We start from the raw sequence: 288222 nt of genomic DNA, 5'->3' as shown, positions 1-288222 counted from the left end.
CTTTCAGTTGGCTGCATGAAATAGTTTTTTTTTTATTTAAAAAAAACCCTCCCGCAGCCACCCTGGCGATTTAATCAGAACGCCAGGGTGGTTAAAGGGACTCTGAGCAGTGCAAAAACTATGGAAAGATGCATATCATTTTAAAGCTCTCTTTCTCCTCTTTCCAATGATATATAAACCTCCGCCCTACGCCTTTTAGTTTTCGCTATTTTCGCGATTGAAATTGCCGCGGCTGCAATTTTGAGCGTGAAAATAGAGAAAACTAAAAGGCGTAGGGTGACGATTTAGGGGTCGTCAGAAAGAGGAGAAAGAGACCTTTAAAATGATATCCAACTTTCCATAGTTACATTGTATTACACAAGGCGACTTTTTCTCAAAGTCAGCAGCTCCATTCAGCAGAATGAAGTTGCTGACTTTAGGAAAAAGTCACCCTGTGTAATACAATGTAACTATGGAAAGATGGATATCATTTTAAAGCTCTCTTTCTGACGACCCCTAAATTGTCGCCCTACGCCTTTTCGTTTTCTCTATTTTCGCGATCTAAATCGTGGCCACGGCAATTTCAATCGCGAAAATAGCGAAAACTAAAAGGCGTAGGGCGGAGGTTTATATATCATTGGAAAGAGGAAAAAGAGAGCTTTAAAATGATATGCATCTTTCCATAGTTTCTGCACTGCTCGGAGTCCCTTTAAGTTGATTTGCATCCAAATAACAGAGTTTCCTGTATAGACATTCTGAACTGCTGAATCTGAATCTCTTTACTTTTAAATATGGACATACAAAGTACGTGAACACATAATTAATAACATCTACACCGGAATCTGTGTTAATCGGATGCAAATTCATGCAAACACCAACGCTAGAATAAAGCTCTTTATCTTCTAGCTTCCACCCCAATAATGTATTTATTTTCATTTGTGCTTTAAATATAAGTAAGATATAACTTTTGTATGATTTTACATGAATATTGAGAAGTCTCCCTAATAAAGCATAGCCATGGACACCATTCGAAGCAGTGTAATGCCAAGGACCATCGGCCATTTCTCTTTTCTATTCAATTAACAGTTTCAATCAATTTTATATTAAAACAGATTGAAATTCCATGTTGTGACGCCGGGCGACGCCCAGTCGTCCGAGGATTCGCGGCCGATTGTCCGATCGCAACCGTGATCGGAAAACTGACATTCTTTATTTTTACAATAGAAGTTTTTCCTTCCTGCCTTCCCCCCCCTTTTGCCATGAGGGCTGAATGGGCCTGCGTTAGCATATGGCTAAAGCAACCTGGTTCAGCAAGAAATCCTGTTAAGGCTCCCGGAAAAGCTCTGGTGACACTAATGTGCTAATTGGGCAGAGCTGAAATACCAACAGAGTCTATTCAACAGGGGAAGCTAGCACAGCATGAGGTCTATTGACACCTACATTCCTCCCAGTCTTGACGGCACCGACTAAACTGAGTATGGAATGCATGGTGTTGATAACTTTGTCACATTTTGCAAATACCATCCATGGGAGGAATATGAAAATTACATAATTTTGTTTCCCTAATTCTGTAGAATATGGTGATACTAGACATAGCCAGGTAACCCGAGCAGGGGCTGAGATATGAATAATGGGGTCCCCGTGCGCCCCAAATATTGCAAGTTTGATGTCCTATGAACGTGTATTCTCAGCCCAATCTGAATATGAAATCGGTTTGCATGTGCGACAAAACCCCGGCGGGGTATGAAATTGGACATATTTTGTGGATGGCTGGAAGTTCCTCCCCTGAGAACTCACTGCCTGACACGCCCCTGGGCTGAGCTTGAGACTCCGCCCAGAAATGTCAGTGCTCAAAACTGATTGCATGAGGACCCCCAGCCAATTCCCCCACTTTCCATCATACCGAAAAGACTGCCACTGCTTGGGGAAATAGCAGTGGCCATCTTGCAGGCGGAGCAACGGCCATGTGGTTCGGCCATATTGCGAACTAACTGCAACAAAGGAACTTTGTCTTTTCCCGAACGGACTTTCCACAGAATCATAAGTATTCGTTCTTTTTATCCCTTTTTCTTTTATGTGCTGTGTTATCACTGTCTCTCATCGTTTAATTGTTCACGATTGTCTGTATATATTAATTATTTATATTGTAACAAATAAAGGCTTTTTTAAAAGGTCTTTACCTCTCAGTAAAACCTTCTATTCAGTATACACAGACGAGACCTAAACTTCCGAAGGGACGCTACTGTTTTGATAGATAGATAGGAATTGCACAGTTTTAACCGGTTGTTTGTTTCACAGGTCTATAGCCAGTTAGCAGTTTTCTCTGGGCTGATAGAAAACAGAGATGGTGGCAAATCTACCCCTGGGTTGGAGTAAAAGTGTATTTTCGTAACCTCACAGGCTCCCTACTGCGTCGTGACGCTCAAACTCCGCCAATTCTACGCAGATTGCGTCCATAGCTCTCAATCTGTGTGCTAGAATCGGATCGGACGGTGTTGCGTGTTCACGGCCAGTGGGGCTCTTGTGTGACAGTGGTCGGCAGCGTTTGGGATCTGTGTGTGCTGATAGTATCTCAGGTAGGGCTATCGAATTAGCCCTATCGAGAAACGAACTAATTCGTTGGTAGTGACTGAGTGCAATATATTTTTCATATATACAGAGAGACTGTGTAACCAGTACCCCTCCCCTAAGTTTTCTTTTATTTGGCATGGAAATGTCCGGGAATTACAAGGTCATGGTCCTATCCGACCTGCAGAGTCTGTGCGAGGCGAGAGGCATGGACATCCGCGGCAAGAAACAGCAGGACCTGATAACGGACTTGTACCGATGGGATAGCCAGAATCTGCGGACGCTGGAGGTGTCCACTGTGGAGGACACCGGCTCATCTAACGCAAGTCGAGGGGAACCAGAGACTGAAGATCCTGTGCGTACCGAGGTTGAGCAACCCGCGGGCAATGCGGCAACAGATACGCAGGAGGCTGTCAGTGTGATCCCCGACCCCAGAACCCCTGAAAGTACTCGCCTGGAACCGGCCAGTACTGGACTGTCCAGTTATGTTGATCCAGTAATGCAGCAGGCATTGCAAAAGCTGATGGAAACTGATGTGGACAAGTACCTGCAGTACATGGCGGAGCAAAAGCGAGAGGAACGCCAATCTGCAGAGGCGCGGGAGAGACGACAGCATGAGCTGAACATGGCGAAAGTGCAGCAAGCCAGCCGGAGTTCAACGCCCAGCCTCCCTGCTGAAGGGACTGCCGCTCCAGTAAGTGCAAAATTTAAATTTGCTATTATCGAAAAAGACACTGACATTGACTTGTTTTTGAGGTCTTTCGAAAAGGCCTGCCGTCAGTATCGTCTGTCCCAAGACCAGTGGGCCAGACATCTGACACCCTTGCTGCGCTACAAAGCGCTTGATGCTTTCTCAGAGCTGCCTGTGGAAAAGGACAATGATTATACCGCTATAAAGGAGGCTATAATCACTAAGTACCAGCTGACGCCAGAAGCCTACCGGAAAAGGTTCAGGTCCTGGCAGAAAAAATCTACTGATTCTTATCAAGATGTGGTCAGCAGTCTGCTCACCACACTCCGCCAGTGGACGCTAGGCCTCACTAAAGGGTCTTACGGTGTCCTGGAGGACTTAATCGTCCTGGAGCAGTTTCTGAACATTTGCCCGGCTGATGTACGCCAGTTTGTGCTGGAGCGCCGACCGGCGTCAGCGACGGTCGCTGCAGACCTCGCTGAGACCTTTGCAACGACCAGGGTGCCGGAGACCCGCAGGACTGCCCCATCTAGCTGGAGAGGAGGTCAGTCCCACAATTTTGCAGACTCTCCTACCTCTGTGAGCCGTGCGCCCCAGAGGCCCTCCAGCGCAGCTGCTGCGTCCAGGCCTGCAGTAACAGAGGGCATCACCTGTCACTTTTGCCGCAAGCCCGGACACATGAAGTTTAACTGCCCGGAGCGGAGGCAGACCGCGCCAGCTCCTGCACCACCTACACCTCGCCTCACGGGAACTGCCGCCAGCCAGCGCACCCCATCTGGGAGCACCCAACAACGTCATGTTCGCAGGTGGGAGAGGGATCCACTCCGCTACGAGCAACCACCAGCTGGTTACAGTGAACGACCAGCTTGTTACCGGTTTCCGCGACACTGGAGCGGATGTCACCCTGGTGCGTGCGCACCTGGTCCCGACGGAAAATATCCTCCCTGACAAATACCTTACCCTCACTGGAGTGGGGGGCACTCTTTCTCGCATTCCCCAGGCTCGGGTGTCCATCGATTGGGGGGTGGGGGTTCAAGAGAAGGTTGTTGGGGTCCTGGACCAACTGCCGGTCCCAGTTTTGTTGGGGACCGACCTGGGCAAGCTTGTGTCCTATTATGAACCTGCCCCAAGCCCCTCAGACTGCCAGGAGGGAGACGGACTCTCCGCCCACACTAAGGTACTTTGCACCAAGGGGCAAGAACAGGGGGGAGGTGGGTTGAATGTGCCCAGTCCAGGGGTACCGAGTCCAATAGTACCTGTGTCACAGGTACCTGTGTTTGATATACCGATTGTTTGTGATGAAAATGTTGTTGTACCTGTCACTGTAATTCATGCATGCAGCCAGGATGTGAGTAATGCCAGTATGTGCCAGTCTGAAGGTGTACCTGTACTGGCAGTAACACGCAGCCGCGCTGCTCAGAACCTGGGCTCAGAGCAGGTGGAAGAGGTTCCGGCCTCCTCCCCCTCCTCTGACCACAGGGATGGTAGCCTTCAGCCACTAACTGCATATGCCACGGGCCAGCTGGCTGAGAGCGAGAGTGCTGCATTTGTGCAAGCACTCCAGACTGACCCTAGCCTCGAGGCACTCAGAAGACAGGCTTCGGAGCCCCTCACGAATGAAGATACCTTCAAGGTATATTGGGAAGGTGGTAAGCTGTACAGCGAGCCTGTACAGCCCACCGAAGGTGAAACAAGTGTGGGTACCAAGTTGCTTGTGGTACCCAGTGCCTTCCGGGGGCATGTGCTGAAGTCCGCACATGACATTCCCCTGGCAGGGCACTTGGGAATCCACAAGACACTTGACCGTATCCAGGGTCATTTCTACTGGCCCAGGATGCGGATCGATGTGACCAACTATTGCCGCTCATGTACTGTTTGCCAAAAGGTAAAACGGGCTGGGAACCCCCGCAAGGCTCCCTTGTGTCCACTGCCAATCATAGGTGAGCCCTTTCACAGAGTGGCAGTCGACATAATTGGACCATTGCCCACTCCCAGCAGCAGTGGCAAAAGGTACATCCTGACGGTGGTGGATTACGCCACCCGCTATCCTGAGGCCATGGCGCTTTCCTCCCTGAGGGCGGACAAGGTAGCAGACGCGCTACTTAACATTTTCTCCCGAGTCGGGTTCCCTGCGGAGATGCTCTCCGATCAGGGATCCCAGTTTATGTCCGAACTCATGGAGGCCCTGTGCAAAAAGATACACATGACGCACATTGTCTCCAGTCCCTACCACCCGCAGACCAATGGACTGTGTGAACGGTTCAACGGGACGCTGAAGCAAATGCTGACCACGTTTGTTGAGTCGCAAGGTGGGGACTGGGAACGATACCTGCCTCATCTGTTGTTTGCGTACAGGGAGGTGCCGCAGGAGTCACCCGGGTTTTCCCCGTTTGAACTCCTGTATGGGAGGAATGTCCGAGGACCCTTACAATTGATGCGGGAGACATGGGAGGGCAAGGGCGACCCCACTGATGTCTCCGTGGTCGATTACGTCCTCAAGTTCAGGGACAAAATGGAGTCCCTGTCCGCAGTAGTGACCAACAACCTGGCCCAGGCTCAGGCCAAACAAAAAGCATGGTACGACCGCACTGCTGGAGAGCGGTCATTTGATGTGGGTGACAAGGTATATGCCCTTCTTCCCGTGAGGCAGAACAAGCTGCAAGCAGCCTGGGAGGGGCCTTTTACTGTAGTGCAGCGGTTAAACCCTCTGACGTATCTAGTGAACATGGGGGGCAGGAAGCAGAAGAGCTTTCATGTAAACATGCTGAAGGCCCACCATGACAGGACCCAGTATGCGCTGCCAGTGTGCAGCCGGTTAGAGCAGGGAGAGGCAGACCCCCTGTTAGACCTGCTGGCTGACGTACGAGATGTGGACGGCGACCTAAACGTCAATCCACAGCTCGCCTCAGCCCAGCAAGAGCAGTTACAGAAGGTGCTGGGCCAGTACCAGCACACCTTCTCCGGTATCCCGGGGCGGACCAGTATGGCGGTGCATGGGGTAGATACAGGTACCCATCCCCCCATCAGGCAATCCGCTTACCGTGTCTCTCCCGAGGTACAGGCGGACATGCAGAAGGAGGTGAGGGAGATGCTGGAGTTAGGGGTGGTTCAAAAGTCCAGTAGTGCCTGGGCAGCCCCTGTTGTCCTGGTCCCCAAGAAGGACCAGACAACTCGGTTCTGCGTAGACTACAGGAAACTGAACGCCATCACCACTACAGACGCCTACCCCATGCCTCGCATTGATGAGCTGCTAGATACACTGGCATCAGCCAGGTACCTATCAATCATGGATCTGAGCCGGGGGTATTGGCAGATACCACTTGCACCTGACGCGAGGCAAAAGTCGGCCTTCATCACCCCTTTCGGCCTCTTCGAGTTCACGATGATGCCCTTTGGGATGAAGAACGCCCCCGCCACGTTTCAGCGGGCCGTGAACGACCTGCTAGAGGGAATGCAAGGGTTCGCTGTAGCGTATCTGGATGACATTGCGGTGTTCAGCCCCACCTGGGAAGAACACCTCAAACACCTGTCCCAGGTACTAGAGAGGCTGGCCATGGCCAATCTGACGGTTAAACCGAGTAAGTGTCAGATTGGCATGACCGAGGTGCAGTACTTAGGTCACCGGGTGGGGGGTAACACCCTGAAACCTGACACGGGAAAGGTGGACGCCATCCTGGCATGGCCTCGACCTATCACGAAAAAGCAGGTCCAGGCGTTCCTGGGGACCGCCGGCTACTATAGGAAATTTGTTCCCGCCTATAGTACACTGGCGAAGCCCCTGACCGATGCCACTAGCAAGAAGCACCCCAAGGTTGTTAGCTGGACCCCCGCTTGCGAGAATGCCTTCCAGGCCTTGAAGCAGGCCCTCGCAAGCGCCCCTGTGCTTCAGGCCCCAGACTTCAGTCGTCGGTTTGTGGTGCAAACCGATGCCTCTGACTACGGTCTCGGCGCAGTCCTCAGCCAGGTGGATGGAAAGGGGGATGAACACCCTATCCTCTACCTGAGCCGGAAGCTCCTGCCCCGAGAGGTAGCCTACTCCACAACTGAAAAGGAGTGCCTGGCGATCGTGTGGGCCCTACAGAAACTGCAGTCGTATCTGTACGGCCGCTCCTTCACGATCGTCACTGATCACAATCCCCTGAGTTGGCTAAACCGTACTGCTGGAACCAACGGCAAGCTCCTACGGTGGAGCCTGTCATTGCAGCAGTACGACTTTACGATCCAACACAAAGCAGGCAGCCGACACCAAAACGCTGATGGGCTGTCGCGGTGTCAGGGGGAACCCGACCCAACAGCGCCAATAGCTGCTACGGAAGGCGTCCTGTTGACACCTCCCTGAGCAGAGCTCGGGAAGGGGGAGGTGTGACGCCGGGCGACGCCCAGTCGTCCGAGGATTCGCGGCCGATTGTCCGATCGCAACCGTGATCGGAAAACTGACATTCTTTATTTTTACAATAGAAGTTTTTCCTTCCTGCCTTCCCCCCCCTTTTGCCATGAGGGCTGAATGGGCCTGCGTTAGCATATGGCTAAAGCAACCTGGTTCAGCAAGAAATCCTGTTAAGGCTCCCGGAAAAGCTCTGGTGACACTAATGTGCTAATTGGGCAGAGCTGAAATACCAACAGAGTCTATTCAACAGGGGAAGCTAGCACAGCATGAGGTCTATTGACACCTACATTCCTCCCAGTCTTGACGGCACCGACTAAACTGAGTATGGAATGCATGGTGTTGATAACTTTGTCACATTTTGCAAATACCATCCATGGGAGGAATATGAAAATTACATAATTTTGTTTCCCTAATTCTGTAGAATATGGTGATACTAGACATAGCCAGGTAACCCGAGCAGGGGCTGAGATATGAATAATGGGGTCCCCGTGCGCCCCAAATATTGCAAGTTTGATGTCCTATGAACGTGTATTCTCAGCCCAATCTGAATATGAAATCGGTTTGCATGTGCGACAAAACCCCGGCGGGGTATGAAATTGGACATATTTTGTGGATGGCTGGAAGTTCCTCCCCTGAGAACTCACTGCCTGACACGCCCCTGGGCTGAGCTTGAGACTCCGCCCAGAAATGTCAGTGCTCAAAACTGATTGCATGAGGACCCCCAGCCAATTCCCCCACTTTCCATCATACCGAAAAGACTGCCACTGCTTGGGGAAATAGCAGTGGCCATCTTGCAGGCGGAGCAACGGCCATGTGGTTCGGCCATATTGCGAACTAACTGCAACAAAGGAACTTTGTCTTTTCCCGAACGGACTTTCCACAGAATCATAAGTATTCGTTCTTTTTATCCCTTTTTCTTTTATGTGCTGTGTTATCACTGTCTCTCATCGTTTAATTGTTCACGATTGTCTGTATATATTAATTATTTATATTGTAACAAATAAAGGCTTTTTAAAAGGTCTTTACCTCTCAGTAAAACCTTCTATTCAGTATACACAGACGAGACCTAAACTTCCGAAGGGACGCTACTGTTTTGATAGATAGATAGGAATTGCACAGTTTTAACCGGTTGTTTGTTTCACAGGTCTATAGCCAGTTAGCAGTTTTCTCTGGGCTGATAGAAAACAGAGATGGTGGCAAATCTACCCCTGGGTTGGAGTAAAAGTGTATTTTCGTAACCTCACAGGCTCCCTACTGCGTCGTGACGCTCAAACTCCGCCAATTCTACGCAGATTGCGTCCATAGCTCTCAATCTGTGTGCTAGAATCGGATCGGACGGTGTTGCGTGTTCACGGCCAGTGGGGCTCTTGTGTGACACATGTATCAGACGTTACGGCAACAGATTTGATCTATCAGAGTGATTGTATCTGTGGGGATAATAGATTCGTGTATGGCCACTAAAATTATTCTTTACATTTTCCTACTGAAAATGATAAGAGCGTGTGCACAGTTCCACAGAATTACCTAGGCTTCACCAGTGACCACATTTCACTTTGCATGCTATTGGCCTACTTATTGAATAAATGGACTGTAGTGATCCTGCATGATGCCTGGCAAGCACATTTCTTTAGTATATGTACATGCACATTAGCCTAAAAGTGGGACTTTAACCACTTTACCCCCGGCGGTACGAATTTCTCCGCCCCTTTTTTCCCTCCTAAAAAACCTCCTAAAAAACCAGGGACGGAGAAATCCGTACCTTCCGCGCTCCCGCCGCTGTCCGCGCTACCGCCGCTCGTGCACGCCGCCGCCCGCTTGCCCGGAGATCAATGAACGGGAAAATCCATTCCCGTTCGTTGTTCTAAGCCCCCGCAATGATCTGCTGCTTCTTTCAGAAACAGCGCGATCATTGTGAGTCTCCCAGCCTCCTACTGCTTCCTGTAAGTGTCCTTCCGGTCGCTTACAGGTCGCATGTAAACATACTCACTGTGGCCATCTTGTGTCCAAATAGTAAACTACACCCTAATGCATTTTACACATACAAATAAATTGTTTTACATAATAAATTAACTCATTACCTCCCACACTCCCCAATTTTTTTCTTTTTGTAATTTAAAAAAAAAAAAATATATATACAATAAAAAAAAAAACATAAATAGTTACCTTAGGGACTGAACTTTTTAAATATTTATGTCAAGAGGGTATAACACTGTTACTTTATAAACTACGGGCTTGTAATTAGGGATGGACGCAAAACTGAAAAAAATGCACCTTTATTTCCAAATAAAATATTGGGGCCAAACATTGTGATAGGGACATAATTTAAACGGTTTTATAATCGGGAATAATGGGCAAATAAATTTCATGGGTTTTAATTACAGTAGCATGCATTATTTAAAAACTATAATGGCCAAAAACTGAAAATAATAATTTTTTCCCACATTTTTTCCTATTTTCCCCATTAAAACACATTTAGAATAAAATAATTCTTGGCATAATGTCCCACCTAAAGAAAGCCTAATTGGTGGCGGAAAAAATTTCATTGCGATAAGTAATAATAAAGTTATAGACGAATGAATGGACGGAGCGCTGAAAGGTGAAAATTGCTCTGGTGGTCAGGGGGTAAAACCCCTCAGTGGTGAAGTGGTTAAAATGTCTTAATATGACTGCAGTGATACATGAGTGGAAGACATTTTATTGTTTGATTTAGCCTGTTCTCTGTAGTCTTCAAATTCACACCGCATCACCTGGTATTGGCTGGCAAGCACTGCAACCGTCGCCTGGGTCAAATGAGGACAATAGTTAATAAATGTGTAACCCAACAAAATGGTAGCAGCCACATATGTGGAAAAAAAGTGGTGGATCTGCAAGAATAGCTGCTCATCGTGCTTTCCAAATCAGTCATCTCTTGTGTGTAAGATAAAGGTGAGGATTTGGTATACTGTATATCAGATCCAGTGTTAGTCACTGTAAAGCTGGTCATACACTATTCAGTTATCACTCATTTTTGTTTGTTTTTATTTAATATTACAAACATTGTTCTGATCAATTCTCTAACCACTAACATTGTGGATCTATCTTTCAATTGGTTTTAGTTATTATGGTCATTTAAAAATAAATTTGAGTGTGTGGCCAGCTTAAAGGGACCCTGAGCAGGACCCAAAAATGCCATAATGAACTTACCTGGGGCTTCCTCCAGTCCCTCGTATTCCGTGAGGTCTCTTAGCGTCCTCTGGGCTCCCTCCGTTCTTCCATTCTTCCCTTTAAGCTAGGCTGACACCATCTGCATATTCATTCCACCAATTTGCATTACCATAGAGTTGCACTGGAACACTTGAACTCTTCCAGCCCCGTATCAGCTGAGTAGCTCCTGCTTCATAAATGTACACATTTGTAATTATACATTACTTTTGTTTTCAACCAGCTTTTTTCAGAGCAAAATATTGCATTACACACTGTAAAAAAATGCACAAATAGCTGAAGGATGTTCTACCATAATTAATGTTAACTTTGCTAATAAGGAATGTTATTTTTGTCAATTTTTTTTTTACTTCTTTCTGTATTTTCCTAATGCAATATGAAGAAAGACATCTATTTTACAATAAAATACTTTTAGTAAAAAAGTGTGAAGATGATTACTGTTGTTGTGCTGTTATATTACAGTCCATGTCATTTTAAAGATATTTTCCCTGAACGCTCTGCTAATGTAAATGGATGGGACAGATTCCACTAGAGCGATTGTGATTAGGCAAATCACATTTTCAGGACATGCAGCATTTTGGGAGCGTTTCCATTCTAATGTATGGTAGTGGAGCAGGGAAATCGCTCCCATAATTGCTTGCAGAGCGCTACCACAAATCATTAGGGATTGCGATAGCACTTTGTAGTGGGTCCCAGGCCTTAGATCTTGTTTGTAGTGGAGATCCAACAGTAAATTTTAATTCATATTCAGATAATATACATTGGTTGATAGACACCTTTATTTACCTATATTAACATACAGTGGGATGCAAAAGTTTGGGCAACCTTTGATAATCGTCATAATTTTCCTGTATAAATCGTTGGTTGTTAAGATAAAAAATGTCAGTTAAATATATCATATAGTAGACACACACAGTGATATTTGAGAAGTGAACTGAAGTTTATTGGATTTACAGAAAGTGCATAATAATTGTTTAAATAAAATTAGGCAGGTGCATATATTTGTGCACCACAAAAAAATAAATGAAATCAATATTTAGTAGATCCTCCTTTTGCAGAAATTACAGCCTCTAAACACTTCCTGTAGGTTCTAATAAGAGTCTGGATTCTGGTTGAAGGTATTTTGGTCCATTCCTCTTTACACAACATCTCTAGTTCATTCAGGTTTGATGGCTTCTGAGCATGGACAGCTCTCTTTAACTCACATCACAGATTTTCAATTATATTCAGGTCTGGGGAATGAGATGGCCATTCCAGAATGTTATACTTGTTCCTCTGCGTGAATGGCTTAGTGGATTTTGAGCAGTGTTTAGGGTCGTTGTCTTGTTGAAAGATCCAGCTCCAGTGCAGCTTCAGCTTTGTCACCGATTCCTGGACATTGGTCTCCATAATCTGCTGATACTGAGTGATATCCATGTGTCTTCAACTTTGACAAGATTCCCAGTCCATGCACTGGCCACACAGCCCCACAGCATGATGGAACCACCACCATATTTTACTTGTAGATAGCAGGTGTTTTTCTTGGAATGCTGTGTTCTTTTTCCTCCATGCATAACACCGCTTGTTATGCCCAAATAATTTTAGTTTCATCAGTCCACAGCACCTTATTCCAAAATGAAGCTGGCTTGTCTAAATGTGCTTTAGCATACCTCAAGCGGCTCTGTTTGTGCTGTGGGTGGAGAAAAAGCTTCCTCTGCATCACTCTCGCATACAGCATCTACTTGTGTAAAGTGTGCCAAATGGTTGAACGATGCACAGTGACTCCATCTGTAGCAAGATGATGTAGGTCTATGGTGCTGGTCTGTGGGTTGGCTCTGACTGTTCTCACCGTTCGTTGCATCTGTATATCCGAGATTTTTCTTGGTCTGCCACTTTGAGCCTTAAAGAGAACCCGAGGTGGGTTCTAAGAATCTTATTAGCACACAGAGGCAGAGTCTGCATATAATGCCCAGCCTCTGTTGCTGTACTGCTGCCCCCAGGCCCCCCCCCTGTGCTCTATGCCCCCATAAATCCTACGCCGTGCCGGCAACACGCAGCGTGTCGCAGCCGGCTGTTTACATCTGTACTTGTCAGTCTCGCCGATCCCCCGTCGCCGCTCCCTCCTCGCTGATTGGAGGGAAGGAACGTGGGCGGGGAGCGGCGACTTAGAGGAGGCGGGAAAGCAGCGAGACTGACAAGTACAGAGGTAAACAGCCGGCTGGTGACACACTGCGTGTCGCCAGCACAGCGTATGATTTATGGGGGCATAGCAGAGCACAGAGGGGGGCTGGGGGGGGGGAGCAGTATAGCAACAGAGGCTGGATATTATATGCAGACCCAGCCTCTGTGTGCTAATAAGATTCTTAGAACCCACCTCGGGTTCTCTTTAATTTGAACTTAGCCTGTGGTCTTCCATTTCCTCAATATGTTCCTCACTGTGGAAACAGACAGCTGACATTTCTGAGACAGCTTTCTGTATCCTTCCCCTAAACCATGATGGTGAACAATCTTTGTCTTCAGGTCATTTGAGAGTTGCTTTGAGACCCCTATGTTGCTATTCTTCAAAAAAAAATTAAAAGAGGGGGAAACTTACAATTGACCCCCTTAAATTCCCTTTCTCATAATTGGATTCACATGTGTATGTAGTGTATGTAGGTCAGGGGTCACTGAGCTTACCAAGCCAATTTGAGTTCCAATAATTAGTTCTAAAGGTTTTGGAATCAATAAAATGACAACAGTGCCCACATTCATGCACCTGCCTAATTTTATTTAAACAATTATTGCACACTTTCTGTAAATCCAATAAACTTAATTTCATTTCTCAAATATCAGTGTGTGTGTCTCCTATATGATATATTTAACTGGCATTTTTTTATCGTAACAACCAATGATTTATACAGAAAAAGCATAAGATTAACAAGGTTGCCCAAACTTTCACATCCCACTGTAGCTTTATATCATGCACATACAGTGGTGTGAAACACTATTTGCCCCCTTCCTTATTTCTAATTCTTTTGCATGTTTGTCACACTTAAATGTTTCTGCTCATCAAAAACCGTTAACTATTAGTCAAAGATAACATAATTGAACACAAAATGCAGTTTTAAATGATGGTTTTTATTATTTAGTGAGAAAAAAAACTCCAAATCTACATGGCCCTGTGTGAAAAAGTGATTGCCCCCCTTGTTAAAAAATAACTTAACTGTGGTTTATCACACCTGAGTTCAATTTCTGTAGTCACCCCCAGGCCTGATTACTGCCACACCTGTTTCAATCAAGAAATCATTTAAATAGGAGCTATCTGGCACAGAGAAGTAGACCAAAGGCACCTCAAAAGCTAGACATCATGCCAAGATCCAAAGAAATTCAGGAACAAATGAGAACAAAGTACTGTAATTGAGATCTATCAGTCTGGTAAAGGTTATAAAGCCATTTCTAAAGCTTTGGGACTCCAGTGAACCACAGTGAGAGCCATTATCCACACATGGCAAAAACATGGAACAGTGATGAACCTTCCCAGGAGTGGCTGGCCGACCAAAATTACCCCAAGAGCACAGAGAAAACTCATCCGAGAGGCCACAAAAGACCCCAGCACAACATCTAAAGAACTGCAGGCCTCACTTGCCTCAATTAAGGTCATTGTTCATGACTCCACCATATAAAAGAGACTGGGCAAAAACGGTCTGCATGGCAGATATCCAAGGCGCAAACCACTTTTAAGCAAAAAGAACATTAAGGCTCGTCTCAATTTTGCTAAAAAAAACATCTCAATGATTGGCAAGACTTTTGGGAAATAACCTTGTGGACCGACGAGACAAAAGTTGAACTTTTTGGAAGGTGCGTATCCCGTTACATCTGACGTAGAAGTAACACAGCATTTCAGCAAAAGAACATCATACCAACAGTAAAATATGGTGGTGGTAGTGTGATGGTCTGGGGTTGTTTTGCTGCTTCAGGACCTGGAAGGCTTGCTGTGATAGATGGAACCATGAATTCTACTGTCTACCAAAAAATCCTGAAGGAGAATGTCCGGCCATCTGTTTGTCAACTCAAGCTGAAGCGATCTTGGGTGCTGCAGCAGGACAATGACCCAAAACACACCAGCAAATCCACCTCTGAATGGCTGAAGAAAAACAAAATGAAGACTTTGGAGTGGCCCAGTCAAAGTCCTGACCTGAATCCTATTGAGATGTTGTGGCATGACCTTAAAAAGGCGGTTCATGCTAGAAAACCCTCAAATAAAGCTGAATTACAACAATTCTGCAAAGATAAGTGGGCCAAAATTCCTCCAGAGCGCTGTAAAAGACTCGTTGCAAGTTTGATTGCAGTTATTGCTGCTAAGGGTGGCCCAACCAGTTATTAGGTTCAGGGGGCAATTTCTTTTTCACACAGGGCCATGTAGGTTTTGAGTTATTTTTCTCAGTAAATAATAAAAACCATCATTTAAAACTGCATTTTGTGTTCAATTATGTTATCTTTGACTAATAGTTAACGGTTTTTGAGTGTGACAAACATGCAAAAGAATAAGAAATCAGGAAGGGGGCAAATAGTTTTTCACACCACTGTATCAGATCTTTAGGTTGATTTTGTGACAACTCTGTCCATACTGCATATTGTTAGCTAATCCGTTGCTAGAGCCCTACAACTATCAGCCTTATTCACATAATTTGACCATAATCTTTTGTGATGGTGGTTTGGAGCAAGGGAAGTGCAAGATCATGCATTTGTATTTAGGCACACTAGTAATGTCAAGTGTGAGTATAGCTGCTGTATGACTAACCTGCCTAAAAATAACATTCTGATCCTGGGTGTGAAGTGACTGCTGTACAAACCTTGCTTTTCTCTGTTCCGTGCATAACTCATATCTGACCTAACTGGTTTAAAGCTAGTAGCAAGTTTATGAAGCAGGAATGCTAGCAGTAATGTTAATGATCAATGTACATGATACTTTGAAGTGCTAATACAGCTGGTTAACTGTAGCTACATGACCAAAAAACACAAACTACATACGTATTTAAATATATCACAAGTACATAGTGCAAGAATTACCATGAAAGGAAAATGTCTCCTGGGCAGTGAATGTGGGGAGTAATTTTCACAGCTGGTTACCTTATAGAAATCACTTGCAATGAGACAAATATAGTGCTTATGCTACATACCAATGCACTCAGGTATTCCCAGTTTTTCAAATGCAGCAAGTGCATTTCATTTTTTTTCTTACTCTGTAAGAAACCACATTTTCTGTCTCACTGTGCAATACCAGAGAACAGACAATGTTTACATAGATTTGTATTATACACACAGTAAGGCTCTGATTACAGTGATCAGTTGCATTGCAGTACAAGGCCTCTTTCACAGTAGGACGTTGCGTTGTGATGCGATTTTAAAGTCGCAACGCAAATTACAAGGCTATGCCCCAAAAAAGTCACAATGCAACTTAACGACCCGTTATGGTCACATACAGTAGAGCATACAGACAATGAAAAGTATGTTTCCAAGTCATTACTGAGCATGTGCAAACAGTCTAACGCAGCTAATAACGTGTGTAACGCACTGCATGCCGTACTTTCACTTAACGGAGCATTAATGTTTCATTGCAGTGAGTTATTCTGCGTTAAATGTTGTTTTAACGTGCGACTTTAACGTCGCACTGCGAAAGAGACCTAATTCTGCATGTTAACTCACTGCCCACACAAATCAGTGGGCTTGCTCACAATAACGGGTTGCGCTACTCTAGATCGCTGTATGCATGCTTTGCATTAAAGTCTGTGTCCAGTCTTCATTGCAGTTCACACTCAACACGTTGCATTATGCAACTGACCACTGTGAACCTAACCTACTGATTTTTGCAAATGGCATGGTAAAAATAACATGATATTGGTCAGTTTCACACTTGTCATAGAAATTAGACATACTGCAGCCATTTCAATTTACAGTAAGGCTGCATTTCCACTTGTGCGGTGCGAAACGCCGCGGTAAAAATTCGTATGCGGATGCGAACTTTGCATGTGGGTCTATGCGAATTTTCATGCGAATTCGCATGGATGACGATGTATGCGAATTTAATCATGGCAGTGCTGGTGTGCTTTTCCATTGTTTCCATGCGAATTCGCATGAAAATTCGCATACCCAAACCTAATGCGAATTTCCTATTTAATACATTGTATGCGATTCGCATAGCGGTATGCGAATTCTGATGGCTCTGCCATGCGAATTTTTTCTGCACAGAAAAACGCAAAGGAATCCTGACAAGTGGAAACAGTCCCATTCACTTGTATTGCTATGCGAATTTGCATGCGGAAAAACGCATGCGAATTCGCGATAGTAGAAATGGGCCCTAAAGCTAAATTTTGGTGACATGCATAGAGTGATGCTAAATTAAAGGTAAGTTTATTAAGAGTACACTAAAAATTAACTTTTGTTTTACTGGGATTCCATTTTCAACCGGAAGTTCCCTGCATGCTCTTCAGGAAGTAATCCAAACTTCTGTTTAAGGTGAACTACAAAGTTTCACAAGGCTCTAGGACTTAAAGAAATGGTCAATAAAATGCTAATAATTTTGAGTTAATGCAAATTTTAAATTCATGTTATGCAAATGTTTGTAGCTCAGAATGTACCCAATCAAATGCAATATGTAGCTAACATATTTTATTGGTCCAATTACAAGCTGCACACATTTTCACATACAAACTGCATGTACTGTACTTGAAATTGTTAGCATCTTATTAACCATCACTAAAGTGGTGTTGATCCAGGGATTTTATCTGATTGCCATCTGGAGTCGGGAAGGATTTTTTTCGCTTTTGGGGCTATGCCTTGTAAGGATTTTTTACCTTCCTTTGGAGCAACAGGGATATGTGAGGGAGAAGGCTAGTGTTGTACTTTGTTTTCTGTTTGAACTCCATGGCCGTATGTCTTTTTTCAACTCAAATAACTATGTAAAGCCAGAAGGAGGAAGCACAGTAGTGATCGTGAAACATGGCCAACACTTCGTGTGTGAGGCGAATGGAAAGCATATGATCCCAAGGACTTATGGGTAAGTTAACACCAAGAAACCCAAAACGATGCTGTGATCCTCCAACCCTTAATCTCCAATATCTGTTCGGAACACCCACAGTCACCTTAACCCAGTCGCGTTCCGTCGTTTTCACTTGAGAAATGTTCACCTCCCATTCATTAGCCTATAACTTTATCACTACTTATCACAATGAACTGATCTATATCTTGTTTTTTCCGCCACCAATTAGGCTTTCTTTGGGGGGTACAGTTTGCTAAGAGCCACTTTACTGTAAATGCATTTTAACAGGAAGAATAAGAAAAAACGGAAAAAAATCATTATTTCTCAGTTTTCAGCCATTATAGTTTTAAAATAATACATGCCTCCATAATTAAAACTCACGTATTGTATTTGCCCATATGTCCCGGTTATTACACCGTTAAAATTATAGCCCTATCACAATGTATGGCGACAATATTTTATTTGGAAATAAAGGTGCATTTTTTCCGTTTCGCATCTATCACTATTTACAAGTTTAAAATAAAAAAATATAGAAATATTTCATCTTTATATTGATATTTAAAAAGTTTAGACCCTCAGGTAAATATTTACATGTTTTTTTATTGTAATGTTTTTTTTTTTTTTATACTAAACATTTTATTTGGGTAGTTTTGGGAGGGTGAGATGTAAACAATAGGTTTATAATGTAAATGTGTGTTGATTTTTATTTTTTTTTACTTTTAGTTGTAGTATTACTTTTTGGCCACAAGATGGCGGCCATGAGTTTGTTTACATGACGTCACTCTAAGCGTAACATACGCTTAGAGAGACGCATGGGGGAGGGAACAGCCAGAAAAGGCGCAGCTTCCGAGAGAAGCTGTAGCTTTTTCAGCGGGGGAGAGGAATCAGTGATCGGGCACCATAGCCCGATTCAGTGATTGCCTGGCTAACGAACCGCGAGCCGGGAGCGTGCGTGCACGCGCACGATCGGCCGCGGGAGCGGGCGGTAGCGCGCATGGTTCCTGGACGTAGTTTCTACGTCCAGGAACTAAGATAGGTTAAGCCTCTTTTCCACGGACTGTTGATAGGCAGTGAAATGCCTCTCAAACTCTCACAACTGCTTGCTGCTGCCTTGTAACTGCTTGCTGAGCACACAGTTCAACTGCCTGTAGAAAAGAGGCCTTTTTAGGCTGCTTTCACAGTAAGACGTTACAGGCGCACGTTAGTGCAGCCTGTAATGCAGCCCATCGCACAGCAATGTAAAATGAATGGGCTGTTCACAGTGCCCACGTTGCGTTACCGTGTAACGCTACACGTTTACATGAAGTGCAGCATGTGCGTTCTAGCGGCTTTAGCCGCGTAAGGCTGTTTGCACATGCTCAGTGATGTGTTTTGTTTTTTTTTGTTTTTTTTTTGGGGGGGGGGGGGGCGGAGACGAGTCAGCTGCTCATGGAAAAGAGGCCTTACAGATTTTAACAAAAGCAAATACAGTGAAGTTTGAAAATCGCCTCAGAATCTTTCAGAGGTGAAGAAAATCTCTTCTTTTTGTGGAACAGTAGAAGTAACCGTTAGTTAAAACTTTTCAAAGCTGGAGTTTTCCTTTGAATAAAAAAATAAAGACAAAATGGACAATTTTTGCAAAATGTATTTTCCTTTAATACAGTGCATCCAAAACAGGAAATCTGTTCCAGACTATTGGCAATTTATTTATGTGCACATTATTATTTATATAATATTACTATACAGTATTTTGTTGCAATCACACCATTTGTAATTGCAAAACATGTTTAATACAGTACTAAATAATTCTTTGGTTAAGTAATAAATAAAATATAAATAAATGCCCTCTGTTTTCTGCTAAAGATGCAGTGTTATTTCTATTGTGTTACAATATATGTCATACACACTTCAGTTAAGTGAAGGCAAAAAACAACAAAACAACATATTTGGGATGGATACTCAACATAGCATAAGTTCCAGGCTGAGCATGTACTATACCTGATTGAATAATTGAAGAATAATTGGTTATCATTATATATAAATGGGAATTGATTACCTTAAATGTTTGATCGATCTTTTTGACCAAAAATTATTCACAAGTATCTATTGGACAGGATGGAAAATCGATTGGGGCCAGGGCATGAGTGGCTCTAGGTTGCAAGCATATAGAGTTGCACTGTATCGAACAGTGCAACCCTGTGGTTCAATCGATTTTCTATAGATTCCCTGCTGGAATCTGTTAATCCATGTGCTGTATGTTGTAGAAATAGATTCCTTCTGAATCGATTCCTTTCAGAAAGGAATCCATTGTTTTGGATCATTGGATGGAAATCTATATGTGTATGGCCACAGCTGGCCATACACATATAGATTTCCATCCAATGATCCAAAAACAATAGGTGTTAGTAGAATATAGGTAACATTATTAATATTCTACTGCATTAGGTGCACTAATCTAAATTTTGGCTTTACTGTGCGGCAAAATTTCCAAGTGCTGTTATTACATATATACGCATGTACTATGTTTCCTAAGTTCTAATTACATGTTGAAAACTAGAGATGGGTAAAACCCCAAATTTCCTTGAATCCAAATCCAAAAAGATTCTCAAATCTGTACATAAGAATTGTGTGATCCATGGAAGAATACAGTAGCAATTAGACTTAAAATAGTATATTTTAAGTATAACTAGTATTCTTACTGGCATCACACAATTCTTATGTACAGGAGTTGTTAGATTTGAAGGAATCGAGAATCTTTTTGTATTCAGATTTGAGGAAATTTGGGATTTGTTCCATGTCTATTAAAAACCTAATCCTATCTCAACTAAAACAATTAATGTTTACCTTTTCATATCTGCACCTAAATACTTTATTTGTTGACAACCCAACCTTTTTTTTGTAGAGAAAATTTTCATTCAGAAAACATGTCATTTTTAAAATGACTGTCTTTTTAGCAGACAGCATTTATGAAAGCAAGAGTTGCATATTCTAAAGAGAATTATTCAAATTACAGCGACTATCAAATGATCATGTGAAATGTACTATCTGTACACAATGCCAAATATATTCTAGAACAATGCATGTGCAGTATTTTGTGAAATACTGTATATCTTAAACAGCATGGAAAAGACCTACTTCTTCATTAAACTTTTTTTTATAAAGTATCCAACTAATTTTTGAGGTCTCTGTTGATATTCCACCAAAACATCATGAGTACTAGAGATTTGATCTCCTTCCAGACGATTTAAAAGTGTGACACAAACCACCGCAGCTAAAAAAAACAAAAATAAATCATTAACACAAAGCCGCACCCCAGGATCAGTAAAGCATATCAAGATACAAGTATAATTTTTAACATACTATATAAAATAAATGTGTGAAATCACTTTGTTCAAGATATTTTAAGAAATGGTATTATACTAAAACTGCAGTGTCAAAATTGGTGTGACATTCTTGCCTGCAGATGTCATTGTTGGAAGACTGCTTGTTGCCAGGATTTCCCTCCATCCCTGCTTTGTCTAACATCAACTGGCTTTATCAGGTGTGCAATGCATCTTCTGGCTGCATGTCAATTTGGTTTTATATTGCCCTTAGTCATAAGCTAAAATGTCTAACCATTTATTAATGGCAGGACATAAATGCCAACCATTTGTGTAAGCAGCTGATTAGGCTTTCATTTTCAGGCACACCTTATTTACAAGGAAACAGAAGTGAGGTAGGATGGAGTAGAACAGATTTTTAGAACATTAATCAACTGTCTCAACTGCCTTTTCGAGCATGTTGAGATGTTGCTTTCCTGGGTCTGTTAGTAAAAGCCTGGTCACATGTATCTGCACTTTCAGCCATCGAAGAGCGCTTGTAGGCGGTAGCGTGATGTCAATACCTTATTCTCCTATACCTGCCTCCTCCACCTGGACAAATACCTATTGAACACTGTCCAACAAATACGGACCCCTGCTCAGGCATGGCAAATAGTCCATTCTTCTCCCCATGAAGTGAGTGCGCTGAGTGGGGAACAGAATTCCCTTCTTAAGGGATCTAGGGTGTGTGGTTTGCTCTGTTGACGTGGGAATGCGCACACCCTAGATCCCTTAAGAAGGGCATTCCAGTGAGCCAGTTCCTCTGGGCTTGGAGGAATTGCTCTAATGACACAATGTTTGAGAAGGAGAGTACATTCCACATTTCAGCTCTGACTTGAGCTTTTCTTATGCTGAGGGACACTCTGTTTGTTGTATAGCTGGTGTGTGTGTATGTGTGTGTGTGTGTGTGTGGGGGGGGGGGGGGGGGATTGTATATATTGTAATATAGCACTGCACTGTGTTACTGCACCACCTGAGGAAGCCCTTCAGGGTTAAACTGTTTGAGGGACATGTATGTGTGAGCACTGTAAATACTATATGAGCACCCCATAAGTTTGTTTAACCGAGTGATCCCATCACCTGTCTGTTATAAGACGGAGGACGTATATTTAGGTGACGCTTGCTCTAGTATACCTACCTAGCAGCATATAGCTTTTGATCTCCATATATTTATTTTATTTATTTATTCAAGTATTTATATAGTGCTGACATATTATGCAGCGCTGTACAGAGTATATATTGTCTTGTCACTAACTGTCCCTCAGAGGGGCTCACAATCTAGTCTCTACCATAGTCATATGTCTATGTATGTATTGTGTAGTGTATGTACCATAGTCTAGGGCCAAATTAGGGGGAAGCCATTTAACTTACCTGTATGTTTTTGGGATGTGGGAGGAAACAGGAGTGTCTGGAGGAAACCCACACAGACGTGGGGAGAACATACAAACTCCATGCAGATAGCGCCCTGGCTGGGATTTCAACCGGGGACCTGTAAGAATCTATACGTTGGTTGCTATGGGCAACAAAACTACACCTTCGTTCAGCACCATATCACAGGAAGTTTGATAACTTGACTCAGCATAGGAGATAGAACTTCTTAGGCATCATCACAGTTTCAAGGAGTTTATTCAGTAAACAAATATACAGATGCTCATCCCTACACAGCGAAGCAATTGTTCTGTAGTAAGTCCTCTTTGCGTTACAGCTCTTGGTTCCATTGCATGGCAACCAGGTTTTATCTTATGTTCTATCTATACTATGTAGCCCGTAGGCCTATATACAGCATACAGTTAGATAATAGGACGATACATTACAAATAAAAGTAAAGGGTGGGAGTCATCAGCCAGACTGAGAAGAAGTAGCAGTATTTTAGAAGTGCTCTCTGGTCTGCTGCTTTAGTACCAACCACTAAAGAGTTAAATGTGACATCATCTGAGCAGAAACTCATAGCCTGCTATTGGCTGATACAACCTTGTGATATAATGACAGGCACGGTCTTTACTGTGCTTGCCCAAACTATCACCTAGTTCTAAGAACTGTCATCTTGTTCTAAAGAGGCCATTTGTTAAATGCTCTTCTGAGAATATTTTCATAACAATGGCTCATATTTATGTTGTTCGCCGCCAGCTAGTCTGGCCTCTGCACTGGATAAACTCTTTAACCTTGGCTGGTTTTGTGTAAGACACAAAACCATGTTCCAGTGTTTCTAGAAATGCTGCTTAAAGGGAGACTCTGCAAATCAAGTAGTTTAACTAAACTCAGTTAAAGTAACTGAGGCCTATGAATTCAATCATATAATACCTAAATTCTTACAGGACCCAGCACTGCAAGGCGAAAGCGCTAACCACTACGCCACTGTGCTGCCCTATACTAGTTATCCTGTGCAGACTGAACTGGGTAACTGCGGGATAGCTACACCCCACTCCAGATCATTTGTGGGAGTGGTGGGGAATAAGCAAAGTCCCACCAGTATTCCTCAGTCATTCTTGTTGTGGATATAACAGACATAAGTTTATAGAGGTGTCCACACATAGGCATTCTCTTTTTACGAGTATCTTTTAATAAATAAAAGTTATCAGTCTTTAATGTATGTGTACCCTTAGGACCTGTCCACTTGGACAAATAGTGCAAGTATTTGATTCCCCTGGTACTCCGTTCGGAGAGTTTGCAACTGATTGGATTTTACCAACTGTATCAATGTGCAATGAACAAGGACATCAGAGTGCACTGACAGCATTTGTGTGCACACAGTCATCACCTCACCACAAAGTAATTTTGTAAAACATATGACACACCTGCCTTACAGAGCAATGCAATATTCTTCACATCTTCCAATTAAACCTTTCAAGAAGCTTACCTCGCAATCCACTTATATTGCACATTGCTGCAAACACGGATGACTCCATCTCAATGTTTCTAATTCCAGCATCATATGCTGCTTTCAGATACTGCATCTTCTCCTCCTCTGTATATGAGCAGATTGCACCATCAAGACGTGCTTGGCCTTCGTTGGAAAATAACATTGGATTAAAACATGAATGCATCCAGTATATATATTTCATAGGTATTTATAGGCATAAAGGTTTCATAGAGATTCTGGTGAGTTCAATCACATACTGACTTCAAATATCTTCAGCTTTTTCTTAGGACAGGTACTTTACATACTCTACATTAAACCTAACCTAAAGTATAAGAAAATCTTCTGATTCTTTAAATTTGGAAAATTGATACTCTGAAGTACAAGTTAACATAAAACTATTGGTATGTCCTCGACAAAATCATTACCTTATCTCTATAGGTACTATTCCCAGTATTACTTCCAGTACAGCCCTAAGTAGTGTCATGTTCCTCCACAAGCATTGCCCCCAGCCTGGTCATTTCCCCCTACAAACACTGTCCATATCCTTAGGCATCATCACAGTTTCACTTTCCATATCCTGTCTATGTTCCTCCCAGAAGTATAGCCCCCATCCTGACATACACCCTTCCACAAGTGCTATGCCCAGTCTTACATGTCCCCTTCCAGAAGCTTTCCCCCATCTTGCCAATTCCCCCACAAGTTTTGCCGCAGCCTATCATGCGACTCATATATGTATCTCCCCTCCTCGACACTGCTCCACTGTAAAAAGTTGTCACAAAATATTGTAACTAAGGAGATGTTAAACAAACCTTCATAAAAGTCCAAAGTGCACATGGTTTTTCCAATAACAGTGTTGAATTCATTGATTTCGTGACTGCACTGAATCAGCTCTTGGGCCAGTTCAGCATCCAGTTTTGTACTACGGATTACTGTTTTCCCGAGTACTATCTGCTCAAACTGAGGTTCAAAGGTAGGATTCACAGACTGACTCGTAATCACCACAGAGCCTGGCTCAATACCTAAAAATATAACATATCCATAATTAGCAATGCAAAAGTGAATTCCCTGCCTAAGGATTCAATATAAACAGTTATCTTTTATAAATATGCAGGCAATGAAGAATGTTCTTTCAAATTAAATCTTAGTTGAGACGTGTTGAGTCTTCCAATATCATTCTGAAAAAGTAAGGTGTAAAGATGAGCTTGTGAGGAAATCAGTTTGCTGTGAAAATTAGCAAGTGTGTTTCATAACCTGGAAGTGGGAATTTGTACTCTCTTGGAATGATTCATTTACTTTTCAGTGTAAGAACCTATCTGTCACTTTTAATAAAGCAACAGGCAAAACAGGACATTTGTCAATCTAGGCCTCATCGCTACAATGGGCTCTATTCACAAAACTTCTCATACATGACTTATTTATCACCTAATTAATAAAAATAACCTTTCAGCAAATTTACAAGAAAAATAATTACCCAAAGTTAGTTGTTCCTGATTAACTTAATTTCAATATTACTTTTCTTACCTTAATTATATTATATTTTTGCTCTGTGGGAGATTACAAATGTAACATAGATAAGGTGAAAACAGATGAAAACAGGTGAAAAAGCTTTGTGAATCATGCCCAGTGTCTCAGAACAGAGGAAGACATACCCACACTAAGGTGGTTACTCTACAAACAATAAAAGTGGGTGCAGGATTTGGACACTGGGGCTCGGCTACTATATAGCCCAACTATAAATATCTGCACTAGGGCTCTGCTGTTATATAGCTTAGCTCCGGCTCTCTGGATATCAGTGGCAGAGAGAGACAGATAGAGCAATAGGTAATGCTAGATTGGTTAGTGTTAGGGGACTGGGTAGGGGAAGTATATAGGGAGAGAAGGTTAGGGTTACTCATTTAAGAAGGAGTTTGCTTTGGGAGGCGGGTTATGGTTATGCATATAGATAGGGGTATGCTGTGGGAGGCAATAGCTGATTGTTTGCTTTGGGAGGAGGGTTAGGTCTCAGGCAAACCAATAGTAGAATATTGGTTATACGATATTGACCATAATTCATTAAGCGTATCTCCTGTCTTTAATAACATTTTATAGGATCCTCCTGCAGTCTGGCTGTAATTTTGCTGGCAGAGGAGGCAGCAGGAGGGTTAAAGCTACATTCTGCCTGGGTATGCTTCTACCATCCCTATCTACTGCATCTAAGGATAACTACAGAGGTGATAACTTGAAAGCTGGAGTGATAAGATAACAATCTCACTTTAAAAACGTATTACTACATGTTAATAAGGCAAGCTTCTTTAATGAATTAACACTTAAAATACCAATCAATGTTTGGTGATAAGTTTTCACTTTCACTAATTGTGGCCATTATCGATATGCTAGCTATCAGCAACAACCAAAATAACTGCTAAACATACTTACTGTACTGATGGACATACGTCCATCGAGTTCTGGTTGAACTCGATGGACGTATGTCTTTTTTCAACCCAAGTAACTATGTAACCATGTAACTCTCTATTGTTAGTGACACTTCAGACACCCTTGCTTTCTTCACTTAGTACCTAGTGAAGGTGCTAAACTGATAGTAACAGGACCACAATTAGGAAAAATTCTGAAATTCAATAAACGTGTATGCATTCATTTGAGATGTACAATTGTCCCATGGTAAAATGCATTTTTGTTTTACATTTTTTATATTTTACCTATGCCGCCAGAAGTACCAATGCGCACAACAGTGACATCACAACACTTGGAGTGGTACAGGAGTTTGATCAGTTCGTGGAGCATTATGGAGATTGATGGAATTCCCATACCATGCTGAAAAAGATAAAGCCAATCATAATATAAAAAATTGTCAAAAAGTGACTCCATCATCTCTATACTCAGACCATAAAGAGTGCAACTATCCCTTCTGATGTTAAAAGGACCCTGCGCAGTGCCAAAAAAAGGAAATCTGGACTTACCTGGGGTTTCCTCCAGCCTTCCCCCCCCCCCCTTCCCCGGTAGCCCACATGGTCCCCAGGCATCCTCTTGTTCCCTTCTGTGGTCCCGCTGGTGTCTCTGGTAATCCAGCGACTTCTGCTGAAGTCGCACCCCAGCGCATCTTCATGCCGGTTGCTGTAGGCATCCTGCACATTCACGGTTCTCTAAAGACTGAACCGCACATGCGCAGGATGCTTACAACGACCGGGGTGATGGCGCCGCAGGGGCACAAATGCGAGACCAGAGCCCCCAGTGGGACCATAGAAGGGACCAAGAGTATGCTGGGGGACCTTGTGTACTACTGCAGGCTGGGGGAAGCCCCAAATAAGTCCAGATTTCCTTTGAATGGCACTGCTCAGGCTTCCATTAAACTAGTACACGGACATTCTTGTCTTTCAGTTTTCTGTGCACATTTTTCTACATGTGTTTTATGCACACCATGCGTGTTTGTATGCAGGAAAACATGCATTTTTTTATAGCAGCTAATATAATTGCTAGAGAAAAACGACAAAATGTGCAGAATTAGCCTGCAGGATGTCAGGTTTTTTTTTCTGTGCGCAAAAAACACATTGAGGCCTCTTGCACACTACATGCGATTCTGATTTGCGATTTTTAATCGATTTTCACATGCGATTCCGATTTTTAATCGGCACTGCACGCTGCGTTATTTCTGCGTTTTTCTTTCGATAGCATCCAGGGAAAATCGGAATCGCAAATTGGATTTGCAGTGCGCAGGGAGCCTAAGTGTGAACAAGCCCATTGACTAACATGAGTTCTCAGTCTTTCTGTGCAGAAAACGCACATGAAAACAGTCAAGGATGTCGCCTGCCTAACTGAATCCATAGAATGCAATTTATTTTAACAAAGGCTCCAAATCTGCACACATTCTAACACTAAATAAACGCACTTGACAAATAGCATTTAACCCTCCGGATAGATATTTGACAGGAGACCAGGCTTTGCATCTCAACTCCTCCTGTTTAGTAAGCTTGACGGCCCATTTACACTAAGGCGGAAACCGCCGCGATTCCGCAGAGTTTCCCTGCACATGAATCGCACGGGGAAACTCTGACATAGGGGAGAATGGCGCCGCCGGCGGAATCGCTTGCTGTAGCGATTCGGCCGGAACCCCCCGCAGAATTCGCAGCTGAGGCTGCAAATCCCATAGCCGTGCATGGCACGGCTGATGGGATTCGCCTGCGATCCCACCCACCCGCTCAGTGCCGCACTAGTGGAAACGAGCCCTGAAGCTATTTAGTGAGGAGAACTTGGGCAAGACTCCACAACACTGCTACTGCCTATAGAGCGTGCCCTAGTGGATGCAACTCTGGCACTTTGAGCCCACCAGGAGAAACACGCGATATAAATGTTCTGTGTCTTGTTTTGACTTGGCTTTTAAAGCTTTTTTGAGTATAAGAATGCTATATTGTAATGCCAATATTTTATATATGTTTATATGTCTATTTTATTTGGTGCTTGAGCACTGAGCTTCTTACCTTATATTTAATTTTTATAGGCACTACAAATTGGCCTGAGGAAGTGACCTCAGACCCACGAAACACTTTGCCAGTGCATAATGAATTTCACTTTTGTATGAAGTTGTCATTTTTGAGGTAAGCCAACTCCTTCTCGCTCCATTTTAGCTATGTTTACATCTTACCCTATTGGGTACCTTAAAATGAAACATCGAGCCCCTAAAATATGTTGGTGCAAGGATATCTTGGGAAATCCTTGTAGATTTTAAATGAAATGTACACATATGAATTTTTACATAAAATTGAAAAAAGATGTACAGAAATAGAATGTACAGAAATGGAAATGGCTGGCAATGAACTGGTTTGGATGATCTAAATTAAGGTCCTGCCCAGACATGTTTCATTACCAACTGAGATTCACAATGACTATTTTAGAAATATACTGTATAGTTGATAATTAGGAGATTTCTATGGAAGTGGGGAGACTGCAAGAATTAAGATATAAATGTTAGCAATACAAAACAGTGTCCAGTTGAAATACAAAACAATGTCCAGTTGAAATACAAAACAATGTCCAGTTGAAGTACAAAACAATGTCCAATTGAAACTACCTTATATTTAGTGGATTTACTATGACAAGTGTAAATGACAACATTCACAGATATGAAGATATTATGATTAACTTACACTGATTGACAGCACTGGTCCAACTTTATACATGGCATAACGGTCTGTTCCTGCACAAATGTTAGGGATATCTTCTTTTGGGTCTCCCAGATTCAATTCCCCAGTAATGTACTGAGCAAAAGCTTTCATCCTTGATGGGCTGCCTCCAACACATACAAACTGCATAAAAAAGTACACATGTATTTATTATTGACAGGTATAACATTTCAACCACATTCATAATATTGTAGCATACGTTTATTGAAAAAAGCAAATGGCTATTGTCCTTAAACAGAATCTGTATTGTTAAAATCGCACAAAAGTAAACATACCAGTGCGTTAGGGGACATCTCCTATTCCCCTCTGTTACAATTTCGCCGCTCCTCGCCGCATTAAAAGTAGTCAAAAACAGTTTTAAAAAGTTTGTTTATAAACAAACAAAATGGCCACCGAAACAGGAAGTAGGTTGATGTACAGTATGTCCACACATAGAAAATACATCCATACACAAGCAGGCTGTATACAGCCTTCCTTTTGAATCTCAAGAGAGCATTTGTGTGTTTCTTTCCCCCTGCAGCTCTCACCCACTGAAGAGTTACAAGCTGATTGTTTCTTCCTGCAGACAGCTCTGCCCGTGTCTGTAATTCCTCAGCATGTGACTCCTTTCACAACAGAGGATTTATCCAGCTTGTAAAAGATAAGAGAGCAGAGAAAAGCTGGCTAATGTAAATAACACACACACACACACACGGGAGTGTGCATAGAGGGGCCTGGAGGGGGGCGTGCATAGCAGATCAACACTGAAGAGTTGGCAGCCTTCCAGACACAGGGCGACAAGTCCGACAGGGGAAAGATAAGCAGATTTATTACAGAGACGGTGATAGTAGAAAGTGCTGCAGTCAGCCAGAGCACATTAGAATAGGTTTAGGAACTTGTAGGATGGTATAAAACATGATGTAATTTTTGTTACAGACTCTCTTTAAAGAAGGGGGACAAATCTCTTCAACAGGGATAGAAGCAGCAGTAAATGAAACTGTTTGGCAGCATGGAGAGTAGACAGAGCCTTGTGTGTCTTTTCTCTTCTTTTCTGTTCCTGGCACCACCAAGGTACACATCAAAGCCAAGTGATCCTGAAGGCATGAAGCGAAGAAAACTCTCTCCAAGGTTTTCTAATTGGCCATCCAAAACTAAAATAGGATACATGACGTTATGCATCTGCCTTAGTGTGAACCTAGCCTCAGGGAAGTTATTTTCCTACACACCATGGGCACTTGTCTTCATTACAAAGCATGCAGACAAAATATTTAATGATTGTGAAGGAGATAATGTGCATGGTGTGTAGAAAAATGCAGCACTGCTGTAAGATTTTTCCCTCATGCAAAAATTTGCATTAAATCTGAACAACCTCATTTATTAACGTGGGCTGTCACATCTAATGGGAATTCACATGTGGGGAAATCACATGTAATTCCCATAGGTGATTCTCCACAGAAATATATATGTTTTTAATTGGTTTTCTAAATGGCCAGTGATAGGGCACGATAGGGCTGATCTATTCCCCTGATTGTTTTTAGAATAGATCTAAGCTGTGATGAGATACTTTACATTTCAAAAAAGAGGAAGACCATAACACGGTGTCAGATTGCTGTATACCCTAGAAAATCATATATAACTATAATTATAAATATTTATATATAATCAAATATATATAAAATCATATATATATACAGTATATCATATATATAGTACTTTGTATGAGTCTGAACCAGTTCTGAAGCCTGCAAAGAAATCTTGTACAGTAAGGCCTTGTTCACATTATAAATTGCCAGGGCTATCGCAACGCTGAGCGATTTAATGAAAGTTTTGTCAACGTCACCCAGAAATTATTTAATACAATGTATTTATTCATAGAAGTGCTGGGGAAATCGCTATACAAAGCACTTTTTCAAACCCTTTGCGATTTCCCTATACCTTCCATTGAGCCAAAGCACTCAGAAAACACTCTCATAGGAAATCATTGCACAGGTGCTATTAGGGCGATTTCAAAAATCGCCAGGGCTTAAAAAAATCTGCAAACACTCATAGTGTGAACGAGCTCTGAGGGCTCATTCACACTAGAGGCATTTTTTCAAGCGCTGGCAATTTTTCCAAATCGCCCTGAAAGCGCTTACAATATACTTTCCTATGCGCTAGTTCAGATTGGGGCATTCCGTTCGCTTTCCGATCTGAAAAATGCCGCATGGACTTTTTTCAGGGCAATTCTGCCTCAATGGAAGGGATAGTAAAAACGCAAAATGCTCACAAAATCGCATTGTGCAGTGATTGCGTTTGCGTTTTTAAGAATAAATACATTGTATTTATTCTTTTCCGGGTCAAAGAGTTCAACTCCTGACTTGCGTCAGGGAGTGAATTAAAAAAACGCTCTGGAAAAGTGCTTAGAAAAGCGCTTTTAACAAAAACGCACTCCCCACCCAAGCGCCAGGAATCACACAAAAAAAAATCACCCTAACGCGATTGGAACGCAATGTGAACAAGGCCTCAGTCATTAAAGGTATCACCTAAACAACTTTTGTTGTTCTGTCTTCGGATTCTCTCCATGACTATTACAGGACCAAACGCAACTGTAAAACGTTTAGCTTGTTAGAAGCAGATGTTGTTAAAACTGGTAGCTCTCCAAACCTTCTCACCTTAACATCTCCAAAAAGAGCTGGGAAATCATGAGAATTTGTTCCAAGATCAAAATGATACAAAATATCTTCCTTCATTTTCTCCAGATGAGGATTGGGGACTTCAATGGACTTTTTTTCTCTATAAGAAAGAATACATTAATGGCCCTTGCTGTGTATAATACGGTAAGTCATTATTCACTCACTCTGTATGCAATGCCCAACACACTGAACATAGTGTGCAAACCCCAGGGACATCAGCCACTGCATAGTAAGCAATATCTGGCATTCACATAATTATTTCAGCAGTGTCACTCAGGAAAAACTTTTTAGCCTCAAGGACCTATCAACTAATGTCTATTTTGCATTTTATCTTCTCTTCTGAGCCTATAAGGAGACACTTTTCTTCCTTTCTTGCACATCTTTTTCTCATTCGGGGAATGGTATTGGTATTCACATGGAAAGTTGGTGCTAGTGTGTGTTACACCGGTTATTATCTCCATGTAATACCTTTAGCTTAAAATACAAGCTTATAGCATTGTTAGGGCCTGAGCCCACTGCTGCATTTTTAAAACGCATAAAAACGCAATGCTTTTTTCAGGCATTTTTGAAATTCATTTTCAAGCGGTTTGATGTGTTTTTAAGGCCCGTTTGCACTGTACGTGGTGCGATGCATTTACATTGTGTGCTGGTTGTGCAGAGCAGTGCGGAGCGTTCTGAGAATCTGCAGCATGCTGCAGATTCTAGCACGGCCTCATCCACACGCCATCTCCTCCAATACACTTCCACATCTCCTGATGCGGAAGTGATGCAAATGTGAGCGGAAGTAGCCGCATGCATTTTTATGTTTATTTGTTTTTAAATGCAGCAGTGGGCTCAGGCCCGTAATCTTTATGGTAAGGGAAGTCTGCTAGTCAATATTGTATTAATGTCCTTAGCGGTAATCACGAGTTCAGCTTGGGGTGGAAAAAACAAGCCAGGAGCAGTAAACCCCGAGCTGAACTCGTGGTAGCTGCCAGGAGGTCTATGCAGAGCAATGTGCACAGCGGTCATTTTAACTCACCTCCCGGGGGATCCCGACATCGGCTGATGTTTTTCTTCCTCTCCTCCGAGGCTCTGCTTCCCCTGGTGAGATCACTGTCTGTCTTCATGACGACAGCTGGCAATCTTACTATAGGGTTACAACGCCAACTGGAGGAGGGAGGAAAACTGCACCACTGGATCCCAGGTAGTGTTGGGCGAACAGTGTTCGCCACTGTTCGGGTTCTGCAGAACATCACCCTGTTCAGGTGATGTTCGAGTTCGGCCGAACACCATCAGGTGTTCGGCCAAACCGTTCGGCCACATGGCCGAACTAAGAGCGCATGGCCGAACGTTCCACGAACGTTCGGCTAGCGCTGTGATTGGCCGAACGGGTCACGTGGTTCGGACCCGAACGCGCTCTGATTGGCCGAACGGTCACGTGGTTCGGGTAAATAAATACCCGAACCACGTCATATCTCCGCCATTTGTCTGTGGGTTTAGCTTTGGGTAGGCAGGCAGGGTAGTTCGCTCTCCAGCCACGCTAGCCAGGGTCCCCCCAGTCATTGTGTGTCGCTGCTGGGAACAGTAGTACACCGCTCGCTCAGCCACACTATATATAGCATTGGTTACTGCCACTGTGTACCTCGCTCAGCCACACTATATATAGCATTGTGTTTACTGCCACTCTGTGTACACGGCTCAGCCAGACTATATAGCATTGTGTGTACTGCCACTGTGTACCTCGCTCAGCCACGCTATATATAGCATTGTGTTTACTGCCACTCTGTGTACACCGCTCAGCCAGACTATATAGCATTGTGTGTACTGCCACTGTGTACCTCGCTCAGCCACGCTATATATAGCATTGTGTTTACTGTCACTCTGTGTACACCGCTCAGCCAGACTATATAGCATTGTGTGTACTGCCACTGTGTACCTCGCTCAGCCACGCTATATATAGCATTGTGTTTACTGCCACTCTGTGTACACCGCTCAGCCAGACTATATAGCATTGTGTGTACTGCCACTCTGTGTACACCGCTCAGCCAGACTATATAGCATTGTTTACTGCCACTCTGTGTACACCGCTCAGCCAGACTATATAGCATTGTTTACTGCCACTCTGTGTACACCGCTCAGCCAGACTATATAACATTGTGTGTACTGCCACTCTGTGTACACCGCTCAGCCAGACTATATAGCATTGTTTACTGCCACTCTGTGTACAACGCTCAGCCACACTATATAGCATTGTTTACTGCCACTCTATGTACACCGCTCAGCCAGACTATATAGCATTGTGTCTACTGCCACTCTGTGTACACCGCTCAGCCAGACTATATAGCATTGTTTACTGCCACTCTGTGTACAACGCTCAGCCACACTATATAGCATTGTTTACTGCCACTCTGTGTACACGGCTCAGCCAGACTATATAGCATTGTTTACTGCCACTCTGTGTACACCGCTCAGCCAGACTATATAGCATTGTGTGTATTGCCACTCTGTGTACACCGCTCAGCCAGACTATATAGCATTGCGTACTCTGCCAGTCAGTGTGTATATTGCTGGGATCAGTAATACTCCACTCACCGCCAACCACTATATGAGCTCACCATGAGTTCCTCAGAGACCTCTGCTGTGAGCAGCACTCCCAACAACAGCAACAGCCAACGCCCCACGCAAGCTATAACATCCACCCCAGCAGCCAGTGGTCAGCAGCAGCCCTCCCCGGAGGAGAACGTTGTGTCCATCGGTCCGTCGCCAGAGCGATTAATGAGGGCTGCCATTGAGGAGATGATGGGGCCTGATGTGGAGGAGGAGGTCTGGCTCAGGCCAGCATCCCAAGTTAATGTTGAGGACGATGAGGGGTCTGTGTCTGGGGATGTTGGGGTGGCAGAGGTGGTGGGTGTATCAGACTCAGGAGAAGAGTTGTATGATGAGGATGATGATCGGGACCATCTGTATGTGCCTCAGAGTCCGACCCCGGAAAACATGTTGTATCGTGTGTTTAGGTACTAAAATCTGCGTTCCCACTTCCCAGTACTGCCCGCAGTGCCCGGGTCCACGGATCCATATAATTTTTTGGGCAGCACTATCAAACTGTGGTACTATGAGTGAGTTGCCATGGTCCTTCTGTGCTGCCTGTCACACTCACCGTCTGTCTGCAGATGGATTGTTCAACACAGCTACGCCATCTGACATGTAGTCCTGGACCTTGACCATCTTCTCCAGGCGATTGGTGTTGGAGGACGTGGAACTGCCCGATTGTTGTTCTGTGGGCTGCTGCATGGGTGTCAGAAAATGTTCCCACTCCAAGGACACTGCCAATACCATTCCCTTTTCGGCACTAGCAGCAGCTTGTGTTCTTTGCTGCCCTCCTGGTCCTCCTGGGTTTGCTGAAGTCAATCTGTCGGCGTACAACTGGCTAGAGAAGGAGGAGGATGTCAATCTCCTCTCTAAAGTCTCCATCCTCAAGGGCCTGCTGGAATTGTTCCATTTTTGACCTGTCTGACACTTTCTTCAATCAGTTTTTTAACATTGTGTTTGTATAAACTGGGTATAAACCCAGTAATTGGTGTTGTCCAGATTCCAGAATAATGAATAATAATGAATAGTGAATAATGCGCGGGCCGCATTCAATGCAGTCTAGCATGAATTGAGCCATGTGTGCCAGAGAGTCCTGCCAGACTCCTCTGTCTTCATGTTCTTGTGAGCGTTGTGATTGTTGTGATGCACCATATTCGTCACCAGCATCACTTTCTTCCTCTTCTGCTGTCCATTCCCGCTAAATTGTGGAAGTCCAACGTGCACCGCTCTGTCCCTCGGCAGTGGGGGCATCCAATTCCTGCTCCAACTCCAGCTGTTCCTCGTCCTATTCTTTGTCATAGCTGGGACCAGCGTTTCCTGAGGCAGGTTGCCTGATGTTGGTATCATCACGCTGATCGTTTTCATCTTCAGAATCCCCCACTTGCATCATGCCAGCGGTTTTCCATCTTCAACATTGATTTCTTCAGTAAACACAGCAGTGGTATTGTAATGCTGACTGTAGAGTTGTCACTGCTCAGTCACGCAGCGTGGATTGCTAAAAATTTTGGAGGACTTGGCAGAGATCCAACATGGTGGCCCAATCAGATCCACAGAAGCTTGGTAGCTAGCTGCTGGAATGCGCCTCGGCACTGCGCAAAAGCGTGCTAGCATGTGCAGCGTAGAATTCCAGCACGTAGGGAGGGACATCACCCAGCGAGCGATGGTGCGCTAGATTGAAGCGCTCCTGCATCTCTTGGTGAGTCCTTCAGAAGCGGTACTGGACTTTTAACAATGTTTTTTTTTTTTCCTTCAACAGAAGATCTGCCACGTTGGAGTGAGGAGGACGCCGCCGACCCCGACACCAAGCTGAACCCCGGCGAACTCCAAGCAGAGGATCTTTAGGAACCCTCAAGGCTTTGAGCAAGCTGAGGAGGATCAGCAGTCCCGACGAGACCTCTCCTCATATGCGACTGAGTGCAGTGGAGCTCCCCAGAACAACCTCTCAGTTGTCACTTTGTCACTGGTCACTTTGTCATTTTGTCACTTGTCACTTTGTCACTTGTCACTTTGTCATTTTGTCACTTTGTCACTTTGTCACTGGTCACTTTGTCACTTTTCACTTTGTCACTTGTCACTTGTCCAGATGATCTCGGTACACCTCCTGCGATTCAAATTCCTGCACACATTGCTCTGGGATTTGGGTGTGATGAATGATGCATCTAACTGGCCACCGGAGGCAATTAAGGCCTTCAAAACATTGAAAGCAGCTTTCTGTTCCGCCCCCATTTTGCGTCATGTTGAGTTGTTGACGTCATGTTCATCCTCGGCCTCGCCTTGCATTTCAGTGCGAGGTGCATTTTCCACAGAAAAAGGTTGTGAATCCGGGCACAACATTTGTGGCTGTTCCATTGACCTTTCACAGGTAGAAGATTGTGGGGGTGGGAATAGCTCCTCCAAATAGCCCATTGTGTCCTGAAAACTACTCATTGCATTGCTTTGCGCACACATTTTTTTGTCCTCATGCAAGGCCTGAGTTGCACCTGAAAGCGTGGCCTTCTCCTCCTGCGCCTCCTCCTGTTCCATCACGTCTGCTGCTGCTGGGTTAGCGTTGACGCCCGGTCCCTGTTTATTGAACCTCTTATCTTTATTACATTTATGACTGCATGGCGGTAAAAAGCATGCTATCCGCACGCTTCTTGTCCTCATGCAAGGCCTGGGTTGTTGTGTCTCAAAAAGCATGGCCTTCTCCTCCTGCGCCTGCTCCTGTTCTATCACGTGTGCTGCTGCTGCTGGGTTAGCGTTACCGGTACCTTTTCCTGGAACCTCTTCTCTGTATTACATTTATGACTGCATGGCGGTAAAAAGCATGCTATCCGCACGCTTCTTGTCCTCATGCAAGGCCTGGGTTGTTGTGTCTCAAAAAGCATGGCCTTCTCCTCCTGCGCCTGCTCCTGTTCCATCACGTGTGCTGCTGCTGCTGGGTTAGCGTTACCGGTACCTTTTCCTGGAACCTCTTCTCTGTATTACATTTATGACTGCATGGCGACAAAAAGCATGTTACCTGTGCAAAGAAACATGACATTTTCCACATTTAAAAGACAGTTTTTCCTTTGAAACTTTACAATCAATTTTCTCAAAAACTATAAGCTCTTTTTCAAATATTTTTTTTCCTCTTGTACCCACTCCCAAGGTGAACATACCCTGCTAATTTGGGGTATGTAGCATGTAAGGAAGCTTTACAAAGCACGAAAGTTCGGGTCCCCATTGACTTCCATTATGTTCGGAGTTCGGCGCGAACACCCGAACATCGCGGCTATGTTCGGCGAACGTTCGCGAACCCGAACATCTAGGTGTTCGCCCAACACTAATCCCAGGGAGGTGAGTGAGTGCTGGGCTGCTGCAGAACTCCCTAGCAGCATTTTTTTTTGAGTTATTCTTTGATGCATGGGTCAATTTCAAATCGTCCATCTGGATATTGGCAATAGTCAACTATGATTTTGGGTGGCCATATTTTCTTCCAGAGTACATTTATCAAACTTCTACCTGCATTTAGAATTCAATTCAATTCAATTCACTTTATTGTCATTGTGTAACACAACGAAATTACTTTTCATGACAACCCCACGGTGCATATAGGGAACATAGTGATAGTAACAAGGAAGAGAAGAAATTATACAAGTATGCCAGGTATTACAGATGTTTAACCACTTTACCCCCGCGCGTACGTATTTCTCCGCCCCTTTTTCCATCCTTTAAAAACCAGGGACGGAGAAACACGTACTTTCCGCGTTCCCGACGCTGCCCGCGCTCCCGCTCGTAAACACGCCGCCCGCCGCTAGTAAACACGCCGCCGCCCGCTCGCCCAGAGATCAATGAACGGGAAAATCCATTCCCGTTCGTTGATCTAAGCCCCGCAATGATCAGCTGCTCTCCTATGGGCAGCGCGATCATTGTGAGAAAAAACTCACGTGTCCAGCCTCCTTATTCTTCCTCCAAGCTTCCGGAAGGAAGCTTGGAGGTCGCATTAAAACAAAAAGTTACTGTGGCCATCTTGTGGCCAAATAGTAAACTACACCCTACACATTTTTCACATACAAATAAATGACTTTTACACATAAAATTAACTCATTACCTCCCACACTCCCCATTTTTTTTTTTTTTTGTAATTAAAAAAAATTAAAAAATTTACAATTAAAAAAAATACATAAATAGTTACCTTAGGGACTGAACTTTTTAAATATTTATGTCAAGAGGGTATAACACTGTTACTTTATAAACTATGGGCTTGTAATTAGGGATGGACGCAAAACTGAAAAAAATGCACCTTTATTTCCAAATAAAATATTGGCGCCAAACATTGTGATAGGGACATAATTTAAATGGTTTTATAACCGGGACAAAAGGGCAAATACGTTTCATGGGTTTTAATTACAGTAGCATGCATTATTTAAAAACTATAATGGCCGAAAACTGAAAAATAATTATTTTTTTCCCCACATTTTTCCTATTTTCCCATTAAAACACATTTAGAAAAAAATAATTCTTGGCATAATGTCCCACCTAAAGAAAGCCTAATTGGTGGCGAAAAAAACAAGATATAGTTCATTTCATTGCGATAAGTAATAATAAAGTTATAGACGAATGAATGGAAGGAGCGCTGAAAGGTGAAAATTGCTCTGGTGCTCAGGGGGTAAAACCCCTCAGTGGTGAAGTGGTTAAACAATTTGTACACAGTGTTAATTATTTCAGAGAGGATTCAGAGTTTATCAAGTTTATGGCGGATGGGAAAAGGCTGTCTTTCAGTCTGTTTGTGTGTGTGCGGATTGATCTAAAACGTTTACCTCATGGAAGGAGCTCAAACAGGGCATTTCCAGGGTGAGTGTTGTCCTTGATAATGTTTTTGGCCCTTCTCAAGCTGCGAGTATTATACAAAAGTTCCAGTGATGGTAGTTCAGTGCCAATAATGGCTTCTGCTGTTTTAAAAACTCGCTGCAGAGCTTCTCTAGTAGCCTTCGTGCAGCTGTTGTACCAGGCCGTCATGCAATTGGTCAGAACGCTTTCTATAGTGCATCTGTAGAAATTAACCAGCAGCTTCTGTGGGAGGTTAGCGCTCCTTAGTTTTCTCAGAAAGTAGAGGCATTGTTGTGCTTTGCCAGTTAGAGCTAAAGCATTGTCAGCCCAGGACAGGTTCTCTGCGATGGTGACTCCCAAAAATTTTAAGCTGGAAACTCTCTCCACAGCCTCTGCATTGATCATTAGCGGTAGGCGAGTAGTCTTTTTGGTGGTCCTAAAGTCCAGAATAATTTCTTTGGTCTTCTTTGTATTTAATAACAGGTTGTTAATGTCGCACCATGCAGTCAGGTTCCTAACTTCTTCTCTGTATGCAGCTTCCTCATTGTCTGATATAAGCCCAATGACAGTCGTATCATCTGCAAACTTAACAATTACGTTTGAGGTATGGATAGGCTGGCAGTCATGGGTGAAAAGTGCATAGAGGAGAGGGCTTAATACACAGCCCTGTGGCACGCCAGTGCTCAGGGTAAGGGTGGAGGATGTCTGTTTTCCTAGTCTGACAGTTTGAGGGCTAGAAGAAGTGAGAATAGATCCTTTATTATTTTTTACTTTAGCATATTTTGGTAGGATTTGCCATGGGTTGGCGGCTACACATACAGAAGTTATTATGGTATTTATAGTACTTTTTGGTAAAGTAATCATGCATATAGAAAACAGTCATACTCAGAATAGTATTGTAAACCTACATGGACGATGGCTGTTCATTTTCTGTTTTCTTCACTCTGCCTGGTGCCATGTTTGCTCCCTAAAAGTGAAAACAAAAATCAAGCACAAGCTTTGAAGCAAACAAAAAATATGCTGGTGTATTTCACATATATAAGATTTAGTGTATAGTTCATCCACATGAGGTCATCCCCTGTATAGTATACTAAAAACTTACTGGTCATGTGCACTGCACTACCTCTTCTCCCGCCCACATATGCTCATGCAGGAGTAGTGCTGGAGGTTTTATAATTGTGTACTTTATTTTTCTTGCTATGTGACCACTATTGACCATGACTAGACACACAGGATTAGCAAACATTAAGGTGAATACACTGGTAGGTAAACAGAGGCGCCAGTAGAATAAAAGTACATACAATTTTTAAAAATTGCTGGGAGGAAGTGGTGGACCACTTCCTCCCAGCAATTTTTTAAAATGTTATGTACTTTTATTCTACTGGCGCCTCTGTTCACCTACTAGTATATTCGAGTCAACCCCAGGTGGAGGGGTGATCTACCCTTTTTTCTCCTATCTACAGAGAGCGACTTCTTAATCCTGAGTGTGGACAGGTCTAATCTCCTCACCTGCCTATTGAGTGGTAACCTAGGCATCTATTTTGACGTACTACACCATATTGGGCTCTCGATTTCTCTTCAACTGTATTAAGGTGAATACACAAGTCCAACTTTATGCCTGATTGTCATTTGGATCGGTCGTTTGAACGACTTGGCAGGCAAACAACATGTTGTTTAAACGTCACATACACACATCCAACAAAGCGGCCAATTAACTAATTTACATGTCGGCTGACAGACTGGACATTCAGTGATAAAAGACGTGCGTCATCATGTTGATAGAAATCCTGGTATCCTGCACCTCTACATGCATGTGCCGACATATTAGTTGATCAAACGACCGCTGGTCGTTTGTACACGCGTACGGACCTGACAGTCGTTTGGACGACAAGTTGGTCCAACTGATCCACCCAGCAGATTGGGCAAAACAGCTGTTATTAGTCGAGTGACTACGCGTGCACATGTCCAGCTTGAAGTTCAAACGACAAGTTGGAAAAAAAAGTTGTCTTAAAAGTTAGAAGTGTGTATGCGCCTTTAGACACAAAGGGCCATATCCTGCTCCAGGTGATAAGTAGCTCACTGCATGTGAGTTTCTTATCACCTGGCTAGCGCCAGAGAGTTACTGGCAAATCCAATTGCTGGTTTCACCTGTGCCATGGCTATGTGAAAAGACCCTCACTCTGAGTGTTGCTCTCACCTGCCCGGCCATGCTGGAGTGGGATTGTTGTGGAGCTATCCTTCAGCACCACAGTACTGCTACCTCGTTTCAGTGTAATTCGCTGTACTTGCTGCTACATTGCCGGGCACCTGGACACACTCCTGACATCCTCTGCACCTTATCCAGACCCATTGCTTCTTATTAAAGAAATCTCCTATATGGCAGACAAGCTATAGGGACTTTTCACATGCTCCAAGTACGATGAAAAGCAATTGGATAGAGGGAAAAGAACTCGCTTGGCAATACATTCACAGTTGTGGTACAACCCAAAGGACACAGGCGTGCCAGGACAGCGCGTGGAGCATGAGACACCACAGACATATTGGCTATTAGAAACTTCACCGACCAACGCATTTCACAAACCAATGCTTGGATGCTTCATCGGGACATAAAATGCGTTAGTGGATGGAGTTTCTGATAGCAGCACTATCTGTGATGTCTCATGCTCCATATGCTGACCTGTCATGCTTGTATGTACTGAGGTCGGTCCACACGTTCAACTTGGGAGACAATTCCATTGGATGAGATCTACCCTAATTTATTCTGAATTTACCAGGCATATGGTTTGCACAACCTATTGGAGGACTGCTTCATTATGGAAAATGCACTTAGTGAATGGCAGTTGTTCTGTCCAACTGCCAAAAAAAGTGGACAACGAGCAGGGAGGCTGGCCAGCATCTTTTTATAAATCATTTTCAGGGAGTGTCTTTATAAAGAATAAAGGTCATGCTGAGAATCCCCTATGGAGAAATGGATTAGTCCAAAATCTGTCGGTAATGTCATATTTCTACTACTTACTGTAAATGCCAGCAACATAGGAGAGAAGTAATTTGTGGCTCATTTTACTCTGGAAGAAACGTACTTCTTATTTCTATGTGTTTTAAATTTTAAGATTTTTGTGACAGTTCCTTTTTCATGTTTGTAATGGCTGTAAGGATATGCACATTACCCTCATTTTTGGGGCATGTTGTATCTGCATGGTTGCACGCTAACTTATGAGAATAAAATGATAATGCCGTAGCGGTACGCTATACAGATTTCTACTTCTTTCTTGTATTGCTAAGAATTTTTAATGTTTGAAAAACATATTAAGTAATAACATATTTCACATTAAAATATATTATTAACCAAATGGCGTGAGGTGATCCCAGAACTCTCCGAGGAAGATTGGGAGGAGATATGGGAACTGCCCTCTCAGATCTCTGTTGCAGCTTATGATAGACTTATACAAACTTTTTTGATCCATCAAGTCTACTTAACTCCTAAACGTATGATAAAAATGGGTCACAACGCATCTACTCATTGCCCCAGATGTAAATTATATGCGGCTGACTATTTCCATATGATATGGAAATGTCCACGTTTAAATAAATTTTGGGCAGATGTATTTACCCTTCTTACACAAATTGTTGAGATTCAGATCACTCCTTCTCCACAAATCGCTCTTCTCGGCCTATTAGAAATTGAATTATGGTCCAAACAGCATAGATCCCTCATCCGGAAAGCGTGCTACTTCGCCAACAAAACTATTGTTCTACACTGGATGAGCCCTACACCTCCCTCAATTGAAAGATGGAAAAGCCTCATTAACGCCAATTTGTCACTGGAACAAATAACATTCAAAAACAGAGGATGCATAGGTAAATTCCTGCTGACTTGGACCTCATGGCTGGATAGCCCCCTTACCATCAGTGCATGAACTGTACTCGCTTGACCCTTCTCCGCTGTTTATTTATGGCCCAGCCCCAAGACTCATCAATATATATTCCATCAAGGTATAAGGAGCATATGTACTAACACTTCTCTCTGTATGGTTTTATGCCCTGCCAAACTAAACCAAACCAACCCAGTTGAATTTAATTTAACTGGTTGCCTACTGGTTAGGCTAGCATGATGCCCAAGGTGCGGGCTGTTCTAGTTATTGTTAATGTTATAACATTATCCTGTTTATGTGTAGAAGATGTCTTCCCTTCTGAATTTATCCTTACTTCAGTGCTTACTGCCAAATTCCTGGACATTCTTCTCAAGTCCTCAAGTCCATGGACTATATTCTGGACTCTAATCTTATGGACAACTCCTTCAGACCAATTTACTGCAGAACAGTAGTGTCTATCCTATTGACGAACTCTAAATGATTCTATACTCTGGTATTATGTTTTTTCATGACCCTGTGATTATTGCACTGTATGTACGTATTACTCTGTGGTTGCATTCTTCAATAAAAAGAGTTTAAAAAAAAAATATATATTATTAACTACTTTGGCCTCCTGGACGTAGTAGCTACGCCCAGGAGGCCATGTGCGCGTCCGCGCGCTCCCGCGGCCGATCCCGCGCGTGCACGCGCGCTCCCGGCCGCGGTTCGTTAGCCTGGCAATCAGTGAATCGGGCTATGGTGCCCGATCACTGATTGCTCTCCCCCGCTGAAAAAGCGACAGCTTCTCTCGGAAGCTGTTCTTTCTCTGGCTGTAACGTCCCCCATACGTCGCTCTAAGCGTATGTTACGCTTAGAGTGACGTCATGTAAACAAACTCATGGCCGCCATCTTGTGGCCAAAAAGTAAAACTACAACTACAAGTGAAAAAAATAAAACTCAAGACACATTTACATTATAAAACTATGGCTTACATCCCACCCTCCCAAAAATACCCAAATAAAATGTTTAATACAAAAAAAAACATTACAATAAAAAAAAAAACATGTAAATATTTACCTAAGGGTCTAAACTTTTTAAATATCAATGTAAAGATGAAATATTTCAAAAAAAAATTTTTTATTTTAAACTTGTAAATAGTAATAGATGCAAAACGGAAAAAATGCACCTTTATTTCCAAATAAAATATTGTCGCCATACATTGTGATAGGGACATAATTTTAACGGTGCAATAACCGGGACATATGGGCAAATACAATACATGAGTTTTAATTATGGAGGCATGTATTATTTTAAAGCTATAATGGCTGAAAACTAAGAAATAATGAATTTTTTCCGTTTTTTTCTTATTCTTCCTGTTAAAATGCATTTACAGTAAAGTGGCTCTTAGCAAAATGTACCCCCCAAAGAAAGCCTAATTGGTGGCGGAAAAAACAAGATATAGATCAGTTCATTGTGATAAGTAGTGATAAAGTTATAGGCTAATGAATGGGAGGTGAAAATTGCTCGGATGCATAAAGTGAAAACGACTGAAGGCTGAAGTGGTTAATCAATGCACATAGTTTATCAAAGCATAGTTACAATAATGTACACATATCAGGGATGCTTGGTAAACATCTGACTTCATAATCTGATGTGTTTAAAGGGTACATCCTCCTCCTGGACTTCAGTTCCGCCTTCAACACCATCTGCCCGAGCATGCTGCATGACAACCTAGCACAACTCGGAATTGACCTCACTCTTTGCGCTTGGATCAAGGACTTCCCCACCTACAGAATGCAGCTAGTCAGAATTGGCAGCTTCTCTTTCAGTGCAAGAATCCAAAACACAGGCGCCCCACAAGGGTGTGTACTGTCCCCGATTATTTTTTCCCTGTACACAAACAGCTGTACCTCAGGTGCCAACACTGTCAAGATCATCAAGTTTGTGGATGACACTACCATCCTTGGCCTCATTGGGGAATACCACAGTGCGATTGAGCGGATTTGCAGATGGTGCTATGGTGCTAGGTTAACTAACTTGTACTTAATACAGCCAAAACTGTGAAACTGGCCATGGACTTTAGGAGAAATCCACCAGCACTTAGCCCGGTCTCCATTATTGGCACAGAGATCTCCAGAATACACAGTGCTTGGTTCCTAGGTACTACCATCCCCGATGATTTGAGATGGGGTGTGAACACCACCATAACCCAAAAGAAGGCCCAGCAGAGGCTGTTTTTCCTGAGGCAATTGAGGACGTTTGGAATGCTGTGGGAACTACTGACCAGTTTCTACACTGCCACTACTGAATATGTCCTTTGCTCTTCCATCATCGTCTGGTACACAGGGGCAAATGCAATGGACAGGCACAAACTCCAGAGACAAATCAGTGCTGCTGAGAAGATCATCGGGTCACCACTGCCCCCCTTGGACCTTCTTCACAAATCTAAATTGAGGTACAGGGCCAACAGAATTACACATGACCCTTTCCACCCTGGCAGTCACTTCTTCAACCTCCTTCCTTCAGGCTGCCACTACAGGAAAATCCCCACCAAAACCTCCAGGCACAGCCTTCTTCCCCAAGCAGTCCTTCTCCTTAACTCAAGTCCCCTCCCCAATGTTACCCCTTGTGCCCTAGCGTACTCATGCATGTCCGTATGTTTGACTCTCAGCTGCCACATTATATCATGTTGTTATGTCATGTTGTTTTGAACTGTATGGTTGTATATCTGGCGAATAAAGTTACCGTAATTCTGATGAGTTGAGCTAAAAAAGAAACATTTATTCACCTGCAGCTTCTTCTATCCCAAGTCTATTGGGTCCCATGCCAAAGTTCCGCTCTTCTCCAGGCCATCGCTCTCCTCTCCATAAGATTGCGACCCACAGCCAGGTCATGATCTTGTTCACATCTGCTGACGTGCTTCTCGTGATCATGCTCTCATTGCCGGGAGCACTCTGACTCTGCGCTTGCTCAGTTCAAGTTTACGTGAACTGTGCAAGCGCATAGCGCTCCTGGCCATGGAAGCGCAACCACGAGCAGGGTGCCTGCGCATGCACAGAGGATCACAACCCAGTTTTATGGGGGGGGGGGGGGGAGAGCAGTGGCCTGGAGCAGAGTGGAACTTCAGTGTGGGACCGAATAGACTTCTAGAGGCTGGAAAAAAATCCAGGTGAGTAAAGCTTTTCTTTTTTATCTCACCTTGTGTATCCTTTAAAAATATTGGTCTGGGTGACTATGTTTACTTTTTTTTCTATCTACGACCTTGCACTTATTCCAGCAAGCAAATCAAAGTTGGGACTATTATCTTCCTACCAAAAAGGTGAACCAAAGACTTGGGCTCTTCAGCTCAGGGAACAATGACATCCAAACCATAACATAGTAATTGCATTCTTTGAGTGCTTACCTGATTTGTATAAAGACATAGCCAGGGCAGAATCTACCTAAGAATTCTTAGTTAAAGCTCTTAAGAGTTGAAGAGGATTCTGCCACTGGAGCAATGATGCACAGTGCAATGCTGCCACCCTACAATACCAATTTCTGACTAGGCTTGTCTAAGTCAGACAGGTTGGCATGCCCACATTACTGAAATACCTCATCCAACTGCCCATTCAAATTGAAAAACATATTAAGGCAGCCGTACACAGTTATTATATATATTTTTTTTTTTTCGGGGGGGGGGGGGGGGGGGTTAGACTAAACCATCAAATGGTTGCCCATAAGGGCAGGGCCGGCCCTAGACTTTTTGCCGCCTGAGGCAAATTTTTTAAAAAAAATTGCCACCGCTGCCCCCCCCCCCCCTCGGGGGGGGGGCCGCCGAGCTGGAGGGGTAGCTGGCAGGATGGGGGTATTGGGCCAGCTGCGGGGAGGGGGGTCGGACCCCCCCCTCCCTCGCCTGGGTCCCCCGTCCTCCGCTCCCCTCCAGCCTAAATAGACGCAGCCGTATATGTAAGAGGCACGGGCGGGGAGGACACTCACCTCTTCCCAGCATGCGCTCCACTGACATCACTTCCTGCAGCGTTGCAGGAAGTGATGTCAGTGGAGCGCACGCTGGAGCGAGGAGGTGAGTGTCTCCCCGCCCGTGCCTCTTACATATACGGCTGCGTCTATTTAGGCTGGAGGGGAGCGGAGGACGGGGGACCCAGGCGAGGGAGGGGGGGGTCCGACCCCCCTCCCCGCCGCTGGCCCAATACCCCCGTCCTGCCAGCTACCCCTCCAGCTCGGCGGGCCGGCTCCCCGCACCCACGGACGGGCGGGTGCCGCCCCTGGAAATTTGCCGCCTGAGGCAAAAGTTTCACCCCGCCTCATGAGCGGGCCGGCCCTGCATAAGGGCTCTTTCACATTAGACAACGCGTGCAGGAGCCATTTCCTGCACGCACTGAATAGGCTGTGGCATATCGTCGGGATGTTGCAGTACAACGCTGAGTAGTGGCGGTAGTAATTAATTAACCCGATTCCCGACGATAAAAAAGCTCACGGGTGCGTCGTACCGCAACACATCGAAACGCAGCGTCGGATGTGAAAGGTAAAATTAAATTAAAGTCTATGGATTTTCATTTTACCTTGGATGACGCAAAGTTTCGACTTGGCGTTAAAACGCCGAAAAAGGGCTCTAGTGTGAAAGAGCCCTAAAAGATTTCATCACTCAGCACATTGTGACAAGATGTTTTGTCAAATAACACAGACAAATAGATTGTGATTTCAAATGCCATTCTAGCCTTTCTGACAATTCTCCTCCTCATGTTTTATTTTTTTCCCTGTAAGAATACCCTGTGCTTCATAAAATATGTTCTCGTCGATAAACAGAATTTTTTTGGGGAGCAGTTTTCATATTGGCAGTCATTCCTTATAATCAGGGAGCAAATTTCCAACTTTGCCTAAATAGGTTCTAAAATACATACATTGATCTTTTCGAAACAAACAAGACATTTAGTAATGTAGTACTTTATCTATCCTTAAAAACCTTTGAAAAGTCTACAGAAAGCCTAGATTTCATACTTTTTAAAAACTATGGACACCGGTATGTAGAATTTACAAAAAGCAGCAATTTACTTTATTCATTCTCAAGATAGCACGCCATCCATTTCACAAGAATTAGGTTGAAAGAACTCCTCTTCACAGGATAGCAGTATAGCATCACCAGAGGCAGCACAATGGATGGCATAAGATCATAATAAATGGCATAACGACACACTGGTGTGGTGGATAAACTGAAGGAGCTTCTTATGTATACAATTAGGATCTCCTAGTTATTTTAGATTGGATTTCGTACTTTGTCTGCAGCACATACATCTGGATTAGAGAGACATATTGACACATCAAGTGAATTTATGTTGGTAGTATGTCTCAATAATTGTTGATTTTAATGATTGTCTGTATATATTAATTATTTATATTGCATTTTTAATAAACCGACGCTATCGTCATTTTATTGATTCAGCTACCCTGTTATTCATCTGCACAAACTGAACCTGGTCTCTGGAGAGACGCTACTATTGTCGCTAGCTAGACAGAATAGAGTGTGTTTAACCGTTTTTATTTGCAGGTCTAGACTTAGCCAGTCAGTGAGTTCCTCTGCCTCATGGTAACAGAGGTGGTGGCAGTTATACCCTGAAATAGTGTGTAATTTGTAATTACCGTAACTCACAGGCTCCCTTCTAGTCGGTCTGCTAACCCAAATTCCAGCGGTTTCTGCGCACCGCCTGCGACCACAGCTTGCATGGCCTGTGTGCTGAAACTGACTGGAAGGCAATTTGCATTCGGGCCACCAGGGGTCCTGTGACAGTGGTATTTTTAAGATCTGCCTGCTGACATTCAAGGCTCTACACCACATGGGACCCAAATACATAGCGGATCTATTGGAACTTTATGCCCCTCCACCCACCCTCCGCTCTGCCAACAAGATGAAGCTGGTTATTCCCAGGATACACTTAACATTTGGTGCTCGGGCCTTTTCCTATGCAGCCCCTACTCTATGGAACTCCCTTCCACAATCAGTACGAGAGGCTCCTTCTCTGGACAGCTTTAAAAAAGGCTAAAAACGTACCTCTTTTCCCTAGCTTTTGAGACTGCATAATGCAGAGTCACAGCGCTTTGAGTCCCCAGGGAGAAAAGCGCTATATAAATATTATTGTTATTGTTGTTATTGTTAGTATGCCACTTTGACATTATGATGGATCAATTAGGATCTATTGAGTGACTCCAATGGATGATTACAGTTGAATATGTGTACATAAAGAATTATGCAAACTGTGGCACAATTAGGCCCGGTTCACAGTAGAAAATATGAGCCAAACGGATCCGGTGAGCGGATACGATCTCCGCTTCACCGAATCCGGATGGCTCTGTACACATTGGCAAATGGATTGTGAAAACTAATCTGATCACTGATGGATCGGATCGGTTTTCACTCCATTTGCCAGCAAAAACATACCTAATGGCAGTGGCAGAGCCTTCCTCTTCTTGCGCTGTGATTACACAGCACGGCATGTAACTCGTCACATTAAACGGAAGAAGACCGAAGCCTCTACTGCGGGCCTTTAGGTATGTATTTAAGGCCCGGTTACCCTCACTCACCCACCCGCCCGGCTGCTGCACCCTCCCACCGCTCAGGTTCGCGTCCCCACATCCCCCATCCCCCATGGAAGGGTGGTTTCTTCACTAGTGTAAAGAAAAGTTCCGTTCTCCATTGCCCCAATGCAAAAACATTTTTCGACTGGTTCCGTTCAGCTGGGCAGAACGGTCCGGAAAATTAGGGCCCGCTGCATTTTTTGGTCCGGGGAATGGAACATGTCCGTACCAACGGACACATGTGAACGGTCCAATACCTTCACATTGGATCCTTTCACATCCCTTACAGTATACGTTCCGGTTATGTTACGTAAAAAACGCAGATGGGAACCGGACCTTAGTGATGCAAGTGGACTAAATGCATATGTTGTGGTCGACTGGCCAGCTCTGCAAGATAATGTGACATTGGCCTTTATGATTTTCATCAATGTTTATGTTAAACCAAATAGAGGGTTATGTAAATAACAATTATTTCTATCAATTTGTATGTTCTTGACTTCAGGTTACTTTCACACTGAAATATTGCGTTGCATCAGGCAATATAATTACATAACAAACGTGATGTGATGTATTATTTATTTACAGTATATTGCACATCTTCCATAGCGCTGTGCATAGTACATACACAAAAAGTAGGGAGTATAGATACATGAGAAGTTCAAAACTCTGTACAATCAGGACATCCAGCAATACAACATAGTTGATGTGGGTTTGAAATATCACCAATATTGGTACATATTCATATGATAAATGAATATGAGACACTAGGAGGAGGTCCCTGCCCTTGCAAGCTTACAATCTAGAGGGTATTGGGTGGAGACACAGGGGTTAGCTGATGAGGCAGTGAGCCACCAATGTTACCTATAGCAAATTATAGGCTTTTACATTTATTATTATTTAGTATTTATATAGTACTGACATCTTCCGCAGCGCTGTACAGAGTATATATAGTCTTGTCATTAACTGTCCCTTGAAGGAGCTCAACTCTAGTCCCTAGTCTTATGTACAGTATATATTGTGTAGTGTATGTATTGTAGTCTTGGGCCAATTTCAGGGGGAAGCTAATTAACTTATCTGTATGTTTTTGGGGTGTATGAGGAAACCAGAGTGCCCAGAGGAAACCCACGCAGACACGGGGAGAACATACAAACTTTTCACAATGAAAATATTAATAATTGGCTAAAACTTAATGCTGACAAAACTGAGGTTCTTGTTATCGAGGGTCAGGGCCCAAGCGCAAAGCAGCCCCAGTCTCAAACAACACCGCTAAGGACAAGGAGCTCAAACCTGAACAACTCAGACTGTGTGCACAGCCTGGTAGTACTGATCGATGGGAAATTAAGCTTCAGGAATCAAATCTCAGCTGTTGTGAAACATTCCTTCTTTCACCTAAGGAATATTGCAAGGATGAAACACCTCATTCCTTCAGAAGATCTTCCAACCCTAGTTCATGCCTTCATCACATCAAGGTTGGACTACTGCAATGTCCTCTACACAGGCCTGCATAAGAAAGACATATGCCGCCTGCAATTAGTACAGAATGCCGCCGCAAGGCTGTTAACGAGCCAACCCCGCCATTGCCACATAACACCAACCCTGTGCTCATTCCACTGGCTACCGATAAAATGGAGAATTTTGTTTAAGATTGGCTTACTGACATTCAAATCCTTGCACATTCTGGGCTCTGGATACCTGAAGGACTTGTTGCAACTGCATCACACCCCCCACAATCTTAGATCAAAAGGATGTAACACCTTGGTCACCCCCAGAGTCCACCTCAAAACCTTTGGAGACAGAGCCTTTTGTCATGCCGCCCCTACACTTTGGAACTCCCTGCCACACCCAATCAGGACAGCTCCATCCCTGGAAGCATTTAAGTCTAAACTGAAAACCCACCTCTTCAGTCTGGCATTCATGAACATCTGACTATCTCCTCTGTAACACAACCCAGCCTGCAACCCTGTATTGATTTGAGATACAACTATGCGCTTTGAGTCCTATGGGAGAAAAGCGTTTTACGCATGTTATTGTATTGTATTATTGTATTGTATAAACTTGCAGATGTTGATCTGGCTAGGATTCAAACCGGGAACCTAGCGATCCAAGGCAAGAGCACTAACCACTATGCCACCGTGCTGCCTCAGTAAACCATATACTTTATGCACTGTTTCCTTCACTGTATTTGTCGTATTGCACGCTTACCACACAGTGCAACTTTTCTCCTCCCTTGCGAGCCTGTTTTTACAGGGAACGCAATGCTCCAGTGTGGACCAGAATTAGCCTTAGGCCTGAAACCCACTAGAGCTATTTTTTTTTGAGCGTTTATGGAGCACTTTAATCGCTAGCGTTTTACCTAAATGCTCTGCCAATGTAAATGGATGGGACTGATTCCACTAGAGCAACTGGAGCCCACTAGAGTGTTCTTTTAAAAGAGTTTAGGGAGCACTTTAATCGCTAGCGATTTCCCTAAATGCTCTGCCAATGTAAATGGATGGGACAGATTCCACTAGAGCGATTGTGATTAAGAAAATCGCAATTGCAGAACATGCAGCAGTTTGGGAAAGGTTCTATTCTAATGAATTGTATAGAAGCAGGGAAATTGCTCCCAAAATCGCCTGCAAAACGCTATCACAAATCTATAGAGATTGCGATAGCGTTTTGTGCTTTCAAGTGAGTTCCAGGCCTTACAGTTACTAATGCTAGCCATATTCATTTTCTTGCAGTCACATGTAAAGGAAATTATCAAATATTAAAAACCCACAAATTTAAACTGCTGTCATTCAAAACAATAATTTTTATTGAATAATTGCTGCAGTTATAGTTACAGTTATTTGCAATTATTTTCAAACTGATCACATAAAGCAATGACATTAAAGAGGAGCTTTAACCAAGGATTGAACTTCATTCCTATCAGTAGCTGATACCCCTTGTCACATGAGAAATCTTTACCTTTTCTCAAATAGATCATCAGGGGAGTCTGTACGGCTGATATTGTGGCGAAACCCCTCCCACAGTGTGATGTCATGACCATGGTCCAGACATTTTGCTGTCTGTGAACCAGATTGCATTGTGGGAAATAACAGCTTTTTCCATCTGCCAAGCAAGCAATAGTTCTATCTGTGCACAGAACTCTCAGTAAACTAACATTCCATATAAATACCAGTGATACGTTTCAGAGTGTAAATTAGGAAGCAAAAGATTTTACAGTGGGCACACACTGACTAGATGCTCTATAAATTAATATTGCAAGTAATAAGCAATTTTAGTGGTATTTTAACAACAGTTCCTCTTTAAATGCTACTTTACAATTACAATAAACTGGAGCAGTTAATTTTGCACATTTTCCAAATAGGGAAAAAAGAAGAAAACATTGTACATTGGATGCTGCTTACAAAGAAATAAGGTAAAACATAACACCAGCTCATGTCTGTAGCACCTTCTGTGTACTAATCTTGAAACTACACTGGTTTATAAATCATACTTACTATATTTACGAGCGGATTAAAAGACAAAACACACATTTACTTACATTAGATGTTTGCCATTAAAGACATTAAGAAAAAAATGATCTTACCCTTCTGCGAGTAGATTTATTCCTTTCTCTGAACAAATAGTTGAATGCTAGATTAAACAGCAAACACTGCCTACAGTGGCCTTGCGATAACCTTTCCAACCGGACTGTCACCTAGTAGAGATGAGGTACGATACAGACTGCAGTACAGTATATTGCATTATTGCATATGCAGATTCACCACTCATTTGACGTCACTCTACGCGTGTGTTGGTAATCCACACGCCCACAGAGCTGCCACACCATTGATGGGAAACCGTTCCTGTCACAGACACTGGGAAACGCTGCTTTCACCCTGGGTCACGTGACTTGTTAAATACTAGAAATTATAGGGCGTCCTCGTCTGGCTACTCCCGGAGCGAAAACAGTAGATATAAAAATGCGGATAGTAAGCTGACTTTATTATCTATCATAAGATAGACTCACCTGTATACCATTATGATCCTCTGATGCTGTTGCGGAGTATCCACGCCCCCCTTGTCATAGCAACCGGGGTTTCCTTGCCACTTATGTGAGCAAAGGCAGCTCTCCTTGAACTGCGGATGGGTGTTGGTGTCTGACTCAGATCCTGCTGGTCTACTAAGGATGTAGAAAACCTAGGGGTGTGAGACCTTGGCATTGAATAGTGCTGTATTATTTAGAATGTGTATATATATATGTATATATATATATATATATATATATATATATATATATATATATATATATATATATATATATATATATATATATATATATAATATATGTATGATGTTGCGCAGTACTGGATAATTTACAAAATGAAAGCCTGTTGAAGAATTTGTTCTTGTCCTGTAATGTGAGCAGCACACTTGTTCCCTATTCCAGTACGCTTTCACAGCCCTTCTTTTCCTGTTGTTATATTCTGGGTCATCTTTGAATTATACAGTGTCCTGGGCTGAAAATGTCATCCGTGCCATCCCCAATACAAGCTTACCTGACATCAAGGAAATTGCTGCTAAGAATATGGCACCTGACAGAACCATTTACCAGATCATCTAGATTCTAGAACTAGTAAAATCCTGTGTCATTCCGATAGTCCAGAGACAATCCATATGTGTTACTGCTTCTCTTCCAAGGGAGTGTGTTCACTCATAATTTTGAACACTTCCATGAACAAAGAATGGTAGCAAAACGCCCTCTATGAGCAAATTCTCCCAACAATCCAGGCTCACGTCAGGGCGCTGTTTATCCTGGCACCAGTGCTTGCTGTTGACATTCCCAGGGCATAGAGTGTAAATGACTATGAGTCTTCCCCAGAGCACCCCTGCAATGGATGAAGGCCTTTAACTACTAGATGGTGGCTGACTACTTTGCTTCCGGGTAGCCACCAAGTTACAACTCAAGGCACATTCCCATCCGTGCTTCAAAGAATAGAAAGAATAACTCAACAGTGTAGGAAGGGAAGGTCTGACTGAACAAGAAGGACTGGTTAAAGGGGTTGGATGGGAGGGACTAGCAGGTTGGACTGGACAGGAGAAACTGGCAAAGCTATTGAAAAAAAAAACTTAACATATGCGGACAAGCCTTGAGAAAGCCTGGAGACAGCCAGGCGAAACATGTAGTTGTAGCTATATGTGTGTCTGATCACACTGTGCATGAGAAGGGGGCTATGAGTGCTCCAACTTTGAAACCAGCCACAGAGCTTTAAGCTACTGTTGTCCCAGGACACTTGCGTTCCTTTGCATGCTCCAGGAGGAGAATTGGCATGAACACGAGTACCTGAAGACGTCACACAGCTGCTGGGCAGATAGTATATTGCAGGAGTAATGAGATCCATCATATTGGAGGGTTTTGCTTTGAACTACAGTTCAGTATTCAGAAGCTTGCACAGTTGAGGCTGTTTGTATCAATTGCTACAAACCCTGGTCATTGTTTTACTGCATCATCTGTTTGCAGACCACTTCAGGCTATAGTGTGTGTGACTGATGTTGTGTAGTATGTGGAGTGAATGCGGTTAAGGTCCTGGGATTCAACTTTTGCATTTTCATAGCTGCCAGCTCCTGCTCTGTGCATCATCATGACATTACACTGTGGGATTTGTTTCACCACAATATCAGCTATACAGACCCTGATGATCTGTTTGAGAAAAGGTAAAGATTTCTCATGGGAAAGGGGGTATCAGCTACTGATTGGAATAAAGCTCAATCCTTGGTTAAAGCTCCTCTTTAAACACTTACCGTATATACTCGAGTATAAGCGGACCCGGGTATAAGCCGACCCCCCCAACTTTTACCTAAAGAACTGGAAAACGTTATTGACTCAAGTATAAGCCGAGGATTGGAAATGGCGCAGTGCAGGTGGAATGTGAGGGGGAATGTAACGAAAAATCCGCAACGCCGGATGGATTGCGGAAATATGGTCGCATCCAATCCGGCAAGCGGACTTTCCAATGCGGGATGCGGAAATTCGTCCGCATCCGCTGCGCAAACCCGTCCGAGCACTCTGCTCCAAACTCACCAGCATGCTGCTCACCAGGACTCTGCCATCTTGCCTCTAGGGGGCGGGCGCGCCCGACAGACACGCCTTTATACTCTTAGGAAGCGTGTCAGCTGACCTGGAGATCAGCTGACATTTTAGCCTGCTCTAATTGGCTGCTGCCTGGGGTGGAGACTTCTCTCCCAGGCAGTATATAAGGAAGTGCTTTTCAGTCACACTTCGTCTGTGTTTGCGATACCCTGTGTCAGCACTCAGACCTAGTCAGCCTTGTCTCTGATATTGTGTTATATATTGGTTTATCGCCAATATATACACATATTATTACTGTTTGATTTATCATGTATGATTCTGTGCCTGTCTTGACTACTCCTCTGCTTCCTGATTTTGTACTTCGCCAGCCCGTGCCGTTATCGACTATTGGCTTGGTTTCTGACTATTCTCTTGTCTCACGTTTCTGTACTGCTGCCGCCTGATCTGTTGCCGAACCTCATTTTGTCTGACCTTTCTCCCTTCAGTGGAACGTCTCCCACTGTAGGGTTCTATCAGAGGCTTGCCTCTTTGAGACGACCGCCACTAGCAATCCCTTGCTACTAGAGGCCGAGACTCCTCCACTCCGTCCTTTGTAGGATCTCACACACAGGGTTACCATTCAGAGGTAACCACACCTCTGAGGAATTACGGTGTGGTGGATATTTCCACAGACTTGAATTTACACTGTATATTATTATTGTTGTCTGCTGTTCCAGCTTGCTGGAGGTTGTATCTCTGTGCCCTATAGAGATACTCTATTGCACCCTCTTGCGTACGATTGTATCGTGTCACGCTATACTTGCATTATTGGTGATTCTGCAGATCACCATATAATCAGGTATAGCATCTGTATTATTGGTGATACTGCAGATCACCAATAATCAGAATAGCGGTGCTTGCTGACACCAATCGTTACAGGGAATTTTAGTGAAGGACGTGTGTTTCTTTTAAGCATTTCAGCCCATGGGTTGTTTTCACCTTATGGACAAGAGGAATTTTCACATATCAGCACTTCTCCCCAATAACTTTATCGCTACTTATCACACCTAAATGAATTAGATCCTGTTTGTTTCAGGACAAATTAGGCTTTTGGGGGGTAATCATTTTATTCTCTATGTATTTTAAAGGGAAAAAAAGAGAAAAAAATGGAAAAAATACACAATTTATCCATTTCCATCCACTTTAGTTTTAAAATAAACAATGTTACCGTACATAAAACCCACATATTTTATTTGCCCATTTATCCTGGTTATCCAAACATTTAAAGAGGAGCTGTTAGGTACAGGGTCTCAGAGAAAAAAAAAACACATATATCAGCAGCTAAATATTGGCTGTACTTACATCACATATGCATTTCACTGTCCATGTTTCAGATAATTTTTGTCTAGTATTTGCAAAGATGTATGCTCCTGACAGTTCCTGGCAGGTTCCATCTTTGAGTGTCTTGTCTGAAGCCAATCGTGATGTAATATCCTCCCTTACCCTGCTTCCTGATTTAGTATTCATTATCCCTCCCAACTCCCAGCCCTCAGACCCAAACATTATAGTGCCCATTGGGACATCACGACTCTGACAGCGGGCAGGGGGGCTGGCGGGTCTGGGGGTGCTTGCGGACATCACTGGTGTCAGGAAGGGGGGGGCGGGCGGACATCATGGGTGTCAGCGGGGGGGGGGGGGCTGACAGGGGTAGCAGGGGGCGCTGCGGGCTGACATCACGGGTGTTTGGCGGGGTCTGCAGGCGCACGCACATGTATGCTCCTGACAGTTGTAAGCTCCTGACAGATGTATGCTCTTGACAGTTCCTGGCAGGTTCCATCTTTGAGTGTCTTGTCTGAAGCCAATCGTGATGTAATATCCTCCCTTACCCTGCTTCCTGATTTAGTATTCATTATCCCTCCCAACTCCCAGCCCTCAGACCCAAACATTATAGTGCCCATTGGGACATCATGACTCTGACAGCGGGCAGGGGGGCTGGCGGGTCTGGGGGTGCTTGCGGACATCACTGGTGTCAAGAAGGGGGGGGAGCGGGCGGACATCATGGGTGTCAGCGGGGGGGGGGGGCTGACAGGGGTAGCAGGGGGCGCTGCGGGCTGACATCACGGGTGTTTGGCGGGGTCTGCAGGCGCACGCACATCAAGGGTGTCATGGGGGGGTGCGGGTGGACATCACGGGTGTCAGCGGGGGGGGGGGGGGGTGCGGGCGGACATCTCGGGTTTCAGCGGGGGGGGGGGGGGGGAGAGTGGTGCGGGCGCACATCACGGGTGTCAGCGGGGGGGGGGGGGGGGCTGGGATTGGTTGCTGGTGGACATCACGGGTGTCAGCAGGGGGTGCGGGCGCACATCATGGGTGTCATCGGGGGGAGGGGATGTGCGGGCGGGCATCATGGGTGTCAGGGGGGGTGCGGGCGCACATCACGGGTGTCTGCGGGGAGGTGGTGGTGTGCGGGCGGACGTCACGGATGTCAGGGGGGTGCGGGCGGACGTCACGGCAGTCAGCGGGGGGGGGGGGGGGGTCCGGCGCACAACACGCACGTCAGCGGGGGGGTGTGTGCGGACGCACATCATGGGTGTCAGCGGGGGAGGATGGGGGTGCACATCACGGGTGTCAGCGGGGGAGGCGGTGCGGACGCACATCACGGGTGTCAGTGGGGGGAGGAGGGGGTGTGCGGGCGATTAAGCCCGGAAATTCCATTCTGAACGGGATTCCCCGTCGGCGACGGACGGGATGACGTCACCGACGTCATCGATGTCGTGGCGTCAAAGGGAGTCCCAATCCACCCCTCAGCGCTGCCTGGCACTGATTAGCCAGGCAGCGCATGGGGTCTGGGGGGGTGTGGCGCGGCACTGCGGGTAGTGGCGAATCGGCAGGTAGCAGCGGCGATCGGTGTGCACACGCAGCTAGCAAAGTGCTAGCTGCGTGTAGAAAAAAGAAAAATTATGCAAATCGGCCCAGCAGGGCCTGAGAAATCATCCTGCGCGGCTTACCCCAAACTACATTCGGGGTTACCGTCATGAAGGTTAAACTATGCCCGTAGTACAATGTATGGGAGATATGGCAGCACGGTGGCGTAGTGGTTAGCTCTCTCGCCTTGCAGCGCTGGGTCCCCGGTTCGAATCTCAGCCAGGGCACTATCTGCAAAGAGTTTGTATGTTCTCTCCGTGTCTGCGTGGGTTTCCTCCGGGCACTCCGATTTCCTCCCACATTCCAAAAACATACAGATAAGTTAATTGGCTCCCTCTAAAAATTGGCCCTAGACTACAGTACTTACACTACATAATATAGACATATGGCAATGGTAGGGATTAGATTGTGAGCTCCTTTGAGGGACAGTTAGTGACAAGATATATATATATACACTGTACAGCGCTGCGTAATATGTCAGCGCTATATAAATACTAAATAATAATAATAATAATAAATATATTATTTGGAAGTAAAGGTGTATTTTTTCTGTGTTGTTTTTCTTGTTTTCACATTGTACCCTTGAAATAATTACAAGCCCTCGTTGCAAAAATAACAGTAATATACCCTCATGACATACATATTAAAAAAGCTCAATACCTAAGGTAACAATTTATGTAGTCTGTTCTAAATTCTGTCACTTTGTTTTATTTTTACAAGCTTTTTATTTTGGTACTGAATATATGGAAAAAAAATAAAAAATATTGCTTTTGATTCAGTTTGGCACTAAAAGTAATTCACAAGACATAGGCCTTAACCCAAAAAAACCCTAAAATCTATTCTGCAACTTGTAACGGTTAAAAGGATACCCCATTATGTCATCTGATAACTATCTAGGCGTCTAGCATGCCATTAACAACAAAGTGTCCATGTGACTTTGGACAGACCATTTTTTTCCACTTAGTATTTTAGCACCATAGTTTGTTTGCATAGCCTCAGAAGAGTCTGGACAGCAAAAAAAAATGCCAGAAATGTCACCGCTATCGAAATCTAACAGCCAGGCCTATTCAAAAGTGGGTGTTTTGTAAGCTACCGACTCTGAAACTTTCCCAAGTTTGATCATAACTTTGACATTTTTTTAATGGATTGAGTTTTTAACTATCTATTTTTTATGTGAGAGGGGTTCAAGCCATAAGGCACATCAAAATGTATTCTACAACTCATTATGATTAAAATGAGGTCACATATATAGGTAATTTGATAACAAATTGGATGCACAGCAATCCATTATTCTCAAGGTGTGCCGTTGGCTTTTTTGCCAGCCATATTTTGGCACTAATTGTTACAGCACCATTCTTTGTTTGCATAGCCCCAGAAGAGTCAGGACATCAGAAAAAGGCCACAAATGTCACCATTGTGGAAAGCTAACAACCAGAGCTACTGGATTCAAAAGTGGGTATTTTGTAAGCTACTGACTCGTAGTTTTGATGAAACTCACAAGTTTGATCATAATTTTGAAAATTACCGTACATTTGTTGAATGCTGGATTGAGTTTGTCCCTACCTATTTTTTATTTAACAGGGGTCGAAGCTACAAGACACATCAAAATGTATTCTACAACTCATTATGATGAAAATGAGGTCATATACATGTCATATGATAACAAACTGAATGCACAGCAATCCATTATTCTCGAGGTTCGCCTATGGCTTTTTTGTAGGCCATTCTTTTTACACTTAGGCTAATTTCACACCAGGACGTTGCGTTAGAGGGGGCGTTAAGGTCGCATAACGTCCCCCTCACTCAACGCCTGGTGGTGCTGGATCTGGACGTCAGAGTGAGCCGCGTTGTGCAGCTCACTCTGGCGTCAGTGATGCCGTGATGCGCACTCGTGTGCGCATGCGGCATCACGTGGTCCCGCCGGCCAATCGCCGCACAGAGCGGCTGCTCCAGGAAGTAAACACTGCATGTCATAACGTGCAGTGCATATTAATTAGCCATGTGCCTGGCCGCTCTCCGCTCCTCCCCAACATTACTGAGCATGTGCAAGCAGTCTAACGTCCAAAGTACTGCATGCAGTACGTTGTCTTGTGACGCAGCGTTACAATGTAACGCAACGTCCACACTGTGAACAGCCCCATTGATTTTTCATTACTGTGCGGTGGGCTGCGTTACAGGCTGCTTTAACGTGCGCCTGTAACGTCCCACTGTGAAACCAGCCTAAATGTTACAGCGCCATTCTCTATTTGCATAGCCCCAGAAGAGTCAGCGCATCAGTAAATAGCCAGAAATGTCACCATTTTAGAAACTAACAACCAGGGCTATTCAACAGTAAGTATTTTGTAAGCTAGTGTAGTTTTGCTGAAACTTTCCCAAGTTTGATCATCATTTTGAAAAATGTTTTCATGATGGATTGAGTTTGTCACTACCTATTACCTATGTGACAGTGGCCCAAGCTATAAAACACATCAAAATGTATTGGCATTAACTATAAAGCAGTGAAACACATGAATTCTGCCTTAATTTCATTCATTTGGTCAGGCTCCATACCCCATATTGCCTTTTCAACATTGCAGTTAGTATGTAGCCCTTCAGTGGCCTGGCAGTCCCCAATTTTTTAAAATATTATTTAGTTGCTCAACTGGTCCCTTGTGAGAATCTGCTCAGCTGCCTGTGCAGACAGGCAGCTTTTTGACCACTGTTCAGGTCTGCATTCTGCAGGTCTCTTTAAGAGAGACTTTTTGTCAGTATTGCAGCTTGCTGCTGAGGAATTTGCATACATTCGTTATGCAAATCCCCTACCTGCCTCCTGTGATGACTGGCAGTATAAAGGTTGGGATTACCCACAGTCCTTTGCTGGTCATTCCTTCAGGGTTTGTAGTAAACACTCCTAGAGAGTGTCAGCCATGCTACTTCTTGTTGAAGTTATCTTGGAGTATTTCTGGGGACTGCACTAGGCAGTTTCTTTAGTGCCGTTGGGATTGCTTATCTGTTTGTTCGTCTGTTGCGACTGTCTTGTCCCAGTGGTGGTCTATAGGAAGTCGTTCTGTGTGTCTGGGTGCTAACCGGAACAGCGGTTGTTGCTGGTAGCCCCTTCTGATCTGTTTCCCGGGATCGTGCAAGCCTCTTTTCGCTAGTACTGTGGATCCTTCTGTTCTGTTTCCCTGGATCGTGCTAGCCTCTTTTCGCTAGTACTGTGGATCCTTCTGTCCTGCTACTCTGTACCTGGATCGCACTCGCCTTGCGCTAGTGCTGTGGATCCTTCTGTTCTGTCTTCCTGGATCGCGCTAGTCACTATCGCTAGTGCTGTAGATCCTTCTGTTCTGTCTGTCTGAATCGCACTTGCCCTAGCGTTAGTAGCAGTGGATTCCTCTGGTCTGGATCTTGGAGCTAACCTCGGCTGCGGTCGCTGCTGGTTACTCCTTCTGTTTGTCGTGTGCTTGGATCACACTGCTCTGACAGCAAGAGCAGTGGATCTTTCTGATACCTGGTTCGCACTGGCTCTGACGGTAAGAGCAGTGGTTCCTGTTTGATCGATTCTCGTTGTCTGTCTGTTTGCGTGTGCTTGCTGGTGCCTGCGGTAAGGCAACCGTGTAGTAAGCGCGTTTGTGTGGTGTCTGTCTTGTCTTGGTTAGTTAGGCGTGCTTGTCTCTATTGTGCTTATCACGTGGAGACCGCGCACGAACGCGTGCACTGTTGCGAATGAATGCGGTGTTCTCGTTCAGCTAGCGTTTGTTATTTTCCTTATCTTTCTCTTTGTATGATTTACTGTGCCTTTGCTACCCTGGTGCTCTGTCCTGCTCAGTCTTGTGTCGCTATTGGCAATCGCCATTCTTGCGATTGCGTTTCCTACTTCGTTTCCGCCGTTGTGTGTTCGCCGTTGCTGGGTGGCGACTAGTTTGGTGGGCACACATTGGTTCTGTCCCTTTGCTCTGTTCCCTGTGGGCTATCCAGCCCTGCCTGATTGTACCTTGTCCTGGATCTGTACAATTCCCATTTGGCATCTGTGGCTGTGCAGCGGCTGTGTTCGCCTGCACTCCACAGCGCCATCTGCCGGTGGGAATTGTCCTCTGCGGGTGCATAGCACCTAGCCTGGGTGTCCTCAATTATACGCTTGTGGAGGAAATCCGCCGCGTCAACGCACGTCTGGTGCGCTGACCACGGAGACGATTCCACAATCGTTACAGAATGACCAGCCAAACCAAAATTCCCAGGGCAGAGGGAACCTTTGATTTGCTTCAGATCTCATTGCCTGAGACAAAAGCGTATGTGGATCCTATTATAGGTAGGATTGCACGCTATATTAAAGCAGTTAAAAAATCTGTACTCGTTCCTGATCCCCACCCATATGGAGATTATTTAGATACCGGGTTGTTTGAACCACCATTCGCCTCATGGGAAATCGGGGCCTTGGTGGAAGAATTTGATTTTGATTGGAAAACCTTTTGCGATTTTTACATCGCAAAAAGCGAAGATGTCTTGAATGATTGTCTTGACTCTATGTACCTTTTGATTGATTCTGATGAATGTGACGAGTGTGTTGTGGATCTGGTGATGTTTGTATGGCAGACGATTTTGGATGAATTACACACACACCAATCAATTGATCCCAATAAAGAGGTAAAAGTTTCCCGTTCTGTTCCTGCTCCAGTTCCATCTGTAGACTGTGCGCACTATGATTGTTCATCCTTTGTTAAGTGTGCATGGGAGCCCCCGTTTGAGAAATGGGAGATTGAGCTCCTGGTCTATGAATTGGAAGGTGATTGGAGATCGTTTCGCAATCATTACCTTTCTAAAAATGAAGCAGTTTTGTATGCGTGCATTAAGTCTGCGTGCACTTTAATCAAGACTGGTGAATGTATCTCTGACTTTGTGACTCCGCTGTTTGACGTGTGGAGAATGATTTTGGATGAACTACATGCGCTTCAATCTGCTAATTCTTGTAAAAACACATTGTCAACGGACGATTGTTCCAATCCTCTGGATTTAAAGAAAGTGAGTTTTGAATGCATTTCCTTTCCCAAAGCTACTGAGTGTTTGAAGCCTGAGTGCAAGTCGTTCAGAGCAGTTGCTTGTATGGAAGCATCAGTTTCACAACCTAAAGCGATCTTGGATCCGCAAATTTTGCGTTCTGTCTCCTCGGATTCGACATCGTTAGCCGAGTCTAAGAGTGAGACAGCACTTTGGTTTTACGAATCTGACTCTGAAGCATCTTTGCTGGGTCCAGAGAAGGTTTCGCTGAGCCTGCCCTGTACCATGAATAACAATATGATGTCCAATCACACTGACATTTAGGAACACCTTTCTTGCTTTGAGGAAAGTTCTGACTCTCCACCCTGTACTCTGGATGAGTCAATATTGTCTTGTAGAATATCTCCTGCAGTGTCCCTAGAGGCTCGTCTAGGTATTGCTGCTATTTTCACCTGTTTTTCTGCACTTTTGGAATTGCAAGCTAGTTTGACTGCTACGCAGAATTCTGGGTACAGTGAGAATGAAATTAGGGAGTCAGTGTGTGTTCCAGTAAATATTCCTGTACATCCCGCTAGTTATGATGAAGTTCAGTCTCAGTTTGTGGTGGAGCCTTCCCTGGGACATCTGCCCTGTCCACAAGATAAAGTTCCGGTTTTGCCCTGTAACTTGGATAGCTCAGAATCCTTCTTAGAAAACCTGGAAAATGATGTTCCTGAGGTCTTGTTTGATGTTCTGGAGGTCTCCGAGTTCCTCCCAAAGGGAGCAGAACTTGTAGGAGATGTCTCCTGCCCCCCAAGTCCTTCTGAGGTGTTGCCCACTTCAGTGGGCATTGCTGTTGTGCTGACTACCTTTGCAGCTCTGGTGGAGCTTCACTCATATGTAGTCAATGATGATATTACAGTCACAGAAAATTCTGAATTTGTGTCCGAGTCTTCTTTTGAAAGACCAGTACCTGTGACCTCCACTCATGATGATTCTCTGCCCGGTACTGGTTTTGGTCTTGTCATGCCGGACTCTGAAGTTGGCAGTTCCCCGACATGTCCTGAGGTTTCTCCTGTGCTGGTGTACCCCAGTGTGCTCTGTGACCCAGAAAGCCCAAGTGTGCCTCGGTTACCAGCGTACTCAGATGCTTCGTCGGTGGAGAGATGTTCTGATTTAGCCTGCCTGCTTGCATGCCCAGAAGTGGTCCCTGAAAGTCCTGATCTTGATGGGTGTCCTGCTAATTCTGAATCTGGAACTGTCATAGGTTCCATGGGGGTGCTTGGTAGCTCTCCATGTGAGCCTGGTGAGCGTTCTGGCTTCTTGGAATCTCTGCGGAGCTTCAAGGCGTTCTGGGAGATTCCGAGAGAAGTTTTGCTTGGTACCCTGAATACGATCAACAGCGGCTTTTGTTTTGAAAGAGACACTTCGAACAGGTTTTGTGGCAGATTTGGTATTTTCGGACGCTCCTTGGAAGGTGGTGGGTATTGTCTGGAGGGTGTCGATGGCTTCTTCTCTGGTATCCACAGTCCTGATGGGTGTTACGCTGAGACTTGTAGTGCTGATGGGCATGTTTCGGTGGCTTCTGTTTCCGATGAGGTCGGTTTCGAGTGGACTGACTCTGGAATTGTACCTTGTCGGGCTGTCCCGACCTTCATGAGTCTTCTGTTAGAGTTGTTTGAAGATATCAGTTTTGAGGGTCGTCTGGAATTTGACCCTAGAAGGGGGGGTACTGTGAGAATCTGCTCAGCTGCCTGTGCAGACAGGCAGCTTTTTGACCACTGTTCAGGTCTGCATTCTGCAGGTCTCTTTAAGAGAGACTTTTTGTCAGTATTGCAGCTTGCTGCTGAGGAATTTGCATACATTCGTTATGCAAATCCCCTACCTGCCTCCTGTGATGACTGGCAGTATAAAGGTTGGGATTACCCACAGTCCTTTGCTGGTCATTCCTTCAGGGTTTGTAGTAAACACTCCTAGACAGTGTCAGCCATGCTACTTCTTGTTGAAGTTATCTTGGAGTAATTCTGGGGACTGCACTAGGCAGTTTCTTTAGTGCCGTCGGGATTGCTTATCTGTTTGTTCGCCTGTTGCGACTGTCCTGTCCCAGCGGTGGTCTATAGGAAGTCGTTCTGTGTGTCCGGGTGCTAACCGGAACAGCGGTTGTTGCTGGTAGCCCCTTCTGATCTGTTTCCCTGGATCGTGCTAGCCTCTTTTCGCTAGTACTGTGGATCCTTCTGTTCTGTTTCCCTGGATCGTGCTAGCCTCTTTTCGCTAGTACTGTGGATCCTTCTGTCCTGCTACTCTGTACCTGGATCACACTCGCCTTGCGCTAGTGCTGTGGATCCTTCTGTTCTGTCTTCCTGGATCGCGCTAGTCACTTTCGCTAGTGCTGTGAATCCTTCTGTTCTGTCTGAATCGCACTTGCCCTAGCGTTAGTGGCAGTGGATTCCTCTGGTCTGGATCTTGGAGCTAACCTCGGCTGCAGTCGCTGCTGGTTACTCCTTCTGTTTGTCGTGTGCTTGGATCACACTGCTCTGACAGCAAGAGCAGTGGATCTTTCTGATACCTGGTTCGCACTGGCTCTGACGGTAAAAGCAGTGGTTCCTGTTTGATCAATTCTCGTTGTCTGTCTGTTTGCGTGCGCTTGCTGGTGCCTGCGGTAAGGCAACCGTGTAGTAAGCGCGTTTGTGTGGTGTCTGTCTTGTCTTGGTTACTTAGGCGTGCTTGTCTCTATTGTGCTTATCACGTGGAGACCGCGCACGAATGCGTGCACTGTTGCGAATGAGTGCGGTGTTCGCGTTCAGCTAGCGTTTGTTATTTTCCTTATCTTTCTCTTTGTATGATTTACTGTGCCTTTGCTACCCTGGTGCTCTGTCCTGCTCAGTCTTGTGTCGCTATTGGCAATCGCCATTCTTGCGATTGCGTTTCCTACTTCGTTTCCGCCGTTGTGTGTTCGCCGTTGCTGGGTGGCGACTAGTTTGGTGGGCACACATTGGTTCTGTCCCTTTGCTCTGTTCCCTGTGGGCTATCCAGCCCTGCCTGATTGTACCTTGTCCTGGATCTGTACAATTCCCATTTGGCATCTGTGGCTGTGCAGCAGCTGTGTTCGCCTGCACTCCACAGCGCCATCTGCCGGTGGGAATTGTCCTCTGCGGGTGCATAGCACCTAGCCTGGGTGTCCTCAATTATCCGCTTGTGGAGGAAATCCGCCGCGTCAGCGCATGTCTGGTGCACTGACCACGGAGACAATTCCACAATCGTTACATCCCTATTCAAAGCTGGTTGAGTGGCGACAGATTGGATTCCAGTTTGGCGACTGAAGCAGACATTGCAGGTTCCTATGAATCTTAATGTGGGGCAATTTACAGATATAAGGTCTCTAGTGGATCTGATGGCATAGGCCTTATCCAGAATACTATAAAAGTATATAACAAATCTTGTAAAATACTAGGAGAACCTATTAATTATGTTTCCCAAAGCTCTCCATTATGGAGTAATCTTAATCTCCTGAAGCTCCATTCCATCCCAGATTTAGCTTTTTGGTACAGCCGATGGCCCGAACAGCTCGCCGGCGAGCGGTTCCCGGCGAACTTCCGGGGTTCGGAATCGCGAAGAACCGCAAACTTTTCCGGAAGTTCGGTTCGCCCCCATAGTGCACCATTAGGGTCAACTTTGACCCTCTACATCACAGTCAGCAGGCACATTGTAGCCAATCAGGCTACACTCCCTCCTGGAGCCACTCCCCCCTTATAAAAGGCAGGCACCGCCGGCCATTTAACTCACTCGTGTGCCTGCAGTAAATAGAGAAGGGACAGCTGCTGCTGCAGACTCTCATAGGGAAAGATTAGTTAGGCTCTTGTAGGCTTGTTAGCTTGCTCCTTGCTGATTCTTGTTGATAAAATAGCACCCCACAACAGCTCTTTTGAGAGCTAATCTTGTTCTTGTGATTTTTTTTTTTCTGTGTGTCCCACTGACACCTACCTGTTATTCACAGTGCACCCACCTACCTACGTGAGCGCATGCAGTGTCACTGTGCCTGTCCGCTACTTGTCTGTGTGTGACAGGTGCACTTTGTAATACCCATTACTGCATATACCTATCCTCTTGGGATAAGTGAGACCTAACACGCTAGGGTGAGGAAAGGCACGTGTGGTATCTCAGCGGTCTCTGTGCGCGCGGCGGAGCAAAAGCGGGACACATCCAGAGGAGCCTGGCCACCTAACGGGGGAGAGCCCGTGTATATAAATTACTCTATGCGCTCATTTTACTACAACAAGTGTGAGTGCAATTGCTTTTTATAAATAATTAGATTTTAGCAGTATTACGCTATGTGGGTTTTTTTCTCACTGAGGTCATGATTAAGAAGGCAGCTATTGTATGAAGAAATGCCTGGCTGGTGCTTGTGACGAAATACACTGCTGGAGAGGTGGGGAACAACCCGAGAGCGATCCCAAGGCGCATATAGATATTGATATATCCCTGGAAAAAACGTTCCTTTATATGTGTGAAAACGGTATCAATCATCATTTTCACACACCGTGAGCGCCACCTCTTGATATATACTGCATATACCTACCTACCTGTTGTTCACAGTGCACCCACCTACCTACGTGAGCGCACGCAGTGTCACTGTGCCTGTCCGCTACCTGTCTGTTTGTGACAGGTGCACATTGTAATATCCATTACTGCATATACGTACCTACCTGTTGTTTACAGTGCACCCACGTGAGCGCACGCAGTGTCACTGTGCCTGTCCGCTACCTGTCTGTGTGTGACAGGTGCACATTGTAATACCCATCACTGCATATACCTAACTATCTGTTGTTCACAGTGCACCCACCTACCTACGTGAGTTGAGCGCATGCAGTGTCACTGTGGCTGTCCGCTACCTGTCTGTGTGTGACAGGTGCACTTTGTAATACCCATTACTGCATATACCTATCCTCTTGGGATAAGCGGGACCTAACACGCTAGGGTGAGGAAATACCCATCACTGCATATGCCTACCTGTTGTGTTCAGTGCACCCACCTCATCACTGCAAATTCCTACATGTTGTGCTCAGTGCACCCACTTACCTACGAGAGTGCACACACTGTGATATACCACCAGTGCCACTGCCAGGCCCAGCACATTCAGTGACTACCTGTGTGTGTGCCAGGTGCACATTGTAATACCCACTGCATATACCTACCTGTTCACAGTGCACCCACCTACCTACGTGAGCTGAGCGCACGCAGTGTCACTGTGCCTGTCCGCCACCTGTCTGTGTGTGACAGGTGCACATTGTAATACCCAGTACTGCATATACCTACCTACCTGTTGTTCACAGTGCACCCACCTACCCACGTGAGCCCACGCAGTGTCACTGTGCCTGTCTACTACCTCTCTGTGTGTGACAGGTGCACATTGTTATACCCGTTACTGCATATACCTACCTACCTGTTGTTCACAGTGCACCCACCTACCTACGTGAGTTGAGCGCACGCAGTGTCACTGTGCCTGTCCGCAACCTGTCTGTGTGTGACAGGTGCACATTGTAATACCCAGTACTGCATATACCTACCTACCTGTTGTTCACAGTGCACCCACCTACCTACGTGAGCGCATGCAGTATCACTGTGCCTGTCCGCTACCTGTCTGTGTGTGACAGGTGCACATTGTAATACCCATTACTGCATATACATACCTACCTACCTGTTGTTCACAGTGCACCCACCTACCTACCTGAGCGCACGCAGTGTCACTGTGCCTGTCCGCTACCTGTCTGTTTGTGACAGGTGCACATTGTAATATCCATTACTGCATATACGTACCTACCTGTTGTTAACAGTGCACCCACCTACCCACGTGAGCGCACGCAGTGTCACTGTGCCTGTCCACTACCTGTCTGTGTATGACAGGTGCACATTGTAATACCCATCACTGCATATACCTAAATATCTGTTGTTCACAGTGCACCCACCTACCTACGTGAGTTGAGCGCACGCATTGTGTCACTGTGCCTGTCCGCTACCTGTCTGTGTGTGACAGGTGCACATTGTAATACCCATCACTGCATATGCCTACCTGTTGTGTTCAGTGCACCCACCTCATCACTGCATATTCCTACATGTTGTGTTCAGTGCACCCACCTACCTATGTGAGTGCACACACTGTGATATACCACCAGTGCCACTGCCAGGCCCAGCACATTCAGTGACTACCTGTGTGTGTGCCAGGTGCACATTGTAATACTCACTGCATATACCTACCTGTTCACAGTGCACCCACCTACCTACGTGAGCTGAGCGCATGCAGTGTCACTGTGCCTGTCCGCCACCTGTCTGTGTGTGACAGGTGCATATTGTAATACCCAGTACTGCATATACCTACCTACCTGTTGTTCACAGTGCACCCACCTTCCTACGTGAGCCCACGCAGTGTCACTGTGCCTGTCTGCTACCTCTCTGTGTGTGACAGGTGCACATTGTTATACCCATTACTGCATATACCTACCTACCTGTTGTTCACAGTGCACCCACCTACCTACGTGAGTTGAGCGCACGCAGTGTCACTGTGCCTGTCCGCTACCTGTCTGTGTGTCACAGGTGCACATTGTAATACCCAGTACTGCATATACCTACCTACCTGTTGTTCACAGTGCACCCACCTACCTACGTGAGCGCATGCAGTATCACTGTGCCTGTCCGCTACCTGTCTGTGTGTGACAGGTGCACATTGTAATACCCATTACTGCATATACCTACCTACCTGTTGTTCACAGTGCACACTCCTACCCATGTATATAAATTACTCAATGCGCTGATTTTACTACAACAAGTGTGAGTGCAATTGCTTTTTAAAAAATAATTAGATTTTAGCAGTATTGCGCTATGTGGGTTTTTTTCTCACTGAGGTCATGATTAAGAAGGCAGCTATTGTATGAAGAAATGCCTGGCTGGTGCTTGTGACGAAATACACTGCTGGAGAGGTGGGGAACGACCTGAGAGCGGGCTAGCGAGCTTGTCGGGGGCTAAGTCTCCTGGCCCCCTCAATATATTCTAAATTCTTGTGTTCAGTATAGACCGTAATCGTATGTTCTGCCCCTTCGAGCCAATGGCACCATTGCTCAAACGCGAGTTTGATGGCCAACAACTCTCAGTTTCCAATATCATAATTTCTCTCGGCGGGAGAAAACTTCCGAGAGAAAAATGCACACGGATGCAATCTGCCCTGAAGTGTTGAGACAGTACAGCCCCAACCCCAACCTCTGATGCATCCACCTCCACAATAAAGGGAAAAGTGACATCAACATGCCGCAAAATGGGGGCGGAACAAAACAACTTTTTCAATGATGAAAAGGCAGAATGCGCTTCAGCTGACCAATTATAAGTGTCTGCCCCCTTCTTGGTAAGTTCCGTGAGAGGTGACACTACAGAAGAAAATCCCTTGATGAATTTTCTATAATAATTGGCAAAGCCAAGGAACCTCTGGAGTGCCTTCAGGCCTAAAGGCTGTGGCCACTCCAGCACAGCAGATACTTTTTTGGGGTCCATGGAGAGTCCGGCGGTAGAAATGATATATCCCAAAAAGGGAACCTCAGACACTTCAAAGAGGCATTTCTCTAGTTTTGCATATAAAGAATTCTGCCTCAGTTTCCTTAAAACAAACTTTACATGCTCCCTGTGTTCAGCCAAATTGGGAGAGAAAATTGTTGTCCAGGTAAACAAGGACGAACCGCCCTAGGACTTCTCTGAAGACCTCATTGATCAACTCCTAGAAGACGGCGGGAGCGTTACACAACCCGAAGGGCATGACTAGATACTCGTAGTGCCCGTCGGGTGTGTTGAACGCCGTCTTCCATTCGTCACCCTCCCTTATGCATACCAGGTTGTATGCTCCTCTTAGGTCGAGATTAGAGAAGATACATGCATCAGTAACCTGGAAAAACAAGTCATCGATTAAAGGGAGTGTATAACGATTTTTTATAGTGATCTTGTTTAACCCTCTGTAATTAATACATGGCCGGAGCCCACCGTCCTTCTTTTGTACAAAAAAGAATCCTGCTCCGGCCGGAAACTTTGAAGGATGGATGAACCCCTTGGCCAAGTTTTCTTTAATGTAATCCTGCATAGCAAGTTTTTCAGGACCAGAAAGGTTATATAAATGGCCTCTAGGGGGCATACAACCTGGTCTTAACTCAATGGGACAGTCAAAACTTCTATGCGGAGGAAGTTTGTCTGCCGCTTTGGGACAAAAGACATCAGTGAATTCAGTATATGGTGCGGGCAATCCTTCCATTTGAACCTTGGTAATGCAAACAGCAACTTTCTCCAAGCAATGATGATGACAGAAGGAGGACCAGCTTAATAGCTGCCCGGAACTCCAGTCAATCTGAGGGGAGTGCTTTTGCAACCATGGCATACCAAGGATCACTGTGGAAGTGGCCATCTTGAGCACAAAAAATTGTATTTGCTCCTTATGAAGTACCCCCACTTGACATAACAATACAGGAGTCTGGGACAGAGGTTGTTTCCCCTGAAGTGGAGAGTCATCCACTGCAGTAACAAAAATCTGTCTGTTCAAAGAAACAATGGGAATTCCCAACCTCATAGCGAAATCATAATCTATAAAATTGGCTGCTGAGCCCGAGTCTATGAATGCCTGGGTAGACAAAACTCGATCTTCCCAGGTAATAGAACATGGGAGAAGTAAACGATTCTCATTTAGAGGTAACACAGGCTTGCCTAGGGTAGTACCTCTAGCTACACCTAGGCGGCAGAGTTTTCCGCCTTCTTGGGGCAATTCTGTAACACATGGCCCTTCTCCGCACAGTATAAGCAGAGCCTCTCTGTTCGTCTCCGATTTTTCTCTACCTCAGACAATCTGGAATGTCCGATCTGCATCGGCTCAACCTGAGGAAGAGAAGGAGATGGAGAAGGAGAGGTGATAAAGACGGATCTCCCCGAGAATCTACCTCGAGTTTGTCTTTGATAACGAACCCGGCGATCTATTTTGAACTGCTAATGAGATCGCATCGTCAATAGTCTTAGGTTCTGGATGACTTAACATAAGATCAGCAACCGCATCAGATAATCCCGTTAAAAAACAATCCAATAGGGCAAACTGTCCCCATCTAGCCGACACAGCCCACCTTCTAAATTCTGCAGCGTACATCTCAACGGTGTTATGCCCCTGCCTGAGGGTTTTGAGTTTCCTCTCAGCCGTAACTGCTATATCGGGATTGTCATATATAATCGCCATGGTTTTAAAAAATTCCTGAACAGATGCCAACGCCTCATGACCACTAGGGAGACTGTAAGCCCATGTCTGTGAATCCCCAGATAATAAAGTTTTAATAAAAGTCACTCTCTGACTCTCAGTTCCTGAAAACGTAGGTCGTAACTCAAAATACGAAAGGCAGCGATTTCTAAAATTCTGAAAATCAGACCTGTGCCCTGAAAACTTTTCAGGGAGAGGTATTCTGGGCTCTATAACAACAGGGGATGGCACTGGTGCATTAGTTGCCTGAAGGATGCGCACCACCTCAGACAACTGGTTGATCTGTGTCTGTTGAGCGTTAACCGTGTTGGTTAGGCCGTTAACGGCCGTGGTCAAAAGTTCAACCTGACTGCACAGTGCCTCCATAGACATTTTTTGGTCTGCTGTTTTGTAACGATTGGTGTCAGCAAATACAGAGTTCTGATTATTTGGTGATCTGCAGTATCACCAAATAATGCAGATACTATATCTGATTATATGGTGATCTGCAGAATCACCAATAATACAAATATAGCAACACTAAGGAAGTAACGTGACCTTAGTCACACTTTATTGCACTGAGTGTAGTGATTGGTGCAAACAGTTAGTACTATCAACACCTCACCAGAGGAACTGGTGGGTACTAACAGTACGGAGCCCCTCACCAGAGACAAGGGCTCCCTGGGGAGAGTAGAGAGGTCAGACTAATCGATTCAGCAACAGACAGGCAGATCAGGTACAAATACAGAAGGCAGAGGCAGAACGATATTCAGGCAGGGTTGGCAACAAGATCAGATGGGCAAAGGTACAGAATCAGAAGACAGAGGCAGAACGGTATTCAGGCAGGGTTGGCAACAAGATCAGATGGGCAAAAGTACAGAATCAGAGAGCAGAGATTGGTCAGAGCAAGCCAGAGTCATACACAGAAAATAACACAATAATAAGGTCACGAAATAGCTATAGAATTATTCCTATCTTGTGTGAAATCCCGTTTCCTCCCGGATCAAAGCACACCGGAACTATCTAAGGTCTGAGCGCTAACATGAGGTATTCGCAACAGCAGACAAGTTGCGACTGACTCCTCCGGGCTTAAGAGCCCGAGGAGACCCTGAGGCACGCCCCCCCCCTACGCCCAGCCAATCAGCAGCGGCGGACGCCTGGCGTGACGTCAGCCGACCCGCAGGTCAGCTGATACGCCTCCTTGCCGCATAAAGGTCGCAACGGTGAGCGCGCGCACGCGCCAATGCGATCCTATGTGCAGATGATAGAACTGTCCTCAGCGTGCTAGACGCCCAAGGCACGGGAGTACCGTTCGTTAGGGAGGTAGAGGCAGCTGCGGTGGCAGCGTGGTTCGCCGCAGCTGCCTCCTTACTATTTATTACAGTAAGCATACGGGATCAAGTTGCTGATGGTGCCTTCACTGCGACTCACCAGGTTGGTCACCTCCTCAAACGGCCGCATGAGCTTGCATGCATTTCGCATCAGTGTCCAGTTGTTGGGCCAGAACATCCCCATCTCCCCAGATTGTGTCCTTTTACTGTAATTGTACATGTACTGGGTGACGGCTTTCTCCTGTTCTAGCAGGCGAGAGAACATGACCAGGGTCGAATTCCAGCGAGTCGGGCTATCACATATCAAGCGTCTCACCGGCAAGTTGTTACTCCGCTGAATGTCCGCAAAGCGTACCATGGCCGTTTAAGACTGCCTGAAATACCCACACAACTTCCTGGCCTGCTTCAGGATGTCCTCTAAGCCTGGGTACTTTGACACAAATCTTTGAATGACTAGATTCAGCACATGTGCCATGCAGGGTACATGTGTCAGCTTTCCCAAATTCAAAGCAGAAAGGAGATTGCTGCCGTTGTCACACACCACGTTGCCGATCTCCAGCTGGTGCGGGGTCAGCCACTGATCCACCTGTTTGTTAAGAGTAGCCAGGAGAGCTGCTCCAGTGTGACTCTCCGCTTTGAGGCAAGACATTTATATTATGGTGTGACACTGTCGTACCTGGCATGCAGCATAGGCCCTGTGGAGATGGGGCTGTGTAGCTGGAGAGGAGATCGCAGCACCAGTAGAGTTGAACTGCCACTCAGCCAATGAGGAGGACGACAGCGAAGAGGATGTAGCAGGAGGAGAGGAGGTGGCAGGAGGCCTGCCTGCAAGCCATGGAGGTGTCACAAGTGGGTCCGCTGCACAGCCACGTACTCCCTGCTTGCCATCGGTCACCATGTTGACCCAATGGGCTGTGTAAGTTATGTACCTGCCCTGACCGTGCTTGGCAGACCAGGCATCCATGGTCAGGTGGACCCTTCACCCAACACTGTGTGCCAGAGATGACACCACTTGCCTCTCAACTTCACGGTACAGTTTGGATATCGTCTTTTTAGAAAAATAATTGTGACCTGGTATCTTCCACTGCTGTGTCCCAATGGCCACAAATTTACAGAAGGCCTCAGAGTCCACCAGCTTGTATGGTAACAGCTGGCGAGCTAACAGATCCGCCACGCCAGCTGTCAGATGCCGGGCAAGGGGGTGACTGGCGGAATTGGCTTCTTCCGCTCAAAGATTTCCTTCATGGACACCTGACTGCTGCTGTGGGCAGAGGAGCAGGAACTGCTCAAGGTCAGAGGCGGAGTGGAGGAGGGTGGCTGTGAAGGTGCAAGGGAGAAAGCGGCTGAAGATGCTGCACCTGAAGGAGGAAGAGGAGAAGGAGGGTGGCTTTTCTTTTGTGTGCTGCTTTTGCTGAGGTGCTCTTCCCATTGCAATTTGTGCCTTTTCTCCATGTGCCTTCGTAAGGCACTTGTCCTTACGCGAGTGTTGGCCTTTCCACGGCTCAATTTTTGGAGGCAGAGAGAACAGATGGCATTGCTCTGATCTGAGGCAGACACATTAAAACATTTCCAAACCGCTGAGCCACCCTGGGGTGATGGCACTATGGTGGCATCAGCAGCTGACGTCTCCTCCTACTCCTCTCTGACTCCCCCTCTGAACTGTCCCCTTGGTCATCTTGTCTATTAGGAACCCATGTGGGATCCGTATCATCATAATCATCATAATCATCCTGCCCAGCTTCGCTTGCCTCAGACACCTCCAAAACTGCACCAACAGCAGGTACTTCATCATCCTCCTCCTCACACATTACGTCCATAGTGCCGCCACCTAACTCAGACATATGAGGTGGTGTAACTTGCTTAGCGCCTTCATCTTGTTGTAACAATAATGGCTGTGAATCAGTTAATTCCCCACCATTTAACTCCTGTGAAGTGTCAAATGCAATGGATGTGGTGCTTGTAGTAGCGCTGGTGGCTGCAGAAGATGAGGTGTTCTGTGTTAAATAGTCAACCACGTCCTGACAATCTTGGGAGTTGATGGGACTTGCCTTCTTCTGAGCACTGTACTTTGGGCCAGGGCCGCACAAAATCACATCAACACGACCTCGCACAGACCTGCCGGGTGGCCTTCTTCTGGGTCTGCCTCTACCTCTGCCTGTTTTGTCCGTTGTGTCCATATCGGAGGGTGATGAAGTGAAAGGTATGCACTGACTTGACTAATACAATGTGCAGCCACACAGGTGCAGTTAATATTTATGCACGGAGTGATAAATCACACTGCGTGCACTCACGTAGGTAGATGTGTGCACTAAACACAACAGGTAGGTATATGCATTGATGAGGTGGGTGCACTGAACACAACAGTGATGGGTATTACAATGTGCACCTGTCACACACAGACAGGTAGCGGACAGGCACAGTGACACTCAACTCACGTAGGTAGGTGGGTGCACTGTGAACAACAGGTAGGTAGGTATATGCAGTGATGGGTATTACAATGTGCGGTAAAAGGATTATGAAGTCGGCACTGCTGAAAGCTACATATTTATTCCACAGGTAGAAATTTTTTTTACATCACGTGCAGATAATAGAAGGTACACATACCATGTATTGAAGGCTGTGAGCTGGTGGTGGGTGCTGGGTGCAGGTTTAGCCTTACGGCCGTTTCGCGCTTTCTATGCGCTTCTATGCGCAGCCTCCGTAGAAGCGCATAGAAAGCGTGAAACGGCCGTAAGGCTAAACCTGCACCCAGCACCCACCACCAGCTCACAGCCTTCAATACATGGTATGTGTACCTTCTATTATCTGCACGTGATGTAAAAAAAATTTCTACCTATGGAATAAATATGTAGCTTTCAGCAGTGCCGACTTCATAATCCTTTTACCTCACATCCAGTAACTGACTAAGCCTGTCTGAGCACGCTGATCAAGACCACAGACCAGTCCTGCCAAGACCCTGCTGGTACATTCTATGTAGATATAGCTGCAGTGCCGACCTCTCCTCATATCCTCTGTGCCTCGTATTACAATGTGCACCTGTCACACACAGACAGGTAGCGGACAGGCACAGTGACACTGCGTACGCTCAATTCACGTAGGTAGGTGGGTGCACTGTGAACAACAGGTAGGTAGGTACATGCAGTATTGGGTATTACAATTTGCACCTGTCACACACACAGGTAGTCCCTGAATGTGCTGGGCCTGGCAGTGGCACACACACAGTATGAATTATCAAGGCTGTCTATGCAACACAAGTGTCAGTGGGACACACAGAAAAAAAAGATTATCTCTCAAAAGAGCTGTTAAGGGGTGCTGTTTTAGCAATAAGAATCAGCAAGGAGCAAGCTAACCAGCCTACAAGAGCCTAACTAATTTCTCCCTATGAGAGTTTGCAGCAGCAGCAGCAGGTGTCCCTTCTCTATTTACTGCAGGCACACAAGTAAAATGGCAGGCGATGCCTGCCTTTTATAAGGGGGGAGTGGCTCCAGGGGGGAGTGTAGCCTGATTGGCTACAATGTGCCTGCTGACTGTGATGTAGATGGTCAAAGTTGACCCTAATGGTGCATTATGGGGGCGAACCGAACTTCCGGAAAAGTTCGCGGTTCTCTGCCGGCGAACTGTTCGGGCCATCTCTAGTCTTATTATCTTTTGGGAGACAGCTTATGTCATTTCCCATCAAAAAATACTTGCTGGTTGAATAAGAGTAACTTTAAGTCAAAATTTGCCGGGGGTATGAATAAATATTGATAGCACTGTATATGGGCAAAGGCATGGACACCCCCTGGGAAAAATGCAATAAGCAATGTGGACAACATGTTGATATTCCAGCAGACCAACAAATGGAGGAAGAAACAGGAAAAACAAGGGGGGGGGGGGATAACTAGAGTCAGGTAAAGGTGGCCACACACCATACAATTTTTTAACTATCTGTTCAATTTAAGAATTGCAATCAATTTTTCTATATGTATCATTTCAAAAATATGACCAATGTACCACACACCTACGTTCAATTTTTTCCTCAATTATGATAAAAAATGATTGGAAACTCAGAGGAAATTGCTAGGGTGTGTATATTAATAAATTAACAATCCAACACACACCATACAATCTGTAGTAGAAATTGAAGAGAAATATCTGGCATTCCAGATCGATTTGAATCGAAAAAAACGGGAAATCCGATCGGATTTTTCAGTCGAATGAAAAAACAGCTTTCGATTTTTTCGAGAGATACAATCGTTTTTATTGAATTACTGTAAAATCGGATCATTTTATTGTATCGTATATGGCCACCTTAATGGTGGCCATACACGGTACAATAAAAATGTTAGATTTTCCCGTTTATTCGATCTAAATTATCGAATTGAATGAAAGTTCAAAATTATTTTTTTTTCGATCAAGAAATTCGAATGATTATCCCGTTTTTTCGGGAAAAATGATCGGACATGCTGGAAAAATCTTTATATTCGATCTAACTGAATAATCGAACTAAATTATCGAATTGAAAAATTGTACCATGTATGGCCACCTTTAGACAGATCTCTCGGAGACAGAGAGGAAGAAGGGGAGTGAGAGAAGTGAAGGTGGAGATTAAGGAAACAAGGCTTAACAAAGAAATTCTTGCAATAACTGTTCAAGAACTGCTTTACTGGAAAAAGGAAGATGAAGCAGGAAAAAAAAGTTATTGCAAGAAAAAGGAAATTCCAACCAAGGTACAGTATTGTGTAAAACCAAAAAGCTGATACCATGTTGCAACTCAAATGAAACAATGTCCAGAGGAAGAACAGTATATTTGCAGACATGCAAGGAAGAAAAGATCGCCCTCCATTTGACACCTTCCTGCATTTTTATTAGATCTGCCTTCAATTAATTCAATTTTTCAAACTTCAATTAAAGATGATTCAGACTAAAATAAAATCTGGCATGAAATTATTTTTGCACCTCATTGCCCAAAGATTGGAGCCAGATTATTTAACTTATTAATGTGTATGTGTAACAGAAACAATTCTAGCAAGAACACAATTAGTTGTTTTGATATGTGTCAGTTTAACTTTTTAACCACTTTTGAATATCAAAACTGTTTTGTACTGTTTTATTTAGCATGCATAGGTTGTTTTAGTAAGTGCCATGCATACAATTATTGGAATAAATTGACACTAGTATTTTACTAATATTATAAATGCGAACATTTGGATGTTTGTTACTCAATCAGGCAACAATGGCTGAATGGATTAGAATGACATTTGGCACACACATAGTACATAACCTGGAACAACATATAGGATAATTTTTATCCCCATAATTAAAAAGTGGGCAGAGACAAATACAAATTTCACTGGGAAAATGTAAACTACAGCCATTCTTACACTGTTAATGGCAGAGTTCTCAAACTTTCGGTCACTGGGTGACTGGGATTAATATTCAGAAAAGAAAGTGGGTGGAGCCTACAAAAGCCTATCAGAATTCACCTATTGATTTGCAAGGGGAACATTTAATTGCTGACATTTTTGCACTGTTAATGGCACAAACCTCAAACCTGGTACAGTTGGTCATTGGGTGACTGGGGTTCAAATTCAGAAAAGGGGGTGGAGCCACAAACAGCCAATCAGATTTGTTTCATTTCAATGCAAATTATTGATGCCAAAGACTGCAAAGCTCACAAACTTGGTCATTGAGTAACTGAGTAATTGTTTGTTAGGGTTAGAAAGTGGGTGCAGCCAACACCAGCCAAATACATACCCAGGCAACGCTGGGTCATCAGTGGGCAGAAATAAGCCATTCTTACACTGATAATGGTAGGGTTCTCAAACTTTGCACAGTTGGTCACTGGGTGGCTGGGATTAATATTCATAAAAGTGGATTGAGCCTACAAAAGCCTATCAAAATTCACCTATTGATTTTCAAGGGGAATATTTAATTGCTGCCATTCTTGCACTGTTAATGGCACGAGCCTCAAACCTGGAACAGTTGGTCATTAAATGACTGGGGTTCAAGTTCAGAAAAGGGGATGGAGCCTCGGCCAATCAGATTTGTTTCATTTCAATGCAAATTATTGATGCCAAAGACCACAAAGCTCACAAACAAGGTCATTGAGTAATTGTGTGTTAAGGTTAGAAAAAGTGGGTGGAGCCAACACCAGACAAATGGATAAATGGGCAATGCCAGGCCATCAGCTAGTATAAAATATGAGGAACAAATAGAATATTACCTGTAAACTGTGGTGAACATAGCTTAATTAATATTTTTGTTTGTTTTTTTTACAATATTTATTTATAAATCATTTAGTAACTGTTTACCCATTGTAAAATCTTTCCTTACTCTGATTAATCACAGGTAGGGGCATCTTCCGTGCTGGCAAGGTGCATTGCTGAGGAATAGTAAAACGTAGGTGAAGAAGTATTGTCAAAATTATTCAGAGTATTTCCTTGCTTGCTGGTGGCTTAGGCCTCAGTCACACTTCGAAGCACAGATGGCCATGCGATGGGAATGCAACTCCCGCGATCGGACGCAAGTAAATGGGTCAGTACTGCGCTTTGCTGAAAAATGCATGCAACGGTGCGATAGCGCAATGCACTGCTGTGCAGCACATGTCGTCTGAACATCAGACAGTGCACCCTATGCACTTGCGGGTTACACACTATATACGTTTTTGAAATGCGCACCGCAATCCATATAATGTGAATGAGGCCTTAAAATGCATTTTATTGATAAGATGTGAAAATATCACCTATAACAAAAAGTTAAATGCATAAGGACCCTGGTCTTCTAGAATGCTCTGGGACAAATCTATTCTTGACATTACTGGGAGGGAACAGTTACATACTAATAAATAGCAATATATACACTCACCTAAAGGATTATTAGGATAGCATCTTGCAGCTGATGGAGATTTGTGGGATGCACATCCAGGGCACGAAGCTCCCGTTCCATCACATCCCAAAGATGCTCTATTGGGTTGAGATCTGGTGACTGTGGGGCCATTTTAGTACAGTGAACTCATTGTCATATTCAACAAACCAATTTGAAATGATTGGAGCTTTGTGACATGGTGCATTATCCTGCTGGAAGTAGCCATCAGAGGATGAGTACATGGTGGTCATGAAGGGATGGACATGGTCAGAAACAATGCTCAGGTAGCCCGTGGCATTTAAACAATGCTCAGTTGCCACTAAGGGGCCTAAAGTGTGCCAAGAAAACATTCCTCACACCATTACACCACCACTACCAGCCTGCACAGTGGTAACAAGGCACGATGGATCCATGTTCTCATTCTGTTTACACCAAATTCTGACTCTATCAAGACTCATCAGACCAGGCAACATTTTTCCGGTCTTCAACTGTCCAATTTTGGTGAGCTTGTGCAAATTGAAGCCTCTTTTTCCTATTTGTAGTTGAGATGAGTGGTACCCGGTGGGGTCTTCTGCTGTTGTAGACCATCCGCCTCAAGGTTGTGTGTGTTGTGGCTTCACAAACGCTTTGCTGCATACCTCGGTTTTAATGAGTGGTTATTTCAGCCAACGTTGCTCTTCTATCAGCTTGAATTAGTCGGCCCATTCACCTCTGACCTCTAGCATCAACAAGGCATTTTCGCCCACAGGACTGCCGCATGCTGGATATTTTTCCCTTTTCACACCATTCTTTGTAAACCCTAGAAATTGTTGTGCATGAAATTCCCAGTAACTGAGCAGATTGTGAAATACTCAGACCGGCCCGTCTGGCACCAACAACCATGCCACGCTCAAAATTGCTTAAATCACCTTTCTTTCCCATTCTGACATTCAGTTTGGAGTTCAGGGGATTGTCTTGACCAGGACCACACCTCTAAATGCATTGAAGCAACTGCCATGTGATCCGTTGATTCGATAACTGCATTAATGAGAAATTGAACAGGTGTTTCTAATAATCCTTAAAGAGAACCTGTACTGAGTAAAAATATTTAAAATAAACACATGAGGTAACTTCAAATGAACATTGCATAGTTACCTTGCCATCAGTTCCTCTCAGAAGCTCACCATCTTCTTCTGACAATAATCCCTTCCAGTTCTGACAATATTTTGTCAGATCTGAAATATATCAGTTTTTGTCAGTAAAATAGCAGTTGCTGTCAGTTATAGCTGAGAGGAAAACTGATGTACTAGATAATGTCCATGTTTCCCTATGGCTCAAGTGGGCGATGTTACAGTTTAACTGTGTGCTGACCAGAAAGCTGTTATGGGTAATGGCCATTTTCAAAATGGAGGACGGAAAATTCCCTTGATCACAGTGAACAAATAGGACGCAGGACAGGAGAAAGACACTGAGGAGTAAACTACATGGAAGGCAAGTATGACTTGTGTATGCTTATTTTCACTTTTAATTTTCAGTACAGGTTTTCTTTAAGGTGAGTGTAGATATGGCAAATGTTAGGTTTCTGATACTGAAACCAGGATAATTAACATAAAAGTGGGTGTCCTTAACAATTGACTGCATTCTACTATGGTGTAATGGTTAAGGGCTCTGCCTCTGACACAGGAGATTAGGGTTCAAATCTCGGCTCTGCCTGTTCAGTAAGCCAGCACCTGTTCAGTAGAAGACCTTAGGCAAGTCTCCCTAACACTGCTACTGCCTATAAAGCGCGTCCTAGTGGCTGCAGTTCTGGCGCTTTGAGTCCGCCAGGAGAAAAGCACGATATAGATGCTATTTGTCTTGTCTTGTCTACTATATGTCACTACAGGGCCTCTTTAACCACTTAAGCCTATCTGGATGAATATGTTTGTCCAGATAGACTGTGCTTCTGCAGCGGAATGAGGCACGTGCTCCCGCCACCTGCCGTTAGCCCCCCGATCAATGAATGGGAATATAGTTCCCATTCATCGATCTAAGTCCTCCCGAGAAAAACCGCCAGCCTCTTATCAGAGGTCTTTCTGCGTAAAAAAAGTTCCCTGTCCTCATTCTAGGACTTCCCTGTTCTCGCTTCCAGGACTTTTTGACTGTGGCCATCTTGTGGCCAAATAGTAAAACTACATCCACATACATTTTTTAATAAATAAATACATTATTTTACATTTAAAATTAGCTGTTTACCTCCCACACCAAAAATTACCGAAATAAAAATGTTTATTAAAAAAAAAATTAAAAAATTACAATTTAAAAAATAAAAAAAAACATAAATAGTTACCCAAGGGTATGAACTTTTTAATTATGCATGTCAAGAGAGTATGTTAATATAATTTTTTAAATTATAGGCTTGTAAATAGTGATGGACGCAAATTAAAAAAAATGCACCTTTATTTCCAAATAAAATATCGGTGCCATAAATTGTGATAGGGACATAATTTAAATGGTGTAATAAACGGGACAAATGGGCAAATAAAATACATGGGTTTTAATTACAGTAACATGTATTAATTTCAAACTATGATGGCCAAAAACTGAGAAATAATGAATATTTTCCATTTCTTTCTTAATCTTCCTGTTAAAATGGATTTAGAATAAAATAATTCTTAGCAAAAAGTACCAACCAAAGAAAACCTAAATAGTGGCGGAAAAAACAAGATATAGATAATTTCAGTGTGATAAGTAGTTATAAAGTTATTGAGGAATGAATGGGAGGTGAAAGTTGCTCGGATGCATAAAGTGAACAACCCTGTGGGCTGAAGCGGTTAATATGGAAAATGTTTTACATAATTAAAATTAATCCTAATATTTCTTCTTAAATATTTTCTACCATGTGTTATGATTAGAAGGATACAAAACATATATTAGTATATATATATATATATATATATATATATATATATATATATATATACAGTATGTATGTCTCTCTGACCATAACCTACTTAGCTTCTCTCTCTCCTCCTCTTTTCCTACCACCCTGGCAAAAGCACGCCCACATACTCGAAGAAACTATCGTAATCTAGACATTCAAACTGTCTCTGATGCCCTGGCACCTCTCCTCACACAATCCTTCACTGACCCAGACTCGGCTGCTATACACTACAACAGCTCCATTACAAAAGTCATGGATGACTTCACCCCCCTCGTCAATGCCCGCCCTCACCGTGTCTGTCGTCAACCCTGGATGACCAAGACCACTAAACAGTTAAAAAGATGCTCTAGAGCAGCTGAACGGCGCTGGAGGAAAAGTAACATAAGTGAGGACTTCATCTTATATAAGATTGCCTTGAACAACTTCAGAAACGCACTCTCTGTGGCAAAAAAGTCCTATTTTTCTTCCCTAATATCCGCCCATTTACACAATCCAAAACGCTTGTTCAGCACCTTCAACTCCGTTCTTCATCCCCCTCCTCCTCCTTCTTCATCTTGCTTATCAGCTGAAGAATTTGCAACATACTTCACTGATAAAATTGACAAAATCAGAAGTGAATTCTCCATGCAGCCCTCAAATCCCACCTCCACACCTCTCATTGACTGTTCTCTAACTGCCTTCTCTCCACTCTCTGAACACTATCCTCATCTCTCTTGCCTGCAATAACAATGCTATTTAACCTGTTCCTCTCTACTGGCATCTTTCCGTCCCCACTCAAAAAAGCTGTTGTGACACCACTACTTAAAAAACCTTCTCTAGATCCTAACACACTTGCCAACTACCGCCCAGTGTCACTTCTCCCATTTGCATCCAAACTACTTGAACGCCATATACATGCAGAATTAAGCCATTATTTATCTGCTAACTCCCTACTTGATCAGTTCCAGCCTGGCTTTCGCTCTAACCACTCCACAGAAACAGCCCTTACCAAAGTGGCCAATGACCTTCTTACAGCCAAATCCAAAGGTACATTTTCCATACTCATCCTTCTTGACCTGTCATCAGCATTTGATACTGTCGACTAGTGTTGGGCGAACATCTAGATGTTCGGGTTCGGGCCGAACAGGCCGAACATGTCCGCGATGTTCGGGTGTTCGACCCGAACTCCGAACATAATGGAAGTCAATGGGGACCCGAACTTTTGTGCTTTGTAAAGCCTCCTTACATGCTACATACCCCAAATTTACAGGGTATGTGCACCTTGGGAGTGGGTACAAGAGGAAAAAAAAATTTAGCAAAAAGAGCTTATAGTTTTTGAGAAAATCGATTTTAAAGTTTCAAAGGGAAAACTGTCTTTTAAATGCGGGAAATGTCTGTTTTCTTTGCACAGGTAACATGCTTTTTGTCGGCATGCAGTCATAAATGTAATACATATAAGAGGTTCCAGGAAAAGGGACCGGTAATGCTAACCCAGCAGCAGCACACGTGATGGAACAGGAGGAGGGTGGCGCAGGAGGAGAAGGCCACGCTTTGAGACACAACAACCCAGGCCTTGCATGAGGACAAGAAGCGTGCGGATAGCATGCTTTGTACCACCATGCAGTCATAAATGTAATAAAGATAAGTGGTTCAATAAACAGGGACCACGCGGCAACGCTAACCCAGCAGCAGCACACGTGATGGAACAGGAGGAGGCGCAGGAGGAGAAGGCCACGCTTTGTGAGACACAACAACCCAGGCCTTGCATGAGGACAAAAAGCGTGCGGAGAGCATGCTTTGTACCGCCATGTAGTCATAAATGTAATAAAGATAAGAGGTTCAATAAACAGGGACCACGCGGCAACGCTAACCCAGCAGCAGCAGCAGCACACGTGATGGAACAGGAGGAGGCGCAGGAGGAGAAGGCCACGCTTTGTGAGACACAACAACCCAGGCCTTGCATGAGGACAAAAAGCGTGCGGATAGCATGCTTTGTACCGCCATGTAGTCATAAATGTAATAAAGATAAGAGGTTCCATAAACAGGGACCGGCAACGGTAACCCAGCAGCAGCAGCAGCAGCAGCAGCACACGTGATGGAACAGGAGGAGGCGCAGGAAGAGAAGGCCACGCTTTGTGAGACACAACAACCCAGGCCTTGCATGAGGACAAAAAGCGTGCGGATAGCATGCTTTGTACCGCCATGTAGTCATAAATGTAATAAAGATAAGAGGTTCAATAAACAGGGACCACGCGGCAACGCTAACCCAGCAGCAGCAGCAGCAGCAGCACACGTGATGGAACAGGAGGAGGCGCAGGAGGAGAAGGCCACGCTTTGTGAGACACAACAACCCAGGCCTTGCATGAGGACAAAAAGCGTGCGGATAGCATGCTTTGTACCGCCATGTAGTCATAAATGTAATAAAGATAAGAGGTTCCATAAACAGGGACCACGCGGCAACGGTAACCCAGCAGCAGCAGCAGCAGCAGCAGCACACGTGATGGAACAGGAGGAGGCGCAGGAGGAGAAGGCCACGCTTTGTGAGACACAACAACCCAGGCCTTGCATGAGGACAAAAAGCGTGCGGATATAGCAGCAATGCTTTTTGCCGCCATGCAGTCATAAATGTAATACAGATGAGAGGTTCAATAAACAGGGACCGGAAACGCTAAACCATCCCAGATGTTCATCGGTCATGTTACTTGGTTGGGGTCCAGGAGTGTTGCGTAGTCGTTTCCAATCCAGGATTGATTCATTTTAATTTGAGTCAGACGGTCTGCATTTTCTGTGGAGAGGCGGATACGCCGATCTGTGATGATGCCTCCGGCAGCACTGAAACAGCGTTCCGACATAACGCTGGCTGCCGGGCAAGCCAGCACCTCTATTGCGTACATTGCCAGTTCGTGCCAGGTGTCTAGCTTCATGCCCGGTTTCAGGTCCAGCGGTGCCAGCCACAAATCCGTCTGTTCCTTTATTCCCCTCCAAATTTCCTCCCCTGTGTGCTGCTTATCCCCAAGGCAGATCAGCTTCAGCAACGCTTGCTGACGCATGCCAACAGCTGTGCTGCACTGCTTCCACGATCCTACTGCTGCTGGTGCTGGGTTAGCATTTCCGGATGAGGTACAGCTTTGAGATGCGTTGGAGGAGAAGGAGTCAGAGAGGTAGGTGCTGCTGTTGTTATCCAGCTGTTTGCGGCGTGGGCAACACCCGCGCCGTAGCAGGTGAGGAATCGCTGCCAGGCTCCACAAGGTTCACCCAGTGCGCGGTAAGGGAGATGTATCGACCCTGGCCGAACGCACTCGTCCAGGTGTCAGTGGTGAGGTGAACCTTGCAGGCAACGGCATTCTTCAAGCTTCGGGTTATTTAGCTGACCACGTGCTCATGCAACTCAGGCACTGCAGAGCGCGCAAAGTGGTAGCGGCTGGGAACAACGTAACGTGGGATGGCCACTGACATCATGCCCTTGAAGCTGTTTGTCTCCACCACTCGATATGGCAGCATTTCGCAGGCCAGAAGCTTGGCTATGCTGGCTGGCTGTTACTGCCACGGCCCGGGGGTCATTTGCTGGCAATTTCCTCTTGTGCTCAAACATCTCAGAGACAGACAACTCAACCGTAGCGCTGCACACCGAAGGGCTGTTGGTTGTTGTGTTTGATGAACACTGGGAGACCTCAAGAGCACTAGTCCGGAAAGTGACAGTGTCAGCATCGTCTGATGTTTGTGAATGTTGTGAACCACGCAATGGCTGGGCTACTGCTGCTGCTGAGGCGGGTCTGGTGGTGAGTCTGGTGAACCCAAGGGAGGCAGTGTTGCTGGTGGTACCCTGTCCTGCCGCGTTTGCCCACAGAGTGGGATGTTTGGATAGAATGTGGCGGCTCATGCTGGTGGTGGAGAGGTTGTTAATACTTTTCCCCCTGCTCAGGCGGGTCTTGCACACCTTGCAAATCGCCATGGTAACATCCTCAGTGCAGTCTTCAAAGAAAGCCCAGACTTTAACTGGCTGAGGACTCGGACCTCGTGCGTGATGTGCTGGTGCTGCTTAACCCACTGCTGGACGCTTGAGAGGTCATCCAAGTAATTATCTGGTCCTGTTCTTTTGGATCTGTGAGGGTTGTTGTCCTGGACAACATGGGCAGTATTGAGTGGGTTTTCTTGGGTGCTCCCCTGTGGCCTGTACGTGAACCGTCAGGGGAAACACCTCTTCCCTTGCCCCTCCCTCTTTCACCGGATTTCTTCCTCATTTCACTTATCCTTAAAGTACACGCTGACTGGCAGCAGTACAGTGGCAGTACAGAAATGCTATACAGTGGTGGGTGAGCGGTGTACCACTATTGTCAGCAGTGACACAGAGCACAATGCTATACAGTGGCGGGTGAGCGGTGTACTACTGTTCCCAGCAGACACAGAGTGGAAGTAAACACAATGCTATATAGTGTGGCTGAGCCGTGTACACAGAGTGGCATTAAACACAATGCTATATAGTCTGCTATATAGTCACCCCGAACAGGGTGATGTTCTGCAGAACCCGAACAGTGGCAAACACTGTTCGCCCAACACTACTGGGAGGGAACGCAGATTTTAGTACCTAAACACACGATACAACATGTTTTCCGGGGTCGGACTCTGAGGCACATACAGATGGTCCCGATCATCATCCTCATCATACAACTCTTCTCCTGAGTCTGACCCACCCACCACCTCTGCCACCCCAACATCCCCAGACACAGACCCCTCATCGTCCTCAACATTAACTTGGGATGCTGGCCTGAGCCAGACCTCCTCCTCCACATCAGGCCCCATCATCTCCTCAATGGCAGCCCTCATTAATCGCTCTGGCGACGGACTGATGGACACAACGTTCTCCTCCGGGGAGGGCTGCTGCTGACCACTGGCTGCTGGGGTGGATGTTATAGCTTGCGTGGGGCGTTGGCTGTTGCTGTTGTTGGGAGTGCTGCTCACAGCGGAGGTCTCTGGGGAACTCATGTTGAGCTCATATAGTGGTTGACGGTGAGTGGAGTATTACTGATCCCAGCAATATACACACTGACTGGCAGAGTACGCAATGCTATATAGTGTGGCTGAGCGGTGTACACAGAGTGGCAGTAAACACAATGCTATATAGTCTGGCTGAGCGAGCGGTGTACTACTGTTCCCAGCAGAATCAGAGTGGCAGTAAACAATGGTATATAGTCTGGCTGAGCGGTGTACACAGAGTGTCAGTAAACAATGGTATATAGTCTGGCTGAGCGAGCGGTGTACTACTGTTCCCAGCAGAATCAGAGTGGCAGTAAACAATGGTATATAGTCTGGCTGAGCGGTGTACACAGAGTTTCAGTAAACAATGGTATATAGTCTGGCTGAGCGGTGTACACAGAGTGTCAGTAAACAATGGTATATAGTCTGGCTGAGCGGTGTACACAGAGTGGCAGTAAACACAATGCTATATAGTCTGGCTGAGCGAGCGGTGTACTACTGTTCCCAGCAGAATCAGAGTGGCAGTAAACAATGGTATATAGTCTGGCTGAGCGGTGTACACAGAGTGTCAGTAAACAATGGTATATAGTCTGGCTGAGCGGTGTACACAGAGTGTCAGTAAACAATGGTATATAGTCTGGCTGAGCGGTGTACACAGAGTGGCAGTAAACACAATGCTATATACTCTGGCTGAGCGAGCGGTGTACTACTGTTCCCAGCAGACACAGAACAGTGAACAGAATGCTATATAGTGTGGCTGAGCGAGCGGTGTACCACTATTCCCAGCAGACACAGAACAGTGAACAGAATGCTATATAGTGTGGCTGAGCGGGCGGTGTACCACTATTCCCAGCAGACACAGAACAGTGAACAGAATGCTATATAGTGTGGATGAGCGAGCGGTGTACCACTATTCCCAGCAGACACAGAACAGTAAACAGAATGCTATATAGTGTGGCTGAGCGAGCGGTGTACCACTATTCCCAGCAGACACAGAACAGTGAACAGAATGCTATATAGTGTGGCTGAGCGGGCGGTGTACCACTATTCCCAGCAGACACAGAACAGTGAACAGAATGCTATATAGTGTGGATGAGCGAGCGGTGTACCACTATTCCCAGCAGACACAGAACAGTAAACAGAATGCTATATAGTGTGGCTGAGCGAGCGGTGTACCACTATTCCAAGCAGACACAGAACAGTGAACAGAATGCTATATAGTGTGGCTGAGCGAGCGGTGTACCACTATTCCCAGCAGACACAGAGTGGCAGTAAACAGAATGCTATATAGTGTGGCTGAGCGAGGTACACAGAGTGGCAGTAAACAGAATGCTATATAGTGTGGCTGAGCAAGCGGTGTACTACTATTCCCAGCAGACACAGAGTGGCAGTAAACAGAATGCTATATAGTGTGGCTGAGCGAGGTACACAGAGTGGCAGTAAACAGAATGCTATATAGTGTGGCTGAGCAAGCGGTGTACTACTGTTCCCAGCAGTGACACAATGACAGGGGGGACCCTGGCTAGCGTGGCTGGAGCGCGAACTACCCTGCCTGCCTACCCAAAGCTAAACCCACAGACAAATGGCGGAGATATGACGTGGTTCGGGTATTTATTTACCCGAACCACGTGACCGTTCGGCCAATCAGAGCGCGTTCGGGTCCGAACCACGTGACCCGTTCGGCCAATCACAGCGCTAGCCGAACGTTCGGGGAACGTTCGGCCATGCGCTCTTAGTTCGGCCATATGGCCGAACGGTTTGGCCGAGCACCGTCAGGTGTTCGGCCGAACTCGAACATCACCCGAACAGGGTGATGTTCTGCAGAACCCGAACAGTGGCGAACACTGTTCGCCCAACACTACTGTCGACCACACCTTACTCCTACAAATACTTTCAAATGTCGGAATAAAGGGCCTTGCTCTCACATGGTTATCTTCCTACCTCTCTGGAAGGTCCTTCACAGTCTCCTACTCAGATCAGATCTCTTCTCCTCATGCTTTGTCTGTCGGGGTTTCCCAAGGCTCTGTCCTTGGTCCCCTCCTCTTTTCCATCTACATGCATGGTCTTGGTGATTTAATCAACTCATTCGGATTTCAATACCACCTCTATGCAGACGATACACAACTGTACCTCTCTGCCCCAGACCTTAACTCCCTGCTTAAACGTGTTCCTGACTGCTTGTCTGCTATATCTTCCTTCATGTCCTCTCGCTTTCTAAAACGTAATATGAGTAAAACAGAACTAATAATTTTTCCACCGTCTCTGTCCACCTCCCTGCCTGAAGTAACAATAAATGTTAATAACACTCCCATAACTTCAGTTCCCAAAGCTCGGTGCTTGGGGGTGATATTCGACTCATCTCTCTCTTTTATTCCTCATGTTCACTAACCAGCTCCTGCCATCTCCAACTCAAAAACATATCTCGCACCCATCCCTTTCTCACTCAAGACACAACTAAAATGTTAATACATGCTCTCATAATTTCTCGTCTGGACTACTGCAACGTTCTACTTTGTGGACTACCTGGCCCCGCTCCAGTCGGTACTGAACTCAGCTGCTGGTCTCATTCATCTTTCTTCTCGATCTTCCTCTGCTGACCCTCTTTGTCAAGCTCTTCACTGGCTGCAAATTAACCAGAGGATTCAGTTCAAACTTCTAACCCTAACCTACAAAGCTCTCCACAATCTCTCTCCCCGGTACATATCCTCACTAATCTCCAGATACAAACCCAATCGCAGTCTCAGATAGGCACATGATCTTCTGTTGTCCTCCTCTAGAATCAACTCCTCACATTCACGTTTACAAGACTTCGCACGCGCTTCACCCCTCCTCTGGAATGCCCTCCCACAACACATCCGTCACTCGCCAACCTTTGTTACCTTTAAACGCTCTCTAAAAACACACTTGTTCCGACAAGCATATGCGCTACCTTAGGCCACTTCCCTTTGTCCTAAGACCAAACTGCACTCCTACTAGGTATCCTAAAACACAAAGCCTCTATATATTTGCTGCATACTACCCCTCCTCCTGCCCCCCCCCCCCCCCATTCCTTTTAGATTGTAAGCTCGCAAGGGCAGGGCTCTCTCCCCTTTTGTGTCTTGGTAATCATTATACATTTTATTCATCATGTTAATTTTATCACTGTCATTACCAATTCTATAATTTGTATTTTGTATCATTCTTTGTATTTTGTCACTGATTATGTATCTTGTATATTGGTTTACACCATTGTCTGTATTATTATGTACCCCATGTTTGTTTCTTACTTTGTACAGCGCCACGGAATATGCTGGCGCTTTATAAATCAATAATAATAATATGTATGTGACACGTGGTCAGCAATTACGTGTGTACATGTTAGGGACACTCTGGCTAGGATGTAAAGTCACCCCACAGTAAATGCAATATTAACTTTTTACCTCCTATGTAGTTATCACTTACAGTAGGCATTATAATCAGCCAATTCTATACCTCTTACTGACAGGTTTTGGATTAGTCCATCTCCATTTGGGGGATTCTCAGGATTTCTTTTATTTTCAAAAGCACTCCTTGAATGACAAGGGTACAAGTTAACTGCCAGAATAGTGTGCATGTAAGTAGGCCCGCCTAACATATTAGTATAGATCCTTTCCAGGTAGTGCTTTTGAAACAAAATAAACTTTGAGAACCCCCCATGAGGAGATGTCCTAGTCCAAAGCCTGTCAATAAGAGGCTCAGAATTGGTTGATCATAATGTCTACTGAAAGTGACAGCTACATAGGAAGGACACAATTAATATTACATTTATTCTGGGATGAATGTACATCTTATATGAAGGTGTAAATATGAATTTTAAATTTTCAGTTTTTGCCATAGTGCTCCTTTAACCTGCTATGCATTCTCCAATACTGTGTCCTGTTTTCAACGAATCTTGCTTATTGAAGATTAAGACATCTTAATAAAAACATCCAAATATAAAAGTACACAACCCAAGTTTTTTAATTAGGGGTTGTAATGATCGCTGCTGCAGCAGCTATTACTGGAAGTAGTAGTGCTGCAGCTCAGGCAGTTCTGATCTATTTCCATGCAAGCTGCATAGCCTTGTCTGTCTTTCCCTGCTGTCAGCTTGTGACTGATTATCATTCACCTGTGTGGGAATCTGCATGTCTGCTCCCATTGGATGACCTCAGTATAAAGATCTGCTTCCTGCAGGGTTTCCTTGGGTTTTCATAGCTTCAGCTTAAGCCTGCCTTGCTGTCGCTTTAGCCCCCGATCGTGTTTCTTGTTATAAAGATACTTTGCTGGTCTTTGCATCATATATTGGTTCATTGCCAATATATATGCATACCAGCACGTTTATTATTTTCCTTGTATTTGTGTTACGTGATACATCAGTGTCGCTGATGTATACGTACACGAACTGTTTATATCCTGTGTGCAGTTAGTCAGCTTTCCAGCACGTTTTGGTAGGTTGCGCGTACCGTGACCACCCGTGCTGAGGTAGTTACCCTGCTCCTGGTTCTGTTTGTGGATTGCGTTCATCTCTGCGAAGAGATAACGAATCCTTCTGAATCCTGTCCTGTTACCGTTTGTGGATTGCGTTCATCTCTGCGAAGAGATAACGAATCCTTCTGAATCCTGTTCTGTTACTGTTTGTGGATTGCGTTCATCTCTGCGAAGAGATAGCGAATCCTTCTGAGTCCTGTTCCCTGTGTTACTCCATTCCTAGTCAGCGTTCCTGCTTATGTCATATATCGGTTCATTGCCGATATATACATATGTTAGTCAGACGTTACAAATAGTTTCATTGATAGCTGTAATTGTAATGCGCTAGGAAAACATACTTATTGTATATTTATCTGTGTTACGTTCATCTATCTTAATCCTGCTATTTTCTGACTATCCTGTCCTGTCTTTGTGAGGCACGCCATCGCCGCATCGCATTGGCTGCCTCATTCCAGTCTGTCTGGTTTTGGACGCTTGCTGTCGCTAAGTAGCCGCCAGCTAGCAAGCGTTCATTCTGTCTACCTGTCCTGATCTCCTCAGTTCTGGTTTATGCGCTCAGCGCTACTTTGCGCTGAGACGTTATCACGAAAGCATTGTTTGTGGCTGTCAGATCTGCACCGGCTCTGTGCGCCACAATCTCCTATTGGAGTCAGTCCTCCCCTCCACTATACTAGGGATAGCCTGTTTCGTTGTGCTAGTGTGTGTACCTCCTCCACGTCAGCTCATGCGTTGCATGCTGACTGTGGAGAATACACCACCAAGCCTTACATTATGAAAACCCCATTACCAATCCCCATTGTGGGGGGGATTCCCAGAAAGTATGACACTGTTAATTATGGTTCCTGTTCCTTTAAGAAATTTGAAGAACTTAGCTCTGAAACAGAAAATGAGTTTTTCTCTGAATGTGCCAGGTTCCTGACCAATCCTGATCTCCAAGCGACTCCTGTTTCAACCTGGGCACTCCAACTAAGTTATATTTTGTTTAAAGGGGAATTATTCCAGTGGGCATTTGATGTTCTCAATCATTCCGATTTGAAAGATAGACCGCTGGAATTTCTAGCGTTTGTGATCCATAACTGGTTGCGCATAGATCCATTGCCTTTTCCTCTTAATGAACTCCTGGCAGCAGGCCAATCAGCTGCTCCTTCAATTGCTTGCAAGAATGAGCAGCAAGCAGAAAGTGTTACTGATAATTTTCCTGCAGCTTTGAATAAATCACCAAAAACCGCAAGGTCAAAGGCAAAACGCAAACGTTCTAAGAAACGTGTCCAATCTGCAGAATCGTTATCCTTAGCGACTGAGACCTATAATGAGATTCTGCCATTAACAGATAATGAAATGCAATTGTCTTTCAGGGGAGTTAAATGGACTTATGAAACTACTAATGAACTTTCCTCCCTGGCTAGGGAAAATAAAGATTTTTGTTTAAAAGAATTATCTGAGTATGATTATGATGAGATATTACAGAGTATTGAACAAATCAACTTATTTGTGAACCAAGGGAAGTTTGCATACACTACAGTTCAACACTTGCTACAGGTATTGGAGATTCTTAAGAATCAGGAATCTGCCAATCACCTGCTAATTAACCCTATACATGTGCCTGCCACAATCATATCTGCAGACTGTGATCAGCCTAAATGTTTCGCTGTTAAGTATGCATGGGATCCTCCATTCGAGAGGGGAGAGATGGAAGCCCTGGTCTGTGAATGGAAGAATGATTCAAGTTCATTTTGTCAATTTTACAGTGCAAAAAGTGAAATGGTATTGAACGCATGCATTAAGTCAGCCTATAACCTAATAGAGGCTGGTGTGTGTAGGTATGACTGTGTGGCTCCCTTGATTGATGTGTGGGAACTGATTTTGGATGATTTTTATGTGACTCCGAATTCGCAAATTTGGCGTTCTGACCCGCCTGCTTCAGCACCTTTGGCTGATTCAGCAGGTGATTCGGAGCTCTTTTTGTGTGAAATTGAAGTTCCTGCAATTCCACCCTGTACCATGGATAACTCAGTGTTACTTCCCAGTAAAACAGAAGCCACTGATACATTCTTAACCTTGCCCTGCGCAAATTTCTCAGCAGAGAATCCAGAGGTCCTGCTGACTTCCGAGTCCAGCCTAGCCAGTACTCATGACTCTTTGTTCAGTGAAACAGACACCAGAAAAATCTTGCCTGTCTCTGCAAACACTTCTGCAGAAATTACCTGTGTTAATAAAGTTCAACTCCTGTCTGATCCAGCAGATGCCAATAGATGCACTACATCAGTTTCCGAGTCCCAGCAATCCTGTCTAGAATCCTCAGAACCCCAGCATCTGAATATTCCAATTTTACAAATGAATGGTGATTCAGATGCGCAAACATTGTGTCTTGATCTTCCTGTTTCTACACCTCGCTCTAGTTTCGTGAATAGCTCAGAGCATCTGCTATGTGAACCTGAAATCGCAGAATTATTACCTTGTTCAGAAAATTTTCCAATAAATTTGCCCTGTACCATGAATTGTGCAGTAGATCTCTCCAATGAAACTCAGGTCACAGAATCATTATGCTGTCCAGCAGGTGCTTCCATGGTTTTGCCCTGCAATATGGACTGTTCAGTGATCCTGTCCAGTGAAGCTGTGGTCGCAGAGTCTTATGCTTCACCCAGTATTTTGGATATTTTAAACCCTCTAGCAGAGGAGGCTGAAGCACTGCTTACCTCAGTTGGTGTTGCAGTAATATTCACTTGTCTAGCAGCTGTTTTGGAATTACAGTCTGCTCTAATAAAACTTGATGAATTTCTGCCCAGCAAAGCAGAAGCCATTGAAATATTGTCCTCGTCAGCAAGTGTGTCAGATACCTTGCCCTGTACACAGTCTGATTTAACCAATGTTGTTGAGTCCCTCTCCAGTGTTGTAACAGCCGAGGAACTCCAGCCCTGTCCTCTGAATGTTTCAGAAGTCTTGCCCTGTAACATGGATAATTCTGATTCTCTGGTCAAAATAATAGAAATCTCAGAATTTCAGTCCGGTCTGATGAGTGTTCTTGAAACCCAGCCCTGTATCCTGAAAGATTCTAGTTCTCTGGCCGCTGTGGCAGAGGTTCCAGAGTCCCCTTCCTGTCCAGGGAATTCCTCAGTTTTGCCTAGTCCAGTGGGGGCTGCTGCAATACTGACTTGTTCTGCAGCGCCTCATGAGCTCCAATCCAGTGTATTAAATGAGTCTCTGTCCAGTCCAGAGGTAGTTGTGGAGTCCCTATCTGGTTCAGTGCATACATCAGAAGATTTGTCCTGTTTTGTTGGTGCCCCTGAATCTGATTTGTTACTGACTTTGCTGGAATCAGCGACATCTAAGTCTGATCCAGCATTCTTGTGTAAAAGTCCAGTGGTTGCGAAGTTTAGTCATGATGATTTTTTTTTGGCCAGTCCTGGTTTTGGTCCTGTCTTGGCTGACCCTGAGGCTCACAGTTCCTTGACATGCCCAGAGGTGTCTCTTGTGCCGGTGTGCCCAGATGTTCTTTGTGTGCCAGAATGCCCAAGTGTGTCTAAGGTGTTAGCGTGCTCTGATGCTTCCTTAGTGGGAACACGTTCTGATGTTGCCAGTCTGCCTGCATGCCCAGAGATGGTTCTGGTCCCTGAAAGCCCTGATATTGATGTTTGTCCTTGTGGCCCTGACTCGGGAATTGCCCTAGGTTCCATAGGGGTTCTTGATAGTTCTCCATGTGAGCCTAAGGGGCATTCTGACCTATGGGGATCTCTTTGGAGCTTCAAGGTGTTCTGGGAGGTCTCTGAGAAAACTTGTCCTGGTGCCTTGGACTGGTTCAACAGTGGGTTTTGTGTTGGTAAAGACAGTACTGGTGGGCATTGCAAAGGCTTTGGCGTTTCTGAACGGTTCCTGGAAGGCGGTGGGTATCGCTCAGGGAATTTCGGAGGGCTTTCTTCTGGAAATCATGGTTCTGATGGGTGTCACACTGGGGCTTGTAGTACTGATGGGCATGGTTCTGTAGGTTCTGGTTCTGATGGGTCCAGTCTTGTGGGGACTGATTCTGGAATTCGGTCTTGCCGGGCTGTCCCGGTCATCTTGAATTATCAGTCAGACTGTTTTGTTGGGAATTTCGGTTTTGAAAAGCGTCTGGAATCCGCTTTTAAAGGCGGGGGTACTGTAATGATCGCTGCTGCAGCAGCTATTACTGGAAGTAGTAGTGCTGCAGCTCAGGCAGTTCTGATCTATTTCCATGCAAGCTGCATAGCCTTGTCTGTCTTTCCCTGCTGTCAGCTTGTGACTGATTATCATTCACCTGTGTGGGAATCTGCATGTCTGCTCCCATTGGATGACCTCAGTATAAAGATCTGCTTCCTGCAGGGTTTCCTTGGGTTTTCATAGCTTCAGCTTAAGCCTGCCTTGCTGTCGCTTTAGCCCCCGATCGGGTTTCTTGTTATAAAGATACTTTGCTGGTCTTTGCATCATATATTGGTTCATTGCCAATATATATGCATACCAGCACGTTTATTATTTTCCTTGTATTTGTGTTACGTGATACATCAGTGTCGCTGATGTATACGTACACGAACTGTTTATATCCTGTGTGCAGTTAGTCAGCTTTCCAGCACGTTTTGGTAGGTTGCGCGTACCGTGACCACCCGTGCTGAGGTAGTTACCCTGCTCCTGGTTCTGTTTGTGGATTGCGTTCATCTCTGCGAAGAGATAACGAATCCTTCTGAATCCTGTCCTGTTACCGTTTGTGGATTGCGTTCATCTCTGCGAAGAGATAACGAATCCTTCTGAATCCTGTTCTGTTACTGTTTGTGGATTGCGTTCATCTCTGCGAAGAGATAGCGAATCCTTCTGAGTCCTGTTCCCTGTGTTACTCCATTCCTAGTCAGCGTTCCTGCTTATGTCATATATCGGTTCATTGCCGATATATACATATGTTAGTCAGACGTTACAAATAGTTTCATTGATAGCTGTAATTGTAATGCGCTAGGAAAACATACTTATTGTATATTTATCTGTGTTACGTTCATCTATCTTAATCCTGCTATTTTCTGACTATCCTGTCCTGTCTTTGTGAGGCACGCCATCGCCGCATCGCATTGGCTGCCTCATTCCAGTCTGTCTGGTTTTGGACGCTTGCTGTCGCTAAGTAGCCGCCAGCTAGCAAGCGTTCATTCTGTCTACCTGTCCTGATCTCCTCAGTTCTGGTTTATGCGCTCAGCGCTACTTTGCGCTGAGACGTTATCACGAAAGCATTGTTTGTGGCTGTCAGATCTGCACCGGCTCTGTGCGCCACAATCTCCTATTGGAGTCAGTCCTCCCCTCCACTATACTAGGGATAGCCTGTTTCGTTGTGCTAGTGTGTGTACCTCCTCCACGTCAGCTCATGCGTTGCATGCTGACTGTGGAGAATACACCACCAAGCCTTACAGGGGTATATTGTAAAACTGGTATCTTCCACTTTTTTCTACATTTTATTAGCTGAAGGCCTAAAAGTAAAAACATTTGTTAACACCAAATATTTTTATCAGTACTTTTTCAGAAGCACAGCATATCACTAGAGTAGAGTAGAGGCACCCTCATATTTACCTATGAGGGTATTTTTCTGAATCTATGGGAAAGTCAAAAAGGAGCGTTTCCCAGTGGATAGACACCCTATATAGCTTAGCATTAACCACTTCACCTCCAAGGGTTTTTCCCCTTAAAAAAACGGAGCAATTTCCTTCCATTCATCCATTCGCTCCTTCCATTCATTCGCCTATAACTTTATTACTAATTATCACAATGAAACAATCTATATCTTGTTTTTTTAACCACCAATTAGGCTTTCCATGAGGGGTACTATTTGCTAAGAATTATTTTATTCTAACTGCATTTTAACAGGAAAAAGGGGGAAACATGAAAAGAAAATATTTCTCAGTTTTTGGCCATTATAGTTTTAAAATAATACAAGCTACCGTAATTAAAACCTATACATTTTATTTGTCCATTTGTCCCAGTTATTGCAACGTTTACAATTTTTCAATGGTGCCAATGTATGGCGCCAATATTTTATTTGGAAATAAAGGTGCATTTTTTTCAGATGTGCGTCCATCCCTAATTACAAGCCCATACTTTATAAAGTAACAGTAATATACTCTCTTGACATACATTTAAAAAAAAAAAAAAACAGTCCCTAAGGTAGCTATTTACCGTATATACTCGCAAGCAAGCCGAATTTTTGACCCCCCAAAAGTGGGCCAAGAGTTGGGGGGTCGGCTTGCTTGCGAGTCTCGTTGGTGGAAGGCTGCCTCCCCCCCGCCCCGCGTCCGCCGCTGCTATTAGCTTACTGTGCGGCTTCCTCTATTCACCTCTCCGTCTCCCGGGCATGTAAATAGTTCACAGCAGCTCGCTCCACGGCGGCTGCTGTGTGATGACAGGAAGCTGGAGGCAGAGCGGTTTCCATAGTAATGGCAATACACATCGCTGTTACAGGAAACAGCTCTGCCTCCAGCTTCCTGTCATCACACAGCAGCCGCCGTGGAGCGAGCTGCTGTGAACTATTTACATGCCCGGGAGACGGAGACGGAGAGGGGAATAGAGGAACTCGCACAGTAAGCTAATAGCAGCGGCGGCCGCGGGGGGGTTGGGTGAGGCGGGGGGCACTAGCTATACTTGGGCACTAAACTAGCTATACCGAGCACTATACTAGCTATACTTGGGCACTAAACTAGCTATACCGAGCACTATACTAGCTATACTGAGCACTATACTAGCTATACTGGGCACTATACTAGCTATACCTGGCACTATACTGAGCACTATACTAGCTATACTGAGCACTATACTAGCTATACTGGGCACTATACTAGCTAAACTGGGCACTATACTAGCTATACCTGGCACTATACTACCTATACTGAGCACTATACTAGCTATACTGAGCACTATACTAGCTATACTTGGGCACTATACTAGCTATACCGAGCACTATACTACCTATACTGGGCACTATACTAGCTATACTAGGCACTATGCTAGCTATACTGGGCAATATACCAGCTATACTTGGGCACTATACTAGCTATACTGGGCACTATACTAGCTATACTTGGGCACTATACTAGCTATACCGAGCACTATACTAGCTATACTGGGGCACTATACTAGCTATACCGAGCACTATACTACCTATACTGTGCACTATACTAGCTATACTGGGCACTTTACTAGTTGTACTGGGCACTATACTGGGCACTATACTAGCTATACTGGGCACTTCACTAGCTATTCTGGGCACTTCACTAGCTATACTGGGCACTACTTACCCATACTGGCCACTATACTAACTATACTGGGACACACTGGGGGGGATCACACGGCCAGCATTTCCTACCCCCGGCTTATATGAGGGTCAATCATTTTTTCCTGGTTTTTCAGGAAAAAGTTGGGGGGTCGGCTTATATGCGGGTCGGCTTGCTTGCGAGTATATACGGGTATGTATTTTTTGTTAATTTTACATATTTTTACAAATTTTTTGGGGGGGGTAACTATTGGGGAGTGTGGGAGGTAAGGGGTTAATTTGACATTTTAGGAAATGTCTTTTAATGAGAAAAAAAAGGAGTGTAGATGCAATTTTACTATTTGGCCATAAGATGTCCTTGCACCGTGTTCCCATTCATTGATCTCCCGGCTAACAATTGGCGGTGGTAATGATTACGGGAGTGCTGGGGGGGGGGGGGGGGAGCAGGAAGGGACGTAATAGCTGCGTCCCTGCACAGAGATATGGGATTTTGCAGGGATTTAGTTACTCGGCCCTGGGGAGGGGAAGTGGTTAACATAAATATAATCCATCCAATTTTAAATGATGCATTCATGTTCTGTACAAAAAAACTTCCCCAAGTCAACTGAATGGAGCACCACATCTTCACCCAGAGGGGACAGTGGGAGGATGGGTCCTGTAATGACACCAGCTTGCCTCCAGAAGCTAATAGACTTAGACGGAAGTCCCAGACTAACATAATTACTGGACCTTTGGAATTCCACATTAGCCTAATTATTATTATTAATTTAGAAAGCGCCAACATATTCCGTGGAGCAGCACAAGGTAAGAAACGAACATGGGGTACAAAATAATACAGAGAATTGTACAAAATACAGAATTGGTGACAAAATACAGAATCAATGCAAAATACAGAACTGGTAATTACAGTGACAAAAGCAACATGATGAATAAAATGTATGATGAATTTCAAGACACAAAAGGGGGAGAGAGTCCTGCCCTTGCAAGCTTACAATCTAAAGGAATAGGGGTAAACAAGAGGTGGGATTGTATACAGTAAACATACCTAGAGGCAGTGTGTTTTAGGATATCTAGTAGGAGTGCAACTTGGCCTTAGGACTAAAGACAAAGGGGAAGTGGCCCTAATGCTGGGAATACACGGTTCGTTTTTGCCTTCGTTTAAACCTTCGATTCGTTCGGTAAACGAATCGAGTGTTGAAAACGTATGTGAAAATAGTCATAATCTCATTATAGTTTCGATTAATAGACCCCAAAAACGAACGACTAGTGATCGAACATGTTTGATATTATCTCTCTTTATCCATCTAATCGAGCCATTGGTAGGCTTGATGGCTGTTCAGATCGATTATATATTCGTTTATGCTAGTCCGTCCCTGTAAAAAGGGATTTTCGTTTCGTTTCTTTGCAGCCTTCGATCATTGGAAAAACGAAACCATCAGAATGGAAAAAAAAAACGAAACCGTGGGTGGTGATATTAACCGTATGACCGATTATTTCGGGATCGAAAAGGACAAAAGGCACAATCGAAACGAAGGTTTAAACGAAGGCAAAAACGAACCGTGTATTCCCAGCATAAGGCAGAGCGGAAGAAGTGAGTTCTGAGAGAGCATTTACAGGTAACAAAGGGGGGAGAGTGCCAAATGAGTTGTGGGAGGGCATTCCAGAGGAGGGGTGAAGCATGTGCAAAATCTTGTATACGTGAATGCGAGGAGGTCATTTTAGAGGAGTACAAAAGAAGGTCATGTGCAGATCTGAGATTGTGATTGGGTTGGTATGCGACAAGCTTTTTTTTTAAAGGTTTAGAGCTACCCTGTGATGGAACAGTGAAATGTAGGAGGATCCAGGGACAACGGGATGGACCAGAGAAGAGCGTTGGGGACGGAGGGGAACGGTAGGCATGGTAAGTATTTGATTATGCCCCCTTACCCAGTACAGCGTCAGTTTTTACCAGAGGCTTTTGTGTCTAGTATCCCTTAAAAAAAGTTATGGATCTTCACAAACTGATGTGATAATATCACAGAAATCGTCTTGTTGTTTGTATACATGCAATAACTTATACAATTTCCTCTGCAATCTGATAACAATTTACGCAAGTCTGAGGAAATATGTGCTGATGTATCTGAACTCAGTGTCTTGAAAAGCATTTCCTCCGTGAGTCATATAATTACAGTAGATCATTTTTTCAAATGCTTGTAGTAAAGTACTTTATGGAACGTGTGTGGAATTAGTAACTGGCATGTGAGGAACTGTGAATGTACTGCTCTTTACTGTACATCTCCTTTAGCTATCACTGTATCCAGGTAAATGAAATCTAGCTGTTCTGCACAACAAAACTGTATCTTACACTTTTGGGAATGTATGCTAAACATGAATTCGTCTCCTTAAAACAGAACACATTTGCAATTATTCAGCTTTATACTGTATAAATAATTTGCAAATACCTTCTGTTTTAAGAATAAAACAGGAATTCATTGAAGGAATTAACAAAGTTTTTTTTTTGTTGTTTTGTTTTGTTTTTTTGTAAGAGAGATTTTCGGTCCCTTTGAGCCCCTTAGATCACCTTGGTAGTTTTGGGTCACCATGAGCTATCTGGGTATTCTGTAAGTCTCAATTCCCAATTGTGACAGATGAAAATGGCCTGTTTGGATTGGAGCATACAGTTCAGTGGCCGCTCCAATTTTTCCGATTCGCATCCAGAGCAGATGCGTTTCCACCATAGGTGTCTATGGTGAACGCTATCCGGAAAAATGCAGCAGGTCGGGGCTTTGCATTGTGTTCACTGGAAAGCAACAAACAGATCCTTTATAAATAGCAAGCGGAAGCACAAGCATTTTTTAACATTAAATCCATTTGTTTGTCCATCGCTGCGCCACTGAAGATGAACCAAAAGGGTATTGTAACATCTGCGGCTGCGGGCACGCAGGGTGTCTCCGCAGCCGCCTCGGTTCCCTGCTCGGGGGGGGGGGTTTCCATTCCGCCGGCGTCTAGCACGGCGAGGACGGAATTGTCATTGGCACATTGGGTTGCTGTATCGCGCAGCTGCGCGGGTAGACAGGACCTTTATGCTGGTAGGAGGCGCGTCAGCTGACCCGCTGGTCGGCTGACATCAGAGGGGACTCACGCCGCTCAGGATTGGCTAATTGTAGTGGGTGCGGCTGTGAGGTCTCCTCTGCTTCTTAAGCCTTCAAACTTCACTCGCAACCTGTCTGCTGTTGCGAATACATACGTGTTAGCGCTCAGACCTTAGACTAGTATCCGGTGTGCTTTGATCTGGGAGAAAACCAGGGATTTCACACAAGACTAGGACTATTGTTATTGTATTATTATTGATATTCTGTGTATGACTCTGGCTTATCTCTGACTCCGCTATTGCTTAACGTTTCTGTACCTCTGCCCATCTGATCTAGTTGCTGAACCTCTACCTGAATACCTACTACTCTACTGATTCTGTACTGTACCTGCCTCTCAGTTGCCGAACCTAGCCTGTCTGACCTCTCTACTCACCCGTGGGCTCTTGCCACTGGTGAGGTGCTTTTCTGATAGTACCCACCAGCTCCTCTGGTAAGGTTTAGCCAAACTAATCAGCTACTGTGTGCTATAGTGCCCACCAGCTCCTCTGGTGAGGCCTAGCTATACTATTCTGTTACTGTTGCACCAAGCACTACATACCTTGTACTCTGCCAGCTATATTTGTATTATTGGTGATACTGCAGATCACCACATAATCAGGTATAGCGTCTGTATTATTGGTGATTCTGCAGATCACACATAATCAGACGTCTGTGTTGCTACACCAAAACGTTATATAATCGTTACAGAACAGGAGACCAGAAAAAATATGGATACACACTGTGCAATCGGATTGAACTTCTGACCACGACTGTTACTGATCTCGTCAAGACGGTTAACGTACAGCAGGTCCAGATAGACCAATTACTTGAGGCAGTTGATCGTCTGAAAAGTCCGAATGCACAAGTGTCATCCCCTCCTGTTAATGAGCCCAGGATGCCCCCTCCTGAAAAATTTTCAGGGCATCGCTCTGACTTCAGAAACTTTAAGCACCGATGCCTTTTGTATTTTGAGTTACGGCCAGTATCTTCAGGCACAGAGAGCCAGAGAGTCACACTGATAAAGACTTTATTATCAGGTGATTTGCAGTCCTGGGCCTACAGTCTCCCTGATGAGCATGAGGCTTTGACCTCTGTTCAGGACTTCTTTAAAGCGATGGCAGTTATATATGATGATCCGGATTTAGCAATGACGTCAGAGAGGAAGCTTAAGACTCTCAGGAAGGGTCATAACTCAGTTGAAATTTATGCCGCTGAGTTTAGAAGGTGGGCGGTATCAGCCAGATGGGGGCAGTATGCATTGTTAGATTGTTTTTTGTCAGGATTATCCGATGCAGTGGCTGATCTTATGTTAGGTCACCCTGAGCCTAAGTCAGTTGATGAGGCCATTTCCCTGGCAAATAAAATTGATCGCCGAGTGCAATACCAGAGGCAGACTCGAGGCAGAACGCCAGGGAGACTTGCTTCTGGCATGTTCTCTCCTCCTGTTCCTCCCTCTCCTCCGCCTGATGAGCCGATGCAAATTGGACAGTCCAAGCTCAATGAGGTAGAGAAGAACAGGAGGCGTACCGAGAAACTCTGTCTTTATTGTGCAGAGAAGGGGCATATCGTAGCAAATTGTCCCAAGAAGGAGGGAAACTCCATCGCCTAGGTGTAGCTGGAGGTACTACCCTAGGCGATCCAATCTTACCTCTAAAAAATAAGCGTGTACTTCTCCCGTGTTCTATTACCTGGGAGGATCAAGTCCATTCCACCCAGGCCTTTGTAGACTCGGGTTCTGCAGTTAACGTAATGGCATATGACTTCGCCATTAAGTTTGGTTTTCCTCTTCTTCCTGTGGGACGTCAGATTATAGTGACTGCAATGGATGATTCACCGTTGCACGGAAATTACCACTCACTCAGACTCCATTATTGTAGTGTTAGTTGGGGGTGTTGCATAAAGAACAGATACAGTTTTTGGTTCTAGAAATGTCTACCTCCACAGTGATTCTCGGTATGCCGTGGCTTTGAAAACACTCCCCTCAGATTGACTGAAGATCCAGGCAATTGTTAGCCTGGTCCTCCTACTGTCATCATCATTGTTTGGAGAAAGTCACAGTAGGAGCTACCGAGATCCAAGTGGAGGGGTTACCATCGCACTCCTCTGGTTCCACTGATATTGAGACCTGGGAGGACTGGGCAACTATGCTGAGCTCATTTCAGCAGGAAGTCCCAGAAGGGAAACCAGATGGAGTTCTATTTGTACCTCTCCAGTTCAGATTTAAGATTCTTCATATGTTTCACTCCCATAAGAATGCAGGTCACCCTGGTGTTGCCCGTACGTGGAAGTTATTGGACAGCAAAGTTCAATCAAATTAGGCAGGCACTAAGTTTGGTGAACTGGGATAATGTACTACAAGGGGAAGACACTGAAGGGAAATGGCAAGCTTTTAAACTTATACTCAATCAATATTGTAGTATGTATATCCCATATGGAAACAAAATATCTAGGAATAAAAAAAGGCCTCTATGGATGAATAGAAAGGTTAAAGATAAAATGAAGAGGAAAAAGAATGCCTATAAGGTCTTAAAACAGGAGGGGACCAAGGCTGCACTAAGCAATTATAAGGAGTGCAATAAAATTGTAAAAAAGAAATTAGGCAGGCAAAGATTGAAGCTGAAAAACAAATCGTTAAGGATATCAAATCTAACCCAAAAAAGTTTTACAAGTACATTAACTCTAAAAAAAGAAAGGTTGACTGTATAGGACTCCTAAAGGATGAGGGTGGGAACTCAATGGTGGATGACCAAGGTAAGGCAGAGTTATTAAATGCTTTCTTTGCTTCTGTCTTCACAAAAGTAACAGCACTGTTGCAAACTACAGAGGCGGAAGAGTCTCAATCTTCTAACTGTAATATTAAATACTTAACGCAGGAAGAAGTGAAGGCAAGACTAAATAAATTAAAAATAGACAAGGCACCTGGCCCGGATGGCATGCATCCTCGGGTCCTAAGGGAATTAAGTTCAGTTATAGATAAACCCCTTTGTCTTATCTTTTGTGACTCTCTTGCAACTGGCAGAGTCCCAGTGGATTGGCGTACAGCCCACGTTTTCCCATTATTTAAGAAGGGCAAAAAATCAGATCCAGGAAATTATAGTCCTGTAAGCTTAACATCAGTTGTATGCAAACTATTTGAGGGGTTACTAAGAGATACTATACATGACTTCATAGTATAAAATAATCTTATTTCTCAGCATCAACATGGGTTTACAAAAGACAGGTCCTGTTTGACTAACATGCTCAGCTTTTATGAGGTAGTGAATGCTAATATGGATATTGGGAATGCTGTAGATGTGATATACTTGGACTTTGCAAAGGCCTTCGACACTGTTCCCCACAAAAGTCTGGTGCAAAAGTTGAGGATGCAAGGACTGGGGAAGAGTCTGTGTTCATGGATAGGGAACTGGCTAATGGACAGAAAACAAAGAGTTGTGGTCAATGGATCGTACTCAAAATGGGAGACTGTTAGCAGTGGGGTCCCACAGGGGTCTGTTCTGGGTCCAGTGCTCTTCAATTTATTTATTAATGACCTAGTAGATGCAGTAGTGAGCAATGTTGCTATTTTTGCAGATGATACAAAATTGTGCAGAATCATCAACTCTCAGGAAGATAGTGTCATATTGCAACAGGATCTGGATAGGATGGCTATATGGGCACATACATGGCAGATGAAATTCAATGTTGACAAATGTAAAGTCATGCATTTTGGACATACTAATGGTCTAGCACCATACAAAATAAATGGGATACAGTTGGGGACATCAAACTTGGAGAAGGACTTAGGAGTACTCATTGACAACAAGTTAAATAATCGTACTCAATGCCAAGCAGCTGCAGCTAAAGCTAACAAAATTTTGGGATGCATTAAAAGGGAAATAAAAACTCGAGATGCTAGAATAATATTGCCCCTGTTTAACTCTCTAGTAAGGCCACATCTGGAATATGGAATTCAGTTCTGGGCACCACATTACAAAAAAGATATTGCAGTTTTAGAGCAGGTGCAGAGACGAGCAACAAAATTGATACGTGGGATGGAAGGTCTCACTTATCAAGAAAGGTTAGATAAACTGGGTTTATTTAGTCTAGAGAAAAGACGCCTTAGAGGGGATTTAATTAACATGTATAAATACATCAGAGGGCAATATAATAGCTTGGCGGATGAGCTTTTTGTCCCTAGGCCTTCACAAAGGACTAGAGGACATGATCTGCGCATGGAGGAAAAACGTTTTAGCCATTCATTTAGGAAAGGGTTCTTTACAGTAAGAGTGATTAAGATGTGGAATGCATTGCCACAGGAAGTCGTTATGGCAAACTCTATACCTGCATTTAAAGGGGGCTTAGATGCTTTCCTTGCGTTGAAAGACATCCATGGCTACAATTACTAGGTAATGCCTAATGATGTTGATCCAGGGATTTTATCTGATTGCCATCTGGAGTCGGGAAGGAATTTTTCCCTTTTGGGGCTAATTGGACCATGCCTTGTAAGGGTTTTTTTCGCCTTCCTCTGGATCAACAGGGATATGTGAGGGAGCAGGCTGGTGTTGTACTTTATACTGGTTGAACTCGATGGACGTATGTCTTTTTTCAACCAAAATAACTATGTAACTATGTAACTATGTAACTATGTAAGATGTGTTTGGTGGCCCTCCATTGTATCTAACTGTAAGGACTTTGTGGGGAGCTGTTCTGTTTGTGCCAGGAGCAAACCCTCCAGACAGGTGTAACGATTGGTGTCAGCAAGCACAGACTCTAATTATTGGTGATCTGCAGTATCACCAATAATGCAGATGCTATACCTGATTATATGGTGATCTGCAGAATCACCAATAATGCAAGTATAGCGCGACACAGTACAATCATAAGCAAGAGGGTGCTTGGTACAATCGAGTATCTCTATAGGGCACAGAGATACAACCTCCAGGCAAGCTGGAACAGCAGACAACAATAATATACAGCGTAAATACAAGTCTGTGGAAAAATCCACCACACAGTAATTCCTCAGAGGTGTGGTTACCTCTGAATGGGAACCCAGTGTGTGAGATCCTCCAAAGGACGGAGTGGAGGAATCTCGGCCTCTAGCAGCAAGGGTTTGCTAGTGGTGGTTGTCTCAAAGAGGCAAGCCTCTGATAGAACCCTACAGTGGGAGACATTCCACTGAAGGGAGAAAGGTCAGCCAAAATGAGGTTCGGCAACAGATCAGGCGGCAGCAGTACAGAAACGTGAGACAAGAGAATAGTCGGAAACCAAGCCAATAGTCGATAAAGGTACGGGCTGGCGAAGTACAGAATCAGGAAGCAGAAGAGTAGTCAAGACAGGCACAGAATCATACACGATAAATCAAGACAGTATAATATGTGTATATATTGGCGATAAACCAATATATAACACAATCTCAAAAACAAGGCAGACTAGGTCTAAGTGCTGACACAGGGTATCGCAAACACAGATGAAGTGTGACTGAAAAGCACTTCCTTATATACTGCCTGGGAGAGAAGTCTCCACCCCAGGCAGCAACCAATCAGAGCAGGCTAAAATGTCAGCTGACCTTCAGGTCAGCTGACACGCTTTCTAAGAGTATAAAGGCGTGTCTGGCACATGCGCGCACCCCCTAGAGGCAAGATGGCAGAGCCCTGGTGAGCAGCATGCTGGTGAGTTTGGAGCAGAGCGCTCGGACGGGTTTGCGCAGCGGATGCGGACGAATTTCCGCATCCCGCGTTGGAAGGTCCGCTTGCCGGACTGGATGCGACCATTTTTCCGCAATCCATCCGGCGTTGCGGATTTTTCGTTACAACAGGCTCCCGTTGGCACTTTACAGTCACTACCTGTGCCAGAGCAGCCATGGACACACTTGTCCATGGACTTTATAGGGGAACTGCCCAGGTCTCAGGGAAAAACTGTCATATGGGTGGTAGTCAATAGGTTCAGTAAAATGGCCCATTTCATTCCTTTGGATGGACTCCCGTCTGCTCAAGAACTGGCTGAGCTCTTCATTCACCACATTTTTCATTTACATGGTATCCCGGAAAACGTGGTGTCAGATAGGGGAGTCCAGTTCGTCTCCAAATTTTGGAGGGCCTTTTGTAATCATCTGGGCATGAACCTATCATTTTCCTCCGGCTACCACCCACAGACGAATGGCCAAACGGAAAGGGTTAATCAATCCCTGGAACAGTTTCTGAGATGTTAATGTGGCAGACGCCCAGACTGAGTGGGCCAAATTCTTGCCGTTTGCAGAGTTTGCCCATAATAATTTGAAAAGTTCCTCCTCGGGGTTTCTCTCCGTTTCAGGTTGTGAGTGACGGGGAGATCTCCTAAGTTCTCTTCTTTGCCTGTGGTGGCATCTCCTTTCCCAGCACTGGAGAAGTGGCAGGGAACTTTGAAAGAAATCTGGGCCTTGGTTCAGAAAAACCTCAAGAAGGCTTTTGTGACCCAGAAGAAACAGGCAAACAGGAGACGTTCGGGAGAGTGGGACTTTGCACCGGGGGATCTGGTGTGGGTGTCTACTCGACATTTGGCTCTGAAAAAGCCAAATTGGGCCCTAGATATATAGGCCCATACCCTGTCTCCAAGAGAATCAATAAGGTCACATATGCTGTTTCACTTCCGTCCAGTTGGAAAGGTGTTAAGACATTTCATGTGTCCTTGTTAAAACCTGCAGTACATGTGGATTCCTCCCCCCCCCCCCCCCCCTGTGGTGATTGATGGGGAACCTGAGTATGAAATAGAACAAATTTTGGATTCTCGGTTTGTGCGTAACTCTGTACAGTACCTGGTTCATTGGAGGAGGTATGGGCCTGAGGAGAGATCGTGGGTTCCCAGTTATCGTATGCATGCAGAGGAACTTAGAAAAGAGTTCCACAGGTTGCATCCTGACAGACCTGGTGGCCCGTGTCCGGAGTCCACGCCTCAAGGGGGGGGGGTACTGTAACATCTGCGGCTGCAGGCACGCAGGGTGTCTCCGCAGCCGCCTCGGTTCCCTGCTCGGGGGGGTTTTCCGTTCTGCCAGCGTCTAGCACGCCGAGGACGGAATTGTCATTGGCACATAGGGTTGCTGTATCGCGCGGCCGCGCGAGTAGACAGGACCTTTATGCTGGGAGGAGGAAGCGCGTCAGCTGACCCGCTGGTCGGCTGATGTCAGAGGGGACTCACGCCGCTCAGGATTGGCTAATTCTAGTGGGCACGGCTGTGAGGTCTCCTCTGCTTCTTAAGCCTTCACACTTCACTCGCAACCTGTCTGCTGTTGCGAATACATACGTGTTAGCGCTTAGACTAGTATCCGGTGTGGTTTGATCTGGGAGGAAACCAGGGATTTCACACAAGACTAGGACTATTGTTATTGTATTATTATTGATATTCTGTGTATGACTCTGGCTTATCTCTGACTCCGCTATTGCTTAACGTTTCTGTACCTCTTCCCATCTGATCTAGTTGCTGAACCTCTGCCTGAATACCTACTACTCTATTGCCTACTGATTCTGTACTGTACCTGCCTCTCAGTTGCCGCACCTAGCCTGTCTGACCCCTCTACTCACCAGTGGGCCCTTGCCACTGGTGAGGTGCTTTTCTGATAGTACCCACCAGCTCCTCTGGTGAGGTTTAGTTAAATCTACCAGCTCCTCTGGTGAGCTTTAGCCAAACTAATCAGCTACTGTGTGCTATAGTGCCCACCAGCTCCTCTGGTGAGGCCTAGCTATACTATTCTGTTACTGATGCACCAAGCACTACATACCTTGTACTCTGCCATCTATATTTGTATTATTGGTGATACTGCAGATCACCACATAATCAGGTATAGCGTCTGTAATATTGGTGATTCTGCAGATCACACATAATCAGACGTCTGTGTTGCTACACCAAAACGTTATATAATCGTTACAGGTATGATTTCTTTACAGAGGAAACTAAGCACTGTGGCCTCTTGCACACTACATGCGATTCTGATTTTTTTTTAAAGATTCTTTATTTATAATTAAAGTTTTACAGAGAAAGGTAAAAATAACATCCCATATAGACATTGGTGGTACATCACATTCAGAAACAGATAATAATCAACATAACAGAGGGCAACAAACCAGCGTTGCCAACCAAATTTGTTTAAGAAATGTGTAGTACCCCTATAAACATTTGGTGCAGGTCTCTAAACGCGACATATGTCCAGATGTTAGCAGTATTAACCAGAGTCACTCACGTACGTAGCAGTGTGCATATTGTATTCGCATGGCTGCCCTGATGCGAGCTTCAAAGAGTCCCAAAGGCTAGACCTCCTGTCGGGAGGACAGATAAAGGAGTGGATATCCCGAGGCCCAGTGGGAACACACACTCGGGGGTCTCCGCTAAAAGAAATAGTCAGGGACTCCAATATTACATACATGGGTGAGGTTGATGAAATGACATATGAAGCCCACGAAGGGCCAGACGGCCAGGAAGACCCAAGAGGGTCTCATTTAGGGACGCTGATACATGTCTACACGGAGACATGAGATTCTAATTTACCAGATGTTGGGAATCCAGTATTCTATTATATTCCTCTGACTCTTTATATTCTGATCAAGGAGCCCATGTGAGGCTAAAATGCTCATCACGATTGTATATTGATTGAGTAAGATTTTCCATCGTTTTGATGTGTTTTACTTCCCTTAACCATTCAGCAGTGGAAGGGGATTGTGTTGTTTTCCAATGACGGGCTATAATCAATCTAGCAGCATTGATCAAATGTTTAGAGAGGGACTTTTTGTATCTGCCTAGGCTCCTGGGCGTATTATGTAGTAAATAATATGAGGGGTCAGATGATGCCGTTACTCCGGTAACCTTCTCCATTATGGATTTCACGGAGTTCCAGTAGGCCGTTAGATTCGGGCAACTCCAGAAGACATGCACCAATGTACCTGTGTGAGCTTGACAACACCAGCATAGGGGATTCACATTGGAGTAGATCTGATGGAGCCGTTCTGGCTTTCGATACCAATGTGTGAGAAGTTTATACCCCGATTCTTGAACATGGGCTGAGATTGATGCCTTGTGGGCCAACGTAACTATTTTTTGCCACTGGGAATCCGTGAAAGTAGTTCCAAGGGAAGATTCCCATCTGGAGCGCAAGATTGAAGTCCCTGGAGGTAACTAATATATTATATATCTGAGATATTCCCTTCGTCATGTAGCCACTGCCAGAACACAAGGACTCAAACTGTGTTAGAGGGTGGGACATTGCAGATTTGGAGCCCATGCTAAGCAAAAAATGTTTAAAGTGAGAGAAAGCCCATATATCTAGATTAGTTGAGTCTAATTGGGATTGAATATTATTCAGAGAGTTCCAGTTACCATCTGATAGCAAATTACAAGCCTGTAGAGAACCCAGTTTTCTCCAATTTCTATATGCCAGTCAACAAGTGCCCGGTGGAAAACGAGGGTTATCTAAAATAGGGAGGAGAGGAGAGGGCCATGGTGCAAGCAAAGCTGATTGGCTGTATTTAGCAAATAACCCAAGGGAATTCACAATGACAGGATGAGAAATGCCCTTTGTCCATGGGTGTTTACTGATCCAGCATATGGTTTCTTAGGGCTTAATGAGAGATATCATGTTCCATTGAAACCAATTTTTTATGGGAGCCATGTCGTTGCCAATCAATAATTCTAATCAATGAGGCCGCTGTGTAATAAAGTTGTAAATTTGGAGTCGCCATCCCTCCTACTACTTTGGGTAAAGTCGTGATATGGTAATGCAGGCTCGGGGTTTTATTTTGCCAAATAAAGTGTTGTAGAGATTGTCTGACCTCCTTGAAGAAGGTAACCGGAATTGCTACAGGAAGAGTCTGGAAGAGGTAGAGGAATCGAGGGAGTACATTCACTTTGGAAAACTTAGCACTATCCCATCTCTGCAGATCCTGTTTTATCACAGATAATAAAGGCTTAAAATTCAGGTGAAATACATCTGACAAATTACTGGGGATCTTAGTGCCCAGATATGTTAGGGCCTTTGGGGACCATTTAAATTGAAGCTAATTTTCCAGGGAGTTCTTCAAAGCCGAGTCTAGATTCACATTTAATGCCTTACATTTACTGTAATTTATTTTGAAGTTTGAGAGTTGGCCGTATAATTTGAACTCTTTAAGCAGGTTTGGAATAGAGATATGTGGTGAGGTGATATAAAAAAGCAGGTCGTCTGCGTAAGCAGGTATTTTGTGTTCTGCTGAAGGCATCTTGAGACTCCGAATATCGGGATTAGCTCTAATTGTACGGAGGAGGGGTTCTAATGTGAGGGTAAAGACAAAAGGGGACAGTGGGCATCCCTGACGCGTCCCATTAGCTATCTCAAAAGGCTGTGAAAGTTCCCCATTGACCTTTACTTGTGCTGTTGGTTTAGTATATAGATGTCACATGCACTAATGGACCGCCACTCACTTACTATATAAATCTTTATTATATCAAAGGTGATTATACACAACAATAATTCCCCTCAAGCCCCCACCCCTTAAAAATCCCATCCCACGCTGGATTAACAGGAGCGCTCCTGGTCACACCATACACATCCAACCTTCATTCATCAACCATAGAATATTCCAATCCCTAATGGCTAATCAAATGGAGGTGATTGCATGACAACAATTCCGCCACGGCAAGTCCGCCTATCTGTGTTCACTCCGGAATATACAAATTTAATCCTCATGCAGCACTTTGTCACAGTTCAGAGTATATCTTCAGCAACTGCGCCCAACCTCTGCAAATCACATATCTTTCAATGCTTCCTTATGGAGTTAATCACAGGCTTTTCTCGACACACCATACCATCATGAGCCCTCTGGCTCTCCACACGGCTGTATGGCCTCTAGGGTGTTTCCCTCAGCATAAAGGTGTTACCTTCTTGCTGCCTCAGTTGATGGTCGTCAAGGCTTCTGACTGCGGCGTCCCGCAGTATACAGGTACCTGTGTGTGTGTAATATTTTGCCGGCTTGTACCGTGTCATGCATCCCCTTCGTGCAGACGCCTGGAGTAGCTCTCCACCACCAGCGTATTGGCCACGCCCACATACGCGTTACGCCCACCAACGTGAGCTTCGTCAGTGTGATGACGCTGTGATGTCTGACTGCTGACTGCTATTTTGAGTTCATCTAATGATATAGGACCTTCTAACACCTCTAGATCATCAGCTGTCAAGGTGGGCATGCCTGAGTCAGCAATATATTCTCGCATTTGTTGTAATAGTCGGGATTCAGCAGATTCCGAGGTGTTCCCTGGGATATTATATAGGGATTCATAGAAACCTCTAAAGATTCGGGCGATAGATGAAGTTCTATGAAGTTTATGGGATTGAGGATCGTTTATGTGAGGAATGTAATTCATTGTCTGCTGCACCCTAAGGGTCCTGGCTAGCAAAGTGCTACACGTATTACCATGTTCATAGTAGTGTCTTTTGCATCGTGTGGCAGCATAGCGTGCTTGGAAGAATAGCATCAGTGGCGTAGCTAAGGAGCTGTGGGCCCTGATGCAAGTTTTACAATGGGGCTCCCCAAGCACTCTATGCATAACAATTTATACGGCGTACCAAAACCTGCCAATGGCAACGACAGTGTCAGAGGTACAAGAAGGGGATGTGAAACAGTTTGTTAATGATTACCACAATTCAAAGTATCTATAGGAGGGATTATTACGAGCACAGGACCAATAGATAGCTAATACTGTAGTTGAGGGAGGGCCCTTCGGGGCCCCACTGGCCCAGGGGCCCCGATGCAGTCGCAACCTCTGCAACCTCTATTGCTACGCCTCTGAATAGCATAGATCTGAGCTTTTCCCTTTCTGTTCTCAGGGCCTCAAGGTCCACAGCAGACGAGGACATTTTATGAGCTCTCTCAAGCATGCATATTTTTGCAAGAGAGCCTTCAATGGCTTCATCCCTTTCTCTTTTCTTTCTGCTTCCCTCAGCAATGAGGACCCCCCTAATAACACACTTGTGGGCTGCCCAAAGTGACATAGGTGACATTCCCTCTGTGTTATTGGTAGCAAAATAGTGGTCTAGTGCATTGGATATCTTTTCCACTACAACCCGGTCCTTCAGTGAGGAGGTGGTGAGGTGCCAGGATGATGGACCACGCCTTCCCTCAAGAATAGCGAAAGAGGTCATTACAGGGGCATGATCTGAGATTGTGCTCGGCAGAATGACCGTGGACAAGAGATTATGAGAGGAAAAGATATAGTCAATGCGTGTACAGTATATATTTTATGTGGATGTGAGAAAAAAGTGTACTCTCTTCCAGTGGGATTAAGAATGCGCCAAGGGTCAACTAACTGTCTGTATTGGAGGGACAATCTGCATGTTTGTAGGATTAAATAAGGGATAGTGGAGTTACCAGATGAAGAATCTAAAGAGTGTTCCAATACATTAAGATCACCCCCCAGGATCATGCTTCCCTCCGCAAAGGTCTCTAATTTCCTGAGGAAACGTTCAAGAAAGGGTTGCTGACCTGTATTTGGGGCATAGAAAGTTCCCAGGGTTACATTTCTATGATTTATAATGCCCTTTAATAAGCAGGAACCTGCCATTTGGATCTGTTAGTTGCTGTATTTGCGTCATACAAATATGTCTTGACATAAATATTGCAACACCCTTTGTCTTAGAATCTGGGGAGTTGCTTAGGAATGTCTGGGGAAACCTTGAATTACCGAGTTTCGGATGGTCTGTTTCTCTGAAATGGGTTTCTTGAAGGAACACCACCTGAATCTTTGCTCTATGTAGTTCGGCTAATAGTGCGAATCTTTTCTCAGGAATGTTGAACACGTGGACATTCAGTGTCATCACTTTAAGTTATCCCATTATTCGCCCCCAAACCACCAGCCCCCAGCAGGCCCCCACTACCCCAGCACGCCACAAAATTCAGGGAAGAAAGAGAAAAGAGAGGAAAAAGAAAAACATAGAAAAAGCAAGAGAAACACAGTTGGAGCCATTGCCCCATAGTACATGCCTACCGTGGAAATAACCTCAGCAAACATGTCACCAGAAACTGACCAATCTACTCCCGAACGATTGTCAGGAGTGTGACCATAATACTGGCCAGTCGGGATCGGGAGAGGAGACATACCCCATGGACAGGGCACAGCGGCCGATCCGCACCCCCGGAACAATCAGGGGGATCGGACGCTGTGTCCGGAGTACATGAGATGGTGCAACAAACAGTATAACTGCAAAAGCAATAGTACATAATGAATAATGAGAGCCTTCTCATTCCTCATAACAAATGGTAATACACTCAGCATCAATATAATAGTATAATTGGTGTCCCCCAGATAATCTTAATCTCTGCGACAACACCTATAAGGCTGCTTCCACACAGGGACGTTACAGGCGCACGTTAGTGCAGCCTGTAACGCTCCCCCAACGCACAGCAATGTAACACAAGTGGGCTGTTCACACCACCCACGTTGCGTTACATGTAACACTGCACGTTGTAGTGAAAGTGCAGCATGCTGTGCGTTCTAGAGGCTTTAGCCGCGTTAGACTGTTTGCACATGCTTAGTGGGGGGGGGGAGAGGAGGCGGGGAGATGCCGCTACAGTAGCCGCGCACATGGCTACTTAATATGCACTGTACTGGCGGCCGCTGATTGGCCGGCGGGACCACGTGATGCGGAGTGTCTCGCTCCGCATCACGTGGTCCCGCCGGCTAATCAGCGCCACCCTGGGAGACCTTATGCGGATTTTTTTCATTGCACAGGTGTTGTTTATTGGTCCTGCATCACACTAGGTTGTATACTGAACCCGGGTTCTCCCCCTGTTGGGCTCAATATTGAGCCTGCTGTGGGGTTTTATATCTGACAGCAGCATTGTGTCATTATACAATATATTGCATTTAGAGTGATTGTTTCATATGCAGCAGGGATCATGTTGGAATATTTGCTTGGTTTTTAAATGGTTTTATTCTTTATTGAATCATCAGTACTGTGATTATTAATATACTCAATGTTGAATAAAGATTTTTGTTATACTTTTTCAAATTTTGCTGTGGGAGGTGCTATTTTTTAAGGGCTTTCTTCCTCTACCATATAATTTCTTAACGTAGCACCGAACGCAACGTCTCAGTGTGTAAGTAGCCTAAGAGAAAAGTGATGTATCCATAGCCTTATACCATAGATAGCTGCGACAGATGATCATAGGCAGCGTAAAGGGTAGAACCTATAATGAAGGTTTTATGTAGAGCGATGACATGTGCTCTCGCTCGGGGACAAGGTGACCAACGGAGTAGTGCTCCTGATGTCGGGTGTGTGCTAAAGGATGATAAGGTGAGGGGGCTCAGTAAAGTCAGTTTTCCTTTTCAAATTGTCCTCCAAAAGAGGGAAGCGCTCCAGTAATCAGAATAGAGTATCTGTGTTAAGAGCCTATTTCCAAGGGTCTTGTATAAGTATACTCACAACGCTGCGGATGATGGTGCGCCTTGTCTTTTTTTGGCGTTGTGAGTGAGGAGTCTCGAGCGTCCGGGTTTCAATCCGGGACTGCAACAGGAGAGATGTTGAGAGTTTTAAAGAACTCAGGTAAGTCCCTTGGGTGTCAAAGAACGCCATAGATGAAGCCCAGTTTTACTTGTAATTGGAAAGGTAAACCCCAATGATAAGTAGCTCCAGCTTGCTGAAGTGCTGTCAGGATCGGCTTTAGTGCTTTCCGCTGGGTAAGAGTAGACGGAGCCAGGTCCTGGAAGAGGGACAGAGATGCTCCATCGAAGTCCACAGGGCCAGAGTCTCTCGCCGCCACCATGATGGCTTCTTTTAGGTTGAAGTCGTGAACCCTGCAGATAACAACCCTGGGGGGTTCAGAGCCCTTAGGTTGGGACCGGAGAGCACGATGTGTGCGATCAAACTTAATTTTCTGACCCACCGGGCGATTTAGTAGGCCATTAAAGATTGTCTGCAGGGTAGGCCATACATGGTACAATTTTTTCATACAATCTTACCATTTCTATGTAGTATAAGGGTAAATTAAGTGAATATACTGAAATTATAGTTTAGGCAGTTCCCTTATATTACATAGAAATGGTAAGATTGTATGAAAAAATGGTACCATGTATGGCCACCATTAGTATATGGGATTCCAGACAGATTGGCTGTTAATGAGCAGTTGCTGCTTGCTAACTGTGCAGCTGTCAGCTGGCCTCATTGTGACCACGCCATGCATTTCAACTGTCTTCTTATTATATAGATTCTCAGACTGCATGTGAGGCAAACATTTTTTTAAACTGACGTGAAGTAAGCTGTGTGGGTATCTCAGCCAGTTTTTGCAACAACCCCCATATTTGATAAGAGTCCACATTTTTACAATTGCGTAGTAGTAAAATGCTAGACAAGGTGAAAAACAGCTGCATCAGATATGATATATATGTCCATACAAGTGTGTAAATAGGGTACAAAAGATAAGCATAATGGCAGTTCAGTATTCTGTTAATGTCATTGCATCCACTTTTAACAAGAGTGTGAACTATTGCTGCATAGGGAGATCTATTATGTTATAAAAAAAAACAAGAGAAAAGGATAAACACACAGAGGGGCATCCAGAATGCTCATGAACATTAACAAACTTGTCCACTCTGCAAATGCCTTTGTTTAGTTGTAGTGGGTGCTTACTACTACTTTAGAAAAGCAACACTGAGCATCTTTCATCTATGGAAACCCGCATTGCAAAATGTGATTCTTAGTTAGAAGCATTCAATGAATATGTACAGTATACTGTGAAAAAAATTGATAGATAGATAAATAGATGCAAATAAACACCTGTATCTATCAAGGAGGATACTCACTACTTTAAAATGCCACTTTTGGATTAGATTTTCTGTTTGTTGAAACCTCATTTCTGTTGAAAAATTGCTAACATATCTCCAGAAGTGCTTTTTCTTATGTAATGTTCTTTAACCACCCTGGCGTTCTGATTAAATCGCCAGGGTGGCTGCGGGAGGGTTTTTTTTAAATAAAAAAAAAACTATTTCATGCAGCCAACTGAAAGTTGGCTGCATGAAAGCCCACTAGAGGGCGCTCCGGAGGCGATCTTCCGATCGCCTCCGGCGCCCAGAATAAACAAGGAAGGCCGCAATGAGCTTTTGCTTATATCGTCGCCATAGCGACGAGCGGAGTGACGTCATCGACGTCAGCCGACGTCCTGACGTCAGCCGCCTCCGATCCAGCCCTTAGCGCTGGCCGGAACTTTTTGTTCCGGCTGCGCAGGGCTCAGGCGGCTAGGGGGGCCCTCTTTCGCCGCTGCTCGCGGCGAATCGCCGCAGAGCGGCGGCGATCAGGCAGCACACGCGGCTGGCAAAGTGCCGGCTGCGTGTGCTGCTTTTTATTTGACAAAAATCGGCCCAGCAGGGCCTGAGCGGCAGCCTCTGGCGGTGTTGGACGAGCTGAGCTCGTCCAGACCGCTCAGCAGGTTAAAGTGAACCTTAACTGTCAAAAATAAAAAGAGTTTCACTTACCTGGGGATTCTAAAAGCTCCCTGAAGCCATCCTGTGCCCATGCCAGTCCTCGACTAGCTTAGTTTTCTACTGCGCCTGCGTAGCCCTGGCAATGCGTATCCTTGTTCGCGTTGCCATCCGAAATAGCGTCCTGCGCGTGGCCCCACAGACTCTGTGTTCCTCTTTCTGATGTCAAAAAAGTTGGGAGGTATGGGCGAATCTCTACTGTCCATAAGCAAAACCCAGGTAGGATGTTACCAAATCGTGAAGTGAAGTCAGAATAGTCAAGAAAGTCAGCGACCTGCTGCGTAGCACTATTTCCAGTCAACCCTGTTAACATAAGCAATGCAACGGTCCCATCAATGCTCCATATGCCCAAAGTCTGGACTAGGATGGGTAATTGTGGTAAACAATGTATGCATTGGTAAACCTCACAATCCATTTGAAGTGTATACTCATGTGCTAAGAAATGTACAAAATACCCACTTCAGACCATATCCTCATAATAACAAAGTGAAGGAGAAGTGTGTCAACACTATCTTCTATAGTGACAATTTAAGGAACTTGTGTTTCATACCACCCATGAACAAGCACAATGGCAGTTAATGTGTTCCCTGCCTTAAAGGGAATCTTAACTCAAAAAAATGTGTTTCACTTACCTGGGGCATCTGCTAGCCCCCTGCAGCCATCCTGTGCCCACGCAGTCACTCATGGCTCCTCCGGTCCCCCCGCCGCCAGCTAGTTTCGGCGGCGGACCGCCACGTGCACCTTTGCACGCATTCCGCTGGTGCAGGATGCTATTGCGGACATTAACAAGTACATTTTTACGCGTTGCTGGTGCAATGCGTGAAAATGTACGCGTTAAGTCCGCGATAGCTTCCTGCACCAGTAGGAATGCGTGCAAAGGTACGTGTGGCGGCCCGTCGACTCCAGGTCTGCAAAAATGAAACTAGCTGGCGGCGGGGGACCGGAGGAGCCATGAGTGACTGCGTGGGCACAGGATGGCTGCAGGTGGCTGGTAGATGCCCCAGGTAAGTGAAACTCATTTTTTTTCTAGAGTTAAGGTTCCCTTTTAGAAAAAGGGCGTTACAAAAAAGTACCACAGGGTGGCAGTGCTGATCATTACTTGAACCAAATACATACTGTGAAGACAAATAACAATAGTATGGCAATACAATATCACCTCAGCTAAAGGGGCCCATACACCTAACGATTTTTCCGCCGATATACAGACGATTCGATCACAGTGATCGAATCGGCTGTGAAATTTGCCGCGCACACCACTGACAGAACGATCGTTTTCCGTCCGAAATCGATCGTTCCTGTCGATCCGTCCGTGTGGAAGATTTTTCTCGATCGCCGGTGGGTCGGGAGTGCGTCGATAGCGGCGTTCAAATGCCCGACGACCGACGCAATACAGCGGGTATACATTACCTGTTCCGCCGGCGCGACTCCCCTGGTCCCCGCTGTCTTCTTTCCGTGCTGGGTTCTGGACCGCTGCAGCTACACAGAACTTCCTGTCCTGGCAGGAAGTTTAAACAGTAGAGCGCCCTCTACTGTTTAAACTTCCCCTGGACAGGAAGTTCAGTAGCTGCAGGAACGGTCCGGAGCCTGGAGCGGAGAAGAAGACAGCAGGGACCAGGGGAGTCGCGCCGGCGGAACAGGTAATGTATGCAGGGGGGGGGGGGGGGGCGGCAGCAGCGGCAGCTCCACAGATTGTGATTGGTTTCAGGCTGAAATCGATTCACAATCTGTTTGCAGTAAGGTGGCCATACGATCCCTCTCTGATCAGATTCAACCAGTGTATGGCCACCTTAAGGCAGAACAGAGTATCAGCTACTGATTGGGATACAGTTCAATCCATGATTAAAGTTCCCCTTTAATAATGGTTGTTCTGATGCATGTTCCATCCAAAAGAGTACTATTTGTTATCCAGGACACCGTATGCACGTGTTACCTTGCATAAATAATTAGCAATACAGAAAAGAGTTTTTTTGGGACCGTTTTTGTTTTGTAGATGGGAGATCTGGAGTTTTCTGTCACCTTTTGGAATGACCATGTTTGGACAAACACAATTTGTAATGTTTCCCCAATGTAAAGAGTTTGTAACAGATTAATACAGCCGTTTTGCTGTATCTGTGATTCCGAAATAAAAAACCCTTTAGACTTTTTAACCTGTGAGGGTGCGGACTTCATCCAATCTCTGGTCCAGTCCTTGCAACTTGGTTTCCAGCACCTCTGTTTGGGTTGGAGGTAGAGCGGTGTTTTTTCATTGTATATTTGTAACAGATTAGTTGAAAAAAAAATTAAATCTATTCATTCTAGTTCTGATCATATAAAAGCTGAAGGTGGCATTGCACGGACAGACCGATATCTAGACTACATATGCTATGTAATGATCTATATAATCTTTATACCTCAGAAACCTTGAATGAACCATAGTGTTGATGTAGTTTTATTTTGAAGGACTGTGATTTCTAACATATACTATGAACAATTCTTACAGTACATGCCTAGGAAGCATTATTTTGCTTTTATATTGTTTACATTTATAATTATACACTGTAACCTTCCGAGGAAGTGGATTTTCGTGTCAGGCACTTACAGTGAGTCTTTCAAAATTACTACTTTATATCTTGTGAAATACTGTGATCCATTTGTGATTTTTTTTATTGCACTGTATGGATAAAAGGCATCTCCTTGTTCTGTTTCAACATTTACCTCCCCATCAAGTTTTGTCTCATGACCAACTAAAACAGGCACTAAACTAATTCTATGTAATGAACAATGTGCCTCTCTTGAATGTAAATGCTCCATAGTTAAAATAAATGTTACATTTCACATTGATATTTCTTATATCACTGTTTAAATATACTGTAACTCAAGGCATTGCTATTTGTGTTAAAATTTATTTATGTATTAAATGTTTGTAGCAGGCAAAAATACAAATACAGAAATAATAATCTCTAGCCCAGACTTTTTAGGTTTATAAAGATAAGAGATAGGTTACACAATATGCTATGTTTGGGTTTTTTTCTTCTTTTTGAGTGTAGTCCTGAAACCCTCATTCCTGTAATGCACCCTAGGAGATCTGTTACATCTTAACAGACCAGTAACTGATGAATTCTGTTAGGCCTGCTCTTCTGCTACTGAAATCCTTTGCTTACATTGGTAGTCTTTCTCAGTCGACCAATGTGTAGTTGCATCCTACGGCTACATGGTGGCATGGAGGATAGCACTCTTGCCTTACAGTGCTAGGGTCCCTGGTTCAAATTTGAGCTAGGACACTATCTGCATGGCTTTTTTATGTTCTTTACATGGGTTTTTTTGGATACTACAGTAGGAACATACTGTAAGACAATGACTGACTATGATAGACAGAAGACAGAGGAGAAAATGTAAAACTCAGCAAGTTCAGCAACCCATCAAACTGGCTCCTAAATTCCAGTACACGTCTTCCAACATCTGAGCACAGAGGAATGTCCATGAATCCCTGACTGCAAACATTGTTTGTACTGTACAGGACAGCATAGCTATAAATACAACTAGATTTAAACACCAATGCACAAGGCAGAAGGGATACAATTCTGTAAGAACCAATCACTGCAGTGTGAGTAATCCCATAGGATTACATATGTTACAGCGCTTTGCTGATCACCGGCGATCAGCAAGGTGCAAAATGCTGTTGGAAAGTGGCCAAGTGTGAATGGGACCTAAAATAACCTATTTCCTTTCCATCTTTCAAAATTAACTACCCTGTCAGTGACAATTTTTGGGATGTCTTGTAAAGATTTATTACAGTAGCCCATCTGGGTGTTTTCACCCCAGATCTGACATCTATAATGAATAATGTTAACACTATTCTCCTCCAACTAAGGCAAAACAGACATGACATTTTTTGCTTTTAGTAAGTGCCTGTTTTTGATATACCATCTCTGTTCAAGGTCTTGGTATTTATACTGCCAAAGTGTTTGATATTCTGAACTGGCCTGTACTCCAGGACCTAAATGTGTACTGAGGAGGATGTGAAACCTGTCACATTGATTTATTTTACTTATGAAGAATGCATATTGCCTGGCTGTCCTACTGATCCAGTGTGTACTTTAAACCACAGACCCAGACCAAGTATATACTGTAAAAAGCAATTCGAATAAAAGTGTGCTTCCTTAATACCACTGCTGTAACTCAAATGTCCACTACAGACATTTGCTAAAAAATTCAAAACAACTCCTAGATCACACAAGGGGTCTTGGTTCAGTAGTAGTCCATACTGGGTTGTTATCTCAGAATAAACTCAAAACACAAAGAAAAGGAAAAAAATTGTAGTGCAACCTGCTATATTTAGACCACCGCCCAGGATAGGGGTCTACACACCTGTTGACATCTATGGGGCCACCAAAATAAAAGAAAATAAAATCTGTCTGCCCACCATCTAATGGAATTCACATAATGTCCTTAAAGAAAACCTGAACTGAAAATTAAAAGACAAAATAATCATACACAGGTCATACTTACCTCCTGTGTAGTCTACTCCTCAATCTATTTTTCCTCTCCTGCACCCTGTTTGTCCACTGTGATCAATGGAATTCTCCGTCCTCCATTTTGAAAATGGCTATTACCCCATAACAGCTTCCTGATCAGCACACTGTTAAACTGTAACATCGCCCACTTGAGCCATAGGGAAACATGGACACATCAGTTCTCCTCTCAGCTGTAACTGACAGCAACTGATATATAACTGACAGCAACTGATATATTTCAGTTCTGACAAAATGTTGTCAGAACTGGAAGGGATCACTGTAAGAAGAAAATGGTGAGCTTCTGAGAGGAACTGATGGCAAGGTAACTAAGTAATGTTCATTTGAAGTTACCTCGTGTGTTTATTTTAAATAATTTTGCTCAGTACAGGTTCTCTTTAAGTAGTATAGGCAGCCACTGAGCATCACATCACGATGGTGGAAGCAATCCGACAAGTTAATGGGCACCTGCTATAAGCGCTTGAGGCTTCCAAGACATATGAATAAATACTGATCCACAGTGGGGGAGATGCTTGTGGGCCTTGGTGTAAAATACCTTAGCCAAATCTGCTTAACAGTCCATTGAAGAGTAATTTCAGCCATAAAAAATTGCTTCGAAAGAGCGATGACATCTTTTTGAAGAAGTCATCTTGTCCTTATCAACAAGAACTGTTTGCTTTTAGGGAGCAAAAACTGCAGGGCTTACCTGAGTTTTTCTATGAATGTTTGCAAAAAAAATCAAAACTTTTCTTATTAAATCCCTTTCCTGGATCACTTTACTTCCGTACTATTTTCCAGGCCTGAAGAAATTCTGTCTTCACCTCAAAAAAATTGATGGATGATTAATGTGTTTCTGTATGAAGGACTGCAGGCAGCATGTGTATGACCCACACATTAGGGCCAAAGAAGTCTATAGGGTTCTTTCACACTGTGATATGATCCCAACGCTGACAAAAAGCCGCACCACAAATTACTTGTAAGTATGATCAATGAGAGGCAAATCATTTCTCCTTGCATTCAAATTTCATGCAAGTTTTAAATTGGAACAATCGTAAAAACTTCCTGTCAATTTTAACTACTTCCCGACCACCGTATAGACAAATGGCGGCCGGGAAGTGGACGCCGCAAGGACCGCCGTATTGACAAAATGCGGCATTCCTTGTATGGGCATGGGCGGAGCGATCGCGTCATCTGTGACGCGATCCTCCGCCGAGATTCGGAAGCCCGGCATTTTGCCTCTGCTCGCCGGCCACTTAGCAGCGCCGGCGAGCGGAGGGATCTCGGGGATCCGCCAATCAGAAAGTATAAGGCACTTTGTTAGGTAAACAAAGTGCCTTATACATGCTTCCTCCTCGCCTCGTGGTCTCATTGTTGCAGAGACCACTAGCGAGGAGGAAGCATTTAGTAAGTATTCACTGCACAGCGTTTTTTTGCCTAACAGCCCTCCTGATCACCCACCCCAGGCCTCATACTCCCCCTGATCACCCCAGCAGACCCCTGCCCAGCACCCTTGCACCCCTATAAAACCCCCACCCCCCCACCTGCCACTAACTAGCGACACTGTCCTTTAGTTTAGGTCCCTAACTGCCTCCTAGTCACCCCTGATCCCCCCCCTACCTTTAGATCACCCCCAGACCCCATCCCAGACTACCCCCCTGTATACTGTATACATCTGTATACAGCTACCTTACCCCCTGATCCCCCTCTGATCACCTGTCTATCACCTGTCCATCACCCCTCAGCACCCCCACCCATCAGAGCAGACCCTAACTGCCCCGTGGGGGTAACCGATCACCTGCCCAGGCCCTCGATTGCCCTCATACCCCCCTTCTGATTACATCCCCTGCTCTTTGTTTACATCTGTCCTCCCCAGCAATCACTAACTGATCTTTGATCAGTAACCCCGTGTCTGCCTCTCATCAGATCAGGACTCAGTCTGCCCCGTGCAGGCTCCTGATCAACCCCCCACCCCCTCAAATCGCCCTCAGACCCCCCCCCTAATCACCGTCCAAGTGCATTGTATTTGACTGTGCTGTGCTTGTATTCGATTGTGCTGCGCTTGTATTTGATTGTGCTGCGATTGTATTTGATTGTCCCGTGATCTGCTTCGATTGTCCCGTGATTGTTTGATTGCCTGAGACCCCACTTCCCACCACACCCCACTTCCCCCCATCTCATTCCGAGTGCATCAGATTTGATTGTGCTGTGATTGGAGTCGATTGTGCTGTAATTGTATTTGATTGTCCCGTGATTGTTTGATTGCCTCTGAGACCCCACTTCCCACCAACCCCAATACCTCTCAAATACTCCCTTTTTGCTAGGTAGGTGCTCTTTTTTTCTGGGTAGTCTCGGAGGAAAACCCCATAAATTTAGCAATCCAAAATGGCAAGAAGGGGGCTTTCCGATGACGAGGTATACAGGTACATGGACCAGTCGGATGAGTTCTTTTGGGAAGAATCATCCGTCGAATCTTCCGGGTCCGAATTTGAACCTGTAGAAAGCAGTGGTTCCCTGACCGAAAGTGATGACGAGGCTATGGTCCCGGCTAGAGCCAGGCGTACCAGACCCCAAGTCGTTAGACCGCAGGTGGCGCAGGATCCGCCTCAAGGGCAGCAGGGTGGTGCTAGCGCTGTTGATAGTTTTCTTGGTGAGGCAGGCACCAGCAGCGCAGCATCTCCTGGACTTGGTACCAGTACTTCTGTAGACCCTGGCGAAGTGGTGAGCGTCAGCATGGAAGTTGAAACTGGTACGGTGGCAAGTGCAGTAGTACCCCCGTCGCAGCCACCAAGAAGAAGACGAGCCCGTAGTACCCATAGACTCCCAGAGGTGCTGGCACAACCAGATTGGCAATCCCCTGATTCCGCCGCACCCGTAGTGCCCCCTTTCACCGCCCAGTCTGGAGTCCAGGTGGCGACAGCTCATCTAGGAACGGCCCTAGAATTTTTGCAGCTGTTCATCACCCAGGTTCTCTTGGGCTTAATTGTGGTTGAGACCAACCGTAAAGCCACACAATTCATCACCGAGCACCCGGAGAGCATGTATGCCCAGCCTTTCGGGTGGAAACCAGTCCAAGTTTCCGACATTAAAATCTTTTTGGCCCTTATCCTTCACTTGGGACTAATGAAACAAAATGTAGTATTGGTCTACGAACCCAGTACATCATGTTCCCTTGTACCCTGCTGCCATGTCCAGGACACGATTTGAGTCCATCCTGCGCTTCCTGCACTTCAACGACGACGAAACCTGTCATGAACGGGGAGACCCTGCTTATGACCGGCTCCACAAAATTCGGCCCCTCATAGACCACCTGTCCTCAACATTTGCAGATGCTTATATCCCTGAACAGAACATCTGCGTAGACGAGTCCCTTTTACGCTTTACCGGGCGCCTTGACATCAAACAGTACATCCCAAGCAAGCGCGCCCGGTATGGGGTGAAACTGTATAAGCTCTGTGAAAGGGCCACAGGCTATACATGTCGTTTTAGGGTCTATGAGGGAAAAGACTCAAAATTGGAGCCGGTCGGATGCCCTGACTACCTGGGGAGCAGTGGAAAGGTTGTGTGGGACTTGGTGTCACCCTTGTTCCAGAAGGGGTACCATCTTTTTGTGGACAATTATTACACAAGTGTGGCCCTCTTTCAGCACTTAAAGTTAGAAGGAATCCGATGCTGTGGCACTGCGCGGCCTATTCGCCAGGGCTTCCCCCAACGGCTCATTACCACCAGACTTGAATGGGGGCAGAGGGCCGCCTTGCGTACTGAAGACCTGCTCGCGGTGAAATGGAGGGACAAGAGGGACGTTTACTTTCTGTCCACCATTCACACAGACACGACAGTACAAATTCAACGGGCAACTAAGGTCATTGAAAAGCCCCTTGTCGTCCATGAATATAATGTCAACATGGGAGGGGTGGACTTCAATGACCAGAGGTTAGCGCCCTATTTAACCACCCTGGCGTTCTGATAAGATCGCCAGGGAGGCTGCGGGAGGGTTTTTTTTTAATAAAAAAAAACTATTTCATGCAGCCAACTGAAAGTTGGCTGCATGAAAGCCCACTAGAGGGCGCTCCGGAGGCGTTCTTCCGATCGCCTCCGGCGCCCAGAATAAACAAGGAAGGCCGCAATGAGCGGCCTTCCTTGTTTTGCTTAGATCGTCGCCATAGCGACGAGCGGAGTGACGTCATCGACGTCAGCCGCCTCCGATCCAGCCCTTAGCGCTGGCCGGAACTTTTTGTTCCGGCTACGCTGGGCTCAGGCGGCTGGGGGGACCCTCTTTCGCCGCTGCTCGCGGCGGATCGCCGCAGAGCGGCGGCGATCAGGCAGCACACGCGGCTGGCAAAGTGCCGGCTGCGTGTGCTGCTCTTTATTTGAAGCAAATCGGCCCAGCAGGGCCTGAGCGGCAGCCTCCGGCGGTGATGGACGAGCTGAGCTCGTCCATACCGCCAGGCTGGTTAATGACCCGGAAAACAAGACGCTGGTATAAGAAAGTGTCTTTTTATCTGATTCAATTGGCAGTTTACAACAGCTTTGTTCTCTACAGTAAGGCTGGGAGAACTGGATCTTTCCTCCAATTTCAGGAACAGATCATTCTGGACATCCTGTATCCAGGAGGTGCCAGGCCCCCCCCCCAGATGCAACTAGCCGACTGCATGGTAGGCATTACGCCTATCAGATTCCGTGTGCCCCAGGTCAACGCATCCGAAGAAAACGTTGTCGTGTCTGCAGCAGGACTGGAAGAAGGAATGACACCAGTTTTTATTGTCCCCGCTGTCCTGACCAGCCTGGCCTATGCGTAGGGCAGTGTTTTGAGAGGTACCACGAGCAGGTACACTATTAGAATCTAGGGAACTCCAGACACAGGAGTAGGCACACACTCAGTGGTCTTTTGCACATTGTCGCAGGGAGAGGAGAGGTAAGCTTGAAAACCAAACGGGTAAGCATAAAAGTGGGAAGAAGGATCGGTTTCCATGCTTGATATTGCTGATCTGTCCTGGGTTGGCGATATAAGACGGCATGTTTGAATTTCCCTTGAGTGTGGACACCCCCGGTTTATGTGATTTGGGCCTATGATGATGCTTTAATGCCACACAGAGTCATCTCTATTGGCAGGCATATTGCTGTATCCTACAGGCATAATGCTGTATACTAAAGTTCTGAGGCCCAGTCACATAAGTTGGTGGCTCACCCTGAGTGCAGGGTGGCACGGGGTGTCTCTCTCCTGAGGTTATCACTGCCAGGGCCGGGCCGAGGCATAGGCTGGAGAGGCTCCAGCCTCAGGGCGCAGTGTAGGAGGGGGCGCACAATTCATTCAGCTGTCATTCCTAATTGTGTTTGAAGCAGAAATAAATAAGAAAATGGGATACATAGCATTGACTGCAAGCCAGATAACTAGATATTAAGGTGTTAGGGAGGTTGTGGACCCTGTGGCCCTCTTAGTCTAATAGCAATCAGTGTGTGATGGCTGGGGTGGGAGGGATGGAGGGGCGCACTTTGGTGTCTCAGCCTTGGGTGCTGGAGGACCTTGTCCCAGCTCTGATCACTGCCATTGATGTGGAGGAAGATCTGCCATTGATGTGGAGCAAAGTATGTTTGGCGTTCATTTTTCCTTTCAGCCCAGAGTGCATTACTTGTATACCCAATATAAGGAGTATAGCAGAAACTCCTAATACTGGCCATACATGTAATGATTGCAGAGACCCTAAAATGCCAGGACAGACTCCACAAATGACCCCATTTTGGAAAGAGGACACCCTAAAGTATTATGTGAGGTGCACGGTGAGTTCATAAAAGATTTTAGTTTTTGTCACAAGTTAGCAGAATTTTTTTTTTATTTTTTTTTTTAACAAAGTGTCATTTTCCGTTTACTTGTGACAAAAAATAAAATTTTCAATGACCTCACCATTACCCTCATGGAATACCTTGTTGTGTATTCTTTCCAAAATGGGGTCATTTGTGGGGTTTGTTAACTGTCCTGGCAAGTGGGCGGGGTGCTAAATTGTGAGCTCCCCTGTAAAGCCTAAAGGTACTCATTGGACTCTGGGCCTCTTAGCGCAGTTAGGGTGCAAAAAAGTGCCACACATGTGGTATCGCCGTACTCGGGAGAAGTAGTATAATGTGTTTTGGGGTGTATTTTTACACATACCCATGCTGGGTGGGAGAAATACCTCTGTAAATGACAATCTTTAGATTTTTTTACACACAATTGTCCATTTCCAGAGTTATTTCTCCCACCCAGCATGGGTATGTGTAAAAATACACCCCAAAACACATTGTACTACTTCTCCCGAGTACGGCGATACCACATGTGTGGCACTTTTTTGCACCCTAACTGCGCTAAAGGGCCCAAAGTCCAATGAGTACCTTTAGGATTTCACAGGTCATTTTGCGAAATTTGATTTCCAGACTACTCCTCACGGTTTAGGGCCCCTAAAATGCCAGGGCAGTATAGGAACCCCACAAATGACCCCGTTTTAGAAAGAAGACACCCCAAGGTATTCCGTTAGGAGTATGGTAAGTTCATAGAAGATTTTATTTTTTGTCAAAAGTTAGTGGAAAATGACACTTTGTGAAAAAAACAATAAAAATCAATTTTCCGCTAACTTTTGACAAAAAATAAAATCTTCTATGAACTTACCATACTCCTAACGGAATACCTTGGGGTGTCTTCTTTCTAAAATGAGGTCATTTGTGGGGTTCCTATACTGCCCTGGCATTTTAGGGGCCCTAAACCGTGAGGAGTAGTCTGGAAATCAAATTCCGCAAAATGACCTGTGAAATCCTAAAGGTACTCATTGGACTTTGGGCCCTTTAGCGCAGTTAGGGTGCAAAAAAGTGCCACACATGTGGTATTGCAGTACTCGGGAGAAGTAGTACAATGTGTTTTGGGGTGTATTTTTACACATACCCATGCTGGGTGGGAGAAATAACTCTGTAAATGGACAATTGTGTGTAAAAAAATCAAAAGATTGTCATTTACAGAGGTATTTCTCCCACCCAGCATGGGTAAGTGTAAAAATACACCCCAAAACACATTATACTACTTCTCCTGAGTACGGCAATACCACATGTGTGGCACTTTTTTGCAGCCTAACTGTGGTAAGGGGTCCAAAGTCCAATGAGCACCTTTAGGCTTTACAGGGGTGCTTACAATTTAGCACCCCCCCAAAATGTCAGGACAGTAAACACACCCCAGAAATGACCCCATTTTGGAAAGTAGACCCTTCAAGGTATTCAGAGAGGGGCATGGTGAGTCCGTGGCAGATTTCATTTTTTTTTGTCGCAAGTTAGAAGAAATGGAAACTTTTTTTTTTTTTTCTCACAAAGTGTCATTTTCCGCTTACTTGTGACAAAAAATATCTTCTATGAACTCACTATGCCTCTCAGTGAATACTTTGGGATGTCTTCTTTCCAAAATGGGGTCATTTGGGGGGTATTTATACTATCCTGAAATTCTAGCCCCTCATGAAACATGACAGGGGGTCAGAAAAGTCATAGATGCTTGAAAATGGGAAAATTCACTTTTTGCACCATAGTTTGTAAACGCTATAACTTTTACCCAAACCAATAAATATAGGCTGAATGGGTTTTTTTTTTTATCAAAAACATGTTTGTCCACATTTTTCGCGCTGCATGTATACAGAAATTTTACTTTATTTGAAAACTGTCAGCACAGAAAGTTAAAAAAATCATTTTTCTGCCAAAATTCATGTTTTTTTTGCTGAATATAATAAAAAGTAAAAATCGCAGGAGCAATCAAATAGCACCAAAAGAAAGCTTTATTAGTGACAAGAAAAGGAGCCAAAATTCATTTAGGTGGTAGGTTGTATGAGCGAGCAATAAACCGTGAAAGCTGCAGTGGTCTGAATGGAAAAAAAGTGGCCGGTCCTTAAGGGGTAGAAAGCCCTAGGTCCTCAAGTGGTTAATTGGTCCAAGTTCAACTTGCATAACATTTACATGGAATTTGAATGCAAGAATAAATGATTTGCATCTCATTGATCATCCCAACCCATGTGTTGCAATTATGCAGTGAAGCATACAGTACAATGAAAGTATGCTTTACTGCCACTGTAATCACAAACGTTACCTGGTTGACGCACAGCATGCGTCACTGCAATGTGATGATATTACCCATTGCAACGAGTGTGAAAAGGGACATAAGAAATCTAGGCTGTTTAGACTAAGATATGTCACAGTATAATGAAGCAATACATTTAGAGAAACAAACATGTAGAAGAAAATGAATACTGTTTTGTATAATGTTTCTATTTAAAATGAATTATCAAAAGGGTAAGCCTAAAAATTCTGGTTGTTTAAAACAGAATATAAAACAAAAAGTCAGATGCATCCCAATAACTATGAATATTTTATTTCATGTTCATGAGATTGTTTTACATAATGTCGCATAAAATTATCCTTCAACAGTCTTTCCACACTTAACTAGCATAAGATGTAAAGATGCAAGGGAAGATCTGAAAGCAGAAGCTGCGATAAATGAAATGAGTAAACACCCCCCCCCCCCCCCATACTGTATTTAAGATCCTGGTTAAAACAACTTTACTATTTTTAAACCTTTTGGTTGATATATATAAAACATGGAAAGGTAGATATATATTTCTAACTAATCTTTATCTATTATAACTTGCTTATGTTTTTATCTGAAGAGTGTTTCCGCTGTTATGCTAGGTACACACAATATGTTTTTTTTTGGTCGATTTTCCATCCGATCGATTCTCTTCTTGATTGTCTTATCTTTTTCTTATAATATATATATATAAATGTATATCTTTCCATTCACTTCTATGAGCAGACCAGAAAAACGATCGGTAATAATATTGGACATGACGGAATTTATCTATCAAACCGAAAAAAACGTATGGTGTGTAGCGAACATAAGGCTGGCCATACACTGGTTAATGTGATCAAATGACAGATCCATCTCAGATTATATCTAATTTATATCTATATCTAATCAGAAAAGGATCTAGCTGAACAAATCCCTCCACACCTGCGCATCGATTTTGAACAGATTTCAGCATGAAATCTATTAAAAATCTAACTGCATCAACAGTGGGTCGGGAGCCCCTGCTTGCCATGTGTACCAGTGTTTGTGTTTTTAAATTTATGTTTTGCAGCTTCCAGTATGCAGGATCATTGGGTGAGTGGTTAGGTTGGGGGGCAATGTGAGAGGTATACCTGCACGTGGTGCCCCTTGCTGGTGACATAGTCCATGATTATGTCCGACCCCTCACCTGAATTCTGCTGAACTTATGCAATTCCTGCTAGATTTGATACTGCAGACACGGTTGTATACCATTACACTTGATTGGCTGACAGGCTGTTTGTAGGCCATATAAAATGACAGATTGCTGCCTGGGAGTGAGCATTTGCTTCTTGTGTGTTTTGCCATAGTCTGACATGACTTCCGGTTCGCTGTGCGAATTGACGGTAACGTAGGTATGCGCTCGCGTAGGGGATGCGGCGAAAACGTTGGAGTTTCATTGGAGTAGCGTTGGCAGCGAAACCAAGCCAATGCAACACATCAGTGTGAAAGGTCTCTTAGGGCCTGTTTCCACTACACGCAGATTGGATGCAGAAGAACTGACTCCAATGAATGCCTATGGGCCTGTTTCCACTAAATGCAATTTTTCTGATGCAGATTTTCCCATAGGCATTCATTGCAGTCAGTTTTTCTGCAATCATTCGGCATCCAATCTGCGTGTAGTGGAAACAGGCCCTTAGTATTAGATTAGCTATATCAGCTTTAGCTGTACAATCTGATAACCAGTGCCAAGAACATGCATCAAAGTCATATGGGATATGTGAAAACATTTTTAATAAGTGATAAATGGAATTTTAAGACCTTTTTTGGTGCTTCATGTATACCTACCCAAACCACTGACACTGAAACTGTTGATCTTATCAATTTAGCCAGGATGCCTGGGAGAGCCTCCTGAAGTAACAGTTAAGGCATCTAACTACATTTATTTATGTGTGCTAAAGAATGTTTCTCCTCTGTATGGCCTAGTGCACACCAGAGCGGTTCTGCTGCGGTTTGCGATCCGCTTGCGGGTGCGGATCCGCTAGGGTAATGTATTTCAATGGGCTGGTGCACACCAGAGCGAGAGGCGTTTTGCAGAAACGCATACTCCCGGGCTGCTGCAGATTTTGGATTGCGGATGCGTTTCTGCCTCAATGTTAAGTATAGGAAAAACGCAAACCGCTCTGAAAAACGGCACTTCAGAGCGGTTTGCCAGGCGTTTTTTGTTACAGTAGCTGTTCAGTAACAGCTTTACTGTAACAATACATGAAATCTACTACACCAAAAACGCTTCACAAAACCGCAAAATGCTAGCTGAAACGCTACAGAAAAATAAGAAAAAGCGTTTCAAAATCTGCTAGCATTTTGCGGATCTGCTAGCGTTTTTTGGTGTGCACCGGGCCTTAGTCAGTATAAATATAAGCTGTGTTTTTCACATTTTTTCAGGAACCAAGTCCTACGAAGGCTTATTATTAGCCAAAAGCTTACTGTTTGTTCATCTCTACGTTAGCCAATAAATGGTATCATCCTGATTCAGAACTCCTTGCTTTGAATGCCCCTCAAAACTGCTGTTCAGACTTACCATTAACAATAAAAATTATCACTAATGAGGTCTCTAAGATTAAGAATGATACATTGTGCAGGCTATTGAAGAATATTAGTTGCAAGTTGTACGGGAAAAAAACACCTTTCCCCTTTAAATAGTATTATGCTTTAAATAGTTTATGCTACTAAACAGTGCTATGATGCCTTTTGCACGCAGAAGGCTGAAGGTGGTAAATGCACTGCCTTTCAGCTGCTCCCATGTACCATCTGGGCGCTTGCTAGTGCTCGGTGCAGGTGGTGGAGAGGATGCCCCTATATTGAGCCACAAATAAGCATAGCGCAGCCTGCCGTGTTTTTTCCCCACCGCTGACATGTGTGGGATTGCAAAGCTCCAAGTTGCTTTATTTTGTACCCCGGAGGCGCTGATGTCCAAATGGGTGGCTAAATGGCACATGAAATGCACCATTTGACATCAGTGGGAAAGTGGTCTTAATGAGTCTACTGCTGTCAAATAATTCCAATAGGATAATCTGAGGATTTGCATGCCTTTATGTCCCAGTAAAAACAGCCACTGAGTAGGGATGGTCAATGGGATGTTACTTATTGTGAGTTGATGCAACTTTTGTGCAAAGTCAAGAAGTTGCAAATTGATCAATCAAATGCAGCAGCTGCCATTTGATTGGTCCATTACCAAGCTGCTTGAATTTACATTAACTTAGTATAAACACAAAATTATTAGCCATTCACTGACCATCCCCACTATAAGTCATTGATCAACATGTCTGGTGGGCGGTGTTAATGAAGTGCCAAAAAGAAAGAGACCTTGTAGTGGGTTTGCTGCATACAGTATCTAAGTAGTTGCAGTCACTACCAAGTCTAAAGACAAGTACACACTTTCAACTATAGTTGGCCAATCATTGACCAATTTTACCACCTCCATATAATATAAGGGTTTACCTACACAATCTGCTCATAGTATTCAATATCTTTTGTCTCTCATATTACATGGATGTGGTAAAATTGGTCAGTGATTGGCCAATCATAATTGAAAGTGTGTACCAGACTTAAGAATGTGCCCCAGCTACCAATTCCCTCATGTCTGGTATTGTGTGCACTGGTGTTGGTGCAGAGGCCATTTTATCATGTAGCCAAGGGGATGTGGAGGGGCTTGGCATGGATAAGAGGAATAGTATGGGGAATGGATGCAACCAGGATGAAAGAGCATGGCCACACTTCCAATCCAACCAAATTTCCACTAGGCACTTTATAACACACCTTCCCTTAAGGGACACCCGAGGCGAAAATAAACGAATGAAATAAACGATTGTATCTATCTCCCTCCTAAAAATGACTTTTTAAGAAATGTCACAGTTTTATTTTATGTTTAAATCTACTTTTAAAGTTGTAACTGTTTTATTGTTTTTGCTCAATGACACATTCATTGAAGTATGCCTGAGCTAAAATTTATGAACTACTGACCCTTTTTAACCACTTCAGCCTACAGGGTTGAGATTTTTTTTTACATCTGAGCAACTTTCACCTCCCATTCATTTGCCAATAACTTTAGCACTACTCATCACAATGAATTGATCTATATCTTGTTTTTTCTGCCACCAATTAGGCTTTCTGTGGGTGATACATTTTGCTGAGAATTAATTTATTCTAAATCCATTTTAACAGGAATATTAAGAAAGAAATGGAAAAAAATCATTATTTTTTAGCTTTTGGCCATTATAGTTTGAAATTAATACATGCTACCATAATTAAAACCTATGTACTTTATTTACCAATTTGTCCCGCTTATCACACCATTTAAATTATGTCCCTATCACAATGCATGGCGCCAATATTTAATTTGGAAATAAAGGTGCATTTTTTCAATTTGCGTCCATCACTATTTAGAAGCCCATAATTTATTAAATCATATTGATATACTCCTTTGACATGAATATTTAAAAAGTTCAGACCCTTAGGTGACTATTAATGTTTTTTTTTATTATTATTGTAATTTTTTTATTTTATTTTTTATTACAGCTTGTATGTGGGTATTTTTTGGTGTGGGAGGTAAACAGGGGATTTTATATGTTTAAAAATGTATTTATTCAATACAAAGTGTTTTTTGGTGTAGTTTGCTATTTGGCCACAAGATGGCCACAGTCAAAAAGTCCTGGGAGCGATCGATCCGCGGGAGTGCGCGCACCCTACCTGGACTAAAATTTTCGTCCAGTTAGGGTGAAGTGGTTAAAGAGAAACTCCGACCAAGAATTGAACTTTATCCCAATCAGTAGCTGATACCCCTTTTACATGAGAAATCTATTCCTTTTCACAAACAGACCATCAGGAGGCGCTGTATGACTGATATTGTGGTGAAACCCCTCCCCCAAGAAACTCTTGAGTACGTACTCCTGGCAGTTTGTGGGAAATAGCTGTTTACAGTTGTTTCCAACTGTAAAAAAAAAAAATGCAGCAGCTACATCACCTGCAAACAGTAAAAATGTCACCATGTAATAAATGTCAGAATGTAAATCAGGGATTTAAAAGATTTTACAATGGGCAAACACTGACTAAAACATTTATAATGATTATATAATTATTGTAAAAATGAAGCACTTTTTTATTACATTATTTTCACTGGAGTTCCTCTTTATCTCTTCCCTGCTCTCAGAAGCCATTTTCTGGTATAAAACTGTTATAGTTGGAATTTCTTATCAGTGAGGGTCACACTGTAGTCACTTCCTGTCTGAGTCAGGAGTGAGTCAGCCACTTACATACCTGATATTTAACTCTTTCAGGCAGAGAAAGAAAAAAAGGAACACAGCATAGTTGTGTGCTTGGCACTATACATACCCATGTCTATCTCATCATGTCACGTGTTACCTCGGGTATCCTTTAAATATACTGTGCTCAGCAATCAGAGGCACACCTACATTTACAAATTGTATTTGCATATGAATTTTATAATGTGGTCAGCCAAGAGGTTTCAATTAGTTAAACCTTTAGGCTAAGTTCACAGTGGGACGTTAAAGTCGCGCGTTAAAACAGCATTTAACGCAGAATAACTCACTGCAATGAAAAATCAATGCCCTGTTCACAGTGCACACGTTGCGTTGGTGTCTAACGCTGCACGTTAAGTAAAAGTACTGCATGCAGTGCGTTATACACGTTATTAGCTGCGTTGGACTGTTTGCACATGCTCAGTAATGACTTGGAAGCATACTTTTCATTGCCTGCATTTTTTACTGTATCTGCTGTATGCGACGGTAACGCTGCGTTGCCACTTTTTGGGCGCGTTGCGTTGTAAGCTTGCGGTGTGACTTTAACGTGGCATCAAAACGCAACGTCCCACTGTGAATCTAGCCTGAAACCTTGTTCTTCTAATTATAGATGATTAAAATTAAATGTGTATACCTCATATATTTACTATGTGGTGCTGTTATATATGGGCAATCTTTACTTTGTTTCTTTGCATGAAATCACTGTAACTAAACATTTTTTTGTTTTTGTTTTCTAAAGCAAATAACTGCATGATATTTAGTAAGCCTTTTCTCATGTAGGCATCTGTATAAACACAGGTATTTGAATCCTTGGAGCTTCTGAATTAATTTTCATCAATACTTACACCTATCTATGGTGTGACATTAATTAAAATATACTGTAGAATGGCAGCATCCATGTACAGTATGTTCAGTTTACTATCTTCACCAATATGCTTTATGAACTCATGACTGCAATATCTGTGCATTAGTTGTCAGCTACCATGCAGTTCAGATCACTGTTGATATTGCATTTGCAGATAGCAGAGGTGTTTATAGTGCAGCCTTGCTGGCCTACTGTACAGGACTTCTGAATACCTCGAGTAGTCTAAGGCCTCTTTTACACTATACACTGAAAAACTGATGTGTTTTAACTTTCCATAGCAGTGCATTGTAAAAGTTAAAATGTTTCAGTAAAAGTGTGTCTATTGTGAACTGAGCCATAGGAAAAGATGGACATTACTTTAAAAATCAGATGTCCTTTCAGTTATAACTGAGAGCAACTGATATAAAGGAACCTAAAGCCCTGTTCACAGTGGTCAGTTGCATTGCAAAAAAAATATGCATGTCAACTCACTGCCCATACAATTCTATGGGGCTGTTCACAGTAACGGATCACGTTTTTCTAACTCGCTGCATGGTCTATGGCCAATCTCCTTTTCTAACTCGCTGCATGGTCTATGGCCAATCTCCTTTTCTATCTCGCTGCATGGTCTATGGCCAATCTCCTTTTCTATCTCGCTGCATGGTCTATGGCCAATCTCCTTTTCTATCTCGCTGCATGGTCTATGGCCAATCTCCTTTTCCAACTCGCTGCATGTTCTATGGCCAATCTCCTTTTCCAACTCGCTGCATGGTCTATGGCCAATCTCCTTTTCTATCTCGCTGCATGGTCTATGGCCAATCTCCTTTTCTAACTCGCTACATGGTCTATGGCCAATCTCCTTTTCTAACTCGCTGCATGGTCTATGGCCAATCTCCTTTTCTATCTCGCTGCATGGTCTATGGCCAATCTCCTTTTCCAACTCGCTGCATGGTCTATGGCCAATCTCCTTTTCTAACTCGCTGCATGGTCTATGGCCAATCTCCTTTTCCAACTCGCTACATGGTCTATGGCCAATCTCCTTTTCCAACTCGCTGCATGGTCTATGGCCAATCTCCTTTTCTATCTCGCTGCATGGTCTATGGCCAATCTCCTTTTCTAACTCGCTGCATGGTCTATGGCCAATCTCCTTTTCTATCTCGCTGCATGGTCTATGGCCAATCTCCTTTTCTAACTCGCTGCATGGTCTATGGCCAATCTCCTTTTCTATCTCGCTGCATGGTCTATGGCCAATCTCCTTTTCCAACTCGCTGCATGGTCTATGGCCAATCTCCTTTTCTATCTCGCTGCATGGTCTATGGCCAATCTCCTTTTCTATCTCGCTGCATGGTCTATGGCCAATCTCCTTTTCTAACTCGCTACATGGTCTATGGCCAATCTCCTTTTCTAACTCGCTGCATGGTCTATGGCCAATCTCCTTTTCTATCTCGCTGCATGGTCTATGGCCAATCTCCTTTTCCAACTCGCTGCATGGTCTATGGCCAATCTCCTTTTCTAACTCGCTGCATGGTCTATGGCCAATCTCCTTTTCCAACTCGCTACATGGTCTATGGCCAATCTCCTTTTCCAACTCGCTGCATGGTCTATGGCCAATCTCCTTTTCTATCTCGCTGCATGGTCTATGGCCAATCTCCTTTTCTAACTCGCTGCATGGTCTATGGCCAATCTCCTTTTCTATCTCGCTGCATGGTCTATGGCCAATCTCCTTTTCTAACTCGCTGCATGGTCTATGGCCAATCTCCTTTTCTATCTCGCTGCATGGTCTATGGCCAATCTCCTTTTCCAACTCGCTGCATGGTCTATGGCCAATCTCCTTTTCTATCTCGCTGCATGGTCTATGGCCAATCTCCTTTTCTAACTCGCTGCATGGTCTATGGCCAATCTCCTTTTCTAACTCGCTGCATGGTCTATGGCCAATCTCCTTTTCTATCTCGCTGCATGGTCTATGGCCAATCTCCTTTTCTAACTCGCTACATGGTCTATGGCCAATCTCCTTTTCTAACTCGCTGCATGGTCTATGGCCAATCTCCTTTTCTATCTCGCTGCATGGTCTATGGCCAATCTCCTTTTCCAACTCGCTGCATGGTCTATGGCCAATCTCCTTTTCTAACTCGCTGCATGGTCTATGGCCAATCTCCTTTTCCAACTCGCTACATGGTCTATGGCCAATCTCCTTTTCCAACTCGCTGCATGGTCTATGGCCAATCTCCTTTTCTATCTCGCTGCATGGTCTATGGCCAATCTCCTTTTCTAACTCGCTGCATGGTCTATGGCCAATCTCCTTTTCTATCTCGCTGCATGGTCTATGGCCAATCTCCTTTTCTAACTCGCTGCATGGTCTATGGCCAATCTCCTTTTCTATCTCGCTGCATGGTCTATGGCCAATCTCCTTTTCCAACTCGCTGCATGGTCTATGGCCAATCTCCTTTTCTATCTCGCTGCATGGTCTATGGCCAATCTCCTTTTCTAACTCGCTGCATGGTCTATGGCCAATCTCCTTTTCTATCTCGCTGCATGGTCTATGGCCAATCTCCTTTTCTAACTCGCTACATGGTCTATGGCCAATCTCCTTTTCTAACTCGCTGCATGGTCTATGGCCAATCTCCTTTTCTATCTCGCTGCATGGTCTATGGCCAATCTCCTTTTCCAACTCGCTGCATGGTCTATGGCCAATCTCCTTTTCTAACTCGCTGCATGGTCTATGGCCAATCTCCTTTTCTAACTCGCTGCATGGTCTATGGCCAATCTCCTTTTCTATCTCGCTGCATGGTCTATGGCCAATCTCCTTTTCTATCTCGCTGCATGGTCTATGGCCAATCTCCTTTTCCAACTCGCTGCATGGTCTATGGCCAATCTCCTTTTCTATCTCGCTGCATGGTCTATGGCCAATCTCCTTTTCTAACTCGCTACATGGTCTATGGCCAATCTCCTTTTCTAACTCGCTGCATGGTCTATGGCCAATCTCCTTTTCTAACTCGCTGCATGGTCTATGGCCAATCTCCTTTTCTATCTCGCTGCATGGTCTATGGCCAATCTCCTTTTCTATCTCGCTGCATGGTCTATGGCCAATCTCCTTTTCTAACTCGCTACATGGTCTATGGCCAATCTCCTTTTCTAACTCGCTGCATGGTCTATGGCCAATCTCCTTTTCTATCTCGCTGCATGGTCTATGGCCAATCTCCTTTTCTATCTCGCTGCATGGTCTATGGCCAATCTCCTTTTCCAACTCGCTGCATGGTCTATGGCCAATCTCCTTTTCTAACTCACTGCATGGTCTATGGCCAATCTCCTTTTCTAACTCGCTGCATGGTCTATGGCCAATCTCCTTTTCTAACTCGCTGCATGGTCTATGGCCAATCTCCTTTTCCAACTCGCTGCATGGTCTATGGCCAATCTCCCTTTCTAACTCGCTGCATGGTCTATGGCCAATCTCCTTTTCTATCTCGCTGCATGGTCTATGGCCAATCTCCTTTTCTATCTCGCTGCATGGTCTATGGCCAATCTCCTTTTCTATCTCGCTGCATGGTCTATGGCCAATCTCCTTTTCTAACTCGCTGCATGGTCTATGGCCAATCTCTGTTGCAGTTCACAGTCATTATAATGCATGAGTTATGCAACTGGCCACTGTGAACCCAGCCTTATGCTACATACACACTTGAGATAAAAGTCTTTGGAAAAGGCAAGATCACAGACCAATTTTACCCCCTTCCATGTAGTATGAGAGCCATACTCAGGGGTCTCAAACTCAATGTACCTGGGGGGCCGCAGGAGGCGAAGTCAGGATGAGACTGGGCCGCATAAGGAATTTCACAATCGCGGCTCATCGCCGCCTCTGCCCGTCCCTCTCACTCTTCCTTCACAGAGAGGGGCGGGGAGAGGCAGCGATCCGTGTGGCGATTGACGTCAGGAGGGGCAGAGCTGAAGCTGAAAGCTCTGCCCCTTCCAGGAAATGCCGGCGGATTGCCCCCGAGGCGATTTGGGGGCTCTGCAGCCCTCGTTTATCGGCGGGGATGCGGCGGATTACTTGGGAGCACTGAAGCGAACTATAAGGAAGCTTTTGCCAGCGAGGGCCACAAAATATTGTATCGAGGGCCGCAAATGGCCCGTGGGCGGCGAGTTTGAGACCCCTGCTCTACACAGTCTATTCTATGGAGCTGCACTCCTCATCAGATAAAATCTTTGCAAGATGCTGCACACAAAGATGCTGTACACATTCAAAAGATCATTATCTGCAAAAGATCAATTCCTGCAAAATGCATTCATAGTCTATGATATCTGCAGATCCTCATACACACCTTGTTTAACAGACAATCACCTGCAGATCATCTGCAGATCAGATCCACCAGGATGGATTTTCAGATCTGCAGATGATTGCCAGATATGCAGATGAAGTCTGTTAACCTATTATGGTTCCTGGACGTACGTCCAGGAACCATGCGCGCTACCGCGTGCTCCCGCGGCCGATCGCGCTCGTGCACGCGCACTCCCGGCCGCGGATTCGGTAGCCATGGAATCAATGTATCGGGCTATGGTGCCCAATCACTTATTCCTCTCCCCCGCTGAAAAAGCGACAGCTTCTCTCGGAAGCTGTGCTTTTTCTGGCCATTGCCTCCCCCCTGCGTCACTCTAAGCGTGTGTTACGCTTAGAGTGACGTCATGTAAACAAACTCATGGCCGCCATCTTGTGGCCAAAAAGTAAAACTACAACTAAAAGTAAAAAAAAAATAAAAACAACACACAATTACATTATAAAACTATAGTTTACATCCCACCCTCCCAAAAATACCCAAATAAAATGTTTAATATAAAAAAAACAAAAACATTACAATAAAAAAAACAAACATGTAAACATTTACCTAAGGGTCTAAACTTTTTAACCACTTCACCACTGAGGGGTTTTACCCCTTGAACACCAGAGCAATTTTCACCTTTCAGCGCTCCTTCCATTAATTCGTCTATAACTTTATTATTACTTATCCCAATGAAATGAACTATATCTTGTTTTTTTCGCCACCAATTAGGCTTTCTTTAGGTGGGACATTATGCCAAGAATTATTTTATTCTAAATGTGTTTTAATGGGAAAATAGGAAAAAATGTGGGAAAAAATTATTACTTTTCAGTTTTCGGCCATTATAGTTTTTAAATAAAGCATGCCACTGTAATTAAAACCCATGAAATGTATGTAACCATTTGTCCCGGTTATAAAACCATTTAAATTATGTCCCTATCACAATGTTTGGCGACAATATTTTATTTGGAAATAAAGGTGCATTTTTTTCAGTTTTGCATCCATCCCTAATTACAAGCCCATAGTTTATAAAGTAACAGTGTTATACCCTCTTGACATAAATATTTAAAAAGTTCAGTCCCTAAGGTAACTATTTATGTGTTTTTTTTATTGTATTTTTTTTTTTAATTACAAAAAAATAAATAAAAAAATTGGGGAGTGTGGGAGGTAATGAGTTAATTTATTGTGTAAATGTAATGTTGGTTTATGTAAAATGCTTTTAGGGTGTAGTTTACTATTTGGCCACAAGATGGCCACAGTGTGTTTGTTTACATGCGACCTGTAAGCGTCCGGAAGCAGTAAGAGGCTGGGAAGATCACAATGATCGCGCTGTTTCTAATAGAAGCAGCACGATCATTGCGGGGGCTTAGATCAACGAACGGTAATGGATTTTCCCGTTCATTGATCTCCATGCGAGCAGGCGGCGGCGTGCACGAGCGGCGGGTGCGCGCGCACGAGCGGCGGGAGCGCGGACAGCGGCGGTAGCGCGGAAGGTACGGATTTCTCCGTCCCTGGTTTTTTAGGGGGGAAAAAAGGGACGGAGAAATTCGTACCGCGGGAGTTAAAGTGGTTAAATATCAATGTAAAGATGAAATATTTCTATATTTTTTTTATTTTAAACTTGTAAATAGTGATAGATGCAAAACGGATAAAATGCACCTTTATTTCCAAATAAAATATTGTCGCCATACATTGTGATAGGGACATAATTTTGGTGTAATAACCGGGACATATGGGCAAATACAATACGTGAGTTTTATTTATGGAGGCATGTATTATTTTAAAACTATAATGGCTGAAAACTGAGAAATAATGATTTTTTTCATTTTTTTCTTATTCTTCCTGTTAAAATGCATTTACAGTAAAGTGGCTCTTAGCAAAATGTACCCCCCAAAGAAAGCCTAATTGGTGGCGGAAAAAACAAGATATAGATCAGTTCATTGTGATAAGTAGTGATAAAGTTATAGGCTAATGAATGGGAGGTGAACATTTCTCAAGTGAAAACGACGGAACGCGAATGGGTTAAACAAGGTGTGTATGAGGATCTGCAGATATCATAGACTATGAATGCATTTTGCAGGAATGGATCTTTTGCAGAAACAGATCTTTTGCAGATAATGATCTTTTGAATGTGTACGGGCATCTTTGTGTGCAGCATCTTGCAAAGATTTTATCTGATGGGGAGTGCAGCTCCATAGAATAGACTGTGTAGAGTATGGCTCTCATACTACATGGAATGGGGTAAAATTGGTCTGTGATCTTGCCTTCTCCAAAGACTTTTATCTCAAGTGTGTATGTAGCATTAAGCTGTGCACACACTTGAAAGATTAATGAAAGATATCACACCAATTTTACCCCGTTCCATGTAGTATGAGAGTCATACTCTACACAGTCTATTCTATTTAGCTGAACTCCCCATCAGATAAAAATCTTTGCAAGATCAGATCCACCAGAATGGATTTTCAGATCTGCAGATGATTGTCAGATCTGCAGATGAATATCATAGACTATGAATGCATTTTGCAGGAACGGATCTTTTGCAGGAACAGATCTTTTGCAGATACTGATCTTTTGAATGTGTACAGCATCTTTGTGTCCAGCATCTTGCAAAGATGTTTATCTGATGGGGAGTTCAGCTCAATAGAATAGACTGTGTAGAGTATGGCTCTCATACTACATGGAAGGGGGTAAAATTGGTCTGATATCTTTCATTAATATTTCAAGTGTGTACACAGCTTTAGGCTAAGGCCACATACACACATCAGACCATAGTCTTTTGAAAATGAAAGATCACAGACCAATTTTACCCCCTTCCATGTAGTATGAGAGCCATACCTTTACAGTCTTTTCTATGGAGCTGAACTCCCCATCAGAAAAAAATCTTTGCAAGATGCTGCACACACAGATGCTGTACAGACGCAAAAGATCAGTATCTGCAAAAGATCTGTTCCTGCCAAAGATCCGTTCCTGCAAATTGCATTCATAGTCTATGAGATCTGCAGGTCATCATACACACCTTGTTTAACTGACATTCATCTGCAGATCAGACAATCATCTGCAGATCTGAAAATCCATACTGGTGTATCTGATCTGTAGATGAATGTCTGTTAAACAAGGTGTGTATGATGATCTGCAGATATCATAGACTATGAATGCATTTTGCAGGAACGGATCTTTGGCAGGAACAGATCTTTTGCAGATACTGATCTTTTGAATGTCTACAGCATCTGTGTGTGCAGCATCTTGCAAAGATTTCTGTCTGATGGGGAGTTCAGCTCCATAGAATAGACTGTGTAGGTATGGCTCTCATACTACATGGAAGGGGGTAAAATTGGTCTGTGGTCTTTCATTTTCAAAAGACTATGGTCTGATGTGTGTATGAGCCTTAACTTGTGCAGTTTTCTGCTGTTGAAACTCTTGAAAACAATGTACATATTAATGCTCTTTCAGACAGAAAGCTGAACTGTGCGCTTTCCTGCCTCATGCCATTTGGCTGCAATTATTAATGCAGATGAGTGGCGGTGTTTGTAACCCCGCGGTTGTCATTTGATACGTGGTGGGGTTACTCAGTGGCAAATTACCATAACATGTTGTCTGAGCATGGCTGCAGCGGTGCTCAGATGTGACTCAATACACAGCCTGTCTCTCCACCTCTCTTGCCAAGTAGCAAGCACCTGACCTAAGCATGGGAACAGCTGACAGGTGTTAAATTCCCTGCTATTGCCTCCTGTGTGAAAGAGGCCTGATAAAATGTAAAGTACCGTAGTTTGCTGACTTGTATCAGGTAAAAAAAAAAAGTAAATGCAAGCTATCTGGCACTACTAGCAATTTTATTGCATTCAATCAGTATGATTGCACAGTGTGGTTTTAACTTCTAGCAATATGGATATGTAGTGTGGTTTTGGCTAAACAGAACAAAATTTTAAAATTCGCAAGGTGACAGGCAAACTAAGAGTCAGCAGTTTCAGTGGGTGTCTTGTATGGATTCTTTTAATGGAGACCTGGAAAACACAAGAAGAAGAACTATTTATCAAGATAATACAAGACAATGGTAATTACAACGATACACAGAACTTGCAAGAATATTAATATAGATACTCTTATTGAGACATCTTTGGTTACACTAATTACTATTACCGTTGCTGATTCGGCCTGCTTGAGCACTTCATTACCTGTAGCCTGTCCAGTAGTGTTCTGGTGGTGCTTCTGCCTTCCCAGTCTCAGTCCCTTTAGCTTCTGCATTTAACTCTTTGCCTGCCAAGCACGTACCTAGTACGTACTGGCAGGCAAGGGCTCCTACTGCCAACAACGTACCTAATATGTTTTTTGGCATTTTTTTCTTATCAAAAGGAAGAAGTGGAAAGGGGGGCTGACATAATTCCTCCCTCCCTCTCCATGGGCTCCCCTCCTGTGCCCCCCCCCCCCCCCCCGCAGAGCTGGATTGCAGCGGTGATGTATGTAATTAACTCACCTGCTTACTCGCTCCATGCAATGTGTCCCCGCCAGCAGCCATGTCCTCTCTGCTTACTGTTTCCCTGCATGACACGTGATTACGCGTCATACAGAGATCAGGCGGCCAAAAAGGAGCCTGCTGCCGGAGGGGAGGGACACATTGTATGGAGCATGCGTTCAGGTGAGTTCATTACAAAACGCACCGCTGCACTCCAGCTCTGCAGCGAGGGAAACAGGAGGGGGGCCCATGGAGAGGGAGGGAGGATGATGTTGGCCCCCCTTCCAGCAGTGTCACCTATATCTGGCTACCTATACTGACTCCACCTATTCCTGGCTACCTGTACTAGGAGGACCTATATCTGGCTACCTATACTGGCTGCATCTATATCTGGCTACCTGTACCGGCGGCACCTATTCCTGGCTACCTGTACTGGCTGCACCTATATCTGGCTACCTCTACTGGGGGCATCTATACCTGACTACCTATACTGTGGGCACCTTTACCTAACATCATATACTGGTGGAACCTATATGTTTTAGGGTGATCTGTATGAACGCCGTTACAGCTAGAGCACAAACTACACCACGGATAAAAACCTAGAGGTATGCAGTTTCTAAAAATACCTAACTCACTTCTATCATTAGATATGCCACATTAACCTATAGATGCCATTATCTGTTGTGTTACAATGTAAAATTGTGCAAAATGCAGTTTTATTATTGGGGTGTGTTGTGGACAGGAAAAGTGGGATACCAATACATATCTGGTATCACTGGATACAGCAGAATCAGGCTTTTATAAACAGTAACATTTTAGTCAGTAAACGTAATTCTTCTTTGAAAAAAAACACAATAGAAAAATATTTTATTTTTTATTTCACTTTTTTTTTTACATATTTCACTAAAAATGTTATATCTCCAGAAAAAGTACAAAATGTTGTTTCAGTGTTCAAGCCCAATTCATTATGGGAAAAAAAATATATAATTTGTCCTATTTCATGTAGGTTTTCTTGTCAAAAATCAAAAGTAAACCTAATGAGTGCAAAATGTCTAAAAACTGCTTGGCAGTAGATGTTCACGTTTAGGACAAATCAGCTGGTAGGGAAAGGGTTAAGGTCCAGGTTTAACCGAGTGCTGAGACAACAAACTAGTCATCCCTCGGATGAGTGCGCGGGAGAAGATTGCAAAGGAAATTGGGACATAGGGACTGAAGGTAGGAGTTTCACTGGGCCTTTGACACACAGCAGGCATTTACTGGCAACATGCAGTAGATCTCTGCCTAAATATGTAAAGTAACTTTCCTGCTGTTGATAGAATCTGTTTACTTTAATTTACTAATTAAAGTGCATCTGAACTTCTTCTCTGCTTTTATGCTAGGTACACACCATACAATTTTTGGGCAGATTTACCTGCCAGATCGATTATTTCCAACATGTCCGATCAGAATTTCGATAGATTTTTCAATAATTTTTTAAAATGTTTTTTCAATCGATTTTCATTAAAAAAAATCGATAATAAAGATCGAAAAACGATAGAAAAAAAGAGCGGAAAATTGAAAACAAATGATCGAAATTCTGATCGGACTTGTTAGAAATAAACGATCTAGCAGGGAAATCTGCCAACAAATTGTATGGTGTGCACCTAGCATAAGGCTGGTTTCACACTGCAGATTGGCCGCACCAACAAAAACAGGTCCGTCTGGCAGCCGGCCAAGCAGAAAGTGACGCTGAAACCCAGTGGCCGATGCAATCACGTGCGCGGAAGCGTATTGCAAAAAATATGCTTTTGCACATGCGTGATGCGTAAAACCTGTGGTGGGGTTTTCACACTGACATGCGTCACTATACACTTACATGACTTCCAGTCCACTACACTTAACTGCAAGTTGATGCAGAACTGCGCGGTAACATATATCTGTCCGAGCGTTGGGGATGCAGCAAAAACGTCACTTTCATTGCATCGCGCCATACTACGTCAGTATGAAAGTCTCCATAGACTTTCATTGCCCTGTGGTGGGCTGCGGTAAAATTACTGCACCGTCCCAGTGTGAAAGGGTCCTAAATGATAACCGACAGTATAATAACATTTAAAGAAAAACATTTCTTTGTTACACCTTATACAACTCCTGCAATAAATCTGCAGTGTGTCTACTTCCTGCTTTCACTTAAGCAGACATAGGGTTAACATCCTGTGCTTACAAATTAGCTGCTCTGCCAAGGCAGCCAGCTGACGTAGCTGAGAGATCAAATTACAGCTGTGATAAGTCACAGATGAGGTGGAATTAGACAGGCTAAACTCTAAATACATACAGGGTGCATTTCTCTATGTTTTCCTTCTGTCCTGTGCAAAATTTCAGGTCCACTTTAAGCAACAACAACAAAAAGTGTGCATCCTCCACTGGGCACACACACCTGGTGCTATAGCTACACCAGCTACATCCTTCTAGCTTAAGAAGCAGGCAACAAGCAGAGGGAAACCCAGTGAGTGCAGGCATTCCACCATATTACCAGCTCACTGTCAGCGATGAGTACTGCCACCATACCACGGGGCATCATAAACTCCCCTTCCTTGCATAGTCTTAAGCCTAATACTCATGGGTTCATCCGACACCACCGGAGTGAGTATTTACAGTATGGTGCTAGCCATTCATTCTAAAATTAAAGTGAACAAAAAAGTGATAAGCATTGCTGCCCTGGCTGGTTTGAGGGGTCTCCCCTTTAATACTACTTACTGGAAAATTCATGAAATAAGTTTTGTGAATCAACCCCAAAGAAAGTTGTTATAAAGGTGTTGTAAAATCGGGATGTGATGAGATGATGCACTAAAATTTTAGTTGTGTCTTATTTTAGGAAGTAACTGATACAGGCATCAATTCACAAAGCTTACCTCCTATTCTCATTAACGATTCTGAGTTTTTTTTTTTTTTTTTGCTTTGTTGATGAGTCAGGTAGTATTCACTAACATTACTGATCATTATGTTAAAGAGGAACTGTAACGACAAAACGTCCCCTGGGGGGTACTCACCTCGGTTGGAGGAAGCCTCCGGATCCTAATGAGGCTTCCCACGCCGTCCTCCATCCCTCAGGGGTCTCGCTGCAACCCTCCGTGCAGCGGTGACGTCAATATTTACCTTCCCTGCTCCTGCGCAGGAGCTCTGACGGCTGTCGGCTCCGAAGTAGGCGGAAATACCCGATCGCCGTCGGGTCTGCTCTACTGCGCAGGCGCAAGTTTCCGGCGCCTGCGCAGTAGAGCGGACCCGACGGAGATCGGGTATTTCCGTCTATTTACGTGCCGAAAGCAGCCACAGCGACCCCGCTGGAGCCAGCAAAGGTAAATATTGAAGCTACAGTCGGGTCTGTCGCCGGCTGCTCGGAGGGCTGCAGCGAGACCCCCGTGGGACAGAGGACGGCGTGGGAAGCCTCCCCAGGGGAGGTTTTTGATGTTACAGAGTCTCTTTAACACTTTTCACCTCTTAAGTGTTAACTTTAGGCTTAAATACGTTTTGTTTAGGATTTGTTTCTTAAAGCGGAATATAACCCAGCATTTTAACTTTGCTCCAAAACATTATTTACAGCATATTATATGCAACCAGCATTTTTTTTACTAGACCAGCATTGGAAGGGTTACACACAGAGCTTTAACCTCCCTGGCGGCCTACTAAAAACCGCCAGGGGGCAACGCAGCCGTTTTTTTGTAATTTTTTTTTAAATCATGTAGCGAGCCTAGGGCTCGCTACATGATAGCCGCTGTGCAGCGGCATCCCCCTACCCTCTTCGATAGCCTCCGGCGATCGGCGATCAGGAAATCCCGTTAAAAGAACGGGATTTCCTGGAGGGCTCCCCGGTGGGGGTGGCGCGACAAGGCGGATAGCGGCGAATCTGTGCGTAGAGGCGGAGATCGGTGTGCTCACGCAGCTAGCAAAGTGCTAGCTGCGTGCAGCAAAAAAAAAATTGTGCAAATCGGCCCAGCAGGGCCTGAGAAAACCTCCTGCGCGGTTACCGCCAGGAAGGTTAAAGTTCCATGGAGAGATATGCAGAATCATCCGAAATTCAGATAGATACATTTAAGTAAACACAATGTGACAAGTGGTGAATGTTACACACTCTCTGTCTGTCCTCCAGCTCCTGCACAGTCAGAGAGTGTGTGTCACATTCCACACTTGTTACATTGTGTTTACTTAAATGTATCTATCTAAACTTCGGATGCGTCTGCATTTCTCTCCATGAAACTTTAAAGCCCTGTGTGTAACCCTTCCAATGCTGGTCTAGTAAAAAAAATGCTGGTTGCATATAATATGCTGTAAATAATGTTTTAGGGCCCTTTTCCACCAGCGCGTTTGCGCTGGCTGAATCGCAAAACCACAAACTGCTAGCGATTTTACAATCGCTACGGTTTGCTTTTTAACATAGGAATCGCGGTAGGTCATTTCCACTACCGCGATTCGCTTTTGTCGGGAACGCGAACGCGCGGCGGAGCGATAATTGCCGCGATTTTGCTATGCAGTGCATAGCATAGCAAAATCGCGGCCGCAAACGTCGGGGGAATCACCGGTTTTGCAATTCAGCAATCGCTAGCGTTCAGCATGAACGCTAGCGATTGCAGGTGGAAAAGGGCCCTTAGAGCAAAGTTGAAATGCTGGGTTATATTCCGCTTTAAGTAATGGATAGAAGTGTGTGAAAATCAATTCACAAAGAGCAGGGAGGATGATAATAACACTTGTTAATTATTACCTTGCCTTATCTGTCATTAGGAGTGTTATGAGAAATTGCATCATGAAATGTTTCTGGACACCAGCTTTCTCTATGTCTCCACTGAGTTCTGGCCTCAGCATCATATAAATGACATCATCATTTCAATTAAAGTACACATGTGTGGAAAAAAAGCTAGATACTCTAGCCTGTGCACTTTTTGGTACTTTCATTAAACTAGCAGCTCTGTCACCTTAATACCAGCGTTGCATGAACATTGTGTTCTTTTGAGGATCAGAGGACTGCAGCCTCTATTTGAGGTATCTGGGGTTCTATGTCCATTTTTAGCTATTAAGTGTTGGTTTGTCTGTCTGTTATTTGTGTTATTTTATAATTAAATACAGTATTTATTTTTCTAGGAATTTACTATATATGATTAAAAGAGATTTTTGCATGCACCCAAGAGTTTGCCTACTTCCTTGTACTATTGCCACTATTTATGCTGACATGGTGCACGTGGAAATCTAATATATAGAATTTTGTAAAATTTGAGGTTTTTGGGTCACTTGACCATAAGATTATATTGGTCTTATTTCCTGTCACAGTCCCTTTTGTAATATTTTTATCCATTGTATAATAGTGGCCACTATAACTGAAGCACTAAAAGTGAGACACACACACACAACAAAGGCATGAATAACATCACCATAACTGAGAGGATAGAATGGTAGTTGCTACAATGTAAATACTGTTTAGCTTCATCTATTAGGGATCCCATCACTCAATGGTGTTTCCTTATATCAACCTGTGCCATGCTACCTGAAGGCTACATATACACTTGAAACACTACAGGTTACAAGCAGCAGGATGTGGTACATCAGATCAGCCAATTTGCCATCTCCCCACTTTTGGTCTAAAAAACAGTCCTCACCATGCAGAATGCGTGTTAGAAGCATACTGGAAGATCATAGCTACCTGTCCTCACTCCTGCTCTGGCCCACCCATCTTCCTGGCAGCTTCATACTTGCCGCTAGAGCTCCAGGCTTACTGCGGTCACAAGACAATTAAAACTGAAGCTCCAAGGGTGAGTTACCGGTAGCCTTGTAACTCACTGCTAGAGCTCCAGTAATTACCAATATTCTAGTACTTAATTAGGATAGTAAAATATTGGTAATCTTTACCAATATTTTGCTATGACCTAACCGAACCCTACTCTCACACAGAACCCTTCATCTACTGATGCCTAACCTAAGACCGGGTTAACACTATACCGCAAATGCAGTGTATGCATAAACGGTGCGGTAAATGCATAAGCATATACTTCCTTTTGTTTCTAAAAATTTGTTTAAACCTACCTAGCAACAGGGAGGATTCTCATTGGTCCACATGAACCATTGAGAATTTTCTCTGTTGCAGGAGGATTTGCATGTGCAGTCCAGTGCTCATGTCAGGCATTTGTATTCTGATTGACAGTGTAAACACATTCTATTTATAATGTAAGATATATTTACCACCTGTTTTTTTGTTTGTTTGTTCCATTAAACACAGAGTTTTTAATTGGTGGTGCCTAAACTTCCCCTTCCCCCTGGTGGTGCCTAAACTTAACCTTCCCCCTGGTGGTGCCTAAACTTAACCTCCGCAGGTGCCTAAACTTAACCCCTAAAGACCCTCCCACCCTCCTAACACTAAAGACCCCCACCTCCTAACCCTAACACCTGATATTTTCACCACCATAGGCATTGTTAAAAGCCACGGTTAGTGGCTATAAATGGTAAATAGCAGCTATAAACCTCAGACACCCAAATTACCATTTATAGCTGCTAATCATGGCTTTAACATTGCCGCTTATGGCGGTGCCGTTTTTAACAGGGCTACTCTGGCGCCCTTTTTACCTGCATCAATTTGTACTGTGTACGAACACATAAAATAGCCTTAGTTTTCAAGAGGGTTAAATTAACCAAAAAAAATTAACCAACTTTAATTTCTAGATTACTAACTTCACAACACTTTGGACTTCGGTGAAGTCTTCTTCTCTTCTTCGGTATTCTGACGAAACCACTCATCTCCATAACCATTGCTTAGCAACTTGCCGATACTGACAGCCTCATTTCTATTTCCTGGCCTCCATTGTAAAGAAGAGCAAAGCAGGAAAAAAGATACAAAGATAAATGAGGGAAACATACCTGTTTTGAGTATTAGTAAATCATTTTCAGTTTTGCTATATTATTATTACTAGCTGATGGCCCAGCGTTGCCCGGGTATGTATTTGGCTGGTGTTGGCTCCGGCCACTTTTTCTAAACCTAACACACAATTACTCAATGACCTCATTTGTGAGCTTTGCGGTCTTTGGCATCAATAATTTGCATTGAAATGAAACAAATCTGATTGGCTGTTTGTGGCTCCAACCCCTTTTCTGAATTTGAACCCCAGTCACCCAATGACCAACTGTACCAGGTTTGAGGCTTGTGCCATTAACAGTGCAAGAATGGCAGCAATGAAATATTCCCCTTGAAAATCAATAGGTGAATTTTGATTGGCTTTTGTAGGCTCCACCCACTTTTCTGAATATTAATCCCAGTCACCCAGTGATCAACTGTGCAAAGTTTGAAAACCCATTAACCCCATTGGCATTATGATTCTTTCTGGATTTTAGGGTCTAAAAGTGGTGCAATTTTTTTGCACCCTTTTAGACCCTAAAACCTGAAAAAAAAAATCATGCTGCCAGGGAGATCTGCTGCGGTTCCAGCAATCACTCACCTCCCTGGCTCCAGTGCTGCAGTTTCCTCCAGGGACCCTAAAGTGAGATTGCCGGCTGTCTTCATGACAGTGTAGGTGTCAGTTAGTGGTGTGCCAGGCAGGAATAGCTAGGTGAAGAGCTAGACCTCTAGCCTGGGACATACACGCTGACTCCTAGAATTATACCACCAAGCCTTACATGGGGGAAGATAGCAATTATTTTCTAAGAGCTGGTCTACATCCATTTGCATGAAAAAGAGAATACTGATTAGTATGTTTTTTTTACTGTATCATGGACTATTTTGTCATTCGTCTAATGAATAGCACACTTCCAATCTGGTGTGGCAGAGGATCCTGCAAAGGTCTCTGGAGTAGTATAGCATATCTGTCTTTTTCAACCAGGTTAGCCGCGCCAGACATCCATACACAGGAAATCCAAATTGAATGACCTTAACCTCCCTAGCGTTCTGGACGAGCTAAGCTTTTTTTTCAAACATGCAGCTAGCACTTTGCCTGCTGCGTGTTTGCTGCGATTGCGCCGCTCACCGCCGATCCGCCGCTACCTGACGCTAAAGAGGCCCCCCCTCCCGCAGACCCCGTGCGCAGCCTGGCCAATCAGTGCCAGGAAGCGCTGAGGGGTGGATCGGGACTCCCTATGACGACACGACGTTGATGAAGTCATTCCATTCGTCGCCATGGCAACGGTGAAGCCCTAAAGGATGTTCTGAACGGGATGTTCAGAACGGGATTTCCTTATGGGCAAGCGCCGCGGCGGCGGCGATCGGAGGGGTGGGTGGGTAAGCGCAGGGAGGGAGGCATCATGTAGCTAGCGATAGGCTAGCTACATGAGGAAAAAAAATAGGTTTAAAAAAACTATGCGCAGCCGTGCGGCTGCGCATAATTGGAACGCCAGGGAGGTTAAAAATAAAAACACATCCCCTGCTCACCAGATAATTTCTTTCAACTTTGCATAACACTCTCAACGTCATTCTCCAGCATCTATAAAAACCACGTAACTTTCATAGTGTAAAACCGTTTTAATATGCGCCCAAATGGCCCCAAATGAAAACTGCGTACATAGGTATACTTCTTGGTGTGTAATGTCAAGTATACCTATGTAAACAGTTTTCATTTGGGGCCATTTGGGCGCATATTAAAATGGTTTTACACTATGAAAGTTATGTGGTTTTTATAGATGCTGGAGAATGACGTTGAGAGTGTTATGCAAAGTTGAAAGAAATTATCCGGTGAGCAGGGGATGAAAGGGGGGTTGTGTCAATCCCCTCACTTATGGTGGTAGTTATTCCCTCGCACAGTGTGAGTGTTACACAAGGGTGAACTGTGGAGGCAGTACTCACTATGAGAGCATACCTCTTGCTGTGTTTTTATTTTTAAGGTCATTCAATTTGGATTGCCTGTGTATGGATGTCTGGCGCGGCTAATCTGGTTGAAAATTATCTGAGACTTGTCCTCATATAGTCAGCAGCCGGCATTAAAGGAGAATACGGATATCAGAGACTGAGCGCAACATTACGGTGATACGTAGTATAGCATATCTGCATAATACAGATACTGTACTGCTCTGGCTGGGCTTGGCATAGTGTGAACTGAGCCCAATAGACATCTATCAGTAAATGTACAGCAATAGTATATTAAATAAATATTAGTAAATGATTACAGTAGTTTTAACAACAAATATTGTATACACCTGCATGGTAAATTTAGTTTAGCTGTTTTTTTTTTGTTTTTTTTTTGCATGCAACAGTAACATTTCTTAGGCAATTTACCTAGCACATCTTACACACTTACATGTATACAAATAATAATCAATGCCAACACAGCTGCAACAGGCATGTAACCAGTGAAGTCAGAGAGTTAAAGCATCTGATCTGAATATCCATTCTGGGCCAGTGACATAGTATTAGAAGCAGAGCATCAGCACAGAAAACAGGCAACTGGCATTGTTTATAAGGGAATGAAGATGGCAACGTCCGTATTCATCTCACTTATCCACTTTAAATGTATTTCGTTAATAACTAACAAACATATTTCTTCTATCTTATATTTGGAGCAGAAATAATATACCGTACTACAGAAATGTAGAGAACTAATGTAAAGGTTTGTACCACAATACGTGTGCACTATAAGATAAATCAGAATATGTGAGACTACTTACATTGGTGGAAAAAAACATTTTTTTCCAGGTCTATTATTGGTCTTTGTAGGAAGAGGTCCTTTACCAGATGTAGTTCCATTATTCTCAACCTTGAAGTTTGTCTTTATTGCAGGAAGTTTCACCTGAAGGAGATATATAAATGGTTATAAGGCATTTAATATCTGCAGGTCATTCTCAAAAAATGAGCATATGGTGATAAAGTTCATTATTTTCTGTAATGTACTGATAAACATTAGACTTTCATATATTTTAGATTCATTACACACAACTGAAGTAGTTCAAGCCTTTTATTGTTTTAATATTGATGATTTTGGCATACAGCTCATGAAAACCCAAAATTCCTCTCTCAAAAAATTAGCATAGCATGAAAAGGTTCTCTAAACGAGCTATTAACCTAATCATCTGAATCAACTAATTAAATCTAAACACCTGCAAAAGATTCCTGAGGCTTTTAAAAACTCCCAGCCTGGTTCATTGCTCAAAACCGCAATCACGGGTAAGCTTGCTGACCTGACTGCTGTCCAGAAGGCCATCATTGACACCCTGCTGTATCAAGGCACCTCAGTGGGAAGTCTGTGGGAAGGAAAAAGTGTGGCAGAAAACGCTGCACAACGAGAAGAGGTGAACGGACCCTGAGGAAGATTGTGGAGAAGGACCGATTGCAGACTTTGGGGGACCTGCGGAAGCAGTGGACTGAGTCTGTAGTAGAAACATCCAGAGCCACCATGTACAGGCGTGTGCAGGAAATGGGCTACATGTGCCGCATTCCCCAGGTCAAGCCACTTTTGAACCAGAAACAGCGGCAGAAGCGCCTGACCTGGGCTACAGAGAAGCAGCACTGGACTGTTGCTCAGTGGTCCAAAGTACTTTTTTCGGATGAAAGCAACTTTTGCATGTCATTCGGAAATTAAGGTTCCATAGTCTGGAGGAAGACTGGGGAGCGGGAAAAGTACCCACAGTCAGTGATGGTCTGGGGTGCCATGTCAGCTGCTGGTGTTGGTCCACTGTGTTTTATCAAGGGCAGGGTCAATGCAGCTAGCTATCAGGAGATTTTGGAGCACTTCCATCTGCTGAAAAGCTTTATAAAGATGAAGATTTCATTTTTCAGCACGACCTGGCACCTGCTCACAGTGCCAAAAACACTGGTAAATGGTTTACTGACCATGGTATTACTGCGCTCAATTGGCCTGCCAACTCTCCTGACCTGAACTCCATAGAGAATCTGTGGGATATTGTGAAGAGAAAGTTGAGAGATGCAAGACCCAACACTCTGGATGAGCTTAAGGCCGCTATCGAAGCATCCTGGGCCTCCATAACACCTGAGCAGTGCCACTGGCTGATTGCCTCCATGCCACGCCGCATTGAAGCAGTCATTTCTGCAAAAGGATTCCCGACCAAGTATTGAGTGCATAACTGAATAATTATTTGAAGGTTGACTTTTTTTGTTTTAAAAACACTTTTCTTTTATTGGTTGGATGAAATATGCTAATTTTTTGAGATAGGAATTTTGGGTTTTCATGAGCTGTATGTAAAAATCATTAAAGGGATACTGTAGGGGGGTCAGGGGAAAATGAGTTGAACTTACCCGGGGCTTCTAACGGTCCCACGCAGACATCCTGTGTTGGCGCAGCCACTCACCGATGCTCCGGCCCCGCCTCCGGTTCACTTCTGGAATTTCAGACTTTAAAGTCAGAAAACCACTGCGCCTGCATTGCCGTGTCCTCGATCCCGCTGAAGTCATCAAGAGCGCACAGCGCAGGCCCAGTATGGTCTGTGTCTGCGCAGTACACTCCTGGTGACATCAGCGGGAGCGAGGACACGGGCGTGCAGGCGCAGTGGTTTTCTGACTTTAAAGTCAGAAATTCCAGAAGTGAACTGGAGGCATGGCCGGAGCATCGGTGAGTGGCTGCGCCAACACAGGATGTCTTCGGGGGACCATTAGAAGCCCCGGGTAAGTTCAGCTCATTTTCCCCCGACCCCCCTACAGTATCCCTTTAATATTAAAACAATAAAAGGCTTGAACTACTTCAGTTGTGTGTAATGAATGTAAAATATATGAAAGTCTAATGTTTATCAGTACATAACAGAAAATAATGAACTTTATAACAATATGCTAATTTTTTGAGAAGGACCTGTATATTGTCATATACAGTAGCGTGATAATGTAAATTCTGCAGTCATTTTTCACATGACAGAGCATTTGGTAATTTTTCAATATGGCTCACACTACAACGCAATACAGTAATTTTTTGTCTGTTTTGCCGGATCGGAAAACTGACAGTCGACGGATCCTATGCCATAAATAGGTTCCGTTCAAACTTGTCAAGCTAGTCTCAACCTGCAACATTTTTCCAATCAAGTGGAGGCGTTTCTCATAGAAACTTTTGTTAGATACACAAGCTTCAGACTGCAAAACCTTTGGAGCGGACGTTGTACTGTCCGCTTTGGGCCCGTTTCCACTGGTGTTTGTTATGCAAGTCAATCACCCCATCGCCTCGCATCCCCCCGAAGGTGCTTCCGGTTGTCATCCGTACACCTGGATTCGGCGTCATGCGGCTTCCCATCGGCGGCTATGAGGCATTGGATGCGTGTTGCAGAAAAATGCAGCATGCTATCCATAATTTCCCCCGCGTCGCATCGCGCTGATCAATTTGCGTCAATGGAAGCTTCTCCATTGACATGAATTGGTTGCATTTTCCTTGCGGTGCGGTGATCGCATTGCACCGCGTGTAGTGGAAATGGGCTTTTTTGGCTGTTGGAGATCTGGCTCTTATGTGAACCAAGCCTTATATCTCCATGTGCAATGAAATACATTGAAGCACATAATGTGGACATTCAATGGTCCATATTGCAACTGAATCATCAAGAGTCATCAACCCCTGAAACATTTCAGGTGTTCTTTACTGTTATTTGGCAAGATGTTTCTGTTGTGTTTCAAATAAAGCAAGATTGTCAAAAATGAATCAGAATCAGAATGAGTGCAGTCTATTCAGCAAGCGCCCTCTGGTGGATAAGAAACAAACCTTCATACCAGTAGTTGCAAGTAACAGAGCGGGACTGAGAGGTTCCTAATTCTCAGAAGGCCATGGGACCACACATGAATGGGAAATTGGAGATATAAGTAAATGGCACTAGTGCTAGAGCACCTATGAGGCATTTGTGTTGATTGTCAGTGAGGGTAGTAATGCAGATATATTAGAACTTTGTGATAAGAGGCTAACACCCACATATACTTTTTTTCACGTGCGAGAAAACAGCTGAAGGAAGAAAATGTTGAGATAGACAAAATATGAAAAACCTGATATAAAATTTAATGTTGCACTTTGTTTGCTGCACATTGCACTAGATTTAGCAATTGTGTGGGCACTGAACTGTGTTTTTTTTAGATACTATAACCTAGTCAGTATATTGTTATCAAGTTACATTAACTTTCCCCAAAATACTAGAAAATCCTAAAAAGGCTATAGCTTTCATTCCATCTTTTCCTAGCAACACTATACACTTTGTTCCTAAATAGTTCACCAGTATTACCATAGTGTCCCACCATTAAAGGACACCTATAGTGAAAAGAATAGGGAGACTGCCATATTTATTTTCTTTTAAACAATACCAGTTACGTGGCAGCCCTGCTGACCTATGTGGCTGCAGTATTGTCTGAATCACACCAGAAACAAGCCTGCAGCTTATCTTGTCAGATCTGACAATAATGTCAGAAACACCTGATCTGCTGCATGCTTGTTCAGGGTCTATGGCTAAAATTATTAGATGCAGAGGATCAGCAGGACAGCCAGGCAACTGGTATTGTTTAAAAGGAAATAAATATGGCAGCCTCTATATCCCTCTCGTGACAGTTGTCCTTTAAAGAGAGTACACTTCCCACATTTGTGTAAATGTTTCATGACATCTTTTTATTGGACTATACTGAAGATATGACACTGTCTTTGATGCAATGTAAAGTAGTCAGTGTACAGCTTGTACAACAGTGTAAATATGCTGTACCATCAAAAATAACTCACAGCCATTAATGTCTTGACCATTGGTAACAAAACTGAGTTGGAATACTGCCCTGTGGCCCAGTTTTCGAAGGTAGAGGAACAAGCTCTGCTTTATTATGTCACAGACTCATATTGGCATTCATTATTGCAGCCCCAAACCATGACACTCCCACCATCATGCTTGTCTGTAGGCAAAACACACACTTTTTGTACTCCTCAACTAGTTGCCGCCCCACACGCTTAACACCATCTGAACAAAGTCAATTTATTTTGGTCTCATCAGACCACAGGACATGGCTCCAGTAATCCATGTCCTTAGTCGAGCAAATTTTCTGCAAGCTTTCTTGTGCATTATCTTTAGAAGAGGTTTCCTTCTGGGAAAACAGCCATGCAGATCAATTTGATGCAGTGCACAGGGTATGGTGGGAGCACTGACACTCCCCCACCACCACCACCACCTCTTTAGCTATGGAGCAAAGCTGCCAGCACTAATGCGTCTATTTGTAAAAAGATAGCCTCTGGATATGATACTGAGCTTGTGTACTCAACTTCTTTGGTCAACCATGGAGAGGCCTGGAGTGGAACCTGTACCGATGAACTGCTGCAAGGTCTTGGCCACCAAGCTGAAGCTCAGTTTCAAGGTGTTGGCAATCTCCCTATAGCCTAGGGTAGGGTAAGATGACACATCACCTTAAAACAAAAGCACAGAGACAATGGGGGCCCAAATGCTGCAGTATGCCAAAAATACAAGAAAAATTATTTAAGGAGTTGTACTGACAAAAAGTAGGATGCATGAAGGGCAATCAACCAAGCAGGCAGGAGGAGATACAGTGGTTTGCAAAAGTATTCCGCCCTCTTGAAGTTTTCCACATTTTGTCATATTACTGCCACAAACATGAATCAATTTTATTGGAATTCCACGTGAAAGACCACGTGAAAGACCAATATAAAGTGGTGTACACGTGAGAAGTGGAACGAAAATCATACATGATTCCAAACATTTTTTACAAATAAATAATTGCAAAATTATTCAGCCCTCTTTGGTCTGAGTGCAGTCAGTTGCCCATAGACATTGCCTGATGAGTGCTAATGACTAAATAGAGTGCACCTGTGTGTAATCTAATGTCAGTACAAATACAGCTGCTCTGTAACGGCCTCAGAGGTTGTCTAAGAGAATATTGGGAACAACAACACCATGAAGTCCAAAGAACACACCAGACAGGTCAGGGATAAAGTTATTGAGAAATTTAAAGCAGGCTTAGGCTACAGAAAGATTTCCAAAGCCTTGAACATCCCACGGAGCACTGTTCAAGCAATCATTCAGAAATGGAAGGAGTATGGCACAACTGTAAACCTACCAAGACAAGGCCGTCCACCTAAACTCACAGGCTGAACAAGGAGAGCGCTGATCAGAAATGAAATCAAGAGGCCCATGGTGACTCTGAACGAGCTGCAGAGATCTACATCTCAGGTGGGGGAATCTGTCCATAGGACAACTATTAGTCATGCACTGCACAAAGTTGGCCTTTATGGAAGAGTGGCAAGAAGAAAGTCATTGTTAACAGAAAAGCATAAGAAGTTCTGTTTGCAGTTTGCAACAAGCCATGTGGGGGACACAGCAAACATGTGGAAGAAAGTGCTCTGGTTAGTGTCCTGCTGGGTGGCCTGTGTCATGCTGGGGTGGCCTGTGTCCTGTTGGTGGCCAGTGTCTGCAAGGTGGCCTGTGTCCTCCTGGGTGCCCTGTGTCTTGCTGGTGGCCAGTGTCTGCAGGGTGCCCTGTGTCTGCAGGGTGTCCTGTGTCCTGCTGGTGGCCTGTGTTTTCAGGGTGTCCTGCTGGGTGACCTGTATCCTACTGAGTGGCCTGTGTCCTGCTGAGGTGACCTGTGTTCTATTGGTGGCCTGTGTCCTGCTGGGTGACCTGTGTCCTGCTGGGGTGGCCTGTGTCCTGCTGGGTGGTCTGTGTCCTGCTGGGTGGCCTGTGTCTACTGGGTGTCCTGTGTCCTGCTGGTGGCCAGCGTCTGCAGGGTGGTCTGTGTCCTGCTGGGTGGCCTGTGTCCTGCTGGATGGCCTGTGTCCTGCTGGGGCGGCCTGTGTCCTGTTGGGTTGCATGTGTGCTCCTGGGTGGCTTGTGGCCTGCTGGTGGCCAGTGTCTGCAGGGTGGCCAGTGTCTGCAGGGTGGCCTGTGTCCTGCTGGGTGATCGGTGTCCTGCTGGGTGGCCAGTGTCTGCTGGTGGCCTGTGTCTAGCTGGTGGCCAGTGTCTGCTGGTGGCCTCACATGTCTGTCCTGCTGGTGCCTGTGTCCTGCTGGTGGCCTCTGTCCTCTATTTGCTGGTGGCCTGTGTGTGTCCTTTAGGTGGGCTTCTGTCCTTCTGGTGACCTCTGCACACAATCCTGGTGAATGGGAGAAGACTGTATGGCAACAGGAAGATGCCAGCAAAAAAAAAAAAAAATGAGGTCTAGCCGCCAGACTGAAGCCTGGGCCTTAATTTAATGCTGTAGTCCGTCGGCAGGTAGATTTTTGCAAAACAAGATTCCCCAAGGCTTCTGTGAGGAGAGGTAAGAGAGCCTTGGGGGAGCCCTGAGGGACCCCGGGAACACAGGTTTTTGGGCCGTTTTCCCTGCAATCAGGACTAATAGATGGCTGCAAACTTCTTAAAGCAGAGGCGTATCTAGAGGGGTACAGGCATGGCTTGTGCCATGGGTGCCATAGCACTAAGGGGCACTATGCCCCATGCCTTAGACTCAGATCAGATTAATTATTATCTGGGGAACATGGCTACTTAATGTATGCAGTGCTCACTTGGCTTAGTGTTAGAAAAGAGGACAGAGAGGGAATAAGAAAATATATTTCCCAAAAAGTAACTTCAGCAATATCCTGAGCCAAAAAACTCAGGCAACCATAACATATGTACGTAGGAAAGGATACTGTTGTTAGAGAGGAAGGGGGCTCTGACTGGGGGGGGGGGGGGGGGTGCATTTTCAGTGTTTGCCATAGGCTCTATATTACCCATACACGCCCCTCTCTTAAAGTCACAAGCAACCTCAAGAATTCCGGATAATGAGGGCTTTGCTGAAACATGACACCAGGGAAGGTCAATCTGTAATTGGGCAGAATTTTGCCATTCTTCACTTAGGGTTGTATTCATTTTTTTGTCAGCAGTTATTACTATTTTTATAATGTAGTTATTTTTATAATGTGGTAACAGTAAAACTACTTGTTGCTTGCAGCTAGGTGGCTCCCTACTGATTCTCCATTATTGTCCTGTTGGAAAAAAAGGCTAGACAATGGCTTAGCGTACAAGAGGTTAGTCTATACACACAGGGGTCGCATCCAATAATTCCATCTGATATGGGATGGGTGGAAGGATAGGACATAACCTTCTCCACTTTAATCATATATTACTTTTCAATTAATGTCATGAAGTGTGCAGTGCTTTTTTTCTTAATTGTGAATAAAATATACCTAGAAAAGTTGGGTGGCACACCCGATTTCCATTGTATACAGTCCCTCCTGAGATGGAAGTAGGAGGTTGTCAATGGGATCATATGCAGTTTAAATGAGAGCATAGTGTCCAGAGTTATTCCCAGACAGCGAGATTTAGGAGTTGGGGTTATTGACAAATTTTCCACATTAATGATAACTATAGGTGGTGGTGGTGTGGGGGGGGGGGGGGATAGAGGACAATGTTTAACAGATTAAATTAAAGGACAAATGTTGATTATCAGCACTGTGGAAGTGATAGCCATGTCACTTAAATGTGAAATGCCCGCACAATCTAATCCCTGCCGCAGTCCTACTGAGCGCCCATCAATCTCTAAGGACAATTGAGGGGGGGAGGGGGGATTAAAGAGAATCTGTAGTCTAAAATTCTTACAATAAAAAGCATACCATTCTATTCATTATGTTCTCCTGGGCCCCTCTTTGCTGTTTCTGCCACTCCCTGCTGAGATCCTGGCTTGTAATTGCCAGTTTTAGGCAGTGTTTACAAACAAAAAACATGGCTGCTAACCAGCATGTGACAGGCTCAGAGAGGCTCAGTCTGTGACTCATACAGAGCCTTCAGGAGGCGTGGAGAAGGTGTGCATAACTTCTATCCTATCACAGTAGAGCAGCACATTCCTGCCTGATCCGACAAAGCCGGCAAAGGAAAGAAGATTAGATTAGATAACAGAGATAATACAGCCACTGTGCAACTAGGAAAGGCTGCAGTAAGACAGACCACATTAGAACAGGTATAGGAACTTATAGGATAGAAGAAATAAGGCTGACAATTTTGTTACAGTCTCTTTAAAGGAAATAAGGGTATTTAAAAAAAAAAAAAAAAAAGGATACTTTAAAAAAAACAACAAAAAAACCTAACTAATGATTGCAGGAGCATTTAGAGACCACCAAAAGACTGCCCTGTGTGTGATAAGAAAAGGAGGGAAGGTTCATTTGTGTGCTAAGTTGTATGGCTGTGCAGCGAACTGTTAAAGCTGCACAGCACTGAATTGTGAAAAATGGCCTGGTCACTAGTGTGGTATAAGCCTGTGGTCCTGAAGTGGTTAATGTCCATTACCACCTTTTTTTTGCGTTGCGTTTTAATGCTGCGTTGCAATTTTGACGGTGCATCAAAACGCAATGTCCCACTTTGAAAAAGCCCTCAAGTATACAAAAAGCAATCAATTCATCAGAATATCATAGCTGTCATTTATTAAGTAGTAAAATGTTCCGGATGCATTTCACAGACCAAAAGTCATTACTAGGAGTAGATGATTTACTACTGCCATTGTAAACAATAATGGAAAGCAATGCTGGCAAAGTCCCACTTACATTATTCATTCCAAAAAGCCTTGCAAGCATATGTCTGAAGACCAGCAATATCACATTTTGTAAACATTTGACAAGTAGTGCCATGGGCTGATATGCTTCAAAACATGGCTGCAGTGAGCATCAGCAAATAGCAGGTAAACCTGCTTCATAAACATAGATTTTGTAAAGAATAAATGTTAGTAAAGCATAACTGCAACCTCAAAAAAATACTTTAATAAAAGACCATTTAAAAAAAATAAACATTCAGCCAGCCTTAATGTGTGAGTTATCAGCAACTCTATGGTCAAGCAGAACAGATTCTGAGCTAGATAATTAAGGTAAGCATGAGATAGCCGAGAGTCCATAACACAATCACTGTCCTAAAAGTAAATGGTCAGTGTGACGGACGAGCCGTCAGACCAGAAAATGCAATCGCAATCGGTTTCCTGCCTCGATTGTCGTTGCTTTGCCAGATCAGAATCTTATGTCTGTGGATACCAGGCAGTCAAGCCTGGGGGGGGGGTCTCTGCTGTCTTTATAGTGTAACGATCGGTGTAACACAGAGAGGGTCTGATTACTGGTGATCTGCAGTATCACCAAGAATACAGATATATACCCGATTATTGATGATCTGCAGTATCACCGATAATCAGATATATTACTAACCTCTGGACACCTGAGAAATATGAGTGTTTGGTGCAACAGTAATACTTTGAGAACAAATACCAGGAGGACAGGTACAAGGCAGTAAGGAATACTGCTAGAGTATGAGTACCTATCAGCAGCCTGAGACTCTCCCGCAGGGAGGAGTCAGACTGGGAGAGGGAAGGACCAGAGCGTGAGTGACACCAAGGGAGGATCTCACTGACAGATCTGTAAACTATCTCTTAACTGGGGAGATAGCTCTCAAGGTCGGACAAGCCAGGTCGGCAACACACGGACATACAAAGTACAAAGACAGGAGGCTGATTTGGTAATCCTAAGGCAAGCAGGGTTTGGCAACAGAGAATCAGATATAGCGAAGTACCCAATCAGTAAACAGAAAAGTGGTCAGGGAATCAGAAAGTCATAACAGATAATAACAATGCCTAGTCTTGGGTGTGAGCTCCGTGATCATCAACACCCTGGAACTAGTCTGAGGTATAACAGAATGATAACGCAAGTCCCTAATCTTGGGTGTGAGGTCCTTGATCATCAACACCCTGGAACTAGTCTGAAGTATAACAGAATGATAACACAGATTCCTAATCTTGGGTGTGAGGTCCTTGATCATCAACACCCTGGAACTAGTCTGAAGTATAACAGAGTAATAACACAGATTCTGACAATAAGGGCTGAGTGCTACCACGTAGTGATCGCAACGGCAGACAACCAGTGAATGACCAGCACCCAGTATATATAGCCCAGCGCTCTCCAGCGCCTCCCCTAAGTGCTGGACCAATGGGAACTGGTACAATCGTCAGCTGACCGGCTTGGTCAGCTGACTCCCTTCTGGCTGTCATAAAAGTTCTGCCTCTCAACGCGCGCGCGCGTCCTTCTGAACCTGTGTGGACTATCAGTCCCAGCCACACCAGACACGTCTTGCGTACCACCCGCCGCGCTGGACGCGGAGCCAGCCGCACCGCTATCAAGGCATGCGGCGGTTTCTCCGCGTTCAGCCATACTGGCAGATGTCGGCCTACGCGTGCAAACCGCCGCGTTGGACGCGGAATCAGCCGCCTTGCTCTGAGCGCACGCGGCGGCTTTTCCGCGTTTTCTCACATATAGGAGTTAGCAGCATTCTTTTCATAAGAGCAAGTATGCTCACGGGGAAGACCTGTGATTTGTAATTAGCATATGACTAGGATCTGGGCCTTCACAGATCTCACGCTTAGATGTTAATTAGCCAGAGGTGTAAAACACCAAAAGTTTGTTCAGCTAGAGGAAGCTTTCCCAGCCAGGGCTCAGACTTCCCGAAGCCATTTAGGCAGATTAGGAAAGCATGGAGTTATGATTTTTTGCATATTTACGGAATACCGTAAATAGTATAGTTATAAGATCGGTATCATTGGATTTGTAGAGTCGGGCTGAATCTTTTGATACCAGGCTAGAGGGGCAAGGAGCCTCTACAACCAAGATATTCAACTTCTCAGGAACTGGACCCCCTACCCTAATCAAGTCTGATGTCATAGGAATTGTCATCATCTGAGTAATATTAATCTGTTATCAGCGCCACTGTGGCATTTATCGGTTTTGAGTTACAGCGTTGTATGAGTTTAAACCTGATTCTCTCTCCAAGGACTTCAACTGTGGTTGGTTGGTAATTCAGAGGGGGCAGGCACACCCCCGAACCAGCTTCATCAAAAAGCACATTGCCAGCAGGCGGACCTCAGTCCTCCAAATTCCATCTTTATGAGAGCCTGTCTGCGGCTAGCCAGGAGACCATGTGGTTAGCGGCCATCTTGTTTGGACTTTGAACTAAACTGAAACAAAGGAACTTTACAAGTTTTCCCAGAAGGACATATTTCCACGAACTAAGTATTTTCTCCCTTTTTATTTTCATAGTGGCTATTAATGTTTCTATAATTGTTGATTTTAATGATTTTCTGTATATATTAATTATTTATATTGCATTTTAATAAACCGACGCTAATGTCAGTTTGTTTATTCCGCTACCCTATTATTCAGCCACACAGAAACTAAACCCGGGTCTCTGAAGAGACACTACTATTGTCGCTAGCTAGACAGAATAGAGTGTGTTTAACCGTTTTTATTTGCAGGTCTAGACTTAGCCAGTCAGTGGGCTCCTCTATCCCATGGTAACAGAGGTGGTGGCAGTTATACCCTGAAATAGTGTGTAATTTGTAATTACCGTAACTCACAGGCTCCCTTCTAGTCGGTCTGCTGCCAAAATTCCAGCGGTTTCTGCGCACCGAGTGCGACCACAGCTTGCATGGTCTGTGTGCTGAAGCCGATTGGAAGGCATTTTGCGGTCCGGCCACTAGGGGTCGTGTGACAGTCAGTTTAAGTGAGGGATCACACTTGGTCTCTGGGAACCACAGACAATTCCTCGCAAGAGTTTTGCCATATGATATAAGCATTTTGTCTGCGTTTTAAAGCACGTTTTTACAGTAGCCAGTGATTTTTACAGCAGCCAGTTATTGCAATGAGGAAACTCATGTGTTTTATGTGGAAAGGTAGTACAGGTTATGTCTTTTTTTGCAGAATTGCAGATGCCTCCCGAAAGTGCAGCGACATCATACATGTGTTTTTACATTGCGGCGATACACTGCAGACCTGCTTAAAGTGAACCTAAACCAAGTAAAATTATTTAAAATAAGCACACGATGTACCTGCAATTGAATATTACATACTTACCTCGCATCAGTTCCTTTCAGGAGCTCACCATTTTCTTGCTAACAATGATTCCCTCCAGTTCTGACTAGATTTAGTCAAATTTGTCTCTCTGAAGCTGAAAGCCTTGGGGCCTTTTTTTTTTTTTTTTTTTTTTTTACTATATCCATTGCTGTCCTCCATATACAGTATCAGTCCTCCATCTCTGTGTTCAGTATTTGGTGAAAATTCTGCGGTCCAACATTGCACATTTCTGAGCTGAAATAATTTCTGGCAGCACTGTTGCCGGGCAACTGTAGACTGTTGTAGCTTTGTCCTGAACACTTGCTTCCCCTGTTGTTTGTTTACTATATAGCAAGCTACATATTTCTAACTTTCTGAGACACGAGAAAAGAACAGTTTTTGTGGCACCAACAATCTCGTTTATTTTGGTATGTTGTGTTAGCCACTGACTATCTATGCGTTTTGAGCCCAGGTCCCCTTAAATTTTGCTTTGTGTATTTGCCCAGCCTTGTGAGCTCCTTGTGTTATGGTTATCAGCCTGACTGAGCGACTACCAATTTTTTGCAATAGACAGTTTTTAGCCCAAACGTGATTGGCATGCTCATCTCCTCTTTTAGTCATCACTTGAGGCGGGCCTCTTTTTTCTATTATTTTGAATTAGCGCTTCCTCATTTGTTAACGAAGGAGATGGAACCAAACTTAATACAGGATAAAAGTTAATTTGAAAATGATTTACAACCTGTAAGCTGCTAATCATTTTGGCAAGAAGTTTCACTAAAGATGGCCATGCACGATACAATCAAAATCGATCGATTTCCAGTTTTGTTTAGTTTAAAAAAAACAATGGATTATATGCAAAATTCAAGAAAATCAAAAAACAGGAAAACGTTATTTTTTTCTTTAATCGTTTGTATTTGAAAAATATGAAAATTCAAAAAACTTACATTTCTATTTGATCGTTTAAAATTTTTGGAAAAATGAATCAAGTGTATTGGCTCAATTTTTCTGATTATTCAGTCAAATGGAGAAATTGAGCAAATTTCTCTGGTCAACAAAAACAACCCCAAAACTTAAAAAAATTGAATCATGTAACACCACTTTCAGAGTAATGTCTATTTATAAATATTTAACCATATTGCACAGATGTACTATAGGTTGGAATGAGATTTCCGCTAATCTGGCTGAAATCAGCAAGGACAGAACTCCCAGCATCTCTGGACACCTTTAAATAAGTGTAGACCTCCACCAGTAAACTGATCTAATGGATCCCAGGTAGGCTAAACTCTCCTAATATATATCAACAATGTTCATTGTCAGGGGATGACAATATAGCAATTCGGGCAACTGTACTTTATGGTTTATATATTTCTCAGTAGACTGCAAAAAAACTGTTTTTCTTAAATTCTCGATTGCTTCCATTACCAAGTGTCAAGGACCTAACTCTCAGCTAAAGCCCTCTACACATCTTAGATGGTTCTTGGCCGGGGCACTTGGTCAGAGCCGCCTCTGCCAAGAATCTAGCATGTGTACAGCAGCCCCCAATCCCCCAATCTACTCAGCCAAGCATGAGCCATTGTTCTCCTACTCATTCTGCTTGCTCTGTGCCAGGCCATTCTGCACAATTCCATCAGCCCGCTGCCCTCCATAGCAACAGAATGTGTTGCTAGCCTGGACAGGCTAGGTTCCCTTCTGTACAGCATTAGGCCCTGAACTGTTGCCCAAGGGAATGAGTCCCAATCCTGGCGGGCATCAGAATTTTAAGCAGTGTACGCACTTTAAGGGACTAAACACATTTTTGGCACCTGTGTTGCTCTGTTGTAGTGCTGCTCCATTCAATAATACAGAATGGGACAGCACTGTGTTGTGTAAAAGATATATGTGTAGCAGTGCACACCCAGTACGTAGTTCTGCGCGTTGCAAAAGTGTGACCATTAAATAGTGCTGACTTTGCCCTGTCTGATGTAATTGCATGTTACACACTTATACGCATTGCTGGAATAAGCAGAGCAATACAAAGATGTGTACAAGCCCCCTGCATAAATCCCGGGTCACAGTCCCAGGACAGCCATGTGTTAAACTTTACAACTTATATTCTGATGTACAAGTAAGCTAGAGTTGTCAATAGCATGGCCCTTCAATAGTTGGCCTTACTGCCGCCTGTGGCTTGTTACCTGCTAGTCACATGTGTAAAGCACTTCTCAGAATTAGCATGGGGCAGGGAGTCAGATGCAGGTAGTTTACATAGCAGGTTATTAAACCTGCATGCTAGAGCCTTTTCTACAAAGCACCTGCCACTACTCAAAAGGATATGCTAAATGTAATTCTGTCTCAGAACTTCCTCTCTGCTCTAAAAGATAAGCAACAGCATTATAACCTCTAGGGCCCTTTACCACTAGCAATCGCTAGCGTTCGCGCTAAACGCTAGTGATTGTGATTCAGCAACAGTGCAAAATTTCACGGCGATTACCTGACGTTTGCGATCGCAATTTTGCTATGCTATGCACTGCATAGCAAAATCGCGGCAATAATCGTTCCATGGCGTGATCGCGTTTGAGTAAAAAACGAATCGTGGTAGTGGAAATGACCTACCGCGATTCCTATGTTAAATAGCAAACCGTAGCGATTTGAAAATCACTAGCGGTTTGTGATTTTGCGATTCAGCAATTGCAATCGCGCTAGTGGAAAAGGGCCCTTAAAGGATACCACAACTGAAATGTGACATAATGAGATAGACATGTGTATGTACAGTGCCTAGCACACATATAACTATGCTGTGTTCCTTTTTTTCTTTCTCTGCCTGAAAGAGTTAAATATCAGGTATGTAAGTGGCTGACTCAGTCCTGACTCAGACAATAAGTGACTACAGTGTGACCCTCACTGATAAGAAATTCCAACTATAAAACACTTTCCTAGCAGAAAATGGCTTTTGAGAGCAAGAAAGAGGTAAAAAAGGGGAATTTCTTATCAGTGAGGGTCACACTGTAGTCACTTCCTGTCTGAGTCAGGACTGAGTCAGCCACTTACATACCTGATATTTAACTCTTTCAGGCAGAGAAAGAAAAAAAGGAACACAGCATAGTTATCTGTGTGCTAGGCACTGTACATACACATGTCTATCTCATCATGTCACATTTCAGTTGGGGTATCCTTTAAAGTCAATGGGAATCGAAAAAGACAAATAAACAGATACTTACCTAAGGAGAGGGAAGGTTTCCCGCTCCTCTCATGGTCCCCACATTCCAGCGATGGCTCCCCCAGTAGCAGTATTCAACGGATCTCTACCGCCGCGGGAGGCTTTGGAAATCTTTGGGAGCTCTCTTGCATGCTCATGCATGCGCAGTACAGAGGCGCCCATCTTCAGGAGCACTCGGGTTCCTGAAGACTTCTGAAGCCTCCCGTGGCAGGGGATTCAAACGAAGGAGTCAGTGATGGAACGAGAGGGCCGTGAGAGGAATGGGAAGGCTCTCCTTAGGTAAGTATCTGTTTTGGGGGTTTTTTTAAGCTTCCCATTAGCTTTAAAGGAAAACATCTCTCTGTTACAGCTGATACAAATCCTGCAATAAATATGCAGTGTGTTTACTTCCTACTTTCATGGAAGCAGACCCATGTTACAGTTTACAGTTTATGTGTTACATTAAGTTTTAGAAAATACTATATTTTTAATGAGAAAAGAAATCAGAAAAAGACTAGCTTAGTTGGAGATATTTGTAAAAAGCCATCACCAGTTTACATCAATTTTTATAACAGTGTTGAATAATGATGTAACAATTTAAGCAAGATAAAGATAAAAATAAAATACTTTCAAAAAAGGCTATGATAAAACCTACATTTAAGAGAAAGGCAATATCAAATAACAGCACAAAAAAGTAAGATAATAAAGATGAAATATTGCAAGAAATTATAGATAACAGAAGAGACAACAGGTAAAGCCTTATGAAAGTTTGAAATATTAATTTACAATAGGGTCAAAGACAATAATGGATTTAGAAAAAGATAAGAGAACATACAATTCTTTTCTGAAAACAAGTCAGTTAAGGTCACATCTGTTCATTCACCTTAGAAAATGTCAGCCAAGATGTCATCTGACACATTTTCATACAGCAAATGACAGTATTTGCTAGCATTCAACTGCAACCCTGATTGTGCAGCACAATGCGTTACTTTTTTTTTGGGGGGGGGGGGGGGGCTCTTTTAGTCCCCTACACTGTCATTGTGGTTTTGGGTCACCCCGAGCTGCTTGGTTACTCTGTAGTACTGGTCCAAGCCCTATCCCATAGAGCCATATCAATCCCTGTCATGTACTGAGGAGGGCCAAAAGACCGAAACAGGCTGTCTGCATGTGGGGTTGATGTAGCACTGTAAAATGTAAAGCTATAGGCCAGCTATACACCAGCGGTTCTGGATGCTTGCCTGGCTTACAGGGGCATAAAGAGATTTGCATATTCAGTAGCAGTGCATTGTAGGTAACCACAGATGTTCACGTAGGCCTGGTGCACACCAAAAACCGCTAGCAGATCCGCAAAATGCTAGCAGATTTTGAAACGCTTTTTCTTCTTTTTCTGTAGCGTTTCAGCTAGCATTTTGCGGTTTTGTGAAGCGTTTTTGGTGTAGTAGATTTCATGTATTGTTACAGTAAAGCTGTTACTGAACAGCTATCCAAAATCTGCAGCAGCCCGGGAGTATGCGTTTCTGCAAAACGCCTCCCGCTCTGGTGTGCACCAGCCCATTGAAATACATTAACCTAGCGGATCCGCACGCGCAAGCGGATCGCAAACCGCAGCAGAACCGCTCTGGTGTGCACTAGGCCTTAAAGCTGAATTACTGTAAATGCCTTGTTTTAAGAAGGCAAACCAACCTAAGCATTGCTTTTTAGTAGAAGGGCTTTTCAGTCTCTTTACTCCCCTATACTCGCCTTGTGGTTTTGGGTCACCCCGAGGTGCTTGGTTACTGTGTCAAAGTGAAATCAGATGTTTTTAAAATCTATATCAATGGATGAAATCCAGGCACAACTGCCCCTTTCTTACAGAAACCAAGAGTGCTGCAATGTCATATTCTACAAAATGCAAATACAGCAAAGTCCCCAATATCCGGCACCCATGGGGATTGGCTGATGCCGTACAAGAGTGCTTTCTGGTTACTCAATGTTAAAAATAGGCCTAGCTGATACTGTACCATACCCCACTCTATATACAGTGGTTTGCAAAAGTATTCGGCCCCCTTGAAGTTTTCCACATTTTGTCACATTACTGCCACAAACATGAATCAATTTTATTGGAATTCCACGTGAAAGACCAATACAAAGTGGTGTACACATGAGAAGTGGAACAAATATCATACATGATTCCAAACATTTTTTTACAAATCAATAACTGCAAAGTGGGGTGTGCGTAATTATTTAGCCCCCTTTGGTCTGAGTGCAATCAGTTGCCAATAGACATTGCTTGATGAGTGCTAATGACTAAATAGAGTGCACCTGTGTGTAATCTAATGTCAGTACAAATACAGCTGCTCTGTGAGGGCCTCAGAGGTTGTCCAATGCTGGGCATACACGGAGTTTCTTTTCCTTATCAATCGAGCCACTGATGGCTCGATTGATTGATAATATCCAACAGGTCTGATGACCTGCCAGATAGACGAGCGGGAATCGATCCGCGCGCACAGGTGGACGAGCGGGGATGCGCCGGCATCTAGCCAGCGGCTCAATCCGGCGCATAATTGCATCCGTGTATGCCCAGCATTAGAGAATATTGGGAGCAACAACACCATGTAGTCCAAAGAACACACCAGACAGGTCAAGGATAAAGTTATTGAGAAATTTAAAGCAGGCTTAGGCTACAAAAAGATTTCCAAAGCCTTGAACATCCCACAGAGCACTGTTCAAGCGATCATTCAGAAATGGAAGGAGTATGGCACAACTGTAAACCTACCAAGTCAAGGCCGTCCACCTAAACTCACAGGCCGAACAAAGAGAGCGCTGATCAGAAATGCAGTCAAGAGGCCCATGGTGACTCTGGACAAGCTGCAGAGGTCTACAGCTCAGGTGGGGAATCTGTCCATAGGACAACTATTAGTCGTGCACTGCACAAAGTTGGCCTTTATGGAAGAGTAGCAAGAAGAAAGCCATTGTTAACAGAAAAGCATAAGAAGCCCTGTTTGCAGTTTGCCACAAGCCATGTGGGGGACACAGCAAACATGTGGAAGAAGGTGCTCTGGTCAGATGAGAACAAAATGGAACTTTTTGTCCAAAATGCAAAACGCTATGTGTGGCGGAAAACTAACACTGCACATCACCCAGAACACACCATCCCCACTGTCAAATATGGTGGTGGCAGCATCATGCTCTGGGGGTGCTTCTCTTCAGCAGTGACAGGGAAGCTGGTCAGAGTTGATGGGAAAATGGATGGAGCCAAATACAGGGCAATCTTGAAAGAAAACCTCTTGGAGTCTGCAAAAGACTTGAGACTGGGGCGGAGGTTCACCTTCCAGTATGACAACGACCCTAAACATAAAGCCAGGGCAACAATGGAATAGTTCAAAACAAAGCATATTCTTGTGTTACAATGGCCCAGTCAAAGTCCAGATCTAAATCCAATCGAGAATCTGTGGCAAGATCTGAAAACTGCTGTTCACAAACGCTGTCCATCTAATCTGACTGAGCTGGAGCTGTTTTGCAAAGAAGAATGGGCAAAGATTTCAGTCTCTAGATGTGCAAAGCTGGTAGAGACATACCCTAAGGCTGGTTTCACAGTGGGACGTTACAGGCGCACGTTAGAGCAGCCTGTAACGCAGCCCACCGCACAGTAATGAAAAATCAATGGGGCTGTTCACAGTGCGGACGTTGCATTACATTGTAACGCTGCGTCACAAGACAACGTACTGCATGCAGTACTTTGGACGCGGCTGAGCCGCGTTAGACTGCTTGCACATGCTCAGTAATGTTGAGGAGGAGCGGAGAGCGGCCAGGCACATGGCTAATTAATATGCACTGCACGTTATGACGTGCAGTGTTTACTTCCTGGAGCAGCCGCTCTGTGCGGCGATTGGCCGGCGGGACCACGTGATGCCGCATGCGCACAAGAGTGCGCATCACGGCATCACTGACGCCAGAGTGAGCTGCACAACGCGGCTCACTCTGACGTCCAGATCCAGCACCACCAGGCGTTCCGTTAGGGGGACGTTATGCGACCTTAACGCCCCCTCTAACGCAACGTCCTGGTGTGAAATTAGCCTAAAAGACTGGCAGCTGTAATTGCAGCAAAAGGTGGATCTACAAAGTATTGACTCAGGGGGCTGAATAATTATGCACACCCTACTTTGCAGTTATTGATTTATAAAAAATGTTTGGATTCATGTATGATTTTCGTTCCACTTCTCACGTGTACACCACTTTGTATTGGTCTTTCACGTGGAATTCCAATACAATTGATTCATGTTTGTGGCAGTAATATGACAAAATGTGGAAAACTTCAAGGGGGCCGAATACTTTTGCAAACCACTGTACGTAACATAAAATTTGTATTAATGTTAAAATGCAGAAATTAAAATATATAAGCACAAATAAAATCAAAGTTAACTTAATTTAACACTATTTTATTAAAGTGCAGAACTGCACTGGCCTGTGTTCTGCTGGTTGGCCAGTGTCCTGCTGGTGGCCAGTGTCTGCAGGGTAGCATGTGTTCTGCTGGGTGGCCTGTATCCTGCAGGGTGGTCTGTGTCCTGCTGGGTGGCCTGTGTCCTGCAGGGTGGTCTGTGTCCTGCAGGGCGGTCTGTGTCCTGCTGGTGGCCTGTGTCTGCAGGGTAGCATGTGTCCTGCTGGGTGTCCTGTGTCCTGCAGGGTGGTCTGTGTCCTGCTGGTGGTCTGTGTCCTGCTGGTGGCCTGTGTCCTGCTGGGTGGCCTGTGCCCTGCTGGTGGCCTGTGTCTGCAGGGTAGCATGTGTCCTGTGTCCTGCTGGGTGGTCTGTGCCCTGCTCGCTGGCCTGTGGCCTGCTGGGTGCCCTGTGCCTTGCTGGTGGCCTGTGTCTGCAGGGTAGCATGTGTCCTGTGGGTGTCCTGTGTCCTGCTGGGTGGTCTGTGTCCTGCTCAGTGGCCTGTGTCCTGCTGGGTGGCCTGTGCCCTGCTGGTGGCCTGTGTCTGCAGGGTAGCATGTGTACTGCTGGGTGCTCTGTGCCCTGCTGGTGACCTGTGTCTGCAGGGTAACATGTGTCTTGCTGGGTGGTCTGTTTCCTGCTGGGTGTCCTGTGTCCTGCTGGGTGGCCAGTGTCTTCTAGTGGCCTGTGTCTGCTGGTGGCTTCACCTGTCTGTCCTGCTGGTGGCCTCTGTCCTTTATTTGCTGGTGTGTGCTGGAGGAGTCTGTATGGCAACAGGAAGCTGCCAGCATAAAAAAATGAGGCCTAGTTGTCACCAGACTGACTGTTGTACCCGCTGATTGGGGGGGAGGTCTGTTGCAGTAGTCCGTGGGCAGACAGATTTTCGCAGGAAAATATTTATCAAGGCTTCTGAGAGGTGAGGAGAAGTGAGGATGCCTTGAGGGAGCCCTGAAATCCATGTATTGGGCTGTTTTCCCTGCACTCAGGGCTAAAAGCGGGCTGCACACTTCTAAAAGTCACAAGCAACCTCAGATGCCGGGTTGCTTGCGACTGACGGTTAGTTGTATTCTCGATAATTGGGGACTTTGCTGTATCACTGTATCTGAAATGTTAAATTTGATCCAATTCCTCCACTCCCACGCTTCTATAGTCCATAGCTGTGGACAGTCTTGCAGCACGATGGGGGGTTACTAGTGGAGCACAGGGAATGAAAAACACTATTTTACAGAAGGTAGCCTGCATTTTGTATTGCAGACAACTATAGCTTCAAGAGTTCTCAGTTCTCTCTGAGATAAACTAAGTTGGTTTGCCTTCTTAAAACAAGAAATTTACAATAATTCAGCTTTAAGTGAACATATGTCGTTACCCACAATGCACCACTACTGAATATGCAAATTATCTCTTTATGACCCTAAAAGCCAGGCTAGCATCCAGAACCGCTGGTGTCTAGCAAGCCCACTGCTTTTTAGTAGGAGGGCTTTTTGGTTTCTTTTAGTCTCCTATACTCTCCTTGTGCTTTTGGGTCAACCCGAGCTGCTTGGTTACTGTGAGATAAACTAGCAGATTGGTGCTTGTTGAGCACAGTGAAAGTCGGAGGACAACAGAATGCAGTAAAATCTGCTTGCAGATTGGTGTATGTTAGGCACAGTGAAAGTTGGAGGATAGTACAGGGTGTAGGAAAGTGTACTGTATATACATACAGTATTAATTGTAAGCCTTTGGGCAGGGTCCTCCTCCTTATGTCTCCTACCTGGTCACACACCTCCATTACCGTACACCCATCCTATGGATCTGAGTGAATTAGACTTGCCTAATCCCCATGCTCCCACCCAGTGACTGACTAAGCATTACTTTGTACTCATACTGTGCTGCGTGCTCTGGTTTGCACGTATTCCTGTATTGTCTTATTGCTGTATGTCACCCGTAAATATTGTCTGTAACCTTAACTAACCTTAACTAATGTACAGCTCTGCGTAATAAGTTGGCGCTTTATAAATAAAATAAATAAATAAATAATATATACTGTATATATATATATATATATATATATATATATATATATATATATATATATATATATATATATATTTGAGCCTCCCCATCTGGACCAGATCTGCTGCACAGGACAGAAGGTTAACAGGTGGCCCGAACGGTTCGTTGGCGAACGGTTCATGGCGAACTTCCGTGGTTAGCGTTCGCGGAAGAACGCAAACTTTATGGCGATTCGATTTGCCTCCTATACTACATCATTAGGGTCAACTTTGCCCCTCTACATCACAGTCAGCAGGCACATTGTAGCCAATCAGGCTACACTCCCTCCTGGAGCCACTCCCCCCCTTATAAAAGGCAGACAGCGTCAGGCATTGGACTCACTCCTGTGCCTGCAGTAATTAGAGAAGGGAGAGCTGCTGCTGACTCTCATAGGTAAAGCTTAGTTAGGCTCTTGTAGGCTTGTTAGCTTGCTCCTTGCTGATTCTTATTGCTAAAAAAAGCACCCCTCAACAGCTCTTTTGAGAGCTAATCTTGTTCTTGTGATCTATTTTTCATTTTTTTTGTGTGTGTGTGGCCACTTGCATTATATACAGCCCTGTCAGTCAGTCGCAGCTGGTCTTTGGTGTAATTCCTACTGTGCCACTGCCAGGCCCAGTACATTCAGTGACTACCTGTGTGTGTGACAGGCAGCTGCAGATTTGTAATCCCATCCCAATCACTGCACCTGTTCACTGTTCAGTGCACCTACCTACCTACCTAACTACCTACGCGAGCGCACGCATTGTTAATACCACCAGTCATTGCACCTGTTCACGGCGGTACCTGTGTGTGTGTGTGTGTGTGTGTGTGTGTGTGACAGGTGCACATTTGTAATACCCACCACTGCATATACCTACCTGTTGTGTTCAGTGCACCCACCTACCTACGCGAGCGCACGCAGTGTGATATTTAATACCACCAGTCACTGTACCTGTTCATGGTACGTGTGTGTAAGACAGGTGCACATTTGTAATACCCATCACTGCATATACCTACCTGTTGTGTTCAGTGCACCCACCTACCTACGCGAGCGCACGCAGTGTGATATTTAATACCACCAGTCACTGTACCTGTTCATGGTACGTATGTGTGAGACAGGTGCACATATGTAATAATCATCACTGCATATACCTACTTGTTGTGTTCAGTGCACCCACCTACCTACGAGAGCGCACGCAGTGTGATATTTAATACCACCAGTCACTGTACCTGTTCATGGTACGTGTGTGTGTGTGTGTGTGTGTGCGTGACAGCTGCACATTGTATTGATACCAGTCACTGCATACCTGTTCACTGCACCTGTGTGACTGCACATTGTATTAGTCAAGTCAGTGCATACCTTTCACTTCATCCCCTGCAATTTGGGCAAAACAGGCAGAGCCAGAGCCAAAGGCAGGCCACCGGCAGGTCTGTTCGAGGTCGTGCTGTTGTGATTTCGTGCGGCCCTGGACCAAAGTACAGTGTGAAAGGGCTTGCGTATCACAATGAAGCAATGACCGACGGCTATATGAGTGTCTCGGGGGGGGGCACACCCACGATAATAAGGTCGTTGCTTCATTGTGGGCAGGCAAAATTCGATCGGCAGGACAGTCACTGTTGTTCTATCATTGAGGTACCACAGCCCGGCGACCAAACAGCGAGTGCATTACACAGTGAGTTTGGGGTGTCAGTGCGAAGCAGTACTCTAATTACACTCCCTGATTGATGTATACACATGCAAGATGTTTTAAAGCACTTTAGGCCTGCAATTTAGCATTCAATGTGATTTCTGCCATTAAAACGCTGCTTTGCGTCAAATCCAGATTTTTCCCCGGGACTTTTGGCGTCTATACCATTCATCCACGCAAAAACACAGATGTTAGACCCCTTGAAACATCTTTTCCATCACTTTTCTGGCCAGCATAAGTGTTTATAGTTTTCAAAATTTGCCTCCCCATTGAAGTCTGTTGCGGTTTGCGGGAGTTTGCACGAACTAAACTTTCGCGGAAGTTCGCGGTCCGCGAACCGAAAATCGGAGGTTCGGGCCATCTCTAAGCCTAATTCCTCATTTATCTCTAATCACAAGTTGTAATTTGATCTTTCCCCTTGTCACCTGACTGCCATAGCAGATAAGCTCATTTGAAAGCACAGGATGTTAACAATATAGTTCTTTGGGTCCCATCTGCTTCTGAGCTAAGTGCTTCTGCCTTATTGTTACCGATTTTTGCCTGGATTTTGACTACTCTCTGCCCGCAGCCTGCAACGACCTCTGCCTGGATTTTACCTACTCTCTGCATGTCTCCTAAGACTAATAGCAAAGGGAATAAAGTCTGAAAGGAATCCCGCTTCTTGAAAAAAATGTAATGCTTTTAGACCCATTAATCCAGACAGAAATGCACTGCCAAGGAGGTTAATAACCGCTATTTCCTATTGCCTCCATGTCAGTCCAACAGATGGGTTAGCTCCGCCCCTAACCCCTATAGGACAATGCTTTCTATATAAACCTGAACATGCTGCAGCCCCATATTCTTTTTTTCGTCCTCCCGCAGGACACTTTGTTTTTCTATATTCAATCTGTGGTTTGATTTTTTGTCCCCTGCCATTGCCTGTCAGGTTACCCTTTCCTGATGGATGACGCTGGGATGGGATGCTAAATGCTCCCCCAACAGTTGTGTCCGGCTGCCTGTTCCACAGATTTCCGCACAGTACAGCTTACAATGTGGCTGTGTGCTGGAGTGCTTGAGGTTGTTTGGCTTACCTGACTCATTCTGTTCTTTTAGCATGATGTTTTTTCTCTTCCTCAGTGTTTGTCATACGCGCGCGCGCGGGATTCTGGGCTCTTTATACACGCCGGAGGGAGTGTTTAATCTTGCCCATGGATAGGCCGGAAGTTGCCCTCCTGAGTATGCGTCCGCCATCTTGGTTTTGGGTGGACGCTGCTTTTGAGCAGGCGCTTGGTGAGGGGCAGTTCAGAGCTGGTGGCCTTCGAGCGAGGACGTCTTGGAGGCGCTGGCTCTGGTGCGCTTGGTTAGGCGCTTGGTTAGGCAGTTCAGAGCTGGTGGCCTTCGAGCAAGGACGTCTTGGAGGCGCTGGCTCTGGTGCGCTTGGTTAGGCGCTTGGTTAGGCAGTTCAGAGCTGGTGCCCTTCGACCGAGGAAGTCTTGGAGGTGCTGGCTCTGGCTCGCTGCTGCCATTTAGTGGTGAATTTTGATAGCGTTTTTTTGTAACAAAGCATGTAAGCCAGAGGAGAATCTTTTGTACTGCTCTAGTTGTTTGTCCTAGAGCTTATTAGTAATCATATTTTTTTCTATCCTTCTACTTTTTGTTTTTCTAGCCAAACGATCTCTTTCTCATCATTGAATGATGGAGCGCAGTAATAAAAAGCAGGCAAGATGGCCGCAGATAGGGGATTGTGTGCTGCGGCTTTAAAAAAAAAAAAAAAGGAGGGTGGGTGTTTTTCACCTGTGCTTTTTTGTTATTTTTACAGCCCTAAAAAACAAAAGGAAAAACAGAAGAAATCAAATAAATCATCTACGAGAAAGGATCATTCAACTAGTAGAGATCGACGATATGTCTCTCAAAGAACGTCCAGATCCAGATCAAGAAGGAGAAGCCGAGAGTCATCAAGAGGATTTATAGATATGATTCACCGTCTCCTGTGAGATACTATAGAAGCAGGTCTCCTTCCAGGAGAAGAGACAGATCAAGTAGATCACCATCTCATAGGAGGAGCATGATTCAACAAGAGCAAAACTATTTACCCTCAAGGGAAGAATTGTCTCCTCAAGGAACATCTAGTGACAAGCAGTGTTGGGTGTGTGATGAAGTGGCCCTGCCTATTAAGAAGCTATGCGCAAATTGTTTCAAAGAATCTTCTAAACAGAGGGAGCAGGATTCTGTGGAAGTTTTAGACCTTATCAGAAAGGCCGTCAGAGAAGAGATAGAAAAGGAAAGACAATCTTTTCCAGTTCCTATATCTCAGGAAGATGTTTCTCATGGGAGTGGAGAAGATGAAGTTGTTGGAAATTTTGATTTCGCAGTAATCCCAAAGCTAATTGAAGCAATAAAGGAAGCAATTCAATGGGAAGAAAAAGAGTAGGAATTATCTGATACAGAAAGACCTGGTAAATACTATCCCCATCTGCAAAGGACAGGTCCAACTTTTCCATTCATTGCAGAAATCAAAAAATTGATTCAAGACGAGTGGCAGTTTCCAGACAAAAAATCATCTCTCCAGAATAAGTGGGGAAAATGTATCCATTAAGACAACGAGAGGCTTCGTCTCTATTAAACACCCCTGTAGTGGACGCATCGGTGTCTGATCTAGCAAAACGTGATTTTACCAATGGACGACTCGGTAAGCTTTAAAGATCCAATGGAGAAAAGAATTGATGCGGATCTAAAGAAAATTTACATGTCAGCTGGAGGTGCATGTAGGCCTGGTATAGCCTTAACGGCATTAGCAAAGGCTATCAAAGTGTGAACAATTAATTGTTGAGAATGCAGTGTCAGCTGAGGTGGAAAAAGAAGAGATAATTGCAGCATTAGAAGATCTGAAAATTTAAGCGGATTTTGTGGCTGAGGCTGGAATTGACTGTGTGAGAGCGTCAGCGAGATCAATGGTATTTGCTGTTACGGCAAGACGTGTCCCGTGGTTAAAAACATGGGTAGCAGATTCTGCATCCAAGCAAAATTGGATCAAGATACCCTACGATGGAATGGTTCTGTTTGGGAAAAGAATGGATGAAGCAATAGCTAAAAAGGCCGGCGGAAAATCGGGTATGATTCCCCAGGATAGGAAATTTAGGTCACAAAAATTTTATCAGAAGTTTCAGCCTCAAAATAGGTTCAAAGAAGCAAAACCTTACAGACCAGGGAAACAGTTCCGAAGAAATTGGAGAAGCACACAAAGTAACCTAGCAAAAACTGTTAAAGCCTCAACCTTGACTCAACAGTCTCAGGGGAAGTCCTTTTGATGGTATGACCACCCACACAGTTCCGGTAGGGGCCCGCTTAACATCATTCAGGAAGGTGTGGGTGGAGAAAGTGAAAGATCAGTGGACCATAGATACGGTGTCACACGGTCACAAGTGGATGTTCAAGAGGAAACCAAAGAATTATTTCATAACAACTACAATGCCAAGGACGCAACAGAAAAAAGACTGTCTTTTTCAATACATGATATCGTTAGTGCTGCAGAATGCAGTAGAGAAAGTGCCACACAAAGAAAGACGCAAAAGGGGTCTAGTCCACAGTCTTCTTAGTGCAGAAAAAGTCGGGAGATTGGAGGCCAGTCATCGATCTCAGACGTCTCAATCAAAACATTCAGCTACAAAGATTCAAAATGGAGTCATTACAGTCCATAATATCATTGGTTCAACCAGGAGACTACATGTTATCCATAGACTTAAAGACGCCTACATGCATGTACCAATCCACAAGACTTACAGAAAATTTCTAAGATTCCACTTTGCAGGAATACACTTTCAGTTCAAAGCCCTACCATTTGGCCTGTCAACCTCTCCAAGGACTTTCACAAAAATTCTTCAAGCTATGATTGCCATCATAAGACAAAGAGGAGTGAAAATCTATCATTACCTCGACGATATATTGATTCTGGCTCAGTTGGAGACACAATTAATAGAACACAGAAACATGTCTATTTCAATACTGCAAGATATTGGCTGGTTAGAATTGGGAAAAAAGCCAGCTTCAGCCGACAAGACAGATGATCTTTTTTGGGGGCGTTGTTCAACAAAATCCGAAACAGAGTTGTGCTACCACAGGAAAAAGTAGTTCAGATAAGGCAGGCGGTCAGTCATCTCATAATCTCAAAGAAGTTGGATGCCAGACAGTGTCTAAGGATTTTAGGTCTTATGACATCGACAATTCCAACAGTACAGTGGGGTTGCTGGTTAATGAGATGGCTGCAGTTTCACTTCTTGATAGTCTGGGACAAGAGCAGTCTGAATCAGGTAATACTATTACCCAAGAGTGTGTTGTTCAGTCTACAATGGTGGTTACAGGAAGAGAATCTGACAAAGGGAAGAAGTTTACTTCCACAGCAGTGGATAGTTGTAACGACAGATGCCAGCTCCTGGGGCTGGGGTGCTCGTGTTCAGGGACACTCGATTCAAGGTCAGTGGTCCAGAATGGAAATTACTCTACATTTCAACATATTGGAAATGAGAGCGGTGTATCGAGTATTACTACAACTGACTTCAATGTTGAGAGGACACCCAGTTTTAATTCAGTTGGACAACAGAACAACTGTGGCATACATCAAAAAGCAAGGAGGAACACGCAGTCTGGACATGTTGTTAGAACTAAAACCTCTAATGTTGTGGGCAGAGGAGAACATTCCGGATATTTCTGCAACCTATATTCAGGGAAAGCTCAATATACGAGCAGATCGATTATCAAAAGGACTAGTAGACAATGAGTGGTCGCTATGTCAGAGTCAATACGAGAGAATAATTCGGAAATGGAGGAAGCCTCAGATAGATCTTTTTGCCTCCACATGCAACAGGAAGACCAAGAACTTTTTTTCCAGACTGGAGAACAGTCAGGCAGTTGGCACAGATGCTCTGATTCAACCTTGGTCAGCGGATATAGTCTATGCTTTTCCTCCGGTGCCTTTAATCCTCAAATTCTTGAAACGACTCAAAGAGGAGAGGGTAATAGCATTAGCAGTAATTCCATGGTGGCCAAGAAGGATCTGGTTCCCATTGCTAATGCAGCTGAACACCAGACCACCACTCAAACTCAAGCTCAGCAGGACTTTACTAACCCAGGGAGAACTTTGCCATCCCAATCCGGATCGAATGCAGTTGACAGCTTGGAGACTGAAGGGACAAGGTTTAAAAATCTAGGCTGTTCAGAGACAGTAATTCGAACATTAGTCAAGGCCAGAAAGCCGTCTACAAATAGTACTTACAGTAGATCCTGGAATAAGTTTAAAGAATTTGCAGCCATAAATGACTTCAATGCTATAAATCCTCAAGTTCATCATGTGTTGTCCTTTCTACAGGCAGGTCTAGAGCTGAATCTCAGTTACAATACCTTAAGGTCTCAAGTTTCTGCAATCTCCGCTATAACTGGAATGAAGTTGGCGAAAGATAGTACGGTACAGCAATTTCTAAAAGCAGCCCTCAAGATAAAGCCTCCAAGAAATAATTACTTTCCTAAATGAGATCTTTCAGTTGTCTTCTTGAGCTATCTAGCAGGTCCAACATTTCTACCGGAAGAAAACTGTTCAATAATGGACTTAACTTTAAAGGTCGTCTTTTTAACAGCTATTTCCTCAGCAGCTTGAGTATCGGAGCTACAGGCAATTGGATGCAAAGAACCTTTTCTTACATGGTTTGATGACAGGCTGGTTGTCTGTCCAATTCAAGGTTTCTTACCTAAAAGGGTGTCGCCATTTCATTTGAATGCAGAATGGACTTTACCCAATATGAGACAAGATTTGCAAGGTCAATCTACTCATCCGTTGTGTGTCCCATCTGCTATAAAAACCCATCTAGAGGTGACTAGTACATTCAGACAGTCTGAACAGCTGTTCATAATTCCTTCAGGGTACAGGAAGGGACAAGGAGCAACTTCCAGAACGATTGCCTCCTGGCTGAAAAACATTATACTCAAATCTTATCGGGCTGCCGGCCTTGCACTGCCAAATGATGTAACTGCACACTCCACAAGGGGAATATCTTCATCCTGGGCCTGTTTACCTGGAGTGCCAGCAGAGACTATTTGTAGATCAGCAAGCCGGTCTTCTAAAAACACGTTTGTTTATCATTATAAATTGGACTTGTCGACCCTTAATGGCACTAATTATGGGAAGGCTGTATTAAACATTGCTTATAATGGTAATAAAGAATGAAGCATAGAATTTGGATGCCCTCCCTTTTGTATTCACTGAGTAGATAGTTAATACCCATCTGTTGGACTGACATGGAGGCAACAGGAATACAGGAAGATTGATACTTACCTAACGGTAATTTTCCTTTCCTGTTGCCTCCATGGCAGTACAACAGACCCTCCCAATAAGTGCTCCTTTGGGAGGACTAGAGTTAAGAGAATATGGGGCCGCAACATGTTCAGGTTTATATAGAAAGCATTGTCATATAGGGGTTAGGGGCGGAGCTAACCCATCTGTTGTACTGCCATGGAGGCAACAGGAAAGGAAAATTACTGTTAGGTAAGTATCAATTTTACTGTATTCTCCACAAGTTTCTTTTTAGGTTTAAGGTACTTGGCATCATTATTATGGGATATTAATCTTTAGTTAAGATACAGCTACAGAGAAGTCATTGATATGATATTGAATTTGAACTACGAACTGCATTATACATGTTACCATAGGGCTACGGATCACTGCTACAGTATTTACAGCATATGCTTTCTATATCTGTAGCCTTATTTTAGCTACATTTCAGTTGTTCAAATGATTTCCATAAATAGACTGATTACAGCATACATTCTCTATTACCTGTATTATCTCTTGTTCTATTACCTGTATACTTTTAGAATAATTATCAACATTATTTTACTAATTTAAAAGCAGTACATCCATTAAGATTCGGCTACAGAAAGGTCATTAATAGACAACTAAAGCCTATATCAGGAGCCTTATTTTAGCGGCTATAATAACTACTTGAAATTATATTTTTAACTTATTTTTTGCTTCAGGTTTAACCACTTGCCGACCGCCCCCAGCCGATGGGCGGCGGCAAAGACTGGGCCCAAACGACCGCAATACGCCCATCGGTGGGGGCGGCTGCGGGAGTGGCTATGCGGCGATCGCGTCATTCGTGACGCGATCAGCCTCCGGGGACTGGCTCCGCCCACCGCTCGTAGTAACCCGCCGGCCGTTCGGAAGCGCCGGCGGGTTACTAGCACCCGGATCGCCGCATTTACATTGTATAATAGGCTTTGTAATGTATACAAAGCCTATTATATTGGCTGCCTCCTGCCCTGGTGGTCCCAGTGTCCGAGGGACCACCAGGGCAGGCTGCAACCACCCTAGTCTGCACCCAAGCACACTGATTCCCCCCCCCCTGCCCCCTGATCGCCCACAGCACCCCTCAGACCCCCCCCCTGCCCACCCCCCAGACCACTGTTTGCACCTAGTCACCCCCCTAATCACCCATCAATCACTCCCTGTCACTATCTGTCAACGCTATTTTTTTTTATCCCCCCCCCTGCCCACTGCCCCCTCCTGATCACCCCCCACCCCTCAGATTCTCCCCAGACCCCCCCCCCCCCCCGTGTACTGTATGCATCTATCCCCCCTGATCACCTGTCAATCACCTGTCAATCACCCGTCAATCACCCGTCAATCACCAGTCAATCACCCCCTGTCACTGCTACCCATCAATCAGCCCCTAACCTGCCCCTTGCGGGCAATCTGATCACCCACCCACACCAATAGATCGCCCGCAGATCCGACATCAGATCACCTCCCAAATCCATTGTTTACATCTATTCTCTCCTCTAAACACCCACTAATTACCCATCAATCACCTATCAATCACCCCCTATCACCACCTGTCACTGTTACCCATCAGATTAGACCCTAATCTACCCCTTGCGGGCACCCAATCACCCGCTCACACGCTCAGATTGCCCTCAGACCCCCCTTTATCAATTCGCCAGTGCAATATTTACATCTGTTATTCCCTGTAATAACCCACTGATCACCTGTCAATCACCTATCAATCACCCCCTGTCACTGCCACCCATCAATCACCCCCTGTCACTGCCACCCATCAATCAGCCCCTAACCTGCCCCTTGCGGGCAATCTGATCACCCACCCACACCAATAGATCGCCCGCAGATCCGACATCAGATCACCTCCCAAGTGCAGTGTTTACATCTCTTCTCTCCTCTAAACACCCACTAATTACCCATCAATCACCTATCAATCACCCCCTATCACCACCTGTCACTGTTACCCATCAGATTAGACCCTAATCTACCCCTTGTGGGCACCCAATCACCCGCCCACACACTCAGATTGCCCTCAGACCCCCCCTTATCAATTTGCCAGTGCAATATTTACATCTGTTATTCCCTGTAATAACCCACTGATCACCTGTCAATCACCTATCAATCACCCCCTGTCACTGCCACCCATCAATCACCCCCTGTCACTGCCACCCATCAATCAGCCCCTAACTTGCCCCTTGCGGGCAATCTGATCACCCACCCACACCAATAGATCGCCCGCAGATCCGACATCAGATCACCTCCCAAGTGCAGTGTTTACATCTCTTCTCTCCTCTAAACACCCACTAATTACCCATCAATCACCCCCTATCACCACCTGTCACGGTTACCCATCAGATTAGACCCTAATCTGCCCCTTGCGGGGCACCCAATCACCCGCCCACACCTCAGAACGTCCTTAGACCCCAGCCCTGATCACCTCGCTAGTGCATTGCTTGCATCTATTTCCCCCCTCTAATCACACCTTGAGACACCCATCAATCACCTCCTGTCACCCCCTAGCACACCTACCCATCAGATCAGGCCCTAATTTGCCCCGTGTGGGCTCCTGATCACTCGGCCAAACCCTCAGGTCCCCCTCAGACCCCCTTCCAATCACCTCCCCAGTGCATTGATTGCATCTATTTTCCCCTCTAACCGCCCCCTGAGACACCCATCAATCACCTCCTGTCACCCCCCTAGCACTCCTATCCATCAGATCAGGCCCAAAACATCCTGTCATCTAAGAGGCCACCCTGCTTATGACCGGTTCCACAAAATTTGCCCCCTCATAGACCACCTGTCATCAAAATTTGCAGATGCTTATACCCCTGATCAGTCATTTTGAGAAATTTGGTTTCCAGACTACTCACAGTTTTGGGCCCGTAAAATGCCAGGGCAGTATAGGAACCCCACAAGTGACCCCATTTTAGAAAGAAGACACCCCAAGGTATTCTGTTAGGTGTATGATGAGTTCATAGAAGATTTTATTTTTTGTCAAAAGTTAGCGGAAATTAGATTTTTATTGTTTTTTTCACAAAGTGTCATTTTTCACTAACTTGTGACAAAAAATAAAATCTTCTATGAACTCACCATACCCCTAACGGAATACCTTGGGGTGTCTTCTTTCTAAAATGGGGTCACTTGTGGGGTTCCTATACTGCCCTGGCATTTTAGGGGCCCTAAACCGTGAGGAGTAGTCTAGAAAACAAATGCCTCAAAATGACCTGTGAATAGGACGTTGGGCCGCTTAGCGCACCTAGGCTGCAAAAAAGTGTCACACATGTGGTATCGCCATACTCAGGAGAAGTAGTATAATGTGTTTTGTGGTGTATTTTTACACATACCCATGCTGGGTGGGAGAAATCTCTCTGTAAATGGACAATTGTGTGTAAAAAAAATCAAAAATGTGTCATTTACAGAGATATTTCTCCCACCCAGCATGGTTATATGTAAAAATACACCACAAAACACATTATACTACTTCTTCTGAGTACGGCGATACCACATGTGTGACACTTTTTTGCAGCCTAACTGTGCTAAGGGGCCCAAAGTCCAATGAGTACCTTTAGGATTTCACAGGTCATTTTGAGACATTTGGGTTCAAGACTACTCCTCACGGTTTAGGGCCCCTAAAATGCCAGGGCAGTATAGGAACCCCACAAGTGACCCCATTTTAGAAAGAAGACACCCCAAGGTATTCTGTTAGGAGTATGGTGAGTTCATAGAAGATTTTTTTTTTGTCACAAGTTAGCGGAAAATGACACTTTGTGAAAAAAAACCCAATACATATCAATTTCCGCTAACTTGTGACAAAAAATAAAATCTTCTATGAACTCATCATACACCTAACAGAATACATAGTTACATAGTTACATAGTTATTTTGGTTGAAAAAAGACATACGTCCATCGAGTTCAACCAGTATAAAGTACAACACCAGCCTGCTCCCTCACATATCCCTGTTCGCCTTCCTCTGGATCAACAGGGATATGTGAGGGAGCAGGCTGGTGTTGTACTTTATACTGGTTGAACTCGATGGACGTATGTCTTTTTTCAACCAAAATAACTATGTAACTATGTATTCTGTTAGGTGTATGATGAGTTCATAGAAGATTTTATTTTTTGTCACAAGTTAGCGGAAATTGATATGTATTGGTTTTTTTTTCACAAAGTGTCATTTTCCGCTAACTTGTGACAAAAAAAAAATCTTCTATGAACTCACCATACTCCTAACAGAATACCTTGGGGTGTCTTCTTTCTAAAATGGGGTCACTTGTGGGGTTCCTATACTGCCCTGGCATTTTAGGGGCCCTAAACCGTGAGCAGTAGTCTAGAATCCAAATGCCTCAAAATGACCTGTGAATAGGACGTTAGGCCCCTTAGCGCACCTAGGTTGCAAAAAAGTGTCACACACGTACTCAGAAGAAGTAGTATATTGTGTTTTGGGGTGTATTTTTACACATACCCATGCTGGGTGGGAGAAATATCTCTGTAAAAGGACAATTGTGTGTAAAAAAAAATCAAACAATTGTCATTTACAGAGATATTTTTCCCACCCAGCATGGGTATGTGTAAAAATACACCCCAAAACACATTATACTACTTCTCCTGAGTACGGCGGTACCACATGTGTGGCACTTTTTTGCACCCTAAGTGCGCTAAGAGGCCCAAAGTCCAATGAGTACCTTTAGGATTTCACAGGTCATTTTGCGACATTTGGTTTCAAGACTACTCCTCACGGTTTAGGGCCCCTAAAATGCCAGGGCAGTATAGGAACCCCACAAATGACCCCATTTTAGAAAGAAGACACCCCAAGGTATTCCGTTAGGAGTATGGTGAGTTCATAGAAGATTTTATTTTTTGTCACAAGTTAGCGGAAAATGACACTTTGTGAAAAAAAACAATTAAAATCAATTTCCGCTAACTTGTGACCAAAAAAAAAAAAATCTTCTATGAACTCACCATCCTCCTAACGGAATACCTTGGGGTGTCTTCTTTCTAAAATGGGGTCATTTGTGGGGTTCCTATACTGTCCTGGCATTTTAGGGGCCCTAAACCGTGAGGAGTAGTCTTGAAACCAAATGTCGCAAAATGACCTGTGAAATCCTAAAGGTACTCATTGAACTTTGGGCCCCTTAGCGCAGTTAGGGTGCAAAAAAGTGCCACACATGTGGTATCGCCGTACTCAGGAGAAGTAGTATAATGTGTTTTGGGGTGTATTTTTCCACATACCCATGCTGAGTGGGAGAAATATCTCTATAAATAGACAATTGTGTGTAAAAAAAATAAAACAATTGTCATTTACGGAGATATTTCTCCCACCCAGCATGGGTATGTGTAAAAATACACCCCAAAACACATTATACTACTTCTCCTGAGTACGGCAATACCACATGTGTGGCACTTTTTTGCAGCCTAACTGCGCTAAGGGGCCAAAAGTCCAATGAGCATCTTTAGGCTTTACAGGGGTGCTTACAATTAGGCACCCCCCAAAATGCCAGGACAGTGAACACACCCCACAAATGACCCCATTTTGGAAAGTAGACACTTCAAGGTATTCAGAGAGGAGCATAGTGAGTCCGTGGCAGATTTCATTTTTTTTTGTCGCAAGTTAGAAGAAATGGAAACTTTATTTTTTCTTTTTTTTGTCAGAAAGTGTCATTTTCCGCTAACTTGTGACAAAAAATAAAATCTTCTATATACTCACCATGCCTCTCACTGAATACTTTGGGATGTCTTCTTTCCAAAATGGGGTCATTTGGGGGGTATTTGTACTATCCTGGAATTTTAGCCCCTCATGAAACCTGACAGGTGCGCAGAAAAGTCAGAGATGCTTGAAAATGGGAAAATTCACTTTTGGCACCATAGTTTGTAAACGCTATAACTTTTACCCAATCAAATAAATATACACTGAATGTTTTTTTTTTTTTTTAAAGACATGTAGCAGAATAACTTTCGCGCTCAAATGTATAGGAAATTTTACTTTATTTGAAAAATGTCAGCACAGCAAGTTAAAAAAGTCATTTTTTTGCCAAAATTCATGTATTTTTTGATGAATATAATAAAAACTAAAACTCGCAGCAGCAATCAAATAGCAGCAAAAGAAAGCTGTATTAGTGACAAGAAAAGGAAGTAAAATTCCTTTAGGTGGTAGGTTGTATGACCGAGCAATAAACCGTGAAAGCTGCAGTGGTCTGAATGGAGAAAAAGGCTCTGGTCCTTAAGGGGCGAAAAGACTGTGGTCCTCAAGTGGTTAACATGTATTAACGGTTGTATGTGTACATTTTGCTTTTATAGGGAGCATACGCTGTAATAGCAGTGATCCTTAGCCCTATATCACTATAACTGACAGCATATCCACCCTATAGCTGCTTTTTCTGTGAGACATAAAAGCTAAAAATCCACTTATATCCGTTAATACATGTTAAACATGATATGAAAATGATGGAAACTTTGCATTTCAAGCAGTTAGCTTAGCCACTAAAATACAGCTAAAGATCTCTGCTACTTGTATCTTATCCTCCCTACAGCCGCACAAGTTAGTTTTAGCATAAAGTTATGTAGCGCCAGTGGCATAGCAATAGGGGGTGCAGAGGTAGCAACCACATCGGGGCCCTTGGGCCAAAAGGGCCCCAAAGTGTACACTCTCTTTCACAGTATTAGCTTTCTATTAGTCCTGTGCTTGTAATAATCACTTCTATAGATGCTTTGAATATTAGTAATCCTTAACACACTGTTCCCCATCCCCTTCTTGCACCTCTGGCACTGTGGTTTTCCAGCACCATATCAATTGTTATGTATAGAGTGCTTGGGGGGCCCAGTGTAAAACTTGCACCGGGGCCCATAGCTCCTTAGTTACGCTACTGTATAGCGCTAATTTCTATTGAAATGAAAGCCCTATAAGCCTTAGCCCTATATCACTATAATTGACAGTGTATCCTCCCTATAGCTACTTTTTCTGTGAGACATAAAAGCTAAAAATCCACATATATCCGTTAATACGATAAACATGATGCGAACATTATGGAAACTTTGCATTTCAAGCAGTTAGTTTAGCCACTAAAATAAAGCTAAAGATCTCTGCTACTTGTATCTTATCCTCCCCACTGCCACACAAAGGTTGTTTTAGCATGAAGTTATATAGCGCTGATTTCAATTGAAATGAAAGCACTAATAGCCGCACATGAAGTGAATTAATAACCGTGAATTGATGCAGTGGAGGGAAATGCGCCAAAGGAAATGAGGAAAAAAACTGGCTATGTGAGGTCTCGTTGAAATTTAAGTTGACCTTTTAACTTACGGTTATACAGTATCTTAAATGTATGCGTTTATCCTTTACTTTCTAGAATAAAGCACCTTTTTGTCATCATGAGTCTCTTCTTCATTTCCCTCACCGTCGCGCTGCCATGATGTTTTCTGGTCAAAATCAAATGGGCCTCTCTTTACTTCATATTTATGCTCACTGTCGTCCTTGCTAAATTCTTCATGGATCATGTAGTCTGGCACATTTCTCAGTGGTGCACTGTCGAGAAAAAAGTCAGAAGAAGACAAAAGTTATATTGTTTCATGAATGTAATAATGCATGTTTCCCCATTGACTATAGCTTATTAGCAGGTCTCAATCAGTAACATTTCAGCCAACACACAGGGTGTCTATCACATCTTAATGTTTAACCACTTCACCACTGAGGGGTTTTACCCCCTGACCACCAGAGCAATTTTCACCTTTCAGCGCTCCATCCATTCATTCGTCTATAACTTTATCATAACTTATCACAATTAAATGAACTATATCTTGTTTTTTCCGCCACCAATTAGGCTTTCTTTAGGTGGGACATTATGCCAAGAATTATTTTATTCTAAATGTGTTTTAATGGGAAAATAGGAAAAATGTGGGAAAAAAATTAATTATTTTTCAGTTTCCGGCCATTATAAATTTTAAATAATGTATGCTACTGTAATTAAAACCCATGAAATTTATGTGCCCTTTTGTCCCGGTTATAAAACCGTTTAAATTATGTCCCTATCACAATGTTTGGCGCCAATATTTTATTTGGAAATAAAGGTGCATTTTTTTCAGTTATGTGTCCATCCCTAATTACAAGCCCATAGTTTATAAAGTAACAGTGTTATACCCTCTTGACGTAAATATTTAAAAAGTTCAGTCCCTAAGGTAACTATTTATGTATTTTTTTTAATTGTAAATTTTTTTATTTTTTTTTTTAATTACAAAAAAAAAAAAAATGGGGAGTGTGGGAGGTAATGAGTTAATTTTTAGTGTAAAACTAATTTATTTCTATGTAAAAAATGCTAAGGGTGTAGTTTTACTGTTTGGCCAGAAGATGGCAACAGTAACTTTTTGTTTATTGCGACCTGCGAGCGTCCTTCCGGAAGCTCGCAGGAAGTACAAGGAGGCTGTGAGTGTTTGTTTTTTCTCACAATGATCGCGCTGCCCATAGGAGAGCAGCGGATCATTGTGGGACTTAGATCAACGAACGGGAATGGATTTTCCCGTTCATTGATCTCCAGGCGAGCGGGCGGCGGCGTGTTTACTAGCGGCGGGCGGCGTGTTTACGAGCGGGAGCGCGGGCAGCGTCGGGAACGCGGAAAGTACGGATTTCTCCGTCCCTGGGGGTTAAAGGATGGAAAAAGGGACGGAGAAATCCGTACGGGCGGGGGTAAAGTGGTTAATTTATCAGCAGGGCATTCTGATTACAGGTCAGAGCATACTCTCTGATCGCCACACAACAGCGACCTTGCCATGTAGTACCTGCTGCTTTTTATGTCTATGCATTGTGGTAAAACCTTAGGGCTAGTTCACAGTGCTCAGTTGTGTTGCTTAATAATTCTGCATGTCAAATCACTGCCCATACAATTCTATGGGCCTGTTCACAGTACAGCTTTGTAAAAGATCTAGTTACTGTAACTCCCTGCCTGCAGGCTTTTAATTAAAGTCTATGTCCAGTCTCCATTACAGTTCATACTCATTATAACGCATGCATTATGTAACTGACCACTGTGAATCCAGCCCTAGGGCTATTTCACAGAGCTCCGTTGCATTGCAGAATATTTCTGCATGTCAACTTACTGTCCATAGCATTCAATGGGGTTGTTCCCAGTACTACGTTGTAACATTATTCTAAGTATCTGCATGCAGGCTTTGTATTAAGGTCTATGTACAGTCTCCATTGAAGTTCACACACATTATAATGTGCATGGTATGCAACTGACCACTGTCCACGCAGATAAAACGCAACACAAAGAAGCAATCAATGTGGCTGCGGTGGCAACTAGCAGTCATGGTTTGTTTTGTTTACAGTGAAATGATCACTGTTGTTCGTTACAACAGCAGTCATTCATACATTACACACTTTGATTAGCTTTGGGAACATATGTTCCAATTCACCAATCTTTGCACTACTGCATGACATTGCGCCGATTGTAAACAGGAAGAGATGAGTATCTACATCCCTGGGAGCTCAAGTACAGTTTTTAGCAATGTAAATACTCAATCCCTTGGTAGGTGAACAGGTTAAAATATGTCTTGAAATTGTCCTAAATATGGAGAATGGTCTATAACAGTGCTAATGTAATGGACTGATCCTTTAAGTCAAGGTGCTGGTTAGAAAACCCCTGTACACAATAACTGGCATGAGCACTGACTTTTGTGTGATTTTCTTCGTGGTTGCAGGAAATTCTCCTGTACTTTGACCTTTCTGCCCTTCTTCCCCTTCCCTCCATCAGCAGCAGAGGTTTGTGACTACAGTAACATGGCCAGTAACTCTAAGACAGTAGAAGGGGCGTAACAACCACCACGGCCACACAGGGCCTAGGCCGCCCATCCTAGTTTATCAGTGTCAGCGTGCTGACACTTCAACTGTTTAGATAGGGTTGTACCTGATGCAGAGGGGGATCTTACCCCCTGGGCTGACTTCTTTCTTGACTGCTGCTTTGCTCCATTCCCCCTTATTTCTAAATGTCTGTGCTCCAGCTCCTCCCCCTGCATTTGCCCCTCCTCCCTCCGCACGACTGTCTGTTAAACTCAATATCCAGACCTGCCCCCATAACTCTGTGCAGAACTGCCCATCACTGGCACATATGTGCAGACTTCCTCCCCTGCCTCTGCTGCAGCATGTGCTGGGAGTGCTTGAAGCTAGGGGAGAGGATTGAAGTTGCAGGTTAAGCTCTTCCCAATGGATGTGAGAGAGGAGTAGAGCAAGAGATCTGAGAGGTAGGCTAACTCTCATTCGCTCTCTATCTCACTTCCGTACCCTCAATTAACCCTTGTTGTCCTCCTCTGCAGGCCTCATTCTCTTTCCTCCAGAACCCGATAACCCCCTGTTCTCTAACCTTCTACACCCTATGTAACCCTCATTCTCTCCTCTCCAGACCCCAGTAACCCCCTTCTCTAACCCCCTATGCCCTCAGCATTTCCCCTCAAGACTCCAATAATTCCATGCATTCCTAGTAATTCCCTTTCTATACCCAACCTGAACCTTCAGTCTCTCCCCTTCAGACCTAAATAACCCCTGCTCTCTAGCCCCCTACATCCTCAGTAGCCCTCAGTCTCCCCAAACCCCAGTAGGAACTACCGTCACTCACAATTGCGTCCATGGTGGATGGGGTGGTAGACGGGGGCTTGGACGTCTCCTTTCTCTCCTCCACCAGGGCCCTGTCCAGTCGCCTTCTACAGATGAGTGCAGCAGTAGTCTTGGGGCTTACCTCTTTTAGTGTCGGGTCCCTGATGCACTCCAGCTGCAGACACTAGGTCTCCTCTACTTCCATCTCCTCTACCTTCATTTTGGTCTTCTGCATGTCACATGCAGGGAAACTTGGACCACTAGGAAGGAAGAGAAGACCTATTGGCTGCAGATCAAGTGTGGAAGAGCTAAGTCCCAGACCTCATGTGGAATGCTGGAAGAGGTAAACCCAAGCACTAGTGGGTCTGTGAAACCTCTACTAGCTCTATGGGTCTGTGAAACCAAGGTGACAGTCAGGAAAGCACAGGCTGAGGGACCAGGTAGAGCAGGGAAGATAGCGGTCCGGTGATCAGATGATTGATTGTTATGGGGGGCTGTGAAAGTTTTCTGGAGGGTTCTGTGTGAGAGTAGGGGTAGATTTAGTCATAGGAAATTATCAGAATTCAGTAGTAGAATATCTCTAATTTTTATAATATTCTACTAGTGGCAATGCCCTGCTCCATTTTTCCCAAACACCTTTTTTCATGCATGCCTCCCTTATACCATAACAAGTGTAACTAGTCAACTTTTGCTTTGTAATAAAATACCAGGTTAGCACAGTAGATATGCTTTTTGGCTCCCTTTGGTGCCTTGGTGGTTTTGGTTCACCTTGAACTTACTTATTCTACACACAAAAAGACATCAGTGAAGATTTCACAGAGCAGTGAATGATATGGCTTGAATAAGATCACTTACACAGCGGGTTCAGGTGGTGGAGATGAAGACCCATAAGTGTACCAGTCAGGGGGTGCATAGGATGCGGGTGTTGTCTTTTTTGATGCAGGTGTTTCATGTTTCAGTAAGTCTTGAAAAGAAAACAGAAATCATTCATTATATTTAAGGGGCACAAAGTTAACTTTAAATTAGCATTGATTTAACGAAACATTTTGTACTTTAGTTTCATGTTGTTTGCACAAATATAAAAGGATAAATGTTAACCATTAAATTATACAGCAACACATATCTGAGAAAGCAGTAAACTACCTTAAGCATAATTTAATTCCCCAATTGTTTTTAAATATTTTTTTAAAGCAACCCTGAACTCAGCTGATTTAAAAAAAAAAGGGGGGGGGGGGGGTATGGGGTGTGAGGCACATTAGCTGCAGTCTGTTGTATGCCTCGGTCCCACCAGGAAAGTCTGTATCCGTTCTTCGCAAATTGAAATTGCAGATCCCCGAGGAACTGCAACTCCACACAGTTTCCCAATGGCTGGCAATGAGGTGTTACACCAGTGGGTTTTCATATCTGCTCAAACACAAATACACTGCTGTATTTTTGTGATTAAACATGTGTGGTTCAACAACAAAGGGTTCCATTTCTTTACTGCCATTTTAGCAGGGATGTGGTCGGTACAAAAATCTTCCGACTCCAACTCCGGCTCCGAAGTTTACGAAACCACCGACTCCAACTCCAACTCCGACTCACCCAAAATGGCTCTGACTCCTCGACTCCGACTCCTTAGTCTAATACTTGCCAGGGTTGTTGAGCATGATCACATGGGGTAGATGGTAGTTCAAAGATCACCCAAAAACATTCTGCATGGGGAGATGTCACGGCTCACAGTTTGAATATTTTAACAAAGTTTCTGTACAGAGAGGTAATTGGGGAAACCAGCACCGCACATTTGAAGAATAAAGGTCAGGTCTCATTTAACAATTTGGATGTAACTGGATGTTTCTGTTGTAACCATTATGATGTTTGAAAACGTAAAGTGGTAGTGTACTTATAAGCAAATGTGCTTAAAATAACAAAAAATGAGGTCCTGATGAATAAAGCAGTATTTTTTCCTGGTACTTTAACATACTTTTCTTCTGCTTCTGTAGACATTGCAGAAATGACTTTTTAAATGGAGTTAAAGTGGACCTGAACGCTTGCACAGAACAGAAGGAAAACAGAGCTCCCTGTATGTACTTAAAGAGTTTGTCTGTTTAATTTCCCCTCATTTGTGTCTAATCACATTGTAATGCCTGGCAGATCTCCTGCTTTCTTTCAGCATCTATACCCCAATCTAGTGCCGTAGCTCTGAGCTCGGCCCACGTCTTCACTTGCGCCCGCAGCACTGAGCCTCTGCTGTCCACCACACTGAGTAACAAAGACAGACAATAGACAGACAAGTGGGATGCTTGGCAGCTAACAAGACACAATGGTTGCTCAGTGCGACTGCAGCACTGAGCATCTAATGTCCACCACACTGAGTAACAAGGACAGACAACAGACAGACAGACGAAATGCTTGCCAATCTAATCTCTGCTCCAGCGATAGTAAACATCCACTCTGACACAGATAAGACAAACAAGTAGGAGCGTAACTAATAGCAACCACTGCTATAGTCATATCCACAGGAACAGGACGAGCAAGAATCCCACCAGTCACCAACGGGGTGAAGGCAGTCTCCAAACTGTCAGAATAGAAAAAGACTTCACTGTACCCCCATGGGTGCAGTGAACGTCCAAGCAGGAAAGGCAAGGTAATGCAATACAATTTTCAAACTTTACACAAGGAACCCAGCAATCAACTATGGCTAAGCTGAACGCTATTACAGGCGAGGTGTAAGAGGGGAAGCAGGCTTTTCTATGTACATCAGCCAATGAGAGCAGATATGCAAATTCCCACACAGCTGAATGGTAATCATGCAATCCTTTGTTAGGCTGATTGAAGGCTGCAAGCTAGTATGCAAAAAGGTGAAGCGCTCAACAGCACTGCCACGTTGTAATTTGACAGAAAAGTTCTCCTCAAACGGCAGATATTAGCAAAATGACAGGTAATGTATCGCAGCACTAATTTCATAATCCATACATACCACAGTATTAAAAAACCATGATTACACAGCATTAATAAAGGCAAACAGTAGAAAAAGTCCACCTGTAATAGGAATTCAGTAATTAGATATACCAACCATTAGCTTCCACCCAGATGAATAATCTGATTATGTTGATATTCCCTATACTAAGTCCAAAAAGAAGTTCCACAGCTCAAATAAAGTCCACAGTATTTCTGCTTGACTCTTAATTCCACTTGTTACACCGATCAGTATAAATAGGCTGAAGTACTCTTACCAGCAGATATGGCTGACTGTATTACAGACCAACAGACAGGGCATGCATGTATTTGTAGTTCCTTGAACTGGACTCCCCTTCTTCCTATTGCACTGGCTGATCCTGTGTTGACCAGCTATACTCGCTTTCTATTCAGATGGTTCCTCAGAATGTATCCGGACCTTCTTTTCATGATACTGATGTGCAGATCCTCTTCCAGCTTTACAGTCCGGATCTCTCCATTTCCTTTGGGGCTATCATCACCCACAGAGAAGACAGAGCAAGGTTCCTTTTTAGGTATTCTACTGGGAGGAAGCGGAATGGTCCTTTTCTCAGCCAGACGACCCCGATTCTGCACGTAATCACCAGGTGTAAATAAGGGCTGTCAGCTGTGTCTGAAACGACTGTGCCGTTTCAGACACAGCTGACAGCCCTGATTTACACCTGGTGATTACGTGCAGAATAATAATACAGTCAGCCATATCTGCTGGTAAGAGTACTTCAGCCTATTTATAGTGGTGTAACAAGTGGAATTAAGAGTCAAGCAGAAATACTGTGGACTTTATTTGAGCTGTGGAACTTCTTTTTGGACTTAGTATAGGGAATATCAACATAATCAGATTATGCATCTGGGTGGAAGCTAATGGTTGATATATCTAATTACTGAATTCCTATTACAGTTGGACTTTTTCTACTGTTTGCCTTTATTAATGCTGTGTAGTCATGGTTTTTTAATACTGTGGTATGTATGGATTATGAAATTAGTGCTGCGATACATTACCTGTCATTTTGCTAATATCTGCTGTTTGAGGAGAACTTTTCTGTCAAATTACAACATGGCAGTGCTGTTGAGCGCTTCACCTTTTTGCATACTATTTTGTTAGGGGGTGACACCCCCCATGGTGTAGCGATCCAGCACTTCACATAACAAATCATTGAGCTAATTCTGTAGGTTATATAAACCTTTGCTGTAGCTGCATTAGTGAGGAGGTGCAGGTTGGAGGAGCGCACAGGCCACTCATTTCAATCTAGAAGGCTGCAAGCTGCCTGTGAATGGAAAGAACTCTCATTACAAATGCATGTCAGATTATGCAACCAGATGCATGTAAGAAATCTACAGCTGTCTGGCTGCAGTACAACTGCAGCAAGCCATAGGTGGATTCATGACAACATCCTGAGCTACTCTGAACTGCAGAGTGATTGCCGATGGCAATGAGACTCATTGCGAATGCAATCAAAACTAAGCAACCAAATGCAGCAGAGAAATCAAAACTGCTTGGTTGCAGCTCCACTGCAACCGACAGGAGGGATCCTTATACACATGTTGTAATTTGATCTCTCCCGTGTCAAATGACAGCCATGGCAGAGATGGCAGATAAGCTCATTTGAAAAACAGGCTGTTAACAATATGTCTGCTTCCATGAATCGGGAAGTAGAAACGGTGCAGTTTTATTTTAGGATTTATATCAGCTGCAACAAAGTAATATTTTTTTTGTTTAAAGGCTATTATGTTGTTGTGTGTCTTTTAGAGCAGAGAGGACATTCTGAGTTCAGGTCCAGTTTAACAGATGTTCTCAGCAGTTGTGTGAAGAGATAATTATTAATCCGATTAACCTTTTAAGCTAGGCACACACGCTTGATTACTGTCGTCTGCAGGGATTGGGACTTGATCCCTTGGGTGACAGAAGGGCTGAACAGAATAGAGGCTAGCAATGGATCTGTTGCTATGGAGTGGGGAGGAGGGGCACACTACAAAGAGTCGTTTACCTAGTGTACCTGGCTTCAGAGGCAGTGGGAAAAGTGTGACATAAGGTGCGTACACACGCACTACTGTAAAGAACAACGGGTCCGTCAGACCCTTCGGCTGGGCGGGCGTTCTGCCGACAGTAGTGCGTGTGTACAGTCTGTCAGGCAGACTGATAAGGCTGTTTCTGAACGATCCACTGAGTGGACAGACTGTACACACGCACTACTGTCGGCAGAACGCCCACCCAGCGGGAGGGTCTGACGGACCCGTCATTCATTACAGTAGTGCGAGTGTACGCACCTATAGATTCATTAGGGAGGAACTAGCACAGGCTGTACCTTGTATAACCACAAAGTAACAAACTGTACACAGTAGAATCTTGTTATAGTAAACTGATATAGTAAACCTCTGGAAATCTGAATACAGTAAACTCAATCCTCAGGTCCCAGAAAATGCATCTGTAGAAATATACAATGTAAGACCAATTCTGATATAGTAAACTTCTTATATAATAAATCACATTTCCTGGTCCCTTTGAGTTTTCTATAAAGAGATTCTACTGTACTATACAGACTGGGATTCACATGCTTGTCGCTAGAAAAAGTATAAAATAAATAATCACTTCACTACAGTGCACAGCAGCAAGCACACTGCAGCTTACCAAACCATAACAGACCAAAATCATAAGGTCTTAAACAGTATCATATATTAATAGTCCAATCCACATCTTCAGCTTTCCATACAGATGCTCCAGGCTGTATGGACTTAGCAGGATCCCAATTGGCACAGTAATAAAAGATAAGTAATAAAGATAAGTACAGACTGTCTCCAAATATTCCATTTCAATATTGCATACATATATAAAATTTACAAGGGTCCAATGCTTTAGAACCCAGTATACACAAAAGCACTCTCACAAATAACATTAAAAGCTGCTTACTCTCCAGCCAGGAAGACGGTTTCAACAGTATTTGTGAGATATATTATGCTGTGTTAAGACCTTATGATTCAGGTCTGCTACTGTTTGGAAAGCTGCAGAGTGACTTGATGGAGGGTACTGGAGTGAAATCATGTATTGTCTCACATTTACTGCCGATCTCTCTTTTTTATGCTAATTGACCAACTGGGTGAAGGACAAATTGTTGTTTTCTGGCTACAATCCTTTTAATATCTATGCACTGATTTTTACTGTGTTATTTATAAAATGCAAGCTAATTGCATTATTGATGAGGACCTCATTTTAGTTAGTGTAAAGCACAGCTGGTTATAACTACACTATCACTTTGATTAGTGTTGACAATAGCATATTCACAACCCCAGACAATCACTCACCACTCAGAAAAGAATTTTCTACAAATCAATAAATCTTGTCTGTGTCTGTTCAGGACTTTCCTGTGAAATCACATGCCATAGTTGGAATTCTGGATGTCTTGTGAATTCAGGTTTATTCTTTACAAACCTTTTGATAATTTGTCATCCATTAGGTTTTCTTGGCAAGAAATCAAGAAACAGCCTGCCAGGCCGTTCTGCTAGACCAGTGTTTCTCAACATTTTATTGGTATGTTCCACTTTTAAAAGCTTGTGCTCACCAAGGTCCCCCTGGTATATTAAAGATTATCTCATATACCCCTTGCCGTAGATATATTTAATAAGTAGTACATTGTAATTGTTTCTTAACCATTTCCATGCATTTAGTTAGCTAAAATATTAATTTGGTGTTGTTGGGAGAAACTAATAATGGCGCTATTAAAAAAGGCACCCTATTCACATCAATGCAAATCTTTTCTCTATTGGCGCCAAATGTATAAAAAGGGCTCCACCTAAATATACAGCAAAACAGCTATATTACTTGATATCTTCACATTTCTTTTCCATACCAACTTTATTGATTACAATAATCCATTATCTAACAAATAATCATTTCTAAAACTGTTTAATTGTTTTTAAAACTGTTCCCTACGGTTTCTCAGAAAAAAATTATTTACATTTCAACTTTTTGCACCACAACAAGCAGCTTCTGCGATTCTCACCTAAGTTACAAATTATTGCTTTTCAAAAAACTCATTTAAACTCACACATATATATGAACAGTTTATTTTTATGTTCTGACTCCTCAATTATCATTTTTTTCATTCTATCTTACATAAAACCCCAAACGATCAGATAATAATTAATATTACACAAACAAAATGGGGAATTAAGGCTAGGCGCCCTCCAGGGCGGGTTAAGGTTAGGTACCACGAGGGGCGTGTTAAGGTTAGGAATCAACAGGGCAGATAAAGGTTGGGCACCACCAGGGAGGGGTTAAGCTTAGGCACCACCGGGGAAGGGGGAAAGGTTAAGGTTAGGTATCACCAGTAGGTTAAGGTTAGGCACCACCGGGGAGGGGTTAAGGTTAGGCACCACCGAGGAAGGGGGAAAGGTTAAGGTTAGACACCACCAGTAGATTAAGGTTAGGCACCACTGGGGAAGGGTTAAGGGTAGGCACCACCGTGGAAGGGGGAAAGGTTAAGGTTAAACACCACCAGTAGGTTAAGGTTAGGCACCACCAGGGAAGGGTTAAGGTTAGGCACCACCAGGGAAGGGGGAAAGGTTAAGGTTAGGCACCACCAGTAGATTAAGGTTAGGCACCACCAGGGAGGGGTTAAGGTTAGGCACCACCGGGGAAGGGGGAAAGGTTAAAGGGGTTCTCTTGCCTTTATAAAAAAAGCAAAAGCTGACACTTACCTTGGGCTTCTATCGGCCCCCTGCAGTTGTCATGTCCCGTGCCGTCCTCCTCCTCCTCCTTTCCCTGCCGCCGGCACCGGTCTAATTATTCGTTTGACTAAACGAATAGAACTGCGGCTGCGACTACGTACTGCACCTGCGCAGTAAGCTCCCGAAGATGCGCGGGACCAAGCACGGCCGCGCAGCTGCAGTTCTATTCAACTAGTTAGATGAATAATTAGACCGGTGCCGGCAGCGAGGAACGAAAGATCGGAGGAAGACGGCGCAGGACTTGACAGCTGCAGGGGGCCGATACAAGCCCCAGGTAAGTGTCAGTTTTTGTTTTTTTATATAGGCAAGAGAACCCCTTTAAGGTCAGGCACCACCAAGGGGGAAGTTAAGGTTAGGTGCTACAAGGGGGGAGTTAAAGTTAAGCACCACCAGGGGGGTTAAGGTTAGGCACCACAAGGGGAGGTTTCTGTGTGACAGTAAAGAGAGGTTAGGTCATAGTAAAATATTGGTAAATATAACAGGTATTTTACTATGCAAATGAAGTAGTACAATATCGGTAAATTAACCAAGATTGTATCACTTTTCCTGGTGCCTATTTTACTAGATGTAGATAATTTGATTTTTCTGCAAGAAATCGATGCAGCAAACGATTCCTGATTAGAAGTTTTTTTGGCAAAATTGACTCAATCGAAGGCACGTGATGTAATATTTTGTTCAAATGGTAGCGGGTCAGGACTCGATAACCATTGCAGCAGTGGAGATTACACTTACCTGTTCTATCCACTGCTAGGCTCTGCTTTCCTGTCTCTTCTCTCCTGAGTGCTTGTGTCACGTCACAAATGCTACAGGCCTCAAGTGGTCAGGTAAAGTACATGCCATGGTGCCTGTAGTGCTTGGCCTCTATTGTTTATCATGTGACACAAGCCCTTCAGGAGAGAAGAGACAGGAAGCAGAGCCTGTCCATGACTCGAAGACACGAGGCAGACAGCACAGGTGTGTGTGTGTGTGTGTGTGGGGGGGGGGGGGGGCTAAGAGACCTTGGAACCTGGCATGCAGTGCATACAGATTTTTAATAGAGTTCAAGCTGAAATCTATTGAAAGTCTGTGTGTAGTGTGCGGATAGATTTGATCAGATAAATCCGTCTCTGATCAGATAATGATCTGAGAGGGATCTATCTGTTGGGCCACATTGACGAGTATATGGCCAGCTTAACCTCCTTGGCGCTAACCCCATGTGTGACACAGGGTAAGCCGTCGGAGGGTGCCGCTCAGGCCCTGCTGGGCCGATTTACATAATTTTTTCTTTGCTACACGCAGCTAGCACTTTGCTAGCTGCGTGTGCATAACGATCGCCGCCGATTAACCGCTATCCGCCGCCCCCCCCCCCACCCCACACATTTGTTTTCATGTTCGTGATGTGTGTGATGCAGCAAAAAGCAGTAGAATTGGGAACTTGCACGCTGTGAGGTAAAAAGCTGAAAGTGATACAATTAAAAATTTGCAGAAAAAAATGTGAATATGGAATGTGAAGTTATGCAAATATCGTGCGATTTCCGAGAAGCCCTTTCAAATCAATGCGCATGTGAAAAATCCAGTAAGTGTGTTCCCTACCTTACACAAAAAGAGAGAGAAAGGAAGATGATTAGGCAAGTTTGAAGCAGTCGGTCTTGAAGGCAACATTAAATGTGTTTAATATCAGAACCTTCAAGAAAATGATGCTCCCTCAGGCCCCTTTCATGGTTCCAGGTTCCAAAAAAGCCTTGATTACATCCAGGCACAAAAAAAGGAAATCTCTGTAAGAGAGCCACAGGAGCCACTCCAGGAGACGAGCCCAACCTCTGCCTGATGTTGTCCCAAATGGCTAAGGAACTCCTAAACCAGGGCAGAGAATGAACAGAGAGCCCTCAATCACTACCAGCAAGTCAAAGTGCTTGAGCAAGGTTTGCAAGCCACTTCTCCAAACTAACCAACCTTTTAATCTTGAGGTAGTTCGAATCTGTTAAACTATTTAGAGCAATGGAGTTATAGTAGGTCTTCAAATTGGGAAGGCCAGGGCCCCCTTTCTTTGGGCGCCGTTCACACTCGGAACCACAAATCACAATCACCTAGCGACTGCGTTTTTTTAGTTGCTTTTTTTCTGACGATTGGAGTTTGAGATTCTCAATGTAGTGATTGAGAATTGTGACGCAATCGCCGGGAAGATGCTGCATGCAGCAAGTTTGCAATCAGCGGGAATTGCAAATGGGCTGCAATCCCCGCAGTATGAATAATCCCAAGGATTACTTGTGAAGCAGCTCTTTGCTGACCGCTACACCAAGATACAGTATCCTAATCTAGGGGTTTGTTATAAATGTGTTAAATGAAGGAGCAAGCCTAATAGGATGAGGAAAGAAATTCCAAAAAGTACAAGCAGCGCTAAAGAAGTCTTTGAGCCATGCAAAGCTATGAAAGTCATAAAGTCACTGGAGGAGCAGAGACATCTGTTAGGGGGTGTATTTATGTAAAAGGTCAGATTTGTGAGAGGAACATGGTAAAGCATTCAATATTACTTTGTCTTTATACAACTTCAACATTTAACATTATACTCATTTACCTACTGAGATAAAACGCAGACCACACTTGGCTTTTTAACAAGCGGTGGCCTCTTTTATTGGGGGTAACACAAACCGTATGTTTAACCTTAAACTTTGACCATTTTATTTTCTTTTATTTAACACAACACAAATACTTCACCCAACAACCCACAATTGATGGTCTTTGGACCTGAATCAATCTCCTATCTCCAAGATCATAATGTCTATCATAAACATCCATAATATACCCCCAATAAGTAAGCCCGTGACATACTTAGCATAAGGGATGGGTCTGCCTCAAATGTCATAGACTGTTCTGAGAGGAACAGTTTTGTTCACCTCAGCCAAGTGTCAAGAGTGAAAGTTTCTTCTTCTTATTAATAATAATAATAATAATAATAATATCTATTTAAAATGTAATAGTTTTTCATGATACAGGACCTTCAATATGTTCATAAGCCTATAAGTAGTTACCTGGTCGTCCTCCTTGTTTGGCTAATTTAACATATTCAGAGTCTGTTTCTCTGATCCATTTTTTGCGGCTTCCAGTTAGTAACTCATTATGCGGTTCTGTGAGGTCACTCAAACCTGGTATCTGGGAGGTGGGAGGAAGAGCAACATCACTTTTCTTCTCAGCTTGTTTTAAAGGTGCATGGTAAAACCAGTCTGTAAATGAAAAACATGAAGTACCTTAATCTTTTTCTATTCATAAGCAAATGTTGATGAACACATTTTTTTTAAGAATTTTTTTTAGATGACTTAAGAATATAGTCACAGGATATCTCACAAACTAAAAATACAACCAAGCGTTTAATACATAATAATTTTTGAAAATTATATCAGAATTATGTGACCTGATATTTAATGCTGCAAGAATCAGTTAAAAAAAATTATATATATATATATATATATATATATATATACATATATATATACATATATATATATATATACATATATATATATATATATATATATATATATATATATATACTAGCTGATGACCCGATGTTGCCCAGGTATGTATTTGGCTGGCGTCGGCTCCACCCACTTTTTCTAACAGAGACACACAAACACTCAATCACCAACTTTGTGAGTTTTGGCATCAATAGTTTGTATATTCCCATAGAAATTAAATAAATCAGATTAACAGTTTGTGGCTCCGCCCCTCTCCAGCGTTTGGACCCCAGTCACCCATTGACCAACTATAGCAGGTTTGAGGCATCTGCTATCAACAGTGTAAAAATGGCAGCAATTTAAATATTCCCCTTGAAAATCAACAGGTGAATTTTGATTAGCTATAATAGGCTCCACCCACTTCCCTGAATATTAATATTAGTCACCCAGTGACCATCTGGGCAAAGTCTGAGAACCCTGTCATTAACAGTGTAAAAAGGCCTGCAGTTTATATTTTCCCATTGAAAATTTGTTTTTTTTTTGCTCTCCCGACTTTTTGTAACTTGGACAAACAGTCACTCAATGACCAAGTATGTGAGCTTTCGGGTCCTTGGCATCAATAAAAACAAATCTGATTGGCTGTTTGTGGCTCTGCCCCTTTTCTGAATTTGAACCCCAATGACCCAATGACCAACTGTACCAGGCTTGTGCCATTAACAGCGCAAGAATGGCAGCAATTTCAATATTCCTTTTGAAAATAAACAGGTAAATATTTATCGGCTTTTTAAGGCTCCACCCACTTTTCTGAATATTAATCCAAGTCACCCAGTAACAAACTGTGCAAAGTTTGAGAACCCTGCCATTAAGAGTGAAGAAGGTGCTGCAGTTTATATTTTCCCAGGGAAATCTGTTTTTGACTCCACCCAGTTTTTTGTAACCTTGACACACAGTCACTCAATGCTTTTGGGTTCCTGGCATCAAAATTGTGTGAATGGAAGCAGTTTCTCCAGCAAAGAAATCTATTTGGCTGTTTGTCACTCCGTCCCTTTAGTGAATTTGAGCCCCAGTCACCCAATGACCGACTGTAGCAGGTTTGAGGCCTCTGCCATTAACAGTGTAATAATGGTAGCAGTTTTAATATTCCACTTGAAAATCAATAGGTGAATTTTGATTGGCTGTTTTTGGCTCCACCCACTTTTCTGAATATTAATCGCAGTCACCCAGTGGCCAGTTGTGTCAAGTTTGGGAACCCTGCCATTAACAGTGTAAGAATGGCTGCAGTTTATATTTCCCATGTAAAAAGTTAGATGTTTTTGGATGTTTCTAACCTTGGCATACAGTCACTCAATAACCAATTTTATGAGCTTTGGGGTCCTTGGCATCAATAAATTGAATTTTTCCATTGAAATTAAACACATCTGATTGGCTGTTTGTAGCCCCTTTCAGCATTTAAACCCCAGTCTCCCAGTGACTGACTGTATCAGATATGAGGCATCTGCCATTAAGAGTGTAAGAATGGCAGCAATGTAAATATTCCCCTTGAAAATCAATAGGTGAATTTTGTTTGGCTGTTGTAGGCTCCACCCACTTTCTAAATATTAATCCCAGTCACCCAGTGGCCACTTGTGTCAAGTTTGGGAACCCTGACAATGACAGAATGGCTGAAATCAATCTAACAAATCTGATTGGCTGTCTGTGGCTCCATCCCCTTTAGTGAATTTGGACCCCAGTCACCCAATGACTGACTGCATCAGGTTTGAGGCCTCTGCCATTAACAGTGTAAGAACGGTAGCAATGTAAATATTACCCTTGAAAATCAATAGATGAATTGTGATTGGCTGTTGTAGGCTCCACCCACTTTCTAAATATAAATCCCAGTCACCCAGTGGCCACCTGTGTCAAGTTTGGGAACCCTGCCATTAATAGTGTAAGAATGGTTGCAGTTTATATTTTCCCATGTAAAAAATGTAGTGGTTGGTGCCGCCCACTTTTTCTAACCTTGACATACAGTCACTCAATTACCAAGTTTGGTGTCCTTGGTATCAATCATTTGTATATTCCCATTGAAATTAATCAAATGTGATTGGCTGTTTGTGGCTCCGCCCCCTTTCTGAATTTGAACCCGTCACCCAGCGACCAACTGTACCAGGTTTGAGGCATCTGTAAGAATAGCAGCAATTTAAATATTCCCCTTGAAAATCAACAGGTGAATTTTGATTGGCTGTTGTAGGCTCCACCCAATTTCTTGAATATTAATCCCAGTCACCCAGTGACCAACTGTGCAAACTTTGAGAACCCTGCCATTAACAGTGTAAGCATGGCTGCAGTTTACATTTCACCAGTGAAATTTGTTTTTGGCTCCACCCACTTTTTGTAACCTTGACACACAGTCACTCAATGACCAAGTTTGTGAGCCTTCATTTTCCTGGCATCAAAAATGTGTGAATGGAAGCAGTTTATCCAGCAAAGAAATCTGATTGGCTGTTTGTGGCCCCGCCCCTTTAGTGAATTTGGACCCCAGTCACCCAATGACCGACTGTAGAAAGTTTGAAGCCTCTGCCATTAACAGTGTAAGAATGGCAGCAGTTTAAATATTCCCCTTGAAAACCAATAGGTGAATTTTGTTTGGCTGTTGTAGGCGCCACCCACTTTCTTGACTCTTAATCTCATTCACCCAGTGACCAAGTGTGCCAACTTTGAGAACCCTGCCATTAACAGTGTAAGAATGGCTGCAGTTTACATTTTCCCATTAAGAATGAATGGCTGAAATTTGATTGGCTGTTTTATGCTCCGCCCGCTTTTCCTGGATTTGTAACCTCAGTCATCAAGTGACCAACTGTGCCAAGTGTGGGGACTCAGGCTTGGTTACTGTGAAAATGGCAGTCTTTTCCATTTTTTCCATTGACATAAATGGGTGGAATCTGATTTGCTGTTTGTAGCTCCGCCCAGGTGTGCCAGAACCTATCATGCCAGGTAGTAAGGGATCTGCATACCAAGTTTCGTTCAAATCGGTCAAGCCATTTTTGGAGTGATCACGGCACATACACACATACATACATCCGATTTTATATACAGTGTTTTGCAAAAGTATTCGGCCCCCTTGAAGTTTTCCACATTTTGTCATATTACTGCCACAAACATGAATCCATTTTATTGGAATTCCACGTGAAAGACCAATACAAAGTGGTGTACATGTGAGAAGTGGAACAAAAATCATACATGATTCCAAACATTTTTTACAAATCAATAACTGCAAAGTGGGGTGTGCGTAATTATTCAGCCCCCTGAGTCAATACTTTGTAGAACCACCTTTTGCTGAAATTACAGCTGCCAGTCTTTTAGGGTATGTCTCTACCAGCTTTGCATATCTAGAGACTGAAATCCTTTCCCATTATTCTTTGCAAAACAGCTCCAGCTCAGTCAGATTAGATGGACAGCGTTTGTGAACAGCAGTTTTCAGATCTTGCCACAGATTCTCGATTGGATTTAGATCTGGACTTTGACTGGGCCATTCTAACACATGGATATGTTTTGTTTTAAACCATTCCATTGTTTCCCTGGCTTTATGTTTATGGTCATTGTCCTGCTGGAAGGTGAACCTCCACCCCAGTCTCAAGTCTTTTGCAGACTCCAAGAGGTTTTCTTCCAAGATTGCCCTGTATTTGGTTCTATCCATCTTCCCATCAACTCTGACCAGCTTCCCTGTCCCTGCTCAAGAGAAGCACCCCCAGAGCATGATGCTGCCACCACTATATTTGACAGTGGGGATGGTGTGTTCAGAGTGATGTGCAGTATTAGTTTTCCGCCACACATAGCGTTTTGCATTTTAGCCAAAAAGTTCAATTTTGGTCTCATCTGACCAGAGCACCTTCTTCCACATTTGCTGTGTCCCCCACATGGCTTGTGGCAAACTGCAAACGGGACTTCTTATGCTTTTCTGTTAACAATGGCTTTCTTCTTGCCACTCTTCCATAAAGGCCAACTTTGTGCAGTGCACGATTATTAGTTGTCCTATGGACAGATTTCCCCACATGAGCTGTAGATCTCTGCAGCTTGTCCAGAGTCACCATGGGCCTCTTGGCTGCATTTCTAATCAGCGCTCTCCTTGTTTGGCCTGTGAGTTTAGGTGGACGGCCTTGTCTTGGTAGGTTTACAGTTGTTCCATACTCCTTCCATTTCTGAATGATCGCTTGAACAGTGCTCCTTGGGATGTGCAAGGCTTTGGAAATCTTTTTGTAGCCTAAGCCTGCTTTACATTTCTCAATATTTTTATACCTGACCTGTCTGGTGTGTTCTTTGGACGTCATGGTGTTGTTGCTCCCAATATTCTCTTAGACAACCTCTGAGGCCATCACAGAGCAGCTCTATTTTTACTGAAATTAGATTACACACAGATGCACTCTATTTAGTCATTAGCACTCATCAGGCAATGTCCATGGGCAACTGACTGCACTCAGACCAAAGGGGGCTGAATAATTATGCACACCCCACTTTGCAGTTATTTATTTGTAAAAAAATGTTTGGAATCATGTATGATTTTCGTTCCACTTCTCACGTGTACACCATTTTGTATTGGTCTTTCACGTGGAATTCCAATAAGATTGATTCATGTTTGTTGCAGTAATATGACAAAATGTGGAAAACTTCAAGGGGGCTGAATACTTTTGCAATCCACTGTATATAGATAAACTGTCAGGGACTTACCTGCCACGGCCTGCGACGCTGCTGTCTCCTCCGTGAGCGCCTTGTCTCTCGGCACTTCCGGCTTCGCACGATCTCTGTGCGCTCATGACAACCCCAGCGTCCATGGTAACAGGGGTGTGCGCGCGCAGCTGGGAAACAAGCAGGGATGGACGCGTGTCCAGGCGTCCATTCTATGCATTGCGCAGGCGTATATTGTAGTGTCAGCTGATACTAGGCAATCATTTGACACTCAGGTTGTACTGGCTGCTATGTGATTGGTCTGTGTCGGTTGCAGGTTAGCAGCTGACACTTAGACAGGAATCTTGCTGATTGGTTGCTGTGTGAGTGGCCGGCCACTGATTGGTTGCATGCCTATATTTAAACTCTGTTGTCTCAGTGACACATTGCCCGTGATAGCATTAGCTTTGGCTAGTTGCTGGGTGCTATTGTATTGCTCTATTTATTGGATTTCCTGAAATTGACCTTTGCCTGTACCTAGACCATTCTTGTTTGCCGCCTGGACTGACCTCTTGCCTGGATGACAACCTTGTTTGATTGCCACCTGGATTGATCTCGGATTGTCTTGACTTCGCCTATTGCCTGCTCCATTTGTACCTTGCATATCTGATCTTACGTGTATGACCATGGACTGTTCTGGACTTGCCTGTGTTTGTGTGTCTTGTTTGGCCTGGAAGTTTATTTGCTCACCCTTGCACACTAAAGGCCTGGGTGTAACCGAAGTCAGATAGGTGTTGCTTCCTCACCTCCTGTACATAGGGTGAAGTGTGTGGAGTTAGATTGGGGCATTGGAGCTGATTTGTAAGCAGATACTCTGATAGGCTTTACATAAACTAATCAATGAATAACAGTTTCAGTTCATAATCTACCATCCATTCAAATATAGACTATTGGCCAAATGTGTACACACAAGTCTTCTGATTTAATGCAGTAGTGTGCTTAAAACAACTTATAATAAGGTCCTGATGAATACTTGAAATTTTACTTTACACTCTTTTTTTATAGATAGAAATGTCAACTCCGCTATGTATAGTCTACACTGTACTGTGCTATACTGATAGTAAACAAAGTTGCAGCCTGTGCTGCTCTCGACTTGGTTAAAGTGTAACTGTCAGGCAACAAATCCTAAATCAATTCTCTATTTGTATCTATTAAATATGTAAAAATGTATCCTAACCAGGCAATTAAAAAGTTAAAAATCAATCTTAAATTATTTTCCAATATGATATAATTCCCCATATCCCCTTGCTCTAATTTCGTACATCTACTGCACAAAGGAAGCTGCAGTGCATGTCGTCCCCCCCCCCCTTATTTACATCCTCCCCTTCCCCTCAGACACATCTAATTCAGCCTGATTGGCTGAAGCCTCTATCCCTCCCAAGCCTGCTCCTCTCTGATTGGCTGTCCCTGTTCTTCCCTACACTGGAGTTATGTCAGATTGTGCTGACATAACACCGGTCAGATCCTGAGGCTGCTAGGGCACAGGGAAGGGGGCCAGCACCTGTCCCTGTCCTCGGTCCACCTCCTATAGTGTGGCTTCGTTCGCACTTTTGCTGCACCCCCCCCCCCCCCCCCCCGCATGCATTCCCTCTTCGCTACGCATCCCCTCTCCTCCCCGCAGCATTACACAACGCAGCGGGGAAGAATAAAGGCAGTGCACACAGACTCTCTAGTGTGAAACCAGCCTCAAAGCCACTGTCCGGCAACGCAATAAGAACCCCCCCTCCAAATACCAGTAGGTTGAAGTATTTCAAACAAATATCTTAATTTTTAGGAAATGCCAGTCTCCTAAAGATTAGATGACACTCAGTTTTAGACTATGGGTTTGTTTCACAAAACTTATCTTATGAATTAGTACTCATTGGGGTGTATACAATAAATTGCATTAAACAGAATTACGTGCATCAAGTCTTACCACACGATGAGTAGAGCAGAATGCAATGCATTACATGCACTGCATTATTGGGGGAATATCCCCCTCTTATCTGCCTTAACTCACACATTATCTCTCCTTATAAAAATTAGAACGGAATGAATATAAATGATAAAAGTTTTGTGAATGAATCCCTTATGGTAACCTCCATTGCAAGGAGGACCATCTACCTGAAATCATATAATAAGTACATCCACCAAGACTCTTCCATAACATTGCTGCCACTATGACTCCTGAACAAACAACAAGCGTGGCCACAACAAAGCCTGCTTTAGAAAGTCCCCTCTTTAAGAAAGGGTAGAGTAGTTCGGGCTGGGGGGCAGACACAGAAGGACAGAGGTGGACACAGTGGGACGGGGTGGACAGAGGTGGATATAGGAGGACAGAGGCGGACACAGGGGAGGACAGGGGCAGACACAGGAGGACAGATGTGGTCACAGGAGGACAGAGTCAGACAAAGGGGAGGATAGAGACAGACATAGCAGGACAGAGGCAGACATTGGGACAGAGGACACAGTGGGACAGAGGAGAACACGGGGACAAAGAAAGCCACAGTGGAACACCAGGATGACACAGGGGGACACCAGCAGGACACAGTGGAACACCAGGTAGACACAGGGGGACACAAGGGGGCAATAAATGTACAAGGGAGATACAAAACAAGGGGGAGACTAAAGCTACAAGAGGGACACAGGGGGTACTAAGGCAATATGAGGTACTAGGGGGACATAAGACGCCCCTGCACAATGGACGCACCAGGTTTAGTATATATTTCTTCATTGTTTGTTGTTCTCTAAACCCAGGTGCATCTTATGGTCAGGAGGGTCTTATGATCTGAAAAATACGGTACTTCTGTTTTTTTTCTGGCGCATTATTGTTTTTGCTTTTACATAATATTGACTGCTACTGATGCATAGTATGTTAATGGACCACTTCTCCAAATGTAAAATACACTATAAACTACATTTTTGTCCTATGTTGTTGTCACTTACAGCAGGTAGCAAAAATATGACAGATCTGACTTGATATGATTTTGGCTTAGTCTATATCATTATGGGGGATATGCTAAGAATCCCCCAAGACAGAAAAAGAGATTCCACACTGAAAAGTAGTATAGATGTAGGGACAGTGCCCTGTTGGAAAGGTCTCACCAGGTGTGTGGGTCTGCCAGCAAGAATCTCTCTGCCTGCTTCTTCACTCTGACCTCCTCCTTTTCTGCCGAAGTGACTTGGCTGTTGCTAGGGCAACGTGTCTATTCAGCAGAGGGAGCAGAATCAAGATTTAGATCGTGAGTTTTTCCTGGCCACAATGATTGCATTTGCAGATTAACCAGAGATAAGCAAAGACTGTGCTAATTGTATGCTCCTATTACCGAATCTATTCACACACAAATCATGTGACACATGGCTATACTGGAACCAATTACAGCTTTCCCAGACACGGGGAATAGAACGTATATTTTACTTGCATGCATTTAAAATTTTCCAGTTTCTCACAATACTAGTTGTGATGATATATGTGGTAATGATGATATGTACGGTAAAATGCAGAACATGGGTACCGTTTCTGATGAGTATCTAAGGTAGCCTCCATCTTGTTCGTCTACCTCGCATGTGTGAGGCTATCGCCTGGAAATAGTATATTTGCATCTAAAGGTGAACTTTTGTGAATAGTAGGAGCAGGAAATGCTAAATTGGTTTGCTAGCCTCGGGCGAGGAAATGGCTAATTAGTCCAATAGCCAGCCATGTGCTTACCTTTGGTCTGCTATGAACTACTGTCTCACATGTGTATTTTGCTTTTGTCACCTGTAACTTGTAGTAAGGAAGTCTAGAGTGCCAATAACAAGGAAACGGGTAATTAGACTACTAGCCAGTCATTGTCCAGAATTCACACCTGGACTGGGTGCAGGATGGGAGCCAGGAATTTACATACGACAGCCTGTTGGAATGTTAAAGAACCCTGGGCCAGCCAGGAAGCCCAGACTCAGAAGTCTTTTAATGTGTGTGTTAACCATTTACCGCCATCCTAACGTATTAAAACGTCATGCTTACCGCTATTAACAGCAACATGACGTTTTAATACGTCGCGCATTCCCGCCGCTGCTACCGCCGTGTGTCCGCCGCTACCGCCGCCATTACCGTCGGGATCCCGTGCTGGGCGATTGGGGAAGAGGACTGAACAGTCCTCTACCCAATCGCAGTGCCTGGAGTGAATGGACGTGACCGCGAACAGCGGCTACGTCCATTCACATAAACAGGAAATGTAACAGTTTAATAAAGTGTGTGTAAAAAAAAAAAAAAAAAGTGAACACGTCCTATGAGTGTTCACTAGCGCCATCTTGTGGCCAAAAAGTATATTACACCTACAAAATACATACATTTTCAAGTATATACACATCATTCATAAAATTACACTTCCAACCCTCCCCCCCAAAAAAAACACTTGTAAAAAAAAAAAATCAGCTTAAAAAAAAAAAAAAAAATAGTTGCCTTAGGGACTCAGCTTTTTTTATTCTATATTTTATGGGGGAAAATTAATTTTAATTTATTACATAGGGGCTTGTAATTATGGCCAGAACAAACAGAAAAATAACCACTTATATTTCAAAATAATATACTGTCGCCATACATTGTGGTAGGGACATAATCTAAACGGTTTAATTATCGGGACCACTGGGCAAATAAAACGTGTTTGTTTTATCCACAGGAGAATGTTTAATTTTAAAACTATAAAGGCTGAACACTGAGAAATAATGATTTTTTGTCTTTTTTTTCTGTTTTTCTCATTAAAATGCATTTAGAATAAAAAAATTCTTAGCAAAATGTACTATCCACAGAAAGCCTAATTGGTGGCGAAAAAAACGAGGTATAGATCATTTTCTTGTGATAAGTAGTAATAAAGTTATTAGGGAATAAAAGGGAGGAGCGCTGACAACTGAAAATTGCTCTGGTCCGTTAGGATAAAAACCCTTGGGGGTGAACTGGTTAAAATACAATTTTACCTGTGAAAATTAGATCTATGGGGAGATGGGAAATGTCTGGAAAGTTAATTAAAACTTGTTCCTCCCCTTCCAAACGGGCTTGCAGCCTCAAGGCATATCTCCCAGGATAAAAGGCAGGGCCAGCTGCCTAAAATCATCTTCTCTTGGAGTTAGCGCATAGCTAGAGATGATCCTGAGCGAATCAGAAATTCGTGTCTTCCCACGACCAAGTTAGACCTCGTATTGGTAACGTTTATTCCCGTTTTATTTTTATGCAAACTGTCTTGTGTATCTTTGTAATTTTTACTTTGTTTTGTAAATCCTTTTGTATATATTCTTGTCTGCACTGTTCCACTTTTTTTTTTGAATATTAAATCTTTATTTAATAAGTTTGACTTCTGCTGTACTAGCCCAAACTCATAGTCTGGAGAGACTGCAGTGTAATTTGCGTTACAAGTTCAGTGCCTGATTGTGTCTTGCTACTGTACGATTGTATTGTGTGTGTGGCGTTCCCGTATTTAGCCTAAATCGCAAAGCTGACCCAAATACACAAACGCGGACTGCATGCAGGCCACTCGACAGCAGAGTGGGACTTGTTGAAGTGTCTAGCAGCAGCTAGTGGTGGCAGTGAGAAGTGTGTTGAGGGGTGACAGCCTTGTGTTAGCTTGAATAAGGCTGCTCCCTCTCTCGATCCGGTCATACCCGCAGTCGGGAACCGTATCTGCAGGTGTGTCGCGGGGCCGGTTCCTGACACTAGTGGTCTTTAAAGCAGACCTGAACTCTTGCACAAGAAAACACGATAACACAGAGACATCCCATGTCCTCCCATGTGTTTATAGAGAACAGCCTGTCTAATATTCCCTTCAAAGCACATGATGAGCTAGTGTAATTTGAGCTCCTAGCTGTCTGCCGAGTTGAGAGCTAATATGTAAACAAAGGAAGTTGACCCTTTCTGTGCTCCCATCAAACCAGGAAGTAACTACACTGCAGCATCTCTGATTGAGCTCTATAAGCTGCAACAAGGAAATATTCATCTGTAATTGCTATTATGCTGTTGCTTATCTTTTAGAGCAGAGAGGAAGTTCTGGGTTGAGGTCTACTTTACAGCTACTTTCACACTTACCATGTTTTGTAGTGTTGTGATACTCTCCTCCACTGCAGCTTGTCACAAAGGCAATATAAGCCTATGGAGACTTACACACTATGGTGACGCGGAGCAGTGTGACGGAAGTAGCGAAATCAACCAAAATCTGCCGCAAACACTGAAAAGGGTCAGCGCAACACATATTACCCTGTTAGCGCACTGAGCCGCAGGGTACTATGCATGGGGGAATGGTGTTGTGTGATTGTCCTGTCCTAGGCTCTCCTGCCACAGGACGATCACACCCCACAAATGTAAAATTGGCCTAAAGTGGAATTATGCTCCACAAACTAATTTCTCTGCCAGTGTCTTCAATCTGACCCCCTCCCTTTCTGCTAAAGTGACTCAGCTGTTACTAGGGGATGCATCTATTCATAAGAGGGAGGAGGGAGAAGAATCAACACACAGATAGTGAGTGTCTCCTGGCCGCAATTATTACATTTGCCAATTAACCAGAGATAAGTAAGCCTGTATAGCTCTCTGCAATCAAAGCAAATGTTTTTACACACAGGCAGGGCCGGATTTACTATAAGGCCCTGTAGGCAAGTGCCTACATGCGCCTGATGATGGAAAAGTTCTCACTCCCCTCTACGAGTGCCTTCTTCCCTCCTTCCCTAAGCAGAATCCCGAGCAGAGCATAAATGAAGGTTACTCAACCAGCTTTCGGAATTCCACTGACGAGATCTCCCTTTAGTCGGGCACCACTAACTACTTAATACTGAGGATACCTCTGGCTAACTAATGCTAAGGGACAACTGTAGCTACCTATGATGGGAAAGGGAAGTAAGAGAAAAGTGACAGTAGGGCCAGCCAGCACACTTGCGGTGCGGTTCGGAAGTGGTTTGTAGGTTCATGGAGGGCGAAGTCTAGGCTGCCAGGACATCTGTGCCTTTAGACTCCTGTTATGTAAATCTGGGCCTGCACACGGGGAATGCTTGGGAAAGCTTTCAAATGTTCTTTTATGTACCTAAGAGTAGTTATTGACATTTCAGTTTTGGTAGAATAATCCCACTTTAAAAGTAAAATTTTACATTACTTTAAAGAGGAACTCCAGTGAAAATAATGTAATAAAAAAGTGCTTCATTTTTACAATAATTATGTATAAATGATTTAGTCAGTGTTTGCCCATTGTAAAATCTTTCCTCTCCCTGATTTACATTCTGACATTTATCACATGGTGACATTGTGGTAGGTGATGTCACTGGATGTAGCTGCTGCTTGCTTTTTTGGCAGTTGGAAACAGCGGTATATAGTTATTTCACACAATGCAACCAGGTGCACAGACAAGAAACTGACAGGACCATGGTCGTCATAGTTTCCTGTGGGAGGGGTTTCACCACAATATCAGCCATATAAAGCTCCCTGCTGATCCATTCTTGAAAAGAAATAGATTTCTCATGTAAAAGGGGGTATCAGCTACTGATTGGGATGAAGTTCAATTCTTGGTTATGGTTTCTCTTTACACTGACAGCTATTACCACCTGTGCAAAATGATGGAGGCTGGCACTGCAGTAATTATACGCTCTTTATTGAAATTGCAGTAAAAACATGTGGCTATGCGGCTGCCGCATAGCCACATGTTTTCACTGCAATTTCAAATAAAGAGCTTATAATTACAGCAGTGCCAGCTTCCATCATTTTGCATTGTCACTGTTTGGACCAAGGAGTGCGGGGTCCATTGAGGCTTGAGCACGCCGTCCCCTTTTGAGTTAGTGCCACTCTTTTTATCAGCGATATCCTAAGCTATTACCACCTGCGCAGCAGGGTTACTACTGTTAGATTGCTGCACAGTCTACAGTTGGTGTTTGCCCTCTTACATGACATCAATTGCCACAGTCCCACATCGCTGCCAGTTTTTTCCTTCTACCTCTGTAACATAGTAACATGCATATGTTACTATGTTTAAATGTGTACATAGTAACATGTACATAGTACATGTTTAAATGTGTCAGTGTAAAAGTATGAACCTGTTGCACCTGTAAACTGCAGCAGATGTGGTGTGAACCAAGCATTAAATATCTCATACAATGAGAATCAGTTGGTTAGAAAAATGAAAGTATTAACAATATGATATAACAACAATGTGTAACATTTTCAAAGTAAAATGTCAGTAAAAAAATAAATACAGTCCAAAACCCAGAAAATCATATCATTGAATGATGTGAACATTTGCTTCGGGCTCAGACAAGAATTTTAAGGGTATGAACTGTGAGTTATGATTTGTTAAACCTGGTTCCTCTTAATGATTTATGTCTTTAAAAGAATTGTGCTGGACTGGACTGCATGTATGATGTTATATTTAGCTGTAAAAGTTTGAATTCCCACGCTAATAGGGTTGAGGCTGGAGAAAGGTTCTGCTCTTCTGAACAAGTATTCCCTATCTACGTTGTCTCTTGAGATTGCTCTGCTCTGTTTATCAGGATGGAAACCAGGCAACGAAGAACATATTTTAATGTTTGAACACTTATTATGCCAGAGATAATGGTCGCTACAGTATCTCCAGTTTCCTTTTTACTCTAAATCATACTGTATATTACATGGTGTAAAATCAAACATTTTAAAAAAGGAGTAGCAAACAAAACAATAAAAAATGTCTTATGACATCAGGAGAAAACCACAATACTATTTGCAAGTGACTGCATTTATATGTTTGGGTTCTGACAAGGACCATGGTCAGTCTGCTGCCCAGTCTTCATTCTTTTTCACTGCATTTCTGCTTCTCCTTCCTAAAGCTACATATACACGGCAAGATACAATTGTTGGAAATGGCAGATAAGGAGACCATCATTTAAGTACAACTCATTGGCAAGTATTGTTTGAAGATTGTTTGAAGATCATAAGCACAAACAACTTAAAGGACCACTATCACAAAAAATTGTAAAATTTAGAATACATGTAAACACATATAAATAAGAAGTATGTTTCTTCCAGAGTAAAATAAGCTCTAAATTACCATTCTCCTATGTTGCTGTCACTTACAATAGTTAGTAGAAATCTGACAGAACTGACAGGTTTTTGACTAGTCCGTCTCTTCATAGGGGATACTCAGTATTTAACGTATTCTTTACAAAATAACTCCCTGGAAAGGATCTATACAAAGATGCAGGCTGTCTACCTTACCTGTTTGCACACTATTCTGGCAGTTGGACTAAGCAACTGCCATTCACTAAATGATTGTGAAAATAAACACAACCCTGAGAATCCCCCACGAGGAGATGGACTAGTCTAATACCTGTCAGTCCTATTAACTACTGTAAGTGACAGCAACATAGGAGAAAAGTAATAAATAGTATATTTTACCCTGGGAGAAATGCACTTGTTACTTATGTGTTTTTCATATATTTTAAATTATAATTACTTTATCGCAATAGTGGTCCTTTAAGAGAATGATAATCAAAAGATCTCCACTGGTGCTCAGGCATTCTGAACAACCGACATGATAGATCACTTTGGCAAATAATCATTCATCGTCAACAGTGTATACAGAGCTCCTTACATTTGTTAACTCTGTGTCTGCGAAGTCTACGCCACTTCCCTCTACAGTCTGTCACATCCTGTATCATTTAACAATCCTATCGGTTTACAATCATTTGGCATTTCGGTTGCTGTGATTGCTTATTACATCGCTTGACATCTTCTGTACTGATTGTGGAATAGTCTTTAAAGGGAAGGTCCAAGCAAAAAAAAAAAATGAGTTTCACTTACCTAGGGCTTCTACCAGCCCCATGTAGCCATCATGTGCCCTCGTAGTCACTCACTGCTGCTCCAGTCCCCCGCTAGCAGCTTCCTGACCTCGGAGGTCAGGGCCAAATTGCGTACATTTTTACACATTCCCGCTAGTGCAGGAACATTAACACATACATTTTTACGCGTTAGTGGTGCAACGCGTAAATTTTTGTTCCTGCACTAGCTGGAATGCGTAAAAATGTATGCAATGTGGCCCTGACCTCCGAGGTCAGAAAGCTGCCAGCGGGGGACTAGAGCAGCAGTGAGTGACTACGAGGGCACAGGATGGCTACATGGGGCTGGTAGAAGCCCTAGGTAAGTGAAACTCATTTTTTTTTTTGCTTGGACCTTCCCTTTAATCAGACATTTCAAATGATTACTATCTTCTAGTGTGTACAAGGAGAACTGAAGTCATTGTTCTCTTGTGCTTCTCATACAATGGTTATTGCACGATCCCCAAAGTGAGAATTACTCATTTACTCATCCACTATTAAAACAACTGAATGGCAGATAAACAAGAGGAGAAAATGCAATAAATATTAGACCAGACAGAAGAGGCAGGATGGATCTGAGGGTGGTGGTACTGGCAGCCTGTCAGTTTACTTACGTAAAAAAACTGAAAAGACAAAATGAATGGTATCTGATATCAATAAATTTTATATAGTAAATAAAGATAATTCTGTTCCTGGCATTTGCCATCTTGATTCCCTCTGACTGAAGCCAATCCTGATGTAATTTACTCCCTTACTTTTTTTTTTCCTCCTAGAATCTGCACTGTCATAGCTAGCTTGCTTTGTAAACACAAGAGAGCACAGGCATAGATTGTATTTCAGCAGCACTGAACTGTCAGCCAAACAGTGCTGAGCAGTAATGTGGGAGTGGTGATGGCAAGCTTCCTTCTCATCGGCAATGTACCAGAATAGAACCAGGCTGATTGAGATAAGATTATTACAGCAGAAATATTTTTGAATAGATTGGTGTGCTTGCAATGCAGGGTAAGGTTCCAGTCTGAATAATGAACACAGAGCAGTAGGTAAATGGAATTTGATTTTGTGGCTGACAATCCCTCTTTAAGAATTCTATATTGCAAGGAACAATATATTCCAGAAGAGATTAAAGAAATTATTACTGAAATATAGTATTATTCAAAAACTTACAAAACCACTAAAGCACTGGGTTACCACTGAACCACAGCAAGAGCCTTATATTGAACCAGGGAAGACCTGATAGTACTGGAATACATAGTTGGTATGTCCAAACTGTTTGATGCTCTGACTGTAGCAGTTACTTTCCGAGATAGAGGCTATTGGAGTTGATCCTTTGTTGTTCATACATTTTTTAAATTATTACCTCATTTTAATAATCTTTACCGAAGGTTTATTTTTTCAATATATCACTCCAATTAAAAATCACTAACTGTTCTGCTTAAAATTATGCAATATGGGGAAATCACAGGAAGGGTCAAATGTGTTTTACCTTACTGTATACAGTTTAGTCAGTGTGACTGATGTAATTATTTCACAGTATGTGAGGAAAACACACATGGGGCTACACGTGCAGTAAACCATTACAACCAATCAGAATTCCTATTTATGGGGCCTCTCTACAGGAAATTGGATTTGATAAGGGTTGCTGCCTTTCACACATCATTTCTGTCATTTGCACTACTTTGCTAAGTGACTATATTTCATTTTATATAAAGGCATCACCAGTATGACTTCTCTGAAAAATGTTTTTCAGTAGTATTGGAAAAACTGAAAAGAGAGCTAGAGTTGTAACAGAGTTCCCCAACCCAGTCCTTAAGGCCCACCAACATTGCATGCTTGCAGGAAACCACAAACATTCACAGGGCGGATAATTAGTGTCTCAGCAGAGCTGATTAACTTCCTCTGTGGATTTCCACAAAATGTGCTCTATTGGTGGGCCTTGAGGACAGGGTTGGGGAAAACTTGCAGAACATTTTTATTTTGCAGCAGTGGTGGATATCCTGAGCTGCTCTGTTCCTTGCCTTAAAGGACACCAAAAGACCTCATTCTCCTTTTTATTTTACTACCCCTCTCATGGACAGAAGGCCAAAGCTGGATATTTCTGTAGGTTTTGGGTAACAGTAGTCCACATAAGTCAGCACATCTTAAAGCAAAACTGCACTGACAACTAATCATTTGTACCACAAAGCTACATTGGACCTCCTACCCAGCACACTGTTGCACAGAGATCTCACTTCTGCAACCTAGAGCTCTTCAATCCACACTGACAGTTGTAAACAACAATAATTGAATCTGCTGTCTACTGAAGCAAGCTAGGGTGTAGACAAGCGGGGAAACCTTGTGGCAGGAGTTGGGGCTCTCGCAGTCTATTGCTGCAATTTTGAAAGCCCCCACCTATCTAGCATTTTATACTTATAACTTTTTTAGGTACACTGGAGATGACATGATTTTTGTTTACAATTTCCTGCGTGGATTAGAAACCTGGTATTGGGCTACAGTAGCCAGATCTCTGTATCTGCATATATCCTAGGTAGGCCATCCAATCTAGTTTGGATGTTGGGGGTGTATGTAACTGTATGTGCATGATGCTATAGTTATAAATAACAGATTAGATATTTAGACTTACCGTATATACTCGCACATAAGCTGACCTGTGTATAAGCCTGCTCCCCAGTACAGCCCCTCCACAGTAGTAGATGTACCCCCAGTACAAGTCATCCCCCCTCCCCATAGCTAGAGGTGTCCCAAGAATGATACCGTTGTGTCTCCATATTACACTAGTCATAGATACGAGACACAGCAATTGCCACACAGGAAGAATCCCTAATTATTGCACCGCTTGCACACTCCGCTCCACAAGCCAGGGGACACAGGTAGTCATGAGCAGCGCACTCTGTACACCTTTACAAGAAATGTGGGCCACAGAAACAGCAGGGAGCCAGCTGGCAAGAGCAGGATCATTAGTGCATGATCCTTACGCTCCTGTGCCAGTAACAAAACCTGCTCCACCATCTGTTCTCCTCCACTGACTCGCTTATAAGCCGAGGGGAGTAACTTTTCAGCGCATTATTTTGTGCAAAAAATGTGGTTTATACACAAGTATATAAGGTAGGTTATTCTTTATTCATTACATATTTGTTCCATGGTGTACACAATAACTGTTTCAAGGCTGCTCAGGCTCCCTTTTCTCAAGGACATGGATTTTTATATGTGAAAACAAAGAAGAATCATCATGGAATAAATATATTGAACAAATTATTATCATACATTTCACAACTAAAAAGGTTAAATGGCAAAACGTCATGATTGAGTAAAAAGAGAATGCCATGAAACTTAAGTCTGCACAATCAAATTGTTTATCAGTTTAGCGGTAATATTTCTCAATATTTCTTATCTACAGTACAACAAAAGTTTGCTTTCTTAAAACAGAAAGAATTTGCGATAATTCAGGTTGGAGTGAGCTTGAGATGTCTCCCAGTGCATCACTGCTGAATATATGCAAATTTACCATTGTGTTACAAGCCCTACTCCACAGAGCCAAATGAATCCATGCCATGCACTGATGAGGATCAAACAATCCGAAAAAGTCTGTATGCATGTTGGATTATTATGGCTCTGTACAAATTAACAAGCTTACACATCATTGCATTCCAGCGGTTCTGGAGGTGTGTTTAGCTTGTAAGGGTAACAATGGTTAATTTGCATATATTCAGCAGTGATGCACTGGTAGACATCTCAAGCTCACTCCGATCTGAATTATCGCAAATTCTTTCTATTTTAAGAAAGCAAACTTTTGTTTTCCTTAGCATTTTAGTAAGGGGGCTTTTAGGACCATTGTAGCCCCTCACACACTCCAATGAGTTCTGGTTCACCATGAGCTTGCTGGTTAGTCTGTTATCTACAGTACAAAATATAATGTACAAATTCAGGGAATCCTTATAAATTGCTATAGATAATGGAAAATGGCAAAAGCTATTACTGAATGGTTGTGATCCTCAGGCCCCCAGGAAGCACGGAATTAAAACCAGACATGATTCTGTAGTGGAAAAACTGCATGGGCAGTAGAATATCTCTTAAAGAGTTACTGTCAGGCTGCAAAAGCTAATGTAAACCTCTATTCTCCTGTGTTTAGAAGGAAGCCAAAAAGGCAATACTGAAGTTAAAAATCTCTCTTACTGTGATGTGTGCTGAACAGCAAGGCTGTTATTCCCAAGCTCTGTAAGGAGGACGGCAGGACGCATAACAGATACTGCAAAGCATTCTGAAGCTGCTTCTCCCCAGTGCACTACTACCTTGGGTCATCCCCTTCATTTCCCTATCACGCCCTAAGGCTGCTTCACAGGCTCATGTTACAGCAGCTTCTAACAGCAGCAGCCTAAACTCACAGCACTGAAAAATCACAGTGCACATGTTCTGTTAGAGTATACTGCATGAGTCCGCTATTGTTCCTAGCCACATGGCTAATTAATATTCACTGCACAGTAGTGTTGTTCATTAGGATCTTTTTGTGAGTCCAATCATCAGGAAGCAGGGAGGATATGACATCACAACTGGCTTCATAGGAGACAGACAAACATGGAACCTGCCATGAGCTGTCAGGAGCATCACTCTCTGCAAATCCTATATAAAAATTCTGTGAAATCCAAACATGGACAGTGAAATGCATATGTAATGTAAGTAGAGCTGTGAGAAAACGCGGAAAAGCCGCCGCGCATACTGACAACAAGGCGGCTGATTCCGCGTCCAACGCGGCGGCTTGCACGCGGAGGCGTGCGTCTGGTAATATGGCAGAACGCGGAAAAGCCGCTGCGCATACTGACAACAAGGCGGCTGGTTCCGCGTCCAGCGCGGCGGTTTGCACGCAGCAGCGTGCGTCTGGTGTGACTGAGTCTGTTAGTTCACACAGGTTTAGAAATACGCGCACGCGCGCTGAGAGGCAGAACTTTTATGACGGCCAAGAGGGGACCAGCTGACCAGGCTGGTCAGCTGACGCCAGAGCAAGTTTCTATTGGTCCATCACTTAGGGGTGGCGCCAGAGAGCGCTACACTATATATAGTTGCTGCTGGCCAGTCACAAGTTGTCTGCCATTGCGAACACTACGTGGAAGCACTCAGACCTTAGTCAGATCCTGCAGTGTGTTTGAACCAGGTGAACCTGGGAATTCACACTGAGCCAGATTACTTGTATTGTATCAATCTGTTTATGCTTAGACCAGTTCCAGGGTGTAGAGACCACGGACCTCACACTCAGACTAGGGAACTTGTGTTACCATTCTGTTATACATCAGACTAGTTCCAGGGTGTTGAGACCAAGGACCTCACACCCAGACTAGGCATTATTTGATATCTGTTATGACTTATTGCTTTCCTGACTACTCCTCTGATCTCGGATTCGGTACCTCGCATATCTGATTCTCTGTTGCCAAACCCTGCTAGCCTTGGATACCGAATCAGCCTTCTGTCTATGTACCTTATCTGACCGTGTGTTGCCGACCTGGCTTGCCCGATCTCGAGAGCTGTCTCTACTATTAAGAGATAGTCTCTAGATCACTCAGTGACATTTATCTTGAGTGTCACTCTCTCTCTGGACCTTCCTTCTTCCAGCCTGACTCCGCCCCTTGGGGAGTCTCGGGCTACTGAAAGGTTTCCTTATCTCTAGAGCAGTATTGCCCATACTGTCTCTAATTTCCTGTGCTATATTCAAAGTATTACTGTTACACCAAACACTCACATTATCCAGGTGTCCAGAGGTTAGAAATATATCTGTATTATCGGTGATTCTACAGATCATCAATAATCAGGTATATATCTGTATTCTTAGTGATACTGCAGATCACCAATAATCAGATTCTCTCTGCGTGCTGACACCGATCGTTACAGAACGGCAGACCAAACCCAAATGGACGCACTCCGCAGCCGACTAGATGCACTCACCACTACGGTGGAGAATTACACCCGAGTGCTGGACAGTAATCATACTCAAATCAACGCTTTGTCTGGGACTGTACAAGTTTATCAGACGGCTGTGGATTCAGTGCGATCTCCTCCTAGCACAAACATACGCATGTCTGTACCTGAAAGATTTTCTGGTCACAGATCTGACTTCCGGAATTTCAGAAATAGAGTGTTGTCATACTTTGAGTTAAGGCCTAATTCATCAGGAACCATGGCACAAAGAGTAACTTTCATTAAGACTTTGTTGTCAGGCGATTCCCAAACTTGGGCATATAGCCTTCCAACTGAGCATAAGGCCCTAACCTCGGTGGAAGTGTTTTTTAAAGCAATGCCTATAATTTATGATGACCCGGACATTGCCTCTACCGCTGAGCGGAAGCTCAAGATGCTACGGCAAGGCAAAGGTCCGGTAGAAAATTATGCTGCAGAGTTCAGGAAATGGGCAGTGTCGGCTAGGTGGGACTCATTCGCCCTTCTAGACTGTTTTTTGTCAGGGTTGTCGGATGAGGTCTCTGATCTAATGTTGGGTCATCCTGAGCCAAAGTCTATCGATGAAGCCATTTCATCAACCATCAGAATTGATCGTCGTCTGCGTTATCAAAGACAGACCAGGGGTAGGAACAACGTGAGATATGTGTCCTACGCTGTACCTCCACCTGTTCCATCTCCCCCCGCTTCACCTCCACCAGAACCAATGCAGATTGGTCGGTCGAGATTGTCCCAGGTGGAATGGAGGCGCAGAGTAACAGAGCAGCTCTGTCTATACTGTGCAGAGGGGGGTCATAAAGTGCAGAATTGTCCTAAAACGTCGGGAAACGCTGCCGCCTAGGCGTAGTCGGAGGTAATACCCTAGGCGCGCAGTCGTTACCTCCAGATGATAAACGTTTGCTCCTTCCCTGTGCGATATCTTGGGAAGATAAGACAGAGATTACTGAAGCCTTCATTGACTCTGGCTCAGCAGCCAATTTTATGGATTTTGAATTTGCTAAAAGGTTGGGGATTCTGACCACCCCATTGTAACAAAGGATTCGGGTCACTGCAGTAGATGATTCCCCTCTGCAGAGTAACCACCCTCTGTCTCAGACCCCAGAGTTAAGGGTCACAATAGGGGTGTTACATAAAGAGAGTTTACAATTCCTGGTGTTACGAATGACAACCTCCACGATCATTCTTGGCATGCCATGGTTACAACTTCACTCGCCTCAGATCAATTGGGCTACAGGTCAGCTAACGAGCTGGTCTACCCATTGTTATCATCATTGTCTAGCGAAGGTAACCTTAGGTGAAACCAAGATTCACATGGAAGGTTTGCCAGATCAGTATTCAGAATTTGCGGACGTGTTTTGTCCCAAGTCAGCAGATAAACTTCCTCCACACCGTCCTTTCGATTGCCCCATTGATCTCAGGTCTGGTTGTATGCCCCCTAAAGGTCATCTCTATAATTTATCTGGGCCAGAGAAATTAGCCATGCAAGAATACATCCGAGAAAACTTAGCTAAAGGTTTTATCCGTCCCTCTCGGTCACCAGCAGGGGCAGGTTTCTTTTTTGTGAAAAAGAAGGATGGAGGCCTCCGTCCATGCATTGATTATCAGGGCTTAAATAAAATTACAGTAAAAAATCGTTATCCTTTGCCCTTAATAGACGATTTATTCACTCAGGTTACCGATGCTAAAATTTTCTCGAAGTTGGACTTAAGGGGTGCATACAACCTTGTGCGGATCAGGGACATCGATGAATGGAAGACGGCCTTTAACACGCGTTGTGTAACGCCCGGCCGTCTTTCAGGAACTGATCAATGAGGTTTTCAGAGAGGTTTTAGGCAAATTTGTCTTGGTATATTTAGATGACATACTAATTTTCTCATCTAACCTCTCAGAACACAGGGATCATGTTAAGTTTGTATTACGGAAGTTAAGACAAAACATGCTGTATGCTAAGTTGGAGAAGTGCATTTTCGAGGTGACCTCCGTCGCCTTTCTGGGGTACATATTTTCAACCTCTGGTCTCTCTATGGACCCTGCTAAAGTTTCAGCTGTCTTGGAGTGGCCCCAACCTGTAGGACTGAAGGCTCTCCAGAGGTTCTTGGGGTTCGCCAACTACTATAGAAGATTCATAAAGGGGTACTCTACGGCGATCTCACCTCTCACCAGTCTCACCAAAAAAGGGGCAGATACTCACCACTGGTCCCCTGAGGCCCATGCTGCTTTCTCCACTCTGAAGAAATTGTTCTGTTCTGCACCCATATTAAGACCCGTTGACATCACCTTTCCCTTTATTGTAGAGGTGGATTCCTCAGAGGTAGGGGTAGGGGCTGTGCTGTCTCAGCGTTTTGGGTTGCAGGGAAAATTGCATCCTTGTGCCTATTTTTCTCGTAGATTTTCACCCGCAGAGAAAAACTATGATATAGGCAATAGGGAACTTCTAGCCATCAAGTTAGCCTTTGAGGAATGGCGCCATTGGCTAGAAGGGGCAGAACATACCATTACTGTTTACACTGACCACAAGAATCTGGAATACATTGAGGGAGCTAAAAGACTTAGCCCCCCACAGGCCCGGTGGTCATTGTTTTTCTCGAGATTCAGATTTGTAATCACGTATACCCCTGGTAGTAAAAACATCACGGCAGATGCCTTATCCAGATGTTTCGAGCCCGAGACAGCACAGCCCTCAGACCCAGAAACCATTCTCCCGCAGAAAGTGGTCCTGGCAGCTACTGAGACCTGGAGGGACTGCGCAGAGACGTTGGGTCCATTCCAACAGGATGTACCAGAGGGGAAGCCTGAAGGGGTCATGTTTGTACCACTGCCTTTTCGTCTACAGATATTGCAGCTGTTCCATTCCCACAAGAATGCTGGGCATCCTGGGGCCACCAGAACGCAGGACCTTGTTGCTAGGTGTGCTTGGTGGCCATCATTGGCAACTGACTGCAAGGAGTATGTGAGAGAATGTGCAGTGTGTGCAAGGAGCAAACCCTCCCGTCAGGCACCTGTGGGGACATTACAGCCTTTGCCAGTCCCGAGTGGACCATGGACCCATCTGTCCATGGATTTTGTGGGTGAGCTACCCAGGTCTGAGGGCATGACGGTCATTTGGGTGGTAGTCGATAGATTCAGTAAGATGGCCCATTTTGTTTCCCTGAAAGGACTCCCCTCGGCCCAGGAATTGGCCGATCTCTTCATCCTGCATATTTTCCGGCTGCATGGCATTCCGGAAAATATAGTGTCAGATCGGGGAGTCCAATTTGTTTCCAAGTTTTGGAGGGCATTCTGCCATCAGTTAGACATGGAGCTTTCTTTTTCATCAGGCTAGCACCCACAGACCAATGGCCAGACCGAGAGAACCAATCAGTTTCTAGAACAGTTTCTGAGGTGTTATGTTGCGGATGCACTAACCAACTGGGTCAAATTCTTGCCGTTTGCAGAATTTGCACACAACAATCTGAAAAGCTCTTCCTCAGGATTTTCCCCGTTTCAGGTGGTGACAGGAAGGTTACCTAAGTTCACCCCATTACCAGTGGCTTCTACTCCGTTTCCAGCCCTGCAGGATTGGCAAAAGTCATTGAAACAAATTTGGGGAATAAAGAACCTGGTGAAGGCTTTTCAGAGTCAGAAAAAACAGGCTGACAAGAGACGTTCCGTAGAGTGGGAATTACGTCCAGGAGACTTGGTCTGGGTGTCAACACGACATTTGGCTCTGAAGCAAATGTCGCCCAAGTTAGGTCCCAGGTTTGTGGGTCCTTTTCCAGTGACCAGGAGAATCAATAAGGTCACTTATGCCATTGATCTCCCCACCAGCATGCGAGGTGTGAGATCATTCCATGTGTCCTTGCTCAAGCCGGCAGTGCACGTGGATTCCACCCCCCCCCCCCCCCGTGTTGGTAGATGACCAACCCGAGTATGAAGTCATGGCTTGTGCAGAACTCTGTGCAGTATTTAGTCCACTGGAAGGGGTATGGCATAGAGGAAAGAACTTGGTTGCCAGACTGTCGTATGCACGCAGAGGACTTGAAAAGGGAGTTCCATAACTTACATCCTGGAAAGCCGGGTAGGAGTTGTCAGGAGTCCACTCCCAGGGAGGGGGGTACTGTGAGAAAACGCGGAAAAGCCGCTACGCATACTGACAACAAGGTGGTTGATTCCGCGTCCAACGCGGTGGCTTGCACGCGGAGGCGTGCGTCTGGTAACATGGCACGACGCGGAAAAGCCGCGCGCTAAGAGGCAGAACTTTTATGACGGCCAAGAGGGGACCAGCTGACCAGGCTGGTCAGCTGACGCCAGAGCAAGTTTCTATTGGTCCATCACTTAGGGGTGGCACCAGAGAGCGCTACACTATATATAGTTGCTGCTGGCCAGTCACAAGTTGTCTGCCGTTGCGAACACTACGTGGAAGCACTCAGACCTTAATCAGATCCTGCAGTGTGTTTGAACCAGGTGGACCTGGGAATTCACACTGAGCCAGATTACTTGTATTGTATCAATCTGTTTATGCTTAGACCAGTTCCAGGGTGTAGAGACCACGGACCTCACACTCAGACTAGGAAACTTGTGTTATCAATCTGTTATACATCAGACTAGTTCCAGGGTGCAGAGACCACGGACCTCACACTCAGACTAGGGAACTTGTGTTACCATTCTCTTATACATCAGACTAGTTCCAGGGTGTTGAGACCAAGGACCTCACACCCAGACTAGGCATTGTTTGATATCTGTTATGACTTATTGCTTTCCTGACTACTCCTCTGATCTCTGATTCGGTACCTCGCATATCTGATTCTTTGTTGCCAAACCCTGCTAGCCTTGGATACCGAATCAGCCTTCTGTCTATGTACCTTATCTGACCGTGTGTTGCCGACCTGGCTTGCCCGACCTCGAGAGCTGTCTCTACTATTAAGAGATAGTCTCCAGATCACTCAGTGACATTCATCTTGAGTGTCACTCTCTCTCTGGACCTTCCTTCTTCCAGCCTGACTCCGCCCCTTGGGGAGTCTCAGGCTACTGGAAGGTTTCCTTATCTCTAGAGCAGTATTGCCCATACTGTCTCTAATTTCCTGTGCTATATTCAAAGTATTACTGTTACACCAAACACTCACATTATCCAGGTGTCCAGAGGTTAGCAATATATCTGTATTATCGGTGATTCTGCAGATCATCAATAATCAGGTATATATCTGTATTCTTGGTGATACTGCAGATCACCAATAATCAGATTCTCTCTGCGTGCTGACACCGATCGTTACAAGAGCCAATATTTAGCTACTGATATATGTGTTTTTTTTCTCTGAGACCCTATACCTAACAGCTCCTCTTTAAAACCATTGTCTGTCAACACAACTCATCACTGTATACAGGAATGTACGTACAAACTCTACTGTGCAAAGAAGAAATACTCCACCGATTGGTACAGTGGGAAAGCTCAGAAATTCAAAATGTAAATTTCCTACCAAGGTTTTATTTGAAATTATTACACCCAATTTCTAGCGGTCCACTCAATGAACCAACAGGTAGCCCCAGCAGGAAATTAAATTAAGCTGCCCACAGGGCTTCTGATGAGAACTGTGATTGGATGCAATGAGAATGGACAGCATGCAGTAGCTGTCAAACTAACAAACGTTGATTTGAGTAATACCTTTAATGACAAACTGTACATGGTTTATTGCAAGCTTTCAAAATGTTAAGTTTCTTCTTCAGGCATTATATTAATTTTCTTCTTCGGGCATTATACAGAATTGGATCAGAACTGTACCTTTACCTGAATTAATGTTTGTTGGTTTGATGTCAGTATTTCTGCTCCATGACTAACACTGAACCATACTTCACTTACATGCATTAGCTGCAATCAAACTTACAGGTTATCATAAGAAAATAAGAATTGAAGAATAGAACAAGAACAGAAGAGCAAAGATATATATGGATGAAAAACCTGGAAAAATAGACAGAAGTACAGGTAGTCCCCGACTTGCAAACGTCAGACTTACAAATGGCATGGATTCTGTGGGAACAAGCCAAAAAAACCATTAAAATTGGACCTGTAGTTTTTGAGAAAATCGATTTTAAAAAATTAAAAGAAAAATGACTCTTAAAGTTGTATGAGCAGGTACAAGGCGCAGAGGTGACACAGAGGGGGGCACTGGAGGCACAGTGGGGCACAAAGGAGGTACAGGAGACAGAAATAGCACAGTGTTACAACTTACAGGACATCCAAGGTGAAAATAAACTGAGATAAACAATTGTATCTACCGGTATCCTCCTTCTTCCAAAAATGACTTTTTTTTAGTAATCTCAGTTTTAATTTATATTTAAAGTATGCCAGAGCTAAAATCTACGAACTGTTGACCCTTTCCATTTCTTTTCTGCTCTCAGAAGCCATTTACTGCCAGGAAAGTGTTTTATGACTGCAATTCTGTGAGGCCTGGCAGAGTATCAACCTACAGTTTAGCTCTGATGCCCTAAACTATCACCGCAGTCTTCACCCTGTGTGGCACGACCTTGAATGGGAGGTGAGGAGAATGGGAGGTGAGGAGACAACACCTACCCGACTTCGGTTACACTCAGGACTTATATGCGCAAGGTATCAGAGCTGAACAGAGGGTAGGCAAATAAGCCAACAAACCACACTAGAGATAAAGCAGAGTCTAAACAGTCCAAGTCAGCAATGAATATCAAAAAGTACCAGAACGCTAGGCAACGACAGGTCCAGAAACAATCTAAAGTTTAACACAGGAAATCAGAGGTTCGCAGTACCGAAGGGCTAGGCAAGATGTAATCCGGTAATCAGGCAAAAGTCAGTCCAGGCGGCGATAAAAACGTAGTCCAAACACAGGCATACTGTTACAGTGGCTTGCAAAAGTATTCGGCCCCCTTGAAATTTTCCACATTTTGTCACGTTACTGCCACAAACATGCATCAATTATATTGGAATTCCACGTGAAAGATCAATACAAAGTGGTGTACACGTGAGAAGTGGATCGAAAATCATACATCATTCCAAACATTTTTTACAAATAAATAACTGCAATGTGGGGTGTGCGTAATTATTCGGCCCCCTGAGTCAATACTTTGTAGAACCACCTTTTGCTGCAATTACAGCTGCCAGTCTTTTAGGGTATGTCTCTACCAGCTTTGCACATCTAGAGACTGAAATCCTTGCCCATTCTTTGTAAAACAGCTCCAGCTCAATCAGATTAGATGGACAGCGTTTGTGAACAGCAGTTTTCAGATCTTGCCACAGATTCTCGATTGGATTTAGATCTGGACTTTGACTGGGCCATTCTAACACATAGATATGTTTTGTTCTAAACCATTCCATTGTTGCCCTGGCTTTATGTTTAGGGTCATTGTCCTGCTGGAAGGTGAACCTCCGCCTCAGTCTCAGACTCAGGGCCGGATTTAGGCCAAGGCCCCCTAGTCCATGGTCTAGGGCACCACAGGAGGAAGAGCACCAAAGCAGCAGGCTAAACTGGTGCAGTATTTGCAAGCTTGCAAATGCTGCAATGCAGGGAGATCAGGCTAGCCCCTGACCGCCGTAATCTGCTGCTAGCCTCCTGTGCAGCAGCCACCTTGCTCTCTGTGCACATTTGCATTATGGCCGGTGGCTATGGACTTGGGCAGCATTGGAGACGGAAAGGAAGAGGAAGCTTCTGCACTAGAGATGAGCGGAAAAATGAGTGACACTGATGGCTGCGGTGTGAAGGCGAGCTGTCTACTTATACTGAAAGGTGGGGGGGGGGAGGAGGAGGGATTAAGGGAGTCATCTGGCTACCTATACTAGAGGGAAAGGGGGGAGGGGTCACCTGGCTACATATACTAGAGGGAAGGGGTCATCTGGCTACCTATATTGGGGGGTCATCAGGCTACCTATACTATAGGGAAGGGGGAGGGGTCATCTCGCTACCTATACTGAAGGGGGCGGCTGGTGACAGTGGCCTAGGGCGGTAAAGAGTACAAAGTACAAGTCTGACCCAGTCCTGACCCAGGCAGAAACTGTCACTTGCATACCTGATTTTTAATTCTTTCAAGCAAAGAAATAAAAAAAGGAACACAGCATAGTTAATTGTGTGCTTGGCACTGTACATACACGTCTATCTCATTATGTCTCATTATGTCACATGTCACCTCGAATGTCCTTTGAGACTCTGCACACCGTGCAAACAGCTGTCAGGCAGCTCACCGCTCCCACCTCACCCCACAGCCCAGTAGGAAACGGGTAGGAAGGATTTCTATATGTCTGCTTTTTAACCCCCTTGGCGGTATGAAACATTCCGCCAGGGGGAAGCGCAGCAGGTTTTTTTAATTTATTTTTTGTTTAAATCATGTAGCGAGCCCAGGGCTCGCTACATGATAGCCGCTGCTCAGCGGCATCCCCCCACCCTCTTCGATCGCCTTCGGCGATCTCCGATCAGGAAATCCCGTTCAAAGAACGGGATTGGCACTGATTGGCCAGGCAGCGCACGGGGTCTGGGGGGGTGCCGCACTCCGCACCCGATAGCGGCGATCGGGCGCGGGGCGGCGGCGATCGGGGTGCTGGCGCAGCTAGCAAAGTGCTAGCTGCGTCCAGCAAAAAAAAAATATGTAAATCGGCCCAGTAGGGCCTGAGCGGCACCCTCCAGCGGCTTACCCCGTGTCACACACGGGTTTACCGCTAAGGAGGTTAACCAATTTTTGATTTGTGGCCGGAAAAATAACGTTTTTTTTATAGATTGCATGTGCCAACTGCTGTTGCTTCTCTTTTCATGGAATAATAATTGCTTGTGTGAGGACAATTAGAGCACGCAATCTGGGCCACGTAACAACCCGTTTTCTTGTAGTTTTGTGATCCGCATATCTAAGATCTGTACCATTGAGGAAGACTGTAGTGCCTGTACTCTATATATTTTTATCATACCTCTCCATTTCTCATGTGAGGATTTAGGCTGTGTTCCCATTAGAACAGATACAAAATGAACACGGTGAGTGCATTTGCTAAGCATGCATTTTGCATTCACTCCACGTTCGTTCACCGTCCTGAAGCGATCGCCACCCACCTGTCCCGCTGCCGCTCGCCGCCGCTCGGTCCCTCTCTGAAAACAGTCTGGAGGCCAGCAGAACCATAGGGCTCTCCATATACTGCATTAGGCCAATTCTCCCTAGGAACTGGGAACATTTTCATTGGTGCACCATAAACCAATGAGAATTCTCACTGTTGCTGAGGATTCCCTGAGGATGTGCTATAGTGCACATGGTTATTTATATGGAGGTTAGGTTCTTCAAAATCACAGACAGGGTGATCCTTATACTGCAGTGCTTGATTTGTGGAGTCCTCACTTTACAAACCAGTGAGATATTTGAGTAGTGATGCAATACAGCATTTATGGAAATATGGCAACACTAGACTACTGTATACATATCTGTAGGGTTTTTCAGGACTATATATTTTAATTTGTTTCTAGTCATGTTCAACACTAAGCTTAAGATGCGTTGATCGCAATATACTGGTCAATCACAAAGGACTACTGGGTAGATCGTAGTTGCGCATGCCAATGTCAAACAAGAACAGCGGAGTGGTGCACCGGACGCAGTGCAAAACCGCCAAAAAGTGGAGCGTAGAGCAAGCCGAGCAGGCTTCACTCACCTATCCCTCTTCAACTCTGTTGTATAGTCTCATCTCGGTGAAATCCTCTAGTGGTGTCTCTCATTACGTGCGCTCTCAGGGGTTTATAGATATGAGACTGTGTGACAGGAAGGGCTGAAGAGGAATCCTGGCTGTGCTGCCTGGTGAGTGAGGCATGCTCCACTGCCCTGGATATGGTAGGGAGGCTACCTAATACTGGGGTACATCTGGCTGTCTATGCTAGGGAGGGGGCTGCCAGTACTGGGGGCTCATCTGGCTGTCTATGCTGGGGAGGGGGCTGCCAGTACTGGGGGCTCATCTGGCTGTCTATGCTGGGGAGGAGGGCTGCCAATACTGGAGGCACATCTGTTTGTCTATGTTGGGGAGGAGGCTGCTAATATTAGGACTAGGCGCACATCTGGCTGTCCTCTGCCCCCTGTGTGTGCTCCTCTGCCCCGTGTGTCCTCCTCTGCCCCCATGTATAAGTATATGCAGCGGCAGCATGGCTCACCTTATCCATGGCTCCAGTGGTGATCAGAGACCTCTCCCTCACGGCTCCCCTAGTGCTGGCTTCTGCTGATCACGTCATGAGATGAGCCATGCAGCCGCTGTACACCGGGAGCGGAAGAGGACATACGGGGCAGAGGAGGAGGACATGGGGAAAATACAGGGAGTCCCCAACATCGCATTGCATCGATGGGCATTGTACTCCGAGTCCTTGTATTTGGCATATTAGATGCAGGTACTTTTTGTCCCCATTTTTGGGGGAGAAAAAATGCTTTCTATATGCCAAACAATACAGTACTTAGATATTGTTGTATCAATAGCAACAGAGCTTAAATGCCAAAAATGTCAGGAACCTTAACTTTATTCATTAAGCATTGTCATTAATATTCTGGACTATTTTATATGTATTATTTAGGACTATTTTATATGTATTATTTAGGAGATGACTAGTGTATAATATCCAACAAAATAAATTTCCTCCAAAATAAAAAACATGTTAAAGGGACCCGGGCCAGTTATCTAAAATGGCCAAATTAACTTACCTGGGGCTTCCTCCAGCCCCTCGCAGTCTGTAGGGTGCCCCGGCGTCCTCTGGGTTCCCTCTGTTCTTCTCACAGTGGCTACATTAGAGCGACGACTTCAGCTGAAGTCGTGCACAGCTGCAAAGGCACGACCCCTCTGCGCACTCGCTTGTGTGCATATCGCCGCGAGAATTCTGCACGCACGCAGTTCTTGAAAGAATGAACCGCACGTGCGCAGAACACTCATGCTGACAGGCATGCGAGCAAGACGCGCACACAGCGGGGCCGCGCATGCGCAGTTGGGCATGACTTTGGCTGAAGTCGCCACTCTAACAGAGAAGGGGAGAACGGAGGGAGCCCGGAGGACACTGGGTACCTGCCGGACTACGAGGGGCTGAAGGAAGCCCCAGCTAAATTAATTTGGCCATTTTAGATCACTGCTCAGGGTCCCTTTAAGGACAGCTTGCAGTAACAGCCATTCTATTGCATCAAAAGCCTCTATTATATCAAGCAAGACCATTGCATGTTGTTCCATGCTTTTATAGAGTATTCTGATATTAAGGCCTCTTTTGCACAAGAGGCTAATGGTGGTTAACTTACCGCTTGTCAGCTGCCTTCTGTTCACCAGCCGGGCGCTTACACATATTTATTGTTGTGTCGACGGTCAGCTGGGCACAGGGTGAGCCAAAAGACTACTCACCCTGTTCCCACTGACACTCCAGGCCAACGTTAAATACTATTACCCCTCCAAGTTGTAGCAACTCAGGGAATGTGTTTTCCTGCGCTGCTATGGCGTAAATAACATTACGGCCTATGGCAGCTCCTAAGTCAGGCACTGCGTGGAGCAGATCAGGCGCCGAGATGACCTGATTCGGGTGCTTACTACCTCCATATGGAGTTACAGCTGAACACATCTGTTGCTGTCTTCCGATATCACAAGATGCGATTCTTGCAAGGTAACGCCACTACAAACGATGACATGAATGATGTTACCAAATGCTGATATTTGGCCGCATAAAATTGCCTGGCAGCTAGGAGGTTGAACTGCCAATCAGCGTGGAGTTCAGCTGCCTGTGAAAAAGAGACTGCAGTGTGGTGCTTTTACCTTGCATAATGCTAGTCTAGTCTGGATATAACCAAATACAGAATTCCTCATTTAGCCGTTGTAATTCTTGGCAAGGATTCTGACATGAACTGCTAGGGATGAGATGATTCTTTAGGTCTCACAGAACTGAGGGTCCTTTCCAGGTTCCCTGGAGGAACTATCTTAAATCTTTTCTTCAAACACTTAGTATATATAAAAAGCATATATTAATATTTATGAAACCTAGCTGGAAACTCATCTAGACCTGATGCGTTTCTGTGTAGGTGTCTGCTGGTGGCTAAAGTAATATCTTTAGAGATAAAGGAGCTTCTAATCTATCTTGCTGTAGAAGGAAGCGACTGGGCAGTGTGACTTCTGATAGATATACTGCATATCCAAATCTATTTTTGTAGCAATTGATTTTCATGTTTATAAATCAGTGTAATAATGATAAGTGGCATTAACTTCCTATGCACCAAGCAGGGCCGGTTCTCTCATGAAGAAAGGTGAAACAGTTGCATCAGGTGCAGAGATTACAGGGACAGCATTATTGTAGAAGCATGCAGTCAGAGTAGGAAGAGAAGTGAGAGGAGAGCAAGGTGAAGAGGTCATTATTGGGGGAAAGCAGCTTGTTGTACAGTGTGAGGAGTCTGACTGTGAGTGAGGAGGGGGGAGGCAGGATAACAGCAGTGTTTCATTTGACTTGCACAGCAGAAGGGAGGAGGTGACACTGTTGTCCTGGCTGAGGAGGGGGCGCATACTCACAAGTTTGACTCGGGCAGCAAAAAGTCTAGAACTGGCCCTGGCACCAAGTACTAGTTTCCTATTATGATTATTTATGCTACAAAGTGCAGGAGGATAATTTATGGGGTAAGGGATTTTGGCTTTGAAACTGCTAGCTTTTTTTGTCCTGTTCATGAAAATGATTGTGAAAGAACTATTTACTTTGACCCGGTTCTAACACTAGCTGTTGAACCTTATGTGTATTACCATTCGGATGAGAGATTATCTCTAGTTCCAATACACGTCTGGCTATTCTAGAACTAGGACAACACACACATTAAAACATGAGAGGCATATGGAGGCGGACATATGTATTTTCTTTTAAACAATGCAGATTGCCTGGCTGTCCTGCTGAACCTCTGCCTCCAATACTAGCCATAGACCCTGAACAAGCATACAAATCAGGTTTTTTTTTACGTCTGACTGGATTAGCTACAGACTTGTTTCAGGTGTTTGATTCTATTACACTCAGACACTACAACAGCCAAAGAGATTAGCAGGATGGCCAGGCAACTGGTATTGTTTAAAAAAAACTAAATACAGCAGCCACCATATCCCTCTCAGTTCAGGTGTGCTTTTTTTAACCAAGAAGTTTACTATACAAAAAGACAGTAAATGTATACAGGCCCAGGTAGTGCAAGTCTTTGCTACTACAGAAAAAAAACAATAGTAGTGTTCATGGTGTGTATAAAATAGAGCAAATCTCATAGCCATATGAAGAGATACATCAAATGCCATTTTAGTGAATGTCAACAAAGCCATTAGTAGAAGGGTCATTCGAAAGGAAGACAGAACACAGTAAGAGGAATATATATAACCAAAGCTCTTGTGTGCCTATATACTCGTCTAAGTATATTATGTTCATAAGAATATAAGCATGACACATTTTGTGACAATCAGTGAAAGGTAAAATATGAGTTAAGTAGAAAGGATTATGTCCTATCTTTCCACCCATCCCATATTAAATGGAATTGTTGGATGCGGCCCCTATGTGTATAGACTAGCTTCTTGTATGCTAGGCCACTACCGCACTTTTTTTTTTCCAACAGGACAATAATGGAGAATCAGCAGCTAGACATGTATGTTTTGTAAGATCCAATAAAGCAAACTTTTTGGTAAAAGAGCTGTGCCGGATCGTTTTGGAAGATTTGGATTACTAACCCGGGTGGTACACGGGTGGATCCGTAGCACATCTGACTCCTGCAACATTTGAGTGCTGTCTCGCTTACTTGTTTTGGTGTTTCTCTAATTGCAAACCCAGAGATCCTTGTCCCGTATTATACCCAAAACACATAGCACAGGGTCCAGCTTAACGGGGCAGCCCATTGTATAACAAAGGAAATTTACAACTTGCAACCGGAGAATGGGGGAAGCCTCTTTAGGATCCAGAGGCTTCCCCCTCCCGAGGAAAGTATTCCCCAGATATCAGCTATTCTGCTGCTCCTCTGCCTCTAATACTTTTAGCCATAGCCTGAACAAGCATAGCCTGAACAAGCATAGGCAGATCAGGTGTTTCTGACATTATTGTCAGATCTGACAAGACTAGCTGCATGCTTATTTCTGGTGTTATTTACACACTACTACAGCCGAATACACTAGCAGGGCTGCCAGGCAACTGGTATTGTTTAAAAGGAAATAAATATGGCAGCCTCCATATTCTTCTCACTTCAGTTGTCCTTTAAACCCCTCTTGCCAAGGTTTTTTAGAGCCATTTTCAAATTGTTTTGTAGCATTTACGATAGGGCTCTGCCTCTGACATAGGTGACCTGGGTTCAAATCTTGGTTCTTCCTGTTCAGTAAGCCAGCACCTATTCAGTAAAGAGTTTTTGGGGTAGACTTCCACACAGCAACTGCCTATTGAGCATGCCCTAGTGGCTGCAGCTCAATCTCTTTGAGTCCGCCAGGAAAAAAGTGTAATATAAATGTTATTTATCTTGTCTTATTAGACTAAGTTCATTCATTATCAGGGTGGGCCACTTTAGCACAAGGTGAAGCTGAAAAATGGCTCACTCTGCTCCTACACAAACTCCGGCCCCGCGCTGATTACTATTCCCCCTCTGAGTTGTAGCAACTCGGGGCGACATGTAATATGGACACCAGCTATTGCCAGCAGCTACATTACTTTTTTTTTTTTATAATTGTGCAGCGACCGGCTGAAACTCAAGGCGCCCAAATCAGGCACACAGCGCTGGTGCCAAAATGACTGGTGCAGCACCGTGTGCAGAAATCAGCTGCCTCAGATTAGACTCTATCATAGATTCAGTGGGGTTAAGGAATAGCCAAAAGGAATTAAACCTTCACAGTGTGAAAGGGCAAAGTTCTCTCCAAGAGGTTTAAATGCAAATAAGTGAATGGTCAGAATTATGCTGGGAAAAAGAAAACACAGACGTGATTAAGGGAAACATAGATAGAAACAACCAGTTCTAGAGAGTGTGCTATATGTGCTTAAGTGACAGATAAAAAATATAATGTTTTACTTTTGAAAACTTACCACAAGTAGCATGTCTGGTGGGGACAGCAGATGCTTCTTTCTGACGCATTTTCTTCACTCTGCATAAATAAAATTGAAAGAAAAAGAAAATACAGAATTAAATATGACAGATATCTGCATTAATCTAATTCTACAAAACAATACAACTATTCTAGATGAAAGCAAGAAGTTTTATATCAGGATGATACCATTTATTGGCTAACTAAAAATGAATAAAAATAAGCAAGCTTTCGGCCTTGCAGCCTTCGTCTGGCTTATATCCTGTTAGTTTGCAAACTGGTGGTACAGACAGCTTATATACATGCAACATCAAAAGGGAAAACAGATATTATTTCAAGCATAAATACATGTCATTAAGATGCCTTAATTCACACAGACCATCGACCTGGGGTTAGAGGTTGTAAGCTAAGATAAGGATCCTTGTTTACTCCCTGCTCACAGACCTGGGAGTTGGACTGACACAGAGGTATCGTAAATTCTTAGTTCACAAGTTCAGCTATAATGGCTGAGAAAAGTTCAAATATCATCAGTCTCATACCAATATAGAAAGATGTTGTCCTTATTCAAACCGTTCTGCACAGCTTTGAACCAATTTATAAATTTTGTTTCTGCTATTAAACGATCATTTGACGTTTTGAAGCCACCCTTCAGGGCAGTGACACGAAGATCATCCATGCTGTGTCCGTTGGACCGAAAGTGTGTAGCAACTGGGAGTCCAGATTTGGTATCTTCTAGATGAGTAATTTATTGAAAAGTCATAGTAGCGAAAAACAAAATGTTTCTGCAACATGTTAACTATACTGTATATGTGTGGTAGGAAAAACACTGCAATGATAACTTTTAATGGTTAACTACAATATTTGAATAACATGAGCTTTTGGATCATTAGACCCCTTCTTAGGGGGTGGTTTTAAATGTATGCTGCGCCTTGTGTGTGTGTTATAAATCCTTTAACTACATCATAACATATTAAAGAGAACCTGAAGTAAAAATAAAAAGTCAAAATAAACATAAACATGTCATACTTACCTCCCATGTAGTCTGCTCATCAATCTCTTTCTCGTCTCCTGCGTCCTGTTTGTCCACTGTGATCGATGGAATTCTCAGTCCTCCATTTTGAAAATGGCCATTACCCCAGAACAGCTTCCTGGTCAGCACACTGTTAAACTGTAATATCATCCACTTGAGCCATAGAGAAACATGGACGTTACCTTCCACATTCAGTTGTAACTGACAGCAGCTGATATATAACTGACAGCAACTGGTATATTTCAGTTCACTTGAAGAGCTCACTGAAAGAAGAAAATTGTGAGTTTCTGAGAGGAACTGACGGTGAGGTAAGTATATAATATTAATTTGCACCTACGTCATGTGTTTATTTTCAATAATTTTACTCAGTTCAGGTTCCCTTTAAATCACTACCAACGTTCAGCAGATCAAAAGCTATATGAAGGTGGTGTCTGCTTTTAGGAACAAATCTATGCTACTGTCTAGGAAGCTGATACACTACCCAGTGGCCATGCAAGCTTCTTACTACCAACAAAAATTTGAATAATGTTAAAGTTTGGATCTAAAATAGGACAGCCAGTACAGGGGTGATGCAGGGCAAAGAAAAACTCCAGGAAGCCTACTTTTGAGACCTATATTTGAATGTAATCTCTTCTATGACATCTAAGCTTAAGCCATCAGATACCTAACCATAACTATTGATCTATTGTCTAAATATACCATATTTTTCAGACCATAAGATGCACTTTTTCTCCCACAAAATGGGGGGGGGGGGGGGGGAGAGTCACTAGCATCTTATGGTCCGAATGCACCAATTTCTGCCTGGTACCCTGTTCCCCTCTGCTCCATCCTCCTCTGTCCTGAGTTTCCCTTTCTAAAGTCCCCGCCTGTCCTGAGTTCAACTCTCTGTCTCCTGCCGTTGCTGCCTGTCCCAGGTTCTCACCTGTCCTGAGTTCCCCACTGTCCCGAGACCCCGCCTGCCGCCTGCCCCCCATGTGCGTCTCTCTATTGCATGGTACTGCATTGCTGGGCTGTGGGAAGGCTGTGGCTTACTGCAAAAGGACGGCACAGTGCTGAGATGTGAAGCGGTAATCCTCTGTTGAACAGCTGCTAAGAGGTCCATGCTCACATGCAACGTCTCTCTCCCTTAACTTCCGCATACGTCACTAATGCAGAAGTGAAGGGAGAGAAACTTTGCATGCGAGCATGGACCTCCCAGCTGCTATTCAACAGAGGAATACCGCTTCACATCTCAGCGCTGTGCCGTCCTTTTGCTGTACACTACAGCCTAGCAATGCCATAGCATGCATTAGAGAGACGCACATGGGGACAGGGACAGGCAACAGGGGGGACTTGGAACAGAGGAGAGCAGGAGACAGAGAGGGGGCAGAGGAGAGCAGGAGACAGAGAGGGGAACTCAGGACAGAGGAGACTGAACTGTATCACAGAGGCGCCAAAATATGTAAAAGCGATTAAAAACCATTTAAATAGAGGAGGTAGTGGTGGACTTACCTCCTCCTATAAGACACCAAAAATCGTTGGTTCATAAAACACAACAATTTATTTCACAAATACTCCACTTTGCAGGTTTAATCCTGCTTCATCAGGCAGTAAAAGGAGCAGTAACAAAACTGTGTTAGTAGTAGAGCCAAAAACCTCTGCCCTCCTCTGTCTTTTGGGACGAAGGAGGGCATGAGACAGAGAGGGGAAAGGTACAAGGGGAACAGAGGAGCACAAAGGGGACATAATAATTGGAGGGGATCCACAAGAAGTCCCTGGCACCATGGACGCACCAGGTTTAGTTTTAGTTTATTTTTTTCCCAGGATTTTGTCCTCTAAACCTAGGTGCGCCTTATAGTCCTGAGCAAAAATACAGTAAGGGCCCTTTTCCACTAGCAATGATTTGCTTGAACAAGTGGCCGCTGGTGTTTTGCCGATCGCTAGTGCACCGTGATTTACATGTTAATCACGGTGCACATTTTCCATTAGCGTGTATCGATTGCTCCCTGAGCGCAATCGAAGTGCCGCATGATTATTGCCGTGATTGCATTTCGCTCCCGATGGTGAGTTGGAAGCTACCCCACTAGTGACAAGAAAATCAGTAGGAGAAACATTGTATTGTGTCGAGTGGGAATGGTTGAAACTAGGCTGAAGGCTAGCAGCACAAAGTCTGAATCAAAATACAGGCTGAGGTAAGGGCTAGCAAGGTAAAGGTTGAAGGGTAAAGATTAAAACCCAAGGTCAGAACAGGTGGCTGGTTGAACAGGGTCAGAATACAGGGCAAGGTTAGTTAACAGAGCAAAGCCAGGGGAGTAAAGACCAGGTCATGACTGGTGGCCAACAGAGGAAGGTCATGGTACAGGTCAAGGTCAGGACTGACAGCTGGCAGATTCACTGAAATAAGCAGAGATTGGTGTTGACATTAGTCAACACCAATACCAACACCATACCTCCTAGCTACCACTTCTTAATCTTCTGACAGGTAGAGAAAAGGCCAATGAACTTCAGTCCCAGTCTCTTAAAAGGACAACTGACTTCCCAATTAGTAGTGGAAAACCATCTTGACATTTTATTCTTATATGCACATGTTTTGGTCCTGGCCTGGGCCTGTTCCATATTAATCTATAGGGTACTGAGGTTCTGAGTGGTAAATTCAAGTTCATACTATACACAGGGACTGAAAACTCAGTGTTTAATTTAGGATCCAGCTATAATAGGCAAATAAAGGACAGTGGCCATTTTAGGAGTGGACTAACTGTTGGTAAATTCAGCAGTGGGAACAATTTGATCCAGTTGTCCTGAGAGGCTGAGACAAAACAAAAATGTATTGTTTGAGAATTTTGTTAATTTCAGTTTGGCCACTGGACTGAGGATGATACCTGGAAGAAAGACGGTAATGTATCAGTAGCTTTCTGAAAAGTTCTTGCCAGAGCTATGAGGTAAGTTGTACTCCTCAGAGACTAAATCTGAGGGTAATCCATGTGGTCTAACAATTTACTTCAAGAAGCTTTTTGTGGTATTGGTATGGAGGTAAAATGTGCCATCTTCAGTAGATGGTCAACCGCAAGGAGGATGTAAGAATAACCTTTGGAAATTGGCATTCCACAATAAGGTTATGCAATTCAATTCAATTCAAGCACTTTATTGTCATTGTGTAACACAACGAAATTACTTTTCATAACAACCCCACGGTGCATATAGGGAACATAGTGATAGTAACAAGGGTAGGAAGAGAAGAAATTATACAAGTATGCCAGGTAAGTATGTCAGGTATTACAGATATTTTAACAATTTGTACACAGTGTTAATTATGTCAGAGAGGATTTAGAGTTCATCAAGTTTATGGCGGATGGGAAAAAGCTGTTTTTCAGTCTGATTGTGTGTGTGCGGATTGATCTAAAACGTTTACCTGATGGAAGTAGCTCAAACAAGCCATTTCCAGTAGCTCAAACAAGCCATTATAACAATCAAGGGGATGGAACAGAAAGCATAAAGAAGGCCCAAGGTTTTGTCTTTGAATGGGCATAAGTGCAGTAGCAAATAAATGAGTTGCAGTTCCTCACCATTTCTGGCCACTAAACATTCTATTTCAACAAATCAACATCTTGGAGTTTCCAAAATGTTGTGCAAACAATTGGTTATGACGGAATTCCAAGACTTTGACCCTTAGACATTCAGGTACAAATATCATGGTATCATACCATGCCATGAGACCATCCTGATGATGTATCTTGTCTATTTGGTCTCGGGGTGACCATAGCTTCAGAGAATTTGGATAAGGAAGCTTTTAGACACTGGTGAAGCTAGTATGCTAACGAGGTTAGTATCAGAGGCTGAGCCCCTTCAAGGAGGTATTTCCATTCTCCCAAATTGAATTTAATAGCAAGAAGTCCAACATTTGCAGTTCTTCTCAGAGGGAATACATTTCCTAGAGAAAAAAATGCACTGAGGTGCAGAAAGTACTTTGGTCTAAAGCACGGTGATAAGAAAGCTGCAGTGGCCATCTCAGAGACGTCAAACTCTAGGAAAAATGGAACAGTGGACTTAGGATGCTTGAGGATTGGTGCTGAAGTAAACTTTAAATTAAAGAGGTGCTTTAGCGAAAAGGGGAAAAATAAATCAATACATTTGCAAAGTGAGAAGTTAAAGAGACTCTGAAGCCTCTTAAAAATCCTATTTTTATTAAACCATCCTGTTTAATACCTTAATCCTACCTAAATCGCTGCATTCCCGCGGCTGTAAGCTATCTAAAACCCCCCTAACTCCCCGGGGGGTGATCCGGGGAGCGCTTCTGTGTGAGGCAGGGCTATGAGCCGCAGCCTTGCCTCACACGCGTCTGTCAGCGGCGGATCTCTGCCTCTCCCCCGCCCCTCTAAGTCTTCCTTCGCTGAGAGGGGCGGGGGAGAGGCGGAGATCCGCCGCTGACAGACGCGTGTGAGTCAAGGCTGCAGCTCATAGCCCTGCCTCACACGGAAGCTAATGCGGGCAGCAAAATCCACGACCAAGAAAGTTGTGGATTTTGCAGGGGAGAGGGAGGGCGAGTAAGGGGGGGTTTAGATAGCTTACAGGTGCGGGGATACGGCGGTTTAGGTAGGATTATGGTATTAAACAGGATGGTTTAATTAAAAAGGATTTTTAAGAGGCTTCAGAGTCTCTTTAAAACCTAGAAACGACATCAAGAAATGATTGATATTCGCCATGTAATTTGTTCATGTTGTTTGATCCACAATGAGCCTGCGGGTAAGCATCTTTACTACTGGCAGACAAGGAAAAAGCAAGACAGCACCAACTACCATAATTTATAACCACACCCAATAGCATTGCGATAGGCTAAAAGGTTGTTTATAGACATACATATGCACAGAGGGAGATACTGGTTGCTTGGCGGTTTGAAACAGCTGATATTACCCACAATACAACAAGGTTTACAGACAGGAAACTGTCAGGACATAGGTCCTGACATCACACTGTGGGAGGGGATTCACCACAATGTCAGCCATAAAGACCCCCAGATGATCTAGTCGTGAAAAAGTAAAGATTTCTCATGGGAAAGGGAGTATCAGTTACTGATTAGGACAAAGTTCAATCCTTTGTTACAGTTCCACCCAGTTTATCCAAAATGACTTGCACTTTTGAGGCCCAGTGGAAAAGGTTGGCATTTCATGATGAGACAAATGATGTAGCTACAACTACAAGACCTTTATCCATTGGCCTCAATTCACTAAGCAGTTTAGACTAGTCTACAGATGGTTTTTAGTCTACTGATTGTTTGGTGTAATGTTTTAGACCTGTTTTTAGACCTGGTCTAACATTCAGTAATTACACAATTCACAAAGGCAAACAAGGAGTAACCACGCCCACTTTTTCTGACAGAGATTAGACGAGCTGATTTCTGTCAGTAAAGTAATTCTGTGAGATATTTTAGAAGTTAGAATGGAACCTTTTGAATTAATTATGCAGGAGTTTAATTGTTTGCAGAGGAGAGCTCATCAAAGGAGAAGGATGTCAGTCATAGATACTCGTTTGTGAATTGCATCTTTTAATAATTTCCCCTGCTTTACCCACCAAATTACCAAATGTTTTAGACCAAGTCTAAAAACAGGTCTAAAACATTTGGTAATAGTGAATTCCCCTTTGATGCAATTGACCAAACCATCAGTACACTAAAAACCATCAGTAGACTAGTCTGCTTAGTGAATTGAGGCCATTGTATGTACAAATTACAAAGCCAGTGAAGCACTGAACTCTCTTTTGTGCCAAGAGACAGTCAATCAGGAACTTCAGAAATTATCTGGGAAACCATGGCTAAGCTGTAAGGAGAATTACAGAATTCCAAGAAGTGGGTTCGGACTGTTTCAAATAGAGATGGCTCGAACCTCCGATTTTAGGTTCGCGAACCTCGACACGAACTTTCGCAAAAGTCCGGGTTCGCGCGAACTTCGCAAAGCGCAATAGACTTCAATGGGGAGTCAAACTTTGAAAACTACAAACATTTATGCTGGCCACAAAAGTGATGGAAAAGATGTTTCAAGGGGTCTAACACCTGGAGTTTTGCATGGCGGAGTGGAATACATGCCAAAAGTCCCGGGGAAAATTTTGGATTTGACGCACAGCAGCGCTTTAAGGGCAGAAATCACATTGCAATGCTAAATTGGAGGCATAAAGTGCTTTAAAACATCTTGCATGTGTATATATCAATCAGGTAGTGTAATTAGTGTACTGCTTCACACTGACACACCAAACTCACTGTGTAACGCACCGCAAAGAGCTGTTTGTGTAGTGATGGCCTTGCTGGACTGGTGGGCACCATGGCAGGAGTGCAGGTCATGGCGGTTTTCAAGCTTATATGGGTGAACAGGTATGGAGTGACTGGTATATAATATAACACTGCGTGCTGTCACGCAGGTGCACTGAACAGGTATGCAGTGACTGGTATCAATACAATGTGCAGCTGTCACACACACAGGTACCGTGAACAGGTATGCAGTGACTGGTATCAATACAATGTGCAGCTGTCACACACACAGGTACCGTGAACAGGTATGCAGTGACTGATATTACAAATGTGCAGCTGTCACACACACAGGTACCGTGAACAGGTATGCAGTGACTGGTATATAATATAACACTGAGTGCTGTCACGCAGGTGCACTGATCAGGTATGCAGTGACTGGTATCAACACAATGTGCAGCTGTCACACACACAGGTACCGTGAACAGGTATGCAGTGACTAGTATTACAAATGTGCAGCTGTCAAACACAGGTACCATGAACAGGTATGCAGTGACTGGTATTACAAATGTGCAGCTGTCACACACACAGGTACTGTGAACAGGTATGCAGTGACTGGTATTACAAGTGTGCAGCTGTCACACATACAGGTGCCGTGAACAGGTATGCAGTGACTGGTATATAATATAACACTGCATGCTATCATGCAGGTGCACTGAACAGGTATGCAGTGACTGGTATCAATACAATGTGAAGCTGTCACACACACAGGTACTGTGAACAGGTATGCAGTGACTAGAATTACAAATGTGCAGTTGTCACACACACAGGTACCGTGAACAGGTATGCAGTGACTGGTATTACAAATGTGCAGCTGTCACACACATGCAGTGTAAAGGTAGGCACTGAATGCCCTGGGCCTGGCAATGGCACAGTAGGAATTAGCAAGGGCCAGCTGCGACTGACTGACAGGGCTGTATATGCAAGTGTCAGTGGGCCACACACACACAAAAAGAAAAAAAAAACAGATCACAAAAGAACAACATTAGCTCTTAAAAGAGCTGTTGTGGGGTGCTTTTTAGCAATAAGTATCAGCAAGGAGCAAGCTAACAAGCCTAACGGCAGGTCGAACTCGCATAAAGTTTGTGGTTCACCGTGAACGCGAACCACCAAAGTTCGCGCGAATAAGTTCGCGGTCGAACCGTTCAGGCTATCTCTAGTTTCAAATTCACACTTTTCCTGTTTGGCATAAAGTCAATGAATCCTGAGGGGTTCAAGGGCCTTTTTTTTTTTAAAGATTCTTTATTTATCATTCAACAATAATAGGAGATAGTACAAACAATGAAAGGAGCGACATGATAATCAAATAAAACAATCAGTCTTTAAACATAAACAGAGCATTTACATCCAAAGAGCTCAATTGAACACAAGGAAGGTACGCACCAATCCACCACAAATCCTCTTTATTGTCTGGAAATATCCAAAATGAAAACTCCATCATATCTCAAGCTGACATGTTTCAGACCTGTTAGTCCTTAATCATAGCTAAGTTTACATGGGAAACCTTTGACATATATATTTCATGACATTTAAAGAGAACCCGAGGTGTGTTTAAAGAATGTTATCTGCATACAGAGGCTGGATCTGCCTATACAGCCCAGCCTCTGTTGCTATCCCAAACCCCACTAAGGTCCCCCTGCACTCGGCAATCCCTTATAAATCACAGCCGTGCTGTTAGGCTGTGTTTACATCTGTAGTGTCAGTCTCAGCTGCTCCCCGCCTCCTGCATAGCTCCGGTCCCTGCCCCCGTCTCTTCCCTCCAATCAGCAGGGAGGGAAGGGATGCAGGCGGGGACTGGAGTTCTGCAGGAGGCGGGGAGAGCAGCAGACTGACACTATAGAGATAAACACAGCCAGCTCTGACAAGCTGTTTGTCAGCAGCGTGGCTGTGATTTATGAGGGATTGCAGAGTGCAGGGGGACCTTAGGGGGGTTTGGGATAGCAACAGAGGCTGGGCTGTATAGGCATATCCAGCCTCTGTATGCAGATAATATTCTTCAAACCCACCTCGGGTTCTCTTTAATGTATTATCAGAACTAACTCTTGCCCTAGTCTTGGCCTCTAGGTGAGGGTAAGGGGTGGAGCTCTGGGTCAGGTGTGCATATATATGTCAAATGTTTCCCATGTAAACTCAGCTATGATTAAGGACTAACGGGTCCGAAACATGTCAGCTTGAGATATGATGGAGTTTTAATTTTGGATATGTCCAGACAATGAAGAGGATTTGTGGTGGATTGGTGCGAACCTTCCTTGTGTTCAAACATTCCTACAGGTTTTGCTGACCTGGTCCTGCACGATCCTCCACTGGTGTAGCGGCGTCTTTCCTCTAAACTTTCAAGGAGCTCACTCTATCGGTGACAAACCAGCGTCACCGAGAACTAATATAGTGATTGAGGAAGCATAATGGTAGAATGGAACAAGGCGAGATCCCCAGCAGAGTAAAAATATGGACAAGAGGTAGTGGGCCAACGCTATCTCAAAGTCCCGTGCATCAAAGGAAAAAAAAAAAGAGCCACGGTCTCTAGAGTCCAGAGGGATAATACTACTAGAGGCCTTGCAAAGATGCCAGATAGCCACAGGAGAATACGAGATTGGTGTATTTTCTAGGGGGGTTCGCCTACTTGTTCCATCCACCTGACCAATCGGTCACAAGAAGTCAAAGACTGATAGCATTAGTTAGATATATATAGCCCCAAGATAAGAGAATCAGTATTGAGAAGGGAAAAAAAGTATAGAAAGAATATAAGAAATAAGAAAATGTGAAAAAATGGAAGAAAACGAAGAAGAGAAAAGAGAAGTAGAGCAAAGGAAGTGTAGAAAAGGGAAAGGGAATGTTAGGGCACTCCGCCAGCACCAAGCATTCATCCAACTAATAGAGATGTGCAAATGTCCGAACTGCAATGGAATGGAACAGCCAGGGGGGTGTTTAGCTGAATAAGCAGGTAAGTGTCATTGCATCTCTGTAGTCTTGAGACTCTGTGAATATGTGCCAATGCACCCATGTCCGGCTGCAAGCCTCCTCTCTACCATGGATAGCATGTGTCATAGATTCCATTTGGCTAATTAGTTGTACTTCAGGGAGCCACTCTGGGATTGTAGGCGGGGTAGTGGATTTCCAATGCCTAGCAATGAGGATGCGTGCAGCCTGAATAAGGGGCTTAGCAAGGGATTTTTTAAAACTTTTTAACTGATTTCTGAGTATGGTGCAGTAGATGATACGCAGGATCAGGATTGTGGTCTCCATCTGAGAGGATCTTAATGTATTTTTGTACAGCTTCCCAAAGGGGAGTTATAAGTGGGAAAGACCAGAAAATATGTAAAAGTGTGCCGCTCTCCAAGCCACATCTCCAACACAAGGGATCAGCTGTTGGATATCTGGTATAAAGCTTTACTGGAGTCATGTACCATCTGCTTAAGATTTTGTAGTTTGACTCCTGGATTCTAGCATAGCAGAAATGGATGATTTCTGATTTAGCAATAAGATCTTATGCCATTGTTCGTCGGTAAAAGTGGAGCCAAGATCAGCCTCCCATTTGTTCCTCAGCTGCGAGGCCCAGGAATCATCTGATCCCAGCAGTCAATAGATTTGAGAGAGGGATCTTTCCGCCCTTCCATTTTTCAAGCATAGTGACTCAAAAGGCGTGAGCTCGCGAGACAGCTGATCTCTTATGCCCAGTGAGCGTAAAAAGTGTTGGAACTGGATGAGACTCCAAGAGTCCAGAAGTGGGTTATTTCTCGAAAAGCGTAAGGCAGCCAAAGGGGTCCAATTAGATTGCGCTATAAGGTCTTTAACTCGTAACAAGGGACCTATTCTCCACTGCTGATAGCCTTTTTGATTACATCCAGGTGGAAACATGGGCTTATTTCAAAGAGGGACAAGCGGAGACGGCCAAGGGGAGATCTCAGTTATTTGGCGTGTTTTGGCAAGCGTTAAGAGAGTGGATTGTATTGAAACAAAAGTTGGCAGAGACTCTAGAGCAAGACCAAGGAAAACCAGTAAGTCAGATGCCATCATATCCGATTCCAATTGTACCCAGCGCTTGTGTTCAGCGTGACTGTGCCAATCAATTAATCAAACCAGAGAGGCTGCATTATGGTATTTTTTGGGGTAAGGAACAGCTAGCCCGCCCTGAGGTTTAGATAGGGTTAGCGCATTATCTTATCTTATCTTATTCGTTCTCTTATTCGAGAGTTTTTTTATGCCAGATAAATTGTGTGAAATGCTTTTTGAGATCTTTAAAATGTTCCATAGGGGTGTAATGGGTAGGGCTTGGTACGAATATAAAAATCTAGGCAATATATTCATTTTAATAATATTAATTTGGCCTAGCCAAGAAAATGTGGTTGATCCCATCTTTGAAAGTCCTGGTTGATAGTGTGGACTAGAGGAGGTAGATTCAGTTTATATATAGTATGGTGGAGGGGAGTTGAGTCCCTAAATAAGTAATGGCGCGAGGTGCTTATTTGAAAGGAAAATTAGATTGAATAGTAGAGCTAAGGGTCTCTGGTAACACTATGCCCATGGCTTGACATTCGTCAGGGTTAATTTTATAATTGGCTAATGTTTGATATGCCTCTAGTTCTATTATTAGGTTTGGTAGGGGTTCAAGGACCTTTTTGGCATGGTTCACTAAGAGTAGAGAGAAATATTGAAAAGTCATACTCTCAGAAGATGGTATTCACAAAATGTTGAAATGTAGCAAAACAGGCCCTGGGGTCGAGAGTGGCTTGAACTTTAATGGATCCTTTTGGGCTCCATAGAGAGAGATTAAAAAAGACGCAAGCCAAAGTAGGGACCATATAAGGAGAATCCAAATAAAGAAGGACCTTAACCTTACCTATGGATCATAGTGCCAGAATCCTTCACAAATAAGGCAAAGATTAGCAGATCTGCTATACATCTCTGCTGTTCTTCAATCATTAATGGAGCTTGAGTAGTGCCCAATTGCCAGTGCCAGCTGTCTCTGCGATCTCTCATGACATACCCTTGGGAGAGCAGGCAACAGGATCTTCTATGTGTTAGGTGAAATGTAGGAAAATATAAATCCTGAACTAAGGCAGAGACTGAGCTCAGCATGCCTTTCTGAGACATTAAAATTATGTGATCGTGACCACAAGCATTAGAAATGTCAGCTTTTCTACAGGTAGCTTTTTCTACCATATAAGATAACAAAATGAGCTGAAAAATCAATGTAAACTATAAGTTAAACTAGCTATAAACATATAGATTTCCACCCAATTTTCCAAAACGACCGATTCCTTTCTGAAAGGAATCAATTTAGAAGGAATCGATTCCCACCACACACAGCACCATGATTTTCAGTAGATTCAAGTAGCCAATCTTTAAAAAAAAAATCGATTGAACCTGCAATGTTGTACTGTTTGGTGCAGTATGTCTACCGCCGCTCTTGCCCTGGCCCGATTTACCTAGATTTTCCGTTCTGTCCTTTCTACACTACCAATCAATTTTTGGTCAAAATCTGCTCAATCAGACATTTTAGAGGAATCAATTCCCATCCGATTCAATCAGAGTGATCGAATCTGCAAGGAATCAAATGAAAAATTGAGTGTGTATAGGCATCTTTAGGCTGCTTGCTAATAGTATAGGTACAGTTGTATTCATGGTGGGAAGTCCACTTTTTAAGCAGTGCCTTAAATTATCACTTGTTTATCAGAATGCAAATACCTCAGCTGAAAATGATGACATGTCTGTAATAAACAATACAACTGGGATGTTTCCTGCACAAACAATTTATCTTGATTCATCCCTTGTGCCTCCCCAAGTGCTTATTGCTTTTGTTTACATATTGTGTTGCTCAGTGTTTGCCTAAATCAACAAAGTACATTACTGCAAAATGTACTTATTTGCCTTTACTTCCAAAAAGCAAGGGAATTTAACTCCAGCTTACTGAAAATTGAACAGGGCAAATTCTAATAGTAATCAAGGTAAGTAAATATAAATATTAGGGTTTTTTCAGCTTTTTTTTTTAACCTCCCTGCCGGTTATCCCCTGCTGGGCCGATTTGCATAATTTTTTTTTTGTTACACGCAGCTAGCACTTTGCTAGCTGTGTGTAACTTACGATCGCCGCCGCTCCGCGCCGATTCGCCGCAACCCTCCGCATCAGAGGGTGCCCCCCCCCGAGACCCGTGCGCTGCCTGGCCAATCAGTGCCAGGCAGCGTCGAGGGGTGGTTCGGGACTCCCTCTGACGTCACGACGTCGATGACGTCGGTGACGTCATCGCGCCCGTCGCCATGGCGACGGGGGAAGCCCTCCTGGAAATCCCGTTCAGAACGGGATTTCCGGATGGGTATATGCGCTGGCGGCGATCGGCGCATTCGGGGGGACGCCGCAGGGAGGGGGGAAGCATGTAGCTAGCGCTAGGCTAGCTACATGCTATAAAAAAAAATAATGCCAAAAAACACCCTCCCTGCCGTGCGCAGCAATTTTTTATAACGGCAGGGAGGTTAAACAGTTTTCAAAAACATACATCAAAGTATAACTACCGCATACATAATTAACTCAAAGAACATTACAAATATACAGTGGCTTGCAAAAGAATTCGGCCCCCTTGAAGTTTTCCACATGTTGTCATATTACTGCCACAAACATGAATCAATTTTATTGGAATTCCACGTGAAAGACCAATACAAAGCGGTGTACACGTGAGAAGTGGAACGAAAATCATACATGAATCCAAACATTTTTTACAAATAAATAACTGCAAAGTGGGGTGTGCGTAATTATTCAGCCCCCTTTGGTCTGAGTGCAGTCAGTTGCCCATAGACATTGCCTGATGGGTGGTAATGACTAAACAGAGTGCACCTGTGTGTAATCTAATGTTAGTACAAATACAGCTGCTCTGTGACAGCCTCAGAGGTTGTCTAAGAGAATACTGGGAGCAACAACACCATGAAGTCCAAAGAACACACCAGAGAGGTCAGGGATAAAGTTATTGAGAAATTTAAAGCAGGCTTAGGCTTCAAAAAGATTTCCAAAGCCTTGAACATCCCACGGAGCGCTGTTCAAGCGATCATTCAGAAATGGAAGGAGTATGGCACAACTGTAAACCTACTAAGACAAGGCCGTCCACCTAAACTCACAGGCCGAACAAGGAGAGCACTGATCAAAAATGCAGTCAAGAGGCCCATGGTGACTCTGGACGAGCTGCAGAGATCTACAGCTCAGGTGAGGGAATCTGTCTATAGGACAACTATTAGTCATGCACTGTGCAAAGTTGGTCTTTATGAAAGAGTGGCAAGAAGAAAGGCATTGTTAACAGAAAGCATAAGAAGTCCCGTTTGCAGTTTGCCACAAGCCATGTGGGGGACACAGCAACCATGTGGAAGAAGGTGCTCTGGTCAGATGAGACCAAAATGGAACTTTTTGGCCAAAATGCAAAACGCTATGTGTGGCAAAAAACTAACACTGAACATCACTCTGAACACACCATCCCCACTGTCAAATATGGTGGTGGCAGCATCATGCTCTGGGGGTGCTTCCCTTCAGCAGGGACAGAGAAGCTGGTCAGAGTTGATGGGAAGATGGATGGAGCCAAATACAGGGCAAACTTGGAAGAAAACCTCTTGGAGACTGCAAAAGACTTGAGACTGGGGCGGAGGTTCACCTTCCAGCAGGACAATGACCCTAAACATAAAGCCAGTGCAACAATGGAATGGTTTAAAACTAAACATATCTATGTGTTAGAATGGCCCAGTCAAAGTCCAGATCTAAATCCAATCGAGAATCTGTGGCAAGATCTGAAAACTGCTGTTCACAAATGCTGTCCATCTAATCTGACTGAGCTGGAGCTGTTTTGCAAAGAAGAATGGGCAAGGATTTCAGTCTCTAGATGTGCAAAGCTGGTAGAGACATACCCTAAAAGACTGGCACCTGTAATTGCAGCAAAAAGTGGTTCTACAAAGTATTGACTCAGGGGGCCGAATTATTACGCCCACCCCACGCAGTTATTTATTTGTAAAAAAATGTTTGGAATCATGTATGATTTCCGTTCCACTTCTCACGTGTACACCACTTTGTATTGATCTTTCACGTGGAATTCCAATAAAATTGATGCATGTTTGTGGCAGTAATGTGACAAAATGTGCAAAACCTTTAAGGGGGCTGAATACTTTTGCAACCCACTGTAGATGGTTAACATACAGAGAAAAGGGATTCACTTCATTTTTTTCGGCCCTTAAAAAAAGCACTTGGTACCAAGGACTGATCGTAAGTAATATTAAAAGAGCATAAACAAATAAGAAGTACATTTTTTCCAGAGTAAAGTGACTCATAAATTTTCTCCCATGTTGATGTCACTTACAGTAGGTAGTAGAAATCTGACAGAGGTGACAGGTTTTGGGCTAGTTCATCTCTTCATAGGGGATTCTCTGGGATTTATTCATTTTCAAAAGCACTTAGTGAATGGCTCTCTCCAACTGCCAAAAAACTGTGCAGGGAAGATGGCCAGCATCATTGTTTAAATAAAAGCCTTGCTGAGAATCCCCTATGAAGAGATGGACTAGTCCAAAACCTGTCGCTTCTGTCAGATTTCTACTACGTACTGTAAGTTACAGCAACATAGGAGAAAAGTAATGTATGACTCACTTTTACTCTGGAAAAAAACGTACTTCTTATTTATTTATGTTTGCACATATTTTAAATTTTACAATGTTTTGCCACAATGCCCCTTTAACCAATCCCAGATAGAGAAACACTGTTCAGTCTCTTATTCAGATACAATATTGATGTTAAAGGAAAGGTTAAGGCAGCATGTAAAAAAATTAAAAATCCAAATCAACTTACCTGGGGCTTCCTCCAGCCCGTGGCAGCCAGGATGTGCCCTCGACGCCGCTCCGCAGGTCCCGGTGGTCTCCGGTGGCGAGCCCGACCTGGCCAGGCCAGCTGCCAGGTCGGGCTTCTTCTGCGCTCCAAAGTGCGTGTCACTGGTGCGCGCTGACGTCATCGGACGTCCTCCGGGCTGTACTGCGCAGACGCAGAAGTTCTGCGCCTGTGCAGTACAGCCCGGAGGACGTCCGATGACGTCAGCGCGCACCAGTTCTGCGTCTGCGCAGTACAGCCCGGAGGACGTCCGATGACGTCAGCGCGCACCAGTGACACGCACTTTGGAGCGCAGAAGAAGCCCAACCTGGCAGCCGGCCTGGCCAGGTCGGGCTCGCCCCCGGAGACCAACGGGAGCCTGCGGAGCTACGCCGAGGGCACATCCTGGCTGCCATGGGCTGGAGGAAGCCCCAGGTAAGTGGATTTGGATTTTTAATTTTTTTACATGCTGCCTGAACCTTCCCTTTAAAGTATATACTGTCCAGTGTATACTTAAACTGTAAGGCCCGGGCACCCACTAGCACTGATTTTCTAAAGCACGTGTGATTTAACAAATCATTACTAATGTAATGCTATGGGTGTAATCCCACTTGAGGCATGTGATTTTTTAAAATCACAGATAGCATTGCATTAGCAAGAGCTTTACAAATCACAAGCACTAAAAAAAGTGCTGCCAATAAGTCCCAGGCCTAAGAACATCTGCTAGCCACCAGCAGTTGTCCCTCTGCTGACTATGGAACAGTGTGCTGTTGGCCATTTCACCTAAAGGTGGTGTTTAGAGCCAGGATCACTGTGTCTACCCACAAGTGTGCTGCATTAGTTATGCAGCACATAAACTGCCCTTTGTAAATCTTTTTCAGGGAATGTCTTTATAAAGAATAAAGGCCATGCTGAGATGGACTAGCCCAAAACCTGTCGGTAATGTCAGATTTCTACTACCTACTGTAAGTGACAGCAACATAGGTGAAGTGTAATTTATGGCTCATTTTACTCTGGAAGAAGCGTACTTCTTATTTGTATGTGTTTTAAATTTTAAGATTTTCGCGACACCTCCTCTTTAACCAATCCCAGATAGAGAAACACTGTTCCCTCTCTTATTCAGATACAATATTGATGTTAAAGTATATACAGTCCAGTGTATACTTGAACTGTAAGGCCCGGGTACCCACTAGCACTGATTTTCTAAGTGCCTGTTATTTAAAAAAATATTACTAATGTAATGCTATGGGTGTAATCCCACTTGAGGCATGTGATTTTTTTTTTAAATCACAGATAGCATTGTATTAGCAAGAGCTTTACAAATCACAAGCACTGAGCAAAGTGCTGCCAATGAGTCCCAGGCCTAAAGAACATCTGCTAGCCACCAGCAGTTGTCCCTCTGCTGACTATGGAACAGTGTGCTGTGGGCCATTTCACCTAAAGGTGGTGTTTAGAGCCAGGATCACTATCCCTTTGCATTGCTTCTACCCACAGGTGTGCTGCATTAGTTATGCAGCACATGAACTGCCCTTTCTTCTCAAAAGCTGGTACAAGTGGCTATCTGGTATTGGTGAGTCCCGGTCCTCACCTGTATTCTCTCCCTGTTCCTGCCTGTCCTGCTACATTGATTACTGGTTTTACCTAATATTAAAAATATCCTCTTTCCTTTTGCCTGCTTCAGTACTGCAGATAGCAGTCTTTCGCTAATTGCTGGTGCAACCCTGAAAAAATTGACCACACACCCCATATCTAGATGAAGAGGTCAACTTTACTGTTAAACGAGAAGATCCAAAAGGTCTGCACACTCAAACAGTAAACTTCCAAGGTTTATTCAGACAATGTGACAACGTTCCATTCCAAACACCAACGATTCGTTTCGGGGCCCCGTGGGGTCCCCTTTGTCAAGGCAACACAAACAGAATGGTGAGTGTGCAGGCCTTTTGGATCTTCTCGTTTGACTTATATGGGTCCTTGCACCTCAATTGTGGTGTGCAATCTTTCATTGATTTATGGATCTTTACTGTTAAGGTGCGTACACACGTCTGATTTTTCCAAACGACCGGTTGTTCAGTTGTACAAATGATCGTTCAGCTGATAAGACTGGTTTTCACCGATCCGCCAAGTGCATCCGTCAAAACCAGTCTTATCAGCTGAGCGATCGTTTGTACACACGTCTGACTTGACTAGTGTACGCACCTTAAAGCGAGTAAATGATGGCCTTGTTTTGATATTTTGCCTGAACTTTGCAGACAATGGCTTCAATTCATCAAAGGCTCTTCCATAAAAAAAAGCCCTTAAAATACCGCATTCGGCAATTAGACTTTATTTTGCTAATTCATCAAGATTTTCACAGTTGCGGTAGAAGATAGGTAATGCAGGGCCCTTTTCCATTGGCGAAAGTGATGTGATGCAGCTACACATCACTTCCGCTAGCGCCCGCGTCACTTCCGCATCTCCTGATGCTGAAGTCAATTGAAGAGATGGGACGCGGCTGCAGGCGGATGTGGCCGTGCGAGAATCTGCAGCATGCTGCAGATTCTCTGATCGCTCCGCACAACATGCACGCAGTGCACGCATGTGTTTCAGCATTCCTGCGGTGTGATGCGGCTATGTAGCCGCATCGCACCGCTTCTAGTGGAAATGGGCCCTCACTGAAGCCCATTGACAAAAACCTGTTCGGTAACAGCAGAAGAATAAGCTGTTCTGTGCAGTGATAGCATTACACTAGTAAGAGGTATCCCGACATCCCTTTAGATGTACATTTGTTATACTGTTCGTTTTACTGTCTCTGCTTGCTCTGAATCTATTAGTCTTTCTTAACATTTTATTTAATTGCCACAGCTTAGATGAACTTCCAAGAAACATTTACACATGCCATGCTTAAAGAGAACCTGTACTGAGTAAAATTATTTAAAATAAACACATGAGGTAACTTCAAATGAACATTAAATCGTTACCTTTCCATCAGTTCCTCTCAGAAGCTCACCATTTTCTTCTGACAATGATCCCTTCCAGTTCTGACAACATTTTGTCAGAACTGAAATATATCAGTTGCTGTCAGTTATAGCTGAGTGGACAACTGATGTGCCCTGTAATGTCAATGTTTCCCTATGGCTCAAGTGGACGATGTTACAGTTTAACAGTGTGCTGACCAGAAAGCTGTTATGGGGTAATGGCCATTTTCAAAATGGAGGACGGAGAATTCCCTTGATCACAGTGGATATACAGGACGCGGGAGAGGAGAAGGAGATTGAGGAGTAGACTACACGGGAGGTAAGTATGACTTGTTTTGACTTTTAATTTTCAGTTCAGGTTTTCTTTAAAGTGATTTCCCCACTAGCTCCTCCGTATCTTCAAATAGGAACCTAATGGGTTAAAGGGAAGGTCCAAGCAAAATAAAAAAAATGAGTTTCACTTACCTGGGGCTCCTACCAGCCCCATGCAGCCATCCTGTGCCCTCGTAGTCACTCACTGCTGCTCCAGTCCCCCACTGGCAGCATGCCGACCTCAGAGGTCGGCGGGCCGCATTGCGTACATTTTTACGCATTACAGCTAGTGCAGGAACATTAACATATACATTTTTACGCGTTAGTGGTTCAATGCGTACATTTTTACTCATTGGTATGTGTTGATGTTCCTGCACTAGCTGGAATGCGTAAAAATGTACGCAATGCGGCCCGCTGACCTCCGAGGTCGGCATGCTGCCAGTGGGGGACTGGAGCAGTAGTGAGTGACTCGGAGGGCACAGGATGGCTGCATGGGGTTGGTAGAAGCCCCAGTTAAGTGAAAATTATTTTTTTATTTTGCTTGGACCTTCCCTTTAAGCAGCCAAAGGGTTTCAGGGGAAGCCTGTTTTGTTTCCGTTCTCTCTACTCACTGCCTGGGTGGTAGAAAAGTTTGTTCCACCCGAGAAGCCTGTGCAACCTATTATATCGGATCACAGGGACTTCCAGGAGACGGGCTGTTTCTATTGGCTCCTTAATCCTGTCAATCATCGGAAAGCATTCAAAGCTGGTTTTTGCCACCTCGGAGCTGCCGGTAATGATCGAACCTGATACTGCATGCTGTAACCTTGATAAATTGACATTTACTGACATTTGTTTAGGTATTTACCAATCAAGTCCATAATTTACCTCACTGCTTGGCAATTTCAGCTTTCTTTGCGGTAACAACCTTAATGTATTGACATTTTTCTAAATGCTCCGTAAAGTCAGATGTTTTCTGCATTACCGAATGAATGATGAATTGAGGCCAATGTCATCAATTGAGATTGCTTATTTGTGTTGTAAGAATAACTTTTGTGTTGTAAGAATAACATTTAAATAGGAGCTGCCAGCCATACTATCTCAGAAAAAAAAACCACATATATAATTAGATACAGTGCTGCCCATAATTATTCATACCCCTGGCAAATTTTGACTTAAAGTTACTTTTATTTAACCAGCAAGTAATTTTTTGATGGGAAATGACATAGGTGTCTCCCAAAAGATAATAAAACGATGTACAAGAGGCATTATTGTGAGAAAAAAATTCTCATATTTTATTTACATTTGAGCAAAAAGTGTTCAGTCCAAAATTATTTATACCCTTCACAATAATCAATAGAAAAGCCTATTACAGCAATAACACGCTTCTTATAATTGCAGACCAGCTTTTTTGTATGTCTCCACAGGTATTTTTGCCCATAAATCTTTAGCAATGAGCTCCAAATCTTTCAGGTTGGAGGGTCTTCTTGCCATCACCCTGATCTTTAGCTCCCTCCGCAGATTCTCAATTAGATTAAATTCAGGACTCTGGTTGGGCCACTGCAAAATGTTAATGTTATTGTCTGCTAACCATTTCTTCACCACTTTTGCTGTGTATTTTGTATTGTGTATATTGTCATGCTGAAATGTCCACTGATGTCCAAGGTCAAGTTTCTCTGCAGACTACCTGATGTTGTCGTTGAGAATCCTCATGTATTGCTCTTTTTTCATAGTGTCGTTTACTGTGATTAGGTTCCCTAGTCCATTGGCTGAAAAACAGCCCACCAACATGTTTGACAGTAAGGATGGTGTTCTTTTTAAGCCAAATGAAGGGAACATCATTGTGACCAAACAATTCAATTTTTGTTTCATCTGACCATAACACATAAGATCACAAGTCTTCTTCTTTGTCCAGATGAGCATTTGCAAAGGCCAAGCGAGCTTTTGTGTGCCTTATCTGGAGAAGTGGCATCCTCCTTGGTCTGCATCCATGGAACCCAGCAGTGTGCAGTATCCGTTGGATTGTCTGCCTTGAGTCACTGCTACCAGCAGAGCCCAGATTCACCAGGATGGCTTTGCTGGTGATCCTTGGATTCTTTTTCACCTCTCTCACTATCCTCCTGACCAGCACAGGTGTCACTTTTGGCTTCCGACCATGTCCTCTAAAATATTCCACAGTGTGGAATATGTTGTATTTTTTTAAATAATACTTTGCGCTGTAGCCACTGGAACTTGTAAACATTTATAAATGGCCTTGTAGCCCTTTCCTGACTTGTGAGCAGCTACAATGCACAGCCGCAGGTCCTCACTGAGCTCCTTTGTCTTAGCCATGACTGCTCACAAACCAACTGCAGAGAGCTGCTGTTTTTCACCTGTTGAGTAGATTAAAACAGCTGTTCCCAATTGATCAGGGTAATTAGGATGCTGTAGAACAGCTTGGACTATTTGGAATGGTATAGAACTTTGGATTTCCCCACAGACTGTATCAGTTTGTGAAGGGTATGAATAATTTTGGACTGGACACTTTTTGCTCAAATGTAAATAAAAGCTGATTTTTTTTTACCACAATAATGCATCTTGTACATCGTCTTATTATCTTTTGGGAGACACCTATGGCATTTACCATCAAAAAATTACTTGCTGGTAGAGATGGCCCGAGCCTCCGATTTTCGGTTCGCGAACCGGGTTTGCGAACTTCAGCAACAGTACGGTTCCCGCAAACTTTTGCGAACCGCAACAGACTTCAATGGGGAGGCGAATCTTGAAAACTAGAAACACTTATGCTGGCCAGAAAAGTGATGGAAAACATGTTTCAAGGGGTCTAAAATCTGAGTTTTTGCATGGATGAGTGGGATACACCCCAAAAGTCCCGGGGAAAATCTGGATTTGACGCAAAGCGGCGTTTTAAGGGCAGAAATCACATTGAATGCTAAATTGCAGGCCTAAAGTGCTTTAAAACATCTTGCATGTGTATACATCAATCAGGGAGAGTAATTAGAGTACTGCTTCACACTGACACACCAAACTCACTGTGTAACGAACCGCAAACAGCTGTTTGTGTAGTGACGGCCGTGCTGGACTGGTGCGCACCATGGCGAGAGTGTAGGCCGTGGCGGTTTTCAAGCCCATATGGCCGCCGGGCTGTGGTAGCTCAATGATAGAACAACAGTGATTGTCCAGCTGATCGAATCTGGTCTGTCCACAATGAAGCAATTACCTTATCATCGTGGGTGTGCCCCCCCCGAGACACTCTAACCCCCCCCCCCCCCCGAGACACTCATATAGCCGGCGGTCATTGCATCATTGTGATACGCAAGCTCCTTCACCGCACCAAGGTAACGATCACGAAGGGGAATTGCTACATGTACATGCCTTTTGTTTTGTTGTTGCAGCTGCAGTGCAGCCAGAAAAATTAGGCAGGCATGTACACGCACCAGAAAAATTATTATAGCGGAGAAGGCAGTCAAGCGACCTGCAGGCAGAGATGCTGTGTGGGGACTGGGAGCGACTTAGTCTTGGGGCAGGCAGTCACACGGCGTGCAGGCAGAGATGCTGTGTGTGGGGACTGACTTAGTTTTTAGGCAGGCCTGACCGAGCTTTGCAGACCAAGTGGTCAGATGGACCCTTGACCCAACGCTGTGTGCCAGAGATGATACCACTTGCCTTTCAACATCACGGTACAGTTTGGGTATCGCCTTTTTTGAGAAATAATTGCATATCTTCCACTGTGGTGTGTGGATTTGCTTTTGTGTGCTGCTTTCCCTCAGGTGGTCATCCTATTGCAGTTTGTGCTTTGTCATCATGTGCCTTCGTAAGGAAGTTGTCCCTACGCGGGTCTTGGTCTTTCCACGGCTCAATTTTTGATGGCAGAGAGTACAGATGGCATTGCTCTTATCTGAGGCAGACATACAAAAAAATGTCCACACCGCTGAGCCCTGGGGTGATGGCACTTTGGTGGTGGCAGCCGACTGAGTGTTAAGTGGGGTGCCAGAATCAGAGCAGGATGAGGAACATATGTCACGCTTCAGTGCGGAAGCTGAGGAAGATGAGGTGTTCTGTGTTAAATAGTCAACTACGTCCTGACAAACTTGGGTGTTGATGGCACGCACCTTCTGAACACTGTACTTTGGTCCAGGGCCGCACGAAATCACGACAGCACGACCTCAAACAGACCTGCCGGTTGGCCTGCCCCTGGCTCTGGTTTTGCCGGTTTTGCCCATATTAGGGGGGATGAAGTGAAAGGTATGCACTGACTTGACTAATACAATGTGCAGTCACACAGGTGAGTGAACAGGTATGCAGTGACTTGTGTCAATACAATGTGCAGCTGTCACACACACACACACGTACCATGAACAGGTACAGTGACTGGTGGTATTAACAATGTGTGCGCTCACGTAGGTAGGTGGGTGCACTGAACACAATAGATAGATAGTTATATGCAGTGATGGGTATTACAAGTGTGCACCTGTCTCTCACACACACACACACACACACACACACACACACACACACACACAGGTACCGCCGTGAACAGGTACAGTGACTGGTGGTATTAACAATGCATGCGCTCACGTAGGTAGGTAGGTGCACTGAACAGTGAACAGGTGCAGTGATTGGGATGGGATTACAAATCTGCAGCTGCCTGTCACACACACAGGTAGTCAATGAATGAATGTGCTGGGCCTGGCAGTGGCACAGTAGCAATTACACCAAAGGCCAGCTGCGACTGACTGACTGACAGGGCTGTATATAATGCAATGCAAGTGGGCCACACAAAAACAAAATAGATCACAATAACAAGATTAGCTCTCAAAAGAGCTGTTGAGGGGTGCTTTTTTAGCAATAACAATCAGCCAGGAGCAAGCTAACAAGCCTACAAGAGCCTAACTAAGCTTTCCCTATGAGAGTCTGCAGCAGCTGTCCCTTCTCTAATTACTGCAGGCACACGAGTGAGTCCAATGCCTGACGCTGCCTGCCTTTTATAAGGGGGGGGAGTGGCTCCAGGAGGGAGTGTAGCCTAATTGGCTACCCTGTGCCTGCTGACTGTGATGTAGAGGGTCAAAGTAGACCCTAATGAAGTAGTATAGGAAGCGAATCGAACCACCATAAAGTTTGCGTTCGCGGGCGACCGTGAACCACCGAAATTCGCCAGGAACCGTTCACCGGCGAACCATTCGGGCCATCTCTACTTGCTGGTTGAATAAAAGTAACTTTAAGTAAAAATTTGCCAGGAGTATGAATAATTATGGGCAGCACTGTAAATACTTGCTCTACTTACATAATATATGTGTCTCAGCGTGAGAAATATTGGCCAATCAGAGAGGACCAGAGGTGGGGGGGGAGATGAATGGCAGGAAAAGCGGCTTCAGCCAATCAGGCTGCATTAGCTATGTCTGACGGGAAAGAAAAGAAGAAAAAAAGAAAACCCAGCATGCCCTGCAACTTCCTTTGTGTGTCAAATGTATCAAATAAGACCCAGGGAAACTGGGTAATGATGTCTTATGGAGAAGAAAAGTAAGGGTTATTTTTAACTTTTGGATTGCTTGGTTAGCATCCTTATTACTTGTTTACCAGAAAAAAAATGATTTTTGAATTTATGTCTGACAGTTACACGTTAACAGTGAGGGCCTAAGGAGTTCGATTCCATTCAGTATAATAAATGGAATCGCAGGCTGTGCCCCCCAGCGTATGTTGCGCAACGCAGAGCTGCACGGGTACAAGTAGAAAGGAGCTCTAATGCAGTTGTGTCTGCTTCTGTCTGCTTTTCAGCATCGATGTGTAACTGAAAAGTGGACACAACTGCGTTAGTGGACTCAGGCCCTTAAAGCGGACCTGAAGAGTTTCACTTAGGGCTCGTTTCCATATAGCGTGCTTTCAGGTACGCTTATGGAAATGCGATCACAGGGACAGCAGACAGTGCATAGTCTGCTGTTTCCAATCATGGAACTGCAGCGCATCTTTGCCTGCATTTCAAGGCGATTGCGCTCGCAGTCCCATTCAGTACAGTGAATGGGATCACAAGCTCCGCCCCCGGTAGTGATGCACAAAGCAGAGCCACTAGGCTCTGTCTTACATGGAAACGAGCCATTACCTGGGGCTTTTGATAGCCCCCTGGAGCCTCCCTGTGCCCACGACGATAGCAAAGAATCCTCCAGTGCCCCGCCGCAGCTCAGTTTCTTTGCCGCCAACTTACATGTCGATGGCCACTGCGCCTGTGCAGCCCTGGCTGTGCGCATCCTTGCCCTGCTCACATCGCTGGGAACATCCTGTGCAGGCGCAGTACAAAAAAAACTGCGCCTGTGCAGAACGCACCTGGTGACGCGAGTGGGAGGCGAGGACTCGCGGGCAGGGCCCCACAGGCACAGCGGACTGCCGACTCACAAAGTGAAACCGAGCGGAGGATTTTTTTTTAACATTACAGGTTTCTTTTAAATCCCCAGAAGGATCACGCTGCCTGTGACTCCCCCAGGGGCTGGGCTTGCGATCCCATTCATTATAATGAATGGGATCGCGGGTGTAATTGCCCCAAAATGCAGGCAACTATGCGCTGCGATTCAGAAGTGAATCACAGTGCATATATGGAAACATCTGAGGGTGCAGTCTATGCACTTTCTGATGTTCCTGCGATCGCGTTTCCATAAGCGTGGCTGAAAGTGCACATATGGAAACGAGCTCTTAGGCTTAAAGCGGTACTGTCACCATAAAAATCAAATGTCAACAGCAACTGGTCTGAGTGTATTAAGTGATAAAGATGCTAATCCTGCATTCAAAACTTGCAAAACTTTTTCTGCTGTTATTGGTTTGCAGTTATCACATACTTTAGGAGCACTGGCCCTAGTGCCAAACAGTGCAAAAGAGTTGAATGCTGGGAGTTCTTTTTATCTATAATATATTCTTCCTCTTCCATTTATTTCCCTGCCTATTTGCTTATCAGAAACACCCTCTGATTACTTGTGTTTACAAGCAAGGCTGAGGTGACTCAGTGATTGGATGTGTGAATTAAAAAAAAACAGTGCAGTTGTTAGTATACACCTCAGTGGGAGTGTCTGAAGACTCTGGGAGGAGGGCAGCTAATGAATACACAATGAGCAAGATAATGGAGGGGGGAAAACAAGAGTCAGGGAGGATAAGATGTCAGCATTAGCTTGGCAAGATGGCCACTGCCTAGAATAGGATTTTCTGCTTTTCCTTTATAAAATGTACAGGAATCATTACGTGGATAGCACAATACATCTGTTATGTAAAGTAGAAGTAGTATTTATCTACTTATATATGTGTTTTTTATTTCTAGGTTAGCATGGGTGTCGCTTGTTCTTTAAGAGGAAGGTCTCTATAGGCTCTATAAAACCAATTTTTTTAAAGGAAAGTTAGCTAGTAAAAATGAGAACAGGGACTCAAGATAGGTGTTAAAATATGGCTCCCATCCTGGAATACCTATATGCATATGTCATTGCATCTGTTCCTATCCTTGATAGAGAAGTAAAGAAAGCTAGCAGGTTTGATCACAGACATCTGCAAAGATTTTATGTACAGGGTAAAAATTAAACTCCCTATAAACTCCAATGCATTTTGGTTTCAAGAACCATCAAAATTCATATAAAACCAAAAAGTGCCTAATTTTTAATTTGATAATATACTGTATGCTGAAACAAAATAAAAGGATCACTCTGTATAGTCATTACCTCCCCTGAATTATCTAAAACTATTTTAGAATCACCTATTAGCATAAGAACTGCTAAAAACAGTGAGAATAAGTGCCAGTGCCCAAACCATCCAGCGCAAAAAACCAACTGCTTCAAAACGGAGCAATGCTCTTTTTGGCAACAACACCTTCTGCATTCTGCACAATATCGGGCAGCATGGTGCTGTAGTGGTTAGCGCTCTCGCCAGCTCCGGATCCCTGGTTCGAATCCCAGCCAGGGCACTATCTGCACAGAGTTTGTATGTTCTCCTGTGTCTATGTGGGTTTCCTCCAGGCACTATGGTTTCCTCCCACACCCCAAAAACATACAGATAAGTTAATTAGCTCCCTATAATAATTGGCCCTAGACTACAATACATACCCTACAAGATATAGACATATGGCCATGGTAGGAATTAGATTGTGAGCCCCTCTGAGGGAATATACTCTGTACAGCACTGCAGATGATGTTGGCACTATATAAATACTAAATAAGAATAACAATGATATCTTTATAGCTAAGGAAAGCCCTGAATATAACTTAAAGCGGATCAGAACTTCCTCTCTGCTCTAAAAGATACGCAACAACATAATAACCATTAAAGACAAGCATTTTTTTGTTACAGCTGATACAAATCCTGCAATAAATCTGCAGTGTTTACTTCCTACTTTTATGGAAGCAGACATATTGCTAACATCCTGTGTTTACAAATTAGCTGCTCTGCCGTGGCTGATGAGTTTCCTGAGCTGACACAGCTGAGGGATCAAATTACACATGTGATTAGTCACAGATGAGTGGGATTAGACAGGCTAACTTCTCTATGTTTTCCTTCAGCCTGTACAAAAAGAGTTCAGGTCTCCTGTAGGCCAGAAACCCACCAGGAACGATTTTCTAAACACTTTGTGATTTGAAAAGCTCTTGCTAATGTAATGCTATGGGTGTGATCCCAATTGAGCGATGTGATTTTATAAAAATCCCTCAAAGCATTGCATTAGCAAGAACTTTTTCAAATCACTGGTGATTAGAAATTGCTCCAAGTGGGTTTCTGGCCTTAGTGACACTGTTTGCTCCCATTTACTCACATGTTTAAAGTGGACCTGAACTCAGAACTTCCTCTCTGCTCTAAAAGATAAACAACATCATAATAACCTTTAAAGAAAAACATTTCTATGTTACAGGTGAAACAAATCCTGCAATAAATCTGCAGTTTGTCTACTTCCTGCTTTCATGGAAGCAGACATTTTGTTAACATCCTGCGTCTACCAATTAGACCTCCGCCATGGCAGTCCGCTGAGGGATCAAATTACAATTTGTGTTTAGCCACATATGCGGGGGAATTAGACTGGCTAAACTTTCTAAATCAGGGGTCCTCAAACTTTTTCGGTTAAGGGCCAGGTTAGCATACTTTAATCTAATGGAGGGCCGGAGTGTACATGATATAATGTAGAAAACATTACATTGAACCTAGGTAGTGTACTGTAAATTATTACCTGTTTACACGTGCAGCCCTTTTGTCTCCCATTTAACCAAAGCAGATATTATGCCCCCAATACAGCATGTGCAGATAGTAAAAAAACCTCTTTTGCCCAGACAGTGAAGCATACTCAGGGTGCTGTCGCCCAATTGGACAGCAGTGTCACCTGATGCGGAATTGGATTGAAAGCCAGCGAATGACTGCTCGCTGGCTTCCCTGTGGATTGATGGTACCAGCACTGCTATTCTACATGCGAGACACCAATATTTAAAGATGCAGTGGACCGCATCTATATGTGATACATTTTGTGAGTGGGGGGGCCAGTGAAAAAGCCTTGGGGGGCTGCATTCGGACCACGGGTCTTAGTTTGAGGACCACTGTTCTAAATACATACAGGGTGCATTTCGATATGTTTTCCTTCTGTCCTGTGCAAAAGTTCAGGTCCACTTCAAAGTGTACCCGAGGTGACATGTGACATGATGAGATAAACGTGTGTATGTACAGTACTAAACATATTAATAACCAGCCACTTTAAGGCTGGAAATGACAGCTTCTGTCTTGTCGGTGCCTTGTTGGGAATATAATAAACATCACTGATAAGCAAATTACAGCCATAAAAGTTTTTTGTAACAAAATACATTTTCTACATATTTCTGAGAGCAGACGGAGAGAGAAAGGGTCAATATAGTTAATGTATTTTCATTTAGGGACACTTAATAGACTGCAACTGAGCAGAGACAACAAAACATTCAATCGACTTTCTAAATGTTTAAATATAAAATAAAATCCTGAGATGTCTTAAAAAGTCATTTTTAGGAGTAGGAGGATAAATATAATTGTTTATCTCATCAGTTTATTTTCACCTCGGGTTCACTTTAAGCTATTTCTAAAGGCTATAATGCACAGGCCTATTCACTTCCACTGGCAGGGGCGTAGCAATAGGGGGTGCAGAGGTAGCGACCGCATTGGGGCCCCTGAGCCAGAGGGGCTCTCCCTCAACCGCAGAATTAGCTCTCTATTGGTCCTGTGCTGGTAATAATCACTTCTATACATTCTATGTATAGTGGTGATTATTAACAAACTGTTCCCCATCCCCTTCTTGCACCTCTGACACTGTGGCTGTCCTTGGCAGGATTTGGTGCGCCGTATCAATTGTTATATAGAGTGCTTGTTGGGTGGGGGGGGGGGGGGGGGGGGCAATATAAAATTTGCAACGGGGCCAATAGCTCCGTAAATACACCACTGTCCACTGGCTTATATCAGTAGGTTAGATGTCACATTTAATAACAACGTTACCATCCATGAATTGCCACTTCCACCTATCTGTCAAAGGTGCCATTCTAAACACATCAGTAAGCTGATATGTTTTTTCCTCACTACCTACAGTACATGATGACCTCAATGCCAAGAAAGCATAGTATTAAAATGGCAGTAAGGGCTTGTTCACACTAAGGGCGTTTTCAGGTATTTTTAAGCACCAGCGATTTTTAAAATCGCCCTAAAAGCGCTTGTGCAATGATTCCCTATGAGAGTGTTCACATATGAGCAGTTCGATTCCGATCCGCTCACCAAAGCGCTGCCTGTACCATTTTCGGGGTGATTTGCCTCAATGGAGGGTATAGGGAAATCGCAAAGTGCTTGAAAATGCGCTTTGTATAGCGATTTCCCCAGCGCTTTTAAGAATAAATACATTGTATTTATCCTTTTCCAGGTCAAAGAGCTCACTTCCTGACTGACGTCACGACGTGAAAAAAAAATCGCTCTGCAAAAGCGATGTACAAAAATAAAAGCCAACGCGCAGGTAAGCTCTGGGAGGCACTAAAAAAAATTGCGCACATAATAGCAAAATGTTGGTGTCAGCGATTGTGATTTATTATGTGAACAAGGCCTAAATAGGTGTTGTAGCTATGATTTTTACAAGTTCACAGTGCTAGGAGCAGTGGAGCATGCTGTCAGATGAAGACATTGAGGAACCTGTCAGCATTGTGATGACCATATAGGGCTTGATTCACTAACCAGCGCTAAGCCGGTGAGTGAGCCCTATCACTTAGTGGGCACAAACCACATCACTAAGTAGTTTGCGGCCACACATCACTGTCAGTCCCGCTCAGTGCGCGCGCAGAGCGCATCGCGGGTAATAGTGCGTGGTGCGACATTATCGTCACACCAGCTGCCCCTTAAATGTCGCACCTGGTGCGCCAAAAACGGCACATCGGGTGCCCGTTAAGCAGCGCTTTGATGTGCCGTTTCGGGGGCACCCGATACGGCGTTTTCGGCACACCAGGTTGGCCATTTAAGGGGCAGCGGGTGTGACGATAACGTCGCACCGCGCACTATTACCCGTGATGCGCACTGAGTGGGACTGGGCGCAAAGTAGCTCTGCGCGGCCGTTAGTGGGCACAAAGCTATTTATGGGGCACTAAGAGGCTTTTCACAGCGGCGCTAACACTTAGGGCCAGTTTCCACTAGGAGCGGTGTGATACGGCTACATAGCCTCATTGCACCGCAGGTGTCCTGAAACACATGCATGGCAATGGAAGAGTGTCCACTGCGTGCATGTTGTGCGGAGCGATCCGAGAATCTGCAGCATCCGCCCACAGCTGTGTCCTATCTCTTCAATTCACTTCCGCATCGGGAGATGCGGAAGTGATGCGGCCGGCGGCGGAAGTGATGCGATGCGGCTAGGTAGCCCTTGGCGCCGCTTTGTGAATCAAGCCCATAGGAGGTGAATATTGCTTCTGCAGCCACATACAAGTTTCACTTACTGCCTGGAGTTGTACTTCTGAGTGTAAAGACTTGTACCCATGTAAGGTGGATATTTCTTGAAATCTCATAAGACTTTAATAGAGATAACTATTATGCTCAATTGTTTTTAATGAGGGGTGACTAGCAGGAGACAAATTGCCATGTGAACTGAGGATTTTGCAACTCGGTAGATTGCTGAAGAGGAACAAGCTGACATTGCGGGGCACCTGTACAAACGGTAGAACGTGACCCAAAATGATGACATTTTCTTTTTTTACTGCAATGAGTCCATGTGCCCAAAAGCATTTGTAGTATCAAAAGAAAGCTTGAGCACTATATATGCACTCATAATGAGTGAGTACAATTTCAGATAATACTAATAATAATAATATTATTTTTATAGCGCTTTTCTCCCTGGGGACTCAAAGCGTTGTGACCCTGTGTTATGCAGTCTCAAAGGCTCAGGGAAAGAGCTACTGATATATAACTGACAGCAACTGGTATATTTCAGTTCTGACAAAATATTGTCAGAACTGGAAGGGATCCCTGTAAGATGAAAAGGGATACCTTCTGAGAGGAATTAACAGTGAGGTTAGTATGTAATATTCATTTGCAGCTGTGTCATGTGTTTATTTTAAATAATTTTACTCACTTCAGGTTCCCTTTAAAGCTGTCCAGAGAAGGAGCTTCTCACACTGATTGTGGATCTCACACTAATCTTTCCCCTGCCATTGATCTCCCCCTCTCCTCTGTCTAATGCTGGGTACACACAATACAATTTCCCACCCGATCCATCGGTGATCGGACGGGAAGTTGCATCGTGTGTACATTTCCAAAGTGCTCCCGATTGATAACGCAATGATAATGCAATCGATTTTCCAATTATGAGTGTGTAAAATCGATCACTTTATCGATCGGGAGCCAGTTGAAATCGATGGACATATGTCTTTTTTCAACCCAAATAGCTATGTAACTATGATCGGACATGTCGGAAATAATCGCCCAATTGCATAGTGTGTACCCAGCATGAACGTGCCCATTAACAGTACAATTTTTTCTTCAGATGCAAACTTTTGACGCACTTTTTACAATGGTAAGTAATCTGAGGGTAATTATTGACTGTTCCTATAAACAGGTCAATTAGTATTTTCTCTCTTCAGATAACATCGTAAAATCCAACTTTCAGATTGATTCAATTTTCTCTTCCAATTGACCAAAGAATCGCTTTACAAGGATTTTCACCACACACTGTGAAGTTTTCTGTACACTTTTTATCATAAAAAGTGTGTCAAAAGATTGCATCTGACAAAGTTGTACCAGTAATGGGCACGATACAATTTTTTAACCAAATGCAATCTCTCGATGCGATTTGAATGATCGAATTGTATAGAAAATTCACTGTTTTAAAGGCAATCGATAAGAAACGATTCTTTAGTCGATTGCTTAATAGGATAAAATTGATCCGAAAGTTGGATTTTATGATCGAATTTGAAGAAAGAATCGTTCAGTAAATGTGAACAATCGATTCAAATTGCATCGAAAGAATGCATTTGGTGACAATTTCTGTACCATTAATGTGCACCTTAACACTAACCTTCCCTTCTGTCCTCGACCTAACACCTGCATGCACAGAACAATGGATGGCTAGTTCCGACATAATAATAATAAGAGTATCACCAGCAGGAAACTTTCTGGGGCCCCCATGACACAGCAGTGCAGTAATATCTCGGCAGAGGTAAAAACCCATTTGCAGTAGAATGGTGCCAATTATAAATACTCACCACAACCAGTCAGTGTGAATCATACATTACATCTGTGAGTTATACAAACAAGTTATTATAATCACGTTCTGACCCAAACATGAACTACGCAGAAGAACTATCTGATTACCTAACTTAAAATGATCGCTTTATGCATTAACAGCACAAAGAGGGAGAGTATTACTGCAGACATATAGCTCAAAATTATGTGCATACACATCATTGCATTCAAATGTTAGATTACATTGGCAAAAGAACAGGAGCTGTATAGTAGAAACGAGTTTCCCATTTACCTGTTGGCGACTCACTCAGCCAGATTCCGCAGCCGCTCTTAGCAGAACTCGGCTGAAAGTACACAGCTATATCCCTAGGCATAACAGCCTGGCGTTCCCATAGTAACGACTTATACTCAACTGATTTTGAGGGCAATGCTACTACACGACGGTTCAGGCACTAAGGCGAAAGGCACGCATGCTGAACATCATTGTGAAGTGTCCTCTAGGCAAGGGAGCAGCGGCCATTTTTCTGACTATCAGAGAAACAGCTAAGTATATGTTGGAAAAAGCACAGCACACTCAGATTCATAGTCGGAATCTAATGCAAGGATTATTGAAGGACAGTTAGTGCTACAGCTACAGGCTGTATACGGTCGGTAATCAATAGAGACTTTAACAATTTCCCCTTCCTCGCACATTGCAGTAGTACAGTATACTGGATGGGGATCAAGTGCTCTCCCTCTGTCCTTTTCCTCTTGCTCCTCATCCCACCCACTGCTCTGCCCAGTTCTGCACCTACATGGGGTAAGCTGAATCACCTCCTGCAGTGAGGTGTGTAATGCTAGATACACATGAGATTTTCTGGCAGATTCATACCTCCCAACTTTTCAAGATGAGAAAGAGGGACACTTGAGCCACGCCCCTGCCACTCCCCTGATCACGCCCCCAGGACACCCATAGTCATGAATACCGTAAAGACTTCATAAGAAAAATATGTTGTTTTACAACTCAAACAAGACTGGTCCTTTCTGGTCCTTTCTATCCTGTTTCATTTTCCTTGATATTAACATTTTAAAATTAGAAATATATCAAGCATGGGAATAATGTTTAGAGTCAATCAAACACATTTTCCAGTAGAGAAATACATATATTTACATAGAAAGACAAACAAAGTCCTGAAAGAGGGACAAATGAGGAGGAAAAAGGGACAGAGGGACCTCGTTCCCAAAGAGGGACTGTCCCTACAAAAGAGGGACAGTTGGAAACTATGCAGATTTACTGTCAGATCGATTATTTCCAACATGTCCGAACTGATTTTCGATCGATTTCCAACTGTTTTCCATTCACTTTGATGAGAAATCAATTGGAAAACGATCGGAAATCAGATCAGACATGTTGGAAATAATTGATGTAACAGTAAATCTGCCAGAAAATCTCATAGTGTGTACCTAGCATAAGAAGTAGTGAAGTGAGTTGTCTGCAGCCTCTAATGCTGGGCATACATGGGTCGATTCTGGCGCTCGATTCTGCGCCCGATCGTTTTCCCCGCTCGATTCTCTTATTTTCCGCTCGTTTTTCTTATCTTTTTTCAATTCACTTCAATGATGAATCGAGCAGCAGAACGATTGAACGGTGATCGGACATGTCGGAAATTATCTATCGAGCTATCTTAATGTATCAAAATCGAGCCGAGTATTCCCAGCATTAAAAAAACAGCCATATACTGGTTGATTGCCACCAGATCGACCAACAGATAGATCCCTCTCTGATCGAATCTGATCACAGAGGGATCTAATGGCTGCCCATTACTGCACACAGATTTTGAATCGATTTCAGCTTGAAATCGATTCACAACCTGTGGAGCTTCCACCTGCTCGCCACCCCGGCCAGCAGCAATACATTACCTGTCCGCCGGCGCGAGTCCCCGGTCCGTCCTGACATTTTCTCCGGCTGGCCTATCTTCTCTTTACTTTCTGTCCCGTCCTGTGACGAGCAGAAGTACAAGCAGTAGAGAGCGCTTTTCCTATATATTTACAGTGGCTTGCAAAAGTATTCGGCCCCCTTGAAGTTTTCCACATTTTGTCATATTACTGCCACAAACATGAATACATTTTATTGGAATTCCATGTGAAAGACCAATACAAAGTGGTGTACACGTGAGAAGTGGAACGAAAATCATACATGATTCCAAACATTTTTAATAAATAACTGCAAAGTGGGGTGTGCGTAATTATTCGGCCCCCTGAGTCAATACTTTGTAAAACCACCTTTTGCTGCAATTACAGCTGCCAGTCTTTTAGGGCAGTGTTTCTCAACATATTACTGGTATGTACCCCTTTTAAAGTCCTGTACTCACCAAGTACCCCCTAGCATAGGAAACATTATCACAAGTACCCCTTGACAAATATATATTTAATTGTAGTACATGATAAATGGTTCTAAACAATTTCCAAGCATTTACTATTGCTTTTAATAAGCTAACACACAAATTTGGTGTTGTTTAAATAAGATTTATCATTCTCTAAAACTCTAAATTTCTTATTCTTGGTTAAGTATATCAAGCCTGAGTACCCTGGAACCATCAGAAGTACCCCCTGGGGTACGCGTACCACACGTTGAGAACCTAGGTTTTAGGGTATGTCTCTACCAGCTTTGCACATCTAGAGACTAAAATCCTTGCCCATTCTTCTGTGCAAAACAGCTCCAGCTCAGTCAGATTAGATGGACTGCATTTGTGAACAGCAGTTTTCAGATCTTGCCACAGATTCTCGATTGGATTTAGTTCTGGACTTTGACTGGGCCATTCTAACACATAGATATGTTTAGTTTTAAACCATTCCATTGTTGCACTGGCTTTACGTTTAGGGTCATTGTCCTGCTGGAAGGTGAACCTCCGCCCCAGTCTCAAGTCTTTTGCAGTCTCCAAGAGGTTTTCTTCCAAGATTGCCCTGTATTTGGCTCCATCCATCTTCCCATCAATTCTGACCAGCTTCCCTGTCCCTGCTGAAGAGAAGCACCCCCAGAGCATGATGCTGCCACCACCATATTTGACAGTGGGGATGGTGTGTTCAGAGTGATGGGCAGTGTTTTTAGTAGGGATGGGACGACGAATCCGGCGAATCCACGAATCCCTCGAATATTGGGAAATATTCGAGATTCGTGGATTCGAATCCCGACGCCATTTTCCACTTTGCGAATCCGCCAAATCCCGACGCTGCATCGCCGCGCATCCTCCGCTCGCACTCGTCCTCCTCCGAGCCCCCCCCCGCGTCTCCTCCGCCCGCCCCGTGCCTCCTCCGCCCGCCCGCATACATTGTATCAACTCACCTGTCCAGTGGAGCGCAGAGCGGCAGACCTCTCGCTCACTTCCTGGTTCCCTCTAGTGACGGCTTTTACAATGACGTCATCAGTAAAAGCCGGTCCGGCCACTAGAGGGAACCGAGAAGTAACGAGGAGGTCTGCCGCTCTGCGCTCCACTGGACAGGTGAGTTGATACTTATGCAGGCACGGGGGACGGAGGAGGCCGTGGGGGTGAGCGGAGGAGGCATGGGGGGGGGAGGGGGAGCGACACCTACCTACCTACCTACCTACCTCTATACCTCCCTCTATACCTACCTAAAGGCCCCCTATACGTACCTACCTACCTACCCGCCACTATACCTACCTACCTACAGGCCCCTATACCTACCTAAAGGATACGTACCTACCTACCACTATCCCTACCTACCTACAGGCCCCTATACCTACCTAAAGGCCCCCTACATGTACCTACCTACCTACCTAAAGGCCCCTATACCTACCTAAAGGCCCCTATACCTACCTACCTACCTACCTACCTAAAGGCCCCTATACCTACCTACCTACATATCTACCTATACTTAAGGCCCTATACCCTGCTACCTATACTGAAGGTCCCTTTAACTACCTACCTACCTACAGGACACTATACCTACCTACCTACTGGCCACTATACCTACCTACCTAAAGGCCCCCTATACCTACCTAAAGGCCCCCTATACGTACCTACCTACCTACCTACCTAAAGGCCCCTATACCTACCTACCTAAAGGCCCCTATACCTACCTACATACCTACCTATACTTAAGGCCCTATACCCTGCTACCTATACTGAAGGTCCCTTTAACTACCTACCTACCTACAGGACACTATACCTACCTACCTACTGGCCACTATACCTACCTACCTAAAGGCCCCCTATACCTACCTAAAGGCCCCCTATACGTACCTACCTACCTACCTACCTAAAGGCCCCTATACCTACCTACCTAAAGGCCCCTATACCTACCTACATACCTACCTATACTTAAGGCCCTATACCCTGCTACCTATACTGAAGGTTCCTTTACCTACCTAAAGGCCCCTATACCTACCTACATACCTACCTATAATTAAGGCCTCTATATACCCTGTTACCTATACTGAAGGCCCATATACCCTGCTACCTATACTGAAGGCCCATATACCCTGCTACCTATACTGAAGGCCTATATACCCTGCTACCTATACTGAAGGCCCATATACCCTGCTACCTATACTGAAGGCCCATATACCCTGCTACCTATACTGAAGGCCTATATACCCTGCTACCTATACTGAAGGCCTATATACCCTGCTACCTATACTGAAGGCCCATATACCCTGCTACCTATACTGAAGGCCCATATACCCTGCTACCTATACTGAAGGCCCATATACCCTGCTACCTATACTGAAGGCCCATATACCTTGCTACCTATACTGCAGGCCCCTATACCTTGCTACCTATACTGAAAGCTACCAATATTGAAGGCACCCATACCTAGCTAGCTATACTGAAGGCACCTTTACCTCGCTACCTATACTGCGGCCAACTATACCACGGATCGCACAATTCTTATGTGCAGGATTCGTTAGATTCGGGATTCGAAAGGTTCGAGATATTCGAGAACCTTTTCAGATTCGGATTCGGATTCGAAAAAATTGTGGATTCGTCCCATCCCTAGTTTTTAGTTTTCCGCCACCATAGCGTTTTGCATTTTGGCCAAAAAGTTCCATTTTGGTCTCATCTGACCAGAGCACCTTCTTCCACGTTTGCTGTGTCCCCCACATGGCTTGTGGCAAACTGCAAACGGGACTTCTTATGCTTTTCTGTTAATACTGGCATTCTTCTTGCCACTCTTCCATAAAGGCCAACTTTGTGCAGTGCACAACTAATAGTTGTCCTATGGACACATTCCCCCACCTGAGCTGTAGATCTCTTGCAGCTCATCCAGAGTCACCATGGGCCTCTTGACTGCATTTCTTATCAGCGCTCTCCTTGTTCGGCCTGTGAGTTTAGGTGGACGGCCTTGTCTTGGTAGATTTACAGTTGTGCCATACTCTTACTCATACTTCTATTTCTGAATGATCGCTTGAACAGTGCTCCGTGAGCTGTATTTGTACTGACATTAGATTACACACAGGTGCACTCTATTTAGTCATTAGCACTCATCAGGCAATGTCTATGGGCAACTGACTGCACTCAGACCAAAGGGGGCTGAATAATTATGCACACCCCACTTTGCAGTTATTTATTTGTAAAAAATGTTTGGAATCATGCATGATTTTCGTTCCACTTCTCACGTGTACACCGCTTTGTATTGGTCTTTCACGTGGAATTCCAATAAAATTGATGCATGTTTATGGCAGTAATATGACAAAATGTGGAAAACTTCAAGGGGGCCAAATACTTTTGCAAGCCACTGTAAAAGGAACGATTCCCAATTATACTATTACTGAACTTCGGCTTGTCACAGGAGGAGACAGAAGGTGAAGAGGAGACAGGCCAGCCAGAGAAAGTGTCAGCACGGACCGGGGACTCGCGCTGGCGGCCAGATAATGTATTAATGTATTGCTGCCGCTATGCTGCATCAGTCGCTGCCGAATCGATCGCCGATAACAATGCGCTCCTGACCTGCCCTAAATCAAGCAAAATGTTTCGCCGGGACAGATCAACTGAATTGATTGATTTCGGCTGGAAATTGATCGATCGGTAAACATTTGCATTATCGATTTCACAGCAGATTCGATCACAGTGAATGAATCTGCTGTATGTGGAATGGAAATCGACGTAGTGCTTTAGCTGCTGCCTGTGTCTCCTGGGTGCTGTGCACAGTGTAGTGCCACATGAAGCTTACGCTTGCAACCTTATGCTGAATCACTTTGTGTTTTTTTGGTGTCTGTGGATGGCAGGAGAGGAGTGAGCTACCTGTAGCCTCTTAGTTTCTGCCTGTGTCTGTGCTGATCAGTGCAGTGCCACATACTTTCAGGCAGCCAGTCACAGGCTGAACAGCTCTGCTCTATCCTGACGACGCCCAGTCAGGAGATACAGCTGTAGCTGCAGACAGCTCTCCTCCTCTCCTGCCAGCCACAGACACAGGAGAGTGTTTCTGATGGACATGTGTGGGGTGAAGTGGCAGGAAAATAAAGGCTAGGGCAGGTTGTCACTGCAGAGGATAGTGTGAGTACTGGATTTAGGGGACAGAGCATAGGCATACGCAGGGGGGGATTACAGATGCCCAGAATCCCCCCTCAGATAAGGGCCGTTGCCTTGTCTGGGACAGGCACAAGTTGAGACACCAGAATATCTGCAGGTATCCTGCAGCTCACAGCACTGCCCCCTTTCTCTCCCAGCTACAGTTGACTTTAGATGGAGCAGCAGTTTGTATAGAGAGCATGGAGCAGCAGCGTGTGAAGAGAGCATTGATAAGCTCTGGGGAACTTTAAGAGAAACTCCAACCAAGAATTGAACTTTATCCCAATCAGTAGCTAATACCCCCTTTTACATGGGAAATACAGTGGGTTGCAAAAGTATTCGGCCCCCTTGAAGTTTTCCACATTTTGTCATGTTACTGCCACAAACATGAATCAATTTTATTGGAATTCCACATGAAAGACCAACACAAAGTGGTGTACACATGAAGTGGAACGAAAATCATGCATCATACCAAACATTTTTTACAAATTAATAACTGCAAAGTGGTGTGTGCATAATTATTCGGCCCCCTTTGATCTGAGTGCAGTCAGTTGCCTATAGACATTGCCTGATGAGTGCTAATGACTAAATAGAGTGCACCTGTGTGTAATCTAATGTCAGTACAAATACAGCTGCTCTGTGAGGGCCTCAGAGGTTGTCTAAGAGAATATTGGGAGCAACAACACCGTGAAGTCCAAAGAACACACAAGACAGGTCAGGGGTCAAGTTATTGAGAAATTTAAAGCAGGTTTAGGCTACAAAAAGATTTCCAAAGCCTTGAACATCCCACGAAGCACTGTTCAAGCGATCATTCAGAAATGGAAGGAGTATGGCACAACTGTACACCTACCAAGACAAGGCCATCTACCTAAACTCACAGGCCGAACAAGGAGAGCGCTGATCAGAAATGCAGTCAAGAGGCCCATGGTGACTCTGGACGAGCTGCAGAGATCTACAGCTCACGTGGGAGACTCTGTCCATAGGACAACTATTAGTCATGCACTGTACAAAGTTGGCCTTTATGGAAGAGTGGCAAGAAGAAACGCATTGTTATCAGAAAGCATAAGAAATCCCGTTTGCAGTTTGCCACAAGCCATGTGGGGGACACAGCAACCATGTGGAAGAAGGTGCTCTGTTTAGATGAGACCAAAATGGAACTTTTTGGCCAAAATGCAAAATGCTATGTGTGGCGGAAAACTAACACTGCACATCACTCTGAACACACCATCCCCACTGTCAAATATGGTGGTGGCAGCATCATGCTCTGGGGGTGCATTTCTTCAGCAGGGACAGGGAAGCTGGTCAGAGTTGATGGGAAGATGGATGGAGCCAAATACAGGGCAAATTTGGAAGAAAACCTCTTGGAGACTGCAAAAGACTTGAGACTGGGGCGGAGGTTCTCCTTCTAGCAGGACAATGACCCTAAACATAAAGCCAGTGCAACAATGGAATGGTTTAAAACAAAACATATCTATGTGTTAGAATGGCCCAGTCAAAGTCCAGATCTAAATCCAATCGAGAATCTCTGGCAAGATCTGAAAACTGCTGTTCACAAATGCTGTCCATCTAATCTGACTGAGCTGGAGCTGTTTTGCAAAGAAGAATGGGCAAGAATTTCAGTCTCTAGATGTGCAAAGCTGGTAGAGACATACCCTAAAAGACTGGCAGCTGTAATTGCAGCACAAGGTGGTTCTACAAAGTATTGACTCAGGGGGCCGAATAATTACGCACACCCCACTTTGCAGTTATTTATTTGTAAAAAATGTTTGGAATCATGTATGATTTTCGTTCTACTTCTCACATGTACACCACTTTGTATTGGTCTTTCACATGGAATTCCAATAAAATTGATGCATGTTTGTGGCAGTAATGTGACAAAATGTGCAAAACTTCAAGGGGGCCCGAATACTTTTGCAACCCACTGTATATTGCTTTTCACAAACAGACCATCAGGGGGCGCTGTATGACTGATTTTGTGCTGAAACCCCTCCCACAAGAAGCTCTGGGACCGCGGTACTTTTGGCAGTTTGTTACAATATAACAAGGTTCACAGACAGGAATTAGCTGTTTACAGCTGTCTACAACGGCCAAAACAGCTAGCAGCAGCGACATAACCTGCCCACAGTAAAAATGTCCCCATGTGATAAATGTCAGAATGTAAATCGGGGAGAGGAAAGATTTTACAATGAGCAAACACTGACTAAATCATTTATACATAATTATTGTAAAAATTAAGCACTTTTTTATTGCATTATTTTCACTGGAGTTCCTCTTTAACAGTCATGTATGAGCACAGCCCTGTGCCCGCGTACGAGAGAGAACGGCGCCGGAGACTTGGGCGCAGGACACAGCCAGTATATGGCTGATCCTGCTGCCGCACAAGTCCGGGCCGTGTTAATTACTATTCCCCCTCCAGGCCGACATGGATAGTGGGGGAATGAAATAATTCGGCTTCCAGCAATCGCTGGAATCCGAATTATTGTTTTAAAAGCAACTTCAGGTCCGTCTTCTGACGGCGCTGAAGTTACTCCCTGTGCCTGCGATAGCCGTAGTTCCTATTCCTATTACGGCCTATGGTGGCGCCGGCTGCGCCCAAGTCTCCTGCGCTGCTGCGCCCAAGTCTCCAGCGCTGGATTTACCGTGTTCGCTGTGCCCTGCTGTGTGAATGCTTCACTTTCCCCTTCATTAGCAATGTTGGCTGTCATTATTATCTGTATCCAAACTGCTCCTGATTGATCCCGTTGTCAATCAGGAGCAGATCGGACATTTAGGAAATAATTGTCAGATCCTGTCAGTCCGATGGGAAATCGCTTTATGTGTACCCAGCATGATGTCTTACCATATTATTATACTGTATTGTCCGTGGCTGAGGGAGACCTTTCAAGAATCTCCCTCCTTGAAAATCCTGGGTTTGCTCCTGCAGAGTGCAGGAGTGGGTGTCATGGATTTGGGTGTCATGAAGGAGGTGTGCAGGAAAGTTCAGTATGGTGTGTTATGTTATCAGGAGGGTAAGGAACACCAACTATTAGGGCCTGAGCCCACTGCTGCGTTTTTAAAAAATGCATGCATTTTTCAAGCGTTTTTGAAACATTTTTGATGGTTTTAATGGGGTAGAGCGCCTAAAAACGCATTTGTAAAACGCATGCGTTGGTACTTACATATTATGCCATCCAGGCAGATACACACTCAGGAAAAGTGTATACAATGTTTCCATCCCATCAGCATCAGCAAGTGTATACAATGCTTCAATCCCTTTAGCATCAGTGTCTGAGATTACAGCCTGTGCATCATTCAACCATTCGGCGCACTTTACACATGGACATGCTGTATACAAGAGTGATGCAGAGGAAGCCTTTTCTCCGCCCACAGCACAAACGGTGCTGCTTTAGATATGCTAAAGCACATTTGAACAAGCCAGCTTCATTTTGGAATAAGGTGCTGTGGACTGATGAAACTAAAATTGAGTTATTTGGGCATAACAAGGGGTGTTATGCATGGAGGAAAAATAACACAGCATTCCAAGAAAAACACCTGCTACCAACAGTAAAATGTGGTGGTTCCATCATGCTGTGGGGCTGTATGGCCAGCGCAGGGACTGGGAATCTTGTCAAAGTTGAGGGACGCATGGATTCCAATCAATATCAGGAGATTCTGGAGACCAATGTCTAGGAATCAGTGACAAAGCTGAAGCTGCGCCGGGGCTGGATCTTTCAACAAGACAAGGACCCTAAACACTGCTCAAAATCCACTAAGGCATTCATGCAGAGGAACAAGTACAACGTTGTGGAATGGCCATCTCAGTCCCCAGACCTGAATATAATTGAAAATCTGTGGTGTGAGTTAAAGAGAGCTGTCCATGCTCGGAAGCAATCAAACCTGAATGAACTAGAGATGTTTTGTAAAGAGGAATGGTCCAAAATACCTTCAACCAGACTCCAGACTCTATTGAAACCTACAGGAAGCATTTGGAGGCTAGAGGAGGAGGATCTACTAAATATTGATTTCATTTCTTTTTTGTGGTACCCAAATTTATGCACCTGTCTAATTTTGTTTAAACAATTATTGCACACTTTCTGTAAATCCAATAAACTTCATTTTACTTCTCAAATATCACTGTGTGCATCTCCTATATGATATATTTAACTGACATTTTTTATCGTAACAACCAACAATTTATACAGGAAAATCATGACGATTTACAAGGTTGCCCAAACTTTCGCATCCCACTGTATATGCAAACCAGATCAGGCAGCACAGTATGAGTACAAGGTAATGCTTAGTCAGTCACTGGATGGGAAAATGGAGGTTAGGCAAGTTAAGTCAGATCCTTAGGATGGTTGTACCGTAATAGAGGTTCGTGAGCAGGTAGGAGACACAAGGACCCTGCCAAAGGCTTACAATCTAGAGGGAGAGGTAGGAACACGAAAGGTAGGGGACCAGAATTCAGCTGAGGGTTTAGAACACCAGTGGGGGGGGAGGGGGATTGGCCAAAGTGAAAAGGTGTGTTTTGAGGGCCTTCGAAGATGTTGAAGGAGGGTGCAGCCCTATTGGGGGGAGGTAGTGAGTTCCATAGTGTTGGAGCAGCTTGTGAGAAGTCCTGAAGTCGTGCATGGAACTGGCTGATGGGGGGGGGGGGGGGGGGGCGGTCAGGCGAAGTTCATTGGTGGAGTGGAGTGAGCGGTGTGTACCTCTGAGTAAGATCGGAAATGTAGGTTGGG

The 288222-nt window shown here is 44.0% G+C and overlaps 2 protein-coding genes across 6 annotated transcripts; both read right to left on the bottom strand.

Annotated features, from left to right (window-relative positions):
• Positions 1-19460: 19460 nt before the first annotated feature.
• On the bottom strand, positions 19461-53762 carry UPP1 (uridine phosphorylase 1). 3 transcript variants are annotated; one of them, XM_068234540.1, is made up of 8 exons: positions 53624-53762; positions 40117-40175; positions 31826-31946; positions 29160-29318; positions 26718-26832; positions 24831-25040; positions 24019-24165; positions 19461-21073 (listed from the first exon to the last, which is right to left on the bottom strand). In XM_068234540.1, exons 2-8 carry the CDS (start codon positions 40164-40166, stop codon positions 20934-20936), a joined length of 942 nt encoding a protein of 313 aa, XP_068090641.1. In that variant the 5' UTR covers positions 40167-40175; positions 53624-53762; the 3' UTR covers positions 19461-20933. The 3 variants fall into 3 exon arrangements, with proteins under 3 accessions (XP_068090641.1, XP_068090640.1, XP_068090642.1); XM_068234539.1 differs by lacking the exon at positions 53624-53762 and adding an exon at positions 53201-53420; XM_068234541.1 differs by lacking the exon at positions 53624-53762 and adding an exon at positions 41980-42059.
• Positions 53763-146909: 93147 nt separating this feature from the next.
• C5H7orf57 (chromosome 5 C7orf57 homolog) lies at positions 146910-277406 on the bottom strand. Of its 3 annotated transcripts, none has more exons than XM_068234537.1 (8): positions 277288-277406; positions 243966-244024; positions 208147-208338; positions 198296-198404; positions 194218-194383; positions 157152-157273; positions 154236-154360; positions 146910-147099 (listed from the first exon to the last, which is right to left on the bottom strand). In XM_068234537.1, the coding sequence occupies exons 2-7, from the start codon at positions 244012-244014 to the stop codon at positions 154237-154239; spliced, it is 762 nt and encodes a 253-aa protein (XP_068090638.1). In that variant the 5' UTR covers positions 244015-244024; positions 277288-277406; the 3' UTR covers positions 146910-147099; position 154236. The 3 variants fall into 3 exon arrangements, with proteins under 3 accessions (XP_068090638.1, XP_068090639.1, XP_068090636.1); XM_068234538.1 differs by lacking the exon at positions 277288-277406 and adding an exon at positions 277239-277284; XM_068234535.1 differs by lacking the exon at positions 277288-277406 and adding an exon at positions 244995-245029.
• Positions 277407-288222: the final 10816 nt, after the last annotated feature.

This window comes from Hyperolius riggenbachi, chromosome 5, assembly GCF_040937935.1.
Source record: "Hyperolius riggenbachi isolate aHypRig1 chromosome 5, aHypRig1.pri, whole genome shotgun sequence".
In the NCBI taxonomy this organism is placed as follows: domain Eukaryota; kingdom Metazoa; phylum Chordata; class Amphibia; order Anura; family Hyperoliidae; genus Hyperolius; species Hyperolius riggenbachi.
Note: the sequence above shows the minus strand (reverse complement) of the source record. Positions and strands in the feature narration are given on the sequence as shown.

What these genes read in the sequence shown, in the direction of transcription:
- UPP1 (XM_068234540.1), bottom strand. Translation starts at nt 40,166, where the DNA reads ATGGCACCAGGCAGAGTGAAGAAAACAGAAAATGAACAGCCATCGTCC. An exon ending in CTCTTTTTGGAGATGTTAAG is followed by an intron (nt 29,319 to 31,825) that starts GTGAGAAGGTTT and finishes TTTTTTATGCAG; the next exon opens with TTTGTATGTGTTGGAGGCAG. An exon ending in CACTTTGGACTTTTATGAAG is followed by an intron (nt 24,166 to 24,830) that starts GTTTGTTTAACA and finishes TTTCCAACGAAG; the next exon opens with GCCAAGCACGTCTTGATGGT.
- C5H7orf57 (XM_068234535.1), bottom strand. Translation starts at nt 245,014, where the DNA reads ATGAGCAGACTACATGGGAG. An exon ending in CAAACAAGGAGGACGACCAG is followed by an intron (nt 198,405 to 208,146) that starts GTAACTACTTAT and finishes TTTCTTTTCAAG; the next exon opens with ACTTACTGAAACATGAAACA. An exon ending in AAATGTTTTTTTCCACCAAT is followed by an intron (nt 154,361 to 157,151) that starts GTAAGTAGTCTC and finishes TTTACAATGGAG; the next exon opens with GCCAGGAAATAGAAATGAGG.